General features: G+C 41.4%; 5 protein-coding genes, 1 long non-coding RNA gene and 1 pseudogene across 7 annotated transcripts; 3 read left to right on the top strand and 4 right to left on the bottom strand.

Moving 5' to 3' along the window:
* Positions 1-52,409: 52,409 nt before the first annotated feature.
* On the bottom strand, positions 52,410-109,777 carry DUSP3 (dual specificity phosphatase 3). The gene is made up of 3 exons (XM_075846231.1): positions 109,441-109,777; positions 78,319-78,545; positions 52,410-55,927 (listed from the first exon to the last, which is right to left on the bottom strand). The coding sequence occupies exons 1-3, from the start codon at positions 109,560-109,562 to the stop codon at positions 55,722-55,724; spliced, it is 555 nt and encodes a 184-aa protein (XP_075702346.1). The 5' UTR covers positions 109,563-109,777; the 3' UTR covers positions 52,410-55,721.
* Positions 109,778-122,899: 13,122 nt separating this feature from the next.
* CFAP97D1 (CFAP97 domain containing 1) lies at positions 122,900-168,211 on the top strand. Its single transcript, XM_075846232.1, has 6 exons — positions 122,900-123,053; positions 145,863-145,933; positions 147,433-147,551; positions 162,506-162,629; positions 164,454-164,504; positions 167,804-168,211. Exons 1-6 carry the CDS (start codon positions 122,933-122,935, stop codon positions 167,810-167,812), a joined length of 495 nt encoding a protein of 164 aa, XP_075702347.1. The 5' UTR covers positions 122,900-122,932; the 3' UTR covers positions 167,813-168,211.
* Positions 168,212-201,643: 33,432 nt separating this feature from the next.
* On the top strand, positions 201,644-231,379 carry LOC142666439 (G protein-activated inward rectifier potassium channel 1-like). The gene is made up of 3 exons (XM_075846480.1): positions 201,644-202,590; positions 227,471-227,687; positions 230,535-231,379. The coding sequence occupies exons 1-3, from the start codon at positions 201,925-201,927 to the stop codon at positions 231,125-231,127; spliced, it is 1,476 nt and encodes a 491-aa protein (XP_075702595.1). The 5' UTR covers positions 201,644-201,924; the 3' UTR covers positions 231,128-231,379.
* Positions 227,387-250,237, bottom strand: LOC142666440 (uncharacterized). Its single transcript, XR_012851685.1, has 3 exons — positions 250,159-250,237; positions 239,735-239,835; positions 227,387-227,681 (listed from the first exon to the last, which is right to left on the bottom strand). It is a non-coding gene; the product is annotated as an uncharacterized LOC142666440 (long non-coding RNA).
* A 210-nt stretch (positions 250,238-250,447) lies between these two features.
* On the top strand, positions 250,448-264,822 carry LOC142666699 (uncharacterized). Of its 2 annotated transcripts, none has more exons than XM_075846848.1 (4): positions 250,448-250,760; positions 253,854-253,964; positions 255,659-255,737; positions 264,134-264,822. In XM_075846848.1, the coding sequence occupies exons 1-4, from the start codon at positions 250,746-250,748 to the stop codon at positions 264,805-264,807; spliced, it is 879 nt and encodes a 292-aa protein (XP_075702963.1). In that variant the 5' UTR covers positions 250,448-250,745; the 3' UTR covers positions 264,808-264,822. The 2 variants fall into 2 exon arrangements, with proteins under 2 accessions (XP_075702963.1, XP_075702964.1); XM_075846849.1 differs by lacking the exon at positions 250,448-250,760 and adding an exon at positions 253,430-253,763 and having other exon boundaries at positions 253,841-253,964.
* A 3,999-nt stretch (positions 264,823-268,821) lies between these two features.
* LOC142666136 (olfactory receptor 11L1-like) lies at positions 268,822-269,739 on the bottom strand. The gene has a single exon (XM_075846081.1). It carries the CDS (start codon positions 269,737-269,739, stop codon positions 268,822-268,824), a length of 918 nt encoding a protein of 305 aa, XP_075702196.1.
* A 3,915-nt stretch (positions 269,740-273,654) lies between these two features.
* On the bottom strand, positions 273,655-274,618 carry LOC142665516 (olfactory receptor 11A1-like; annotated as a pseudogene).
* Positions 274,619-287,988: the final 13,370 nt, after the last annotated feature.

Raw genomic sequence — 287,988 nt, forward strand, 5'->3', positions numbered from 1 at the left:
TGTGAAGATGAGGAAGGTTTCCAGCTACAAGCACTCAGAATTGATGGGGTAACATATGCAAGTGGTAGAGCAAGCACTATGGCAGAGTACAGGTGGCAATGGAATAGGCAGTAATGGTAGTGATGGTGTTGACCGGTTAAGACTAAGTAGTGGGCAAAGGGTGGTAACCTCTAATTGATATGAGTTAGAAGTAGGTGGCAACATAAGAGAAGGCAGATTCGAGGTGAAGGGAAGCAGCAACAATGATGATGCAGGTGCTTTTAGCCCAGGTGTTGGTTACCATAGAGTTGTCCGATAGAAGTAAAGCAAAGGAACCGTTCTACTCTTCCACCTCCTCAAACTGCCCCCTGGATGCCACTAACAATTACTGCAGGAATATTCGGCCCATATACAGTACAACTGCAACTCAATATGCATCTCCCTAGATCTCATATATTTTTTTTTACCAAATGTATTTTCCATTATAGTCACTGAATTCTCATCTTCCTGATTATTTTTCCCCTAATGTGCTATGGTAAAAAGTTTATGAAATGACTGAAGTGAACAAAATGCATGCATTATTTACCATAAATTTTATGTCAGCCAATTAATTCTGTACATCCAAATTGATTTTATGAGCATTACAATGTGGAATACTTAAATAGTGGCGATATGTAGGCTATAAATAAAAAATGATTTCATTAAAGGTCTGAATTAAATACTGTAAAATATTAAAGACCTGCATTATCCCAAGAGAGGTCAGGAATACTCATAGTGCAAACCTCCAAGTAAGTTTTATAATATGCTTGTTGTATAGGTTTACAGGCGTACCATAAATGTCTGATCGGACATACGAAAGGTGCACTAATTGGAAAATTTGCTTACCGGAAATTTTCATTTCCTGGATTCTGAAAGTAGCACATACACAGGGGGTTAAAGTCTATTGACTGCCGGATAGAAGAGACAGGGTTAATAATAAGCAGTACATGCAAAAAAAAAAACAACAATTAAACAATCAAGCAATCAGCATTCCCCTATAAGGCACCCAGAGACCAGAATGAAGATACATAGTTGCAAGCAGTAGACATTTATTGGGTGGGATAGTGTGCTGCCTTCGGACTCCAGGAAATGAACATTTCAGGCAAGTAAATTTTCCAATTCCTGTTTATCCTACGGCAGCACATACACAAGGGGCTTATAAAGTAGTGTATCAAGGGAGAGAAGACTTGGTAGCAGCTTTAAGCACTCGTTCACCATAGGCCGAACCCTTTGCAGAATGGTCATCCAGCCGGAGGTGCTTCATGAAGTTGGATGGTGATGCCCATGTTGCTGTCTTACAGATTTGATCCAGAGAGAGATTTGACTTTTCTGCTCATGAGGCTGTGATGGATCTGATTAAATGTGCCCTGATATGAAGGGGGAAATCTTGACGTCCTAGACTTAAAACAATTTTTTATAAGATCTCTAATCCATCTGGCAAGAGATGACTGGCTAGCTCTAATTCTTTTATTGGGCCAGTGAAATTGAAGGAGTAATGCCTTGGAACTCCTGAAGGGTTGAGAGTGCTGAAGATATGCCAGGATTGCTCTTTTCACATGAAGTAGGTTCGAGGATAGCTCCTGACTCAGAAGGACTATTTCCTGATTTATGTATGGGTCAGATGGAACCTTTGGAAGGAACTCTGGCACGGTTCTCAGGATGACAGAGTGAGGAAGAAATCTCAGGTATGGGACCTTAGAGGACAAGGCTTGTATTTCACCAATTCTTCTGGCCAATGTTATGGTCACTAGAAACAGAGTTTTAAATGAAGAGCTCATGCAGGTGCAAGAACACCTGTGACCGCAAATATACAGCAGACAAAAAATGGCGACAGCACACTGCGAACACCAATGTCACCTAAACCACTAAACATAAATAAATAAGCATTACTGCCTAGAATCCCCAGATATATATGTAGGCTTAGTCCCAGTTCTGGGTGTATGAACAGAGTAGGTGCCTACCTTACAGAGGTCGCCTTGTCGTGGCAGGTGGGCAAACACTTTTTGATCAAAATGTGCACTAAGAACCTCCCTATTGTAAGTAGATTTAGCAGGCAGATTTATTTATATTTAGTGGCTTAGGTGGCATTAGTGTTCGCAGTGTGCTCTCGACATTTTTTGTCTGCTGTATATTTGCAGTCACAGGCGTTCTTGCACCTGCATACACATTTTATATCATTTTGTTAGATAGATAGATATACAAGATGCTAAGAAGACATTCTTATGCTATATCAATAGAACATGATAACTGCCGGATAAATATCCCTATTATCTCCCTGAAAGGGGAAGGAATGCGGCCATATTCTGCCTGGTGATGGGGTACTAGAAACATATAAATCATTGACAGATGAGTATAATCTAAAAAGTTACCTTTTTGTCCTTGCTGCATGAACTGCCTCTTAATAATCTGGAGGCAATGTGTACACGCTGTGTACATTATATTTAACCTGCAGGCTATATATTTTGCTAAATGAGCATGGATACCAAGCTGACAAGCTAAACAAGGAAATATACACGTTGTGCACTTTATATATAACCTACTATTATTACTGTACATGGCGGACATCTCCTTCACAAGCTGTCTATGGACTAGGGTTTTGAATAATACATTCAATTTTTTGCTTGGTCTACTACAGATATAAGTAATTGGTGATATTCCCATTCTTGTACATGTATACATGTATATGCTGCATAACCCTTTTTGTATTGTATTACCTGGCCAGGTGGTGTTTTAGATTGTTATATTATCTTATTAGGCAATAGCCTGGGAAATGGTATTTATATTTCTCACTGAATAAATTTATATACAATTTTTTTTCACCCAGGTGTTTGCTGGATATGTCCTATGATGTAGTTTGTTTTTTCAGATTTTTCTTTATTACTTATATTGTACTATAAAGTAACATACCCCAGAGCTGCATTCACAATTCTGCTGGCTGTTATTGAAAACATTCAATAAGCTGTTGTCACACACACACTCCAAACAGCATAATTGAGTTGCTACAATACAGTAGGACAGTTAGTTTGAGTTTTACAGATTACTGTACGGTCCCAAGTCAATTTATTTGCATTTTTTCTCAGCTTTATATTTTGATAATTTCTTTAGAAACTGTAAGATGGTGTCAAACATGGACATACACTTGAAGTGTGATATGGCATCTATAAAAAAAATTTTACCACCAATAACATTTCACTTGTCTATGGGCTGTTTCTGTATCGCCTCTAGAGGTATATAGAGTGTCTTTCTCTCATTTGATATCTTTGAATTCCTGCGTTATGCTCCACAATCTTGGGCCTTGCACTAGGCATAACACTATGTACTATTTTTCCCAGTGTGTTTCTTTAAACTGCAGGTCTTAAAGGGCTTTTCCCACGAAGGGCAATTATGATCTATCCACAGGATAGGTGATAAATGTCTGATAGCGAGGGACCCCACCACCAGGAATCCGATTGATAACTAGAACGGGGATCCCGAGCCCCCCCCCCCATACTCACAACCGTAGTGATGAGGAGTTTGAATGGTGCCGATGGAAAGAACCGAGTATAGTGCTCCCATGAAAACAAAGAACTGGATTTCAACATGACCCATACGTCTTTCCCCTGACATCTGCTATCGGGAAGAGTCGGGACACCTGAGCACAAATTAGCGTGGCTAAGCCAACCATTTAATGTGTATATGCTTCTTTACAGAACGTATATCTTTGTTAGGGTTGTCCGGGATAAGCAAAAGTGTGCCAATGTGGGGAAATGCCATAAAATAATAAAAGAAGCATAACTTATCTCTGAAATCTCCCGCTGCTCCAGGGTACCCCGCTGTAGCCACCGCTGAGGCCAGTGATTGGCTGCAGCAGTCACGTGTGTCCAAGTGACGTCATCACAGCAGCTCAGTAAACAAAAACCAGCGTAGAGCACCGCAGCAGTGGCGCTGTAGCGGAGGGGGATTCAACAGGTAACAGGTCTTCTTTTATTATTTTATGGCATCTCCCACCCCCCTTGGCCTATTTTTTGGTGATCCTGGACAACCATCTTTAAGATTATTATTATCAGTTGTTATTGTATCAGCTGATAATACTACTTTTCGTAGCTATGTGGTTCCAGATTCTTCACTACATACATATGTCTTTATTTCCTTCTGCCCAGCACTGGGAACTAAAGTCAAATGAGATATAAATAAGTTTTGTCACCCACCACTTTGCGCCACTTTTAGTGAAGCCTGCTCATTTCTGAATAACAAGCGTGACAGCCTTTTCTGTGATCTATAACGACTATTCAGAACTTTTAGCAGCTGCAGAGGCTACTTGAGTATCTGTATTGGTCAGGCTTTGCAAGAGTTTATTCTCCATTTGTTAAATCAGTTCATTAGTGTGTGCCCGGTGCGTAATGTTCTGGTCTAGAATGTAATAAAAGCAGAGACACAGAACGTAGTGCTGGTAATGTAAAGGTAATGAGGAATGACAGCTGTGGATAAAACATGAGGCTTTTAATGCACAATGGCCTAAATATGACATGTTAGATAGGACAGCAGAAATAGGCGAAATAAACAGGAATATATATGATGGATTACAGCTCTGGGTGTATTTATTCAGCTTGTGCTACCAGTGCTAGAATATGGTTTGCATTCAGTAGATTCATATGAAGGGTTTAACTAAAGTATTTTTTATAGTCTATGAAAAATTTTACAGTAATCCTCTGGGCAAAAAAAAATAAAAATGCAGTTTTTAGTGGGACAGGGCCAACAACCACCTAATCAACCCCCCCCCCCCCACACCCTTTCTATGTATTAGGGATCTGAATGCAGTAATCATTGGGCTTCATCATTCCTCCCTTGAGTGAACAGCTCCATCCTCTGTATAAAGACATGCAACCTGTAGGAGATGGAGTATTTCTTTATGTAGGACAGCCAAAGATGTGCTAAATTTCTTTATGTAGAGTCAATTCATGATTATTTATGACACAAATCTGTGCAGGTCATGTAAGGGATCATGATGAACCTGCTTGTAGCCTTCTATGTTAAAGTTTAGTGAGTCGCTGGCTCAGATATCTTCATAACCCCCCATAGACTTCATTAGAGTGTTACACATGCATGTGTGGCTACCTCTCTTATATGTCGCTGTGATAGGAGCTGAAGTGGGGTCTAGGTCACAGTGGTGGCTTGGGGGCCATCACTCTGGTGCCAGTCACAATGTCCCCAAAACAGTATGAGGTACAATACTCTCAAACACTGCCATTCACAATCTCCCATCGAAAGATCCCGCCACAGTGCTCCCATTAAATTGCCAGCGACAATGTGCCCTTAAATAGTGCCAGCATAACTCCTACACCTTTGCTGCCCTCTTCTTGAATTGTGTGCTGCCGGTCAGTGGCTTCTGACACGTAACTTCCCCTTCCTCTACCAGAGCTCAGCACAGGAGGAGAAGTGACATGAAGCAGATTGCCTCTCCAAGGAGAGATACTGGGGATATATCAACAGGTTTATGCCAGTTATTTGGCATAAATAAAATAGCAAATTTTGGATTAAGATTTGTGGTTTTTTACTTTTTAAGGGGGGCGGAGTTTAGCCGAAGGGGAAGAGGCCACCACTAGAACGACAGATTTATCCCAATTTATGCCACAAACTGGCGAAAAAGTTATGGCGCAAATCTACACCTGCTCATAGCAGGTGAAGATTTGCATTTCTGTCGCACGGACAGCCAAAGATGCGCCAAATATATCAAAAGATGTGCACCTTTTAATATATTTGGCAGATTTTCTGTCAACGTTAATTTGTTTAAGACTGGTGTTTGACTGGTGTGTGCACCTCTTAATATATTGACCCCAGTGTGCCTTTGCAGCGCCGCTCATCTCAATATAATCAGCGGGTCCACATGTCGAAACGTACAAGCTATACATTTATTATTTACATGCTTGTCAATTGCGACAATCCATTGACGCATAACACATACGTACACGTTATTATTATTATTATTATTTTTGCCAATTTGAAAACAAAAAGGAAACCCTTAGGCTGTAATTTTGAGGCAGATTTTGCTCTGCCTGCATGCCGAGCGAAATACGCTTTCTCTATCTCCCATTGATGTCAATGGGAGGTCAGAGACGTAAACACCCGAAGATAGGGCATGTCGCTTCTTTTTCCCGCGAGATGTTTTTTCTGCTCGCGGTAAAACGCCTCCGCCTCCCATTAAAATCAATGGGAGGGATTTTCGGACGTTTTTTGGCACGGTTTCCGACGCGGTTTCCACGTCAAAAACGTGTCAAAAAACTCTTTGTGAACTGATCCTTATATTCCCATGTTCACTGTCAATATAGCAGCCAACAACCTCCTACAACATAAATATATCATTAGCGCAGTGGATAAAAAGTCTAACCCTGCAAATCCACAGACATAATAATGCTCTTGTAGTATTGAACTTCATCAGGATTCCATTTAAAGGGCCCCAAGCTGTCTATTCTCTATTATACAGTCCTAAAATTCATCATTATGGAAAATACATCCAAAAAAACAGCTGCCACGTGATAGTAAGAGAAGAAAACTGAACAACTACTGAGAATATTGCAGAGAAATGTAACAGAAAAATTACTGATTGTCAGGTACAAATTGTTTCAGCCATTTTGCCAGAGGCTCTTGGCAAAGCTTAGGGCCCGAGATGACTCATCATTTCAGAATCCTCCGCAATGTCAAGTAGCCCGAGGCGTCCGTATGAGATGCCGCGGAGTCAAACATGGCAGTGTGTCGGACAGATGGATGGCGTGCTTCTGTTGCTAAATCTACACAGTGTAATAGGAATAGATAGGTAATGTACCGTCAATTCATTAATGTGTGTATGTGTATATATATATATATATATATTTTTTTTTTCATTAAACATTTTTCTTTTCAATCGGTTCTTCTTTTTCCTTTTCAATTCTTTGTTTTCAGACTTCTGTCCAAGATTATCAGACTTTCTAGATTATCAGATGCCATTCATTTAGGCTCTGTTTATGTTACCTTGAAGGCTCCATGCAACGCTATTCTTGCCGTCAAAATGGGGTCCGTCAGGGGCCGTTGGGATGTCATATGATGGATTCTGCACAGTTTGTGGCTTACTTTATGAACAGAAGCCAAGACGTAGATGTGAACAGAGTCTTATATCTATATAATGTATTTTTTCATTACCATTAATATTGTTTTGAGTTTTATTATATTTTCTATGGTAGTCTAGTAAGCGTAATTGACCTCTTGCATCACATTACTGGGTTGACATCTGTAGCTACGAAGTAAATATTAATCTATGGAGTCGCTAGAAATATTTCTCATTAAAACTCTTATGACATAAGAATAGCGTCTGGAGCTTTCAAGTTGAATTTAAATTCAAGAACTGTCTCGGCCTAATCCCTTGGAGGAGGATGACATTTTTTTCATCTTTAAATGTGTCTCACATGTAGCTCCAGGTATCCATTAGGTTTGAATAATTTAGAGGAGTGTGTACTGACTGGAATATGAACCTTTTATAAAGGCAAACTAGTTTACATGTTTGTGGAATAGTTATTTAAACAGATCAAACACCAAACCCATCCATCATAGACGTACAAGGGGGGAAATTGACATAAACCCCCTTACAACCATATGACAGGTATAGGGGCTTGTTCTCACAGCTGCATGTCCTGAGAGCCATCTTGATCATACAATTGTGAAGGATGATTTATTTGCTTATATTCTCTGTGTGAAATTACATTGTGAATTATCAAGCAGGATGCCGAATTACTAAGATATGTATTATGTGAAAGTGATGATAATGTTTAAATGATTTCGTTTCGTGCAGCAGCCATCTTGTCTGGAGTTCCCATCTTGGTTTTATTGTAGTGAATAGAAAAGTCATTGTTCCTTTAATACAAGTAATGTTGAGTTTGTATGCTTTATCTTTGACCTTGGCATGCGAAGTTGGTAGAGAATGGACAGGGAGGGAGATCGGAGGGTGGCAAGTATGCGTGAGGGAAGGTCTCCCCCATCTCCACGAGAATATTCTGTCCAAAAGAGATAAGACACCTGCAAAACCTAATGTGTGAAGAATTATAATGATGTATGTGGGATGTATTTTATTGTATGCTTTTTACTGAATAACAAATATTGTTACATTGTCTGTGATTGGTTAACCTCAAGCCTACACCCCTTCTGAATTTCAGTTTAACAGTTTGAGTTTGGTAATAAATCCTTCAGAGGAGCATTTTGAGCATATCAGCAGAGTCTGTGTGTTTTCTTCTCCTCTCTCGATATATATCGGTGAAATATCCTAATTAGGATTCTGACTAATGGGGTCTGGCCTTGAGAGTCTGTTTGGACTCGTATAAATTTCAGTCTAATATATTTTGAGCGATGGATTTCCACGACACAATGTACAAAAATATTTAGTATATGATATGTAGTCATATGATGAAAACAAGTGTCCTGTTGGTGAAAATGGGTTTAATGCCATCATTATCCAAGCTTAGTACATAGCTATTATTTACTGTCTGAATTACGCTCCACAGTGGTAGAGACCCCAAGTGCCAGTTTTGAAATATGGTATAGTTGGGCAATGAACCCCCATTCTTCTTCCTGGCTCTGTAGTAGTAGCATGGCTTGCCTTGGTACTTTGTGCCTCAACAAAGTCCTTGCCAACCATCAATGGTGTCACATAGTCATACATTTGGCGATATCATGCTCAATGGGATTTACGCACACTATAAGTGAGGTGATAACTTGCTTCTATATTGGGACAGTTCTGTCTACTATGATTTTTATGATACATTGTATGTGACTATATTCTACTTTATGCTTTCCTCTTATACTGCACCTTAAATAATAATTATATGTAATTTAGGTCGATATTGACATGGTCACTTATATCAGCAGGTGAATATCTTTTTTTTACCAGCAAGAACTGCGGCCACTTTGCTCTAATGGTGATTGGACGTCCACAGATTACTCATGAATGTATAAGTGTTTAGACTCCCCAGAATTTATTAAGAGGAATAGCTGAAAATGGTGCAAATTTTGCAAATCTACACCTTTTCATTGCAGACGTAGATTTCATTTTCTGCCTCTCAGATAGTTCAAAATGTGGCACAACTAAGATGCATGTACCTTTTAATAAATATGGAGCAGATAATACTATCTACTTTTCTAAGACTGGCGGCGTAAGATACGCCGGTAAATGTGGACCATTGAGTATGAATTAATTAATTAAGAGGTGGATAAATCAATACCATGTAAATGTAGGCCATGTATTTAACATTTCCCTGGGATTGTAGGTTGTTAGATTTCTTGATGAATCAGGTCTACTTATACAATCAGATTATGTGGTAGACGACACACTTATTGGTTTATTGGAAAACAATTAAGGTACATGAAGGGGTCACCCATGCCCACAAGTTCGTCACACAGGCCTGCAACAGATCGAAAGAAATCAACCTTGTCAGGTCTCACAGTAGAATTTAAATATATTGGAAACAAGAGCGAGATCGAGCTGTAAATCCCTAAGGGACAGAACCGAGAGGGGAGCGTGGTATTTAGTATGCATTGACTGTGGCCTTGCATGTTCAAGAAGTGAAATAGCTGTAGTAGTATTGCTGCAAGGCAGTCCAGTTCCCATCAGAATTTGCAGCATAGACTGGTGTCAAAATGTCACTAAATGTAAGGAATTTACATCTAACAATAAAGTAAAGCTGATATATGTACACAAAAAATCAATAAAGTAAAAAGTTGATGCTATATTAAAGGAACTGGCCATTTAAATAATCTTTTTTTATTATAAGTGTGCCCTGACAATGAGCTGATCACAGTCTGTCCCGCTACGAAGACCTCCAGCGATCAGCTATACACTGTGGGGGAACATGGCAGCAAGTGTTCGATTTCCCTGCAGTGCCACCACAGGAGAAGTAAAGCATTGCACAGTTTCTACTGAAATTAATGGGCTGTCTAGATCCGCCAAAGTGAGAGACAATTGTAGCCTATTGTGAACCCCCTTCTATGAAAAAAAAAATTGCTTAGAAAGTATTTCGAAAAGGGTTTTCTAAACCAGACAACCCCTTAAAGAGCCTGTCCATTTGAAACTAAAATTCATACTGGACCACAAGTTAGTTGAAAACATGTAGTATGAATATTACTTGTGCTGCAGTATTTTAACCCCTGCCGGGCTGAACCACGTGTGTTAATGGACTAATAACACGGTCACTGTTAGAACCTTAATTGCTATCTGGACCTCTTGATAACCCCATAATTCCCCCTCTGAAAACTGAATTAGTAAATATTAATAAGTCAAAGAGATTTATATATTTTATCTTGAAAGTGGAAACCACCTGTTAGTGACAGCAGCTTTTAAAAATTGAAGGACCTTTTAGAAACGTGGTTCATTTCCGAATAGGAAGACGCTTCTTTTAGATGGTTTGGTGTTATTTACAATTGCTAAGCAACAATTGGCGTGCGTATCTGGGTTCTCGTGATGTCTGCAGATAACAGGTGATAGTCGGCAATACTAGAATATTCTGCGTGACTAATACGGCTCTAAAACCCTCTCTGTTTGTTGATATAAGAGTAGATATTTCACTATGATGGAAAATTACACACCGGGACATTACATCTGGATATTTGCACAGCTGCCATGTTATTTTCTGTAAGAGATAACTATTGTATCTCACAGGCTAATGTGTATTCAGAAACACTTGTTAATTATAGGTTGCTGTAGCTGAAATCTGGGCTGTTCTGCAGCATGTGCTCTGTGAAAAATTACCTCAGGCCTAGCAGTAAGACTCGATAGCAAGCGGAGATATATGAGAAGTTATCATATATTAGACACAACTACCTGCAAGGGGCTGGGACCCCCATTTGCACCCGGAAAGGGCTCAATGCATTTTTACATGGATTTCTTCAAGATATTTGAATTGTTCAGGAGGGCTATATTCCCATTTATAACATATATGATATATCCACAAGATGTGCTATGAATACCTGATCCATACAGGTCCCACCTCTAAAACTCTCACTTTTCGGAATAACAGGTGTCCAAGCAGCTCTCGGCTCTTTCCGTAACTCCCGCAGACTTCAATGGAAAGTGTGTACGGAAGTGCAGCTGGCTCTCCATTGACTTCTATGGGGCAAACAGCTGGCATGAATAAGCCAACAATTTACACGGGATCCTAGTTCTCCCGATAGGTGAAGGTCCTAGAGGAGGACCCGCAAATATCAGGCATTTTCAGTGGTATAATCAGAAGTGACAGGGATGTAACTTGATGTATATGGACCCGAATGCAAAAGTAGGATTATGTATCTTTACTTTTTATTCATTTACCTAACACTACTTTTCTGTCTCTTGCTTACCCCAAATGTATATATCATGTTAACGAATCTTATAGCTTTACAGATTTTCTAGAAAAAAAAGGTTTCCAGGGCACCGGATTTGGATTTTTCCGAGATCTATCTTTTCTTTTCCACAGATTCTAACTTGCAAAAAGAAGTCACTTTTTAATGCACGTGATCGCTGTGGCACTAGTTTTTACCGCATCTGCTGACGTGCCGTACATCAGTCACATGGCTCTGCTTCAAGAATACACTCCTACAATGTATGGCATATCATCAGTGACGTGCCGTTTAGGGGGCTATGGCCACTTCTCTCTGACATTGGGCTTCTGCGGTTTAGACAGCAGTGTGCTGTCCTACACATGCTAAGAGAGAGCAGGGAAAGAACAGCAAGAAGGTGGAGCTTAGCGCACCGAGGGTGGAGCTTAGCGCTCAGAGGGTGGAGCCTTCATTGCATGCTAAGATATGTAGTTTTCAGCGTAAAGCTGGATGACAGGAAAACAAACAAATAGCACGCAACCTCATCACAATTTACGGTAATTAACGTTAATTATGCATTGTCTTGTTGCTTACAGTGTCCTACATACGTTTCATCGTTTTTGTCTGTTTTTTTCTTTTAAGAGTTGAAAACCTCTTTAAGGGTATGTGCACACACACTAATTACGTCCGTAATTGACGGACGTATTTCGGCCGCAAGTCCCGGACCGAACACAGTGCAGGGAGCCGGGCTCCTAGCATCATACTTATGTACGACGCTAGGAGTCCCTGCCTCGCTGCAGGACAACTGTCCCGTACTGTAAACATGATTATACTACGGGACAGTTGTCCTGCAGCAAGGCAGGGACTCCTAGCGTCGTACATAAGTATGATGCTAGGAGCCCGGCTCCTTGCACTGTGTTCGGTCCGGGACTTGCGGCCGAAATACGTCCGTCAATTACGGACGTAATTAGTGTGTGTGCACATACCCTAAGGCATAATAATTTCAAACTAAATTTCATACTAAACTAACACTATAAAATTGACAAGAAAAGGGCCTTACTGGTACCCGGAAAGCCTTTTTGTCTATGTGATCACCTGGTAATAAGAGGTGGCATGTCGTACCAAGGGAAGCACAGATCAAAATAAAGGAAGTCGTGTGGTGCAGATTAATTACATTAAAAGGGTTCCCATGGCATTTTATTTTGCTGGCCTATTAATAGCAGATTGGGGGGGTCCGACTCCCAGCATCTCCACCAATTAACTGACTGAAGGGACCGCGGCGTATTAACATCGCGGCCCCTATATAACTTACCAGGCAAAGCACCATATACATCCGTAGCGGCTGTGCCTGAGATTGCAGTTCTGGTCCCATTTAAGTGCATTCCCAGGTACAGTCGCTACGGGTTTGATCTGGTAAACATTGAAGAGGCATGGCAGATGTCGTTGTAGCGCCTTCAGTCAGCTGATTGGCGCGGGTGCCAGGAGTCGGAACCCCACCGATATGATATTGATAGGCCATCAGTATAAAATCCCTGGACAACTCCTTTAAAGGGGTTTTCCAGTCTCTAGAAATTGATGGCTTATCCGCAGGATATCCCACCAATAGCTGATCGCTACCAGGACCCCCGCCGATCAGCTGTATTAAAGGGGCCGCAGCGCTCTCGATTCACAGTACTGCTTTTACTGTGAATCGCCAACACAGCAGTAGCAGTGGTTCACAGTATTTCAGCCTTCTGCCATTCAATCAAATACTTCAAATCAAATACTTAAATACTTAAATCAGCTGATTGACGGGGGTCCCAGCAGGAGGACCCCGAGCGATCAACTATTGATGGCCTATCCCGAAGATAGGCCATCAATTGTTAGGGACCTGAAAACCCCTTTAATGCACTGCAACTTAAAAGGGAAAACCACTAGTTTATTCTCAGGATAATATTGGTTTATGCAGCTGGAAATCTATGACACTGCACATCTTTGGAAGCATGGAAGTATTGCTCTAGCAAAGATCCAGAGCAAAAATAAATCTCTATCCAGAATACTGCCCTGCGGGTTTCACCAACGTGATCTACTTCCATGTCTCTCTGATATTTCACATAACTAAAGACATTTCATGGTTCAGTAATCTACTTGTATATTTTGTACAACACTCAAAAAGACTTGAACTATTCTAACAGAAAGATTACCAGTAATAGCAGGAATATTCCTAATGACATTAACTATTGATTTGTATTTCTCAAAATAGTCACGTACAATTTGTGAGACAGCCGTGAATGGTGCATGGAAGAAATTATTGACGTCTCTCATGCTGAGAGATCAAAAACATATTGATTCTTACTGCTTAAAGGGGTTATGCGGGGACCGAAAATTATTAGCAGTGTATTCACTGCAGTATGTGAGTACACAGATAATATACATTCCGGGCCCCCGTCGCGCTGATTATATTTTAATAGATTTTTACAGCGCTGTTGGGGGGCACATTCTAACTTCATGATTACACGACTCGTCGTCATGTGAAAGGCCCCGCTGTATTCTATGTACAAGAAGTAGCAGTAGTACAGCGATTACATAGCGTACAGCGGGGACGATCACATGACGAAGAGTCGCATCGTAATGAAAGAAGGCTGTGCAGCTACACCTCCGGTCCCCTAGCAGCGCTATAAAAATCTATTAAAATCTCATAATCACAGCGACGGGGGCCCAGGATGTATATTAGGTGTGTACTCACATACTGCAATGAGTACACTGCTAATACCTGTCGGTCCCCACATAACCTCTTTAATATCTGTCACAGAGGTTCATATTAACAATGTGTATTCTTGGAAAACAACTACAATATTTCGATTTTAAGTTCTAGACAGAAACTGGTTTAGGCCCCATGCACACGACCATAAAAAACGCCCGTAATTACGGCCCCATAGACTTCTATTGGCCGCGGGTACCTTCCCGTCTGCGTACGAGAAGTTGCCTGGGCCGTTGAAAAGTATAGAACATGTCCTATTTCAGGCCGCAATTACGTCACGAGCAGGCCCATAGAAGTCTATGGGGCTCCCGTAATTACGGGTGGCTACGTGTGTGCACCCGTAATTACGGGACCGTTGCTAGGCGTCGTCAGGGGATTTCAATTTTGAATAAAGAGAAGCAGAGAAAATGGCGTCTGAGCGATCATGTGACATCATTTCCAGCCCCCTTTTTTTACGTGTCCGTAAATACGGGTTAAAATCGCGTGACAACGGACCCGTATTTACGTCCAGTATTTACGGGAGGGAAAAAATACGGTCATGTGCATGGAGCCTTACATATGGCCAGGTCTAGTAAAAGAGGCAGGGTGATTAAAGGGTATTACTGGACCAGGGGTGGGTATACTATATGTGCAACCCCTGCAGCTGCACAGGGGCATAGTAGGTAAAGGTCGCCTTAAAAGTAGCCTCCTAGTGTTTATGTAATATGATATACAATGAAGCATGCCATAATGTTTTATTTTATGTATCCTGTGAGTATAGGTCCACAGGAGGCTTTATTCACCATATTACTTATCTGTACAGCAAGGATACATAAATCAGCAGTGTGCATGAGGCCTTAGAATGATGTTATAGCTGAACTTATAGCTAGCATAGATAAAGCTCATATCAATAAATCTATGAAAATATATATTAAGAAAGTGCATAAATAGCAACTTCCCAATATATTGTTATTGCTTCCTTAGGCAAAAGAAGCATTACTAGAATACAGATACAGGGTGAATCTCATCTAAATCTGTCAGCTGACTACAGGCTGCCATTTACAGCAGCCTATAATATGTCAATGGAAGACTGTCTACAGGCTGCCATAAAACAGCCTGTAGTCTTCATATGGGCTGATAGGGAAGTGTGAAGAAATTAAATGACTATCTTTTTGCTTCTGTATTTTTTTATATTTTATGCAGCTAAGGCCTCACGCACGGTCCGTGATTACGGGCACGGCCAGCTGCTGGCGGCCGCAGACAGCCATCCACATTTTCGACCCATGCTCCTATATAAAGTATGGATGCACGGTCCGTAAAAAGCAAAAGATAGGACATGTCCTATCTTTTGCGGAGGCTTTCTATGGCATGGACACTTTCACGTAAATATACAGGTGTCCGTGGTCAATAGAAATGAATGGGTCCGTAATTGCAGACCGTAATTACGGTCCGCAACTACGGACTAAATCTACGGCCGTGTGTATAGAGCCAAAAGCTGTTTGCAGAGCTACACCCTAAAGCAGCCAGGTAATAAAGGATTGCCATTGTTAATTATTTTTCAATATCTACGTGTTTCCCAATAGTATCTAGGTAAACATAATAAAGCTGCTCGATCCAATCCCTGACTATGTGAATTGCTATTTAACACATGGCAGATCATTTGATGCCCATATTATCTCTGGATTATTAGTCCCAATATGGAGATAATAGTACACAAAATTAAATTTAAATTCGATGTCTCCCTATGGAAGATAATGGGACTGAAAACAAGTGCAAATATGGAATTGGATCATATCATTCAATTAAACATGAGCTTTTATTGTCTAGACAATCCAAATATAATATTAGGATGTTTTTGCCTAGGGAATATCTATCCACATGCAGATATCCTGCATTGTCATCACTGTCTCCCTCCTGCTTGTGTGACAATGCTCTTATTTTCTGCAGAGCCTCAGATTATTAATGTCAAACCCATTTCAACCAGCAGGTGTCGCTAGTAATACACTTGTGATTAGCCTCATAACATCTCCTCTTCAGGCCATTGTTCTTGTGCTTCAGGTTTGGGAGAAGTAATATTGAAGGCTGCTATTTGCAATATATGGTCGCCTGTTCTTCGTTATTTTACGTGCACCTCCGGTTATTTATTCGTGGTTTCCGGTAGAGATGTGCCTCAGGGTGCACTATGAAAACAATGTCGCATGCCCTGTATTGACCAGGTGGTACCGGACATTGTTCACAGACACTTTTCAGCAAATTATATAAAAATGCAATTTATTTTACAAAAAGTGGCAGAGGGCTTGATCAATATAAAGATTGCACTATTTCAAGACATAATGGAATGCCCTAAGAAAGAGCAACTCGGGTGGCCTCAACCTCACAATGTAAAACCATGGTGAGCCTTTTATTTGAATGCATGTCATGTAATACTACATCTAGCAGCCCAGCAGGGGAAATGGGTGGCCGCACGCCTGATTCAAGAGCCAGACTCGCTTCCAGAGAGACGTCCTTTCAAAAAATAACAGTGATATTCCATATTCCGGACACGGGATCAGAATATCAATTCTGTCATCTCATTGGTAAATGCTTCACTAAATTTGTACTAAACAGGGGAGGACACAAAGGGTATAAAAGGAAATAGGAAACAAAATGGGGGGGAGCACGCTGTACAGTAGCCCTGACAACAAGTCACCCCATTGTAGCCTTTACCAACCTCTATCGAAGGAGGACTAAGTGTCGCTGGAATACAGGTAAATGTATTATTTGCAGGACAGGACAAGCTGTCTTAGTAGGTTTTTAGAATGAGCCCCTTCTGCAGCTCGGACGCGGTGTCCAGACGGTTGTAGAAAGACATTTACAGACAGAACATTGTTTTGGCTTTTGTAGTTCATAAATTGCGCTCCCCTCCTTAGTGGTGCCCTAGACGACTGCCCGCAGTGCAGTTCCTTCAGGAAGAAAAGGTGGTGGTGGGTGGTGTCTGCTCCGTGACGGAGGGACTGCAGAATCGTAGGCATTATTTGTGCAATGTAATCACCAAATTGGCATTTTAATACAGTATTTATCTAGGCAGTGTATGGCGCTCCCTGGGTGCTGTTTTTAACTATTTGGTCTTTTTATGGCTCTATGGGCATAGTTGGCCGGTGTGGTTACTGGCTCTATGTGGGCAAATATGGCTCCATATTTGCAAAGTACAGTCTTCTCTTGGTATTGTTTGGCACTATGTGGCATGTTGGTACCATAGTGTTAGTTGTGGGCAAGGTACTGTATGATTGGATTCATGTGGGCCTTGTATAACACGGTCTGGGCAAGGTATGCACTGTATCTGGAAGTTGGTGCACTATATGTACTAAATGGGTGCTTCATGGCACTGTCTCGTCACTGTATGGCTATCTCTGTGAATGAGTTCACTTTTATCCAGTCTATGGCACTATGGCAGTTTATTTTTATGCACATAACTATATATGGGTGCTATGAGGAACGAGCCATCATTTAAAAACATTAAATTCTTCTTTCCTCTCTAAAAAAGTAGGGAAGTAAGCACTCATTTAGTATAGACAGCAATGTAGCTGCAATGTGGGTGCGTTGTTGCTATTACTTTTATTTTTTATCTTTATATGACGGCACTTATAAGACCACATCTCAAATATGGGATTCAGTTTCCAAGGACTTTCCAAAGCACCAGGGGACATCAATTGCATGTGGAAGAAAAGGTGTTTCTGACATCAATATAGAAAAGGGTTCTTTACAGTAAGAGTAGTCAAACTATGGAATGCCCTTCCCCAAGAGGTAGTAATGGCGGATACAATGACGGTCTTCAAAAAAGGACTAGATGTTTATCTAATGACGAATGGCGTAAAGGGTTATAATTAATATAGCAATAAATAACGTCTAATTGATTAAAAAGGGTTGAACTTGATGGACCTGTGTCTTTTTTCAACCTATGTAACTATATGATATACAATAGTGGCAGGACGTGACCCTTAATCTAAAAAGTAACCTTTATTGGATTTGTTAAAAAGATACCAAAAAAATAAATAAAAAAATAAACACCCTGGTGTGAAAGTGTTTAACCCCTTAGTGACTAAGCCTGTTTTGGCCTTCAGGACCAGCCCCATTTTTGCCAATCTGACATGTGTCACTTTATGTGGTAATAACTCCAGAATGCTTTTACCTATCCAAGCGATTCTGGGATTGTTTTCTCGTGACATGTTGTACTTTATGATACTGAAAAAATTTTGTCATTAAATTCAATATTTATTTGTAAGAAACGCCAAGATTTAGAGAAAATTAGCAAAAATTAGCATTTTTCTAAATTTTAATGTATTTACTTGTAAAACAGATAGTAATACCACACAAAATACATACTAGTTTATATTTCCCATATGTCTACTTTATGTTTGCGTCGTTTTTTGAACATTCTTTTATTTTTCTAGGACGTTACAAGGCTTAGAACTTTAGCAGCAATTTCTCATATTTTCAAGAAAATTTCAAAAGGCTATTTTTTCAGGGACCAGTTCAGTTCTGAAATGGCTTTGAGGGCCTTATATATTAGAAAGTCACCATAAATCACCCCATTTTGAAAACTGCACCCATCAAAGTATTCAAAACAGCATTCACAAAGTATTTTAGCCCTTTAGGCGTTTCACAGGAATTAAAGCAAAGTAGAGGTGAAATTTACAAATTTCATTTTTTTTCTTCAAAAATTCATTTGTAATAAATTTTTTCTGTACCACAGAAGGTTTTACCCAAGAAATGCAACTCAAGATTTATTGCCCAGATTCTGCAGTTTTTAGAAATACCCCACATGTGGCCCTAGCGCGGTCATGGACTGAAACACAGGCCTCCGAAGCAAAGGAGCACCTAGTGGATTTTGGGCCTCTATTTTATTAGAATATATTTTAGGTACCATGTCAGGTGTGAGGAGGCCTTGTGCTGCCAAAAGTGGAAACACCCCAAAAGTGACCCCATTTTGGAAACTATACCCCTCAAGGAATTTATCTATGGGTATAGTTAGCATTTTGAACCCACAGTTTTTTTGCTAAATTTATTTGAATTAGTATGTGAAGGTGAAAATCTACTTTTTTTGTGAAAAAATTAGGAAATTTTAAATTTTTACAAGGAATAAAGTAGAAAAAACACCCCAACATATGTAAAGCAATGTCTTCCGATTATAGCAATACCCCATATGTGGTAATAAATTGCTGTTTGGACCCACAGCAGGCCTCAGAAGAGAAGGAGCACCATTTGGATTTTGGATTTCTGATTTTGCTGGAATAGTTTTCAGTGCCGTGTCGCGTTTGCAATGCACTGGAGGGAAGAAAACCGTGGAAACCCCCCAATAGTGACCCCATTTTGGAAACGATACCCCTCAAGGAATTTATCTATGGGTATAGTTAGCATTTTGAACCCACAGTTTTTTTGCTAAATTTATTTGAATTAGTATGTGAAGATGAAAATCTACTTTTTTTCTGAAAAAAGGTAGCCATTTTTAATTTTTACAAGGAATAAAGGAGAAAAAGCGCCCCAACATTTGTAAAACAATTTCTCCTGATTACGTAAATACCCCATATGTGGTAATAAACTACTGTTTGGACCCACACCGGGGCTTAGAAGGGAAGGAGCGCTATTTGGCTTTTGGAGCTCAAATTTAGCTGGAATGTTTTTGGGTGTCATGTCGAATTTGCCCCTGAGAGACTGAAACAGTGGAAGCCCCCCAAAAGTAACCCCATTTGGGAAACTACACCACTTAAGGAATCTATCTAGGGGTATAGTGAGCATTTAGGCCCCACACGTCTTTTGCAGAATTTATTAGAATTAGGCCGTGAAAATTAATATCAACATTATTTCCACTAAAATGTTGAATTTTTTCAATTTCACAAAGGATAAACGAGAAAATGCACCCCAACGTTTGTAAAGCAATTTCTCCCGAGTACGGCAATACCCCACATGTGGTCATAAATGTTTTTTCATTAGAAAGTAATTAACCCTTTACGAACTGATTCATGTTTTGCTTTTTCGTTTTTCCTCTCCGCTTTCCAATAGCCACTACTTTTTTATTTTTCTGTCAATAGAGCGGTGTGGGGGCTTATTTTTTGCGGGACGAGTTGTCGTTTTTATTGGTACCATTTTTTGGTACGATGCCATATCGGTGGACATAAACGGCTGTTTGGGCACGCTGTAGGGCTCAGAAGGGAGGGACGCCATTTGGCTTTTGGAGCGCATATTTTGCTTGGTAGTAGCTCTGGCGTTTTGCTGGTATTTCAGTTTATAATGTTGGGGCACATGTAGGCTGGGCAGAGTACATCAGGGGCATAATAAGAGGGTATAATAATGGGGTAAATAAATAATAATCCACAGATATGTGGCCGGTGTCGCACTGATAAATGGTGCCCGATCTTATCCACTTTTGGAACACTCTGCACATTTTGCATCGCCATAATCTGGGAGCCGGAACTTTTTTTATTTTTTCACCACCGGAGCCGTGTGAGGGCTTATTTGTTGCGGGAAAATCTGTAATTTTCATTGGTACCATTTTGGGGTACATGCGATTTTGTTGATCACTTTTTATTCAATTTTTCGGCAAGCAAGGTGACCAAAAACCATCAATTCTGACAATGATTTTTATTTATTTTTGACAGCGTTTACCCTGGGCTATAAATGACTATTATACTTTATTCTGCGGGTCGGTACGATTACGGCGATACCATTTGTATATACGTTTTGCAGCGTTTGCGCAATAAAATAACTTATTTAGAAAATAATGTCTTTTCTGTGTCACCATATTCTGAGAGCCATAACTTTTTTATTTTTCAGTCAAAAAAGCTGTGTAAGGGCTTGTTTTTTGCGGGACGGGTTGTAGTTTGTATCGGTACAATTTTGGCGTACATGCGACTTTTTGATCACTTTTTATTACATATTTTGTGAGGGGTGGTGACCAAAAAATAGTGATTCTGGCATTGTTTTTCGTTTATTTTTTTTGCGGCGTTCACTGTGCGGGAAAAATAATATTATAGTTTTATAGTTGGGGTCGTTACGAACGCGGTGATACCAAATATGTGTACTTTTTTTTTACGTGCTCATTTTTTTTCCTATAATGAAAGACTTATTATAGGAAAAAAAGCAGTTCTTGTTTATATCACTTCTAACTTTTATTTTTACACTTTTTTTAAAACATTTTTATTCTTTTTTTTACTTTTTTCACTTGTCCCACTAGGGGACACTTAGACTTGCAGCTCTGATCGCTGCTGGAATACATTACACTACACACGTAGTGTAATGCATTTCAACTGTCATTGTGACGTGACAGTCACACTGACAGGAAGCCTACGACGTCCACCCTCGGGGTGGTCCTCATAGGCTTCTGTACATGGCAACCCGGAAGCCATTGTCTGGCGTCCGGTTGCCATGGGTACCATCGCCAGCCCCCGTGATTTCACATGGGGGCTGCCGATCGGCACTAAAGACCTTAATTGTGGCGTTCAAAATCGAGCGCCGCAATTAAGGGGTTAACTGCCGATATCAGCGGCGACAGGCCGCTGATCGGCAACGGGGAGAGCAGGGCTGACACCCTGCACAGTTAACCGCCGCTGCGGTGTAGCGCCGCGCGGCGGTTAACTGTCAAAGCAATGACGTAACTGTACGTCAAGGTGCGCGAACTTACTGCTCACCATGACGTACAGTTACGTCATGGTGCGTTAAGGGGTTAAAATACAATTCTGACCAGAGTTGGAGTCTCAGGACTGTATCCACTAGTGTCACTTTCTGTTTGTGTGCACTAGGGCCCGACTAACATCTATACAATTCCCACACTAGCCTGGACCCTGATCACAAGTCCTCTTGTTTGTGTGGGAGTTGTAGTCCTTTCCTCTGTATATGTTGGAGGCTGCTGGTTTGCTCTGGCAAGAGCGGCCTCCAGACTCACAGAGCTTCTATACTATTCTGGCAGATAGTCCCTATATTCATTTCACTGCTCCAACATGTTTCACCAGCCTCTTTTACTGGCTCTTCAGGGAGCAAACTGGCAGCATAACAGAACAGGTGTGATAATGGCAACCAGAACACAGGATTGCTGCTGCTATATACTCGTAGCCACGCCCCCTCCCTGTTCATACCCCCCTGTATCCAATCAAGAGCAAGGCAGGCGCGGCTAGAGAGCTCAGCGCCACCCATTCTCTGATGTAAGAGGGGCGGGAGCTGGGCGTGTGAGATAGAGTAACCATGGGGACCAAACATGGCTTCCCCACAGCTTAGTAAACAAAAAGGAGCTGTCAGATCTCCTGATCAGGAAACATTGCAGCAGAGAAATCTCACAAACCATTTATCCAGTGAGCGCATGAGCGGACGCCGCATCATATAGATAGTAATAAACCAGCCTCCTAAAACTCACAAATTATCGGGACATATTAGATGGATATATGTGACACCCTGTGATACTTCACTTGTGTGGGTGACACTATCAGGTAAAATTGAATGCCGGTCTGTGGATTAACACAAAATAGAGTGGCTGCATTATGCTAATGATGGAGAGGTCTGGACTTCTATTATACCTCTACACTTCACAAATAGCAGCCAAAACGGACATTCTCATTGAGTCCTGCCGGACTAACAGATTTCATCCTGTGGATCCATCTGCATTCTACCTAGTCCATCGGACACACATCTAGCCAGGTATACAACCCCGCTGGATTTACAGTTAAAGGGAAGGTGTCATGAAATTATTATTTTTTTATCATATTGCTTTTAATATGATCTTAAACATAAATTTTATTTATTTGTGTTCTCATGTTCTACTTTTTACTTTGTTCTTACTTTTACTTCTCTATGGGGGCTGCTTTTTTTTTTCATCTCTGTATGTGTCGATTAACGAGACATACAGAGATGGAATACGGCCCATGCAGCCCCATAGAGAATGCGAACAGGAGCCGTTCCATTCTCTGAAGCGTTCGCCGTCCGTGTGGAAACGGCGCATGCGCTGCTCCCACACAGACCAAAACGCAACTCGTTCGCACAGCGAAATTTGGCGCCATTTTCCTGTGGACCGGAAACCGCTGCCGGACAGTAAGATGACGACTTCCGGCCGCGGCATCCGACCATATGTTCAAGGAAGCGAAGGCGCAAGGAATAGGAGCGGAGGCGGCGGCGGCACGAGCAGGTAATTTATGTTTGTGTATGTGATGTGTGTATTATGTTCGTGTTATACTGTCTGCTGAGCACTGTATCTAATCCTCCTACACTGTGCAGTCGCTCAGAAAATGGCGGCACACAGTGTAGGAGGTTTGAAGATTCAAACCCCTCCTTCTCCAGGCACTAGCCAGAATAACAGAGGGGGGATTGTGTGAGGACACTAGAGAGAGTGTGTCTACCCCAAATTTGCAGCATAAAGCAATGAGGTTACTTTACCACATTGACCATGCTGCAATTTTGGGAACTGCTCCCTCTAGTGGGCAGCACATGGAAATGTTATAAATTAGAATCGAATTTATAATATTTCCTGACTTGTGAAAAAATAAAAAAAATGAAAGCAATGTGTAATCACTTAAATAATAATTGTTTAACTAAAAAAAAATTAAACGTTTTTTCCTCAAACTTCTCAAATTACCATTTACCACTGGACACTTTGGATCCGGATCGGAACCCAGGCTGCAGCAATATTTTAAAACACGCTTTCAAGGATGTTGTGCTTCTAGCACAACCAACCAAGTCAGCAGAACTGATCACCTATCTGTGGCTTTTTTACTATATCATTTGATACACTATGTGCACTTTGTGCTGTTTTTTCTCCTTTACTGCAGTCATGTAAATAAATTGTACTAAGCCGTTGTTTCAACAGAACAAAATATGATTAGATTTTACATAAGCCTATGTTCACATCTTTGTCAGGGCACCGTTCAAACGTTCCACCTGAGCTTTCTGTCAGAATGGAGCCCTGACAGACACAAACGGAAACCATAGGTTTCCGTTTCCATCACCATTGATTTCAATGGTGACGAATCTGGTGTCAATGGTTTCCGTTTGTCTCAGTTGTGCAAGGGTTCCGTCGTTTTGATGGAATCAATACCGTAGTCGACTACGCTATTGATTCAATCAGAAACAACAGAACCCTGTCACATCGTTGACAAACGGAAACCATTAGCATAGTTTCCGTCAGCATTGAGATTAATGGTGATGCAAACGGAAGCTAAGGTTTCCGTTTGCCTTTTCGTTGAGGGGTTCCCGCGACGGAAACCCTCAACGGAAAGACAACGCTGATGTCAACAGGTCCTAACACTGTCGGCAGTCTGAAGGATTTTCTGCATGTTCCAGAACTGTTTTGTAGAAATATTGCAGAAAACAGTTGTCATTTTCCTATTTTTTTCCTCCAATTTTTGGGGAGGGGTTGTATTGGATTGAGATTTAGTGATTGTGTAGGCGGCCATTAGAGTAGAGAGAACTAATTGTAATATTTATGGAACTAGTTTGAGATGGCATATGCTTTGTGAAATGGCACATTATCTTACTGGATGTTGCCAACATAGATAGGTATTGTAGCCTGTGAAAGAATGCTCATGGTCCGCAACAATACACAATCCTCACTTGGTATTAAAGGGTCTAATATGTGCCTAGTAGACGCCGCTTCCACACCATTACACCACCACCAGTAGGATGGATCCATGGATTTATGTGGTTTACACCAAATTCTGACCCTACCACCCATTGCACAGCAGAAATGGTGGTGTTTTTCCAATCTTTAAAGGGGTTTTCCCACGAGGGACATTTATGACATATCCAAAGGATATCAGAAAAAAGGAGATTTTTGAAGCAGCACTAGTCCCGAGTATGGTGCGGTGCACGCTGTCAAGCCAGGCAAACCCACTCCAGCACGATGTATATCCAAAGAAGTAGTAGGACAACAGCACACGTCTTCAAATCATCAAAGTGGTTTTATTGTCAAGACATCCACAAACGACAAGCAACGTTTCGACCCATAGTGAGTGAAGGGTCTTTGTCAAGCCTAACATTATGTCTAAAAACATCGTTATAAATGGGTGAATACAAATGATCACATGGCCCATTCCAACCAGTGAACATCGTGAATCTGGTCTCCCAGGTGAAGCATACATTAGTCTTAATAACATACATCAAATAGTTATATAATCTTCAAAAACGTGCAAAACTATAATGTGTAATACATCTTTAATACATCATCATCAATAACATATCAATCATTGTTATTACAATAGAAAAGTGAAGGAGGAAAGTTCACCACACTCCAGGTTCCAGCTACGATCACAGAGCTCTACTGTGCATGCTCAGCAATCAATCATCTCTGCTGTGCAAAAAATAAAGACCAGCGTTCGATCAAAAATAGTGATCAAAGTATGTATAAATGTAAGATATCCTCAGTCATAACAGGAATCCATCATACTGCAGCTCCATATCTGTATATTTTGAGGCAAAATTAATTCAATAATTAGAAACGTCTTCACTCTGTATAAGTCACATGTGAACAGGGCAGACGGAGGGAGAAGGGATCAGGTTCATATTACTGTGGATATGTCATAAATGTCCCTCGTGGGAAAACCCCTTTAACTGTCCAGTTTTGGGGAGCTTCCTGTTCTTGGCTGACATGAGTGGAAACGAGTATGGTCTTCTGCTGCCCATCCATCTTAAGATTTATATGCAATCTTACTACTCTTATGGATTCAAGAAACTCCAAGCAAATTCTGTTTGGTTTAAAGTGCAGTAAATAGAACTGACTTGAGATGAAAGGAGATGAATGTATATCATCCTTAGTCAGGATCTTCGATATGAGCTGGTACTGGACATACAGTCTGTGTATCTCCAGATATCTGGAGTGACTGAAGCTAAATTGATCTAGAAGCACCTTGTATTGTATACATCCTTCAAAGCTTGTGAAAGTGTTATATCTACTCTATGATGTAAGTACTTAGTAGTGAATTTGTCATTCTCTTTGATACTGAAGGTTTTCTGAAGTTCAAAACGAACAGGTGCCCTCAACAAAGCACAGGGATGTCTAAGTTGGTTTATGTCAATCCTCAGAAGTTGAAGCACTATGACGTGGAATGTTTTATCACCTTTCCCAACAAAACTGCATACATATGGCTTTATTCCTGGGATGTTTGAATACATCAATAATGGAATAGCTGGTATCGAATACAGAATATCTGAGCAGATAATATTCATGTTGGAAACTGCCAGAAGCAAGCCATCCCAGAGTCTGCTTTTTTTTCCCCAGAAGAAGTGCATAGGCTATGTCTTGAATGGGGGAGGAGCTGCAATCAATACCAGACACCTTCAATGGACAAGAGTGGCACTGTTTCTTGAAAAAGGTTAACTCATATGTAACTAAAAATAGCCGCATTCATGATGATCCGGTCACCACAAGCCAATCGTGATGGCCAGATCAGTATATCTTGTTTTGTCCCTGCATGAAATAAGATGGCAGAAGCCTCTAACAACATCAATATTATTCAGCGGTCAATAGACCACTAACCTGAGGATACCATAGACGCAGTAATGCAGCTCTCAAATGACTTCTATTTCTCATTGTGCCCAATATCCAAGGTGATAAAGTTGAGGAGCAAATGTAGAGGCTCCTACTAATTGAGGTTATACATAAAACATTAGCAGAATATTTTCTCATCATGGCAACCCATCTATAAGTCCTATTAGCACATATGGACATCATAGAGGGATTTCCTGCTCGGGCCTTTGCAACCCTTGGAGCCTGATGAAGACCTAAGTCCTAGGTCAAAACGCGTAGCTTCCTGAACCATATATAGAGACATATGCTGTTCACCCACACATGTATTTTTTTTATAAAATAAAAGTATTTTTATAGTTCACTTACCGAGAGGCTTTTCCATCACTGGGGACTTTAGCGGACTTCCAAACGTGAATGCAGGAGCGCCTTCATCAAGGAGTGATAGTTTTTCAAGTGTTTTTGAACCCATTCTCCACTTTTGATTCCACTGATTCTTGAGCCACCGGTGTCCACTCCGAGGGCCAGGAGACTGCCTAAGTATGGCGCACAATGGCTCTACTAGCTAGTTGATCGAATTGTGCCGACCTTCTAGCACAACTACAAAAGGTGAGTGCAATTCCTCACTAATACACCTTGATAGTCCTATCCACCCTGAATTAACGGTATTACCCCAGAGGAGCGCTCTGTCATAAGCATCAGAGTCAATAACTACATGACATATGGTATGTTTCTCAGTAGAATAATGTGCAGTAATGTAATTATATATAATTCCACCAGTCCTACCAATAATAAGAGGTCAGGGAAATAACTGCTTCCACAATACAGTCCTGTGTGCATGGAGTCTTTACAGAGGCACATGAAGTCCCTGCGGTTCTGTATTAGGGTCCCTAAGGCAGTAAGCCACAGTATGGTGCCTCCATATGGCACCATATTACAGTGGTATCCTCTCCTAGAAGCATACCATAAAATAGAGTAGGTACAGTTTTTATATTGCCATGTAGTAAAAAATGCATTCTCTTTAATTAGTTCTTGATCTGTTAAGGGTTTTTCTTTTTGATGGTTCCAAAAAGACACGTAGATATTGTAATCATTTATTGAATGCCACGTGCCCATGTGTATAATTAACAAAAAGATCCCTGTAAACTGGCACTGCAGGAAACCCCTAGCCAGTTTTACGTTTAGCTGACAATTAAATATCATCATTCATTTATTGGCGTAGCATACTGTAAACTGGTAGAAGAATCTGGAGAGGGAGACTGGATTGGGGTGAGGATTTAATGGACAATTTGCAAAACAACATGGTACTGCCATGCTCAAGGTCTGCCCATGGATAGAGCAGCTGCTGGAGAACTGCTAGAGTAAATGCAGTTTAGAGAAATTTCCTCTGTATAAACCTTAGGGAGTCATTTTACTGAAGAGTAAATTGCGCATTGGGAGTTATCAATCTATGCCGACAAATAAATCTGTTCTCATGGGTAAAGGATTCATATCAGAATCTAATGCCTGTTACATGTCAGGAGTCACATCTACATATATAAGTGTGCATGTGTTAGATAAAGGAATATCTATGAACCTCAGAAAAGACGTCACTTTATTTTCTTGTAAATTACACCAATTACTGGATCCTCCAATTTGGGCAGCTTTTCGGCATAATGTGCAGCTTGAAAAACAATGGCATTATATAACTTACTATTTTTAATCTGCTTTTATTTGACATCAGCACTTTATAGACGCTTTTAGAGCAGGTGGTTGACAGCAGACAATTGATAGTGTAGAAGTAGAAACCATCAGAAAGTTGGGAGATAGCTCATACGATTTATATAATCATTTTTTTACAGCTCCCCAGTAGGCAGATAGCAATCCGTGAGAAGAAAAAATAGTGGCTTGTTCTAATATATAAAGTATTTTGGAGGTACCATACGGCAAGGCCCAGCTCCTGCGCAGGATCAGGCATGCTGAAATCCAACATCTGCCATTGGAAGGCCCCTTACATGAACCTAAAATCGGCAGGTTCAGCTGATTTTTATCGCAAAAGTATGGTTAGCGTAACACATCTAAAATCCATCCTAAATTCTGATGCACAATTCATCTATCTCTCCTCTCATTCCTCTAGTGCCACTACCCTCAGACCTTCTACTGGCAGCCTAGCACCAAAATAATCCAATTCAAAATCCTGATTTTTCTACTAAGCCCTAATCATTTCTGCTCCAGCTAATATTTCTTCTCGAATTCCCAGATATCACCCCACACACAACCTCCGCTCTGCCAATGACAACCGCCCTCTACCACTCTAGACATCTCCTCACACTCTTGCATACAAGACTTCTCTCGTGCCTCCCTATTCTTTTGGAACTCCCTCCCTCATTCCATCCAACACTCTCCATCTCCTCACTGATATACTGGAGCCTAAAAGGTCCTTCTGTCCCATATAAGACCAGTGTGATTAATGATATGTGATGGTTGGGGGCCATGTTACAGATTTGGCATTGGGGCCCAGGAGCTTCAAGTTAGACCCGTCAACTGTATAACCAGACTGTAAAGGATCTGCCAAGCACAAATTCTGTGTATACGCCCATAGGTAATCAGTCTGCACCTGAGTCTATGTCTCTGAGACTGACTCCATCTTCCACCACTCAGGCTGGCAGGCTTAGGAGTGGGAGAGCCTATCGCAGCCTGGCCAGACGGAGCTAGCTCCCGCCCTCTGTCTATTTATACCTGCCTTTCCTGTTCCTCCTTTGCTTGTGATTCTTCTCGTGTGGTTTCCTGGCCAAGCTACAGCTTCTAACTATTTGATCCTGCTCCATACTGACCCCGGCTTACTGACTACTCTCCTGCTCTGCGTTTGGTACCTCGTGCACTCCTGGTTTGACTCGGCTCGTTCACCACTCTTGTTGCCCACGGTGTTTCCGTGGGCAACTGCCCCATTTCCCTTGCTTTGTCTACCCTTGTCTGTCTCGTGCACTTACTGAGCGTAGGGACCGCCGCCCAGTTGTACCCCGTCGCCTAGGGCGGGTCGTTGCAAGTAGGCAGGGACAGAGTGGCGGGTAGATTAGGGCTTACTTGTCCGTTTCCCTACCCCCTTCATTACACAGACCTAGAGTCCCCAAACCGGTATTCCAACACCACCTGCCCCGACATGTCTAGTGCTGCTTACTCCATTCCCTGACCTTATTCTTATAGATTGTAAGCTTGTATGGGCAGGGCTTGAATCTAATGTAGCTTGTAAACACTGTATATTTTTCTGTAACACATTGTCTTTTTATAATTGTTACAATGCATCGCCTCCAATATTGTGCTATGTGATGCATTACGGAAGTAGATGGCGCTATATAAATAAGAATAATTACACCATACACTCTTAACATGTAATAGTAATATTAATATGAAATAAAGGGTTTACCCGATTGTGAGCCGCAAAGAAATGATTTTTGATTTAGCAAAAGTTGTTTTATACATTTTGTCCTAACAAATCACAGAAAAATCAAGACAGCATTGTTAGTCCGTAAATTTCTGCTGGGAATTTAGTCAATTCCGTTCTGCACACATTTGGTTAAGTAATTAAAAGTCGGTTATGAACTGGAGATTAAAAGGAAAGAACAGTGTCAGTCAGCATTCATTTTTCTTTGTATTTTTTGGGGGATGTTATCAGACAATTTATACAAAAGCAAAATGATCTGAGCTAATGTGTAAACCTTCCTGACATCGTTCTTATCCTATAATTGAATCTGTAGCAGCCACTGCATGAGAAAATTTGCAAAACTTGTCACTAGTTAGATAAGATGTGTCAGAAGTAGGAAAAATACACTGTGGAACTAACCTGAACATCCACAACAAAATCCACAAAGGAATCTCCATGTTGCATTCAGATTTCGCTGCAAGGTTGGTTGCAAAATTCATCCTTCACAATAAAAAGGGTTAAATTGGCTGCAAAATTGCACAAAATATAGGACTTTAAATTATGAAGGTATGTTCACATGGCCTATTTTCAGCCTTTTTTGGGGCGTAAACGGCCGAAAAATCGGAAGCAGAATGCCTCCAAACATCTGCCCATTGATTGCAATAGGAAAAACGGCGTTCTGTTCCAACCGGCCGTTTTTTCACGCGGCTGTTTTGAAAAAACGGCCACGAAAAAGTGCAGGTCACTTCTTGGGACGTTTTTGGAGCCGTTTTTCATAGACTCTATTGAAAACAGCTCCAAAAATGTCTGTAAAAAAACTGCGAAATACTCGAGTTGCTCAAAAAACGTCTGAAAATCAGAAGCTGTTTTCCCTTGAAAACAGCTCTGTATTTTCAGACATTTTTAGTCTAGCTTATGAACATACCCTTAGGGCTCTTGCAACACCCTTGGGACAATGCCGTGTGCACGTTTTTTGTACAGCAGCACATAGAGTCCCCACATGTCTCTCTGAGGCACCAAATTCTCCCCTATAAGCAATACCAACAGTGAGCTGCTTAGCAGTATAAACATTAGGGGTAACAAAAGTATAGAATAACCACATTTTTTATGCATGGTTCAAGTTCACATCTGTGTCAGGGCTCTGTTCATGGGTTCTATCTGAGCTTTCCGTTAGGGGAACCCATGAACGGAAGCCTGACTGAAACAAACTGAAAGCACAGGTTTCCGTTTGCATCACCATGGATTTCAATGGTGATGGATCCGATGCAAATGGTTTCCGTTTGTCACCGTTGTGTAAGGGTTTCGTCGTTTTGACGGAATCAATACCGTAGTCGACTGCGCTATTCATTCTGTCAAAACGATGGAACACTTACACAACGGAGACAAATGGAAACCATTTGCACCAGATCCGTCACCATTGAAATCAATGGTGATGGAGACGGAAACCTGTGATTTTCGTTTGTTTCAATCAGGGTTCCATTCATGGGTTCCCCTGACGATAATCCCGGACGGAACCCATGAACGGAGCCCTGACGCAGATGTGAACAATGCCTTACTTGAAATGCAAAGTTGTCCCTTTATTTGATTTTCCAGATTTATACACTGTGCGGCTATAGCTCGAAAATTGCCATAGTTATGCTTGTCCAGACGACCACACAGATTCTGCAGCATTATCTATTGATGGTGTTATTGTTACGTGATTGTCCATGGTTATGCTCAGTGTGGCTGGCTCGAACATGGGGTCAAAATAAATTGCCTATGTTGCGGTTGACAGCCGACGACCCCGGAGATCACCACTATGATCTTTGCTATAGGGAATTGCGAATTCTATGCATGTCCCTGACAGAATGGGGTTATTAGGGTCTGTAGGTGATATATATTATTATTAACATGAGGGGCAGCGTGGTTAGCACTGTTGTCTTGCACCACTGGGGTCTTGGGTTCGAATCCAACCTAGGGCATCACCTGCAAGGAGATTGTATGCACTCACTGTGTTTGCACAATTGGTAAAATTGGTTTCCTATTAAATTGGATCTAGTGTGTCTGAGATAGGAAAATTATATTCTGATGGACTGATATGAATGGTGACAATGTCTGTACATATGTTTATGAATAAGATTTCATCAACCCCTTGTAAATATATATCCATATTGTATTGTATCACCTTTGCTGGGAAGTTGTCAGTCCACTTCTCATTGTCTAATGTTTCCGTACATTCATCACATTTATGCAGGTTTCAGTCTACAGTGACTAGGATTTTATTTACAAGTGACTGAACATTTAATTACCAGAGCCCAAACAGACGTCCCGACGCTGACAAATCCTGAAATGGTTTATCAAACACATTTATATTCTCTAGTATAATAGTTCTTGCTTTGATTTATGTTCAGAGGTATTAGAGAATGCACCTACATATATCTTTCCACAGGCGAACAGATTATTACCGAAAACATTCAAAATCAAGCAGAAGCTTTGTTCTTACTGAAATCAATTATTTATTGACACATAATAAAAGGATGATTTATGGGTTTAAACATGAAGACTGGAAGTGAATTAATAGATGTCAAGTTCCTGTTGTATCAGCTGAAATAAATAATAATTGTATAATAATAATAATAAAAATGTATGAAGATATTATATTTTTAAATAAAATGTAATAATAATAATAATAATAATAATAATAATAATAATAATAATAATACTACACTATAATAATATTGGAAAAACATTATAATAAAAATAGTAATAACATAATTATTATCATTATGCAAATTAAAAAAATACAAAACAACCGTAAAATAAAATACAGTTTTAAATGTGGCAAGCCAACAAACCATAACCTAGCTGGATTCTACAGCCTGATCCATTTATCCAAGTGACATATCATGTGGGAAGGTGCGGATAAGGAGAGATTCTGGGGATCTGACAAACTCATTATTGAGATGACTCACTGACTATGGCCACTTTAAAAGGATTCTCCCATGAAGATAAACTTTTTTTTAAATAGAAGTCGGCCCTGTTGTTGGCTGATCACGACAGAAACCCCTGTTAATGACATGAAGCCACATCTGGCCAAACTTTTACCTGCAGTACGACTCCTATACCAATACAGAGACAAACCACAATCTAATCAATAGTTCATCTTTATTTTTAATTCATTAACTTACAATTACTTTAAAAGGAAAACTCTCATAAAATACATACAACACAGTACAGGACAAATCAGCATCTACTACGATACAAAAAAATAAAATAAAAAATAAATATATATATATATACACAGCATGAATAAACATGTGAATGTTGAGGTATATTAGGAATAAATGTGTGAATAGATTTAAACAAAACCCTAGTGGGAAATAATAATTCATAAATACATATTCCATGTCCATAAATACAAAAATCAACAATTAATATTACCTATTTAGTCAAGACTAAAATAAGAAAAATAATTATAACAGTACACAAGGGCATTGCCAAGCGTGGGTGCTGCTGAACTGGACCCCAACGCGTGTTTCGTGTCTTGCTTCCTCAAGGGGTGTGCCTTTCAATCACAGGTGCAACTTATGACTAGGGTGACTTAGGTTCCTCTTACATGGCCCGACATGGGCCGTTTAGAAGAGTGTCGATTAACGAGACAGCTCGTTGATTGGCCCTCGTTTGCTCCTTTCAAAAGGCGCAATGTCAGCGGACGAGTGAACGTTACTACGATCGCTCGTCCTCATACATTTGTATCATGTTGGCAGCGCGTCTCTCTGTTAACACATTTAGATGTGCTGCCGACAACGATAATATTTCTGGTAGCATAAACTATGCAATCAGCTGATCGTTTGCCTGAAAATTGCCCGTGTAAAAGGGCCTGTAGAGTGTAGATTTGCGAACGAAGTGATAACATACATTAGAAAGAAGAACAAGACCATTATCTCCCTTGAGAGACTTGCTGATTGTTGAGAAAAGCTTCTATAGATTGTACAGATATAATGTTCGTGTAGGGACCATCTGGATGAGGGGTGGGCTCACACAACTGGATCAAAATGTTCACTAAGTACCTCATGTCTAAGTATAGTAAATACAGCAGTAATGGCATTCTAAATTATCCAACTATTTAGTATTTGCATAATACTGCACTTTTTAAGCAACTCTTAGGCTAGGGTTCCACGGGAAAAAGGCAGCACCGCGCGTCCCAGTAACATCATGGCATTACTGCAACTTGTGCCACAACTTCGATAGTTCCCTGTAAGAAAAAGAAGATGGTTTTACCACGGTTTAACCACAACCCGTGGGTGACGACTGACGCCATGGAGTCCTAGACTAAAGGACATTACAATAGGCAGTTACCTCATATAATGTTATTATGGAAGTCCTGCTCTTCTGTATGTAGTAAAACCTGCTCCAATATATTATCACAAGTCCTATATATTCTATATGCAAACTTCAAATGTCTGTGATTGGGATGTGGATAAAACAACTCTAGATAAGAACGGGTTAATGCTCTATATTTCCATATCTTTCCCATTACGGGTAGTTTGCTGGTTACATGATTGGGTCTGTCAGCGTGGTCACATTACATTATGATTCTGAGATTCTTTGTACAGTGTAATGGTTCCATCTGAACAGGTTTCCCTTAGTGAAATTCAATATAAGAGGTTAAGTTCCACTGGCTTGTTACGTTGGTATGTTATGAATTTAACTTTGTCACTTATTGAAAAGTTATTAGCTCCCGTGATCCAATTTAAAATGTTCTACATATTGCTGTACCTGTAATTGCATTTTGATTCGGGTGATTATAAGAGCAGGATGTTACACTGGGGATGGCGCGTATTCAAAGCAGAAGGGAGATGTATCATTGACTGCCATGCGCTCAGTCTAGAGTATGCAAGACAACAGATAGAAAACATCGCCCACAAATTAAGTTATTAAAGGTGTTGTCTCATGCGGAGAACCCCTGTCCATATGCCCTATTACAAGACCCTGCCTGCCCCCTTATGAGCCAGAATGGAGAGTCACTCTGTAAAAGCGGCTCACGTTCTGGCAGGCTCGAGCCGTCCATGTATTGTAACAATGCTCTGGCTGACATTCCAAGGTTCCCGCCGTCCTCCCTCCATCCGTCCCTCCCCTCCAGCATCACACCGCTCTGGCTGTGGGTCACGTGCATGCGCACTCTCCTCTCTCCAGCTCTTGCACTGTCCATAGCAGTGACACGCGGCATTGCCAGTTTGGCAGACAAGTACAAGACTGTGTGATCTCTCGCAAGAGATCACACAGTCTTGTCCTTGTCTGCCGAGAGCTGAAGAGTGAAAGCGTGCGTGCGCACCAGCTCTCCTCTCTCCAGCTCTTGCTGTAACACATTCCGTAGCTGATTGGACAGTGTCACAGCGATGTTACATGACCCCTTGCCATTGTATGAGGCCCCATTGACAGTACAGGGGGTTATTTAAATATCGGGCGCCAAATATAACGGCACCGATATCCAAATAACGGAGGAGGGTAGAAAAAAATGTAAAGAGCCCCAGGGTTTGGCCAGCCCTGTCAATTACATGCTGCACATGTATGGGCAGGTGAAAGGTTCTCTTTAAGGACCCTTCTTCATGTCTCCTTGCCTGAGCAATAAGGTCCTTTAGGTTCCCGAAGTCTGCATAGGTGTTTGTTCCTGTTTTATCTGTTAGGGTATGTTCACACGGCGGGGGTCCGTAACGGCTGAAATTACGGGGATGTTTCAGCCTGAAAACATCCCCGTAATTTCAGCCGTACCGGCATGTGCAGGCGCTTGAACGCCGCGTCCATTACGGCCGTAATTAGCGCTGCTATTCATTGGAGTCAATGAATAACGGCTCCAATTACGGCCAAAGAAGTGACAGGTCACTTCTTTGACGCGGGCGTCTATTTACGCGCCGTCATTTGACAGCGGCGCGTAAATATACGCCTCGTGTGAACAGACAAACGTCTGCCCATTGCTTTCAATGGGCAGATGTTTGTCAGCGCTATTGAGGCGCTATTTTCAGACGTAATTCGGGGCAAAAACGCCCGAATTACGTCCGTAAATAGGCCGTGTGAACATACCCTAACTGACCTTGCGTTGTGTACTTGACCACGTCTTCCTCTCTGCTGCCCATTCTAAGTCCTGCCTGTCTACTGTTTACGACCGAACTCCACCTGCATTGACATTTGCACTGTCTAACTATCATTGCTGTCTGCTGTCTTGACATGCGTTTTGATGTCTACTCTACACCTACGCGCCAGCCGTTGCTTACGGAAACTACTCCAGTGGTAGCTACTTATAGGTACGCTGTGGGAAAGTCCATACCTCCATTTACGGGTTAAGGGTGAAGAACGCACAATCCCTTACACTCTGTTCCCTGGTTTATCCCTGAGCCAAACCTGTTAGTGAACCACTGCTTCAGTTGGCCTCGTTACATATATTACATGGGCGTCTATTCATTTGAATGGCCACCATGTAATACTACAGCGGTCACTGCAGGGGAAATGTCTGACTGGCTGCTGTTTCCCCTTGCAAAATTAGTTTTTTGTCGGGGATGCTAGGAGCCAGACCCACAGCGATCAGCTAATAGCCGCAGCGGCTCCTCTCTGAAAGGGGTTGTCTCTGATAAGAACACCCTTTTAAGAACAGAGATTTAAAGGTACAAAGCCAAAATGGATACATTGTGTTATATATGTACAGGGTGGGGGGGGGGTGTACATGACACAGGGATTCTTTCTTTGGTGTTCTTTGAATCTCTGTGTCATGCACCGCTCCCTCAGGCCATGCACTACAGTTTTGCCTGGAGTGTTCCTTTAAAAAAAAAAAAAAGAACATGCAACAGTAAACTCAGCAAGTTGCATGTAATGATGGCGGCACTACATTCTGCAATGTCATATTACTAAGGACCCTCTTCATGAAGTCCTGGCCTGAAGGCTTTTTTCCTATGATTTACCACTGTTACTTAGCACTGGCTGTTTGGCAGGTAAACACATGAGTTATTCTAAAATAGAACATGTGTTCTGTGAATATTTAATGAGTGCGTGGAGCTCATAAAGCTGTTGTTCTTGAGCTCGGTTACCTGTTAAGAGTTGGGATTTAAAGACAAAATAGATTTACCTTTTTGATAAACTAAACCGTAATAAGTGCAGAAGGAAAAGTTCTGCATTCTTCTGATATATATGGTGTTTCAATTCCTCGTTGTTTTCAAGATCTCTACTTGCTGTCAGTGAGTGGAAACATTCTTCTTTACACCCAGGCTGGAAACCCCTACATACCTAATTCTTGTCAGTTTCCAGTTTGTAACAGATTGGGGAAGATTTATTTTATCTCTGCCCTGTGCAGCTTCCGGGAGTTCACCAACAGAGAACACCAAATTGATGAATGTGGCTCGGTTTTCCATCACACAGAAAGGTGAGGATTCTTACATATACAGCCTATAGATATAAAGCAGAATGTTCCCATTGCTTGAAAGCAAACTGAGATGTTTAAAATGGTGAAGAACTGAAACATGAAACAAAGTGCAGATCCCCCTTTTATCATTAAGTCATTTTTAGTTCCAAAATTCTGTGCTGATTAATTTCTTAATATCTTTTTAGTGGTCAGAGCTCCCTTTTTCTGGCATAGAAACAGGTTTAAAAGAGAACATTCTGGCTACTTGTAGCCATCACTGGGAGGAGTTTTGGAACTTACTGCAAGCTGCGTTATGATTGAATTCAACATATAATCAGTATGCACTTTGTTCATAGGCTCCCTCTAGTGGTGACGGCAGGCAGACAGCAGGTTATGCCTTCAATATATGTCTATGATTTTAAAAAAGGAGCTCCAACCCGTATAAAGATATATTAACAAATTAATCTGCACAGAATTTAAATAAGTACTTTATTCCTACCGTTAACAAAAATACTGCAGGCAAAAAGTTGCCAAACGAAAATGGGATCCCTCTTTCAGTGCAGGTATTAAACTGGCTGCACCAATACTACACCACCTGTCGCTACACCGTCCTCTCCTCCCCAATGCATGTACAACTGAAGCCAACAGCCCAGATATACTGCCTACAATACTACAAAATTGCTATTCACATGCTTTTGTTAGTGATTCTTTTCCTTGTAATTTGCCTTCTGATCCACGGAGAAAGATCTGGTAGTGCAGACGGACTTGTTCTCCAAATAATGAGACTTGGCAATAAAGTCTTCTGTGCGACTGTAAATTCTTAGTTGAATAGTCTTATAATGAAGCGTGACACAAACAGAAGAGAAGGATAAATTATAGCTATCATGGGGAGATGGCAGGTGTGAGTGGGATTAAATGTACATTAAATGACACTCTAAAACGCTGCGGCCCGGCTGCCGCTCTGTCAGAAGCAGATGTCAATACAATATTCTAAATCAAGGCTGTCCTGTAGAGTGCTAGCAGTCCAACCAGCCACAATCCCCATGCAATATGCAGCTGAATGCATGGCTAGGTGATACAGCATATAGATATGACTAAGTATTAAATACGAAGATATAGAAATGCAGGCAAGTCAGGGCTTAACAAACTCAAATTTTACAAGCAGGTTTAATTTCTTTATTATACCTAAAGGGGTTGTCTGGTTTAGAAGACCCATTGTCAAATATCGTATTAGAGAGTTAAGAGAGGGTGGTCCGCCATTCAGCATCCCCATCTATCAGCCATAGAAGAAAGCAGATGCAAAGAGTTGCTAGTGTTCTGGAGGACCCTGCATGTCCATGCTGGCTATAATACAAAGGTGCCAGAACACACAATACATTGCCACTACCGAAAGCGCCTACAATGGGCATGTGAGCATCAGAACTGGACCATGAAGCAGTGGTAGAAGGTGGCCTTGTCTGATGAATCACATTTTATTTTACATCATGTGAGCAGCTTGGAGAGCGTGGCACCAGGATGCACTTTGGGACACCAGGATGCACTATGGGAAGAGGGAAAACCGGTGGATGTCGTGCTCTGGTCAATGTTCTGCTGGGAAACTTTAGGTCATGCCATTCATGTGGAGGTTTGACACGTACCACCTACCGATACATTATTGCAGACCAAGTAAACTCTTCATGTCAACATTATTTTCTAATGGCAGTGGCCTGTTTCAGGATAATGCCCCCTGCCACACTGCAAAAATTTTCAGGAATAGCTCGAGGAACATGACAAAGAGTTCAAGATGTTGATTTATACCCCAGATCTCAAACTGATCAAGCACCTGTAGAATGTGCTGGAAAAACAAGTCCGTTCCATGCAGAGCCGTTTTAACACATTTATGGGCCCAGTGCAAAGATGTCATGAATGGCCTCCCATTTCCAGCAAGAGGTAAAATAATGCCCCCATAGTGCTCCTCACACACAGCACAATGCCCCAATAGTGTCCCCAACACACAGTATAATGCCCCCAGTGCCCCCACACACAATATAAATGCTCCAATATGGCCCCACCACACAGTATCATGCCCCCATAGTATCCCCACACACAACATAATGCCCCCATAGTGCCCCACCACAGTATCATGCACCTTTAGTATCCCCACACAGTATAATGCTCCTATATACCCCAGAAACAGAATACTGCCCCCTCATAAAGTATCATGCCCCCATACAGTAAAATGCCCCCATAGCGTAATGCCGAGAGTGCCCCCCCCACAGTATCATGCCCCTATAGTTCCCTCACACAGTTTAATGCCCCCATAGTGCCTTCTCAAAATAATAAAATAAATACTCACCTAGCCCCATTCCCATGATGAACCTGCAAGTCTCCTCTGGTTTGTTCTGTGTGTTGCTTGGCGCAGGTGCAATGACATCACTGCATCGCGCCTGTCTGGGCCAAACCGTTCACAGCTGGTATGACAGCATCCCTGCTCCACCATTGTATTCCCAGCGCCGCAACCCGAATGTTCGATTCTCCTGCCGACGGCCACATCTGGTTGCTAGGCAACCAGCTGCCTGCTTCATCAGGTCTACTGTATCCACATGCTGAGAACACGGATACACTTGAAAATGGTGCCGGTGCCAGACAGTGTATCAATGGAGGTCACAACTCGCAATTTACAGGATCTGCTACGATCATCTTGATGCTGCAAACCACCTTCAAAGGTCTTGTGGAGTCCATACCTCGATGGGTCAGAGCGGTTTTGGTGGCACAAGGGGAACCTACAGCTATAGTTCAGTCATAACTAAATATTCACTTATGGCTGAACTGTGCATTAACAAATTCATCTGAAGATCTGAACCATTCCTTGGAATGCGCCACTCCCACACGGACTAAAACGAAGTTCGTTCGCAGAGCGAAATCCGGCGCCATTTTCTTGTGGACCGGAAACAGCTGCCGGACAGTAATGTGACGACTTCCGGCTGCGGCTTCTGGCCATATGTTCAAGGAAGCGAAGGAGCAAGGAATAGGCGCGGAGGCGGCAGCAGGAGCAGCTAATTTATGTTTGTGTATGTGACGTGTGTATTATGTTCGTGTTATACTGTCTGCTGGAGCCCTGTCTCTAATCCTCCTACACTGTGCAGTCGCTCAGAAAATGGCTGCACACAGTGTGGGAGGTTTGAAGATTCAAACCCCTCCTTCTCCTGGCACTAGCCAGAATAAGGGAGGGGGGATTGTGTGAGGACACTAGAGAGAGTGTCTACCCCAAATTTGCAGCATAAAGCAATGAGGTTGCTTTACCACATTGACCATGCTGCAATTTTGGGAACTGCTCCCTCTAGTGGCCAGCACATGGAAATGTTGTAAATTAGAATCTAATTTATAATATTTCCTGACTTGTGAAAAAATTAAAAAAATTAAAACAATGTGTAATGTGTAAAAACATTCCCTTTAAAGTCTTCCTCTGCCTCTGATAAGTGTTGGAGGGGTGTGGGTTCAGAGGTACATATTTACATTCTTGGTGTGAGTGCCCAGTAGTTCACACCCTTTAGTTGGATGCCTTTTAGTTGGCTTATCAAGTTTTGAATTTACACGGGCTTGGCCTTACGCTTTCTGGATTTGGAAAAAATCCTATATCATGGGCAGACTGTGTTCTCATATATCATTTTGGCTGTGGGGCTTATTTTTGCCTGCAAATGGAAATAAAAAAAATCTTTTCCAATGGTGGAATTATTTATTCAAGTAACTTTCTCCTATCAAATGGAAATATCGAGGGCCATTATATCTCATATTATAGATAAGTTCCATAGTAATTGGAGTTCCTGTAATGTTTACTCAAGGAGGAAGTGCACTCCCGGTTTTACCTTTACAAGAATAAAAGAAAGAAAAGAGGATAGAGAAAAAAGAGAAAAAGATTAAAAAAAGGGGGGAATGGGAAGAAGGGAGGGGGGTTGACCTGTTACACGGTGTCAAAATAGAGAGACATAATTACATTATGTGAATCCTACTAATGGAGCCATCTTTTTACTTCTGGGCTAGTGCGAAAATCAATCCAGACCGATCATGTTCCCCAGGACTTCTCATAAATGTCATCATCTTCTGCCGCCATTTGTTCTACTAACATTAAATGGTTCATCCACTCTCCAATCGAAGGGGCGGTCTTTGATTTCCAATGGCTAGGTATCACCAATCGGGCTGCAGTGAAAAAGTGGCGCAGGAGGCCTTTCTTAATAACGGACAGTGGCCCAAAGATGGCGGAGAGAAGGGCTATCGGTGGCAAATCAGTCACTGTACTCTTGATGAAATGGCTATAGATTTTGAAGACTGCATCCCAAAAGGGATGTAAACCTGCACAACTCCATTAAATGTGGAGAGAAGAACCAGTTACAGCATCACATCGCCAACAGTGGTCAGATACAGAAGGAAACATTAGATAGATAGATAGATAGATAGATAGATAGATAGATCTTTATTAATCTCACAAGGGAAATTATCTTGTTCTTTACAACTCCTCTACTAACAACACACACAAACTTCTGGAAACTTTGTGCCATCTCGACAATATTTTATAATTTTTCTCTTGAGCATGACAAGGCATTGGCATTTTGTGAGTGAGTAGAAATATCTTCTGCCATTCTACTGTAGAAAGCCAAACTCATATTCCCAGGAACTAGTATAGTATGGAAGGTCATGGGAAAGGAGGCTCTGTAAAATTCCATACACTTGCAATAGGACCTTCACACCGGGAGACACGAGCAGGAGTTCCTCAAAAGAAGTCTTTGAGCGATGTAAGACCGCTAGATCAGACAGTCCTTTCACAAAAGCTTGGAACTGCACATATGATAGCCACAAGATTTGCCTTCCCAGGCCAGACTCACAGATTACACCCAAAGAATCAATTGTCCCTGTAATGGAAACAATTGGACAAACACAAGGTTTGTTTGATATACTCCACCTAAAAAAATTAGATGCTCCCACCATTGGTCAAAAAGTGGAGTCATGGGGCCTATAGAAGTTAATCCACCCTAATTTTTCCCATACCAGAAAAAGTTGCGCTAGAATTGGCAACCCAGTTATCCTGGATGGAAGGTTCATCCAGGTCCACGGTAGTATTTAATGAGAGAAGGGATGACTCCAGCCCATTGCTTTGTAGAGAAAGAATGGTGTCGATCCATCAACGGGACCAAAACAGCTGCATTGTGGATAATTCAGTTGTTTGAATGATTTTTCAAGGATGGATGTAAAGGCCCCCTTAAGCTCCCAGGTGATTGAGGCGCCAGGGCAAATTCCCCATTTGCCCTTCTGATAATACAGTCTTAATAGGAATTAATAAGGACTTGCACTCTGTCTTATTCTTACGTGGCAATGTGTTCATCTGTCTGCAGACACTATCAGGTGCTATGCTATGGGTTGTCCATTACAATGCCAGGACTGTCCATGGGCTGTCAGGTATTGCAGCAGAGCCCATTCCAGTTAATGTAGATGAGATGCAATACCAGACACAGCCCATCACCATGGTGCTATTTATGGGAAAAGCAGACCCTTTTTTTATAATACTAGGCAACCCCTTTAACATACAAAAACTGCACTGTATTCTTTGTGTCAAGAAAGAAATATGAGGATGCTTTTGCATACTTCGTCCTATCACCAACTCAATATTTTTGTCAAGACAGCAATATGAGGGTGCATGTTTCGTTCCTTTCATATAATCTGGGCGCACATGAAGAAGGGTGAGATGCTGATGTGCCAGGAAAAGAACATAGGCTTATTCTCACTCACACTGCACCTCCTGCGTAGTGAAAGTTTAGACATGTTGGATGGTCCTCTACACTTAACGCCTTCCCGTCTACCCATAGGCATTGTTTTATTGTGTTTGCTTTATTGGAATTTTCAACTTGCCAACTTTATACATGTTTGCCCCCAATCTGTCTGTATACAAAAAAGTAATCATGGAGCGATGCATTGTACTGGGAATCGCTGTCATTGAGCTCTGCATTTTATTAGACAAAAAACCGTCTCTGTGCAATCAGTAGAAGTGTGAGCTAGAAATTATTAATGGTCTGGATACAGAAAAATGGAGGACTTGATATGCATGGAGATTTGGTGACAGACGTTGCATGCATTATTCATGAGCTCAGCATTGTAAGTTCAGGGCACAATAATAATTCAGAGCCGTTATTCCACATTTAGATGAATAGGTACGTCTCTCCTCCAAGCTTAATTGAGTGATCAGATTATGAGGGCTATTGTGTGACTTTCTCATTCAGAGATGGCGGAGCATCCAGGGTAATATGCCAGCAGCGGATCTTCTTCTGATTACATTTACATCTCTATTAGTTTTACTGTTGGGCCATCCATAATGAAAATGCTATTAGGTTATCTCACAATAGAAGAAAGCCAGAATGTAAAACCTGTTGAAAGTATAAATGGCTGATGGAACAGTAAGGAATCGTACTTTCTATAAAATTGGACCAAAAATGGGCTCTTACAGGTAAGTATAGCAGATCAGAAATCTTGATGCCATTTCTGCCTTACAGTATAAAATATTTGGGGTTAAAAATAAAATGTAGATCTGTATCGTAGCCTCCATGGGAAATACAGCTGCAAGAAAGATCACACCTGTTAAAGTACTTTTACACAGCCCGACCTCTGCCGCATAAACGAGCGCCGATCAACAAGACAGCTCGTTGATCGGCGCTCGTTTGCTCTTGTCACAAGGAGCTATGGATGGGGACGAGCAGTCGGTACTCTGATCGCTCGTCCCCATACATTTCTATCATGTCGGCAGCGCGTCTCCCTGTTTACACAGGAGATGCCGACAACGATAATATTTTCAGTATTTAAAATGATACGATCAGATGACGAACGAGCGTTTGCTCATTCATCGGCTGATTGTTGGGCAATTATCAAGAAAGAGCACCCGATAATTGGCCAGTGTAAAAGGGCCTTTAATTTCATCTCTCCTCCTGTATATCCTCCAGTTACCCCAGGGGGTGATGAAGAAACTTTTCTGCATGTTATCACCTCCCTTAACAATCAGAGAGATGTGTGACTTATTTAGGCCTCCTTCACAAACACTTAGGGCAGATTCACATGACCGAGTGCAAACACGTATATAAAAAACAGCCGTTTTTCACGTCCGAGTTGCACCTGTGTGGGACCCATATTCACAGATCCCTCATAGACTTCCGTGGGGATCCGTGAAAAAGAAAGAAAATAGGACGTCCTATTTTTTCACAGACCCTTCACACAGTCCATTAAAACAGTCCATTAAAACAATGGCTGAGTGAACGGCCCCAATGAAATACATGCGAACAAAATAGCCGTCACAGAGATGTACACTACGGTCATCTGAATAAGCCCTTATTGTGTGGCATTTTTTGGGCCAAAAAAAAGCATCTAAAAAAAGCATCTAAAAAAACCTCAACCGTTTTTTAGTAAAATGGTACATGCACTTTTTATTGCACTTTTTGCTGATAGTCTGTTTTACTACCAGTGTTTTATTTAGATGCCATTTTTCACATTGCAAATCATATGATTCAAAGATCTTTGCAACACGTACTTTTTTATAAAAAAAACACTACCAAAAACGCCATAAAAAAACAAAACACCCTTTTTAAAGAAGAAAAAAAAAAAAAACATGGAGGCCTATGGGACAAAAAAGCAAATAAGTGATGCAGAAAATGCCAAAGCCAGTATTGCTGCCATTTTGGAAAAAAAAATTAAAATTAAAAAAAAATCCTCCTAGAAAAACGCCATATTTGTAGGCCATTTTACATTGACTTCAAGCTCAAATGAAACATGGCAGTTTTCTTAAAAAAAGCTGTGTGTGAATCCAACTATAGTTGTTTTTTTTTTCTACTTTAGGGTGAAAAAATGAGCAGTTCCACATGTAATCACCCCCTGCACCAAATCAGGCTTCTTGCCGACTCGGTGACTCTGACTTTTTACCGGCATTATGACGATTTTTGGCCCGTTCAGTTCTGGCGATTATGTGAAGCTATGTGCTTAGACATAGACTTGTTTTACATTTCTTTACATTGACATTGTAAATACAAGGATTAAAGAGAGGGGAAAAAAAGCCTATATCTCATCAATGGGAAATCCGACAAACGGATAGTAAGTCATCCAAAAATTCCAATAATTATATTTATTCTTTTCAGTTGACTCTAAGCTGTAATACCAAATACTCGATGTCATTCCCCCCTTTACCTCTCCCTCTGGACCTATAAGCTCTAAGTTCATAAAATACATTTTTAGAGAGGTCTCTCCTCCAGTGAGGGCTAGAGAGAGGGGCGACATCCAGAGTCTTGAAATTTGTCGTTGACTAGACAAAGCCTCAAGAGGTATGAATGAACTCAATTTTTACACAATTTTTATTTTACATTTTAGCCACAAACATTACATTTTATGCATTTTTTATACAGCATTACACATTGATGAAAAATTGCATGAAGGCTCAGACGAGTGTAAAGTGCTACCTGGCATATCTGCAATGTGTAAGGTGTCTACTTTCGAAAAATATATATAGTTATAAGGGTAAGGCTCTTTTTATTTTAGAATTTAGGTTCTATTTGTGTATGTCAATTGTGTGAAAATTGTTTTGGCAGTAAAAGTGTTAAAGCAGTTGGCAATAAGTGCATTCTAAACAACCATCAGAGGAAATTTAGATCTTTTTTTTTCCCTCTACGTTATAGAATAACTAAACTTTAAAAAAAATATTTGACATGTCAGAGTGACACGTCAGACGTTTTGATTGGTAGGGGTCCGAGCACGGAGACCCTCACTGATCGCTTAATCAAAGTGTCAGAATTGCTCGGGTGAGCGCTATGCCGCTTCGTTTTTGATCGACTTTGCTCTGTTTTCCTTTTTTGGTAACATGTGTAAAGGGACAATCTGAAGCACTTTAGCCACAATGCAAAATCTGTAGGAATGCCAACTATCATGTTATTTATTAGTACTGCTGTCCTATAAGCGCTAATGGGTCACCAAAGCCTGGGTGTGACTGCAGCTGCTGCACCCCAACAGTTACGTTTCTCTATGGGGGGAGTGGAAGATTGTGCTTAATTCTAGTCAAACTACAATTTTTAGGTTGTTCTTTAAAATAATGCCTACCCCATGGTGTCAAGGTGGATCCTTAACTATGGAGAACCAGGCAAGAGCTAGACTTCCATCATATTGCAAAAAAAATTGTGTGATCTGGTGCAGCAAATTAACCACATACAATGCTATAATTGTGTTCTGGATAACAGAACTAAAGATCACTCCACCAGTGCCATCCTAAATTGACTGATATGATATATATAAATTGAAAGACAAAACTTTATTTGCTAATTCTATATAAAAAAAATAATGTTGTAAAATAAGTTAAGGTCCTTTTACACTCGCCAATTACTGGCGCTCGTTACGATAATTGCTCTGTGTAAACAGTGCAGCGATCAGCAGATGAACGAGCAAACGCTCGTTCATCTGCTGCTCGTATTGTTTTAAAAAAGGAAAATATTATCGTTGTTGGCAGCGCTTTTTCGACATGATAATAATGTATGGGGACGAGCGATCGGAGTAACGAGCGCTCGTCCCCATACATAGCTCCTTTTGACCGGAGCAAATTGACCATCGTTGCATCGGCCAAAATTGGCCAGTGTAAGAGGACCTTTAGTGTCCAGTATCTAGTAGATGACTAGTACAACATATTCTAATGACGGTGGCTTTCTTACAGACAGATGAGTCAATGTGAATTTAGTAGCTGATATATGGATTCCATCTGTAATTAGAACATGCACCCACAGGGGGATATCAAATGTGCCCACTGTATGAGTTACTGCCTAGCAGCATGTGTTTGTGTTCTATTCTCAAGACATTACGAGGGCATGTACACCGTTGTTACATCTATGACTATGTCCTATCCTGACACGTTTGCCTTTTTGCGATCTATGCTCAACTGAGCATTCATCCCAGGGGCGGACACTGACAGCAGACAGGCCCTGTGTGTGTGGGCCCCTATTACTCACATGCTGGACACAGTACTCCGATGTGCTGACTTATGCACCAACTGATATATACCATATGAAAGACTCATTATATTTTCCCTCTTTACCCATGACATCACGCTTGTAGAGACTGGCCAGCAACAGGAGCGGTAACCCAGTTATAAAAATGGGCAGACCCCTCCATTCTCCTCTGCTCCGGTTCATGGGGATCGGTGGTATCCTTCTGGTGCACATATCTGCGTTGGGGATCAACCAAAAGTATTCTGCAACTTGCATAGGCCCCGCCAGACATATACGAGATTAGTGGGGTGGGATTAATTTTCTCTCAAATGTATGGCCAACTTTGTTATTTGGTAGAGAAGTTTTGCAGGCAATAATCCCTCCCTAAAGTTTACTGGTTAACTCTCTAAGGGCTTGTCCAAACGTAACGGATTTGCTGCGGAAAATTTCCGCAGCATTTCCGCATAAACTAGGAGATAATCCGTTGCGGAAAATTCGCACCATTTCATGCGTATTTTACTGTGGAAAATAGTGCAGATTTTTTCCAACGTTTTTTTAAGGGCTGCGTGATGGTGATATTTCTTCTTCCTGTGATGTCACTTCCACCCCCTGTAAGAAATTCTGCAGCTGTACATTGTAGTTTGTTGCCTAATTGTTGTTCCTTGTTGTTTTCTATGGGGGTAAAAACGCAGGAAATCAGTCCACTTTCCGCAGAAATAGTTGACATGCTGCAGAAATAAAATTACGCACCGCAGGTGAATTACTGGACGGAATTTTTCTGCAGCGTGTGGATGACATTTGTTAAATCACAGCAAATACCCAGGTTTCTTGACCAGCAGATTCCCAAGTAGCCACAATGGCTTCCAGGAAACAAGATTACCTGAAAGAGTAACCTATTTTTTTTCCAATAAATCTATAGTACCTGGATCTCTATTGTGTCTCCAACATTCATATGAGCATTTCCTTACTCTTCTCTGCCAGTATTGTGATCATTTGTACCCGGCACTGTGCCATATCTATAGGGTTTCTCATTATTTTCAGGGTCACTTTGGCACCTTCCACGATCAGTTATAGAAGAAATTGCACGTACAATTTGTCTGCAGTTATTTAATCACATAAAACACTTAGGTGGACATACACAAGAAGGTGTGAGACATTTCAATTTGCATATAAACCATTGTGTTCACCTTTACCTATATATGCTGAAAATCTATAGGCACCTGTTTGTAAATTAAGAACAATCACACGTTACAGCCATCAAGATAGACAATTATAAAATTATTACGTTTATTTAAAAAGGTAAATGAGTCTATGTATCAAAACAATACCAGGCCATGTGGTTGATAGACTTGCATTGTGCAAACACTGTATTGAGGTAATATATTGTGCAAAAGTACATGTACACTAGGGTGGTCCTTATCTGTCAACTTTCTAAAAGTTTAGCTCCCACCCCCCATCTTGTTCGAATCAACCAAAAAAATGATCTGTGCAAAATTTTAGCTCAATTGGACAACTTTGAAGCGACCCTCGCCAACCATGAAGTTTTGACATTTTTGCCCGGAAAGTCATTTTTTCAGATAAAAATTATTTTTTTTTAGTTATTTTATCTGTAATCACTTGTAAGCACTAGTAATGGAAATTAATGCGAGTTTTCATTAATTTAATTAGCATGCGATTTTTTTTCCCGATAGCATGTAATTTGTTATTGCTAAGTTAATATGAAAAAAATCAGCAAATGTTTGCTGTGTGAATTATGTTATGCGATTTTTCATTAATATTATTAGATAAACTTATACTATTATTATTATTATTATTAGATAAACTTATACTATTATTATTATTTGATAAACTTATTTTATAACCTCTCTGTTTTTATAATGTTATGTGCTTCATTTACTTATTTTGTAACCAAATATGATGTTGTCTTTGATGAATGATTTTTCAATTATTGTTTCAGAACGGTTTGTGCTGCTGGTGTAAAGTGACTTTTGTGACGTGTTCTTCCTGGACTTGTAAAATGGCATCAACTTCTTCAGGTAGTTCGTCACGGAAGTTAAAAAAAAGATTTTTATGTCTCTCTTGTTGGCTACATTTCCAATCAAATCGTCGGAGCCAAACTGCCTTTGAACCGGCAAGTTTTAAGCGTTTTTTTATACAAATCTAAGAGTTGTAAATCTTACAATGAAGGAAAGTGCAGCATTGATGATTCAAGAATTTTAAATTTTTAGGCAAAAATCACGAATTCCTACTAAACGAACTGACCACTGCGTTGAAAAGTTACTCAAACTCAATGATGAATGGAAAGTTTTACAGAAAAATTTGACTAGAACTGCAGGCAAGGAAAATGAAAAAAAGAGATCTTTTTGTGGAAATGATGGACGATCTCTTTGACATAGATCATTCAGATGCTTTGGGGCAAATAAAAAATGAAGTGGATAAGAATTTCTTGATGCTTCAGCGCCAAAAAGCACGACCGGGCTCCATGGTTGGTGAAGATCAAAAACTAAAACACAAGGAAGAAAGAGCACTGAAGCGCACTGCAATGGAAACTGCCAGGAAATAAAGGACTTATGAAGAAATGGAACAACATTTTGCTACTCATCATTTGCTACATCAAAAACTGATGATTCAACATCAAGCAGCCAAAGCAGTGATGGTGGTGACTAGAGATGAGCGAACCGGGACATCCGAACCCGGTTTCGGTCCGAACATCGCGAAAAGTTCGGTTCGCAGCGAATCCGAACTTCACCGGGTTCGGCCGAACACGTTTTGACCGAACCCGGGCGGGGCAGAAAAAACATTACAAAAATATTATACTAATCGGCAGCCACTTGTCTCTATCAATCACTGATAGAGAAAAGAGGCTGCTGATTAAAAATAAAATAAAAAGCATTTCATACGTACCCGGTCGTTGTCTTGGTGACGAGTCCCTCTTCTTCCTCCAGTCCGACCTTCTTTCCTGACGCGGCAGCCTGTGATTGGCTGCAGAGGCGGTCACGTGGGATGAAGCGTCATCCCTGGAGGCCGGCCTTCTGACATCCTGACGTGCGTGACCGCCACTACAGCCTGTGATTGGCTGCAGAGGCCGCTGCAGCCTGTGATTGGCTGCAGAGGCGGTCACGTGGGATGAAGCGTCATCCCTGGAGGCCGGCCTTCTGACGTCATCCGGACGTGCGTGACCGCCACTACAGCCTGTGATTGGCTGCAGCGGCGACATGGATGAAACGTCATCGCTGGAGGCCGGACAGGAGGAATGTAAGTATGAACGTATTTTTTATTTTTTTTTATTACATTAAAATTGTATTTTCCGCGCGCCGAGCATGGTACTGTCAAGGTTGCTGAAAGAGTTAGTGCAGCCCATTAACTCTTTCAGCACCCTGGACAGTACGATGCTCGGCGCACGGAAATTACAGGTTCGGTCAGAACTAGTTCGGTCCGAATCGAACTTTTTTGTGAAATTCGGTGAACTAGCCGAACCAAACTTTTCATAAGTTCTCTCATCTCTAGTGGTGTTGACAGTGAAAATTCCTCTGTCATCGTTCAGCAAATATCAGCAACAACCGCAGCAGCCAGGGGCGTAACTAGGAAAGACTGGGCCCCATAGCAAACTTTTGACTGGGCACCCCCCTCCCTCCCCTAGGTGTCACACAACCCCCCTTGTAGATAACGCCATACAGCCCCCCTGTAGATAACATCATACAGCCCCCCTGTAGATAACGCCATACAGCCCCCCTGTAGGTAACGCTATACAACCCCGCTGTAGGTAACGCCATACAGCCCCCCTGTAGGTAACGCTATACAGCCCCCCCTGTAGGTAACGCTATGCAGCCCCCCCGTAGGTAACGCTATACAGCCCCCCTGTAGGTAACGCTAAACAGCCCCCCCTGTAGGTAACGCCCTACAGCCCCCTGTAGGTAACTCTATAAAGCCCCCACTGTAGGTAACGCCATGCAGCACCTTCCCCCCCAAAAAATCCAAACTATAGTGTGTCCTACAAAAGACATGTATCCCCTATCCACAGGATAGGGGATAAATGTGTGATCGCTGGCACTGATAGGGAGAACAGGGGACCGAAAGTCCCCCGAAGTTCTCCATGACGAACCTCTGACTTCCGGAGTCTGCGCAGCTCAATAAAAATGAAAGGAGCGCTGGTCACGCATGTGCACAAGCGCGATCGGCGCTCCATTCATTTCTACGGAGCTGCCGACACAGCCCCCGGAAGTCCGAGGTTTGTGATGGAGAATATTGGGGGACTTTCGGTCCCCCGTTCTCCCTATCGCTGCCAGCGATCACACATGTATCCCCTATCGATTGTGATATTCTTTTTGGTCAAATTCTTGTTTCTATTGTGCCGCAGAGACGACTGATTGCGGAGCATGCGTAGTAGCGTTCTAGGATCGTAACTGGAACCTGGAGTGTGGTGAACTTCCCTCCTTTGTTTTTCCAACATAAGAATAGCGATTGATATATTGAGATTGATGATGTATTGAAGATGTATTGTATGTTGCATTTTTACACTTTTTGAGTATTATATAACAAGTTGAAGATTGTCATTAAGACTAATGTATGTTTCACCTGGGAGACCGGCTTCACGATTTTCACTGGTTGAAACGGACCATGTGATTACTTGTATTCACCTATTTAAAATGATGTTTTTAGACATGATGTTAGGCTTGACAAAGACCCCCTCACTCACTATGGGTCGAAACATTGCCTATCGTTTGTGGATGTCTTGACAATAAAAACCACTTAGAAGATTTGAAGACGTGTGCTGTTGTCCTACTACTTCTTTTGAAATATCCACAGGATATGTCATAAATGTCAGATGCAGGTCCCACCTCAGGGATCCGCACCTATCTCTAGAACGGGGCCCCGTAAACCCTGTTCTATCTTTTTGTGCTCACGCTGCCTCCCGGCACTTACCGATTACATGATCGGGAGTTACGGAAACAGCGTAACTCGCTGAGCTACACTGTTTGCGTAACTGCCATAGAATGGAATAGTGGTTACGTAAACAGCATAGCTCGCATGCTACATTGCTTCCCTAACTGATATTAACTACTATGGGAGTTACGTGTACAGCATAGCTCAGCGACTTACGCTGTTTCCGTAACCCCCGACCATGTAATCAGGAAGTGGCCGGGTGGCAGCGTGAGTACAAAAAGATAGAACAGGGTTTTAGTAGACCCTGTTCTAGAGATAGGTGCGGCCCCAGAGGTGGGATCTGCATCTATCTGACATTTATGACATATCCTCTACCAATTTTTGTTTTTTTGTTTTTCACTCCCCGCCTTCCAAGAGCCATAAACTTTTTATTTTTCCGTCAATGGAGTAGTGTGAAGGCTTATTTTTTACGGGAGGAGTTGTAGTTTCTATTTAAAGTACCATAAGATTTACTGGGAAACTACAAAAAAAAATTCTTTGTGAGGTGGAATTGGAAAACACTGTGATTCCTCCATTGTTTTTTTGGGTTTCGTTTTACGGCTTGTATGTGCGGTAAAAAAGGCAAATTAACTTTATTCTGCAGCTCAATATGATTAAGGTGATACCAAATAGATATAGTTTTTTTGAGGAGTTACTAGTTTTAAAAAGATAAAACTATTTGTTAACATTTTTTTATTTTGTGTCACCCCATTCTGAGAGCCATAACTTTTTATTTTTCAGACGTTTGAGCGATGTAAGGGCATATTTTTTGTGGGACGAGCTGTAGTTTTTATTGGTTTCCTTTTTTTGGTACATACAATTTTTTTATCACTTTTTATGACATTTTTTGGGATCCATAACTATATCGAGAATGGGTGTCACCCGACCCCCCTTTCACCTGGTGAGGCGGACACTGGTTGCCGACTACAGGAGGGGATTATGTGGAGAGGTGGCCACGCATGCGAACGTCTCTCTCCATTACGTTTTATGGGAGTTACGGAAACAGCTGAGAAGTGCCAGCTGGGATGATGGGATAATGTTGAGATGACAAAGATGCTTATTTTAGTGTGACAACCTCTTTTGATCCTATTGGACTAGAGGTTAAAAGCAGAAAAATGGCAATACCCAAGGGGACACCATTAACAAGTGCTTAGCATATTCCCTGTGGCTGCCCTAGGGGCCTGTCAAGGTTTACAGTGGTCTATAGTGTGCCAATGAAGCTCAGGCTTATAAATATATATGGTCATAAGATTTTCATTTTTGACTTGTTTGCACCAAAATCAGCGTGAAAACTGGCCACAAACACCATCCTATTGATTTAAATGGGAAACCGCCGCATTGCTCATATAGCATGGAATTGGCGCAATATCTGCACGTATTCCCGCTAAAAACGTGTTGTGTAGCCCCACGAGGATTAGCCCCATTAAATGGGGCTCATCTGCTCGCGGATATGAAACTGATGAATCCATGGCAGAAATCAGAGCCAGCCTCCAATTTCTGCCACAGATTTTCTTCCAAACCCATGTTGGATGTTTCCACGTAACAAATACTGTTGGGGCATGTTTACATGACAGATTTTTCATCTGGAGCTACCCTTTAAAAATAAACATAAACCATTTTTTCCATATTAAACGTGATGTCAATAGCATACACCATATTATAATAATAAAGTAATATAAAAAGACAATAAATGTACAAATCTCACAGGTAAACTAACTACTATAAATCCTTAAATCTCTGGCTGCAACACTGGACACACAAAATGGATTTCGAGGTACAAGGCAAGATGTGGGTGAAGTGATCATTTTACAGGTTCCATATAAAAGCCCTGTTAGTATTATTATTAATATTATTTTTTAAACTAACAGTTTTTAAACAAATGTTACCTGTGCAAAAAAAGAAAAACCTTTTGTGTCTGCGTCTCCATGATAACACTTCCGGTGATCCCAAATTTTGTGTTGTCATATGAACATTTTGTAAATCCAAATTTTTGTCAACGAAATATGCACATTCTAAGGCCTCACTCACACGAGCGTGGCCTTTTTGCGCACGCAAAAACGCGGTGTTTTGCGTGCGCAAAAACCACTAAACAGCTCCGTGTGGCAGCAGCATATGATGCGCGGCTGCGTGCTTTTCGCGCAGCCGCCATCATTATGACACTCCATTTGGATGTTTGTAAACAGAAAAGCACGTGGTGCTTTTCTGTTTAAATTCATCCTTTTGACAGCTGTTGCGCGAATCACGCAGTTCGCACGGAAGTGCTTGCATGTGGCATGCGTGGTTTTCACGCACCCATTGACTTCAATGGGTGCGTGATTCGTGCAAAACGCTGAAAGAACTGACATGTCGTGACTTTTTTTCAGCGGAATCACGCTGAGTAAAAATAACGCACATGTCCGCACGGCCCCATAGACTAATATAGGTCCGTGCAACGCGCGTGCAAATCACGCACGTTGTACGGATGTTTTTCCCGTTCGTCTGAATAAAGCCTAAGGGTCCTTTTACACTGCCGGACCAGGGCCAAGTAAACGAGCGGCGATCAACGAGACAGCTCATTGATCGGCGCTCCTTTACTCCTGTCACAAGGAGCTATGTATGAGGACTAGCGCTCTTTACTACGATCACTTGTCCCCATACATTTCTATAATGTCGGCAGCATAAACAATAAAATCAGCCGATGAACGAATTTCATCGGCTGATCGTTGCCATGTTTACATCGTTTGCCTGATAATTGGCCTATGTAAAAGAGCCCTAACTCACTCCATTAGGATATATGACACACAAGGATAACAGCGATATGAATCTACACTGTATCCTTATGGCAACACTGAACTGGCACAACACAAAGCAGAAGGTTTTGCCATAGGGGCACAAATCGCCTGTAACTTCAATCACTAGTAACTTTTTTTAAAAACATGTCAAAGGGGCTTTAATAGACAACTTGTGGGAGATCTCCCTTGAACAGAACATTAGAAACTGTTTTGATACATAGACTTAAAAACATCATAGTAAACTTTACAAGAAAAGCATAAAAGGCTTAAATGACAGTGAGCAAAATCAATGTTAAAGGCAATGAGTCATGCAGATCACGATGAAACAGATGGAAGTTGGGTCGCCCCTCAGGCATAGGGGTTGTCTTGTACATATTTTCAGTTCTAGCAAATATCACAATTCAAAAAATAAACCAAATTAAGATGGTTCATTTAAACTCTAAAAAAAGTCAAGCCAAAAATATTTGGCAACTTAACTACATCAGGACAACACTGAACCACTGGGAGATCCCTTCCTGCTTATGTTTGTTGCTTTTTGAACAGAACCGTCGTCCTATACACAGCGAAGACGTCTATTTTATAAGCCGATAAGTGTCCGGACTATCAATGCACTAGGAACTGGTAACACCAGTGAGCCATGAGGTATACATAGCGCTTCATGCCTCTCAAAGGGTTAAACAAAATGGCTGCCTACACGGTGTTTAGGAGACGGTTCCACTTTAAAATCCCTGCTGCGGGAACACATTGTACTTGTAGTGTAAATGCTGCAGCTCTCAGCTATAATCAACATTTGAGTTTGCCCTCTGACACCAGTTTTTCATTGAGCTGGCAAAGTTGCTTCAGAAAACCATCATTGGGGCCAATCTCTCTTTTATGCCTCACTGTAGCAACAGCGGTTTTTACATCCATCTTGTGGCGCAGCATGAGGTAAGCTATGACCAACGTGGGTGACCGGCTGTAACCCTCACGGCAGTGGACAAACACACGACCTGAAAGGAGAACACAGGATTCGGTGAGCAGTACACATTTTTTTAAAGTAATCTAATTCCACTTTTCAGGCTAAGTTTACACTTATAGGCCTCATGCACATGGCCAGATTACGCTTCCGTTTTATATACAGCCATAATTTGGCTGTCAGAGAGTTCCAAGGGGGCCTCTACTGTACCTCCAAATGCCTCCCAGTTTTTTTCTCTGTCAGAACAAGGTACTATATATATATATATTTTACAGGATCCATTTTTAATCATTCGTAATGGATATTTTTTCGATCCGTTGAGATCAGTTGCAGAGCAAAAAAAAACAAACAGTGAGAGATTAAAGGTAGTCTGTCACCAGAACGTTTGTATTAAACTAGTACCAGGGTATTGTAGGGGAGACTAACCTGCTTCTAGCTATTATTTTTAATATCTGCTTACTGCCTCCTTTGTAGAGAAATACGTTTTATCAAGTTTATGCTAATGTGCATTTAGGTCCAACGAGGGCATTACCGTTGCACTTAAATGCTCTTACGTCACTCCCTAGTTCAACCCCCCCACCCTTCTTACATTGAGTGACAGGGGCCAGGCAGCGTAATTGGCGCGTTCATGCCTGGCGCAGTACTGTCTGTAAGGCGCGCGTGTCCCTGCTCAACGTTCTAATCAGCACTAATGCGCATGTGCAGCGTCCCTGCTCTTTATTCGGCGCATGCGCAGTAGTGCCGATTAGAACATCAAGCGTAAAGATCGTACTGAGTAAAGAGCAGGGACACGCGCACGCGTTACAGACAGTACTGGGCCAATGCCGATTACGCTGCCTGGCCCCTGTCAATCAATGTAAGAAGTGAGAGAGGGGGGTTGAACCGGGGAGCGACGTAAGAGCATTTAGGTGCAATGCGGACGCCCTCGTCGTACCTAAATGCTCATTACCATAAACTTAATAAAACGTATTTCTCTACAAAGGAGGCAGTAAGCAGAAAATTAAACTAAACGTTAGAAACAGGTTATTCTCCTCTACGATAGAATCATAAGTATTCCAGCCAACAGACGTGTCTTTAAGACATGTAAGTAGACAACGTAAGGCGGAATATTGATCACATGTATAGAGTTGGGATGACGGTCTTTAAAGCGGTCCAGACATGTCTGCAAATAAAAAGTAATACATGACCTAGCATTATACAATATGTAGCCATTCTAATGTAGTTAAGAACTTTAAGAGATTTAAGAACTCATTATAGGCTGGTTTGTGGGGTTTTAACCAAGCATTCAGAATAGTCTTTTTCGCTGTCAATATTAATAGCATAATAATTCTCTTTATTTCTGGTTCGTTTGACTAAGTCAGCATTGAAGACGAGAGTCCACGGATTCATAAGGACTGGTCTACTATAATATTAATAAATGAGACTACTTGGTTCCAAAAGATCTGAATCTGTGGACACTTCCACAAAGAATGACTTATAGTCCAGCTTTGAGAAGTGAGCATTTTGGATATGCATCAGTTGGACTGAGATTTTGACAACACATTTCTTGGGTTTGAACCCCACATTAAAAGCAGTATAAATTCTAAAACTTATCTTCCATTGAAGTTCTCTTAATATCTCAGATTTTACCACTATGTTGGCGTTCTTCCAACACTTATGTTTTTTCCTGGATCTTAACTGGTGATATTTTAATATATGGGAGGGTTTATTTTGACCATTTTTCAAAACAATTAGAATTTAACTCTTTATAACTGATCCTAGAAATATGTAATATATGATAGGTACGAGATATTGAGGTTTTACCTCCTGCATTTGGTATTATTTTATAAAAATCTGATGGATTCCAGAGATTAGGATAGTCTCTGCAAAACTGACTGGCACATTATTTGAAGCTTTGGTTGTGTGCTGTGATAACACTGAGCAGCCACTTACCTCAAGACTAGTGGGAGTGGATATTACTATTTAATGCACCTGAGCCCTCTCCCTCTGTAGCATTTTTTACTTGTCTGCATCCTGTTGGGAACTGGTGTCTACCAACCCATTTAAAACTAACTCCACTGGTAATAATTTGGTCTTTATTTGAGATTGAAAATTCATCTAGCATTTCACGGAAAGTGTAAATCATTCCATTTTCTGGATGGATCACTTGAGTTATAGATTTCAACCCACATTGTTGCCATTTTAAAATGACTCTTTTAGGTATAGTAGTCACTAATGCGGGATGCTCTCCTATTATAAAAAACCTAGTAATGTGGGGAGAAATGCCAAATATAGAGGTACACTTTCCCCAAACCTTCCATGTATCACTGAATAACATCGTATTCCCCTGGGCTACTGGTATGTCAGCATTACATGCCAGAACAATTGAGCTCAAAGGAAACGGTGAGAAAAAAGCCTCCTCATGCTCGCTAGCAACCGAATTTGAGCTCTTTCAAATCCACTCATTAGGATATCCCATGATACATGCCCAATTGTATTTTTCAGGTTTGGAAAGGATATACCCCCTCCCTGCTTGGAAACTTGAAGTCTGTCTAGAGACATTTTATGTATTTTTCCTCTCCAAATAAAAATCGAAGAAAATCCGTTTCTAATTATTTTCGTTCTTTGTTTTTTATTATGAAAGGTATCATTTGGAATGTATATAAGATTTTCAGACGTAGTACGATTTTCACCAGAGACATTCTTCCAAGCAGAGAGAGTGGCATGTCCCTCCATATTCGTAAAGATTTTTCGACATTGGGTAATAGGGTCTGTATATAGTTCTTGTAGATAAATTCTTTAGTTACTCCTAAATATTTTATTTCTTGTTTGGCAATTTTTAATCCCCGTTTCTGAAGTTCCGGATGTTCCCTAATATTTTGTGCTTCATCAAGAAACAATACCTCAGTTTTTTGATTGTTCATTTTAAAGCCTGATAGGGGGCTATATTTATTAAGAATATTAATATTTCTACGAAGGTCTTTATATACATTATGTAAAAAAATAAAAGGTCATCAGCAAACATTGCCACTTTAACTTCGAGGTTGTTCATTTTAATTCCCTGTATATTATCCTTTTGTATGATAGATCTAGCGATAGGCTCTATACGTAAATTAAACAATAAAGGAGATAGTGGACATCCCTGTCTGGTTGAAACTCGTTGTAATCAGTCCTGGAACAGATATATGAGCTGTAGAAGAATAATATATTGCTTGTGTCATATTAAAAAATTGACAGTAATACAGTTTTTTATAAGCACTACGTTGAGCCAGGGCCAGGCCGCTCTATCAAAGGCTTTTTCTGCATCGAATGTAATTATTCCAGCCTTTGGATTTGATTGTGGCCTGACCCTGACCCAATCATGGACTGCCAATATTTTCCTTATATTTCTCACCCCATTCCTTCCTTTTATAAAGCCATTTTGATGTGGACCTATCAAACTCATTATCACTTTTGCTAACCTAGTTGCCATTAATTTAGTATAGATTTTGATATCGGCATTGATGAGGGAAATCGGGCGATAAGATTTTGGATCTGAAGGGTCTTTATATTTTTTTGGTATCAATTTTATATATGCCACATTCCCCGATTGCAGACCTTTACCATGCTGATACATATAGTTAAAAAGATTTAATAAAGCATCTTTTATATGTGGAATGAAAGATTTAAAGAATTCATTTGTAAATCCATCTGGTCCTGGACTTTTTTCCATTGGCTAATCCAGCAATTGTTTCCCTAAGTTCTTGAAGAGTTATTGGTTTGTTTATAAATTATGGTTTTTCATCATTGAGTTTCTGCAATTTAACCCCTTCAGGACCAAGCTCATTTTGGCCGTCAGAACCAGCCCCATTTTTTCAAATCTGACATGTGTCACTTTATAGTAAAAAAGGAGTGGAAAAAAGGACCAAAGGCACTGCTAATAATGGCAAAAGCTAGATGATTCAAAGCATTAAAAGTATTTATTGACAATGGACAGGCTACGCGTTTCAACGCCGGACCGGCGTCTTCATCAGGCCAATACACACAGTGCGATTAGCAAGGGTTTAAATACAAATGACAAAATTACCAATTAGCTGTCAGTCAGAACAAAGAACTGCCAAAAACAGCGGGTCAAAAGACAAATGTCAAGTCGGTCAATGCATTGCAGCGTAAAGAACAAAATCCACATATAAGAACATGAATAAAAAACAAATAACATGAGTAAAAAAAACAAAAACAAATAACACACAGAAAACGATAATTCAATAAATCAATAGGGATAAAACATTACATCAATAGGGATAACGATATTAGGGTTATTAATGTTCAGGGAATAGTTCCGTAATACAGTAAATGTACTCACCCATTACGGAGTTGCTCAAAAAACGTCTGAAAATCAGGGGCTGTTTTCCCTTGAAAACAGCTCCGTATTTTCAGAAGTTTTTGGTCACTACGTGTGCACATACCCTTATCGTTAGCATTTTGACCCCACAGTTTTTTTTGCTAAATTTATTTGAATTAGTCTGTGAGGTTGAAAATCTACTTTATTTTATGAAAAAACATAAAATTTTCTAATTTTTACAAGGAATAAAGGAGAAAAAGCACCCCAACATTTGTAAAGCAATTTCTCCCGATTACGGCAATACCCCTTATGTGGTAATAAACTGCTGTTTAGACCCACGACAGGGCTCAGAAAGGAATGAGCGTCATTTGGATTTTGAAGCGCAGATTTTGCTGGAATGGTTTTCGGTGCCATGTTGCGTTTGCAACGCCCTCGAGGCACAAAAACAGTGGAAACCCCCCAAAAGTGACCCCATTTTGGAAACTACACCCCTCAAGGAATTTTTCTAAGATGATAGTTAGCTAAATTTATTGGAATTAGTCTGAGGATAAAAATCTACTTTTTTTCTGAAAAAACATAGAATTTTAAATTTTTTACAAGGAATAAAGGAGAAAAAGCACCCCAACTTTTGTAAATACCCCATATGTGGTCATAAACTTCTGTTTGGACATATGGCAGGGCTTAGGATGGCAGGAGCACTACTTGGCATGCAGACTTTGCTTGATTGGTTTTTAGGCGTCATGTCGCATTTGCAGAGCCCCTGAGGTACGAGTACAGTAGAAGACACTGAGAAGTGTCCGCATTTTGGAAACGACACCCCTCAAGGCATTTAGCATTTGCATGAACATACGATAGGGCTTAGGAGTGAAAGAGCACAATGCGCATTTGAGGTCTATTTTGGTGATTTTCACAATTGCAGGGCCCTGAGGTCAAATAGTAAAACAAACCCGCAAGTAGTGACCTCTATTTTCTAAACTGCACCCCTCAAGGCAAAGGGGTGTAGTGGGCATTTTGATCCCACAGGTTTTTGGTTTTTTTATTTATTAGAAATGAACGCTCAGCGGATGGTGCAAAGTGAAAATTACAATTTTCCACTGATATGCCATTTTAGTGCCCAATATGTGGTGACCAGTTTGTGTATAATGTAGGGGCATATGTAATCTGTGCGGAGTACATCAGGGTATAATAAGGGGGTATAATAATGCGGTAACTAAATAATAATCCGCAGATATGTGGCCAGTGTGACACTGATAAATGGTGCCCAATCTTATCCGCTTTTGGAACGCTCTGCACATTTTGCATCGCCATATTCTGAGAGACAGAACTTCTTTCTTTTTTCTCCACCGGAGCTGTGTAAGGGCTTATTTGTTGCGGTACAATCTGTAGTTTTCATTGGTATCATTTTGGGGTACATGCTATTTTATTTATCCCTTTTTATTAAATTTTTTGGCAAGAAAGGTGACCAAAACCAAGCAACCCTGACCGTGTTTATTTATTTACGACGTTCACCCTGCACTATAAATGACATATTTTTGATTCTGTGGGTCGATACGATTACGGCGGTCCCATATGTACATAGGTATTTTAAATATATTTTACAGGGTTTGCACAATAAAATCACTTTTTTTTTTTAATCATTTCTTTTCTGTGTCACCTTATTCTGAGAGCCACAACTTTTTTATTTTTCCGGCAAAAAAGCTGACTAATGGCTTGTTTTTTGCGAGACGGGCTGTACTTTGTATTGGTGTAATTTTGGGGTACATGCAACATTTTGATCACTTTTTATTCTGTTTTGAGAGGGGTGGTGACCGAAAAACAGCGATTCTGGAATGTATTTATTTTTTACGGTGTTCACCGAGCAGGGAAAATGACGTGATATCTTTATCGTTTGGGTCGTTCTGGATGCAGCAATACCAAATATGTGTACTTTTTAAAAAAAATTCCTATAATAAAAGTCTTATGGGAAAAAAGGCGGTTATTGTTTTTTTTAGCTTTAAACTTCTTTACATTTTTTTTACTTTCTTTTAACTTTTTTTTTCTTCCCACTATGGGACTTGAAGGTATAAAGCCCTGATCGCTATTCTAATACACTGTACTACCTACATAGTGCAGTGTATTAGGAGCCCCGAGGGGAAACACCAGTGTCGACTTGTCAAAGTAGCTGTAGAAATATTTAATATAAGACTAATTGGAGTTTGGTCAGATATTATTATTTTGTGAATCTTTGTCGTTTCTGTTCCAAGTAGCAGATTCTTAGTAATTAGGATATTATCAACTCTAGAAAGCGAATTGAATTGTGATGAGAAATAGGTATAATCCTTTTCCACTGGGTTCAACACTCTCCATAGATCAATTAGTAATGTACAGTATTATTAATAATATAATTAAATACTACTTCTGTAGTATGCAGGAAACCTCCTACTAATCTATCCATATCGCGATCACCCACTGCATTGAAATCGAATGCTATAATTTTTGTATTTGTTTCATCGTGCAATATCCATTCAGTTAGATCCTTATAAAAAAATGTCCTTCTCATTATTGACAAATATTATAGATCACTTCACTTTCTCTTCTCCCATCTTTAGAAGAACTCTCATCCTTCTATCTGAATCATCATACTCGGTGCTAATTAATTCATATCTCACATTTTTATTCATTAAAATAATAACACCTTTTTTTTATTTAGATGTTCCTTTACCTATAGCTTCTCCCACCCATTTGCTTTCAAGTTTCTTAATTTCACTTGGACCTAGATATGTCTCTTGGAGTAGCGCTATATTGGTTTTCAAATCCTGTAGAGGTTTATGTATTTTAGTTCTCTAGGAGTTTCTAAGATTACGTTGAGCCCCAATTTGTTCCTTTTGATTTATTCATGGATACTGTGGCCAATAAACACAAGAAATATATACTGAAATTGCAGTAAAAATGATGCATCTGACATGCAACACCTGCATTTCCATAAACTAAACTGGCTCTGCAAGTTAGACCTTGTCTCGATATCAGCATGCACACTCCAGAGTCAGATCACAAACCGAAGACATAGCTGTTCTGTGCCGCCACTTTCACCAGCAGCGGTAAGCAGATTGTAAATTGACCTGTCAAGATTGGAATGTAATTATTGCTGATGTTCACACTTTGCAGAGGAGAAAATACAAGTACAGAAAGACATACTGGGGACGTCAATGAAGATGACTGCGTGTGGCCGTCTCTGCAGCAGAATTGTGTGTTTGATATAACGATATCATTTTGTTAATGTTTATTTAATGTGACGATTAAGTTTCCATTTCAAAGGCTTATAACAACTCTACAGTGACATTTGACAAATCCATAAACCGTGATTGAACTAGTCGTTGTCAAGGAGAAAATACACATAGAAGATGGAATTCATTATACTACTGGTAACTCTCTTGCTGGGATATTTAAGTTGATATTGTGAAAGTAATTTACTGGTAAATAGCAGGCAAGAGGGCGAGTCACACAGCCCAAAGTTTATCTTGCAGCCACCCCAATGTTCCAACGCACCTCAGGACCCCATGTGATTCATACATAGCAGAGGCAGCCCTTTTGTGTGCCAATCATAAAATTAGTTATGAAAATGTAACCTATCAATTCTCATTGGCAGCCAACCCAAAAACGAGAATGGTGCTCATCACCATTGCTCAAGAGCCTAATTCTCAACCCACAGATATTCGTACAAAAAGGATAAGAGTGTCTTTTTGGACTCTTCTTCCTTTATAGTAAGGCAGGTGGTTTTAAAGTGACTAGTCTCTTGATGGACTGTGCAACACCAATAGGGTATGTTCACATGCTTAGCAAAAAACGTCTGAAAATACGGAGCTGTTTTCAAGGGAAAACCGCTCCTGATTTTCAGGCATTTTTTTAAGCAAACTCGCGTTTTTCATTGCGTTTATTACGGATGCTTTTGGAGCTGTTTTTCTATAGAGCCAATTAAAAATGGCTCCAAAAACGTCTCAAGAAGTGACATGCACTTCTTTTTATGGGGTGTCTTTTTACATTCAGTTTTTTCAAAATGGCCATGTAAAAAATCTCCCCGTCGGAATAGAACACCGTTTTTCCCATTGAAATCAATGGGCAGATGTTTGAAGGCGTTCTGCTTCCGATTTGTCGTCCATTTATCGGCCCGAAAAACAGTCGAAAATAAGCCATGTGAACATACCCTTAGAGCCAATATTGCACACCAAGCAATTTTGATCTGACTTTATCTAAGTGGAATTTTGTAGATAAGCCCTTGCATGTTGAGCTAATGTAGAGGACTTCCAAACTGCCTCTCTGCTCATTTCAAAGTTAGACTCTACTTACGGGGAGAAAAACATTAGAAAAATATTACACTAATCGGCAGCCACTTGTCTCTATCAATAACGGAGAAAAGAGGCTGCTGATTAAAAATAAAATAAAAAGCATTTCATACGTACCCGGTCGTTGTCTTGGTGACGAGTCCCTCTTCTTCCTCCAGTCCGATATTCTTTTGTGACGCGGCAGCCTGTGATTGGCTGCAGAGGCCGCTGCAGCCTGTAATTGGCTGCAGAGGCGGTCACGTGGGATGAAGCGTCATCCCTGGAGGCCAGCCTTCTGACGTCATCCTGGCGTGCGTGACCGCCACTACAGCCTGTGATTGGCTGCAGCGGCGACATAGATTGAACGTCATCGCTGGAGGCCGGACAGGAGGAATGTAAGTATGAACTTTTTTTTTTATTACATTAAAATTGTATTTTCCGCGCGCCGAGCATGGTACTGTCAAGGTTGCTGAAAGAGTTACCGCCGATCAGTGCAGCCCATTAACTCTTTCAGCACCCTGGACAGTACCATGCTCGGCGCAAGGAAACGGAAACACGGAGTGCACACGGAAATCACACGGCCGTTAATACGGGTTCACGGACCCGTCAAAAGTGGCCGTGAAAACGGTGATGTAAGTGTGCACGAGGCCTAACTTTATAAAAACATTCCTTTATCTTGAACCGGTTTGGCACTATCTGTCCTTCTCATTGTCATTCACACCATGCGTAAATTTCCCTTTATATCTCCTCCAAATGATAACAATTTGAATAGTTTATGATTCATATTGTCCTTTTAATTGATTTTCAAGTAAGACTTCTCTTGTGCTGCACCGCACTTATGGAAAGCAAAGTCTTTTCTACCAGGGAGGAATTGTCATTTACAAATGAATGATCACATCACTTCCATGTTCCCAGATTTCCCTCTCAACTATACATTTATTATATGTTCAACTTTCTAGCTGTATGGATGATCCATCTTCTATATCGGTAAGTACAATTTAAGATCAGATACTTTGGATTCTTAGTGTAAAAACTGTACTGAACTATGTCTGCACCAAAATGACTCTTAGTGGTGAAACTTACTATACATACCCATAGTTATATCCTCCTGGACATACAAATGTGGTTACATGGGCACACCGTGTTAACTGCTCATTTTGACCATCCCATCAGTCATCTATTTAGTGTCGTGCTCTCATACACACTACAGGCTTGTCTTACTAATGCCGCTTTCTATTCTATACTTCTATTCGCTTGCACTGGCACTGCTAACATTACCTTGTGTATCATATTTTTCCTTTTGAGATTGGAACCACTTATAAAGATAAGTTGGCAGTTACGGTCTTCCAGTTGACTCATTTTTTCTGTTACTTTGAAGCAAAACCTACTGTTCATTATATTTCTAGAGATCTTATTTCATAGTAGATTATTCTCAAGTCAAAGTATTACAACAAAACTTTATAGTGAGTACATCATAGAACACTTCGGTATCATTTATACGCAGCCAATGTTATGCCGCACTGATAAAACCCGAAAATGACACCATTTTAAGGAAGCTGCTTGCAATGAAATGAAGCCTGGCTGCATTGGATATCAGCTTCAAACTGAAAACTCAACTCTATAATGGGATTCTAACAAGAGTCAAAGGCAGCGAGAGGAAGAGAGTGTGTAAAATGCAAATACTCAATTGTTTAAATGCTACTAAAGTAGGCCTGTTCTGCAAGTGATCCAGGACCCGGCTGCAATCTCCACTTTGCCAATACAAGATAACGAGGCAGCTTCTTTTTATGGGTGACACATTTCTTTTCATGCATATTTACTCTCAGAAGTTATATTTTGGAAAGGTTCGAATCATGTCAGCTCGGTTTTATCTTATTATGCTGTGACAGACAAAAAAACTTTAAAAATGGAGAAATTGAAAGCACAACGCCACCTACAGGTGAACGCCACCTACCTGAATAGCACCCAAGTCTGTACAGCAAGAACAATGATATTGTCTGCATCAATTGACAACAAAAAAAAATGGAAATTCTATTTTATGGATATACGAGATTGAAAAATAGTGATAACTATTACTTTTTATCTGAACCGGATTTGTGCTACGAGTGGCGGTCACTTCTCTTCCCCGTCACACTCCAAATAAGTGTTTTGTACAATGACATGTAAAGTAGGACATCAGTTGTCCCATAATATTGCAAAAATATCAGACATCTGCCATTTTCATTATTACCCCGCAAAATATATTATAAAAAATTCTCTTAGAATGCTCTTGGTCTCTCGGCGGTGCTATATTCTGATATAGGATTTCATTTGAAATATTTTTTATTATCATTAAGGAAAACCGCTTTTGCCAACCTTACACTGCAGACTGCGTTGCTATGCATTGGGCTGAATATGTCTGGGCCACTGCTTAAAGGGGTGGATTGCTTAGGACAAATCCATTTGGTTAGAAGGGTCTCCTAAAATAAGCTGACCACAGGTTGTCCTGTTGCTTGGATGCCCTAGTGATAAACTGTAATCTGATTGTAATCTGTAATTGTAAATTTCTCCAGTGTCACCTCAGGAGAAATGACTTGTAAAATGTTGCCCAATTAAGTCAGAGCTTGCCTGTGTAACTCACGGATTCACTCGGTCCTCTCGAGAGACATTGAGGCGGTCAGGATTTCAACCGAAAAACTCATGTGGATCTTCTAATTGAGCTACCAGGCTTCTAGACAGCTCAAATGCTAAATCTATTGTCTAGGTTCTGTTTGCCTTGATTATCTAATTAGTCTCACCAGTTTAGCTCCTATATAAGTCTAGCCCTTGAACTTCCTCCATGACAGACTATTGAGCTTCCTGCCTCCTGTCTAGTTCCTTGCTGCTTTACTCTACAAACTCTTGCTGCTTATTTGTGTACCGAACTTGGAATAATTCCTAACTACATCTATGCCTTACTCTACAAATGGTTGCAGATTATTTGTATACAGAACTTGGATTGTTTCCTCACCACATCTCTGCCTTACACTACCAACTGTTACCGCTTATCTGTGTCCTGAACCTAGACTGTTAATGGACTACTCTTGCTATTGTCACCAACCTTACAGATGGATTCGGCCTCTGGACTTCAAACCTGCTACCAGACTACAGGCACTTTTTGTATTCTGTGAATTTATGTTCTCCGCTATGTTGGACGGACTTCTGAAGCATTTAATTCAAACATCTTTGATTTTATTTGAAGTGGGTACAGCTGAGCATTAAGAACAAGCTATATTGGGGGACAATGCTCTACAAAACAGGAGGGTTAGAATCCCTTAAATACTGCCTTAACATCAATTTGAGACTCCTAAATATTCCCCCTAATTATAGTTCTATGAATTATACACATCCAGTCTGCTAAGTACTAAACACATGGAGCTGATGGAACTCTCTGCAAACTATGCCGTTCCTCACTCCCATCTTACTGAGGCATGGCACTTAGCTGTCCTTTCATTATGGCAATGTGATATATTGTGCTGGCACAACGTATTCATTTTTATCACAATAGCACATTATAAACATGTACAGATGGCCAGAGACAGATGGAGGTGATATAAGCCTTCATCCAGTGAAATACTAGCCAAAGGAAGTGATAAATCAAAGCTCACAGTTGACAAGGACAGGAAAGAGGTTAGAAATTCTGATAATCTGTTTGTCAAGCTGGGCCATTGAGGGAAATTTTAATATTAAAGATACACTTTACTTGGACATTATAATATTAGGAAGGTCTGTTATGTTGAAGGACTGAATACATTGAATATTAAACACTCTCATTCCATATCATGTAGATTCAGTAAAAGGTTTGTACAGGATTTTACATTAATAGACCCTCAATAGGTAATGGGTGGGATGCCAAACAAGGGACCCCCATTGGAATAAAAATCTGTTTTTCTGCCTCATCACAGGCAGCTGTACAGTATAAGGACCCCACCGAAGACAACGCCTTATATATCGGATTCCTGGAGCCCTGTGAGTGCGACATGTGGAAATGGGATATTCAAGAAATCTATAGGTCCATACTATACCTCTGTATGCCTCAGATTTTAAACATGTGGCATGTTCCATTGTATGCTGTATTATGCATGCATTCTCCGTTAGAAGCATTGCTTCTAGGGGGAAATACGGTGCTGCATGAAGACACCATACGGCAGTACACATAGTTCTCTAATACAAAACTGTAGGGACTCCATGTGCCATGGTACAGGCTCCATACACACAGCTTTAAAATGGGTTTTTCCGGATAGAAGAAATTGATCAATATCTGATCGGTGGGAGTCCAACTCTCGGCACCCCTGACAATCAGCTGCTTCCCCCTTCATTTCTTACCTGGTCTGTACTGTGCAACGCCGACACACTTGTAGCAGCGGCTCACAGTATTACAGCCTTCTGTAATACTGTGAACTGCCGCTACAAGTGTGTCATGGTTTCACAGTACGGAGAAGTGACAGGAATGAAGGCCAAGAACAGCTGATTGGCAGGGGTGGCAAGATGAATGTAGGCCAAGAACAGCTGATTGGCAGGGGTGGCAAGAGTTGGACTCCCACCAATCAGATATTGATGGCCCATCCTGAGGATAGGCCATCAATTTTTTCCTTAGTAGAAAACCCCTTTAACTGCAGCCACAACTGAACGTTCAGATTTTAACAGGTTCCCGACCGCTGGCCGTAAATATACGGCCAGCGGTCAGGGTCTCTAAAGTCCGGCGTATAGTATATATACGGCCGCACTTCAGAGACTGTGCACGCGCAATCGCGTGCACACAGCTCTATGCCCTGGCTGTTGCTAACAGCCATGGGCACTGGGCAGAATGTCAGGGGTCAATCTTTTGGCCCCTGAACATGTGATCGCTGTGACAACCAATCACAGCGATCACATGCATTTCTGCATAGAAAACAGTGTGCACGCGATCGCGTGCACACAGCCCTGTGCCCTCGCTGTTACCAACAGCTCTGGGCACTGGGCAGAGTATCAGGGACCAATCTGATGGTCCCTGATCATGTGGTCGCTGTGAAAACCTATCACAGCGACCACATTTGTTTTATTTTGACTTTTCTGGCAGTAAATCTCCTGCCTCTTTTCTTCTCCTCAAACATTGTTTCAGTTTGAGGAGAAGAAGAGACTCGGGAGAATTGCTGCCAGAAGAATACAGTGAAAAAAAATACAGTTACACTAAAACATTCTCTGTATAGATAGATTTCTATCTATCTATACAATCTATCTATCCATCTATCTTTTTTTCTATCTATCTATCTACCTTTCTTTCTTTTATTCTATTAGAATAGGCAGGTAGGGAGTATATAATTATATATATATCCACATATATATAATATATATAGCAATAGCGGTTTATTTTTTTGTTAGCGGTAGTGTAGATATATATAGCAGTTAGTTTGTGTGTTTTATAAAAAAAATAAAAAAATTTGTTTAGTTAGTGTTAGTGTTAGTGTTAGTTACGTTATGGCGAGGAAGTTGTTTAGCGCCGAGGAGGCATACGCCATGCTGTGGTCTGAGTCGGAGACCGCATCAGAGATGGCGTCCGAGATGGAACCTGTTTTAGGTAGTGACGATGACAGCGTCACTTCAGGTTCATCCTCAGGGGACGTTGTCCCTGATGCAGTCGAAACTGCAGAACATGAAAGCGCAGGGCCAAGTAGCGCTGTAGCACGGGACAGCCTGGTCCCTCCAGTCCAGGCTCTTGTATGGGCACCTGCCCCATCTTTTGGGCCTAGAATCCACGGATTTACGGCCACTTCTGGCATAACCGTGGACAATACAAATTTTGTCCAAATGGATTACTTCCATTTATTTATAACGGACGACATCCTAAATCAGATTGTCCACGAAACAAATTTATATGCCACGCAATATATAAGGCAGAAACCTTCATCCACCCATGCCAGAGATTGGACGCCCACCAATTTGCAGGAATTAAAAAAATTTTTGGGGCTCACCCTAAATATGGGTATTGTCAAAAAGCCCTCCATTAGGTCTTACTGGTCAACAAGACCCGCCCAAGCCACCCCAGTATATTCTGCAGTAATGCCCAGGTCTCGTTATGAGACAATAATGAGGTTCCTCCACTTCAATGACAACGCACAGGCCCCCCCAAGTACCGATGCAAACCGGGATCGGTTGTTCAAAATAAGACCGCTAATAAATTCCCTGAATAATTTATTTCTGCAACTCTACACCCCTGAGCAGAATGTAAGTGTGGACGAATCCCTCCTCAACTTTCATGGCAGACTTAGCTTTCGCCAATATCTACCTTCCAAAAGGGCAAGATATGGCGTTAAGCTCTACAAATTGTGTGAAAGCGGGTCAGGATATACCACCGCCTTCAGGATTTATGAAGGGCGGGACCGCACAATAAATGTTCCTGGATGCCCCCCTGATCTTTCCACCAGCAGTAAGATCGTGTGGGAGATAATGCAGCCTCTGCTTCACAAGGGGTACCACCTGTACTGTGATAATTTTTATTCGAGTGTGCCCCTGTTTAGGCATTTGCATGCTGCAAGGACTGGGGCATGTGGTACCATGCGCAAAAACCGAATTGGTTTTCCACAGCAATTAGTGGGGAAGCGCATGGTAAAGGCGGACTCCTGTGCTTATGCATCTGAAGAATTGCTGGCGGTCAAGTTCAGGGATCGCAAAGATGTGTATGTGCTAAGCACGATTCATACCGCAGGAACAGTGGCAGTGAGGGAAAGAGGGGCAACATCGGACAAGCACAAACCAGTGAGCGTGTCCGAATATAACAAGTACATGGGGGGGGTGGATTTAAGCGACCAGGTTTTACAGCCCTATTTAGTAAAACGCAAAACTAAAACCTGGTACAAAAAGGTGGCCATTTATTTGTTACAGGTGGCCATCCACAACTCATTTGTGCTCTACAAAAAAAACAGAGGCAGAGACACATACCTGGATTTCCAGGGAAAAATTATTGAAGGCCTCATTTTTGATGTTCAGGACACCCGAGAATGCCCCCAGTCTGAGGATGTCACGCGACTGACTGAAAGACACTTCATCAGTCGGATTCCCCCAACAGCAACCAGAAGCAACCCCCAGAAAAAGTGCCGCGTCTGCAGAAAAGACGGGCACCGCAAAGATTCCCGATATTTCTGTCCCTCATGTCCCTCGCAACCAGGCCTGTGCATTGAGCCATGTTTTAAAAAATACCACACTGTTCTGAATTATTAGATTTTAGTTAATTTGTTGAAAATATATTTGCCCTACATTACGTTTTTATTTTTCCCCTGATTTTACTCCAAGGGTGAGGGAGGGAATGGGTGGGGGGTGGATGTCATGTTTGATGTTTTCTAAAGTTCATCTGCTGGAGAGTCCATTTGCATTAACCTGAAATTTCTTATTTTAGAAAACCCCAAAAAATAAATTCCCATTATACCCCTAGATGAATATTTTGGGATTTCTGCTTCAAGAGCAGATATTTTGGAAGTGTTATAGAAACTCTGTTGAGTTTTGTAAAACCAGCTTTGAAAAAAAGCGATTTGTGAAATAATCTTCTATCCTCCGCCCTCCTACATCTCTATGTGATAAATAAGGCCACATATTTGGTATCCCCGTGCACGGGAGAAGTGGCAGAATGTGAACGGAGATTAATTTTGACCGTGGTCTAAGCCGTGTGTGAAAAATGCTGGTATAAACTGACGCATTTGCTAAAAAATTGCTAATTTTATTTTGATCCATCTTATTCAAGAAACTTTCAGAAGAAAACTGGACTGTCTAAAAATATGATAAACCCCTTGAAGGAAACCTTGTGGGGTCTACTTGTGTGAATGAAGTCATTGATGGGGTGTTTCTAATGTTTCAGCAGCATTACGCCCCCCAGAAAACAGTATGCGGCTATAAAGTCAAGTGCAGAATTCCTGGACCGAAAAGGCCAAAAAGCCTCCTTTTATGCCAAGCCCTGGCACATGCCCGTGAATAAAGCACACATATTTGGTATCCCCATGCACGGGAGAAGTGGAAGAATGTGAAATGCGATGAATTTTGTCCGTGGTCCATTTTGTGTGTGAAAAAGCTAGCATAAACTGACGCATTTGTTAAAAAAAAAAGGTAATTTTATTTTGTTCCATCTTATTCAAGAAACTTTCAGAAGAAAACTGGACTGTCTAAAAATATGATAAACCCCTTGAAGGAAACCTTGTGGGGTCTACTTGTGTGAATGAAGTCATTTATGGGGTGTTTCTAATGTTTCAGCAGCATTAGGCCCCCCAGAAAACAGTATGCGGCTCTAAAATCAAATGCAAAATTCCTGGACCGAAAAGGCCAAAAAGCCTCCTTTTATGCCAAGCCCTGGCACATGCCCGCACAGTGAATAAGGCACACATATTTGGTATCCCCATGCATGGGAGAAGTGGAAGAACGTGAAAGGAGATGAATTTTGTCCGTGGTCTATACCGTGTGTGAAAAATACTAGCCTAAACTGACGCATTTGCTAAAAAAGTGCTGATTTTATTTTGTTCCATCTTATTCAAGAAACTTTCAGAAGAAAACTGGACTTGCTAAAAATATGATAAACCCCTTGAAGGAAACCTTGTGGGGTCTACTTGTGTGAATGAAGTCATTTATGGGGTGTTTCTAATGTTTCAGCAGCATTAGGCCCCCCAGAAAACAGTATACGGCTCTAAAATCAAATGCAAAATTCCTGGACCGAAAAGGCCAAAAAGCCTCCTTTTATGCCAAGCCCTGGCACATGCCCGCACAGTGAATAAGGCTCACATATTTGGTATCCCCATGCACGGGAGAAGTGGAAGAATGTGAAAGGAGATTAATTTTGGCCGTGGTTCATACCGTGTGTGAAAAATGCTAGCATAAACCGACGCAATTGTTAAATTCTTGCATTTTTTTCCAATTTTGCCCACTTTAGAGAAAAAAAAAAAAATGATATATACTGACAAATGCCACTAAAACAAAGCCCTATCTGTCCTTTAAAAAAAGAGTGTAAAATTCAAAGATGAACTTTATTCACCTGCTGAGTTATAGTCATCTAAAGAAGCGCATAGCAAAATTGTGAAATTTGCTCTGGTCATTTAGCTGTAAAACAGCCTAGTCCTTAACCGGTTAAGGAGATTTTATGGAGTTTAAGTGGTTTTACACTGGACCAATCCCTTTTCATCAGAAGGGTCCCACGACGATAAACTTATCCCACTGTTTGGACCCACGTAATCTTTGAGGGAACCTGGCAGCAAGTGTTACATTTTTCTACTGTGTCACCAAGCGGAAATGAAGCACCACAAAAATTCCCATTGAAAACAATGGGTTGTCCATGTAATGCATGAAAATCTGGGGTCCTCAAGATTGAAAGATGCTCTTTGCAGCCACTCTCCACTCCATCTTATAGTTGAGAGTCCAGAGTGTAGGACCCCACTCTCTTGACACACAATTACATAATAGGGTATACGAAAATAGTTTTATTACTATTATTAGAAAAATGTTTGTAGGAGGAATCCTCCAGCTCACCTTTAGCAGATTCACACGGCTGGCTGCGCCCGGATCCCCGTGTCAGCACACCGTGTAGGAACAGAAAAGGATGCAAGAGATAGATCCAGCGCCAAGATAGATCCAGCGGTTCGGACGACTACGGCGTCCTTATTCATGGCTTGAAAACAAGCCATGAATAAGGACGCCGTTGTCATCCGAAACGTGTAGGCACCGCCTATACCTATAACCACCTTTGTACCTGGAATATATTCTTCCCTTTTTAAATGCATTTTTTGAATAAAATTAGAATGGAGCTTCCTTTTTAAACACTTTCCTTGTCTTGGCGCTGGATCTGTCTCTTGCATCCTTTTCTATTATTATTAGCTTTATTATTATTTTTTTTAAATAAAACACATTTGTTTTTTACACTAAATATATGCTACACAACTTAACCTGCTCAGCATTCTCCTAGATCTGCAGTTCTGTACTCATATAACCTGTTAATTAAATGTGAGCAGATGGCGACACAGTAAAAAGTGACTGCTGTTTATTCACCCAAATGTTTTCTATATATATATTTGTGCATTATGTATTGAAGATGTTTTGACTAGGATCTGATCACATTACTGTGCTTTGTCTACTGATCATCTGAGGCCATTCCAACTAAATGTTTTCTGTACAGTATCAATAAGCAACAAGAGTGTGGATCCTATGGAAGTCAATTACAGTACGTGACAGTGTTATACAAAAAACTTTGTGGAGGATATCGGTGCCAAACCTGGCCCTGCCTTCACACTGGAGGTGGTAGTTATACTCACATCACTCACACAAATAATAACAACATTACCAGATACCCTCAAAACTAATGGGTGCAATTGCATCAACTCAACTACCCTTGAAATGCCCTACATGCTAATAAAGCACCCAAGTGAGTTTTAGGCCAGTCAGCAGCCAAGAGATATGAGCCCGCTCTGTGCTTTAGACTCACCAAAAAGGAGAGGTTGCTTCAATGCAGTCTCTAGACTGGAACTTCAGGGAGATGTTCAGTAGGTACAAAGGCACTAACTTGTTAAGCTATAGATTTTTATTTAAAAGAGTTTGTCCTCTTTTGTGACTTGGTTTTCGCATCTCAGGAGCCATGTCATCGCCTAGAGACTAGCAAATTTATGGTCAGTATCACAGCCTTTCTATGTACTGGCAATCTGACTGCCTATATGAGATGTGGCATATGAACGCATGGCAGGTGTTGGCATAACGAGTGGCAGAAAATAGCCTTCTCCTTAGACGTTCACAGAACCATTTCTCCGCCATCTGTGAATCTGTCCATAAAGTTCTGTCTGACATGCTAACATTTTCTCAGATAAAGCTAAGCCTACACTGAGTTTATGGTGTTTTTACGAACATGCAACTTAATGAGGGTGTCTCATCAAAACAATCCCTTTTCATATGCCGAATTAGGGAATATAGACATCCTATAGGGTGGACCTCCATACACACATGCACAAAAAGTAAACTGACTAAAATTAGCAGTGTTTCATAAGCTTTGCGCTCTGCTAACCACTAGTGATCAGTTGCTAACCACGGGGGGAAGCGGTGTCAGGCCACATTTTTCTGCTCCATGGGAAATTTGACATTACATGCCAGCCATTAAAATGAATGACCGACCATGTAATGCATGGGTGTGGGAGGTCCGCCAGAGAAAGAGCTGCTCTTACCCCTCAATGTCGCCTAAAAGGGCATATGGACAGGGGTTGTCCTGGTGAGACAACCGCTTTAAAAGAAATACACAGTAAAGTATTCAAACTTGTCCATCATAGTGTACATAAGGAATTTAACCAGGGTTTCAGGCCATAAAAGAAGATGGATCATTCACTATGTACTGGGTAGTAATAAAATATATTACAATCTATAATAATGATCAATGCCATTGCAGCGAGGTTATCTCGTCTTGCCGCACTAAAAATCCCATCTTACCCAGTTAGCATTACGTCTACAAAAAATTTATAGGAGCACAGACTCAAATTCAATTCTCCGGCACAACTACATTTCATGGTTGACTGGCAAAAGAGATGGAATAATGCTAATTTTGCAAATATCTCCCTTTTCTGACATATCGCCATCCAGACTTGGTGTGAACGCTCAGACTCAGAAAATGAAAAGTGGAAAAAAAATTATAATCAATTCTCACAATTTATAGGCGATGCACAAATATGTTTTATAGAAAGAACTGCTCTTGGCAGAGACATATAGGAAGCATAGGGTAAATGAAGCATTGGGTAAATGAAGCATTGGGTAACTGAGTTATGTTTCGCCTTATTCCTGATATGATTCGTTTTTTACTAAATATTTCAACCAAGCAACATTATTTGATCCTTTCACCACCAAAATAATATTTGTGTTTGGTTACGAGGAACTACAAGGAAAATTATTCAGACTGTACAATATATAGTAATTTTTTTTAGACTATAAGACAAGAAAAAAATCTCTGTGTCTTATTAAGCAGAGTCAGGGGAGGGGGAGGCACCAGATTTCCGTGACTGCATAAAGCGCTCTATCCAATAGAGAGAACTATGCGGCTGCTCTCTGCTGGGACGTGATATTTTTTGATCAGCGCAGGGCAATATGGGCACATCGCAATTAGCTTCCTGTCAGACAGGACACATAACATACCCTAGACCACCAGGGAACAAATATTAACTCCTATTCTACCCTAGACCACCAAAAAAAGGGGGCATTACCTTAGACCACCAGGAAAAAATATTAAACCTATTCTACCGTAGACCATAAGGCATAAACCCCCTTCTTCTACTCTAGGCCAACAAAAAAAAGGAAGCATTGCCCTAAATCACCAGGGAATAAAATATTAACCCCATTCTACCCTAAAACACTAGATATTAACCCCCTCTTCTACCCTAGGCTACCAAGGAAGGGGCATTACCCAGACCAGTGCTTTAAAACTGTGCGGCAGGTCTTACTGGCAGGCACCTCCCAGTTGTCGGTGAGGGGCAGCTGGGGAGGCAGTTTTGATAGAAGTAATTATATCCAGCAAAAGCCTCTCTATGGCTGCACCAATCCCTGGTTTAGTAACATAACTGACTTCTTTTGTATTATTTTAATGTTTTACTGGTCTCGGAAAACAAATTTTACTCTATAGGCCATTTCTAAACATTTTGGCCCGGACTACGACCATTCTGGCTGGTGAGGCCCCAAAAGAAAAAGCTCTATTGTCAACAAAGTCTATAGAAAATGGTCCTTTGACAACACAGCAAAAGAAGATGAATTGGGCAAACTGGGCAGCCACTTGGCATCTGTTTACCAATTATTCTTAATACTATAAATCAGAAATCCAATTTCTCTTCTTATTAAACTGGAATACTTTATCCTCAATTTATCTGCAAAGTCAATTTTTTTCTATGCTGACAAGCAACGGATATTATAAAAAGTATTTTTAACCAAAATATGCATCTCTGTCTTCTCACAGGTGAACTTCCCTAGCACGAATGTGCTCATAGAAAAATAATCCAGAAACCTGGACCATTACAAATCGTGATACAGGCCCTTCCTATTGTTCATAATTCTACAAGAGAACTGACTAACTATTGTGCTTATTCTCCAAAACTAGGTTATATAGAGGAGGGTGAAGTGGCACAAGGACAACCTGTAACACAGGAATGTTGCCAGCATGGGGCATTTTAACAATAGGTCTATGGATGGAAACGCTTGTGTGTTACATAATCTACCTGAGAACATATAAAGTTCATACTGTACATTGAATTTAAAGCGCTTTTCTCCCTGAATTAAAGAATCACCAGTAAATCGAAGACTTCTGCTCTTTTGCCATGTTAGAAATGTAATTTAACTGCTCCTTAGTAAAAGTGGTTGTCTCATGAAGACAACCCTTTCCCATGTGAGCTATTAGGGCATAACTACATCATAGAGGGGTCTATCCTATAATATAGTACATGGCCGTCCATTGCATGGCTCGCTGCTGCTCCCCTTGTCAACAACCAATTCCCAGGGTTATCTGGAACCAGATCAGCAGCGATCAGCTGACCGCTGGGAACACTTCAACTTAAAAAGGGGTTGTCTATGATTAAGGACCCCACTGGTCTAAAACGCGTAAGCGTGGTCCCATGATTTTTTTTCTTTTAACCTCGTTGTTTTAAACATGACCTAATAAACCTTATAACTTTTATCTTGAGTGCTGGATATACCTACACTATACACCACTATTCCCTTGATAACCAATACAGCTGACTCTGAAACGGCAAATATAGTCATGCAACGATCCCAGGGAAGAACATGTATGACTGCGTTACTAGGCATCCATGTGGGGATTAAGCTTAAATTACCTTTTCATCTACTCACCATCTTTTTGTGACAATGCTTTATCGATAAAGTCAGAGGCTTCCTCAAAGTAAGAGCTCAGGTCAAAATTTGGTCTATCATTGGCTTTAATACCATGGTAGGTAATGCCTGTGCCATTGTAGAAGGCAGTATTTGTGTTCACGTGCATGAAGGAATTCCCCTCGGCAGCATTGAGGATGTGAGTTATCCCAAGGCGCTGCAGTCTCATGATGTTCTGTGCGATGAAACTAAAAAACATAAAAGAAGGATTATAGATGTATAGGGAGCAGCTTATCATTTATAGTATAGCCACGGTATACACACAGGCAGGATAGATATTTCACTGACACTTCATGACATAAGGAATTAGTAACCTCAATTTTGCAAATAGCTACATTTATTTCAATTTAAAGGGGTATTCTCATTTTAGGAAATCACGGCATTGCTACATGATTGGTGGAAAACCCCCACCAATCTCAAGAAAGAAGGGGCATAAGTAGGGCTGGGTTATTAGTACCGAACGCAAAATCACGATTGAGTTACTATGAAGGATTATTTAGACCACACCCTTTTTGCATACCACGTCCACTATTTGCATGCTAGGTCATTGAATTACTATTTATCCCCTGAGCCAGCTGTATACTGCTGTATATAATATACCCAAACACTTCCCCCACACAGTATAATGCCCTTATAATTGCCCTCCGCAGCATAATGCCCCTATAGCTGCTCTCTACACAGTATAATATACCTCCTGACACTGCCCACACAGTATTTTGCCCCATAGTACTCCCCACTCAGTATAATGCCCCATAGCTGCCGCCACACATTATAATGCCCCAATAGTTGCCCCCACACAGTATAATGCCCCTATAGCTGCCCTCCACACAGTATAATGCTCCCCATTTATTTTAAGTAACATATTGTTAGTTACCAGCTCAAAGCAGAAACAAATCCGTCCCCATTAAAATATAATGCAGAGTTCCAGAAAACGATGCATAGCGGTTTTCTGATAAAAGACAATGAGATAAGGATATTCTATTTGTGATTGGCGAGTTTCTAACTTGTGTGAACCCTGCTGATCACTAAAACAACGTGGCAGCTGTATTAGGAAAGCTCTTTGCCCCTTTGGCTCTGCCCAGCTTTTTTTAAGAGGCCACGTTGTCACTGTTTGGCCCATCAAAGTCAGGGGCCAACCATGCGGTCTCCGAAAAAAGCTAATCAGATTTAACAAGAACTCTTTGAGAAGTCATGCCCCTCCGTTCTAGTGATCAGTGAGGGTCATAGCAGTCAGTGCTACATCAATTGAACAATTTCTTAAAGAGGCTCTGTCACCAGATTTTGCAACCCCTATCTGCTATTGCAGCAGATCGGCGCTGCAATGGAGATTACAGTAACGTTTTTATTTTTTTAAAACGAGCATTTTTGGCCAAATTATGACCATTTTCGTATTTATGCAAATGAGGCTTGCAAAAGTCCAAGTTGGTGTGTTTAAAAGTAAAAGTCCAAGTGGGCGTGTATTATGTGCGTACATCGGGGCGTGTTTACTACTTTTACTAGCTGGGCGTTCTGACGAGAAGTATCATCCACTTCTCTTCAGAACGCCCAGCTTCTGGCAGATCACGCTGTGACGTCACTTCCCCAGGTCCTGCATCGTGTCAGACGAGCGAGGACACATCGGCACCAGAGGCTACATTTGATTCTGCAGCAGCATCAGCGTTTGCAGGTAAGTAGCTACATCGACTTACCTGCAAACGCCGATGCTGCTGCAGAATCAACTGTAGCCTCTGGTGCCGATGTGTCCTCGCTCGTCTGACACGATGCAGGACCTGTGAGTGACGTCACAGCGTGATCTGGCAGAAGCTGGGCGTTCTGAAGAGAAGTGGATGATACTTCTCATCAGAGCGCCCAGCTAGTAAAAGTAGTAAAAACGCCCCCATGTACGCACATAATACACGCCCACTTGGACTTTTAAACACACCCACTTGGACTTTTGCAAGCCTCATTTGCATAACTACAAAAATGGTCATAACTTGGCCAAAAATGCTTGTTTTTTAAAAATAAAAACGTTACTGTAATCTACATTGCAGCGCCTATCTGCTGCAATAGGAGATAGGGGTTGCAAAATCTGGTGACAGAGCCTCTTTAAGTGACAAAACCGCTTTAACTGAAAGATTTAGCAGACAAATTACTTTTAGTTGTCAAATTAAAAAAGGTATGAAAAAGGTTCCAATGCTAGGCAAGCAAAATTTCGCGGCTCAACATACGACATGCATTCACACACAAATACATACATATGCATATACAGTAGATAAACTCAGATGCACATATACAGATGGAGATAGATACACACAAATACCACATACATTTACATAAGTGTACACACACACACACACACACACACACACAAACAGACATATTTAACTCTTCCGTACAGTTATCTACGATTGACAATTGGTTTTAAAGTCTACATTGTCTTTGCTATAAAAGATCATCTGGTATTTGCACAATAGCAGATTAGGAGGATATCCCAAACCAATAGATATTTTAAGCATTTAATTAAAGGGCAGGTAAATATTATGGGGTCACAAACTGACATTTGCCATTTGGATTCTGAAAACGATCAGGTAATACGGGATTAAAACAGATTTTTGGAGAATGCTGGACCAGAGGGAATTAAGCACCATCAAGTGCTGCATCGGTCATTTACGGCTCTATGTGATAAAATGCAAAATCTCTAGAAGACGTTTTAAAGGAGCGTAGACATTTTGGAAACCTTCAATCAAGCCACATGTATCCAGCACTAAAGAAACCTAGTGGACGAGTGAATACTATGCAGACAAGGTTAGATTTAGAAGATGCACAATGGATTAATACCGCCACATAGTTGTCTTGTTGAACTGACAATAATTTCTACAAATAAATAAGTGATTGCTTTGATATGAAAGGGTTAAAACAAAGATATCTGAAACGCATGCATGGTATGGCAGCTGGAAAGAAAGCATCAGGAAGATATTTGCCCAATAGTGAAGCAGATGGATCAGGAAAACATGATTACCTACAGAGCATAAAGTTATACCCGAGGAGAGAACATATGAAAGCAATGCTAGGAGAACACACAGACCCGGATAATCATGTAGTACAGGATTTCAGATTGTGCTATTATTATGCAGCATGTACGAATTCCTTAGTGTAATGTAGAAATGTTTCATTTATTAGAATATTCAAAAAATTAGGCTGCAGGGAACTTCTGGCTTTCTGCTGCCTCCCTGCAAACCAGTCAGCAGACACAGCCTATAGTCTGGAGCACAAGAACACACAACAGGCTGCCCTAATCGGCAGCCTGCAGTCTGCTCATAGTTTTGCAGAAGAGCCACAGGGGAGAGAAAATTCTGTGTTGGCCATGTATGTTATGGTGTAAAGGATCTGCCAGGCACAACTTCTGTGTATACGCCCATGGGTAATCAGTCTGCACCTGTTTCTCTGTCTCTGAGACTGACTCCATCTTCCACCACTCAGGATGGCAGGCTTAGGAGTGGGAGAGCCTATCGCAGCCTGGCCAGACGGAGCTAGCTCCCGCCCTCTGTCTATTTATACCTGCCTTTCCTGTTCCTCCTTTGCTTGTGAATCTTCTCGTGTGGTTTCCTGGCCTTGCTGCAGCTCCTAGCTATTTGACCTTGCTTCATACTGACCCCGGCTTACTGACTACTCTCCTGCTCTGCGATTGGTACCTCGTACACTCCTGGTTTGACTCGGCTCGTTCACCTCTCGTTGCTTACGGTGTTGCCGTGGGCAACTGTCCCATTTCCCTTTCCTTGTGTCCCCTTGTCTGTTTGTCTGTCGTGCACCTACTGAGCGTAGGGACCGTCGCCCAGTTGTACCCCGTCGCCTAGGGCGGGTCGTTGCAAGTAGGCAGGGACTGAGTGGTGGGTAGATTAGGGCTCACTGTCTGTTTCCCTACCCCCCTGTCGTTACATATGGCCTGTTTATTGGCCTAGTCGACTGCGCTATTGATTGCATCAAAAAAACGGAAATCTGCCGGAATAGTGACAAACGGAAACCATTAGCAATGTTTCCGTCACCATTGATATCAATGGTGATGCAAACGGAAGCTAAGGTTTCCGTTTGCCTTTCCATTGAGAGGTTTACCCGACGGAAACCTCAGACGGAACCCCTCAACGGAAAGCCAACGCTGATGTGAACAGGCCCTTATTAGTGAAGTGAACAACGGTTTCTGATAATGTAATTTTTTTTCGGAGAAGAAATGACCATTCTTACTTTGTCTGACACAAGCTACTGGAACAACCGGTTTCCAAATGGATAAAAGGCCATGTTCACACATTACGTGTGTGCTGCACAATCAAAAACCGCACAAGTTTTACAGCGAATTGCAGCAGTTTTGCTATATGGTTATTGGGTGTATAGATTTTACAGGTAAAACAATAAAAATGTGTTTCACCTTTCAAAACTGAGCTGCCCATAACCGCATCCCAAATCCGTGGCATAGACAAAGGCCTTTAGGATAGGCTATCAATGTTTGATCGGTGCAGGCCCGACCTCTGAGACCCCTGTCAATAGGCACAATAAAGGAGCCACGTCGCACCTATCAGTACGAGCGGCTATGCCTAGCACTGACGATCATCCTATTCAAGTAGGCTGCGGGACCCCACCAATCAAACATCGATGGCCAGGGTTTCAGTCACCATCAAGTATAATTACAGAACGGTTTCAAACGGCTCACTAAACCTATGTCCCCAAGGTATGCAAATGGGTGCCTATACAGTTGCATATGTCTGTCTGCCATTGACAAAAACGTACACTACAAAAGTATACGTTTTCTTTGTATTGGTTTACACACAGTTGTATTAAAAAGGGTTATCAACTTCGCTTTCCAATACAGTTGAGCCAAGGGTATACCAACGTATACCAGTCAAAAGTATGCATAGGATTGGGTAATAAAAGTCTATGTGCACATTAGATATATACACTTCAAGATTTTCCAGACATGTGAAACAAACGATCAGCCCAAACATGGTGTGAACCTAGCATGACAGGCTCCTCAATATTCTCTCACGGTCCTACAGTCTTTTCGGGATTGTACCACGTTCAAGCAAGTCTCCTTGACTTCTCTTCGGGAGAACGTAATTTAGCTCCCCCCCCACTTTTTGAGCAACTAACAAAGAAGAATGTTATCTCAGGGGGATGCTGCTGGCATGTTCACATTTAACAATACACAATGCCAACTGAAGTCAATGGGCAACCTTGTAATACACAGCCTTGCCGAGTCCTCCAGGAAGGCGCTAATTGAATCAGCTCTCCACTTTGGCTAATGGTGTGGGGTCCGGGGCAGGAGACCCCTCTCTATGATATTCCTTTAATTCTTACCACCAGTAGTCTGAACTCAAAGTCATGTTCTGCTGAGAAGGTCCTAGCTTTTATCATCAATATGCTTCTGTCTCATAGTGGACAATTATGCTGGTCACAACAGAACAATGACGTCCAATGTGGGTACCTTAGATAAGGATTAGCAAATGCAGCATGCAAAAACTATATATTCTTAGGGACTTTCCAGGGATCACTGATGAATAATTACAATGTGTAAATTATTTTATTCCTAGAGTTTCCCTTTAACAGCTCTTGTATTCAAGGTTACTTGTGCTTTAGGATTAATGGTCCCAATATTACAGCTACCGGTCCATTCTCCTATTTTTCGAAACGGCACAAAACATATATAAATGTTGTGCCATTTGGTGTATAGGAGCGCTGAAATAATACAACGTGCTCATAGTTATAGCTATTTAACTATGAGTTATGAGTGCTCCCCTCAAATACAGCGGACTCATAATTATGAGTCCGCTGTATATGAATCCATTGTATTACATATTTTAGCGCTCCAATTATCCAAACGACACAAATTTTTTTTGGTCCTGTTTTGGATAATGTAACTACGGACCGATAGCTGTAACATGATGTCCTTACATGGGGCCGTCTACTCAGTTGACAGATCCACTTAAAGGGAATGTGTTGCCAGCAAAACATGTTTTGTTTTTTTTAGTTAAACAATTAGTGTGTAGGTGATTAAACATTGTTCTAATTTTTTTTATTTTTTTCACGAGTCAGGAAATATTATAAATTGGATTCAATTTATAATATTTCCCAGCACTGGTCACTAGATGGAGCACTTCCCAAAATTGCAGCATTGCATGTGGTAAAGCAACCACATTGCTTTATGCTGCAAAATTGGGAAAAAATCCCTCGCTCTAGTGAGCTCTCAGAATCCCCCCCTCCTTTATCCTGGCTAGTGCAGGGAGAAACGAGGGGTTTGAACGGTCTAACCTCCTACACTGTGTGTCGCCATTTTTTGAGCTAACACACAGTGTAGAAGGTTTACATACACTAGTAAAACACACTGAAACACGAACATACATAGAAATCGCTTATCTGCTCCAGTCGCCGCCGCTCCCTCCGGTCCGTCCGCTCCGTCTGCTGCTCCATGTGTACATGTCCGTAAGCCGCGACCGGAAGTAGTAATCTTACTGCCCGGCCACGACTTCCGGTCCACAGGAAAATGGCGCCGGACGGCGCGCATTTCAAATTGAACTGTGTGGGAGCGGCGCATGCGCCGTTCCCACACAGCGGCGTACATGATAGTGGACGGAACTGGCCCCGTTCGCAGTCCCTATGGGACTGGAGCTGCCGTATTCCATGTCTGTATGTGTCGTTAATCGACACATACAGAAATGGAAAAAAAAAAATGGCAGCCCCCTAGGGAAGAAAAAGTGTAAAAATAGAAAAAAGTAACACACAAACACACAAATAAATATAAACGTTTTTAATAAAACCCTAACATAAAACTGATATAAAAAAAAAAATGTTGGCGACACTGTTCCTTTAAAGAAAATAATCAAGATGCTGTTAAAAGATATGTGTGCAAAGTAATCCCGCATCAGACAGCAAACAAGAAAATAGACATTTCACCTGACATCAAGATAATGAGGATCATACATTTCCCATCCATTCCTACTTTTACTGTATTTCAATTTTCCTCTATGAGAATTCCATTTAACTTCTCTGGGGAGGTTGAATCATTAAAACTCCACCATCTGTAAAGAAAAGCTTCATTACACTTTTAATGCAGGGAAATTCTACTAAATTAGTTCCTCTAGTAATTCCCATAGAATTTTCTTATGGGTCACCTACCAGGCAAATAAGGTGAAATCAACACAGAAATAAAAGGTTGTCCTATAAAAAATATTCCGTTACGTGCGATCAGTCTATCTGTTTGCCTTTTGTTCAAGTCCAAGTATGGGCTGGGCGACACAGGTGCTAGTGGCAGCCAAATACATGCAAGTCATTCTGCCCCGCCAATCAGCGGCATTGGACGACGCTCGTTCAGCTCCAGCAGACATGCTCAGAAGAGAGCATGTTTGCATCGCCAGTGAACAGCGTGGGAACGGGATCATGGGAGTATGTCAAGTTTATATATTTTTTTCTCATAAAAATGTGAGTGGCTTTATCTATAGTGGGGGGGTCTATCTACAGGGGGGGTCGTCTATGTGGGCCATTATATACAGGGGGGTGTAGCTACAGGGGAGGTCTGTTTGTGGGGATGTGGGCCATTATATACAGGGGGGTCTATATGTGTGCCACTAAATAACGGGGGGCTCTATATGTGGGGCACAATCTACAGGGGGGGTCTATATGTGGGGATGTGGGCCACTATATACAGGGCAACGATAGGCCATCTTTGTTTGCCTGTGAGAATGTTTCAGATCTTGATTCACCATGGTAACACGCAAATAGTACTGTTCCATCAATTCTGGGTGACAACATGCATGACCGTCTGTTACAGCCCATGATCACTGAAAAATAATATTTCTTGTTTAAAAACTGAGCAACAGAAACATATTATGGGTGGAGATGTCATAGAGATAGAATAGAGAAAGACTAGCTCACTACAAGATGAATTTTGAACCTGATTCTTGTCTGAACTGGACAACACTTGTCCATATGAGATATGGATGTCAAATAGGGGGGGGTGTACCGCTCCAGCACTGGTGCACTTTGTGCAATCGTGCCGCTTCTCCGGCAATAACAGCTGATCTCCCGGGATTTGGGCAGCCCAACCAGCGGCGATTAGCTTGGGACAGCTATTTTAATCCTCATATCTCAAACATTCTGGCTGGGAGGCACTTCAGTAGCCAAGGACGTATCTCATACATACTTGCTACAAATGGACCTAGCTCAGGCTAAATCGTGACTACAGACGCAATCTTGGTCTTGTTTTAAAGCCAACAATCAGCGATCTAGCCCAAGCTAGAGTAAGCTGAAGTGGGACGTGCAGCTCCACCTCTGCCTGTGTGAAGAAGCAGAGAGGTGGGCTAAGAGGGACATGCTGTCAGGGTGCAGGAAGGAGGAGGATTTGTGATATGCCCCCCTTCTCCTGATAATTGGACTCCACGACTCGTACATGTGCCAGTGTCTAAATAGCGGAAACCAAGTAAGTCACACCAAGCACTTCACACATAAACATCAATAACATTTTACAAATGGTACACTGTCCTTATACTGTCTGTAAATAATCTTTAGCGGAAAATCCTCTGACTGCTGCTCTATCGATACCAGTTACATGTTACAGTGAGAACAATAATGAGGTCTTGTGTATCATAGTTAGATTTTTAGCCACAAACATGAATTTTTATAAAAATAAATTTGAAAAATTACACTTGACACAAAGCTGCATGAAGGCGCCTGTGTGTGTAAAGTGCTGAGCGGCATGTTGACAATGTGCTAGGTGTCTACTTTCAAAAAAAATATATGGATATGGGTTTCAGTACGAATTTCTCATTTTAGGATTCACTTTTTGTGTGTACATGTCAAGAGTAAAAATTGTCCTGGCTACCAGAGGAGCAAAGTATCCAGAAACCCGTTAGTGAAAGGGTTAAATGCTACTGTTCATCAAAACATGATTGATATCTACTCTTACATGGCCCTATGCTCAGACCAATTATAACATCATGCGAAAAAATTGTTTATTATCAGCCTGTATCAGAGTAAACTCAATAGGTTGTTAGTACTATCAGGTACAATGATGAATACCTATAAGTGCATTAGTCAAGATTCTGAGGCACGAGGCTTTTCATACCAAATTCAAGTTTCACCGTCAGTATTGTCAAAAGACCACTTCAAACAAAACATAAATTAAAACTTCAGAATCAATCTTATTTTCCTAATCAAATTGCTTTGCCTGATCGTGGTGTTCGGTAAGGACAGAGAAGTAGAAATGAGTTTGACGTGGCTTAATTTGATCAGAGACTCTTGATGCTGAAATTGTATTTCTATTCTTCACTCTGCTTTGAAATTTTCATATTCAGATCTTCCAGATGGCACAAGATAATAGAGGTCTGTGATTAGCATGGTTCCCCTGTCTGCGAGCGGTTCAGGGGCCGTTTGGGGCATCTCAAGTACATTTTGCATTGTGACAGCACACAGCTTGGCAAATATTAAAAAGTAATTTTCTAACTTTTAGCTTAATAAAATAAAGACAAATATGATCAATGAAAATGTTTTGTGCGTCTTAAAAAGTAGGTTTTTTGTAGAAAGAATAGTGGTACTTAAAGGACACGGCCAATTTTGGCCTTGAGGACAGAACAATTTTTTATATTTCCCTCTTTGCATCCCGACGCTCATAACTTTTATTTTTTGTACGACATCGTTGTATGAGACTTTGTTTTTTGCAGAACCAGTTGTACTTTATGTTGGTACTATTTTTTGGTGCAAATACATTATCGTTTAATTTATATAAATTTTTCATTTTGGCGAAAATGCAGAAAAAAAGACGTTTCGCTGCAGTTTTAATATTTATTTTTTTTACACCATACACCGATCATCATTAATAATGTTATACATTTGCTGTTCAGGTTGTTACGGTCGTGGCGATACCAAATATATCTTTATTTTTTTATGTTTTGGGACTTAGAAATACAATTTTGTTTACAATAAATAAACTTTTTAAAATGTGTATTTTGTAACTTTTTTTTTATTTAACATTAAAACATTTTTACATTAATTTAACTTAATGAGCGGGGCTGCGGCTGTGTTTTACAGATGTTGCCCTGCTCCCGATCGTGCGCGGACACGGCTGTCATATAGGACGAGAATGCTCGTCCTAATGCGCGAAGTACCTGCCGCTCGGCAACTAGTTAAAGAGGATCTGTCCCTAGTTTAGTAATGCCCTATCTCCTAGCTAATCTAATAGGCGCTGTGACACTGATAATGCTAGTGAAAATTGTGTCCCGAAACGTTTATTATTTTAAAACTTATGAACTTTTTTCTAAATATGCAACGGAGGCCACACTAGACAAGTGGGTGTCTACACCAGCGATTCTCCTGAGGTGTAGCCTCCTCACAGCCTCTGACGCTGTCCTATCAGCATGAAGCTGCTTCACACAGTGTGAGAGACTGAGGCTGGAGGGAAGGGGGGATCACTTCAAATAGCCATATCTCCGGCTGTGGACCACCTAGAACAGTGATTCTGGTGGCATATGAAAGATGAGAATGGCAGTTCTAGCTCTAAATTACTCAGATAAGCAATATAAATGGTAATATAACCGTTTTTAATGGTCTACCTAACTACTTCAAAAAGTGTCAATGTAAAGTGCGAAAGCACTAGTACAAAATAATGACTGGACACACCTGTATCATAATCCAACTATGCTAATATGCTAAATGAATCGAATATTTATGGTTCCGTTGTAACAAAAATATATCCCTAATAAGGATTATGTATCATGATGAGATGCATAAACCTAAAGAAGTTATCCAGGATTAGAAAAATATGGCTGCTGTCTTCCAAAAACAGGAACCACGTGTACACAGGTTGTGTGTGGTATTGTAGCTCAGCTTCATTCACTTTAACGGAACTGATCCACAATACCAGACACAACCTGTGGCAAGGTGTGGCGCTGTTTTTGGAAGAAAGCAGCATTTTTTTCTAATCCTGAACGAGAACTTGAAGCCTCTTCAGAATTTGCAGACAAGGGTGCTTCACTTTTAAAGAAACTAGATGCGCCAATAAGAATAGATTTTATAGCATTCCACTTCTGTATAGAAAAGGGGGCTGTGGGCCACTCTGTACAAGGGGGTGCTGTGGGTCCACTCTGTGGGGCACGGTTACTGAGGAGGCCTTATGGTGGTCTTCAAAGGGCTGATTATAATTGTAAGACTGTATAAATGTAACTACTCCTTAACAGTTAAGCATGCTTAAGAGTGACACACAGCCCCCCCAGTAGAGAGTGCCACACAGCCCCGTGTAGAGAGCGCCACACAGTCCCCCCTTCTAGAGTGCCGCACAGTCCGCCCCTTGTAGAGTGCCGCACAGTCCGACCCTTGTAGAGTGCCGCACAGTCCGACCCTTGTAGAGTGCCGCACAGTCCGACCCTTGTAGAGTGCCGCACAGTCCGACCCTTGTAGAGTGCCGCACAGTCCGACCCTTGTAGAGTGCCGCACAGTCCGCCCCTTGTAGAGTGCCGCACAGTCCGCCCCTTGTAGAGTGCCGCACAGTCCGCCCCTTGTAGAGTGCCGCACAGTCCGCCCCTTGTAGAGTGCCGTACAGTCCGCCCCTTGTAGATAGTCCCACACATAGAGCCCAGAGCGCCCCAGGCCACATAGGCCCCAAAGCAGAGAGTAGAGGGGACTCAGGTGAGGTAACTGGAGTGGTCCACTTCCGGCACCGACCTCACTCAGACTCACTTGGCCACGACAAATACTCCTACTGCTGTAGCGCTGCATGTAACGTCGCGAGCCACATAAAAAGAGGTGGGGGCCGGATTTAGCCCGCGGGTCTTATGTTTGACATGTGTGCCCTACAGTGTGCGCAAACAGCAGTGTATGTCCACATGTAAGGCATTGCCATACCCGGGAGAACCTGCTTAACAATTTACGTGGTAAGATTCTGTGGTGAAACTGCTTATCAGTAGAAAATTTGCAATTTTCACTTTGCATCGTCCATTGCGTTTTAATTTCTGAAAAAACCTGTGTGTTCTAAATGCTCACTACACCCCTTGATAAATGCCTTTAGGGGTGTAGTTTCTAAAATGGGATTCCTTTTTTTTTTTGGTACATCAGGGGTTTTGAAAATGCGACATGGCGTCCGCAAACCATTCCAGCAAAATCTAAGCTCCGAAAGTCAAATACCATTCCGTTTCTTCTGAACCCTCCCATATGTCCAGCAGTTCATAACCAAATATGGGGTGTTACCATACTCGGGAGACATTGCTTTACAAATGTTGAAGGGCTTTTTCTTCTTTATTCCTCGTGAAAATGAAAAACGTTGATCTAAAGCTACATATTATTGGAAAAAATATATTTTTAATTTTCACGGCTTACTTCTAATTAATTCAGCAAAAAACCTTTGGGGTCAAAATTCTCACTATACTTCTAGATGATTCCTCAAGGGGTGTAGTTTCCCAAATGGAGTCACTTTTGGGGTGTTTCCACTGTACTAGCACTACAGGGGCTCAGCAAAGGCGACAAAAAACCATTCCAAAAGCCAAACAGCAGTTCAAGACGGCATATGGGGTATTGCCGTACTCGGGAGAAATCGCTTTACAAATGTTAGGGTGCTTTTTCTCCTTTAGTTCAAAATGCTAACTATACCCGTGACAATTTCCTTGAGGGGTGTAGTTTCCCAAATGGGGTCACTTGTGGGAAAGTTCGACTGTTTTGGCCCCCCAGGGGCTTTGCAAATGCCACATGGCCTCCAGAAACCATTTCAGCCAAATGGCGCTCCTTCGCCCTGCCGTGTGTCCAAAAAGCTATTTGTGACCACATATGGGATATTGTATATCTGTACACGAGAGAAATTGTTTTATAAATGTTGGGGTGCTTTTTCTCTTTTAGCCCTTGTGGAAATTAAAAAATTCTATGTTTTATTGGAGAAAAAAAAATAATTTTGATTTTAAAAGCCCAATTCCCAAAAAATCTATGAAACACCTGTGGGGTCAAAATGCTCACTTCACACCTAGATAAATTCCTTGTAGGGTGTAGTTTCTAAAATTGGATATTTTCCTTGTGGGGTGTTTCCTTTGTTTTGGTACCACAAGACCTCTTCAAACCTGACTAGCTGCCTAAAATATATTCTAATAAAAAGAAGGCCCCAAAATCCTCAAGGTGTTCCTTTGCTTCAGTCCATTAGCACACACTTGCCACATGTTGGATATGTTAGGAAACTTTCTAAATGTGGTTTTAAATAGTTTGAGGGGTGCAGTTTTTAAAATGGATTGATTTATAGGGGTTTGTAATGTATGGGCCCCTCAAAACCACTTCAGAACTGAACTGGCCCCTGTAAAAATTGCCTTTTGACATTTTCTTGAAAATGTGAGTAATTTCTGCTAAAACTCTAATCCTTGTAACGTCCTAGAAAACTAAAAGGATGTTAAAAAAAACTATGCCAATCTAAAGTAGACAAATGTTAATTAGCAGCTATTTTCTATGGTATTTCTATCTGTCTTACAGATGCATTTCAATTTATAAAAATGCTAATTTTTGCAGCATTTTGGTGTTGTTCACAATTAAATACTGAATGTATCGACCAAATTTTACCACAAACATAAAGTCCAATGTGTCACGAGAAAACAATCTCAGACTCGATTGGATAGGTAAAAGCATTCTAAAGTTATTACCAGATAAAATGACATGTCAGATTTGAAAAATAAGATTGTCACTATGGTCAAAACTGGCCACAGCGGGAAGGGGTCTAAGAATACAAAAGTGAATGAGGCTCAGCTGCAATACCAGGTATAACCCATGGACAAGAGTGGCACGGTTGGTAGAAAAAAAATCAGACCCTTTTCTTTTTACCCCAATGAACCCCTTTAGTTCAAGAAACACAAAGTGGTCTTTATTTTTTATTTTATTAGGGGAATCTTAACATTTGCATGAACAACATTTTTTATATATTCAGTATCTTTTATGAGGAAGGCATCGAAGACGAAGGACCAAAAGAAGACATATTCCCAGATGGTCAGTAGTAATAGGACTTTTTTAGGGACAAAGAAAACTTCTAAAAAACAACCTTCAACACAAACAATACCTCATTATACAGTCAAATCCTGCAGTATACACAACGGATTTGCCAGACATTCCCCTTAGCAAGCTCTTCCCAACACCGCAAGGTGATACATCACATCACCAGCCCTATATTTAATCCCAAGTCTTCTATATGAAAATCCCTGTGTGATCTCATCTAGAAAAGATCTCCTATGTGGCTGGTAAATTACAAAGCAAAATAATCTAAGTCAAAACTATAAACTCCAGAGGATTTGTAAAAGGAATAATCTCAACTCCCAACAGATTAATTAAAAACACATTATCAGAGCAACTAAAGGGGAAAAATAAATCACTTAACCTCCCTGTCTGCCATATTAACATCCGTGGCTGCCAGAACTTAAAATCAATGTTACAATGTTGGGGGTAGTCAGTCATTGTCATTAGGAATGTGACAGTCAATAGGGGGTCAATTATCAATTTTCAAGCATAATAACAAAAGCCGCTATGTCATTCCTCATTGTGATAACAAGTGCTCTGCGTGAAAGAAAAAAAATGGAACCGGTCAGCCAGTTTGCTCCTTATATCCATTACCCGCTAGTCAAGAAATACAAGAATGGTGAGAGCTATAAATCAGTTACAATATTCTTGTTTATTTACCAAGGATGATTTTACTTTTTACAAGATTTATTAGACTATATGGTGCTCCAATGTAAAGTAATTACAACTATTTCACACTAAACACAGCACGCCAAACTAACAGCCCGACCATTGGGTTTCGACCAATTCCGGCTTCTTCCGGGGCATACTCCAGCTGTTGTATCTACTCCCAATGAGGAAACAAGCTTGGAGACTTTTTTTTGTGGTATAGTGATGAATACCAGCAAGACGGAGGCCAAAAGGACACTCAGTTAGCCTCTGTCAGATAACGGAGCCCTATAGAGACGTCTAGCGCGTACATTGGGTGCTTTTACTAAACTAGACAAAAACGTCATGCGAACAGGGCCCAACAGAGGGGGGTTTTAAGAAAGAGACCCCCCCCCCCTGTATAATGTCCACATACTTACAAATCTCTGGAGACATGTAGCAAATATGCCTAGATATTCGATGCAGGCACCTAACTTTTTGGTTAGTCACCTACTGATATTTTTTGGAAATTCTTATCGCTAGGCCACTAACCTGACTCCTGAAGCAGTCTACATGTAGTCTAAGTTTACAGTATTTTGTTGAACCTTCACATAAGGCCCTTTGAGTGCCACCATTATGGAAAAATACGCAATTCTTTTTGGTTCAGAACATATCATGAACCAACTTCATGTGCTCCAATAAACCATCCCAGGTCACAATACATGACCTCTACATGTGGGTGGATGTGGGCAGGATGATGGTGGATCAATTGGACATTCTCGATATTTGAGGTTTTTTTTTTTTTATGAACTATGTACACGGACTACAAAATATAAAGAGTTCTATACTGATATTCTAAATCCACCATACTTTATACAGGGTGCAGAAAAATGGCAGGATAGGATGACAGGTAATTATAATGCCTGTCATGTACAAATCTGCATATAGGGCGGCATTGTTTTTGTAGTTAATGGGTGAAAAAATATCTTTACTCTGTTTTAGACACTTAAGAAAAACAGCGGGCATCTGGATTTAGCATATTTCCATATGTACGCCTCATATTACATCTTCATGCCTCATTAGGCTATTTTTAGAGTCTTTATGAGTAAGTCAAAAAGTATCCTGCAAGTTATGCAACTACTGGAAAATCTATTTTTACTAAGACAACATCTTATTTGAACCTACAGAAGTCACATAATTTAGAAAATAATATTTGCTGCTCATCTTACAGATTAAGCGATTTTCTTCTCCATATGAAATAGTTTGAAGATAATTCAGTTCTATGTCTCATTGTTGGGCTTCGGGCAATCTTCTACCCTTGTTAGTGCAATTACGTCTTCGAATGTTTGATATTTTCTTATTAAGGAAACCCTTACATGGTTAGTTAGCCGTCACTGCCTACAATACAATAGAGTTGTGCCAAAATCAGGCCGTAATTATATTAACACATTACAGGAATACTAACTATATTTTCTGTGTTTTTTGTTATATTCAGGTATTTTAAATAAAGTTTACTATGTTATGTATATCGGCACATTTCATAAAAGGAGTTGTCAACTTTGGACAATCCCTTTCCGTTAGAAGAGTCCCTTGATTGTAAACAGGGTGTCCTGCTTCTAGGAACCTCACAGATCAGCTTTAGTCTGTGAGAGAACTCGGCAGCAAGTGTTCAATTCCCCTGCAGTGCCACCACAGGATAAATTAAGTATTACATGATGCTCTTTGGATTCAATGAGCGGTCCATGTAATGCAGACATATTGGGACTGCCAGAGCAAAACATAGTCTTTGTATCCCTTCTTGATAATAGGTGACAGTTCTGAAATGAGGAATACTCTATTAACTCAGAATTCCTGTGTAAGGTTTTTGAAAATGGGGTTTCTAAACCAGGCAACCGCTATAAAGCAAACAGTTTGGGTACAATATGCGTATATTACGGTCGTGATGTTTCCGTGTGACATCTGCATTTCGCGGTCCACAAAAAAAATGGGAGGAAATTGCCACTATCCTGTCCCACCCCTGTCCTGGAAACACCCATAGGAAAGTCAAGTGATATTTCCCAGGCGTTTCCTAGAAACGTATCCGCAAAAAACGGAGAGAGATATCACATGTTCTATAACAACAGATCCACAAAAAAAAACTGATTTCCGCGGGGTCAGTGTGTTATCCAGAAAAAATGCGGATAGCACACTGAAGACAAACACAATTGGGGCATGAGGTCTAAGGCATACACTGCCTTATTAGTATGTCAAGTTGTTTAACATTTCTAAAAAAGTGCCATTACCATGTATCTACAGGCAAAAACAATGTGTGACCTTATCACCCTAAGGCCGGATTCACACGAGGGCGTTTGGTCCGTCATATACGGACCGCATGTCGGCAGTATTTCCCGGACCGAACACAATTCAGGGAGCCGGGCTCCCAGCATCATAGTTATCTATGATGCTAGGCGTCCCTGCCTCGCTGCAGGAAAACTGTCCCGTATGAAAACATTATTACAGTACGGGACAATTTTTCCCGCAGCGAGGCAGGGACTCCTAGCGTCATACATAACTGTGATGCTAGGAGCCCGGCTCCCTGCAGTGTGTTCGGTCTGGGAAATACTGCTGACATACGGTCCGTATATCACGGACCGAACACGCTTGTGTGAATCTGGCCTATAGCCTCATGCACACGACCATAGCTGTGTGCACAGTCCGTGATTACGGCAAGGTCGGCCAGAGAAATGTCATCCGCGGGCCATCTGCAATCACGGACCTTGCACACACACGAGTTCATTCAGTTTAACACGCCCGCAACGCAAATGCGGCCCTCAAAATGACATGTCCACATTTTTTTTTGCTCCGGGCAATGAATGGACCGTGAAAAACACGGGCATGTGCATTGGCCCATAGGATATACTGTGCCCTATACTATGCACAATTGCAGATAGTATGCAAATGCACGGTCGTGGCATGAGGCCTAAATCTTATTAACCTGGGATCCTTCTATGTTATCTCCTTGGTGTTTTTCATAATTACTCATAACAACCATCATCATCTACACAAAAAAGTATTGTGAATTTTCTGGTCATCTGTATTAAATAATACCCTCTCTATGGTAGATATTACAGCATCCAGCAGATTCATTTTCAGGTGATATAATTCAATGGAAGCAGACGAGGTGAACACCTGAGATCTCAGCACTGTAAATGCCAGTAAGGTTTTGTGGGTGGTACTACCCTAATTTCTTCTAAGTTTTCAATTTCTGCATAGTGACACTCTTTACGAACTATCAATCTGAATGACCACATTTTTCTAGTAATGTTAAATGGTGTTTCACTTTTGGAAATCCCATTTTTTTTTTTAGAAGGCTTCCCTTAAAATAAGTTGATCATAGTTTGTCCTGCTGCTGACACCCCCCCCCCCACCTCCGCCCCCGATTAGCTGTAATCTGCAAGTGTTCAATTCACCTGCAGCGCCACTACAGGGGGAATGAAGCATTACATGGTGCCCATTGTAATCGATGGGCTGTCCCAGTAATGCACAGATATGCCAGGTCCTTTGGATGGAGAAAACTTCTTTGTAGCCACCTCTGCTCCGGTTAATTGTTGGAGGTCCAGGTTAAGGAAATTCTCTCTACTAATTGCAAATGCCCGAATTGTTTTCAAAATCTGGCAACCCCTTTGACCCAGTACTCCTCAAGGTTTGGGCAGGCATTTACTTGTATCTCTAAAATGTTAAACATTCTCTTAGATTCTCATTTATATAATATATTCTAATTTCAAATTAATTTATCCAAGAATGATGCTCTTGATCTCACAAAGTAGTCATCTAAATGAAGCAGGCTATTAGAGCTACGCGAGCAGTCCATCACAGGCTGGGAATATCGCTCATAAAGATTAGAGAGATCATGTACCCCATTAAACTGTATGTGAAAACAACAGTTATTTCCTAGAAACACTTGTGTGTCTACATCGTTATAAACGACAAAAAACCCTGACTTTATAGTAGGACTGTACTGCGGTAAAAATGGAATATAGTGCAAACAAGACTTCTAAAAGATAACTTAAAATAATATATCATCTGACCAAGCATCACCTCTTGGCTCTGCAGCTTCTACATATATATTTTACAATGAATGTACCCAACATCTAAGATGATAGTATGTGCCCTGGGGCCCGTAGACGTAGTCACTGTCGTGGGGCCCTACGTAAATGGTGTGGACCTACTGTGTTGCCAATGGTGTGGGGCTGATCTAGGGAGCGGAGTCTAAGGGATATCTAAAAGTTCCCTCTTTAATCTCCGTGTGGACTTGGCTGCTAGTAACCCCAAGTTGCTTTCCCCTGAGTAGTTTGCAAGATGCAGAGTCTGGTATTAACGTAGGTCGGGGCAGGCAGCAGATGCTCAATCACGGTTAGCAAAGCCAGAGGTTAGGGCAGGTGGCAGATGATCGTTACAGCAAACAGGCCAGGGTAGGCGGCAGACAGGCAAGGTCAGGCAGGATCAGTAATAGATAATCCAAATACAAGTCTCAGGCGAATACAACTAGTAAGCTAGCGTATGGAACCTAATTGGTTAAACATGGAGCAAAGTGGGAGGCACTTTTTTATACCTAGGAAAGCTGGATGGAATTTCACACTTGCTGGCCCTTTAAAGGGAACCTGTCACCAGAATTTCACCTATTGAATTTTACATATCCCTCACAGGCTTTCATTAGTTCATTGCCGTTATCCCCTCTCCTAAACTCCTCCTCCGACTGTAAATAACGGTCTGCAAACACTTTGCGCCTTTTATCGTAATAATCCGGTGTCCCTTTGTGCGCACACACCAGAAGAGGACATCAATGCACAAGCGCAGGATTTTGTGTGCTGGGGGAAGGCGAGGAGCTGTCAATCAAAAGTAAAGAGGCGGGGTAAACTCGGAAAGACTTGAGGAATGAAGAGATGACTCTTTTCAAATGAAGATATGACTCTTATGCTCATTAGCATACGGTGTGGAAACAGTAAAAAGCTGAACACTAAAGCTACAGAGCCGACTAAGAAGACAATTATAGGTTATATAGAAATGATTTTTCACCCACTACTACCAGGTATTGCAGGTTTAATAGGTGAAATGCTGGTGACAGGTTCCCTTTAAGATAAGGGTTGGTGCGCACAGGCACTAGAGGCAGCAGCAGGAGTGTGAGAAGAACGGGGAGAGGGGCGGGGCAGGGAAAGCCCGCTAACAGCGTGAAATGTAGGAGATATAGCGCCGGCAGGGAGCCAGAAGACGCCTTAGAGAGGTAAGTACACAGCAGTGGCCATTCCAATATGTCAACAGTGCCCTCTATTAGAAAACATTTATGGCATATCCACAAGCTTGCTCAGCTGTTTTTCGTAACTCCCATAGGCTTGAATGGAGAGCTTGGCATACATACATGGCCACCTGTAATGTCCGTGGCTGCGGGCTGTGAGCTCCAACCTCCCCCTGACAGCCGCAGCCATGAGTCGACAAGCGCTGGCCCCAGCCTCCTCCTCAGAGAGACGCCAGCACTCGCGTCCACTCACCTCAGACGGATCCCGCACGCTCGTGCCCGCTCTTAAAGGGGAAGCGCGCGCACCAGACCTCGTTGATTAACTTTAACCCATGGGTACCCTGGACTATAAGCGGGGTCCAGCCCCCTAGATCTATGCCTGAGCGTTGTTGTGTTCCCTATAGTTTGTCTATGTGATGGCCTCCTAGTGTGCTTCCTGTTCCAGTCCCTGTCCCTATACCTGTTTCCAGTTCCTGTTCATAGCAATCCATACATTTTTGGTCTAGCACTGAGCTGTGCCAAAGTCGTGCCGTGCTGTATCCACGTCTGACCTGCTTCACCTCGCCTGATGTCCGCCTGCTACCTAGTCCCAGCCGAGGCTGCCCTGCTGCTCTCTGAGCTGCCACAGGTACCTATAGACAATCACCTGCTCCCTGTTGGCCAGCTGCCTTACCTCCAAGGCGGTACGGCCCAGTGGGTCCACAGACCCTTCGTGACACCACCTCTCGACTCATTCTCTTCCTCGTCTAGCAGAACGAGGGTTAGGGTACCACCTCTAAGTACCTGTGAATATGCCATAAATATCCAAGATCGGAAAACCCCCTTACGCTGGTGATACACAGTGAGATGTCCTACCTAGCAAAGATGTCGGTGAGATATCTCCAATTAATCTCCAATGGAAAATCTTCACGTGCGATTGTCAGGTGCCTGAAAGGTGTCCATACACAGAGCAATAATCTTCCTTATATTCACATCGGGCAATATTATCACACCCTTTATAATTGTCTTTACGGTCACAGAGCCTGAGATGAGTGTTTTAGTACTAAACTCTTATATCAAGACATTAGGGCACATCTAGTGCTATATCTATATATCTGCCGACAGCCCTTGTATAAGTGATGCCGGATATCTGACAGCCAAGCTCTGGAAATACTGTATTTTCCAAAACAGTGAAGTACAAGTTCAGAATCACAGAAAATACCATGTTCTTAAAACCAAGTATCTTCCCCTTACCTATTGTATATCACTGACAGTTCAAAACCAGAGACTGCTACTGGTGGAGAGCCAAGGGAGCGTGAATTCATTAGCTGAGATTAATGTCAGTCTAAATCAATATGTTGGGAGTAATATATAGGCAAATCGATAGCTAGAGAAACACATGAGGCGGCTGAGAAAATGTATCACTGGGTAATTGCACTAAAGAGGAGCACTCGAGTCGATCTGCACCTTTAGCTACCGACCAACATCTTCCACTTCAACAGCAAATGGTAATTACATTTAAATGACCTCTCCGCATTTAATGTCTTCTGCGACGGCGTGTTTCACTGTAAATACATACAAATGGCAGTTGCATGGGTGTACGAAAATATAACAGCAAGAGGGGCAGGAGCGTCACGGCAGAGTAAACCTACATATTTGGAAATAAATGCTAAACCCCTTGTTGCATTTTCAGGGGAGCTCTCCAGAACCAAGAACTAGAATTTTGCTGCTGGCACCCAACATTTTGGGTCATTTTCTACCGATTTCTATAGAAATTGTCATCTGGCTACAAAGAAATCAAACTGGTTTCTGGAGTGGCCTACAGTAGTTTCTCTCTGGACCGGCGCGTGGACACACTGTGTCGATATTAGATCTGACTAGGGTTAAACAGGAATTCCTCTAGGAATATTGAGACAGATTTTGACCTGCCTGCAATTTCTTGCTGTGATTTTTGTGGCTGTTTTTGCAGCGTTTTCCGCTCACGGCCATTGAGCGGCACGGGCAAAATATGCAGTGAGAAATGCTTTCTCTGCATCTTATTGATTTCAATGAGAGGTCTGAGGCATAAACGCGGCAAGAGAGAGCATGCCGCGCGAGCGGCTAAAAGCTGCCGCAGAAAAAAACGCCTCCACATTTCAAACGTTTTTTGGCGACGATTCCGACGCAGTTTCCGTGTCAAAAAACTTTGTGTGAACTGGGCCTGAGGGATTTTGTAATCTTCACCTTTGAACAAGCCCCACGGTGCAGAAAAACCCTCGGCCGAGTTGTCTCCAATAAAAACCGCTGACAGTCTGCAGATGGTATTTGCACAGTGAGGTACCAGAATCAATAAACAGAAGTGTGGCCGTACAAATCTAAAATCATGGCAGGCAAATTTTCATCAATCAGAGGTGATCGGCCAAAGGCTGAGCACCAACCAACTGACATAAGCCTGTCCATAAGAGATGTAGTAGTGCTCGTGCTGCTACAGAGAGGCCAGAGGTGAGGACACAAGGCATATTAGCTACACAAGTATACACAGCGGCCGGCTACCCGTCATAGTTAAAGAGGCTGTCACCACATTATAAAAGTGCCATATATTGTACATGATGTGATCGGCGCTGTAATGTAGATTACAGCAGTGTTTTTATTTAGATCATTTTTGACGGAGTTATGACCTATATTAGATTTATGCTAATGAGTTTCTTAATGAACAACTGGGCGTGTTTTACTATATGACCAAGTGGGCGTTGTGGAGAGAAGGGTATGACGCTGACCAATCAGCGTCATACACTTCTCTCCATTCAATTACTCTGCAGATAGCGATATAGCTATATCGCTATGTGCAGTCACATAAACACACTATAACATTACTGCAGTGTCCTGACAATGAATATACATTACCTCCAGCCAGGACGTGATGTGTATTCAGAATCCTGACCACTTCTGTAGCGTCTCTGAGTTACAGCATAGCAGGCGTAGTCTCGCGAGATTAAGCTGTAAGCAGTCATTCACAGCAAGATCTCGCTGTGCTGTGCATCCCAGAGAAGTGGTCAGGATTCTGAATACACACCACGTCCTGGCTGGAGGTAATGTATAATCATTGTCAGGACACTCCAGTAACGTTATAGTGTGTGTATGTGGCTGCACATAGCGATATAGCTATATCGCTATGTGCTGTATAAATGAATGGAGAGAAGTGTATGACGCCGATTGGTCACTGATTGGTCAGCGTCATACACTCCTCTGTACAACGCCCACTTGGTCAAAAAGTATTCAAAATGAAACTCATTAGCATAAAGCTAATATAGGTCATAACTCCGTCAAAAATGATAATTTTTCTAAAAAAATAAACACTGCTGTAATCTACATTATAGCGCCGATCACATCATGTACAATATAGGCGACTTATAATGTGGTGACAGAGCCTCTTTAACCTCTTCTCAAACTTCCCTGTTCTGTCGGTAATTTTGTGACTTATCTATCTTAGCCTGAGTCTCTGGAGAAACAAGGGGTGTAGAAAATTGACCATAAGGGTATGTTCACACGCTTAGCAAAATACGTCTGAAAATACAGAGCTGTTTTCAGGCGACAACAGCTCCTGATTTTCAGACGTTTTTGTAACTACTCGCGTTTTTCGCTGTGTATTTTACGGATGTTATTGGACCTGTTTTTCAATGGAGTCAATGAAAAACGGCTCCAAAAACGTCCCAAAAAGTAACATGCACTTCTTTTTCGCGGGCGTCTTTTTACGTGCCGTCTTTTGAGAGCGACGTGTAAAATAACACCTCGTGGGAACAGAACATCGTAAAACCCATTGACAGCAATGGGCAGATGTTTGTAGGCGTAATGGAGCCGTTTTTTCAGGCGTAATTCGAGGCCTAAAACGCCCGAATTACGTCTGAAAACAGTGCGTGTGAACATACCCTCACAATGGCTCTTCTACAATGCAGAATTCTCATACCACAGACACTATACAATTAACAGGGATGGAAAAAACACTATAGGACAGTGGCGACCAACTTAACATATTGCTAGGGCCTCAAATGCGGCCCTTGACACCTTTAATGGGCTGCACATCATATTCAGCCAAGGGGTAGGCACTCACATGTATGACAGAGTAGTTGTTCTGTACTTTGTGGTTATGTAGAGCACTCTACATACAGTATCGCACATGCCTGATCATTATCCTGGAGAAGTCAGAGGCACCATATAAATTTACCGTCCCCTGAGGGCTGAACATCAGGCATATGCAGGCATCACTGCTCTAGATGTACTTTCATAAACATGAATAGAAAGCACGCCAGAAAAAGTTAAATGGCAGTAGCAGAAGTCTAGGCACAATGAAAACCTGGCTCTTGCCATTTACTTCATAAAACTAAATGCTGCCAAACTAATACAAGATAAGAGCTTGGACGGAGTTCACACCTGCGATATCAATTCTGGTGCCATAGGAGCAGAAAAAACTAAATTGACGGAGTGCAGGATCCGTCGCACCACGTACACCAACGGTGGCTGATGAACCCCATTGCATGCTGCGCTATTCTTCCCATCAAACATAATGAAAACTGCAATTGCGGCTCCTAACAGATGTGCAAATCGCCTAAATAAGTGTGTGGTTTATAATCTTTTCTCCGCAGCATACAAACTTCTACATGACAATGTAATGACCACCGATCAGCCATCACATACCACTGGTGACAGGTGAAGTGAAGAACATTGATTATCTTGTTACAATGGCGTCTGTCAAGGGGTGGGATATATTATACAGCAACTGAACAGTCCGTTCTTGAATTTGAGCTGATGAAAACAGGAAAAATGGGAAAGGGTAAGGATCTAAGCGACTGAGACAAGGGGCAAATTGTGAGAACTGGGTCAGAGCATCTACAAAACAACAGGTCTTGTGGGGTGTATGCAGTGGTTAGTACCCACCAAAAGTGGTCCAAGGAAAGACAACAGGTAAACTCGTGAGAGGGTCATGGGCACACGAAGCGCGAAATGCTGAAAAAGTTAATGCTCGCAATGATAGAAAGGTGTCAGAAAACACATTGCACCTTCCACTGCCAAAAGTACCAACAATGGGCACGTGAGCATCAGAACTGGACCCTGGAGCAATGGAAGGAGGTGGCCTGGTCTGAATTACATTTTCATTGACATCAGGTGGACGGTCGGCTCATGTGCGTCGCTTACCTTGGGAAGAGATGGCTCCAGGGTGCACTATTGGAGAAAGTCAAGCCGGCGGTGGCAGTGTGATGCTCTGGGAAATGTTCTGCTGGGAAACCTTTGAGTCCTGGCATTCATGTGGATGCTACTTTGACACCTTCCATCAACCTAAACATTGCTGCAGACCAAAGACACATCTTCATGGCAATGGTATTCCCTAATGGCAGTGGCCTTTTTCAGCAGAATAGTGCCCCCTGCCACACAGCAAACATTTTTAGGAAAGGTTTGGGGAACATAACGAAGAGTTCAAGGTGTTGAAGGCCTCCAAATTCCTCAGATCTCATTCCAATCGAGCATCTGTGAGATGTGCCAGAAAAACAAGTCCAATCCATGGAGGCCGTACCTCGCAATTTACAGGACTTAAAGGATCTGTTGGTAACGTCTTGGTGTCAGATACCACAAGACACCATCAGAGGTCTTGTGGAGTCCATGCCTCAACAGGTCAGAGCTGTTTTGATGACACGAGTGCGACCTACACAAAATTAGTCAGATGGTTTTAATGTTATAACTAATTGGTGTATTTCAGACAGCTGTAATAAACACTATCTGGCCAAATGTATGTCGAAACCTGACCATCACATGTATACTGTATGAGCGTATTGGACATGCCATTCCAAAACCATGGGCATTAATATGAAGTTGGGCTGTTGGGCCCCCTTTTGTAGCTATTACAGGTTTCAGTCTTCTGGGAAGGCTTTTCACAAGATTTTGGAGTGTGTTTGTGGGAATTTGTGCCTATTCAGCCAAAAGAGAATTTGTGAAGTCAGACACTGATATTGGGGGGGGGGGGGTCTGACTCTCAAGCGGCGTTTCAATTTATCCCAAAGGTGTTCGATGGGGTTGAGGTCAGGGCTCTGTGAAGCTACTAGGGTTCCTCCACACCAAATTCGACACACAACGTCTTTATGGACATTGCTTTGTGCACAGGGGTACAGCCATGGGTTCCGAACCCCAAACTGTTGTCATTTAACAGACACAGCCTTGGAGAAGGCTTCTATAATAACATTGCATTTTTTCAGAATAACAAAATATCAGTTTCACAGATGGCAACAAATACAGCTTTCATTTTACCAGTGCAGGTTAGATAATGATTAAGCGGTGACTTCTTGCCTTTTTTGTTAGCACTGAATTATATGCATACTTCTACAAATCAGTGGACAAACACTTTTATGCCATTCCATTTATACCACTGGTTCCCAACCAGGTTCTCCCCAGCTCCCAGCATACCTTGATTGCCTGCAGTTACCAAAGCATCCTGGAAATTGTAGTTTTGCAACAGCTAGAGAGTTATAGTTTTAAGACATCTGAATTAGACTATATTTACACTTAAAGGGTAAGTTCACACAAGGCGGATACGCTGCATAAAAGGTACACAGTGTATCCGCCCGGTGGCCGCAGGAAATTCCGGGCGAAAAACCACACCAAATTGTGGTGCAGTTTTTCGCCCAGAATGTCCACTGCGGAAAACTGCAGCATTAGCCGGCTGGCAGGCCGGCGTGCCGGGATGATGTTTCATCCCAGGAGACCGCTGCAGCGGCAATCACATGGGATGAAACGTCATCCCAGGAGGCCGCCCCTCTGACATCATCCAGGCCGGCCTCCTGGGATGATGTTTCAGCCTGTGATTGACTGCAGCGGTCACATGGGATGAAATGTCATCCCAGGAGGCCTTCAGAACGTCAGAGGTAAGCATAAGGTGGGTTGTTTTTTTTTCTAAGTTGTGATTTTGGCGCCGTAATCTGCGATTCCGCCTCAAAAGTCGCAACACTTGACTGTCTGTTGTGGGTTTTAGATCCCCATTGAATTCAATGGGGAAAACCTGCAACAAAATACAGGCGATTCTGCAACCGCAATTGACATGCTGCGGCTTGAAAAACGCACTGAAGGTCAATTTGTAAGCGGATTCTCCGCATATCACGTACGCGGCGTGTGGATGATATTTCTTGAAATCTCATCCACTCATCTGCTACTGTATTATGCTGCGGATTTTCCGTAACTAAATATTTTGCGGAAAATTCCACGTGTGAACGAGCCCAAAAAGTAACTGTACTATCAAAAAATATTTGATATGTAATAGAGACATATCAGAATTTTTGTTATTGGTAGGGGTCCGAGTCCTGAAACCCCCACGTCGCTAAAACATAGGTGCAGAAGTGCTCAGGATCTTTGGCTGTGATCAGCGCTCTTTGTTAGTCTGAAGAGGACTCATATAGAACGTCCTTGAGAGCCATCTCCATTTTAACGAGGAGTGCCCATCACAGTCAAAGATCCTGAGCGCTTCTACACCTACATTTCAGCGACGGTGGCGGTCTCAGCACCAGGACACCCACCAATCAAAACTTCTCATATATCACTATGACATATCAAAAGTTATTTTAAACTATAGTTACTTTTAAAGTTGGCCATACACATTAGATAAAAGTCAGCCGAACCCGCTGATTTTAGCCGGCAATTTATTGTGAATAGTGGCGTCCCGAACGTCCTTCAATGGCAAATGTCAGTGTAGAAATGGATCGGGAATGTTGGATTTCAACATGTCCAATCCTTCGTTCCCACGAGAGATAGACCACAGCCAGAGGCTTATTCTCCACTGAAACAAACATGCACGCTTGGCCAAGGTGAGTCAGGTGAAATAGCTGTCGGCCAATAGCCATTGCATGTGTATGGGCAGCTTTATACCGTATAACATTAAGATTAGTGATGGTGGAACTAATTCATAAAATGCCAGTGCATGATTTCAGCATAAAAATAGTAATAATAATAATATACCATGTGTATTATCAGAATAATGCCATGACCATTATCCATGATATATTTTGGTAGGTTTACCAAAGCACAGCACAGTATATACTTCAATATCAATGCTTCATAATATAGTCTCCACTTCTCCACAACATATTTACATTACTCTTAAGTCCCAATTGACATAAATTGCTGAACATCTTTGCAAATGCTTTGCTTTTATTCTGTCCTGATCTTTAAGTGTATGATGTTTTATTCTGTTTACACAGAGCAGTGCATTGTGGGAACTCAGATAATTGTTATACATTTAGGGCTTGTCCACACGTAGCGGAATTGCTGCAGAATTCCGCAGAAACTAAGATAAATTCTGCTGCGGAAAAACCGCACCATTTCCTGCAGAAAATGGTGCGTATTTGCGGCGTTCTTTTTTCAATTTTGGGAGATGGTGACATCTCCTCTGAAAAACGCAGCAATTCAGTCCACTTTCCGCAGCAGGAATTGACATGCTGCGGTACGAAAAATACGCAACGCACGTCAATTTCTGCTCAGAAAATACGCAACAATTCTGTTACGTGTAGACGAGCCCATAGAACTCAACTGTCAGGGCACATATCGCATACAGGTCCTAAGAAGGAATCGGCAGAATATTTTTTACTTTGACTTTGGGCGTAAATACCGAAGAAAACAACACACAGTTCACAATCACTATAAGGCCCTGTTCACTTCAGCGTTGCCCCTCCGTTGAGGAGTTCCGTCTGAGGTTTCCATCGCGGGAACCCCTCAACGGAAAGGCAAACGGAAACCTTAGCTTCCGTTTGCATCACCATTGATCTCAATGGTGACAGAAACTTTGCAAATGGTTTCCGTTTGTCATCGTTGTGAACAGGTTCCGTTGTTTTGATGAAATCAATAGTAAAGGAAAGTATTTACACAGTTATGTAGATTTTAACTGTAAAATGTTCAAAATGGGGGTTTCCTTTTAATTCTAAAGGGGTTATCCGGTTCTCCTAAGGACACTCTAGGATAGGCCATCAACGTTTGTTCAGTGCGGGTCCAACCGGACGATCAGCACACAATGAAGGGGTCATGACGCTCGCCCCCATGGGCTGAGCTGTAGTACTAGACTAGGGATGCACGATGCATCGAAACTTCGATACTATTTCGATACTCTGCATCCCCAAACGGTTCGATACCGTTATTTCATGTATTTCGATACTTAGCTGTGCGTCCGCACAGCTCAGTATAGTAACACATGAATGTATGAGAGCGGGGCTGCGGCTGTGTAATACAGTCATTGCCCCGCTCCTGAGTCCTGACAAGTGCGCGAGGTCAGGATGATGCGATGCAGCCGGCGCTGCACTATTGAGCGGCGGCACTGAAGACAGAACATGGCGGGCGCACTGCAAAACACCCCCATGTTCTGTCTTCAGTGCCTGCACTGCCGCTTATTAGTGCAGCGCTGGCCGCATCTCCTCATGCTAACCGTGCGCGCACTTCCTGTCAGGAGCGGGGCAATGACTATATTACACAGCCGCAGCCCGCTGGCGGAGATGAGAGAAACCTCTAATCTCCGCCGTTATTCTCGTGAATGCTGCGATCACAGCTGACTGCAGCATTCAGGGGAAAATGAGAAGGGGGGGATGCCCCTTAGATAGCGTCACAAGGAATTCCTGTGACGCGATTGAGGGACATACCATATATGAGCAGACAGCCCAGGGTCCATTGAAGGACCCCAGGGCTGTCCTACCATATTTCCTGTTGTTATGGCATACTTAGGTATGTCCTAACAACTGCCTGTGTACTATCAGTATATAGATATATGCCAGGACATTAAAAAGTTTAAAAAATTAAGTAAAAACAAGGTAATGTTAAATTTAAAAAAAATACACATACGCCTTTTTTACAATGAACATTAAAATACGTCTCAATACATAAAACATACACATATTCGGTATTGGCGCGGCCGTAATAACCTTCACAACAAATTTTTTTGCATCATTTATGATGTGCGCTGTAAAAAAATAAAATAAAAACGGCTTTCTTTCACTTATTGTGGAGCACAAGGTATGATGATGAATTTAACCTCCATGTTCCTCACATTAATAGTAATTAACCCCATCATGTACCTTACATATTAACCCATTATGACTGAAAAACATGATGGGGTTAATTACTGTGAGGAACATAGAGGTTAAATTCATCATCACACCTCGCGCCTCATCACATTATTATTACTGTTGGCAAAGTATCGAATTGGTATCGAAATCGCAATACTAAACAAAGTATTGGTTTCAAATTCCAAATTCTGGTATCGTGACATCCCTATACTAGACACAACTGCCCATACAGACAAGCCGCTGTGCCACAAGGAAGGGGGTGCGGCACTCGCAGGAGAGCTAGGCCCCTGAATTGTGCTATTAATGGCGGTCCCAGACCCCCTCAATCAAACATTGGTATGCTATCCTAAGGATAAACCATTAATGTTTCATTACCAGAGAACCCTTTTAAAAGGTCACTATCTTTCATGTTCTCTGCATTTCCCGCCCGAATTTTGAGAGGTGACTGGTACGTTAGGCGATACAGTTGCTGAGGTAACTGTTCGACTCTCAATTTTTCCAGCATATTTTCTATTCTAATTGCAGAAAGCGGCTTTGCCTCGCCAACTAAAGTGCCCAATGTGCCGACCACGTCTCCTGCTCTCACTTGGGTGGGAGACGCAGACAACATGTAATGGTAGGAACTCTTTAAATATACTTTTGAGATCAGAATATACAAGATGGAACTATATAAATAATGAAAGACATAAGTAAATATCCCCTCCATATATCTGAACCTATAGAAACCCACAATGCCCCTAATAGGGGGCATCATTAAAAACAAACTAGTGCAAATGGAGCACGTTGCCGCTAGCAACCAATCAGCTTTGGCTTTCATCTTTCCAGTATGGGTTACAAAATAGAAGCCGTGATTTGATTGGGTGCCAGGGTAGCTCCTCCCCTTTATTATCTGCACTAGTTCTTATATGCGTGTAGATGGAATGTAAAAGTATAAACCCCCTTTAAGTCGCTTATAGATCTAAAATATACCGTGTAAAACCAGGCACTGACAGGAATAGCAACGCAGTCACCTAAATATCAATGTCATATCCATGCTCCACAATGTATATAGACACACATATATATGTGCAGCAGGTGCTTCCAGTAAATAGCAGGCAGGTGGCATATACAGTACACAGAGCCCCATATACCCCCTCTCCGGGCAGCAGTATAACTCACGCGTTGCCCACATAGATCCGGGGGAAGACCTCGTTGAAATGCTGGGAGGGGAGGCTGTAGAAGCCGCCATCGTTGGCCAGGACCTCATTGAGAGCCTGCACCGAGATCTCATAGTCCGACATACCCGCGGCCTGTGACCCGCCCTAAGCACGACACCCGAGCCGGGCGGCCTGCTGCCTGTGACCCGCCCTCCTCGTCCTCGCCGGGGGTAGGCGGACACCACGAGTGCCGAGCTCCCGGGATGGCAGCACAGACCAGCTCAGTCAGTGCCTGGAGGAGAGCGGTGTGCGCCCGCTGGCATCTGTCTGTACATTGTCATTGACTGTGCTGTGTCTTATATATCAGCATATTGTGTCTCCCCCTGACCTGTCTGTATAATGCATCGCTATTCCTGGCTGTCCTCTACACTTCAATAAAGGTGACCATCTATCTGCCAATTTTCTGCCCATAATCAGTCATCTCATTTATAATCAGTGAGGTAACATGAATTACATTGAGGAGGTCGGGCAGCACCCATGGCAGCTGGGGATGGTGCCAACCTAAAGCTGCCACGCCTTGGTGGACCCCTGCTCACTTATTAGGCCTTGTTCACACTGCGCTTTTCAACACTGAACCAGTGTCCAAAACCGCCCCATATCTGCATCCCGTTGATTTTAATGGGAATCAGGCATATTTTTTTACATCTTGCTCTATCTTGGGGCAGATATTGCTTTAAAATGCTCATTGAAATCAAATGAAGGTGGAAAAAATGGTTGACGCGGTTTTTCCCGCTTCTTATTAAAAAAAAAAAATCTAGAGGATTTTACAAATGAATAAGGTTTCCAACCCAAAAGTGGCCTTAAAAAACCTTTCCGAAACTGCCTCAAAAACGATGTGGAAACGTATGTTCACACAGCGTCTTTTGTCATGCAGAAAAAAACTGATTCCAAGTTTTCTGTACGATTTTGCAGGCGGTTTTAAACGTGGTTTTTCTGCTTTTTTTTTCAGACTTTTTGGTTGGAAACCTTATTCATTTGAATAATCATCTAGCGTATTTTTGTGACAAAAAAGCGACAAAAACTGCATTGAGCCATTTTTCCCCCTCCAGTTGACTTCAATGAGAGTTTCTGGAGCGGAATCCACCCCAAGATAGAGCAGGATGTTTTTTTCTTCTGCGAGCGCCTCTGATTCCTATTGAAATCAAAGGGAGGCAGATTTGGGGCGTTTTTGGAGGCTGATTCCGATGCAAAAAAACATGTCAAAATCAGCATCAACGACCGGCGTGTGAACAAGGCCAAAAACCACCTGCATATTAGAAACTACCCCCAAAACCTGGCATTCTTCTTGCCAAAATACGCTGCGTGAACATTCCCTTCTGCTCCTTTCACGCCACGTCTGTGGTGCACTCTCGATGTATATGCCGCGAAAATCTACACTGAAGTTCCCACAGACTTTAATGGCCAAATGTATCCTATCAAGTGTATGCAAAAAAAAACATTTATTTTTTAACGGCAGACGTATACAGCTGTACAGCAATACGGTCGCATATGTTTTGTGGGACCATTTCATGTAATATACAATGTGGCACAAGCGCTTAACATAAAACTGGACTGGAAACACAATCTAGCTCCGGAAATCATTACGGATTTCCCACAACGTTTTTTCATTTCGATTCAGTATTAAAGGCTATTTACACCTTTAAAATTATTATATTTTTTTTAATAAAAATGTCTATCAGTGTGTTTTGTGCAACTTTCTAAATACTTTTTATTAAAAATGATTTTTAATTTTTGAGATACAGCTGCTTTGTATCCTGTATACAGAGCAGTTATATCTAGCGCTGAAACCTGTATGACCTGCTGACCTGACGGGCTCAGTGACAGCAGGTCACAGATCACATCTAAGTTCATTGGATCCTGCGTGTCTCCCCGCTGTCACTGAACCCGTCAGTGCCGCTGATCTGACGGATTCAGGTCTCAGCGCAACATACAGCTGCTCTATATACAGGAAACAAAGCAGCTGTATCTCAAAAAGTAAAAATAATTTTTAATAAAAAGTATTTCGAAAGTTGCACCAAACACACTGACTGGCATTTTTACTATTTAAAAAAGAAAAAAAAAAACTATTTCAAAAGGTGTACATAGCTTTTAAGCATCGATTGTAGCAAAATGTAAGTAGACCCGCGGATTTCCAGCATGTGTTTACAGTGTTTTTGCTGCGTAGACGCTGTACAAACTGCAACAAAACCCAACTTGCTTATTTTAGTGCAGAATTTATGTTCCCCATTTAAGTCTTTGGCCCAAACACGCAGCATCACTGCTCAGAATAACAGCACAAATTGACATGCGGGGGATTGGAGAGCGGCACCGCAGAACACTTTCCACCTGACTGCGGGGTTTTTTCTGCAGCGTGTGGCTGAGATTTGCAGAAATTTTACCTACTTTGCTGCTACTGTAAATACTGCAGAATTTCTGCACAGAATTCCAGTTGCGGAAATTCCACAGGTCGGATACGTTATGGGAAATCCTTTATAAGCCGTCAATGAGCATGTCAATTTCTGAGTGGAGATGCTGGGTTTTTTTCCAATAGATTTGCATGTGGAGCACTAGATCCCTTGTCAAAATCGCAAGCTGTATTGTGTTGCAGTTTTTACAGCAATTCTGCTAAAATTGCGCACTTAAAGGGAAGGTGTCACGAAAAAAATTTTTTTATATGTTTTTTGTATGTCATTAAAATAAATTTTATTTATTTGTGTTTTTGTGTTGTACTTTTTTCTTTTTTCTTTCTTTTACTTCTCTATGGGCGCTGCCATTTTTTTTTCATCTCTGTATGTGTCGATTAACGACACATACAGAGATGGAATACGGCACATACAACCCCATAGAGAATGCGAACGGGAGCCGTTCCATTCACTATAGTGTACGCCGTCTGGGTCGCTCCCACACAGACCAAAAGGAAGGTCTTCGGCAGAGCGACATCCGGCGCCATTTTCATGTGGACCGGAAGCCGCGGCCGGACAGTAAGACGACGACTTCCGGCCGCGGCTTCCGGCCATATGTTCAGACGCAAGGACTAGGAGCGGAGGCAGCGGCAGGAGCAGGTAAGTTATGTTTGTGTATGTTCGTGTTAGGGCTCGTTTACACGAGCGTGTGCATTTTGCGCACGCAAAAAACCCGGCGTTTTGCGTGCGCAAAAGGCACTTAACAGCTCGTTTGGATGTTTGTAAACAGAAAAGCACATGGTGCTTTTCTGTTTACATTCATAGTTTGACAGCTGTTACGCGAATCACGCGCTTCACACTGAAGTGCTTCCGTGTGGCATGCGTGATTTTCACGCACCCATTGACTTCAATGGGTGCGTGATGCGCGAACAACACACAAATATAGGACATGTTGTGAGTTTTTCGCAGCGGACTCACGCTGTGCAAAAATCACGGACTGTCTGCACTGCCCCATAGACTAACATAGGTCCGTACGACACGCGTGAAAATCACGCGCGTTGCACGGACGTATATCACGCTCGTGTAAACGAGCCCTTATACTGTGTGATTACCACTGTATGTAATCTTCCTACAATGTGCATTCGCTCAAAAAATGGCGGCACACAGTGTAGGAGGTTTGAACATTCAACCCCCTCCTTTCTCCTGGCACTAGCCAGGATAAAGGAGGGGGGATTGTTTGAGTGTGTCTACTCCAATTTTGCAGCATAAAGCAATGAGGTTACTTTACCACATGCCAATGCTGCAATTTTAGGAATTGCTCCCTCTAGTGACCAGCACATGGAAATATTATAAATTAGAATCTATTTTATAATATTTCCTGACTTGTGAAAAAAATTAAAAAAATTAGAACAATGTGTAATCATTTATATACTAACTGTTTAACTAAAACAAAAAAAAACAAAACATTTTCTAGCGACACATTCCCTTTAAAACTAAAGTAAATCCACAGCTTCATATAAAGTTTTCCACAATCCAATGCTTCACACTAAGGCTATGTTCACATGCTAAAGTAAAAACGGCCGTAAAATACGGAGCCTCTGAGATCCTGCCGTTTTTAAAGCATCAAACTTTTTTTTATGCTTTTCTTGGAGCCGTTTTTGGAGCTGTTTTTCTATTGACACAATGAAAAACGGCTCAAGAAGTGACATGCACTTCTTTTTATAGGGTGTTTATTTGAAAAAACGGCGCGCAAATAAGCTTTACCTCTGAGCGAAACACAGATTTTTCTATTGAAATCAATGGGCAGATGTTTTAAGGCTTTCAGCTTACGTTTTTCCAGGCGTTCTTCGAAGCCTTTTCCCCCCCGAAAAACGTCTGAAAACACAGCGTGTGAACATACCCTAAACCTGCAGGTAACACCGCTGTGATGATTTCCACAGCTACATTGCGTTTCCACAGCCAAAATAGACTATAGACTTTGCTATACATTTCTGTGACTGATTTACCTGCGGATTAATGAGATTCCGCTGCAGATATTTATTTGCGGAAAATCTTGAGGGTATCAAGTCTGTGGTAACATAACCTTAGTAAAATAAATGCACATAATACTGTGTTCAGGCCTTAATGTACACGGCTATATTACAGATCTGTGAGGTACGATCCCTAGTATGACGCCCATACCGTACCTCAGTGTGACTACCATTTTATACAAAGTTTTTTCCATGAGAATCTAGGAAAAAATTGTGGAATGTTCTTTTGCTGTATTTAGGCTATTCCATGGGTAATGGAGGACTGTACAGCAGCAGACAGTGCCTACAGGTCTGTAATATGGACCTGTTGGGGCATTGTGTTGCTGTACACGGTCCATGCATGTGCCCTTATTGAAATCTCCGCAAAGCCAAAAATAGCTGATGGAGCCCCAGTATTTACCAAGGGTCAAGCACAGTAATTCAAGGCATTGTTGGAAGGGCTTATCTCACATACTCTACAAATGTTACCAGTAAGGGGTGTTCTGACCATCCCAGCAGTAGTGCCCAAGGGTAAAAGCCAGGAAACATGAGATGCCCTTACAGGTTAACACCAGGCCTCACATTTATCATGCCAGATTTAGGTGTAATGTGCGACTGTCAAATATGCAACTTTTCTCGTCACTTGACAAATTTGGAGAGTGAGAAGAGACGTGTCTGTGGTCTCCAAGGAGTCGTAGTTTTAGTCAGATTTATTAAATAGACAGCCTGAAAATGGTGCAAAGTTACACAGAATCCAACATGAAATGATTCGTCTCGTCATCACATCTCCATAATAAGATAGACTTTAGTATGTGGTGTTCAGAAATTTTGGAAGCGCCACAATTTATAACATGTTACAGCTAAATTTAGAATTTTGGAGGTTTCTTGTTACCAGAGAGCAGTGAAATGTAGGAGCAAAAGCGACTTTCCAGTCATCTGACAGGACAGTCATTCTGGGCCTCCATAGCTGTAACCCTTTAACCCCTTAGTGACCACCAATACGCCTTTTCACGTGAGCCACTAATGGGCTTTAGGCTAGGCTGACGCCTTTTCACGTCAGCCTAGTCTAAGTCCTGCACGGGTCTCCCGTGCAGGCAGGAGCTGGGGCTCAGCTGTCTGATGACAGCTGAGCTCCTGCTCCAACGCCCGCGATCGAAGTTTACTTCGATCGCGGCCGTTTAACCCGTTAAATGCCGCCGTCAATAGCGACCGCGGCATTTAACTTTGTTTACAAAGGGAGTGAGCTCCCTCTGTCACCCATCGGCGGCCCGTGAATGAAATCGCGGGTCTCCGATGGGGTGTCATGGCAGCCGGGGGCTTGATAAAAGCCCCCAGGTCTGCCCTGGACATATGCCTGTTAGGACGCGCCGGAGGCACGTCCTAACAGATTGCCTGTCAGATTTACACTGGCAGGCAATAATGCTCTGGTATACGAAGTATACCAGAGCATTATAGCAGCGATCGGAACATCGCACAGTAAAGTCCCCTAATGGGACTAGTGAAATAAGTCATCAAAGTGAAATAAAGATTATTAATAAAAAGTACAGTAAAAAAAAAACAAAAAACATTTTTTTCCATAAAAAGTGGGTTTTATTTAGTAAAAGTGTAAAAAAAAAAAAAAGTACACATATGTGGTATCGCCGCGACCGTAATGACTCCATTAATAAAGTTAATATGTAATTTAAACCGCAAGGTGAACACCGTAAAAAAAAAACGCAAAAAACCATGGCGAAATTGCAATTTTTTTCCATTGCCCCCCAAAAAAGTCATAATAAAAATGAATCAATAAGTTCCATGCACCTCAAAACAGTACCATTCAAAACTACGTCTTGTCCCGCAAAAAACAAGCCCAAAAAATCACTACATTGATGGAAAAATAAAAAAATTACGGCTCTTGGAAAGCAACGATGCAAAAACAAATAATTTTAGTTCAAAAGTGTTTTTATTGTGCAAAAGTCGTAAAACATAAAAAACCTCCACATATGTGGTATCGCCGTAATCGTACCGACCCATAGAATAAAGGTAACATGTTAATTACGTCGCACAGTGAACGGCGTCAATTTAAAAACGCATAGAACAATGGCGGAATTTCAGGTTTTTGTTATAATCCCCCCAAAAAGGTTAATAAAAGTTAATATAAAAATTATATGTACCCAAAAATGGTGCTATTAAAAAGCACAACTAATCACGCAAAAAACAAGTCCTCATACAGCTATGTAGACGGAAAAATAAAAAAGTTATAGCTCTTTGAATGCGACTATAGAAAAACGAATAAAATAGCTTGGTCATTAAGGCCTAAAATGGGCTGGTCACTAAGGGGTTAAGAGCACGGCCTATTATGGCCTTTGGGATGCAGCAATATTTTTACGTTTTTCCATCGTCACATTCTAAGGGTTATGACTTTTTATTTTTACATAGTCGTTTGAGGGATTGTTTTTTGTGGGAGGAGTTCTATTTTTTAATGGCCCCATTTTGGGGTACAAATAATGTATAACTTTTATACATTTTTTGGGGGCTTGGAAAAAACAGCCATTCCACCATTGTTGAGTTCACTGTGCGGTATTAATGACATATTATGTTTATTCTGCTGGTTCGTATGATTACGGCGATACCAAATTTATATATTGTGTTTATGCTTTACTACTATTGCACAATAAACACTTTTTTTTCGTCATACCGTGAGAGCCATATTTTTGTATTTTTCTGTTGAAGGAGCTGTGTGAGGGCTGTTTTTTTGCTGGATGAGCTGACGTTTTCAGTGGTACCATTTTGAGGTACTTTTTTATTGATTTTTCTTGTGTTTTTTTGTGAGGCAGGATGAACAAAAAAAACAGCAATTTTGGCATCGTTTTTTATTTTCACTGTATGGTATAAATAACGTAATACATTTATAGTTTGGGTCGTTACGTACATGGCGATACCAGTTATTTGCACTTTTTTTATATGTATCTTTTTTACATAATAATAATAATAATAATAAGGGTTTTTTGTGTTTTTTTTCCCTCTTAATTCTGTTTATTAATATTTTTAACCACTTGGCGAAATCCAACATACATTTAAGTTGGATTGACACCATCTCAATAAGAGCAGAGCCCGCACCATAAGCGGCGGGTGCCGGCTGTTTGAGAACACCAATCCTGTCCATTTAACCGCTAGATGCCTCGTTCAATAGCAACATCTGATTGGTTAGACAGAGATGGTGGCTTCCCCTGTACCCCGATCGCACCCCTCCCCACATAAAATAGTGGGGGTGCCGGTCAGTTGCCGTGGCAGCCGTAGTCCTATAGAAGGCCCCCAGGTCTGCCTCCTGTGATCTATTATTATGAGAAGAGCACAAATCAAGACAATAAACTGCAATACATACGTTTTGCAGTGTATAGCATGATCGATCTTAAGATCGCACGGTGAAGTCCCATAGGGGACTAAATAAAAAGTAAAAATATGTTTAATAAAAGTTTTAAAAATATAAGTTCCAAAAAAAAAAACCTCTTATTATTTTTCACAAAATTTATGTAAGCAATTTAAAAAAATAAACATAATAATTGGTATCGCCGCGTCTGTGAAAGTTCAAACTATTAAAATATCACATTATTAAACCCGTTGGGTGAACGCCATATAGTTTTTTTTTAACAAATCGTTTTTTCTTTGTCAAAGTAGTAAAAAATGACTAGACAATTTATCTAGATCTTTTTATTTCTCAGATAATATCTGCAGTACTTCTGTATTGATCGGAACGCTGACAGGCATCCTATTAGATCCTGCCTCTGGTGTCCATACACTGCAGACCTAGGGGCCATTATTAGGCCCCTGGGGTGTCATAACAATCCAGTGTAGAATGTTAGTTTGCGTTTGTATCCGTGTTTCAGTAAGTATAAAATGTCATTGTCTGTGTCCGTTTCATTAATCGTAGAATGTCAGTAAGTGATTGTGTCAGGAAAGATGGATTACTCAGTCAGTTCTCCTTACTTCTGGGACTGGAGGTGTTGCTTAGAGACTCCCTCATATTGTGTGTGTTCCTATAGAACGTAAGGACCCCCAAACACGCAGGAAAAGGGTGCTCTGCTCACAGGGGCACAATCAGCCATCAGGAAATTAGCAGGAGCGGATAAAAAAGAGACTATATGCCCGCTGCTAATCATAATGAGGAGGAGACTAATAGGCAGGTTCTGATAGGCATACACACAGACATGGCAAACCTGGGGGACGATGGGGTGACTGAGGGAGTGCCCTCTTTCTGTCTTACCACTTACATACCACAGTCACTATTGTCTATGGAGTTAAATGGCTGAGATCAATAATCCTGGCAGTTGCAGTGTCAGCTGAACTACACAACTCACAAACACTGTGGATGGCGCGGGCACAACTCCAGTGCCTGCACCATCCCTGAGCCATTCATCAAGGCCAGAATCACACACAGTGTTTTGATGCTGTTTTTGGCTCCGATTTTTGAGCCAAACCCAGAAGGGGATACAAAGGGAAGGTATAACAAAAAAGGACGGGTGCATCTCCTTCTTTTGTGTCCACTCCTTGTGTTTGGCTAAAAAAAAAACGTAGCCAAAAACTGCCTCAAAACTGTGTGTGTGTTCCTGCCGCTTTATGCGGAATAAATAGTGCTAGTACCGTAAATGCAGGGCACATGACACAAAGGGGTGAATCTCTGAATCCTCATGCCATGAGGAAAGCTGGCACATCTCTGCTTATAATACACGGCTTTCTATTCAGCTGCACATTGTGTGCCCTGTGAAAGCTGTTCAGGAGTAAAGTTATTATAGATAATAAAATAAGGAGGACAAATTGAAGGTAACAACATATGGTAGAGGATCTCGCTGGAATATTTATCCGCGGCCCGCTTTCGGGAACATGCGACTGTTACTACACTTTGTTTGTACAAACCAGATTTTTTTGCTTTTACAGCGCTATGATGTCTCAACAATAGCAGCTAAAAATAAGTGTACAACTCACAGTCACCTTAGGAATTTTAATTAAAACATTTTGCAAATTCTCCATAGTTGCCACAAACATCAGAATAATTTGCTGCAGCCGTCGATTTTCTATGGTAAAAAATGTAATTCGCTTGAGCTGGATAAAATTTATTATTTTTTTGTGAAGGTTCAAAGTTGTATAAATGTATTTTACTAAGAAAACAAACACAACAATATATTATATTCTAATAAGGCCTTATTAACACGAACGTGTCCGTTTTCCGCGCGTAAAAAACACAGCGTTTTGCGCGCGTTTCAGTTCCGTGTGACATTCGTGTAGGGGGCGTGTCTGCGTTTTTTACACGCGTATGTTATCAGTATGCCACGCGTTTTTCACATCAGCAAAATAAACTGAAGATGTTTTTATTTTTCTCATCATTTCTTTAGCAACTGTTGCGTGAATCACGGTCAACGCACGTCACACGGACCAATGCAATTCAATGGGGCCATTCAGACATTCAGTGTTTTTCACGCATTGTGCCCGCTGCATGAAACTCACTGCATGTCCCATACTTGTGCGTTTTTTGTGCATCGCATACCCATTGAAGTCAATCAGTGCGTGAAAATCACGGACAGCACACGGACGTACATCCATGTGCTGTCCGTGATTCACGCAACAGTTGCTAAAGAAATGATGAGAAAAAGAAAACCACCTCCTTCAGTTTATTTTGCTGACGTAAAAAACGAATGACATAAGCACGTAAAAAACGCAGACACGCACCGTACACGGAGGTCACACCGAACTTCAACGCAGGAAAAACGCTGCGTTTTTTACGCGCACAAAACTGACACGTTCGTTTGAATAATGCCTATAGGAAATGCAGTGAGTTTCGCACAGCGGACACACGCTGCGTAAAAAACACTGAATGTCTGAATGGACCCATTGAATTGCATAGGTCTATGTGACGTCCGTCGTTTTAACGCGTGTAATACGGACGTGAAATACGCTCGTGTGAATAAGGCCTAAATTAGTACTCAATGCCACAAAAAGGGGTTGTACCTTCTTGGCCACTTTTAGGCCCCATGCACACGAACATGCTTTTGCGGCCGCAATTCCCCCAAAAATCCACGGGAGAATTGCGGCCCCATTCATTCCTATGGGGCCATGCACATGACCGTGATTTTCACGGTCCGTGCATGGCCCAGGAGCCCGCACCGCAGAAAGAACGGGCATGCCTTATTACGGCCGTCTTCTGCGGTCCAGGCTCATTGAAAATAATGTACGCAGCAATGTGCATGACCCGCGATTTGCAGGCGACTCGCAGCTGTCACTCCGTGGCCGGCCGACCCGGAAATCACGGCCGTGCACATGGCTACGGTCGTGTGCATGAGGCCTTACTGTCATGGCAGAAGTAACCACACAGTAAGGCCTCATTAAGTACTAAAGAAACCCTGTACTTTTGCAGAAATGCATATAAAAGAAAAGAAAAGATAAGCAACTTTTCACATAGTCTTGGTTAAAATAAATCCTACCATTTGGAGTATACAGCTTCTTTGCAGACCTATGTGTCTCCATAGTTACAAACTACAAACAAACTGTGTGTCGTTTGATCCCACCATCATGTGTTACTTACTTGCACAGAGACTGTAAATTAGCATAAAAGCAGCAGATGGAAGGGAGTAAATCTGGCCATATATTTGTGATTTCAGACGGACGTTTGGCTTGTGAAGGTTGTCGTTTTAGACAACAACGCTATTAGTTAAAATAACAAATCGTCGATCTGTAGCCTGGTCTGGGCTTCTGTTGTTGGGATGCAGATTTGTTATTTAACATGGACGACTTTCCAAGAACTGTACCTGAAACAACTCAAAAAAATCGAATACGGCAAAATAACATTTCCACATATATCTTTTTTCAGCCGGCATCTGTCCCGCTCATTTGTATTACAAAATGACGCCGACAGACTCGATCTAAATTCTCTAGTGTATGACCAACTTTACACAAGAATGTAGGATCAGACCACATACAGAGTAGCCAGGCTCCAGGTTTATGTGGGCCCTTGGGCAAAACACAGACTTAGCGGGCCCCTTTGCCAGGGAACTCATGGCGGCAGTAAAACTGTAATTTGTGCCTCCGTATAAAAGTTAGGCCCTGTTTATGCTCCCATGTAAAAGTTAGGTCCTCAGATTGTGCCCCCATATAAAAGTTAGTCCCCCATATAAAACTTAGGCCGCAAGTTTGTGCCCCCATATATGCAGTGCTCTCTGTAGATAATGCCACAGTGCTCTCTGTAGATAATGCCACAGTGCCCTCTGTAGATAGTGCCACAGTGCCTCCTGTAGATAGTGCCACAGTGCCTCCTGTAGATAGCGCCATACTGCCCCCTGTATTTAGAGACACAGTGCCCCTTGTACATATTGCCACACACACACCCTTGTACATAGCGCTACACAGCCCTCCCTGTAGATAGCGCCATTGGAGTTCCCCATAGGAGTAGTATATTTTTAATCAAGACTATTTGCAAAGTTGCAATTTTTTTTATTTCAGATGCACTGGTCCAAAAAAGAAATTAGTTGCAAAGGTTCACATAGCCTTCTACTATAAATAGTAGTTGTCGATAATATATGGACAGTGATGTCAGGGGCTCCCTCTAGGAGCAGAATCCTAGGGCAGAGTGTTGACAACGCTCTGGGGGGATTCTGCTCCTAGACAAGGGATCCCAAAGCTCTAGCCGGGGATTCCACTTCAGGAGGAGCTCCTGATGTCACTGTACATATATGGATAGTGAATTTAGGGGCTTCTCCAGGAGTGCAATCCCCGGCTAGAGTGTCGACAACGCTCTGGGGGAGATTCCGCTCCTAGATTGGGGCTCCCTCTAGGAGCGGAATCCCCGGCAAGAGCATCGGTAACACTCTGGCCAGGGATTCCTCTCCTGGAGGAGCCATGACGCCGGCTATGGGGATGTGGACCCACTAGGCTGCTCTACCATAGCGGAGTAGCAGCTGGCCAAACGATAGTCAATAACAGTCTCTAGGACTAGAGTACCCGGATAGATGATTAGGCAGACACTCGACGTAGCAGACACGTGGCGTAGCAGACATGAGGCGTAGCAGACACTTGGCACAGATGACACATGGCACAGATGACACCTGGCAGAGATGACCCTTGGCACAGATGAAGCTTGGCTTTGCATGGAACAAACACAATTACTGTACACGGGATACAGCGTACGAGAACACAGGATACCAGATACAACTAAGGGACCATTTGCAGTAATGAACATGGGCAGACACAACAATGCTTAAGCAAGGAGAGGAAGGGTAGAGCCCTTTTTAAAGTCCAGGGTGTATAGGGAGTGGTTGGGAAACTTTGCACTGGTGATTGAACTGGCCCTTTAATGCTAAGAACGAGCGCGCGCACCTTACAGGACTCAGAGGGGAGCTGCAGCCGTCTGTGCCAGCGTCTCTGGCGAGGGAGACGCCGGCATGAAGGGAATGTCCTGCGGTTGCAGCTGCCGGTAAGTAGGTTGTGCCGGCACTCTGCGACCGCAGGCACAACAACGACCCTGAGAGTAGGTCTGTCTTTGTAAGGAAAGAAACACATTCAACTGCATAGGAGCTGTATACACAAAACTGTGGTATATTTTTAAACAAGACTATTTGCAAAGCTGCAATTTTTTTAAATTTCAGATGCACTGGTCCAAAAAAGAAATTAGTTGCAAATGTTCACATAGCCTTCTACTAAAAATAGCAGTTCTGGCGTAACATTAAATTAGGATATTGTTATTTATGTAAGTATAAGTTCACTTGTAAAAGTTCACATTATATATATTTCAGGTGTCGTAGGTTATGTGGCACTGAATTTCTACATTTCTGATACAATATGGAATAGTAAATGATATTCCCTCTGCTTACTGCACGTCATTGCTTTCTCTACTCTATAATTGATGTAATCTTGCATTTAGGCACAGACCCTGGTACCCCATTACTTGTACTGTACTGTACTATGCAATTTGACTTGCCTGCGATGGTCCTCATCATTGATGTCACTATACACGTTGCCATAGTAACCCCTCCAAGAATAGTTATGTGATGCTACCCAATGAATGAGCTGCTCACTTCTTACCTGTGATTGAAAAAGGATGAACACTGTAGATTATTTGGCTTTTCCTCTAATAGTTGCCAATCACAGACAAAATAGCATCCTGAAGAAAAAATGGGACAGCTACCACTATCAATGCCACATGTCACGAGTGAGAACTGGTAGGTTTACATTTACAAACAATTTATTTGGTTTTTAGCTATGTATAACAGTGCATGCTATGTGAATAACCCATAGTCATTATTAATAAATAGATATTTAATACAGACAGGCAGACAAAATAAACAGACAGACCAAAAAGGAAAGGAAAGGAAAGGATAGATAGATAGATAGATAGATAGATAGATAGATAGATAGATAGATAGATAGATAGATGGATAGAGAGATAGATAGGTTTCCTCCTTTGTGATGCTTTGCCCCGGCCTTTACTGCAGCGTCTTCAGTTGTTGCTTGTTTGTGGGTTTTTCTGCCTTAGGTTTTGTCTTAAGCAAGTGAAATGCAGCTCGATCGGGTTGAGATCTGGTGATTGACTTGGCCATTGCAGAATATTCCACTTCTTTGCCTTAAAAAACTCCTGGGTTGCTTTTGCAGTATGTTTTGGGTCATTGTCCATCTGAAGCGACGTCCAATCAACCTTGCTGCATTTGGTTGAATCTGAGCAGAAAGTAAATCCCTGAACACTTCAGAATTCATCTGTCTGCTTCTGTTTTCAGTCACATCATCAATAAACACTAGTGACCCAGTGCCAGGCAGCCATGCATGCCCATGCCATCACACTGCCTCCACCATGCCATCACACTGCCTCCACCAAGTTTTACAGGGGATGTGGTGTGCTTTGGATCAGGAACCGTTCCAAGCCTTCTCCATACTTTCTTCCTCCCATCATTCTGGTACAGGTTGATCTTAGTTTCATGCTGTTCCAGAACTGGGCAGCTTCTTTACATGTTGTTCGGCAAATTCTAATCTGGCCTTTCTATTTTTGAGGCTGATTAATGGTTTGCACCCTGTGAATCCTCTGTATTTGCTCTCATGAAGTCTTCTCTTTATGGTAGACTTCGATACTGATACACCTACTTCCAGGAGAGTGTTCTTCACTTGGGTAGATGTTGTGAAGGGGTTTTTCTTCCCCATGGAATGGATTCTGCGATCATCCACCACTGTTGTCTTCCGTGGACGTCCAAGCCTTTTGGAGTTCACAAGATCATCTGTGCGCTCTTTTTTTTTCAAGAATGTACCAAACTGTTGATTTGGCCACTCCTAACATTTGTGCTATCTCGCTGATGGATTTCTTCATTTTTTTCAGCCTAACGATGGTCTGTTTCACTTGCATTGAGAGCTCCTTTGAGCTCATGTTGTGGGTTCACAGCAACAGCTTCCAAATGCAAATGCCACACCTGGAATCAACTCCAGAAATTTTACCTGCTTAATTGATGATGGATTAATGAGGGAATAGCCCATGCAGCCCATTAATAGCTCTCGAGATAATTGTCCAATTACCTTTGGTTCCTTGAAAAAGAGACAGCTATATATTAAAGAACTGTAATTCCTAAACCCTTCCCCAAATTAGCATGTGAATAACCACAAATTAAAGCTGAGAGTCTGCACTTTAAGCCAATATTTATTATATAACTCTATATTCAATACATTTTGGAAAACTGCTAAAATGCCAAAACTTGTGTCACTGTCCAAATAATTCTGGACTTAAATGTAGATACATATTATACATAGATAGATACATATGATACAAGTTACGACTATGTGGTATGCGGACCCACTCGGCCACTCTGACCAGCTGCTACTCCGCTACGGCGAACAGAAAGTCTGTGAAAGACAGTAGGGTGAGAGTACCTGAGTAGTTGGCTTGTGCTGGACTATCGGAAGCAGGTTTGTACTGGATAACCGGACTTGAACACTGAAGTCGTCTCGGACACTTGACTTGACTTGACACGGAGCATGGACTTGAACACTGAAGTTGTTTAAGACACTTGACTTGGCTCGGACACCGGACACAGAGACTGGATACTGGTACGGGAATACAGGATACAGCTAGGGAACCTTTGCAGACAAACACTGGGTAAGACACAACATTGCTCAGGCAATGAGTACCTTTTAAAGTCCAGGGTGTACTGGGATAGGTTGGGGGTCAATATTCCTGGTGCGTGCGCTGGCCCTTTAAGAACGGGGCGAGCGGGCGCACCCTACGGGCACAGGTTGATGTAGAGGGCAGCGTGCGCCGGCGTCCCAGAGCAGGGAGACGCTGGCACAGAGAACAATAAGGCTGGCGGCTCCTGGGGTGCGTGAGACCAGCAGCCGTCGGTGCTACAGTACCCACCCCTTTACGCCCCCTCTTAGGTCCAGAGCGTAAGAGGAATTTTTTTGATGACAGCTGGAGCATCCACATTCTCTTCTGGCTCTCAAGACCTCTCCTCAGGACGAAAACACTTCCAATCTACCAGGTAGAAGGTCTTCCCGCCTACCTTCTTGTAGTCCAAGATCTCCTTGACCTTGAGGACATCAGAAGAACCACTGGGAGGAATTGCAGAGCCAGGAGATTTACTGAACCGGTTCAGGACCACAGGCTTCAGGAGGGATACATGGAAGGAGTTGTGAATCATGAAAGTAGGGGTAGCCGTAGCTTGTGAGACACCGAATTGATTTGATGCAGAACTTTAAAGGGGGGGTCGAGAAATCTGGGAGCAAATTTGTAGGAGGGAATTTTCAGACAAATGTTTGTGAATTGTACACCCCGATCAGGCACGATATAGAGGGGCAGTCCGTGTAGATGAAATATATGTTCAACAAACAAATTTGCCAGGCGAGCAGCTGAGGGAAGGCCAGACAGAGGAACAAAATGTGCCATCTTAGAAAAACTATCTACCACGACCCAGACAGTGGTACAACCAGCAGAAAGAGGAAGATCAGTAATAAAATCCATGGCAATATGTTGACAAGGACCAACAAGAACAGGTAGAGGTTGGAGTAGACCCGCAGGTTTGGAATGGGTAGCCTTGTTTTGGGCACAATTGGTACATGAAGAGACATAGTCCACAAAATCTTTGGGCAGTGTGGTCCACCAGTAATGACGAGAAATAAAGTCCTTAATCTTACGGATACCAGAGTGCCCTGCCACCTTGGAATTATGACCCCAGAGGAGAATTTTCTTCCTGTCAGCAGGACAAACAAACATTTTTCCGGGAGGGTTAACAGAAATAATCTTAGAAGGCTCAATGATATGTTGAGGATCCTCTTCTGAGTCATCTGTCTCAAACGACCAGGACAGTGCATCAGCCTTTATATATTTATCTGCAGGACAGGAATGGAGTAGGAACTGGATTCTGGCAAAGAACAGCGACCATATGGCATGACGAGGGTTCAGTCGTTGTGCAGACTGTAAATAAGTGAGGTTCTTGTAATCAGTGTAGATGATAATAGGATGTAATAGGATGAGCAGCCCCCTCAAGCAAATGCCTCCACTTTTCTAAAGCTAATTTGATGGCCTACAGTAACTCATGGTCCCAAATGGAGTAGTTTTGTTCTGCAGGAGAGCAGAGCTTTGAGGAGAAGCCACAGGATACCGCCTTACCCTTGGAGTTTCTTTGAAAGAGAAGTGCTCCAGTGCAAATGGAAGAAGTGTCACCCTCCAATGAGAATTGCTGAGACACATCAGGATGGTGAAGAACGCAAGCTGAAGCGGAAGGCTCTCTGGAATGCTGACTCTGCCTCAGGGGTCCAGACCTTACAATTCACTCCCTTCTTGGTAAGAGCAGAGATAGGAGCGGTAAGTAAAGAGAAGTTTGGGATGAAATGGCGGTAGAAATTTGCGAAACCAAGAAATCTCTGAATAGCATGGAGACCTTGAGGACGTGGCCATTCTAAGAGGGAATTCACTTTCTCCAGATCCATCTGGAGTCCACGATCTGAAATTATATAGCCCAGAAAGGGCAAGGATTTATTTTCGAATACGCACTTTTCAAGTTTAGCGTAGAGACTATTCCCCCTTAACCGCAACAGGACTTGGCGAACATGCTTCCAGTGAGTCGTCAGATCTGGTGAATAAATCAAGATGTAGTCCAGATATACCACCACACAGACATACAGTAGATCCCGGAAGATGTAGTTTATGAACCCCTGGAACACAGCTGGAGCGTTACACAATCCAAAGGGCATAGAGATATTTGTAGTGACGGTTTCAGGTATTGAATGCGGTTTTCCATTAGTCATCTTCTGCGGACACGGATCAAGTTATAAGCCCCGCATAGATCCAGCTTTGTGAAAATCTTGGTCCCACGAATTCCGTTAAAGAGCTCAGAGATTAGCGGCAAGGGGTATTTGTTCTTGACAGTGACTTGGTTTAAACCACGGTAGTCGATATATGGCCAGAGAGATCCATCTTTCTTTTCTACGAAGAAGAATCCAGCTCTGGCTGGAGAGGTAGACTTCCTGATAAACCCCCTCTTGAGGTTCTCCTTGACGTATGCCGACATAGCCTGGTCTCACACAGGGATAAACCCATCCACGAGGAAGTGAAGCTTCAGGGAGCAATTCAATTGGACAATCGTACAGACGATGGGGAGGAAAGACCTTCTTCTTACTGAAGGCATCTGCAAAACAGGCATAGTGTGGAGCAGACCGGCGAGTGACTGTGGTATTGGGAACTGAACAGGACAAACCTGAGGCAGGCAGCTGTGAAGACATCGGGATCCCCACTGGAGTACTTCCCCAGAATTCCAGTCGAGGACAGGAGCGTGTTGACGAAGCCTTGGTAGACCCAGCAGGATAGGGTTAATAGCTTTTGGCAGAACATAAAAAGCTATTAGTTCCGAGTTAAGAACTCCTACTTTCAACTTCAGAGGTTTAGTAATGGAAAGAATTGGGTCTGGCAGAGGTTGACCATTCACCAAAGCGACTGTAAGAGGTGTCTCCAGAAGAGTCGTGGGCAAGCGAAGACAGTCTACTAAGGTCTACTAAGGCCTGTTGGATAAAATTTGTAGCCGCTCCAGGATCCAGATAACCGGAAACGGAGTGCGATTCTTCACCAGAGGAGATTGTCACAGGAGTCAATAATTTGGGAGAGAATTTTGCAGCAGGCGTCAATCTAGGGTAGTCTCTCCTACCTTGTAATGAGGTGGAAGTGGCAACGAAATTCCGGACCCAGAACTGAGTGGAGTGCTGGCAGGCACTGGAGTAGGTGGGGCAGCAACTGAAGCAAGATCCAAGCAAGTGGCAATAGCATTGACCGCTAGCAGAAGCTGATCCTGGCGTGCTCGGAGATCTCGCATATCTGTTGTAGGATGAAATTGGCTCCAATCAAGCACTGTCCACAGGGTATGGCATGGCGTTGCAAAATGGAGTGATAGCCTTCCTTATTCAAAATCCCTTTTACCTTGTACAAATCTCCCACTTTAACAGCACCAAAGCAACCCCAGACCATCACATTACCTCCACCATGCTTGACAGATGGCGTCAGGCACTCTTCCAGCATCTTTTCAGTTGTTCTGCATCTCACAAATGTTCTTCTGTGTGATCCAAACACCTCAAACTTCGATTCGTCTGTCCATAACACTTTTTTCCAATCTTCCTCTGTCCAATGTCTGTGTGCTTTTGCCCATATTAATCTTTTCCTTTTATTAGCCAGTCTCAGATATGGCTTTTTCTTTGCCACTCTGCCCCGAAGGCCAGCATCCCGGAGTCGCCTCTTCACTGTAGACATTGACACTGGCGTTTTGCGGGTACTATTTAATGAAGCTGCCAGTTGAGGACCTGTGAGGCGTCTATTTCTCAAACTAGAGACTCTAATGTACTTGTCTTGTTGCTCAGTTGTGCAGCGGGGCCTCCCACTTCTCTTTCTACTCTGGTTAGAGCCTGTGTGTGCTGTCCTCTGAAGGGAGTAGTACACACCGTTGTAGGAAATCTTCAGTTTCTTGGCAATTTCTCGCATGGAATAGCCTTCATTTCTAAGAACAAGAATAGACTGTTGAGTTTCACATGAAAGCTCTCTTTTTCTAGCCATTTTGAGAGTTTAATCGAACCCACAAATGTAATGCTCCAGATTCTCAACTAGCTCAAAGGAAGGTCAGTTTTATAGCTCCTCTAAACAGCAAAACTGTTTACAGCGGTGCTAACATAATTGCACAAGGGTTTTCAAGTGTTTTCTAATCATCCATTAGCCTTCTAACACAGTTAGCAAACACAATGTACCATTAGAACACTGGAGTGATGGTTGCTGGAAATGGGCCTCTATACACCTATGTAGATATTGCATTAAAAACCAGACGTTTGCAGCTAGAATAGTAATTTAGCACATTAACAATGTATAGAGTGTATTTCTGATTAATTTAATGTTATCTTCATTGAAAAAAACTGTGCTTTTCTTGCAAAAATAAGGAAATTTCTAAGTGACCCCAAACTTTTGAACGGTAGTGTATATATCCATTGTTGATGTTCTAAATGTTACTCACCTCGCCCTGTTCCAGTGGCGTATCCCAGCTGGCAATTATAGCTCCTGCCAACGGCCGCTTCAGGTTGCTAGACAGCGATACCCTCTGATGGCAACCGCAGACCAGCTCCTGCAGTCTGCGCCCCTCTTTCTTGCAATTGTCCGAGTTTGGTTGCCATGGCAACGATGCTTCTGAATGAACTCAGCTCAGGTGGCTTGTCTAAAATAGCCTGCGCCTGTAAGTCAACGTACATACTTGTTTGAGTCATTGTTCCTGATCCTAACCCCAACTTGACCTTAACACTGATCTTGACCTTGTTTCTATTTTGGATTTCACTGCTGTCTTGCTCCTTGGGTTTGTTGCCTCTTACCTGTTGTCCTGGTTCTTCCCCTGGGCACGTTCTCTAACTACAACTCCCATATCCTATTCTGGCTTGTTGCATCCTGATTGATTCTCTAGGGACGACTTTTAGCTCCGTTCCTGACAATACTACAGTTGCTTCAACGCACTTGCCGCCAATCAGTGACTACTCAGTGGACCACGACCTTGCGGGCGGCACACCAGTCTAGGCGCACCAAACCGTTTGCACCAAAGAGGCTCCACATCTCCGGTGAGAACAGTAACACTGACAAGTAGTTGAGTAATTATCAGAGAGGATAATAATTACAGAAAAGCAACGGATAAGAACAGCTGGTCTTATTCTGTACATAACTGTAGGGTTTAGGGATTTTATCACATTTCAATACACAACTGATGTTAAAGGGAAACTCCAGCACTGTATTACAGGATAAAATGCACATAATCTACATGAGGCCTTGGTTCGGTGTGTACGTTCAGCATATATGCTGGGAAATGCTACTGGCACAAAAGAAAGGCAGGTATATGTCGGTTTAACTTTTTTTCACTATATAAGAAAGTGTAGCCTGCTGTACTTTCCTATAAAGTTGGCCACTGCAAAAACACATATACCGCGCAGTATCTATTTTTGACATATGCTCTGAATATGAAGCCAAAGCGAGATATGAAGAGAGCTTTAGGCAATCGTAATTTGAAGGTAACTCACAAACAGGTTAACTAAGGCAACTTTTAGAAGTGGCCGAATTGCACTGAAAACCTGCAACATAGTACAGTACAATGCAAATGAATGTGGTGGAAAAATTTGTGCACATGTTTTTTTTCCCCCACAGAAATTCCCTACCATGTCTGATCATGGCCTTAGAAGTCACTGATCTCCTTATCTACCACTTCTTATTTCATTGCTGCCTGGGTCTATGCATAGTACATATTTGTTTCCTGCAATGGAAGTGGAAATTCACTGTATAAATTGATATAAATATAATTGTGCTCCCACAATATGAGAAAATTCAAGGGTTCACTGAAGTGACAACTGAGTAAAATATACCTTTTATTAGTAACTCATTTTAAAACCAGGGGTAACACACCACTGTGAAATAGGCCCCACCGTGTAAATTAAAAAATGAATTAAACAAGAAACACTGAGTCATTGTGATAAATATATCTCAGTGTTTATAACAATATTTTACTGGAACCAGCATTTGTCCTGGGCACAGCAATAGTACAATCCCCAAAAAGCACCAGTGTCCATGAGCAAACATTCCATGTACAATGAAAGACCCTACGCGTTTCAGATACTCATCCTCAGGGGTCCGTATCTTGGTCACTCTGGCCTCGTCGCCAGCGATAATAATATTCAACAGCAGATATTCTGCTGTGCGTCACGGGAAGATGCTCGTATCGATGTCAACGGCATACTTCATTACAGGCGCTGGGTTACTATAAGCACCAAGACTCCACCCCTCGTATTTGGCGGCGCTACATGAACTGACCAATCACAACGCCCTCACGATTCGTGACACCTGCCCATGTGACCCCCCGCCGTCAGCTGACAGCCAGGGGTCATCATCGACCGCATCAAACCGACCGCGCAGGCGCAGTAGAAGCCAAGGACATATCGCCCGGACTGCCAAGTTAGAGGAAGGTAAGAGCAAAACGATAATTGATTTGAAAGTATGTCTTGCGGGACAGTTACCCACCGCAAGTGGACTACCTCAAAAAACAACTCTATAGTTTATAAACACATGTTGAGTGGACAAAAATGCGGGGTCCCTCCCACTTAGAAATTCTGACAAAAAATCTCTTTATTTGTTGCCTGGCCAAGATGGCCATATCAAAAACAAAATGCACTATGCAAAATACAAAAATACACCACCCACCCAAAAAGGCAGCCCAGGGTGAAAACCGGCCGCCTCAAGAGGAATGGAATTGCATATTAAATAAAGCACGTATAATTGGTCTGCTCGTTTAAACCCGCTGGTTGTATGCATGCCAATCTATGGATCCATTGGGCTTCTTTGCGTAGAATTAAATTGTCCCAGTCGCCTCCTCTTTTAGGGGGTCTAATGAGTTCAATTGCTTGAAACTTTAAACATGCTGCACGGCCTTGGTGTTTAGCATGTACATGCTTTGATATTGAGGTGTCCCTAGCATGGATAATATCTCCAACATGCTCCCTTATCCGGCGCCGAAATTGTCGTGCCGTTTTGCCCACATAGTTTAGGGGGCATGGGCATGTAATAAGGTAGACTACCCCCGCTGTTTTGCAATTGACAAAATCCCGAATGTTGTACTTTTCCTGTGTTGCAACACTGATAAAGCTATTCCCTTTGAGAATAAAGTCACAAGCTTTACAGCTACCACATCTAAACGTGCCTGGTGTTTGTCTGTCCAACCACGTACCCCTAGGTATAATGGGGTCAAAACAACTGTGCATGACTCTGTCCCTAATGTTTTTCCCTCTCCGGTACGTGACAGAGGGCCATTGTGTGATCTGATCTACCAAATCTGTATCAGAGCTGAGAATACGCCAATACCTTTTCAGGATTTGCATAATATCATTTTGTTTAGAATCATAGGTGCCTATGAGTCTCGTAACTTGTTCTTCTTTACGTTTTTTAGGAACCAGAAGACATTGCCTGTCTGCGTCCCTTGCTCCCTCATAGGCCTTTCTGATTACACCCTTGGGGAAACCTCTGTCCTTCAATCTTGTTTTGAGTTCCTGAGCCTGACTCTCAAAATCACCCATGGAGCTACAATTCCTACGTACTCTCATAAATTGGCCTTTTGGAATGCCACGTTTGAGGGGATAAGGATGACAACTGTTCCATTGCAAGAAACTATTGGCTGCTGTTTCTTTACGGTGTACCTTGGTGCGAATTGTGCCTTCTCTTGTTTTTATAATTTTCAAATCCAGAAAAGACAATTCTTTTTCACTGATCTCACATGTGAACCTTAGCCCTATATCATTTGTATTGAGGGCTGCTACAAAACTATGGAACTCCTCAGCTGTTGAGTTCCAAAGAAGCAGCACGTCATCAATATATCTAATCCATAATCCAACGGACGAAGTCCATTTGGCAAATTGGTCCCCAAAGACAATAGTCTCCTCCCACCAGCCAAGAAATAAATTTGCATAGGTGGGAGCAGCAGGACTCCCCATTGCAGTGCCACATTGCTGATGAAAGATCTTGTCTTCAAAGATAAATATATTTTTTTCAAGAACAAATTGTAGTAACTGCAAAACAAATTGGTTATGGGCTACAAACTGAGTGCCCCTTGATCCAAGGAAGTACTCGACCGCCTTGCACCCCAATTTGTGAGGTATGGACGAATACAACGCCTCAACATCCAGGCTAGCCAACAGTGTGTCTTTTTCCAAAGTAATACCGTCAATTTGTTTCAGAACATCCATAGTGTCACGTACATATGATGTGAGACTTAAGACAAAAGGGCGCAACACCTGATCTACATATGTACTCACATTTTTAGTTAAATTGTTAATGCCTGAAACAATAGGTCTGCCACGTAAGGGGGGATACCCTTTGTGGATTTTGGGCAGGCTATAAAAACACGCCATGATGGGAAATTGTGGGAACAGGAACCCAAACTCACTCGCACTGATCAAAGATCTGCTCTTTGCATCACTCAAGATGCCCAGCAGCTCCTTTTTGAACAGTGCTGTGGGGTTGTCCTTTAAAATGGTGTAACAGTCAGGATTGAGTAAAATGTCCTCACACATTTTTTTATAGTCATCTCTACTCATGACCACGATGTTCCCACCTTTATCAGATGTCTTTAGAACAATATTTTGTTTTTTCTCTAAAGTGGTCAGAGCTACTCGTTCGGACCAGGACAAGTTGTTGTCTATGCCCCTAAAGTCCTGACTAAGATTTTTGATCTCATCCCCTACCATCTCCACAAATAAATCCACATTGGTAAAATCTCCTATAGGTGGCAACTTCCTACTCTTCATTTTGAGATTGGTGAAAGGACCTAGACCTGGGGTTCTACCAGATTCCTCTAGTAACCCCTCTAAGGCCACAAGGCCTTCCATATCAGATTCTTCTAAACCCAATTCCATACATTTTTTCCTATTATGGTGTTTGAAAAATTTGATCCATTTGAGCTTACGAGCAAACAAATTAAGATCTTTTATCCAAGAAAATGAATCGAACTTCACTGTGGGGACAAAGGAAAGTCCCTTTTCTAATAGCGTACTCTCTGATGTACTCAAATTGTATTCAGATAGGTTTATGATTCGTAGCCTATCCGTACTACTTCCCTTCACTAATCTTTTTGTCCCCTCAGCATGTAGCGGGAAATGGGGGGATTGTTGGCTGAAAAATTATTGCCACTATTAGAAGAAGCTCTAGCACGGCCTCTATTTCTGCCTCTAGCTCCTCCCCTGTATTTATGTTTCCCACCGCTACCACCAAAGAAAGGGCCCACTCTTTCAGAGTCTGTTGTTTCACTCTCTGATGTGGAAGGGTCAGATTCCCTCGGCCCTCTATTAGTCTGTTGATATTGCTGTTGTTGGGTATTAACAAAGTCGTAAGCTTTTTTCTCCCTAAATTCCTGTAGGTCTCTCTGGAACTGGAAGTGTTTACGTTCCTTTAAATGATTAGTGAACCTTTCTAGAGTTTGTTGTAGGATTTTATCTTTTTTTATCAAAACCAGGGGTATCTACCAAAGACTTAGCTGCCTCGATCTCTTTTTTGAGCTCAGCACTAATAATCCCCCCATTTCCCGCTACATGCTGAGGGGACAAAAGGATTAGTGAAGGGAAGTAGTACGGATAGGCTACGAATCATAAACCTATCTGAATACAATTTGAGTACATCAGAGAGTACGCTATTAGAAAAGGGACTTTCCTTTGTCCCCACAGTGAAGTTCGATTCATTTTCTTGGATAAAAGATCTTAATTTGTTTGCTCGTAAGCTCAAATGGATCAAATTTTTCAAACACCATAATAGGAAAAAATGTATGGAATTGGGTTTAGAAGAATCTGATATGGAAGGCCTTGTGGCCTTAGAGGGGTTACTAGAGGAATCTGGTAGAACCCCAGGTCTAGGTCCTTTCACCAATCTCAAAATGAAGAGTAGGAAGTTGCCACCTATAGGAGATTTTACCAATGTGGATTTATTTGTGGAGATGGTAGGGGATGAGATCAAAAATCTTAGTCAGGACTTTAGGGGCATAGACAACAACTTGTCCTGGTCCGAACGAGTAGCTCTGACCACTTTAGAGAAAAAACAAAATATTGTTCTAAAGACATCTGATAAAGGTGGGAACATCGTGGTCATGAGTAGAGATGACTATAAAAAAATGTGTGAGGACATTTTACTCAATCCTGACTGTTACACCATTTTAAAGGACAACCCCACAGCACTGTTCAAAAAGGAGCTGCTGGGCATCTTGAGTGATGCAAAGAGCAGATCTTTGATCAGTGCGAGTGAGTTTGGGTTCCTGTTCCCACAATTTCCCATCATGGCGTGTTTTTATAGCCTGCCCAAAATCCACAAAGGGTATCCCCCCTTACGTGGCAGACCTATTGTTTCAGGCATTAACAATTTAACTAAAAATGTGAGTACATATGTAGATCAGGTGTTGCGCCCTTTTGTCTTAAGTCTCACATCATATGTACGTGACACTATGGATGTTCTGAAACAAATTGACGGTATTACTTTGGAAAAAGACACACTGTTGGCTAGCCTGGATGTTGAGGCGTTGTATTCGTCCATACCTCACAAATTGGGGTGCAAGGCGGTCGAGTACTTCCTTGGATCAAGGGGCACTCAGTTTGTAGCCCATAACCAATTTGTTTTGCAGTTACTACAATTTGTTCTTGAAAAAAATATATTTATCTTTGAAGACAAGATCTTTCATCAGCAATGTGGCACTGCAATGGGGAGTCCTGCTGCTCCCACCTATGCAAATTTATTTCTTGGCTGGTGGGAGGAGACTATTGTCTTTGGGGACCAATTTGCCAAATGGACTTCGTCCGTTGGATTATGGATTAGATATATTGATGACGTGCTGCTTCTTTGGAACTCAACAGCTGAGGAGTTCCATAGTTTTGTAGCAGCCCTCAATACAAATGATATAGGGCTAAGGTTCACATGTGAGATCAGTGAAAAAGAATTGTCTTTTCTGGATTTGAAAATTATAAAAACAAGAGAAGGCACAATTCGCACCAAGGTACACCGTAAAGAAACAGCAGCCAATAGTTTCTTGCAATGGAACAGTTGTCATCCTTATCCCCTCAAACGTGGCATTCCAAAAGGCCAATTTATGAGAGTACGTAGGAATTGTAGCTCCATGGGTGATTTTGAGAGTCAGGCTCAGGAACTCAAAACAAGATTGAAGGACAGAGGTTTCCCCAAGGGTGTAATCAGAAAGGCCTATGAGGGAGCAAGGGACGCAGACAGGCAATGTCTTCTGGTTCCTAAAAAACGTAAAGAAGAACAAGTTACGAGACTCATAGGCACCTATGATTCTAAACAAAATGATATTATGCAAATCCTGAAAAGGTATTGGCGTATTCTCAGCTCTGATACAGATTTGGTAGATCAGATCACACAATGGCCCTCTGTCACGTACCGGAGAGGGAAAAACATTAGGGACAGAGTCATGCACAGTTGTTTTGACCCCATTATACCTAGGGGTACGTGGTTGGACAGACAAACACCAGGCACGTTTAGATGTGGTAGCTGTAAAGCTTGTGACTTTATTCTCAAAGGGAATAGCTTTATCAGTGTTGCAACACAGGAAAAGTACAACATTCGGGATTTTGTCAATTGCAAAACAGCGGGGGTAGTCTACCTTATTACATGCCCATGCCCCCTAAACTATGTGGGCAAAACGGCACGACAATTTCGGCGCCGGATAAGGGAGCATGTTGGAGATATTATCCATGCTAGGGACACCTCAATATCAAAGCATGTACATGCTAAACACCAAGGCCGTGCAGCATGTTTAAAGTTTCAAGCAATTGAACTCATTAGACCCCCTAAAAGAGGAGGCGACTGGGACAATTTAATTCTACGCAAAGAAGCCCAATGGATCCATAGATTGGCATGCATACAACCAGCGGGTTTAAACGAGCAGACCAATTATACGTGCTTTATTTAATATGCAATTCCATTCCTCTTGAGGCGGCCGGTTTTCACCCTGGGCTGCCTTTTTGGGTGGGTGGTGTATTTTTGTATTTTGCATAGTGCATTTTGTTTTTGATATGGCCATCTTGGCCAGGCAACAAATAAAGAGATTTTTTGTCAGAATTTCTAAGTGGGAGGGACCCCGCATTTTTGTCCACTCAACATGTGTTTATAAACTATAGAGTTGTTTTTTGAGGTAGTCCACTTGCGGTGGGTAACTGTCCCGCAAGACATACTTTCAAATCAATTATCGTTTTGCTCTTACCTTCCTCTAACTTGGCAGTCCGGGCGATATGTCCTTGGCTTCTACTGCGCCTGCGCGGTCGGTTTGATGCGGTCGATGATGACCCCTGGCTGTCAGCTGACGGCGGGGGGTCACATGGGCAGGTGTCACGAATCGTGAGGGCGTTGTGATTGGTCAGTTCATGTAGCGCCGCCAAATACGAGGGGTGGAGTCTTGATGCTTATAGTAACCCAGCGCCTGTAATGAAGTATGCCGTTGACATCGATACGAGCATCTTCCCGTGACGCACAGCAGAATATCTGCTGTTGAATATTATTATCGCTGGCGACGAGGCCAGAGTGACCAAGATACGGACCCCTGAGGATGAGTATCTGAAACGCGTAGGGTCTTTCATTGTACATGGAATGTTTGCATAGGGGACAGTAGCATTGTGTTACACCCAGCGCTAGGAGATCCGGTGTTTGCTCATGGACACTGGTGCTTTTTGGGGATTGTACTATTGCTGTGCCCAGGACAAATGCTGGTTCCAGTAAAATATTGTTATAAACACTGAGATATATTTATCACAATGACTCAGTGTTTCTTGTTTAATTCATTTTTTAATTTACACGGTGGGGCCTATTTCACAGTGGTGTGTTACCCCTGGTTTTAAAACGAGTTACTAATAAAAGGTATATTTTACTCAGTTGTCACTTCAGTGAACCCCTGCAATGGAAGTGGAGTACATTTCAGAAGGAATGAATCTAATACCTGAGCACTTAGCATTCATATCCTCCATCATTATTCTATGATAGTCCATCACCCTTGTTTAGGCCCCACCTTCAGTGACATCTTCGGCTCCTAGGGGGCAGACCTAACCAGCTGCTGCTACTACTGCTATCCTGGTAGTTCCACCCCTATAAGAAATAATAGCCAGGTGAGTGTATAATGTGAGATACTATATAGACGAATAAATTCTATCTAATCAGTAAATACTACTATATTTTTTGTATAGCCCCCCCTGTCATTATATTCATGAATTTTATCATCCTAGTCCTTGGGCAAATAGGTATACTACACAGCTACATTAGAACTGATATTTCTGCTAAGGACTAATTAAGATAATTATCCTGCCATATTGTTTACTGTCCATTTACAGCTAGTTGCTTTTACAGTTAACTGAACCACGGACTTCCTGGCAGAAAATGAGTTAATTAGATTAAGGAACCAGGAAAGCGAATGTTTGTGCATTATGACAGCTGCCAACAATATAATGTAATATGTGCAATGTAAGCAGTAATGGAAAACTGCAACAGCTGCAAGGCACTTATGTGACAGATTGATTTGGTCAGGTTGTACATCATCTGTCAATTTTGCAGGAGGGGGGGGGAACCTGGAATTTATTTCAATCTTATATTTTTCATTGGCCAGACTTTATTATAGTAGGCACATTTAACAAACCCAACAATGTGGATTCGTGCCTGAAGCTGCAGTATATACAAAGCCCATAATCCTTCTACTTCAAAATTACAAAACAATCAACCACAATGCAAATCTACATTTCAATAGTCTTCTTCTGTACTGAAATGGGGATTTTATTAAAACATTGGTTGTCTCAGGGTGTAACTGAGATACTTGTGTGTAGATCACTGCGGCTCAACGTCATAAATAAAACTGACACATATGGTATGATGGCAGTCACATCAATAAATACACGTTTGAACAATTAAATATGATAGGATTAGAAAAAATGACCTGCTTTTTGTCCAGAAACAGTGCCACTCAAAGTGCCACTCTTATCCATGGGCTATATCTTAAATCACTGGGAGTTCAACTGCCAGGCTCTTGTTGATCCACTTATCGCCTATGGATCCTCATTTTGAGTGGGGGTTGCTCAGATGGGGCAACCCTCTTAACAGTCAATTCTTTTGGATCATACACTATAAAAGCGGTCTCGGTGAAGTCATAACTTTTTAGCGATTAGCCTTGTATAGTGCTTTGCTCTTTTGACTTAACTTTGCCTAAACTCGACCACAATGTTGCTTACCAATTGGGATTATCGTGATAAAGCATACCTGACCTTTCTTGGCACCGACTTTTGTCCAACCAGAATTTATCCTCTATCAGCAGGAATCTGTGTAGTGTCCACTGTTTCTCTGGAGTGCAAACTGTCCAGAGATTTGGCATGGGAAAACAAGGGTCTCTAATTTCCCTCCAAAGGTGGACACCACTGGAGGCCATAATACCTCCCAAAAAGACCACATCTTCTGTGATGGATTTTCAACTCCCTTATATCCTATGTATATTGTCTTCCTTCTTTAAGAGGATTATCCATCCTGATGACTATTTTTCAATGCTACTTCCTCAAAAAGGGAAATAAAGTAAGTTTTAGCTCAAGTACAAAAGTAGGAAAATAAAACTAATAACTAAGAGTATGTATCTACCTGTACTCAATTCTGTGCATATGATTCACCTGCAGGGTGTTTGCTGCCGTCTAACCACCAAGGATGCCCTATTATATACACCACTGTTTGTGCCGTGCATCTATATAATTGCACATTTTTCTCTCTGATCACTCACATTCTGATGACCTCTGCCCCTTTTATTTACAAATGTAATACACAAAATGCCATTTATCCTGATTCATGCAATGTTTTCCTAGACCTTATTATTCAAGATAGTGATAAATAATACATTAGCTTGTTCTCATATTTATACGCTGAAGCATTGCTAGAATATCTGCAGCAAATTACATGTATTTGTATTCGCCCTGTTACACATTAGGCCAAATTACTTCTTCACCAAAAAGTTAATTTGTTAGTAAGATGTATCACGATCTGTGGGTATTTGGACCCACTGGGCCATACCGCCGTAGCGAGATAGCAGCTGGCCAACAGGATACCAAGTCAATGTCTATATTTCGAATAAGGGTACATGTGGTAATTCAGACAGTAGCGATGGTAGGCTCGGATGGGACCTTGGGAGCAGGCAGACACCAAGAGCGGTGTAACAGGTAGCAGTTACGTGAACACTGGGAACTGGAAAACACTAAGGGACCATGTGAAAAGACTAATACAGGTAAACACAACAACGCTCAGGCAATGAGGGAAGGGGCAGGGCTCTTCTTATAGTCCACAGTGAGTATGGGCTAATTACATATTTACTTCATGTGCTTTAAGGCCAGGCACGAGCGTGCGCGCGCACCCTACGGGACACAGCAGAATGAAGCAGACGTGAGCGCTGGCGTCTCCTGAGGAGGAAATGCGAGCCAGCGCTCACAGATTCTTGGCTCAACAACTAGTGAGGCATGTTCTTCGTGAATCAGATTGTCTTTAAATGTGCAATTGAACCATATAAACCATCAACAGATTTCCAGGGCTGGCCTTATGTTGGATTGTGCCCTGTGTGTTACCCTCTGTTGGCGCCCCCGAATATGGTGTATGGTCATACGGTGTACAGTAGCCATATAGTGCCATACAGTATGGTGCCCAAAGAACAGTGCCATAAAATGACCAAATAACACTTCCATACAATTGTCTTAATACAATGTTTTATAGGTCCTCCACAAACATGTACTGCAAAAATAATATAGTGTGCAATGCCTAAGTAGCAGTGCCATATAGTGCCTAAGTAAATACCATCATACAGTGACCAATTAACAGCTTCATAATACAAATGTCTTATTAATACTACTATACAATTAATATTAAGATATGGGGTGGTTACAAGCCTCAGGTACCAGGCCAACTGTGACTCCTCCCTCAAAGATCACACTCTTCTAATGCCAACCCTGATCAAAACTTTTTTTATCATACCTGAGCTCTTTTCTTCCACAATCTCCTTAATTCTAAACCCAATTCCGTACTTCACCCTCAATAGCCATGATTATGAAGATGTTCCAATACCAGAATTCCAAACCATACACATAGAGATATCTATTATATAGAAACCATATTTGTTATAGATCTTGCTCCACAACCATAGAGTCCTCATAAGCTGTCAGCACCAAATACATCTTTGGTTGCACTGTACACCGTGCGGTACCTGCTGTAGGCATATGGTGTACTGTCATACAGGGTACAAATCACTATACCATTCAATGCTACATAATCAGTGTCATACAGAATGATGCCTAAACAACATATTACACAATAATTTGGCCAAAAAATAAACAAAAAAGCACAGTGTCTAAGTAAAAATACCACATAATAACTAAGTAAGTACCACCATACAGTGTTTAAATAATACCAACAAACTGTGACCTTACTAGCTCCATGCATAAAGTAATCTAATAACAACGCTATACAATTTCTTAATAATACTGCAATACAATTAATATTAAGGTTTGTGGTGGTCACAAGACTCGGGTGCCTGGCCATCTCTGGTGCCCCAATCACCAAGGATAATTAATGTAGTCTGTACAACCCCAAAGGTTGAAAAAAACCATAAAGCTGACCCTGATTGATACTCCTCACTTTTAGAGGATGCTTTTATATGAGGCAATCATTTCCAGTTTACCATCTGGCCCTTGAAAAGTGCTCCATAAGATAATATCCTGAACTTATATTTAACGACTTGACTAGGCTTTAGGCCGGAATTATGATCCAGAGATTTGTGTTTTATTGTTGCTGTATAGAAACGTCTAGTCTGCTTTTATCCTGCCTGTACTGACTGTAAATTGTATATAGACTAGGACCAGACTGGGAGTAAGCAGTCATGGCAGCTGCGGACTACATTCACACATTTGCCAAAAGTTACCATTTTTTTTCAGTCTCATCATTGTTACACGCATAGTGAATTCATATCTTTAGTATAATGTTTCATGGCAAGTTACAAAGAATGACCACGCCTAAGCAGATGTTTAAAAAAATTTAAGTTGTGGAGGGAAAGACTAGTTAACTAATAATTATCGGCATGCCAGCTCTTCTGGGAAATATTTGAACTGTCTGGTTGCCAATGATGGTCTAGTCTATACAAGTAACACATCCAATACACTCTTGCTATGGTAACCAGGTTTCTATCTATTATCAGATGGTGGGGCTACAAATCATGGGCACATTTAAGGCCCAGCAATTGTATTCCTATTCATAAAGATATATATATATAAAAAAAAAAAAGAGGCATTGGTTGGAATCTGCCAGACCAATTGTGCCGGACAGTTTCATTAGAGAGGTGATAGAGCGTAGAGATAGCCTGCACAAGCCTTGCCACAAAGTTCTAGCCCTGGTCCACTTCAGGAACTAAATAGGCTGCTGCCCTCAGTTATTAATGGAAAAATTGTTGCCTATTGTAGTTTATAACTTGACCGTACCTGCTTCATCTGTCTTGATTGTCAGGGGTCAGTAGGACTGAAAGATAATATGAATAAGATAATCTTCGGCACTGTAGAGAGCAGTGGTGCTAAATATCCATTTTAAGTGAGGTCTTAAATGTTGAGTGTCAAAGGGGTGCACATTATTGTGCCACATAATAGAACGTGTCTTGCGCCATTGCATGACATCACGTCCCAGTGAAATAGAACAGTTGATCCTTAGTGAAGCCTTATGAAAAAGTACAAAAAGTTGCACTTCTCATATTATACACATACTATATCATGTAATGTGACTAAAGTATTCCATGATCTACTAACTCTCCAAAAAAAAGGACTATTTGTACTGTTATATTTCTAATGGGAATTGGTTACTTTGCAGTGAAAACCTATACTTATCGCAGAACTATATCTTTATGTTTCAGCCTGTACCATTCTTTGAATCCTATTTTAAGCTTTTGTCTCTGAAAGTAATTATTCTCAGTGACATTAGTGAAGGTCTTTATTTAGTAAGTGCGGGTATATCAGAGAAAATAGTTTTAACAATAATTATAGACTCTTGTTTTAAGATGAATTGCCCACTTATAACAGAGATAGTCTTAAAATATATCTCCTATTTTCCAGTTGCGTTTGTTTCTTCTGGCCCTTCTTTTTCGCAATTTAAGATATAATCGGAGTGACAGCTCTATAGTCTGAAATGCCTAAGGGTATGTTCACACGAGGGCGTCCGTAACGGCTGAAATTACGGGGATGTTTCAGCCTGAAAACATCCCCGTAATTTCAGCCGTAACGGCATGTGCAGGCGCTTGAACGCCGCGTCAATTACGGCCGTAATTAGCGCTGCTATTCATTGGAGTCAATGAATAACGGCTCCAATTACGGCCAAAGAAGTGACAGGTCACTTCTTTGACGCGGGCGTCTATTTACGCGCCGTCATTTGACAGCGGCGCGTAAATTACGCCTCGTGTGAACAGACAAACGTCTGCCCATTGCTTTCAATGGGCAGATGTTTGTCAACGCTATTGAGGCGCTATTTTCGGATGTAATTCGGGGCAAAAACGCCCGAATTACGTCCGTAATTAGTGTGTGTGAACATACCCTAAGAAGAAAACATTTTCTTAGGAGAGTAAATCTTCAGACCATTATTAATGTCTCAGGACAATAACTTTCTTTAAATGGAAAGTGAACCAAGTGTTCTATCTTCTGCCACCAATACTGGTACTGGTATAGGGATATGTGTATATATGTAAAAATTAATTATAAGATATTGCCGTTTTCACAGATGCTTTCATCTAAGCAACAAAACTCATATACTACTTCGGACTCATGGGACGTTAGGATAGGATTCTGAAGGTCCATCCTCCATTTATACAGAGCATGTATACGTCCACTTTAAATTGCATTGTAAACTTTTTGTTACCATTGTACATTCAGGGCATATCATCAATAAAGTCTGGTTATTTGTGAATCAACTCATGTCAAGAAATAGGCCCTAGTGGCAAGTGGTTGGTTCCAAAGTCACCTCCAAGTGGCGTTGTCAAGCAGAGAAAGGTCCAGATTGGGACAGAAACGTAGCAATCTTACATATGGGTGAATAAACGTTTTTCACTTTTTTGACTACTTTGCTGTGGAGTGCTGCCTATATTTTGAATTCCTAAATTTGGACTATTGGTCGTGGTCTGGAGGCTTGCACACACGAAACCCCTGATAGAGGTGATTATTTCAAGATTTGTGGTGCGGTTCTTCTTTGTATTTCCTATAGATAGATAGATAGATAGATAGATAGATAGATAGATAGATAGATAGATAGATAGATAGATAGATAGATAGATAGATAGATAGATAGATAGATAGATAGATTAGATATTATATATACAGTATATAGATATATATCCAGCACTACAGACTTGTTTTAGTGAAAGAATTGGACTGTTATTAACCCATAAGCGCAACAATTCAGCCCCCTAAACTGGGCTCTTTCTCAAGCAAAGCATAGGTGCACACATTGAGTATACATAGTTTTTTAATATATCGAATTTGTTAAGTTTATTGGCACACAATCAGTCAAATAAATCTAAAAATTGTTAAAGTGATGACTACAAATCATGTACGGTTGAAAAAGGCTTGTTTTAAAGGGATTGTCCACTACCGGACAACTGATGACCTATCCACAGGATAGGTCATCAGTATATCATCGGTGCGGGTCTGACACCCGGACCCCGCACCGATCAGCTGCTCCGGCACCAGATGTCATTGCACAGTATGTAATGTACGGAGCCGGAAGCAGATGGCTCCGTACATTGCGCATCGGCTGTGCTGCAGAACTGCAGCTCTGCTCCTAGTTACTTGAGTAGGAGCAGAGCTGTAGTACTCCAGCTCGGCTGCTATTCCGTGACCGGAGCCATCTGCTTCCGGCACGGACGTCCAGTGCCCAGTGGCAGCCGGAGCAGATGATTGGTGCGGGGTCCAGGTGTCGGACCCAGCCCCACCGATCTTATACTGATGACCTATCCAGTGAATAGGTGATCAATTGTCCGGTAGTGGACAACCCCTTTAGGCTGTAACGTTGCACAATGTTGAAGTAAAGAAAAACTTCTAACCTCTTAGTCAAGTTGTTTCGTGTTCTGATGCCGATCTTGTTTAAGGAATTTGGATAGTGTGGGCCAGTCGGACCTAACCCACCAGGTGACAAGCACTGATTATTTTGAATACAGGGTGCTGCTGAAACAAAGATTTGTACAAATGATGCATATAAATCGTCATGGGTACATACTAAAATCCTAATCAGTACAAAAACATGATACAGTGTAAAAAAAAATTTATGCAATGATAATCTCCTGATCAATCAATGAAGTATGTGAAACATATGTGTAAACGGGATTGCTTAAAAAGCAATAGTACTCTATATGCTGATAGCATCAATGCCAGATTATAGGGAAGGCAAAATAGGCAATTGCATAGGGGCCTCCACCACTTAGGGGGCCTTCGCATCTCAGTTTCCTAAAGACCTTCCAACAGACACCTAGCAGCAAGATATAAGTGTTTGAAAATATTTAAAGGGTGATAAGCTGACCGCCACAAGTCCAGAAGCTGAAATCTCCAGCAAGTAACTGTTATCACTGAAGCAACCTGTAGACGGCCGAACATTTCTCCGCCAGTGCCACTGCAGGAGAAATGTAATATAACATGGCACCCATTCAAGTGAATGAGAGACCTGTAAAACATGGTCCTCAAGAGTGACAGCCACTCTTTGCAGTGACTCGCCACTCTAAGTGTGGTCCTGAGCAGGGCATTGGCGGGTAATTTGTAACTTGCATGTGAATTACCAGAATACTCCTACTACCTAATGGAGTAAACATAATGTTACGGTAATGTATAGGGGTGGAAGTTAACCAGGTAAATGTGTGCAGTTCATGTATATCTGCCAACCTTGAATGTATGTCTTTTATTTTTTACATGTACTCTTTTAACTATTATGTGTTTTACAGCCAAACCTGAAGTTGACAATAAGCCACCAAGGATATTTTTACACCATCACGTCCAAATGAAAAGAATCCAGGTATAAACTGTTCATATTTTAAAATAATGGCTGACTTCAAGATTAGAAACACGTGGCTGATCGCAGATCAGTTCCAATAAAGTAAATGGAGCTAATCTGCAAAAAATACACAACGTGAATAGGTGTGCCACTGTTTTGAGCAAAGCAGTAATGTTTTTTTTAACATTACAGCACAATTTTTTTTACTATTTTTTATTAAAGGGATTTTCTGGTTTACAAAACCGTTTTGAAATGCCCTATTATAGCATTCTTAATTGAAAAGAGTCCTTTATTCTGGACATCTATTTATAATACAGAGGGGAGAGCGGCTACAAAGAGTGTCTCTTTCTCTGGAGGACCTGGCATGTCCATGAATCATGTGAACAGCCTTATTATTTCAATGGGCAGCATGTAATACTTGATTACACCTGTGGTGGCACTGCAGGGGAGTTAAAGGGGTTGCCCAGTCTCTAAAAATGGATGGCGTTTCCTCAGGATAGGCCACCAATAGCTGATGGATTGAGGTCTGACTCCCGAGACCCCTGCCGATCAGCATTTTTGAAGGGGTGCTTCCCCTTCATTTCTATTTGGTCACTGTGAACACGGATGTAGCGCCAATTGACAGGTATTGCAGCCTTTTTCTCGCACTGAAGTGAATGGAAGAGCTAGACTGCAATACCTGTGAATCGCCGCTCGCTGCATCCGTGTCGACGATTCACAGTGAGCAAATAGAAATGAAGGGGAAACAGCTGATCGGCGGTAGTCTGACCCCCTTCAAAAACAGCTGATCGGCGGGAGTCGGACCCCCTTCAAAACAGCTGATCGGCGCGAGTTGAACCCTGACCCATCAGGTATTGATGGCTTATCCTGGGGATAGGCCAAACATTTTTAGGGAATGGGCAACCCCTTTAAACACTTCAGCATTCCCCACAGATTACAACTGATCACTGTGGGTCCACACCCAGCGATCAATTTATTTCAAGACTATTCTTTTAACAAAAAGGGATTTTCCAAAGTGGACAACCCTTTTAATTAAAACTGGAATAGCTAATTGGTTTTATAATTTACATATCTGGTGAAATGGAGATTACCTGTCAAAAAGGGATTGTAATATAACTACACCTGTGTCAGAAAGGCCTAAATGTTATTGATCAGTCTAAAAATAGCCTTGTTAAATCCACTGTGATTCGATGTATTAACACAGCACAATATGAAGAAGTTTGAGAGCGGGGGGGGGGGGGGGGGTTAATATAGGTGGTATATATTTGTATACTGAGTATGCGTTTGGGAGCTTATCGGTTTATTAAATACATTTATTTTTCCTTGTAGTATTTGAAAAGCCGGCGGACATCTATTCCATTATTAGTTCCTATAATGTTATGGCCTTGATATTGTAGCATCTGTGGTTTTAGTCACACCACATATCACATTAGTTGGAACTTGATTGCAACATTATTACAGTCACTCGGCTGGGGATTTGTCTAATAGGCCCATTTTCTGCATCGCCCTTGTTCATACAGATGGAACAAGAACGACTGACTGTGATAGAAAAGAATAACCGACTGCTTATGGAGAAAATTGCTCATATTATGTGCACTAGAGGAGCTCTGGACAACTGGAACAATTGTCATTTAGGGAGGTAATGCATCATTTTTTATATAATATCTGCTTGTTTGCATTCAGAAGCTAAAAAATAGTCCGGTCTTAGTCCTGCTCATACAGCTGATGGCCTAGTTAATGTGTCCGTCTGTAACTAGACTGATGGCTCTTACCAACAATGATACATTGTGACAAACTGCAGCTGTGAAAGTTAATAGGTCTACATAGGCTTTCAGCCTAAAGTCAGTTTTAGGCAGTTGCAATACTTAGACTTCCCATAGTTTTACTAAACTGAAATTAGATCGTCATGGACCCCAATGTTTACTTTAGTAGTACCGCCAGGAGGTACAGGCTTTGCGACCGTATTAGGGCAATCTGAAATTGGTCAAAGGCCTCAATCAGCTCGCAGAAGCCTCATTTTGGCTCCCTATTATGACTACAAGTCCCAGCCTGACCCAGTATCTAATGACCTGGACCAACGGCATCATCAAGATCTAAAATGCTTTTAGTACGGGTCATTAGACTGACTGTCGGGATAGGACTTGTGGCCTCAATAGAGACATCAAAATGCAGCCGCATTTGAGCTATCTGAATGAGGCCTTATCAAAATCGAATAGTGACCCAGTGGATCCACATCCTGTTTTGTTACAGCAAGTCTGTAAACAGCTTAAAGGGGTTGTCCAGGATTAGAAAAACAAGGCTGCTGTCTTCCAAAAAGAGCATTAGGCCTGATCAGAGGCGTAGCTAGGTTCTCCAGCACCCGGGGCAAAGATTCAGTTTGGCGCCCCCCCCAACCTCTTTCCCGACAGCTCCTTCCCCCTCGCCGTGTTTGTTTTCTCTACCAATCGACATGTCATTTATTTTTATGTAACGCGAGCATAAAAACATTTGTACATTTTACAAGCAATATGGTTCTATACACAACACCAGAACCAAGCTCAGTACATATATACAGCCCCAGAAGCAAGCTCACTACATATATACAACACCAGCACAAATACAGCTCAATTTAGTGCAACCCCTGCCGTATAGGTGTGTACGGCGTAAAACTACAGCTCCCAGCATGGCCCAAACAATGATAAGGAGATGCTGTTTCACAAAAAATAAATCCTATCATAATCATATCACCCATCATCTCGCTGCAGATCATACAGTGACTACAGTGCTGATTAGAGGCAGAATGAACATTTACATTAAGTGACTCACCGGTGACGTCTCAGATTCTAGTTCTTTTTCTCCATCCGGTCCAGATCTCTATGATGACTTCTCCCGGTCACAGACCATTTCTGCAGTTTGCGCTCACATGTCTTCAGCTTCTCACTTTTCCAACATTTCTGCACCTATAAATAAATATAAAGTTCTCATTATACCACACACTACGCCCCTAAATATAATAGCGCCATACACTGCACCTCTAATTAGAATAGCACCATACACCGTGTCACACACACTGTGCCCCCTGTAGATAGTGCCTGCCATAGAGCCCCTGTAGATAGTGCCCCCATATAGACCACCCCTGTATATAGTGTCCCACAAATAACTCCCCCTATAGTGCTCTACAGATAGCCCACCCCTGTATATAGCCCCCTGTAGATATAGCCCACCCCTGTATATAGTACTCTACAGATAGCCCAACCATGTATGTAGCCCCCCTGTAGATATAGCCCACCCCTGTATATAGTGCTCCACATATAGTCCACCCCTGCATATAGCCCCCCTTGTACATATAGTCCACCCCTGTATATAGTGCTCCACTAGATAGTCCACCCCTGTATATAGTGCTCCACAGATAGCCCACCCTTGTATATAGTATATACAGGGGTGGGCTATCTGTGGAGCACTATATACAGGGGTGGACTATATGTACAAGGGGGCTATATACAGGGGTGGGCTTTCTGTGGAGCACTATAGGGGGAGCTATTTGTGGGATACTATATACAGGGGTAGGCTATATCTACAGGGGGACTATATACAGGGGTGGGCTATATCTACAGGGGGACTATATACAGGGGTGGGCTATCTACAGGGGGACCATATCTACAGGGGGACCATATCTACAGGGGTGGGCTATATCTACAGGGGTGGGCTATATACTATATAGCCCCCCCTGTAGCTATAGCCCACCCTGTAGATATAGTCCACCTGTATATAGCCCACCCCCTGTAGATATGGTCCCCCTGTAGATAGCCCACCCCAGTATATAGCCCCCTGTAGATATAGTCCCCCCGTATATAGCCCACCCCCTGTAGATATAGTCCACCTGTATATAGCCCACCCCTGTAGATATAGTCCCCCTGTATATAGCCCACCCCCTGTAGATATAGCCCCCTGTAGATATAGTCCCCCTGTATATAGCCCACCCCCTGTAGATATAGTCCACCTGTATATAGCCCACCCCCTGTAGATATGGTACCCCTGTAGATAGCCCACCCCAGTATATAGCCCCCTGTAGATATAGTCCCCCTGTATATAGCCCATCCCCTGTAGATATAGTCCACCTGTATATAGCCCAGCCCTGTAGATATAGTCCCCCTGTATATAGCCCACCCCCTGTAGATATAGTCCACCTGTATATAGCCCACCCCCTGTAGATATAGTCCCCCTGTATATAGCCCACCCCCTGTAGATATAGCCCCCCTGTAGATATAGTCCCCCTGTAGATATAGTCCCCCTGTATATAGCCCACCCCTGTAGATATAGCCCCCTGTATATAGCCCCCCTGTAGATATAGTCCCCCCACAGATACAGACACACACTTCTATTACAATTAAAAAAAGTAAAAAATATTCAAACTCACCTTATTCCCACTCCCACGCCGTTCGGCAGCCATGGAGAGCTGCTCTCTTCTGCGCAGGTCTCCAGGGGGTTGAACACAGCGTCTATGAAAGGCGCTGATTTGCTGGGCAGGATGACTTTCCCTGCCAGTCAGTCAGCGCCTTTCATCGACGGAAGCGTCACTGGTACAAAAGGTACCAGTCGCTTCATTCGTGGAGAGGCGCTGAATGGCCGGGCACGTAACGTGCCCGGTCATTCATTGCTTCTAATTGTACCTGTGTCCTTGCGACACAGGTACAATTATAGTGAAGGAGGTGGCGCTGGCGCCCCTCTAAGAGCTGCGCCCGGGGCACGTGCCCCGCCTGCCGCCCCCTAGCTACGCCCCTGGTCCTGATTCACACGAACGCTGCGTATCTCGGACGTGAAAAACTGCCGTTTTTCACGTCCGAGGTGCATACGTGCTCAGGGCTGCGGGACGCGATGTCACGCATCCACCATAGATGAGAGTCTATGGAGTGATGCGTGAAAAGATAGGACATGTCTTATTTTCCCACGGACCCTTCACCCTGTGTGAACAGCCACATTGAATTACATAGGTCCGTGGGACGGCCGCTGTTTCAATGTTCGTCCCACGGACGTTTAACACGTTCGTGTGAATCAGGCCTTAGGGTATGTTTATACGCAGAGTTTTCAGGCGTATATCGGGGTGTAAATGCCTCAAAATATGCTTGAAAAAACGCTACCTAAACGCCTACAAACATCTGCCCATTGAATTCAATGGGAAAAACTGCATTTCGTTCAGACGGGACGTTTTTACGCTGCCGTTTTAAAAAACGGCACGTGAAAAAACGCTGCGTAAAAAGGAGCATGTCACTTCTTGACACGTTTTTGGAGCTCCAAAAACATCTAGAAGAAACGCCCCAAAAAATGTTTTCAGCTTCCAAAACGGCTGAAAATCAGAGGCTGTTTTCTCTGAAAACAGCTCAGTAATTTTCGCCCGTTTTTTACTCTGCGTGTGAACATAGCCTTACACCTGTCCATAGGTTGTGTCTGGTATTGTAGCTCAGCTTCATTGCAGTGAATGGAGTTGAGCTGCAATACCACACACAACCTGTGGACAGGGGCAGCACTGTTTTTTTAATCCTGGACAACCCCTTTAAGGTCCTTCGTACATGGAGACAAGTGAGCACATTGGAGCAAATCGCTGATCATTTTATAGCTCTTGGGAATTAAGCCTAAATTTTCTATTTTTTTTTTTATTATGAAAATAAGCAGTAAAAATGTAGAAGTAAATAAAAGATAAACTTGAAATATTCTGTAAGCTCTGACTGATACCCTGACGAATGGCAGCAAGTAAAGCGCTATCTGCATTGTCCCGCTCTTCATACGGCTTCCTTTGTAGATCCCATTAAATTATATCGTCTTCGTACCATACATTATGTTGCATAATAGAGCGAGTTAAGCTTCTATCATAGAAGAGTGAAAATTTAATGGCTCGAGAAACAGCCGCATAATCAAGCTTTTTATTTTCAAATACAGATAACATTTTGATTATTTTTATCACACATCTCACTCCATGTGGTAAATCCTTTTCCCACCAAAGCTTTTATGTTTCATCGCTGAGAGCGATAAAAGCAGAACCGCAGAAAGAAAAAGGTTTTCTAGATAAAAGGAGATGTATTAAAAGTCTTCTTGTGCAGTACATGTTGAACTTGTCCCATTTCGAATTGACCTTTGACCTCTTTAGATTATGGAACTTGAAGGGTTTGTATATGAAACAAAAAAGGGCCTGATTTAAACAGCGCCTCTCGTCTGTGGGTTATTTCTGGCATTGCAGCTCAGCCCCATTCACTTGCTTTCCTTTGCTTAAATGACGGAAATGTATTGATGTTGCTGTGGACGGGTTTGGTGCAGTATCTGAAGCATAGTTGCGGAATTTCGGTGCAGATTCCGCAATGAAAATGAGGTAAGAAATACGTGGTGTGTAAACCCAGCCTAACTAAACAAGAAGCGTTAGACTAGTGTAAAAACTGTATTTAAAGGGTAGGTACACTTTTGAAGGGATTTTTTATTTTTTTTTCCAAATCAATTAATGTTTTATTTTGATGAACTTAGATGTGATCGATATTAGGTGGATTCTGTTTGTCAGGGACACACAGAACAGCCGAGCCATCAGTCCAGCTGACAGAACTGACGGAATCGGCTGAGAGAGAACGATACAGATTCTATGTATACAGGATACATAGAAACGGAATTTTTTTAAAAATAAAAGTACATTTAAAAAGTGCTTAAAAAACAAAAAAACATTGGTTCAATACAAAAAAATACATTCAAAGGTATACCTAGCCTTTAGGTTTTGTTTTTCTTACTTTTTTGTTAATATTTAATTCAGGCTGGATACTGGCAACTCTTCTGTAATAAGTTGTATGATTCTGTACTTTTATGGATCCATACAAAACACAACCATGTGGATGAGCCAACAAAACCAATTTCTGGAACTGCTTCACAGATCAGAGCAGTAGCTCAGGCAAGATGGCTGCCCCCATAATTAATCATGGAAAGAAAATAGAATAGAAAAAAATACAATCAGAAACTAAAAACAGATTAGAATTTTTTTTTTTTTTCGGTATATAGTTTGAAGTAGTAAAAAAAAAATATATACAAGCAGTGATTATTTTTAGAAATCACATAAACCTCTATTATCACACATGTACTGTATATTCGGGATGTGTTTATGATTTTTATTAATTTATTTGGATCTAAGTAAATTTCACCTAAATGTTAAAATATAATTCTGCACGTGACACTTAGACCGTCTGGCAATAATAGAATAGCTTGTCCTCCAACATAAATCTCTCGTCATCACAATAACTACACAAAGGAAATTGAAACTGGAGACCATCATTATATTAAGTGGATAAAAATGTCAAATTAAAAAATCTAAATCCACGATTTGTATTGATCAGAGTAACGTGAATGTCACAGGATTGTCTAGGAGCTAAACCGTTTCTGGCATGCAAATGAATTCTGATAATATCTCGACTTTCATTTATTGCTGTCAAGGCCTCCATTCTAACATTTTATTTCAAACTTTTTTGTTTAAATATAAATTTTTGGAAGACGTGTGTATCTTGCTACAATTTATATATAAAGTTCACCCAAAACCCTGCGCCTCCCTATATATAACAAGACCGGTTAGCTCTCATGACATGTCTGTTTTAATATATACTTTAATTCTCCATAAAATAAACATTTTGGAGCAGCTCTTTTTAGAACTCTGCATTGGGCCATTACTCTGTTATTGTTCCTGGAAATGTATGCATGAATTGACAACTGGGTATTACCATTTTCAGAAAGGCATGTCTCTAGACCCTCTGACATGGCGGCACTGATTAGACAGTGTTAAAGTATGTAGGGATATGCCCCATTGACAAGGGGAATGGTAGCACCTAGTTTTTCATCCATTTCCAGGAGGCGTAACAGAGGTACGGCACAATGCAGAGTTCTAAGAAAAACATTATTGGTGGAATTGATCAACCTTTCTAGGCCAGTATTCTAGCGTAGAAAAGTCACAAAAGGGCACCACAAATTTATTATAATTTAAGCCAGATAACAGCAGAGCAGAAAGCGAAGACTAGCGTATAAAACATCAGTCTTGGTAAATCTACCCCCTAAATATCCAAAAATATATGGCCACCCTTTCTAATTAGTGAGTTTGCCCAATTCAGCTACATTTGTACCCAGCTAGAGCTGCCCCAGTTAAGGGTAAGTTCTATAAGAGGGGCACGTAAGCATCTAGGAGCGACCAAAGTTAAGCCATGAACCAGTAGACCATATAATCTCACAGGATGACCAGTTCCGACCTGATCATTTGAATGGGCTAAGCTACAGTATCAGGCACAGCCATAAATGTAAGAACGTCGTGGTGCCAAGTACTGCAGTGAAGCAGCCGTGGTGCTCCAGCAAGCACCGCTGTCCTTCATTCTGATGAACATTGGGGGCTCTAGGGCTTGGATCCCCACTATTCATATATTGTACATTAATTAATCAATTGAAAATCCTGGTATGGCCCTTTAAAGGGATCCTTTCATCAACATCTTACCTGTTAAACTAGCCTTACCCCTCAATGGCCGCAGCTGTCCAGAGTTCGTTCCTGTTCTCTTCTTTCCTGAAGTCCTCCTCTGTCTGTAAATATAGTCGTTTAAACTTTTCCCGCCTTTTATGGTAATTATTTTTCCCTCTGGGATGGAGCTTCTTAACCACGCCCACTGCTATCACCTGTCCGGCCTTGACTGGCTAAGGAGTTGTCAATCAAAAAGAAGGAGGTGGAGTCCACTCTGAGATGCTGGAGGAATGAAAACCTGACTCTTTTCAGATGAAGATTTGACTCTTTTCTGCTGATTTGCATACGGCGTGGGACCACTGAAAAACGGAATACTAAAGCTACAGAGCTTACTTAGAACATATTTATAGCTTAGATGACAATGATTTTTCACCCACTTTCACCAGGTATTGCTGGCTTTATAGCTAAAATGCTGGTGACAGGTTCCCTTTAAGTCAGGAGATAGTAGTAGAAAACACATAAAAGTAGAACATTAGATAAAGAATCACACAGCATTGTATAAAATATATTCCAGACCATATGCTAAGAAGCAGTTTTCACACATGATTTGGCACAAGCCAAATCATGGAAGTCTGCTCCAGATGAGATTCTGTTCCGTTAAAAGCGTTTTCCAGCCGATAAAAATTGATGGCCTATCCTTACGATAGGCCATCAATAGCGGATAGGTCGGGGGTTCGACTCCCAGGGCCCCCACCGATCAGCTTTTTGAAAGGGCCGCAGTTCTCGTACAAGCGCTGCTTCCCCTTCATTTCTTCTTGCTCACTATGAAACATCGACACTCATTTAGCGGAGATTCACAGGTATTGCAGCCTTTTCTCCAATTCACTTCAATGGTAGAAAAGGCTGCAATACCTGTGAATCGGCACTAAATGCGCGCCAACGATTCATAGTGAGCAAGAAGAAATAAAGGGGAAGCAGCGCTTGTACAAGCGCTGCAGCCCCTTCAAAACAGGGAGTCGGACCCCGACCCATCTGCTATTGATGGCCTATCCTGAGAGCATAGTACATGTAGTATGCTCTACATGTACTGTACTATGCACTACATGTACTATGCTCTACATGTAATGTACTTTTCTCTACATGTACTATGCTCTACATGTACTGTACTATGCTCTACATGTACTGTACTATGCTCTACATGTACTGTACTATACTCTACATGTACTGTACTATGCTCTACATGTTCTATGCGCTACATGTACTGTACTATGCTCTACATGTACTATGCTCTACATGTACTGTACTATGCTCTACATCAGGGGTCTCAAGCACGCGACCTGCGGGCCGCATGCGGCCCCTGGGGCTGTCATCTGCGGCCCGCGGGACACAGAGCCGCTAGTATCGGCTCTGCTCCGAGACTCTGGAATTCCCTGACATCGCTGTCCACATATGAACAGCGATGTCTGGGGCTTCCCCAGAGCCGGAGTCCCGGGCAGAGCGCTAGTACAGGCTCTGCTCCGGGACTCTGTGGAATTCCCTGACATCGCTGCCCATATATGGACAGTGTTTCAGGGTCTTCCCCAGAGCGGAGTCCCGGGCAGAGCGCTAGTATAGGCTCTGCTCTGGGGAGGCCTCTGACATCGCTGTCCATACATCGACAATGATGTCAAGGGCTTCCCCAGAGCAGGTGTCCCAGTGATGTCAGGAGCACAGCTGGAGTCCCAGGAAGAGCCTACTAGCGCTCTGCCCGGGACTCCAGCTCTGGGGTTGCCCCAGACATCTCTGTCCATATATGGACAGTGATGTCAGGAGCAGAGCTGGAATCCCAGGCTGCACGCACAACTCTACTATTATATCATGTACTTTACTCCAGTCACATCCAGAGCTGCACTCACAACCAGTGGCGGATTAAGTAGACCATGGGCCCTGGGCTGTTACCCAAACTTGGGCCCCCCTTCCTCACCGTAACTATTTTTAACACTACCTTTTTGGGCAAGCATTAACAGTGTTACGATTCCCCTTGTCACAGCGCGGTGTCCCTACATACTGACAGGATCACACTGTGCAGGGACACAACCTTCTGACAAGGGGAATTGTCTATCAGTCCTGGACCGCAGAAAGACTTTTTGTGAAATACAAGGATTTCCTATAATAAACATGTCAGGAGAGGTGACAGATTCTCTATAAATCTAGTGACTCACAGGTGACGACGTCTCAGATTCTAGTAGTTTTTTTCCTCTTTTCTTCTCCATCCGGTCCAGCGCTCATGACGACTTCTCCCGGCCATGACTCATTTCTGCAGAATTTGCCACTTAGACGTCTCCTCACTTTTCCAACATTTCCACACCTATAAACGAAAATAAAGTTATCATGGTGCCACATAGTGTACCCCTAAATATAATAGCACCAAACACTGCGCGCCTGAATATAATACCACACACTGTAAAACACCATACACACAGCCCCCTGTACATAGTGCCACACACAGCCCCTGTAGATATTACACACCCCCATAGATATCGCCATACACAGCCCCCTCTATATATCACACATCCCCCTCGTAGAGAGCGTTACACACAGCCCCCTATAGATAGTGCCATACAGCCCCCCTGTAGAGAGCGCCACACAGCCCTCCCCCTCTTGTAAATAGCACCAAAAAGCCCCCCCTATAAAGAGCGCCACACACATACCACGGTGGATAGCACTACACAGCCCCCCCTTGCCTCACAGCGCTCCCCCTTGTATATAGTGCCTCACAGCGCTCCCCCTTGTATATAGTGCCTCACAGCGCTCCCCCTTGTATATAGTGCCTCACAGCGCTCCCCCTTGTATATAGTGCCTCACAGCGCTCCCCCTTGTATATAGTGTCACACAGCGCTCCCCCTTGTATATAGTGCCACACAGAGCTCCCCCTTGTATATAGTGCCACACAGCGCTCCCCCTTGTATATAGTGCCACAAGGTTATGTACACATTTAAAAACTTTATATTATAATTATATATATATATATAGTATGTCTGTGTATCAGTGTGATTGATTGATTTTATTAAAAAATATTTTTACTTTTTGAGATACGGCTGCTTTGTATCCTGTATCCGTCAGGTCAGCAGGACTGACGGGATCAGTGACACGCAGGATCCACCTCAAATCTATCACATCTAAGATTATAATTTAGCGCAGGGCCCGTTTCACTGATCCCGTCAGTCCTGCTGACCTGACGGATACAGGATACAAAGCAGCTGTATCTCAAAAAGTGAAAATATTTTTTAATAAAACGTAATTACAAAGTTGCACCAAACACACATTTTTATTAAAAAAAAATAAAACCGACGTTATTTTTGCGACGTTTTTTCCCTAGACAATGCAGGTTTCGTTTTTTTATCGTTTTTATGCACACATTTTTTGCCATTTTAGAATTTTTATTCATAAAGTTTGAAAATAATAGTAAAAAAAGAAGCTTTTTTACGTTTCAGCTATTTTTTTTGGTAATAACATTGTTTTACCCTAAAATAGACCTTTTATCTGTGATCGTCATTGTCTACCGTAAATTTTAATATATTACATGTCTATATTAGGGTAATTGGGTCAGCGCTAGCGTTACAACAATGATTGGCGGGGGGGGAACGTTTTTTTTGGGGTGGGTATTTTATGTGTATTTATTATTATTTTTTTTTTTTGCACTTTACTATTTTTTATTACTATGTTCTGATCCTCAAAGGTCAAAAAAGACCTTTGGGGAACCTTATATCTACTTTCTCTTTGTTTTACACCATGTTTTTCCACTGTAACTGGAGCTGCACAGCAGCCCCAGTTACAGGGGAAATCAGCCCTCTCACAGTGACGATTGTCACTAATAGGGCTGTGCTGGGTCTAGTAAGACCCAGCAACAGTCTGCCACTAACGGCACCCGGCGATCATGTGACCTGTCACATGATCACCGGGAGGAATAGAGACAGCGCCGCTGCTGCTGTCTCTATTCCTGTACACAGCGTTCATTGAACGCTGTGTAAGAAGACATCGGAGAAGACAGAAGCAGCGAAAGCTGCTTCTGTCTTCTCCTCAGGGTCCCCGGCAGTCACTGACAGCCGGAGACCCGACATTCAGCTGCCCGATCGCGCGGGCAGCAAGTTAAAACCCGAGCCGTAGAAAGTCTATGGCTCGGGTTTTAAGCACCCGTCCCTGACCGCTGGCCGTAAAAATACAGCCAGCGGTCGGGAACCAGTTGGGCAGGAGGATAATCCTGTACTGACCTCAGCGCCGGTGACCGCCCGCCGGCTCTTCTCTTGCTGCTTTGGAGTAACAGAACAGCCGTCCGTCGCTGTTCTGTTACTCAATGGCGGCGGCCCGCACTGTCAGGGAGGCGTGTCCTACCCCTGGATCCCGGCGAATTCCCTGCTCCTCCCCATCTTCGGCCGTTAGCAGCGCTAGCGCGCTGAATAGATTTACGAGATAATGTGCGTTTCGGGCTGCCATGGGCCCCCTGGAAGCCTCGGGCCCCGGGCGGCCGCCCGAAACGCCCATATGATAATCCGCCACTGCTCACAACTCTACTGTAACATAATGTACTATACTCCAGAGACATCCACAGCTACACTCACAACTCTACTGCAAGATCAGTAGATGCAGATGCAAACATCTTGTCTTATACTCCAAACAAATCTAGAGCTCCAGTCACAACTCTACTATTATATAATGTGCTATACTCCAGTCACATCCAGAGCTGCAGTCACAACTCTACCCCAGAAGTTACAGAATATGACAGAACTACTAATGATGTAGGACAAGACCCTGACATCACTGTGGTAGTATCTGCGGAGGGCACTGTGGCCTTATCTAGGGGTGTATTGCATTATCCACAGAGGGCACTGCGGAAGCATCCACCGAGGGCACTGCGGCAGCATCCGAGGGCACTGCGGCAGCATCCACCGAGGGCATTGCGGCACTATCTAAAAAGGGGCTGTCCAATCTTGACATGTGTGTCTGCCAAACGCTGCTAACTGAGCCACCGGACTACATTTAGCGACACTTAAACTGGAAAGCTGGATTGTTGAAATAAGCACGTGGAGAAATATGTTCTATATGCGGCCCACTTACCCGTCCGAGTTTGAGACCCCTGCTCTACATGTACTATGCTCTACATGTACTGTACTATGCTCTACATGTACTGTACTATGCTCTACATGTACTATGCTCTACATGTAATGTACTTTTCTCTACATGTACTATGCTCTACATGTACTGTATTATGCTCTACAAGTACTACGCTCTACATGTACTGTACTACGCTCTACATGTACTGTACTACGCTCTACATGTACTGTACTACGCGCTACATGTACTGTACTATGCGCTACATGTACTGTACTATGCGCTACATGTACTGTACTATGCTCTACATGTACTGTACTATGCTCTACATGTACTGTACTATGCTCTACATGTACTGTATTATGCTCTACATGTACTATGCTCTACATGTACTGTATTATGCTCTACATGTACTGTACTATGCTCTACATGTACTGTACTATGCTCTACATGTACTGTACTATGCTCTACATATACTATGCTCTACATGTACTGTACTATGCTCTACATGTACTATGCTCTACATGTACTGTATTATGCTCTACATGTACTGTACTATGCTCTACATGTACTGCACGATGCGCTACATGTACTGTACTATGCGCTACATGTACTGTACTATGCGCTACATGTACTGTACTATGCTCTACATGTACTGTACTATGCTCTACATGTACTGTACTATGCTCTACATGTACTATGCTCTACATGTAATGTACTTTTCTCTACATGTACTATGCTCTACATGTACTGTATTATGCTCTACAAGTACTACGCTCTACATGTACTGTACTACGCTCTACATGTACTGTACTACGCTCTACATGTACTGTACTACGCGCTACATGTACTGTACTATGCGCTACATGTACTGTACTATGCGCTACATGTACTGTACTATGCTCTACATGTACTGTACTATGCTCTACATGTACTGTACTATGCTCTACATGTACTGTATTATGCTCTACATGTACTGTATTATGCTCTACATGTACTGTACTATGCTCTACATGTACTGTACTATGCTCTACATGTACTGTACTATGCTCTACATATACTATGCTCTACATGTACTGTACTATGCTCTACATGTACTATGCTCTACATGTACTGTATTATGCTCTACATGTACTGTACTATGCTCTACATGTACTGCACGATGCGCTACATGTACTGTACTATGCGCTACATGTACTGTACTATGCTCTACATGTACTGTACTATGCTCTACATGTACTGTACTATGCTCTACATGTACTGTACTATGCTCTACATGTACTGTACTATGCTCTACATGTACTGTACTATGCTCTACATGTACTGTACTATGCTCTACATGTACTGTACTATGCTCTACATGTACTGTACTATGCTCTACATATACTATGCTCTACATGTACTGTACTATGCTCTACATATACTATGCTCTACATGTACTATGCTCTACATGTACTATACTATGCTCTACATGTACTATTCTCTATATGCAGTACAGTGCAGGGACATCAACTCTAGGCTGTGCTTGTAATAAAAAAAGTCTTATGTATCAGCATTTCTTATGTATTTTGTCAGTGCACTTTCTCCCAATAGTGCACTGCAATTGTACTTTCCTGGGGGCAAGCAAATGGTTATTGTGGTTTATTGTATTCTTCATCATAGATAGGCTCTGTTCTACTATGAGTAGTTATCAGCAATGATTGGGGAATTACTTTGACACTTGAAAAACCTTTGATTCAGATTAAAAGGAAGACTGAACACAGACTATGTGAAGTTTTTGAGCTGTGAAATATGACTCATCTTTTTTTTAGTAAATATATGTATATGCAAAAAACAGTGTTTTATAAATTCTAACCATCTTTTTGTGACATTGCAGTCATATTTGAGATAATTTTTGGTACATCATGTTTTGTCTGTTTAAAGTGAATCTGTCACAGACTGCCATAGACTACAGAAATTAAAAATAAAATAGATGGATAAAATGGAAAGCGCTACTGGTAGAGAAAATAATAGCAGTATAGGGAATATCCTAATTGATTTTAATGCATGGCTATACGTTTCAACACAGAACCTGTGTCTTCATCAGGCCAACACAGGTTCTGTGTTGAAACGCGTAGCCATGCATTAAAATCTATTAAGATATTAATATTATTTCCTCTACCAGTAGCGCTTTCCATTTTATCCATCTATTTTATTTTTAATTGCTGTTTTGTTGCGGTACCGTGGTCATGGTACCGGTTTTTCGATTGGCGAGCTGCAGCTGATTTTATTACTACATGCTTACATCAGTGTTGTACCTGAACTGTACAACTTCCATAGGTGAGCGCAACTGCTTCTCCTTGCATTTTATTCGTCTTATCAACCAGGTTTATCTTGCACCATGTGGCGCTGTGTATCTTTTCTCTCTCTTTAGGTATCGCTGCCATAGAATACAGCAGAGGTGATCCAACTTTTCTAGTTCATGAGCCGCTTTCAAACGGTTCTAGTGCCTCTAGTTTACTTCTTGTTACTTATATGGTTCCAACAAATTCCTCCATGCTGTACAGATTGTCATCACTCATATCCATACATAAACATATTCCTTGTCCTCAATATAACTCATAATCTAATTCCACTATCCCATTCACACTAGGGCATGCAACCAAGAAGTTTTTGGAGTTGTAGAGGAAACCAAAGAACCCAGGGGAAACCCACACAAACACGGGGACAACATACAAAAACCATGTAGATGTTGCCCTTATTCAGATTCTTATCTGGGACCCCAATACTGCAAGGCCACAGAGCTCACCACTGAGCTACCCTGCTGCCCACTAGTTGATAACAGTATCCGCAGCTGCCAAGACCTGGTGAGCGAGAAGCATGGCGCCAGAAAGCTACTGAAGAACACTGGATGCCCTTACTTATTAGATGTAGTGAGAGATAATGTTACCCAATACAGAACACATGGTGATTTGGTTTGACGCAATTGATAAATGTTATAGTATAGTATAGGTTGATATAGCGTAATGTCCAGTCTTTGGGTCTTAAGGATGATTACTAAATTATTTTAACTTAATTCTGTTCCATAGTCTCAATAGCAGCAAACGCAACAGAGACATTGTAAGGATCACTGCAGAGAACCAAGCAATACACAAGAGGATTCAGGAAAGCAAGCCGAACTATGATCACAAGAAATGGGAAAATGAATGGAAGGTGATGGTATTTTTGTGTTGAAATAGTGAAGTAAATTGTAGTAATATTAGTTATGAGAAATGCCCCCAATGACCTCCGACATTACAGAACTACTCATGTCAAGTTGCATCTTGTAACTACATCATTAGTAGTTCTGTCATATTCTGTAACTTCTGGGCTAGGATGATGATGACCTGCAGTATTTTCATACAACACAACAAAAGCCCTACTCCCATCTGTTAGCTTTATAATAAGAGAATGATGTCTCTAATGAGAACACAAGGGAGTCTTGTATGGTGTTGGATGAAATGTTGGCTCATGTGCCCTCCCCAGATTAAGACCTAACTCATGAAGTTTGCATTAAACCAATAAAAAAAATTAGTTTTGGATGAGTATAAGAAATATCAACTTTCATCTGATCTGACAGATAGCTACTCACGGTAGCAACAGTTAGAGGAACATTTTGGGTGAAGTTATCAAAGCTCAAAGGCAAAAATTTGTAACATCATTTTTGATAGGGAGCAATTCAGACTGGGTCTACTGTTTGCTAGGCAGAGGCCTAAATATGCTCTGGCTACAGCTTAGCAGCAGACACAACCACCCGAGGTCCATGCTTCTGTGGAGACCAAGCAATGTTGATCACGGTTTATTACTATGGCTGGTTGCATGTATTGATGCGCACCAACAACATTTCTGGTCCCAGCTACTAAAAAGAGGAAGATAGCAGTTTATTTTTGGCACTGGAGCCTGTTCTGCTATTTGTCAGGACAGCTGATATTCCGGTGTAGACCCTTAACCTAAAGAATTATCTTGTAGGGGTTTTTCCTACTATTGCTTTCATATCATTTTGACCATTGGGACCCCCACCCACTGCTACAGTACTTTAAAAAAAATAAGTGCTTTACACGGTCTATGAAAAATACTACGCTAATGATTTCTATACATGGCTCAAAATTACTAGTGGACAGGCAGACCGGCGAGGAATGTGATGAGGAAGGTATTTCTCATCGAATAAGCACTTGGAAAGATTGTGGTCTATATACTGCACAGTGGCCCCTTGTTGTTTGTGCCCACCCCTGTGTGGCACTCGTTGGATTGCCAAGGCATCTTCTGATTTTTACCAGACACAGAGATTCCCCGCCCTGGCATGGTGTCTGGTATTGAAGCACAGGCTTGTCCACTTAAATGAGGTTGTGCTGCAGTTCTCTTCACAGGCCTGGCAGGTCGGAAGTGGCGCTGTGTAATAGTGGTAATAGTAAATGGTCCTCGCCCTTTCATTTTTGTGATTGGTGGGGGTCCCAGAGCTCAGGCCTGAATTTATCAGCTAATGATGACGCACACATACAGACATATACGCAATGTAATTATATTTATCAATTTAAAGAATGGATGTTCTTTTGTGGAAGCCCAATATGAGCTCATTCATTCCAGTTTATATTTAAGTAAGTTCTGAAATTCATATACAGCTTTGTTAGAAAGTTATTATATAGCATAGGTTAACTGCTTCACACACACACATTGTAATATTCTTTTGAGAGCAGCTACAAACATCTGCATAAAATCATGTGTAATGACATAAATCAGTATTTCCACCCTAGAATGATTAGAGAGAAAAGCCACTTGGAAAGGCGATTTGTCATCCGGTGTTAAGAAATATAATAATAAGTCCGGCTTCTTCTTGGATCGATTTGTTTAAGGCCAATTAGAGTTTCTTGGCCAGCTCACTAAGACATTCGCACTAATATGTCAGGTTCAATACACTGGGAAGAAAAGCAAAACCTTGTGCATTCAAGTCTGTCTGATAGTGGATTAGTATGTATTCTGTGTTTTCTCACCTCAATCTAGGCTACAAGAAAATACCTGCAGCACACGTCTTTTTACCAAGCTCTAGCCAAGGTATGACATATGCTTGTTTCACAAATTATTGCCATTTACCAATCAAAGCGTCACTTGTCAGGACTGAATATGTAAGACGCATCCTCAGCCCTAACTGACCCGGTACTGGGCCCTCATATGCAGGTAAGGGCGCAGCTATAGGGAGGGGTGCAGAGGTAGCAGTCGCACCTGGGCTCTGGTGCCCGAGGGGGCCAAAATGCCTCTATGCCGCATAAGAAGACACTAGGGCCGATTTTAGACAAAGTGTGGCCCTGGGCAAAGTTAAAAGTGGGGCCCCAAATGCTGAATTATTGTATCAAGTGTGCATTGTGCAGAGAACTGTATCGCTGATTTCTAGTGTGTCCAGCCCCAAAGCATATGTCCCCCTCCCACACAAAAAAATTATCTATCTATCTATCTATCTATCTATCTATCTATATATATATATATATATATATATATATATATATATCATATTGTGAAATCATACCATTGTACCAGATTAAATATTACCTGCATAATTTTACTGAACGCAACTCACTCATAGAAGTCCAATATTACCAATAATAACACAATATAAGTTCCATATATCCAGTGACTCACAGGTCGATCACTTTTCTCTTTTTTTCCTCCATCCGGCCCAAACCACTGTGACAACTTATTCCAGCCACAACTCGTCTCTGCAGAATTTGACACACAGTCATTTTTGGTTTCTCGCTTTTCCAGGACCCTCCCCCCCCATCCTCTAAACAAACTCATAATCCACAGTGCCCTAGATGGTAATGATGATCCCTTAGTGCTCGACACAATAAAAGTGCCCCATCAGTGACTGCGCTCCCACACAGTAATAATGCTCCCTTTATGCCCCCTGTAGTGCCGCAGCATCACCTGTAGATAGCGCCACACACCGTCCCCTGTAGATAGCACGATACACACCCCCCCCCCTGGAAGGAGCTGCTCCACAGCGTAGGCCAGCATCATCCAGTTAAGTCATCACACCGGTATGCGCAGGGATTCTGTCCTAGCATCTTATAGACTGCAGACCTAATGGGCCTGTAGCCTAGTGAATAGTGGAGCAGGGAGCTGCTCTGCCATAATATTCAATTGTATCTGAGTGCTGAGGACGCAGATACAATTCAATGTTGCAGTCGCTAGCACCAGGCACCCATCTGCTGTGCTAGCGACGCCACTATGCATTAGGGGGACTGTGCCGCCCGGCCCATTAATATAATCTGCCGGGCGACACAGGCCCCCTCGTGCCAAGGGCCCCATAGCAGCTGCTATGGCTGCTATAGTGGGCAGAGGACCCTGAGAAAATGGGGTCCCTAGGCAATTGCCCAGTTTTCCCCCTCTAACGCCGGCCCTGGAAGACACCAGTATTATATACTATTACTATATCTACACTACAATGTTTTAACGGTGGGGGAGTAAGCTTACAGGCCACATATAGTGCCCTACTTGGCACATACGGCAGATTTATTTACATATAGGATTTGAATGCTGCTGAGAAAATGTTATTTCCTATAGAACATCTAGCAGAGAAGTATGTCCTAGTGACAGATTTCTTTAAAAAAAAGTTAAACAATAATGTTTTGATTCAGCGAAAACAAACAGAGATACGAAAAATGATGAGTAATTAAAATACAAAGTATTAAGTTACTTTCTATAAGGATTAAAGTAGTTTAAACATGTATGGCAAATCCAAAAAATATGTCTAATGTGTTTTTTTTGGTGCAGCTTCGACTGCTGGGGCTCCCAATCACAAGATTGGATGTTCAGTGCCCCTAGCTGTTCCTGTATTACCCACACATGTATAACTAACTCTCCTGTCTTCTAATCTTTCATCCGCTGTACAACAAGGGACACAGGACCCCCAGCGGACTGCCCTCCACCAAAATTATATGAAAATGCCATAAATGTTAATGGCTGGAATTTGCCTTGAAAGGTGTTCTCTGGGATGTTTTTCCTTAGCCCTTCTATTCAAAAAGAATAAGAGGGCATTTCAATTACTTGTTTAAAAACAAAAACTCCCTCCAGCGCTCACGGATCTAAGCGCTGCTGCATATAAACATTCCCCTCTTTCTCACTCTCTGTGCAATGTACTTACAAAAGCTTAATTGCAAAATTAAGGAAAACCTTGACCCCCGAGTGATGATCTCAGGGGCCATGGTGTGGGTGGGTAGAAGGGGAGTTGGGTCAGTGTTTGTTTATGTATGTCCATCAATACACAATCCTATATACACTAAATGGTCACTTTTTTAGAGGCAACCATCTAGTAGTGCGTTAAACCTCCTTTGGCCTTCAGAACTGCAGCAAGTCGTCGTGGCATACATTCCACTAGGTGCTGAAATCTTTCTGCAGGAATATTCGCCATGTGGATAGCATAGCTTCTCGCAGTTGCCTCTAAAGTTTCCTTCCGCCATAGGGTGAACAGCTGCAATGAGGGGATGAACTTGGTCAGCCACAATGCTTAGGTAAGTTCTACCATTCAAACATCCATCCATAGGTATTAGAGGACCCAGGGTGTGCCAAGAAAACAGTCCCCGCACCATTCCTCCACCAGCCTGAACTGATCGATTCATCGATTGATGCTGCTCACGCCAAATTCTCATCTTTCCATCAGCCTGATGCCACAGAACTATGGATTCCTCTAGCCAGGCGATGTTTTTCCACTGCTCGGTGATTCGATTTTCGTGCTTTTTTTGTCCAGTGGAGTCTTGTCTTTCTGTTTTCCTTAGACAACAATGGCACTCAAACTGGTCGTCTGCTGTTATATCCCATCCATGCTCAGGAACGACGAGTGGTACATGTAAGTTGGAGCACCAGCGTTATATTCAGCTGCAATTTGCTTGACTGTGCACCGCCTATTCTTGACATCCCATTCTGAACCCTTTAGTTGTGTGTTGTTAATGTTCAAAGGATCCCCTTTCACTGGATGTTTTTTCATCTATCACACGATTTTCGATATACCCTTGACAGCGTTGCACGAGAAAACCTCACAAGGTTGGCAGTTTTTAAGGTACTGGGTAGTCTAGCACCGATGATCATGCCACGTTCAAAGTTGCTCATATCGTTCGATTCCCCTGTTCTAATGTGGATTCACACTGAAGAGGATTCACAGAAAGCTCACTTGATTTTATGCTACACTCCTTGGTCACCGGTCTCATTTCTATGCTCCAATCGTGAAAAATCAGGTGCCTCTACTAATGTGGCCATTCAGTGTAGATACATATATATAGGTATTACTTGCATTGATGGGTTTCATTTTAATGTATACTTTTTTTTTCCAAAGTTTATACGGTTTTACTTTTTACACACAGGGCAGATGAGTGGTCTGAAATCCAAAACTCTTAGATCCCAGATACTTCTCAGAGCCACAACTCTCCAGGAGTCAAATAAAAGGAACAGCACGGAAAGAATATTATGGAGAATATGTCATTCTTAGTCTAGTTTTTTTTTTTTTTTACTTTTGCATATGTTTACACCTTAATGTGACATACAACACAGTCTGCAAGTAAATGTGTCATCATAAATTAATATAGTTCAATAATAGTAAAATACATATAACATTCAAGATTTATGTAATAATTATGGTAATGGTCAAATAAAAATGTCTGTAAAATGTACATAACAAGATGGCCTCCAAGTGTTCTTGAGATACTGATTTACTTATACTTTTGTCTGTATGATTCCTGTGGTTGACATTAAAGCGTTATTCCCATCTCAAAGTGATGGCATAGTGCTAAGATATTTCATCATGGGTTTTTCCCTGCACAGCGGCGCTCCTGGCCCCGGTAATGCAGCACGGCGTCATTCAAGTGACATGCTATCACATCCCGAACACCATTGGTGCACAATAGTTTACACAGCTGCCAACAGTTAGGGTAATGCACACAAACAAATTCCGGGACCTATAGAAATCTATGGAGTCGTATGTCTCCAACTACATACGATTGTAAAATATTCTATGGCATGTTGTATTCTCCCCTAGAATCATTGCTTCTATGGGAGGATATTTCCAGAATACAGTGCCGTGTGTGAGAAACGTACAGCAGCACACCGAGTCACAACAGCTTTGTAGTACAAAGCCAAAGGGACTGTCTGCTTACATACAGGCACAGGCAAAAGAAAAGAAAAAAAAAAAAAGATTCCCTAGACCAGATCTTCTAAAGCTTTTTCTTCCACAAGCCAAACCATGATGACACTAGGGACATGTAAAATACTGAGCACCATGAGTGTAAACCAAACTGTACTCAGTATCAGCCACTGTGCCCCCAAACCAGCCACAGGGTCTCCAGTACCAGCCACAGAGTCTCCAGTACCAGCCACAGAGTCTCCAGTACCAGTCACAGAGCCTCCAGTACCAGTCACAGAGTCTCCAGTACCAGCCACAGAGTCTCCAGTACCAGTCACAGAGCCCCCAGTAACAGTCACTTTGCCCCATTTATAGCCAGCTTGCCCCCAGACACCATCTTTAGACTCCCGGCATAAGAAAGTTAACTTTTAACTTTCTGTTCATGTGCCAATCTGCAAAAGACAATGGGCAGATTTATTAATAATAACTTAAAGATGGCCTAAAGCTAAAGGTGCCAAGCTGAAGATGCACCACATTTTTTATTGACGTGCATGCTTTTTGATAGATTTGGTGCATTAAAATTTGGCCAACTGTATACGCTCTGAAAAAATAGGTACATGAGTCGTCGGAACCGAGCCGCAAAGACAATAATACATCTGCTCCAATGTCTTGTTGTGTGAAGCAGTCGGTGATGAATCAGTTCTAAAGGGACAGTAGCATTGCACCCTGGGAAAGTTTGTGTGTCTTGCTATCTGCCAAGCATTATATGGTACAGCTTAACCATGACATTTTCTCTTGCTCCATTAATTTCCTATTTTTATATTCAAAATTTGTAAGTCTTTGGCCCTTGAAATATTTCCTTCCAAACCATTCACAACACATTTCTTTTCTTTTATTATCAAACTCATCTCACTTCTCATATGTTTAGCAATGTTCTACCCAGACTGATTCATTCAATGGAAATGATAATGTGAATTATCAGCCCCATCATTCCTGCCATCGCTGGATGTTCAGAGCCTATGAATCTTATCTTTTGAAATGTGAAAAACTCTTATGTTAAAGTATTCATGATCATTAGAAAGGAGGTGTTTTTTTCTCTCTTCTGCACCTCAATCATTTCTCATATGTCTAGATGAAGGTTGAATCCTTTCTGTGGACCTTAAGTCAGACAGATTTTGAGATCAAACCTCCATCTATCCTTCTCATGCTCCGACTTCTCAAGACATGCGAGATACACTTCTGTTTTCTCTATCAGCGTCCAAACTACACATGAAAAATTCAACTTAAAACGTCATCACCGATGAACAACATAGAGATTCCTCTACTTTTTATTCCAACCTGCTGCTTATGACTCAGTTGATAATTCACAATTCCCTGGGAATAAATGTTTTCTTGGGTAGACGTAATCCGCAATCTTCAAAGGTTTGTTCAACTGGGAAATAGATTCCAGCCCACATTGTCTCCTACTGCTGAGAATGCTCCAGACCGGCCGGTATAAACCATAGCTGGGATAATAACTCCAAGATCACTGGACTCTATGGGGGGAATTTCTACACCAGTAATATGGGGGGAATAAATAGAACATTAGGTGGCCAGCCATAATGAGAAAGAAAGGAATAAGAAGTATACACACATTCACACAGAAGTCTTGCCAGTCCAGGGAAACTCGTGCACCATAACCGAGGTTACAAACATATCATCAGTTGCAAACATAAAAATGTCACTTCTCCACAAGACCCATGCCGGGCCTCGTACCTTGACCCCTGGTTAGACTACCATTGGACAATGAAAAAAAATAAAAGTATACTCATCTCACGGCTCCTCTTTGCTTCTCCCCTTCTGGTCCCCTCAGGCTCCCTCAGCATTTTGCGGCTCATACAACGTAATGGCGTAGGAAAAAAGTTAGAGGTCCAGCACACGATATGATATGAAAAAATACAAAACTGTTTATTTAAGTTATTGACTTAAATAAACATTTTGTATTTTTTCATATCATATAGTGTGCTGGACCTCTAACTTTTTCTTGGATTTCTACCTACTCCCGACATAGCTCTCTTGCCCGTGCACCGAATAATCATGGAACGTGACATCCTTACTTCGAATGAGTGGTGAGCGGACCAATTTTTCTTGTACATTTTGTAATGGCGTAGGGCAGCATCAGGACATTGTATGTGACGCAGCACTAAGGACGTTGAGTGCTGTGCTGCATATAAGTCTCGGACGCTGCTCTGCATTTGGGCCGTGTATGAGCTGCAGGACACTGAGCCTGAGGGCCCAGAAGAGGGGTAGCAAAGAGAAGTGGTGAGGTGAGTAGAATTCTTTAGTATTGTATGTTCAATGGGGGGGCGAGTGGATTGGATGGCGCAAGGCTGCAAAAAAATGGGAAAGATGGGACAAATTTATTAAGAGGCCTGCAACTCTTAATATCTGTGGCATCTTACTCCAGAGGAGCAGAAAGCTAAGACTGGCGTATGAATCGGCAGTCTTAGTAAATCTGCCCCTATATCTAGAATGACGTGATTGTTTTGTGGTTTCAGAACTACAAATCTCAACATTTCATGACAAGTATATTTAATATGGTTGCAGAGGCATAACTATAATGGGTGTAGAGGTTGAGGTCATACCTGTGCCCTGGAGATTTTCGAAAGGAACTGTGCAATTCTACATTGCCCTTGCACCATAACATTTTGCTGAACAACCCCTGTAAATAAACAATCACAGCCCTGACTGCATAAAGTTAGGAGACCTTTAGCGTAGTTATATAAAAACAAAATAAAACCCCCTATAAACAAAAGACTACTGATTGTTATTAATATGACCAGAAATCACTATTTATTTTTGCGCTCTCATCACATCAACACCATTAAACTTGCTACTTACTGCAGAGTTGAGGTTGCTGCCTGGTCCGCTCGGAATGGATTAACGCAAATGGAACAGTGACAAATCCCTTTACTGATGCTGTGCTGGCACTCAGCCGCAGATGTCCAGCACGGGGCACATTCAGCACTTCCATCTTCACTATACCCTGCACACATCTTCTGATTGGGAGGCCTGCAGTGTTCCTTTTAATAGCTGCAAAGCAAGATTAACAAATCAGCACTATGCCATGCAGAGCTAAACAATATACTAAATAAGGAAAGCGTGAGAGTCAACACTATGTACAATGTAAAACGAATCCAGCATATTGAGCAAAGTGTTGGTAGAAGTCAATTCTAAATTCCCAATAGTACAAAACTTATTTAAAGAGCATTTCCCCCTTGATAGTACAATTTACTGATTCTCCTTGCAGAGATCCAGCCGATTTGGAGAGTCTATAGGACAATGCTCCCTGGGGAAAAGTATGCAGAAGCAAGACGTCAGTCTCTCTAGTGTTACCTATAAAAGTCAATTAACCTTTTAGAGACCTTTGAAATATTACTTGGGTTATCAGCCAAACTATAGACATCCATCTGTAGACCTCACTGCTTCGGGGTTGTTGCTCCTTGTCAGTACGGAGTAGGGTTCTAGTATGCTGTAGGATATGCTGGTGTAGTAAATTTTGTAAGGTTGTGGTTTTCCTTGCAGAGATCTAGCTGGTAAAAAGCCAAGACTGGTTCACTATCCACTAATATAAATTAAAATCCATCTATAGAGCTGAGGGTGCAGTCTAGCCATTATGTAATTGAATGCCACTAAAAGGCATTTGTTCTTTCCATCCCATCCCACTACACCATAACTTTACTAGTTACCTTGTATGGTTGCTCTGCAGACACTTCTCTTCAAAACCATTATTTACATACATTTCACTGATGAGAACCAACAAGCCTGAAACAGCTTTATAAGAATAAATGGCTCTATCAGGGGCGGACACCAACAAGAGATGGCACCTGTGGAAGAACTGTATATGTGCCCCTTGATATCCAACTGTTAATTTGATGAAACATATGGTATGTCTGCCCTTGTGCTTACCTGACTGCTTGTGATGTCACAGTAGCTTACCTGACCAAAAACAAACTTGTGATGTCACAGTTGATTTCTTGCTGGAAACACAATTGTGAGGTCACAGCAGCTTTCCTGACTGAAACACTCTTATGATATCTTACTTGACAAAAACTCATTGTGATGTCACAGCAGCTTACCTGAGTTATACACATTTGTGATGTCACATCATGTTACCTATCTAAAACACTCGTGATGTCACAACAGCTTCCCTGACTAATACCCAATTCTTATGTCACAATTGCTTACTTGACTGAAACAGTCATTTCACAGCAGTTACCAGGCTGAAACACAGTTGTGATGTCACAGTAGCGGACTTGCCTGATACCCACTTTTTATTTTACAGTAGCTTAGCTGAATGATGTCACATCAGCGTATTACCTAGACACTAGACTGAAACTTGTGATATTACACTAGCAGCCACCAACAGAGGACCCCCTGTACATGAACAGCATATTGGCTCCTTTTTATCTAACCAATTTGATGACTGCAGTGTGCTAGCCATACACTAACTTATTTATGACTCTCCAAAAAATCACTCACCGCTGTACCAATCCACCAGTACTTGTAAGATTGATGTACTCTAATAGAGAGAAAAAACCACTATTTTTTAAGTTAGTAGTGAGCCCCCTTGGCTGCAGGGCCCCTGTGAGGCTGCACAGATTTCACATATGATATATCCGCCTGGGCTCTATAATGTTAGCCTGTGTTTGGGATTTACACCAAGGGGTACATAGTTAGCCACTGTTTTGCATGGCTCTCATCCTAACAAGAGGACTAAATTAATTGCTTCTGGGATTTGTGATGGAAGTGACATGCAAATACTTTCTGCTTTATGAAGACAAAGGATCGGGTATGTTAAAATTCAACGCACGTCGGCGGAGCATCTAATATATATGAGAGAACACAGAATCCGTTACAAAAGATTGGTAGATTTATGATACAACATAATAGACAAATCTATAATAATATGTCTAGACCAGTATGAATTATTACCCTATTGTACTTTTCTATATACTCATAGAGAACAGTGCGCTGGATTACTTTATCTTAAAATTCTGGCCCTAATCTATGATGCGTTGTCCAGCCTGGCTCTTTCATCCTCACTATCTTTCCAAATACCACCCCATATGTGACCTCCACTCTACCCATGACCTTCTATCACTGTAATCACCAACTTTCTCTCTGGTACCCAGAGGTACCCAGGACTTAACCTATCCTCTGGAATTCCCATTCAAATGCCACCCACTGCCCGCCAAACAGGGTCAGACTAGCCCTCCAGGGTATCACAGGATGTTCTATAGTGCCCTGACTGACACAATAATGGTCCCAAAAGGCCTAGCAGAAGACAATCCCATTTGGAGCCAGTAGGGTCTATTTCTCATGGGCTGATTCACAGATAACCTATTAGACCTTACCAATGATATTTCCTGTGTGTAACAACAAAGTTTGTAGGGCAATTCAACGTGGACGTGCATGTGTTCTCCTGGACCCAAGCTGGGTTGGACTGGCCCACTGGACAGGTAAAAAATCCTCTGGTGGTCCCAGCCTCTAATATGGTAATGAACACCTAATGCAGGAGTGCTACAAAGGTCCAGCATAAGACAACCCTACTTGGACCTGCCTTGGGAGTCACATGTCCACTGTTTAATTGACCCACCAGACTACAAGGGGGTCCTCCAGTGCGCCCAGTCTCTGATAAAACAATGGGCTCCAAGTTCAACAGAAGATCACCCATTGGAACCAATCACTTGTCACTAAGGTCTAGTTCTTTTGAATTGATTCACAAATAACCTATTAGACCTCATTAATGATATGCCTTGTGTGTAGCTGTGCACATATTCTGTATAGCTTGGGGTTGGGCCCCTCCGAACCATATTCTCTGCTGGGCCCGAGGAACCGCAGTATGTTTGATTTTCCAGTCTGCAAACATTTTGGCTATTTTGTCATTAAATATATCTTGTGCATTGTTTATTTTTGTTCCTAAATTGGGATTCACTTGACACTCGGTTAAAATAGTTTTTCCCTCTACATTGCCTCTCGGCTTTAAAGAGGCTCTGTCACCAGATTTTGCAACCCCTATCTGCTATTGCAGCAGATAGGCGCTGCAATGGAGATTACAGTAACGTTTTTATTTTAAAAAAACGAGCATTTTTGGCCAAGTTATGACCATTTTTGTAGTTATGCAAATGAGGCTTGCAAAAGTCCAAGTGGGTGTGTTTAAAAGTAAAAGTCCAAGTGGGCGTGTATTAGGTGCGTACATCGGGGCGTTTTTAATACTTTCACTAGCTGGGCGCTCTGAAGAGAAGTAACATCCTCTTCTCTTCAGAACGCCCAGCTTCTCACAGTGCAGACCTGTGACGTCACTCACAGGTCCTGCATCGTGACGGCCACATCGGCACCAGAGGCTACAGTTGATTCTGCAGCAGCATCAGCGTTTGCAGGTAAGATCGACTTACCTGCAAACGCTGATGCTGCTGCAGAATCAACTGTAGCCTCTGGTGCCGATGTGGCCGTCACGATGCAGGACCTGTGAGTGACGTCACAGGTCTGCACTGTCAGAAGTGGGCGTTCTGAAGAGAAGAGGATGTTACTTCTCTTCAGAGCGCCCAGCTAGTGAAAGTATTAAAAACGCCCCGATGTACGCACCTAATACACGCCCACTTGGACTTTTACTTTTAAACACACCCACTTGGACTTTTGCAAGCCTCATTTGCATAATTACAAAAATGGTCATAACTTGGCCAAAAATGCTCGTTTTAAAAAAATAAAAACGTTACTGTAATCTACATTGCAGCGCCTATCTGCTGCAATAGCAGATAGGGGTTGCAAAATCTGGTGACAGAGCCTCTTTAACTACATTTTAAAATACACATGAAATAAAATAGATAGGAATAAGTGACAAATTGTGTCACGGAAATTAATCTCAAAGTAATTTTTATTAGTTTATTTTGGTGTGTTTGCATTTTTAATGCGCCGTTCTCTAGAATGTCTGAACTTTCCAGTGTGTCTCATCTATCACTTAGCATATACAGGTCCTTCTCAATGAATTAGAATATCATCAAAAAGTTAATTTATTTCAGTAATTCAATTCAAAAAGTGAAACTCATATATTATATAGATTCATTACACACAGAGTGATCTAATTCCAGCATTTTTTTTCTTTTAATGTTGAAGATTATGGCTAACAGTTCATGAAAACCCAAAATTTAGTCTCTCAGAAAATTAGAATATTGGGTAAAAGTTGAAGATTGTAGACTCATGGTGTGACACTCTAATCAGGTAATCAACACCAAACACCTGCAAAGGTTTCCTAAGCCTTTAAATGGTCCAACAGTTTGGTTCAGTAGGCTACACAATCATGGGGAAGATGCTGACTTGACAGTTGTCCAGAAGACAGTCTTTGACACCCTTCAAAAGGTGGGTAAGCCACAAAAGGACATTGCTAAAGAAGCTGCTGTTCACAGAGTGCTGTATCCAAGCATATTAATGGAAAGTTGAGAGGAAGGAAATGTCTGGTAGAAAAACGTGCACAAGCAACAGGGATAACCGCAGTCTTGAAAGGATTGTCAAGAAAAGGCCATTCAAGAATCTGGGGGAGATTCACAAGGAGTGGACTACGGCTGGAGTCAGTGCTTCAAGAGCCACCACACACAGACGTATCCATGACATGGGCTACAACTGTTGCATTCCTTGAGACAACGTCGGAAGCGTCTTACCTCGGCGGCTAAGGAAAAAAAGACTGGTCTGTTGCTCAGTGGTCCAAAGTCCTGTTTTCAGATGAAAGTAAATTTTGCATTTCATTTGGAAATCTCGGTCCCAGAGTCTGGAGGAAGAGTGGAGAGGCGTCAATCCAAGTTGCTTGCGATCCAGTGTGAAGTTTCCACAGTCAGTGATGGTTTGGGGGCCGTGCCATCTGCTGGTGTCGGTCCACTGTGTTATATCAAGTCCAGAGTCAGCGTAGCGTCTACTCTACCAGGACATTTTCGAGCACTTCATGCTTCCCTCTGCTGACAAGCTTTATGGAGATGCTGATTTCATTTTCCAGCAGGACTTGGCACCTGCCCAGACTGCCAAAAGTACCAATACCTGGTGTAATAACCACAGTATCACTGCGCTTGATTGGCCAGCAAACTCGCCTGATCTAAACCCCATAGAGAATCTATGGGGTATTGTCAAGAGGAAGATGAGACACCAGACCTAACAATGCAGACGAGCTGAAGGCCGCTATCAAAGCAACCTGGGCCTCCATAACACCTCAGCAGTGCCACAGGCTGATCGCCTCCATGCCACGCTGCATTGATGCAGTAATTCATGCAATAGGAGCCCCGACCAAGTATTGAGGGCATATACTGTACATACTTTTCAGTAGGACAACATTTTGGTATTAAAAATCATTTTTGAAATTGGGCTCATATAATATTAAAATTTTCTGAGATACTAAATTTTGGGTTTTCATTAACTGTTCGGCCCTGTTCACACAGAGTTTTTTGCAGGCAGTAAAATCTGCCTCAAAATTCCGTCTGGAATGTTGAGGCAGATATTGATCTGCCTGTTTGCTGCGTTTTCCACGGCACTTTTCGCCCGCGGTCATTGAGTACCTAAAAAACGCTACGAAAAACGCTTTCTCTGCCATCCATTGATGTCAATAGGAGGTCAGGCGCGTAAATGCCCGAAAATAGGGCATGTCGCTTCTTTTTCCCGCAAGGAATTTTTTCTGCCTCCCAGTTAAATCAATGGGAGGCGTTTTGAGCCATTTTTTGTCAGGTTTTCTGACGCGATTTCCGTGTCAAAAATCTCCGTGTGAACAGGGCCTTAGCCATAATCACACCCATTAGAAGAAAAAAATGCTGGAAATAGATCACTCTGTGTGTAATGAATCTATAGAATATATGAGTTTCACTTTTTGAATTAATTTACTGAAATAAATTAACTTTTTGATGATAATTCTAATTCATTGAGTAGGACCTGTACACTGGCTGCTTCTTCTGTTTATTTTGGTTTGCTACATGTCTGATTAGATTGTATACTTTATTTTCCTATATCAGTTTGTATTGTTCTAATACATCTGTTCAAGGGAGTTCAACAGTGACACCTACCGTATGCTGTGTAAATCATGATAATAATCTGCAGTACAATACCTCCAAAGAACAGCTGCAGAAAGAAAATGCATGCCCATGCACTGCAGGAGTATACTAGAGACAACCAGAACCAAGGGTTAAATCAGAACAGAAATAATCTAAATATTAACAGCATTGTATATTGGAATTGCTTAAACCATAGATGCAGTGATTTTTCGCACTATATGGCATGAATGTCATTTCCTAATAGAGATGAAGCAGAGCTGAGTTTCTTATTGTCACAATTTATCATGATGTCGCAAAGTGTTATGGTGGTTTTTCCTTCGGATTGCAGGTAAACCTACTGCAATATGCTTGGAGTCTTAGCAGAATACAGGCTGCTGTACACAGGGGGTGGGGGGTAATGTAGTTTGGATTTGGGTCGGGACAGTGGTAAAGTTGACTAACACGCCAGTCAAAAGCAAGCATCCAGTTTTTGGCTAGAGATTAGTTTTACAATGCTGGTATGATGAGGCTGTAATGTTAAACTCTAGATTCAAGGGGCCAGTAATTAGATTGTGAGCCCCATTGGGACAGGGATTGATGTGAATGGTGACAATCTCTGTACATGACTGCGGAATATGTTGGCGCTATATAAGCAACAGGAAATAATAATGTGTGCTGGGTAATCCTGTATACCATGATGTTGACATACAAGCTTTTCCATCCCTAATAAAATAGCAGTTCTGCAACATGACACACAAAAAAGGTTGGTCAGCACATCCTAACAAAATAAAAAATGTGCAGGTGCAAGTGCGTTGTGACTGCAAACAATACATATAAAGAAAAAAATATTGCAACAGCACCCTGCGAACGCTAAGACTACCTAACACTATATAGAAATACATTTGCTGTTAAAATGTTTTTTCTTTACATGCAATGTTTGCAGTCACAGCGTACGTGCACCGGTACATTTTTCATTTTGTTAGGATGTACTGACCAACATTTTTTGTGTTGCATGTTGTAAATGGGGGAGGTGAATGCCTCAATTTTTTGGTCGTGCACTCCTCCCACTTTGTTCTTCGCTTTTAATTAAAGCTGGTTCCTACCTTCCCTGAGTATAATAGTATGTATTTTTAGGTTCAGGACCCACTTAAAAGAGGTCGCCTTGTCGTGGCAGGTGGGTTCACATAATTTGATCAATATGTGAACTAAGAACCTCACTTGTAAGTAAACGTTGCAGTAATGCAAATGTATTTATATATAGTGTGGGGTTGCACGATGCATCGAAATATCGATACTATTTCTATGCTGTTCACCCTCAAACGGGGATACTCTTTCAATACCGTTATTTCATGTATTTTGATACTAAGCCGCACAGCTTAGTAGAGTAACGCATGAATTTAGTCAGAGCGGGGCTGCGGCTATGTAATACAGCCATTGCCCCACTCCAGATAAGTGTGCCCGCGCGGTCAGCATGAGGTAATTCGTCCGGCTCTGAACTAATGAGCACTGAAGACAGAGAACATGGCGGGCGCACTGCTAAACAGCCCCATGTTCTGTCTTCAGTGCCGGCGCCACCGCCCATTAGTGCAGCGGCGGCCGCATCACATTATGCTGACCACGCACACACACGTTGTCGGGAGTGGGGCAATGGCTGTAATACCCCACCACAGCCTCACTCTAATGGCCACTATTCCCCGGAATGCTGCGATCTAAGCTGACCACAGCATTAAAAGGGGAAAATGCGAAGGGGGATGCCCCTTGAATCACGTCACAGGGAATTTCTGTGACGTGATCGAGAGATATGCCATATATGGGCAGACAGCTCAGAGTCCCAAGAAGGACACCAGGGCTGTCTGACCATACTTCCTGTTGTTAGGGCATACTTAGGTATGTCCTAACAACTGCCTGTGTACTATCAGTAAAAGATATATGCCAGTACATTCAAGTTTAAAAATAAAAAAGTTAAAAAAATTAAATGTAATGTTAAATAAAAAATGTTTTAAAAAAAATATATATATATATATATTTTTAAAATAAACATTAAAATAAAAGTCTCAATAAATAAAATATACACATATTTGGTATCGTCGCGACTGTAATAAACTGCACAACAAATTTATAGCGTAATTTATGATGTGCATGCTGTAAAAAATAAAATAAAAACTGCTTTCTTTCACTTATTAGGCTGGGTTCACACTGAGTTTTTTGGCGTGGAAACCGCTCCGCAAAACTCCCCAAAAAACGCCCGAAAAATGCCTCCCATTGATTTCAATGGAAGGCGGGGGCATGCCCTATCTTAGAGCGATTACGCCTCTAACCTCCCATTGACATCAATGGGAGGCAGAGAAAGCATATTTCGCTGCATTTTATGCCAGCGGGTGAAAAACGCTGCGAAAATTGGTGTGCAGGCAGAGGAAAATCTGCCTCAAACTTCCAAACTGAATTTTGAGGCAGATTTTCCGTCTGCAAAAAACTCTGTGTGAACCCAGCCTTAATGTGAAGCTAGAGATGTTATGAATTTAATACCTCCATGTGCCTCACATTAATTGTAATTAACCCTATCATGTACCTCACACATAAACCCAATGTTGTCCATTAAGACTGTGGGAAAAATGATGGAGTTAATCACTATTAGGCCTTATGCAGACGAACGTTGAATACGTCCGTGTGACGGCCATTGTTTCAACAGACAATGTGAAAGGTCCGTTGAAAAATAGAACTTGTCCTGATTTCTTCTGTTTTCACGGATCCCTCCATAGACTCGCAATACTACACAAAGTATCGGTATTGAAGTCCAAATTCTTGTATCGTGAGAACCCTAATATAGTGTATTAGGTTTTCTTAGCGTTCGCAGAGTGCTATTGCAATATTTATTTCTTTACATGATCTATACACAGGTGCACGGTTTGTTACAAGACAGAGCTCTGATAACTATACTGTAACGAGCCATACTCCTGTGTGATCACCACATGACCAGGACAGAATTTCAGCCTGTAAAAGTAAACTATGAAGGTTCATATTCACTGACAGCAAGCAGAGATCTTCAGAACCATGAGGAAATGATATACAAAGTATATGAGAGAGTTCCAAAAATTTCATTTTACATAGAAGAGGCTTAAAATCCTGAAACTGCAAAACTTTTTAATATGGCAGAGATGCTATTTTGTTGCAGGCAAAAAGAAAATCACTGCTGATCACTGCTGATCATGGGTTCTCAAGAACAAAGACATGGCCTTGAAGGGGAACACTACCTAACCTGATCTTAGGGGCTGATACAGTAACTCCCATATGGTTTGTTTGGGATTCCAAAACGGATCTCCTGACGTACGGATCCTCTTCACCTTTTTATATGTGGATTTTGGGGGGATAGAATATCATTGGTGTTCTTTTGGGCCAGAATCTACTTTTACCTTTTCGATTATGAAATTCCAACCTGGTAACAGAAAATATTCAGCTTAAAAGGACCCCACTAAAGAGAATTGGTGAATGAATTGTTTGTAATATGTGGAAAGACATGACTTTCTTTATTTTTTTTTGACAAATTCTTATTACTGGCCACAGAAAGGCCCACACCGAATCCAGTGTAAGGGTATGTTCACGCGACCTATTTTTGGCCGTTTTTCGGGCCGTAAATGCCCGAAAAACGTCCGAAAAATCGGAAGCGTTAAAAAGAACACTTCTTGGGATGTTTTTGGAGCAGTTTTCCATAGCTCCAAAAACGGCCATAAAAAACGCTGCGAAAAACACCGTGAAAATCGTGAGTGGCACAAAAAACGACTGAAAATCAGGAGTTGTTTTCAAGAGAAATTTTTGAGACATTTTTGACTCTGCGTGTGAACATACCCTGACATAATTAGAGGTGGAATACAAGTATATATCCAAAAAGATATGTATGTAACCAGTGATCTCCAATATACAGGTATCTAGATAATAGAAGAGCCAAACCTCGGAACCACCGCAATGGCTTGTATGTTATACAGAACATATACAACAGATAGAGAAAGTAGGACCCAACGAAGATGAGTCATTACGAGACAAGGGCTCTTTAACATTGACAGGTGCCCCTATCATATATTTTACACTTTGTTCCTATACAGCTACCTACTCAGCTTTCCTTCCACTTGAAAATAAACATCTGTAGATTTGTCCACTTCACGACTAATCTCTAATCATTTCCTGCTCCATTACTTTTTTGACGCATTTGTTACGTAGAAATAAGACTTTCAATTTCCGGAAATGTGTCCTCTTCAATAAATCACATTGGCACAAGAGGCATTGCCTGCTCCTGACTAGACCGCTGTGAATACAATGTGCTAAAGGAAAATCTCTTTTTTGAATGTAGTAGTTAACCCCTTAAGGACGTTGCCTAGTTTGGACTTTAAGCACAACAATTTTTTCTCTTCATCTCTAAAAAAAATGTAAAAATTCATAACTTTTTTATTTTTCCTGTCAACGTAGAAGATTTTGGCAGTGCTAAGCCACATCTTGTTTGTACATTGATACATAGTTGCATTGCTTCACATGTCCCTGAGTCTTAAAGGGGTTCTCCGGACATTATGTATTGATGTCCTATCCTTAGGATAGGCCATCGATATCAGATAGGTGGTAGTCCGACTCCGGAACCCCCTGAGATCAGCTGACTGAAGGGCCGCAGCGTTCGTCACCGTGGCCTCTTCAGTGTTTACCAGAGACAGCGCCGTACACATCCGTAGCAGCTGTGCCTAAATGTGACCAGAACTTTAATCCCAGACACAGCCGTACCTGTAAACTGGGAAAAGGCTGCGATGATGAATTCTGCAGCCCCATCAGTCAGCTGATCGGCGGGGGTGCCGGGATCTGATATTGATGGCCTATCCTAAGGATAGGCCATCAATATAAAATGCCTGGAGGACCCCTTTTTGAATATCCCTGTTATTGCACAGTAGCCGTAAGCTGTTTGCCTGTGTTCTTTATTAGTCTACGTTATTAAGATTAAAAGACCGTTGTGCGCCAGGAAATTGCTTTTTTAATTGCTTGTGTTTTGTGCTGTTGTAGCAGATTTTTTTATTCAGATTAGTAAACTAGTACAATAGATATGTTTTCTGACTTCTTTTTTTTATTTGTTATTTTTGCTTTGAAGCTGGAGGTTTGGAGAAAAAAAAAAGGTCTAATTATTTATTATATTGTAACTAATAATTAACAGTAATGCCAAGAACAGCATGGTCAACCAAGGGTTAACACTGCAAAATACCTTACACAGTGGCCCCCAAACTTTTCTAACTTGCAAGCCACATTTTAATATGACAACTGGGGTTGAGTGTAGATGGCTCTTATCCAGGTATTTGTTTGAAGTCATATGGTTTTGACCCTAGTACCAAGTTCAGGTTATGCTGTGACATCCATGGTGCCACTAATGCATCTGCAGCTCTTAAGAACCAGGGAGCCACATGTCAGGGGCCCAAGAGCCACTGGTAGGGAACACTGCATTACACAATAAAGCACTTTTATATTAGCTTTCAAATTAGATTTATACTACTTTTATCAAACAATATACCGCCTACAGTATTCATGTACTGCATATATATATATATATATATATATATATATATACATATATATATATCAGCACTCCTATAATATCTACAAAGCGATGATGTACATTGCTAGGAGATAACCTCCAACAGTAAGCGAATAAATGAAGCGAGGAGGACAATGGAGCGGCAGTCAAGCTTGCAGGCAACCGCTCCATCCAAAGTCGGAGAATAAAGGAAACAGCTGAGTACAGCACTCGGCTGTTTCGGTCATTCTCATAGACAGTGAATGGAGTGGCGGTTCTCATGACCGATGGGGGTCCCAGTGTTTGGGCCCTCAGCTATCCTGTGAATAGGTGATAATTTATGATTCTGGAAAAACCCCTTTAATAACTATGTGTGCAACATTGTATGGATTGTGACATAATTAATTTACACTACTATGGAATCCAATCTTCTCTACTTATTGAATGCTGAGAGTGAATTATTCAACACGAAAACTTTGGTACTATTCAAGGACATTCTAGAAGCGAGTTGTTGTGATATATCAGTGTGGAAATGGCTACAATAGAAATTCCAAGGCTCGGGACAATGGCATACATAGAAGCAAAGAAGCACCATTGCAAAGATGAGTATGGGCCCCCCATTATGATGCCAGATTTTGCCACCCAGGACAGAAGGCTCTGTTGTTTGATACCCAATTCACACCCTTTCCGTGACCCCTGGGCCAATTCCCCAAATTGCTGTCAGTTTCATTGCAGTTACTGTGGAGAGAAGAGTCCTGTACATATTATTGTCAACAGCAAAGGAGCTAACCAGGGCTGGGTACTCTTTTTCCAAGTGCCCTATGGCAGCTGCAAGGTCCACCTTGATAGTATGTGCATCCCTTGGCTCTGGGAGTCCATTGTACAACAGTTAAAAGCATAATATAAAAGCTACTATTAGTTTACTTATCCGTTGTCTAATATTATATCACACATTTTTCACAACACAGCACTTCTGACCACTTCTCTCTTGGGAGTGCCTGCAGCGGTACCCAGGGGTGGTATTCAAATTTATAACAGGCTCTCTGTTTTGTCGACAAAGACATACGCGGGGGGTGGGGGGGTTCACGGTGTATCGCGCCATGGAAAATGATTCTAATAATATAAGTTACAATATTCCAAATACACCCTATATTAAAGTGGACTCTGAATAAAGAAATTCCCTGTCCAGAATGTTTAGCTGGACCTCCGCACTATGTATATACCCACACATTATATTAAACTCACCCATTACTTATAGACCTATATGCACACATTCAATATCCTAAGCATGCGCAACCCATTTAGTTAGACTGTGAACTGCGAGAAGGGTGGAGGACAGTGCGGCGTGCGCATTAATACGCAACAAATCTCCCGGCTCATTCACATATATGGTGCCAGAATCAAGCTCAGAACATAAATACTGTGCCAGAACAAAACTCATTACATATATACAGCACCAGAACCAAGCTCAGTACATCTATACAACACCAGAACAAAGCTCAGTACATATATACAGTGCCAGAACAAAACGCAGTACATATATACAGCACCAGAACAAAACTCAGTTCATATAAACAGCACATTGCACAAGCTCAGTACATATATACAGCACCAGAACAAAGCTCAGTACATATATACAGCGCCAGAACAAAACTCAGTACATAAGTGCCAGCACTAAATTCAGTACATATATACAGCACCAGAACAAAGTTCAGTACATATATACAGCACCAGAACAAAGTTCAGTACATATATACAGCACCAGAAAAAAGTTCAGTACATAAATACAACACCAGAACAAAGCTCAGTACATAAATACAGCACCAGAACAAAGCGAAGTACATAAATACAACAACAGAACCAAGTTTAGTAAATATAAACAAAACCAGAACCAAGGTCTCTACATAATTACAGCACCAGAACAAATCTCAGTACATATATACACAACACCGGAAACCAAGCTTAGTACATAAATACAGCACCAGAACTAAGCTCAGTACATATATACAACACTGGAACTAAGCTTAGTACATAAATACAGCGCCAGAACTAAGCTCAGTACATAAATTACAGCACCAGAACAAAGCGCAGTACATAAATACAGCACCAGAACAAGCTCAATACATATATACAGCACCAGAACAAAGCTCTCTACATAAACACCGCACCAGAATCAAGCTCAGTACATAAATACATTACCAGAACAAAGCTCAGTACATATATATACACAGCACCAGAACCAGGCTCAGTACATATATACATCACCAGAACAAAGCTCAGTACATACTGTATATACAGCACCAAAACAAAGCTCAGTACATATATATAGCACAAGAACAAATACAGCTCAGTACAGAGATCATTTGCAAATTCAGTTTAACCCCTGCCATATAAGTTTGTACGGCATGTACAGCTCCCAGTATAGCCTGAACAATGGTAAGGATGTGCTGGGAGTTGCTGTTTCACAAAAAAAATAATGCACCCATCATCTCGCTGCAGATCATACAGTGACTACAGTACTGATCAGTCACAGGGACAATAAACTATTACATGTATTGACTCACAGTTGATGTCTTCCCGATTTGGAGTCGTTCTTTTTCTGTTTTCTTTTCCATCTGGTCCAGACCTCTATGATGATGCCTCCTGGCCACGACCCTTTTCTGCAGTTTGCCACTCAGATGTCTTCGGAAGCTCACTTTTCCATCATTTACGCACCTATAAATGAAGATAAAATTCTCATGGTGCCACACTCTATGCCCCTGAATATAATAGTATTATACACTGTGCCCCTGAATATAATAGTAACATACACTGTGCCCCTGAATATAATAGTGCTACACACTGTGCCCCTGAATATAAAAGTACCATACACTATGCCCATGAACATAATAGTAACATACACTGTGCCCATGAATTGCGTCAAACCTTGTTAAGTAATGCACCACACACACAGTGCCCTGTAGATAGTGCCACTCACAATGTTCCCTGTAGATCATGTCCCTCAGAGCCCCCTGTAGATCATGCCCCACATAGAGCCCCCTGTAGATAGTGGCCCCTATAAGTCCCCCCATAGTGCCCCCTGTAGTCTACAGGCTGTAAATAGTGTCTCCTGTAGATAGTGCCCCTTGTAAATAGTGCCCCTGTAGGGTAGATAGTGCCCCCTGTACATAGGGCCTTCTATAGATGGGGCTCCCTGTAGTAGCCCCTGTAGATAGGGCCCTCCATAGTTCCCTGTAGATAGGCCCCCTGTAGAGTCTGCTGTAGATGGGGTCCCTGTAGATAGGGCCCCTATAGTCCCTTGTAGATAGGTCCCCATGTAGCTATCTACAGGGGACACTATCTACATGGGACTCTATAGGGGGCCCCAATAGTGCCCCCTGTAGCGTCCCCTGTAGATAGGGCTCCCAATACAGTCCCCTGTAGATAGTGCCCCCTGTAGATAGGGCCCCCTATAAAGTCCCCATAGATAGTGCCCCCTGTAGCGAACCCCGTAGATAGGGCCCCCCTGTAGATAGTGCCCCCTATAGAGTCCCCTGTAGATAATGCCCCCTGTAGCGTTCCCTGTAGATAAGGTCCCCTATAGACTCCCCTGTAGATAGGCCCTCCTGTACAGTCCCCTGTAGATGGGGCCCCTTGTAGCGTCCCCGTAGATAGGGCCCCCTATTTAGTCCCCTGTAGATAGAGCTCCCTATATAGTCCCTTGTAGCTAGTGCCCCCTGTATATAGGGCCCCCTATATAGTCCCCTGTAGATAGGGCCCCCTATATAGTCCCTTGCAGATAGGGCCCCCTATATAGTCCCTTGCAGATAGGGCCCCCCGTGGATAGTGCCCCCTATATAGTCCCCTGTAGATAGGACCCCCTATATAATCTCCTGTAGATGGGGCACTCAACATTGCCCACTGTAAAAGAAAAAAAACAAAACATATGCTTACCTTTGCCCGTTCCTGCACCGCCCTCCAGTGACGCCAGGCCTCATACAGCGAAACGGCGTATCGGCATCATCGCTGAAGCGCCAAATGGTGAGGCGTCTTGTGCCTCGCCAGAACAGTGCTAGTCAGATCAAGTGTATACGCATCCCAAGGACTCGGATACAATTGAGGCCAGGGGACCAGTTCCGGATTCCTACTTCACCCCGGTTCTCCAAACCGGCTGTAATTTTAACAACTGGTTCGGGAGAACAGGGGCGAACTGGCCGGATCCCACCTCTGCTTGTACCTTCACAAGGAATATAGCAGTGATGCAGAAGTGTTTCTATAAAATTTCTATACCTAAGAAGGCTGCTATACTTTATGCTGCACCCGGAACATATACAGAATATATTGTTCTGCAGATGATGATTAATGCATTGATTAATGACTGTAATTATGGAGGATTTGTGATCTACGATTTCTAGGAAAATGAAGTTATTAATTAGAAAACGCAGATGGAGTTTGGTATGTCAAATATTAATCATACTCAGTTACTGGCTTTCTGAAGTTTGCATGTCAATGTCAACATGATGAGAATTTATAGGAAAAAAGTCTGGGTTATACAAACCTGGCATGTCAACAATTTTGTTAATATTAGCTGATCGATGTTATTGAGAGGAACATAACATTTTTAGGCAAGGTCTCCGTATACCAGTTCACAGTTTCAAGTTCCATGATCGGGGTCATTGTTTTGTCACCATTCATGGATATAAATCAAGGGTATTATGGGTGCAGACCTTGTTTTCCAATTATTAGGTTCACTGCACATGGGTCAGATTTACTGCAGAAAACTCAGCCGCAAATCTGACCCAAATTCCGCAGAGAGTTCCAGACGAAAGTCTGCACCAAATCATATTTGATTTGGTACAGATTTTCTGGCCGGATTTGCCACTGCTTAGAAGAAGAGGGTATACAAAATAAAAACACAGAGACCAGCTAATAGAAGCAGGGACATGTCACTACAGGAGAGGTGGGTATTGTATTTTCTTTTATTCTAAAGTTAAAAAGTTGTTTCTTTCTAGTTGCGATTTTTTTTTATGTGGAAATTCAGCTATTCCGCAAAAAAGAAAAAACGTGAAAAAACGTATGTGCTGAACTGATTGGGTTAAATCTGCAACAAATGCGTAATTATTCCGCAGCATAAATTGACATGCTGCGAATTTAAACATCTGCACTACAGGTCAATGTCAGGTCAAGCCAGATGGAAAATCCAGAGAAATGACACTACATGTGGGCCTAATGCCTTGATCACACAGTGCAGATTTGATGGAGATGTTGCATGTATTTTTTAAGCCCAAGTCAGAAATGGAACCTATACAGAAGAAATATATAAAGGAAGGTCTTAAAGGGGTTATCCCACAACAACAGCTTATCACCTATTCACAGGATAGTTGATAAGTGTTTGATCACTGGGAGTCCCACCGCTGGGACCACCTCCGATCAAGAGAGTGGGGGTCCCGAGTACCCTGAATGAATGGAGCGGCAGTCACGCATGCGTGCTGCTGCTCTATTCATTCTCTATGGGACTGCCGGAGATAGCTGAGCACTGTACTCAACTATTTATGGCAGTCCCATAGAGAATAAATGGATTGGCAGCGCACATGCACGACAGCCGCTCCGTTCATTCAGGGGACTTGGATCTGTTCTCTTGATGTGGTACGGATTCTAAATACAGTTGTGTGTATGAACCCTTATTCATAAAAAAGACAAGTACTGTTGTGACTCCAGAGCTGCTGCTGCTGCTATATGGAAAGGTCTCAGACTAGATTTACACCTTCAAACCTTTATTCCGTGGTCTTGTAAGATGTCATTATTTGCTTACACTTGCACACCATTCTGTGTGCCACGTATGCCGAGATCCACAGTTGATGTAATATACTTTTACAAGGAGTATAGGGTTCTATTTTTCTGATACAGAGCTCCAAATCCCCTACATAGCTATAGAGTTAAATTATAAAATTATGGCAGCCTGCAGCCACCACTAGGGGGAGCATAGGACCTTACGGCCTACAAATTTATAACAGATCAAAGGGAGCTGCCTGCCATCAGTTCCAAAGCTTCACCCAGAATTTTATCATTTAAATCTATATGTGTGAAAGGAAGCAGGGGATTTGGAGCTCTGTAACAGTAAAACAGTGCTTAGATCCCCATAAAGCTATGTTATGAAGTTAATTAGCAGAAGATTTTGGAATTTTTATTTCACATTCTATATACAAATTCTCAATTGATCATTCAGTTTTAGGATATAGCTTGTAAGCAAGTAGTTTTGCTTATGTGTAGAGATTGCTATAAAAAAAAATATTGCCCACAGTTTGTAGTCGCCTTTGTAGCCCTTGCTACACACCAAATATGACAATACAATTAAGATAAACCAGATTATCACATCGTCTCCCCTGCATGTATTCGATTGTGTTTAGTATTACAAATGATATATGGATGTCCTAATATTTCTCTTACATTTCCTGCTTATTGTGTATTCTTTGCGAAAGAAAAAGCTGGCAACGTTTTAGTTGGCGTTTCACAATGGTAATATTTCAATGCAAAAAATTTGGAAGGCAGAGAGAAAAAAACAGAAATACAGTGAAAAATCAGCTGTAGAAAAACAGTTCTATGTACGTTCCGAGTATGTATAATGGATTCAATGGAAAGTTGTGAGCTAATGTAATACCGGCAGCAACGATGTGTATGTATTGTGATCCGTTTTATCATTTCTATATGATGTAATAGAAGACTGTCATCAATATTGACACTAAAATGTTATTAAGTAAGGTAGGAGGCTTCAATACTGAATCCTGCTACCTTACTTAATAACATTTTAGTGCCAATATTGATATGATTGAATGTATAATGCTGTTAGACATAGAGCAAAGTAGAATTGGACCCTGAAAGCTGGGCACAACATAGGTGAGGACCCTGTTTATTAAGCATTGCTTCTGACATAAGACCCACCCCTGAGTACTATGGTCACTCCTTCTTTGTGGCCACACCCAATACTCATTGTAGTGTTCATAGAGCCAGCTACTACAGAATCTACAGTCTCATCAGAAACTTATTATGTGATAGCATAACACAGTATTTATTACATGCAAAAAAAATTTTAAAAACACCCTAAGGGGGGAAAATAACAAATCACATGCGATTATTAAAAAAAAAAAAAAATCGAATACTTCTTAATAGACTACTAGGACCAATCTCGATAAGCAGAAAGTGTGGGTCTCAAGAAAGGCACCTTCTACCCATGATAATATTCTATATATAGCACATATGAATGAAAGGACATGGAAAATGCAGTTGCATTCCCTGCTACATTGTATATCCAACCTCAGTGCCTTATTTAAAACAGTCAAAGGTCTCTTTAGTGTCCAATGAGAATATTCCCAATAAATTAATCTTGCTGTGGTCTGCTTGTGTAGGCACGAATATGAGTGAATTTTCCCATAGACAACGCGAATCTATGATGCACTGAGCCTTTCTGAAGCTACCTTTGGGGGGAGGGTGATAAGAAAGCTTCTCTATAGAAGAATATGCAGTATGAGATGTGCTATATTATACAAGGGATGTGCATTAGTCTATTAGGGTCTATAGTAAATTATTAACCTGGAGTAACGGTAATGACATACAGACACATACAATTACATAATCTCACGGATCTCCTCTCCTATCCTTGTTCTTGAAATTAACCTCAATATTGACTTGCCTGATCTTTTCTCATGATACTACTATTAATACTGAAGACCAGTATGTAGCAGTTAAATGTCAGCACTGTTCCATTTAATAACCATAATAAAATAATGTTATACCATGCGGACAATAAAAAGGATATTCATTATCTCAATTTGGAGACAAGAGGAGATGCCCATTTAGTGCATCAAGTCCCCTGTATAATTGATGCTAATGTATGTGAGTAAAGTGACGGTAACATTTCATCCGAATGTTTCATACAAAGTACTAAATGTGTTGTACAGAACATAACGTTTCCTTTCTTTACAATTTAGAGAAGACTAAAAAATATCTGTATTCAGAGAAGAGACAACCAAGAGGTCTTAGAAGATGGGGATATGGGCATGGAAAAAATGGTATCTGTTCAAGTGTACATTTAAAAGCAAATGAGCCCCAAGAGTGGTGGTTATCAGGGGTCTAGTTGGGCGATGATGTATCTAGTCGGCTAGTCTTCATTTATATTATTATGCTGGTACTAATCCGTAGAGATTTCAAACCCTTTCCAATGGGGCTTACCAAATCCTGGTGGTTTTCTTAGTGGCCCCTTGCATGACTACCAGTTCAACAGGATTGGTATTTTGAGGTGCCACACAACTCTTGTCTAGTAATGGGTTACCAACAGCCTAGAGTAAGTGCTGTCACAAGACCGCCAAAAAACATACATCACTTCAAAAACATTTTGCTGTATGGAGGGAATAAGGGAACATGTAGAGACAAACAAAAACTTGAGGAGAGGTAGATAAGTCCACAATCAGACTGTTCTAGGTCATGAATGTTCTTTGGACCATTCTTCTTCCCTTCCTGAGTAAATACTGCAAATAGCCCTAAAATAATACTTGTATGGTCTAAATCTTAAATTTTGTTTCTTTACAAAAAGTCTAAAAGATGGGTGGAGTCCGTTAGTGTCTTCTACAAGAGGACTGAACTTCACTGCAGGTCATGGCCTCCAGGTTTGCCCCATTAGCAAGGACAGATATGGCCCAAAGTACAACAAGGAATATAGAATCTGTAAATCAGCTTTGTGTGTATTGTAGGAAACTTCTCTGCACAGTAAGCATGTCCAGACACTTCTGCTATTAGGCTGAGTTCACACGTGGCGGATAAGCTGCATAAAATCACACAGTGTATCCACCCTGTGCTTCGCATGGAATATCGGGCGAAAACTGCACAGATCCCAGGAGACCGCTGCAGCCTGTGATTGGCTGCAGCGGGGGTCACAAGGGATGAAGCGTTATCCCAGGAGACCGGCCCTCTGACAATATCTAGGCCGCCCTCCTGGGATGATGTTTCATCCCATGTGACCGCCACTACAGCCTGTGATTAGCTGCAACAGTCACATGGGAGAAAACGTTATCCCAAAAGGCTGGCCTGGAGGAAGAAACACAGACTCCTGGGTAAGTATAATATTTTGTTTTTCTGAGTTGCATTTTTTGCGGTGGAATCGCTGCGAACCCACCACAAAAAACGCAACAACTGCTATTTGTTGCGGGTTCTACTTCCCCATTGAATTCAACGGGGAAAACCCACAATAAATAAGCAGCGTTTACGCAAATACAATTAACATGATGAGGAATAAAATTCCGCATTGCAGGTCAATTTCGGAGCGGTTTTTACGCTCAGTATTTACGCAGCGTGTAGTTGAGATTTGTTTTAGCTCATCCACTTTGCTGCTACTGTATTTGCTGTGGATTTTCCGCAACTAATTCCGTTGCAGAAAATCTGCAGTATTTACGCAACATGTGAACTGACCCCTATAACAACCTACACAGTGCAGGCCACCAAAAACTGCATTATTTATTCCAACCGGGTGAAATGCTGAACACCAGTGACATCTATATTCTGCTCTAAACACACAAGCAGATGGAGGAGCTCCGATCTTTGGCACATTAAATACAGATACCAGCGATTCTAAATAGCTTTTATCATATTTTTCAGGACAATTTTTTTGATTATTATAAAGAAAAGTGTCTATAAATACTTTAATTCTGTATAAAATGGTTGAGGTATGTGTAGATAAGACTATATCCAAGACTAAAAATACTGTCTGCAGTTTTACCTATTTTGTCATAGGCTAGAAAGATGTTGGTTCCATAGATGCATCTCCTGTTATGCAGGATTTCAGGCACGTTATTGTTTCCACTCAGGGTATGTTCACGCGCAGAGTCAAAAACGACTCAAAATATGGAGCTGTTTTCAAGAGAAAACAGCTCCCGATTTTCAGACATTTTTTGTGAGACTTGGGATTTTCGGTGATTTTTTTACGGCAGTTTTTGGAGCTTTTTTCAATATTGTCTATGGAAAACTGCTCCAAAAACGTCCCAAGAAGTGTCCTGCACTTCTTTTTCCCAGACGTTTTTTACGCATAAAAAAATGCTGCAAAAAACACTCAGTCGGAAAAGAATGACGTTTTCCCATTGAAATCAATGGGCAGATGTTTGGAGGCGTTCTGCTTCCGATTTTTCAGACGTTTACTGCCCGAAAAACGGCCGAAAATAGGCCGTGTGAACATACCCTAAGTGTTCTTTTTATTGTATATTTTATTTAATGCTGAACCTTGCGGACGTCCCTTCCTATAATTAAATCAACGGCCGTCAATTTACCAGCAGGTCTGATTAATGTGTTATCTATATTTTAGTGTTTTTGTTTATTGGTCAATTGTTTAGTGCCGTCACCTTGTACGTGCTTCTTTATGTTGTATACAAAGGTTCTATTATCTGTTTCTAAGGGCAGTTTCTTAGGATTTATACTGTGTGCTTTGTTTATGTCAGTGAGCCTATAGTAATGTGGTATTGTTATAGTAATGTAGTATTATTATAGTCATGTAGTATTGTTATAGCAATGTAGTATTATAGTAATGTAGTATTATAGTCATGTAGTATTGTTATAGTAATGTAGTGTTATAGTAATGTAGTATTATTATAGTAATGTAGTATTATGGTAATGTAGTATTGTTATAGCAATGTTGTATTGTTATAGTAATGTAGTATTATGGTAATGTAGTATTATAGTAATGTAGTATTGTTATAGCAATGTTGTATTGTTATAGTAATGTAGTATTATGGTAATGTAGTATTATTATAGTAATGTATTATTGTTATAGTAATGTAGTATTGTTATAGCAATGTTGTATTGTTATAGTAATGTTCTATTGTTATAGTAACGTAGTATCATTATTATAGTTATGTAGTATTGTTATAGTAATACAGTATTATTATAGTAAAGTAGTATTATAGTAATGTAGTATTATTATAGTAATGTAGTATTATTATGGTAATGTAGTATTGTTATAGTAATGTAGTATTATAGTAATGTAGTATTATAGTACTGTAGTATTATTATAGTAATGTAGTAGTATTATAGTAATGTAGTATTATTATGGTAATGTAGTATTGTTATAGTAATGTAGTATTATTATAGTAATGTAGTATTATTATGGTAATGTAGTATTGTTATAGTAATGTAGTATTATTATAGTAATGTAGTATTATTATGGTAATGTAGTATTGTTATAGTAATGTAGTAGTATTATAGAAGTTCAAATAACGAATTGATTAACAATAATTTTGTCTTGTATCAAATTTAAAAGTAATGTGGTCCGTCAACTTCACATTTTTTCAATGTGCGGCCCATTTACCCGGCCGAGTTTGAGGCCCCTGGTTTAGACAATGATGTGCAAACCTGATTCCCAACGTGGTGCCCTTCATTTCACTTAAAGGGGTTTTCCACTTTGTAATATACTTAACTTTTGAAAGATCTTGATTTCTTCGAATTGCTCCTTCGATCACGTGACGCTGCCACCATCGGAATACAGGACTTCTGATGACGTCCCGTTCGTTTTTCGCTTCCAGATAGTCTTCGTCCGGCTTATACACCGAACGGTGTCATCAGTGACGTTCCCTCAGTGTCCCAGTCGACGAGGCATCTAACTTGTGCGAGCGCGGTTCAAAGAATCTCTATTTGAACCATGCATGCTCTGCGCAAGCAGAAGGCAGAGACGCACTAAGGAAGAATACTGCTTGTTATGAACATCTGCAAGTTCCCCAAGGCACAGGAAGGAAGAAGAGGAGGGCAGCACACAGGCCGATCACATAAAGACAATAAAAATATATCCACTCTGATTCATAAAAAATAGCAGAGGCGTAAGACACCAGCATAACTGATGGTCATATAGGATTTCTTGGGACAGACCATAATCTTATGTATTTCACTCTGTTCTCAGTCTTGACAGGTGAATCCCATAATAATTTTCTAACTACCGGTATGTCCCTGTGTAGCCCTTCCATTGGGTTTTAAAGCTAATGAAAGTTACTGCGCATGCCCAAGATGTCATTGAAGAAACGGATCGATGTAAACAAAAAGCAGGGGGACAACAGACGAGCCTTAACCATCAGAAATACAAAGAAAAAAAAGGTATTAAGGGGGGATTATTTTTCCCCTATCGCAAAAAAAAAGCAGTAGGGGGGAAAAAAAATGAGATCTCGGAAAACCCCTTTAAAGGTTTGTGCGGTTTTAGCAAAATAATCGTATTTGTTTTTATAACTAAAAGTTATACAACTGCTTAATATACTTTTTGTATTAATTCCTCACGGTTTTCAAGATTTCAACTTGTTGTCATTCAGTAGGAACATTTATTATTTGCTTCAAGTCATTCGAATTCTCCCCATTGTCATGTGATAGACACACAGGTGCATGGCGCGTTACAGTATGTGTATCGGAGCTGTGTCTTGTAACGATCCCAGCACCTGTGTGTCTATCACATGACCATGGGGAGAATTTTATCCACTGGAAGTAAACGATGAATGTTCCTACTGAATGACAACAAGCAGAGGTCTTTAAAACCGCAATTAATTAATAAAGAAAGTATAGTGGAAAATTGTCTAACTTTTATTTCCACAAAAAAACGAACATTAATTTGCTGAAACCGGACAACACCTTCAAGCATAAATGCATAATGGAAATAATATTGAGCCTAGAGGCCCTGAATATTTGATATATGGGCCCCAGATATTACAGTGGCCCTGTATTCTGCTGTATGGAAGCAATTGATACTGTATCTACGAATACATTTGTACATTGATTGCTGTTCTCATTTTTTAAATTCAGTACCATGGATAGGTCGATTTTTGTAGACCACATCAAGGCTTCTCTTGTGATACCAAGCACTAGAGAATAGTTTGTATATGTGTGTGTATTCTAGCTGGAAGACCCTGCAGTAATTGTCATGGTCTACACATTATGTAGAAATATTAAGCCACTCAAAGGGATCTGTAAACAAATCCGACATGATCCTTACTGTTACGAAAGCAGGTAGTTGACCCGCTATACATCAACCTGAGATGTAGAGTCTAAGGAAATAATTCACTTCCCCATTAAGCCCCCTATGGAGGTATGGTCTTTGTGGCAGGATACTCCACAGATTGCGGTCTTCAGCATAGCCCCCAATCGGTGATCACTACAGTACTGAAATTAGCAGATGAGGGCAAGTTTGATGAATGGCCTGAGGTTAGATCTGAAGGTTGGATGGTAGCGGTACTCGGCAGTAGATGGGTGCTGAAGCCACAAACCTAGCCAAAGAATCATGAGTCAGCAGTAAAAACCACGCTACCAGAGATAAGCATGTAAACAGGAACGAAGAACTAAGCCGAGTCAGAGCCAGGAACATCCTAGAACACAATATATGAGGGCTAGAGGCAGGCACAGGCCACAAAGACACTCAGGCAGTGTCTGGAAATACACATTTAAATTCCATGACCGAGTGACATCATCAATCCATCCACGACAGTTGATGCAGGAAAAGTTGAAAGTCCACCGGACACAGAAAGTGGGAGCAGAGCAACACAAGGCGACACTGAAAAATAAAATCTGAACCCAGTCTTAAAGGGAACCTGTCACCAGCATTTTAGCTATAAAGCCAGCAATACCTGGTGAAAGTGGGTGAAAAATCATTGTCATCTAAGCTATAAATATCTTCTAAGTAAGCTCTGTAGCTTTAGTATTCCGTTTTTCAGTGGTCCCACGCCGTATGCAAATGAGCAGAAAAAAGTGAAATCTTCATCTGAAAAGAGTCAGATTTTCATTCCTCCAGCATCTCAGAGTGGACTCCACCTCCTTCTTTTTGATTGACAGCTCCTTAGCCAGTCAGGGCCAGACAGGTGGTGGCAGTGGGCGTGGTTAAGAAGCTGCATCCCAGAGGGAAAAATAATTACCATAAAAGGCGGGAAGAGTTTAAACGACGATATTTACAGACAGAGGAGGACTTCAGGAAAGAAGAGAACAGGAACGAACTCTGGACAGCTGCGGCCATTGAGGGGTCAGGCTAGTTTAACAGGTAAGATGTTGATGACAGGATCCCTTTAAGACTATCTACCAGATTTAAAGCCCACGACAGCCCATTTATAAAAGGTTATTAGAGCACAAGACAACTCATTCTGGTGATATGCTCAGTATACAGCACGTATAGCCATATTTATAATAAAAAAGTATATTCTGCAACCGTAAGACAGTTTAATTAACTGAACTCATTGCATACGACCTAATGATTTAAACATCTGCCACTGAGATTTATGCTGTTGGCACTAATGCTACACAATATTTTACTCAAGAGCAGTTTTACAAGATCCTTCACAAACAAGATTTATTGCTGCAATTAATATGAGTTGTCTTAAGTTGTGCCAAAGCCTTGCACTCCCACAGACACTGATCTCCGTCTTCTGTACAGTCCGAGCGTCCGTCTCACTTGTAATATTTCAGAAAAACGTAACATTCATCTGTTTACCCAAGCATTTGATTAATGCACATCCATCTGTCAAGCATTTAGTACTTGTCTTCCACTGTTCTCTCGCTCTTTTTAATTTATATTTTTATCCCCTGCCTCAGTTGCCTCAGTTGCCTTTATGAATCTGTGGGAGAATCTGACAGCAAGTGTTCTCCTGCAGCACCATCACAGGGCAAGTGGGCTATCATTGTAATATACGGACGTCCTGGACCCTCCAACGAGAGAGAAACTCTTTGTAGCCGCTCTGGCTAGTAGATGAGGGTCCTGAAAGGGGGACCTCCCTCTAATAACCTCTATAGTTCACCTATGGTTGGTTCACTTAAAGAGAAACCTGTCACTTCTCCTGACATGTCTGTTTTACTAAATAACTGTATTCCCTATGAAATAACAATTCTAGAGCATATTTTCCTAAAATTCTGCATTGTGCCGTTCATCTGTTATTCCTCTTAGAAACGTATGAATAAATAGATAATTGGGTGTTACCAGTTGGGGTGTGTCCCTATACAGACTGACCATGTCCAAACTGCACATTCAGCAATTCTTTAATATAGCTCTAATATCGGAATAGCTCCCCGATATGTGCATGAACAATTTGGTAAAACAGCAGGGGAACCTAGGAGCCGGGACTATCTTTCTTACTTCGGTACAGTTACAGTCCCAGCAAATTCGGAACTGTTGGCAACTATGCCCGTGCCGCCCGGCCCAGTGCCCCCCTTCTAGTTGCGCCCAAAGCACATGCCCCGCCCTAGCTACCCCCCTGCTGACAGCAGATATGAACCCTGAATATGCGCACTCAGCCTTTATCATTTTATTTCAATATATTTTCATTGTTTTCTATGGCAGTGGAGACTGTAGTTGTCACACAGTATATATCTTCACTACTCTGGATCCCACATTACCTATCTACAGGGAAAGTATGAAGGAACTATATTGTCAGCTGCCAGAGGAGGAAGGAGACTGATTCTGCTCAGACCCTGCCCCCAGCACGAAGACCATATGGGAAAAGAGGGGGGGAGGAATCCTCCAGCTCACCGTTTGTAGACTTTATGCAGATAGCACTCGAATCTCTGTACGGTCAGCGGTCAATAATGGAAAAGAAAGAGACTGTGATCCGGCGCTTGTGTGTAAATAAAAGGAATCAGAGTTCCAATTTTATTGTATATCAAATTTAAAACTATGAATCAAAGTGCTGAAGGGTGTATCGCAATTATATTTCACCTGCCCCCAGCACCACAGATTAGCACCAGAACCAAGGGGACTCAGGAAAGCAAATATATTTTTATAAGCTAAAATACGGCAGATTACTTTAAAACAGCTATTAACAGCATTTCTGGACTTCTGGTATAAAAATGATTCACGGGATATCCTTTTAACCTGATTGCAGTGTGGATCAAATATCGTCTATCTAATATTGTGCCTCTGTGTGTGGGATTTGGATGAATATAATCCTGGTCATATACATACACTACCGTTCAAAAGTTTGGGGTCACCCAGACAATTTTGTGTTTTCCATGAAAACTCACACTTATATTTATCAAATGAGTTGCAAAATGACTAGAAAATATAGTCAAGACATTGACAAGGTTAGAAATAATGTTTTTTATTTCAAATAATAATTTTCTCCTTCAAACTTTGCTTTCGTCTTGGAATGCTCCATTTGCAGCAATTACAGCATTGCAGACCTTTGGCATTCTAGCTGTTAATTTGCTGAGGTAGTCGGGAGAAATTTCACCCCATGCTTCCAGAAGCCCCTCCCACAAGTTGGATTGGCTTGATGGGCACTTCTTGCGTACCATACGGTCAAGCTGCTCCCACAACAGCTCTATGGGGTTGAGATCTGGTGACTGCGCTGGCCCCTCCATTACAGATAGAATACCAGCTGCCTGCTTCTTCCCTAAATAGTTCTTGCATACCAGCACCAAAGCAACCCCAGACCATCACATTACCTCCACCATGCTTGACAGAAGGCGTCAGGTACTCTTCCAGCATCTTTTCAGTTGTTCTGCATCTCACAAATGTTCTTCTGTGTGATCCAAACACCTCAAACTTCAATTCGTCTGTCCATAACACTTTTTTCCAATCTTCCTCTGTCCAATGTCTGTGTGCTTTTGCCCATATTAATCATTTCCTTTTATTAGCCAGTCTCAGATATGGCTTTTTCTTTGCCACTCTGCCCTGAAGGCCAGCATCCCGGAGTCGCCTCTTCACTGTAGACGTTGACACTGGCGTTTTGCGGCTTCTATTTAATGAAGCTGCCAGTTGAGGACCTGTGAGGCGTCTATTTCTCAAACTAGAGACTCTAATGTACTTGTCTTGTTGCTCAGTTGTGCAGCGGGGCCTCCCACTTCTCTTTCTACTCTGGTTAGAGCCTGTTTGTGCTGTCCTCTGAAGGGAGTAGTACACACCGTTGTAGGAAATCTACCGTTTCTTGGCAATTTCTCGCATGGAATAGCCTTCATTTCTAAGAACAAGAATAGACTGTAGAGTTTCAAATGAAAGCTCTCTTTTTCTAGTCATTTTGAAAGTTTAATCGAACCCACAAATGTAATGCTCCAAATTCTCAACTAGCTCAAAGGAAGGTCAGTTTTATAGCTCCTCTAAACAGCAAAACTGTTTACAGCGGTGCTAACATAATTGCACATGGGTTTTCAAGTGTTTTCTAATCATCCATTAGTCTTCTAACACAGTTAGCAAACACAATGTACCATTAGAACACTGGAGTGATGGTTGCTGGAAATGGGCCTCTATACACCTATGTAGATATTGCATTAAAAACCAGACGTTTGCAGCTAGAATAGTCATTTAGCACATTAACAATGTATAGAGTGTATTTCTGATTAATTTAATGTTATCTTCGTTGAAAAAAACTGTGCTTTTCTTGCAAAAATAAGGAAATTTCTAAGTGACCCTAAACTTTTGAACGGTAGTGTAAGTCAGCTGTTAGACAGCTCCGCCATAAACAGGCATGCTTGAATCACCTGAGCGTGCATGCTTATTCCAATAGGAAGCGAGGAATTACCGGTTATCCCTTATCTCCTGGTGGAGTAAAGAATTAAGGTACATTGAAATCCAACATTCCCGATGTCTGTTTCCCTTGACAGCAGATGTCGGGGGACAGTTGGGCTGCCCTCATACAGTGATTATCAGCTAATCCTGCAGAAAGTGACGGGTTCAGACAACAAATAAATAAATATATATATATATATATATATTTATATTGTGACGACTTGGGGACCACTTAGCTCACAGGATCGCCATCTCCCGGGTGAGATGGTTGGCACACATAGAAAGTTCACTCCAACTCATGGAGTAAAAGTTTAAACCAGCCACAGCTAGCTTTATTGTCTTCACCACAGCAAGCAGTGTTACAACAAAAACATACAAAATAAACCCTAGGCCGTCCAGCCTCTAACTAACACATTCAGTGTCCCTCACTACGAGACACTGAGCCTTGTGCTCAGTACCTTAAAACCTTCACAGCTTTACCTTAACTCTCACAGGATAGCATGCCTTTCTTCCCCAGACTGAGAGCCCTGTGTGAACTCCACACACCTGAATTAAAGAGCCGTCTCAGGTGAAGCCTACCTAGGCTCATCAGACAGCCCAAGACATGGACTGTCTGTATTGAGTGGAAGCCGCCCTTCTCCTTCACACTCCAGCAAACCAGGCCGTATTCCGGGTTTTACACCCAAGCAACAGCAGAGAAAACCCTCTCTGCTGTACATGTTCCCTGGTTGCTTGAAACTGGACAGTTTCTGCACTGTCCAGTAGCTGCACTACTACAATATAGAGACAATTGCTTTTTATAATAGGTAAAAAAAAAAAGGACTTGTTTCTATTAGAAGAATTCAAAGTTGTAGAAAACAGCGATGAATCCTTTTATTGTATCAATTGTTGTGTGAGATGTTTTAAGACTTTAGCCTCTGCATTTTTTATGAGAACATTCTCTGGAAGATCGCTTTATCCAGAGCACCACCTAGTGGCCAGTTGCTTATGATTACTTTTGTAATAGGATTCCGATGATTGGCTTCAGGCGAGCACACAGAACACGTCCACATTGCGCTCTCTTGAACAGGCTGTGAACAGTATCTTCCTATTCCATGCACACAGACAGAGTATCCAGCTAAAGGGATAAGCAACCAGCCAGACTAAACGGAGCGATTCATATACAGATTGTGCTCTCAAGTCTATGCCCAGTAACTCAATACTGCACCACCAGCTATAGAGATGCAGACAAGAAAGAATTGTTTCAAGGGTTGACGGAAGGAATAAGAAAACTTTTTAGTGGACACTACTATCGACTTGACCTGTGGACAAATAAGATGTCGGCATTGAGAAGGAAATTTGGTGAAGAATATCACGTCGTAACGACCACAGTGGGAGGGGGATTCTTTCCTTCTGTTAAAAGAAAAAGACAGAGATTTGTGGACAAGAACGGACGCTGCAATGTTCAGCATGGCAATCTTGGTGGTGAGACAAGTCGATACCTGTCCGACCTGTTCACCACCTTGGTGGACCTGAAATGGAGATGGAACCTGCTAATATTCATTTTAACATACACGGTGGCTTGGTTGGTAATGGCTTCAATGTGGTGGATTATAGCTTATATCCGAGGTGACATTAATAGACCTCATGATGACAACTACACTCCCTGTGTAGCCAATGTCTACAACTTCCCCTCTGCGTTCCTCTTCTTTATAGAGACAGAAGCTACCATTGGGTACGGTTTTAGGTACATCACTGAGAAATGCCCTGAAGGGATCATACTCTTTTTGTTTCAGTCTTTGCTGGGATCTATCGTGGATGCGTTCCTTATAGGCTGTATGTTTATAAAGATGTCACAGCCAAAGAAGAGAGCAGAGACTCTGATGTTCAGCCACAATGCTGTCATTTCCCAGCGGGATGGAAAATTGTGTTTGATGTTCCGAGTAGGCAACTTAAGAAATAGCCATATGGTCTCTGCTCAGATAAGATGCAAGCTTATAAAGGTAAGAACTGATTTATTGTACCATACCGTCATGATGTTTTATATTTTATGGGTTATGAAGGTCTCTCCTTACACTAAAGATTGTAGATAAGCTATCAACTACTTATTGAATTGTAATATCACATCAATATATCCTATCATTCTTTTCAGTTGGTAACTGGTTAATTTAACAACGTTATTTTACATGAAGAAGTGATAACATGTCACTATTTATATTCAAAATTACAATGATTTATACTTAGTTACCTCAGTTTTCACTAACTTTGGCTACAAGTTTCGGGAGTTGCATTATAAGCAATTTTCTAGTTTATTGCAGAACTGAAAGATTCATTTAGCCATAGAGCACAGTAGCAGAGTACAGACTGTTCCGCAATGCATCAGGTGTAAACTATAGAGCAGTGTTCCCCAACCAGTGACTCTGGGGCCCCCTGTATGTGGCTCCCCAGCTGTTGGAAGCAGCAGATACTTTTGTGCATTTCCGGTACCAGGGATGGTTTAGCATTACTAGACTCTACCAGAGTCAAAACCCTATCACTGGCTTCTACCACTAGGGTAGGGGTCATAGCACTCGGTCAAGTCTTCAATAGGATTTTTACATTTTTATATTCAATATGGCTCAACACCACCTGTGCTATTGGAAAGTGGCTTGCAAACCTACAAAAGGTTGGGAATGTCTGCTATGGAGAATATGCAGCTTGCTGCCAGGACCTAAGGGCAATTGCAGGATATTCAGCTCCATGTGGCTGCCCTGCTCTATGGTCAGATCACTCATTGGCTTATATAATATAATAGGGTATTGCTAGTGATGCAATTCCCTATTGTTTTACTTACTGATAGGTTTGCATTTTAATCTGGAAATGACTGTAATCGTGACTAACCCCAATTTCTGTTTTGGGGACGTTGACAGTTTTCCTTCCTGATGCCGGGTGACTTGGTAATGCAGAGAGCCCAGCGCAGAGCAATATTTCCCCTATCTATCTTATCTGAATCCTTACTCCATCGCCACATCGGAAAGTCAATACAATTAATTTACCCTATTTGGGTATTGAGATCTGCCTCCGCCATCGTAGAGAACTGGTAACCATTAATGTAGACTAGAAATATAGGGTCTCATAGCAATAAGCCCTATAGTTAGGAAAGGGGGAAATATTAGTCCATGGAGTATATCTTCTTTAAGCTATGAGTTATACTGTATATTGATGTAATACAACACAATACACATAGATAATTTGCCTTCATATAGCTATGTATACATTATATTCGGTACGACTGGACAATATCAGGTTATGATATACAATAATATAAAGATCAATCAATAAGCTACATATATAGAGACACAAACTACATATATAGCTGCAATATACATAACTTTATACGGTATCACTGCGAAGAGCTGACCATTCACACATTGAATTATACATATGGGCATGTGATTCTACCATAGGCAGTGCCTACTTAGTCGGCATATAAACCTTTATGATATGTTGCTAAAAAGAAGTAATCTCCCACACACTAGACTATTACTATTAGGGTATGTTCACACGGCCTATTTACGGACGTAAATCGGGCGTTTTTGCCCCGAATTACGGCCGAAAATAGCGCCTCAATAGCGCTGACAAACATCTGCCCATTGAAAGCAATGGGCAGACGTTTGTCTGTTCACACGAGGCGTATATTTACGCGCCGCTGTCAAATGACGGCGCGCAAATAGACGCCCGCGTCAAAGAAGTGACCTGTCACTTCTTTGGCCGTAATTGGAGCCGCTATTCATTGACTCCAATGAATAGCAGCGCTAAATACGGCCGTAATTGACGCGGCGTTCAAGCGCCTGCACATGCCTGTACGGCTGAAATTACGGGGATGTTTTCAGGCTGAAACATCCCCGTAATTTCAGCCGTTACGGACCCCCGCCGTGTGAACATACCCTTATAAATAACAGATTAGGGCATAACATTTCAGTCTAGTTTCACCAATGTATTACTCAAAGTTATGTTTTATCCTCTAAGTTTTTGCGGAGCTGTATCATTATACTATTATAAAGAACACAGTCATTTCTCCATTTGGTCCCACAATCTGTCTAGACTATCAGGTCATCTTCATTTTTCAGTATTATAGTGGTAACCACTTCTACATATTCAGTCTTATTGACCAAGATGTTCCACATTAAAATAAAAAGATGAGGAAAAAGTCATGTCAGTAGTTTGTGCATTTGTGGGGGGACGCAGTCAACAGACTTTCAAAGGTGGTAAGAGTAACCATAGAACCAAATTTACTCATAAACTAACTCATAACTCATGCTTAGCTGACTTGGACAATCTTAAATCATGGTAGTAGGATTTATGTTCCTATCATTTCTACCGGAGCATTGATTTGAGATAAGTCCTATACTAGTTCCGAACAAGCACCACTTCCTGGAATTCAATAGTTTATGAGGCAACCTTTCTCTCGTTGAAGGTCCTAAGATGAAAGAATATGAATAACTACTTCATTCTTCTGAACTCATTTTGGGTTAGTAAGCCCCCTTCCTAGGATAATGGAAATAGAAATCCTTGACTTAAAGTCATACAATTTTTAGTTTAATTCCGAGAATCCATCTTGACATTACCCTGGTATTATGACTCAACTTTAGTCAATGGGATCAACCACTGGAGATGAAGGATAGACACTAGCTCTGAAGTTCACAAAATATGGCCATCTTCATCCCCTTTGCAGAAGTGAGACAGATGTCTTCAGCAATATTACTGGTACCTCCTTTCAAATTCATCCAGCTCAGAAGTGCCCCTTCACCCATTTCCTCATTACCTAAGCAGCTGGTATTGTATGGGCAACTGCTGTGCAATTTCATGTTTTCCATGAAAAGTTGCAGCAGGAAAAATGAAGCTCTTGCTAATAATTCCCATGAAGAGGCCTCCCTCTCTCAGCCCAACATGCCCAAATCGGTCGTCCAAACCATACAACCCCTTTACGATGCATGTTTACATGGGAAATTCTTACATTTAAATGGATTGTTCAGCTAAAAGTTAAACTTTTCTATTGTGAACTGCTAATGCTTTCTATGCCGGCAGTGCCCCTGCAGTAAAAACAAAGTATAATAGTTTGCCAAAAGTAAATTTAATACAACTTTGTATAGACACACTAAACAAGTCAACAAATAGCAGTGGAGGTCTGGAGCAAAAATCCCTAAAAAGGACATTTCATTGTGGGTTTACCAAAAAAGTAGACAATGCCCTCGGCCAATGACCAGCTGTTCAGTCTGCACTTAACAATTTGATTATTTAGATTAATAAACAATTAAGTCACATTTATTTGTACATTTTTCATGAATGTATTTGAAAATTACAACATGTCTTCATGCATCACTTTTAGCATTCTAACTATACTGTGACATCACTATATGCATTATTCCTGTACTGTGACATCATTGTGTGCATACTGGCACTGTGACATTATTATGTGTTTTTTTCTTTTGCTACGATGTTACCATATGGATAGAGACATATTTGCATGCCTTATTTCTGTGCTCATATCATCATAAGCATCACTATATGCATTATTCCTGTACTGTGACATCATTGTGTGCATTATACTTATAATCCGTACCTCCCACTCCCGTCTCCAAGATTTCTCTCGTGCTGCACCCGTCCTCTGGAATGCGCTACCCCAGACAATCCGATTAATTCCCAATATCCTCAGTTTTAAACGTGCCCTGAAAACACATCTATTTAGACAGGCCTATAACATTCCCTAATCTGACTCCTTTCCATGGCCCTCCTTTTAGATTAGTCATCAGAATAAGATTCCCTCACACGCCTTCTCTTCATGTCCGTCATACACGGATACTGGCTGGTGACCGGCTCATGCAGCTTTATGTGTACCGCCCCATGTGTATAAAAATGGCCGGACCATTGTACAGAACAGACACTGTTACACTTTGTGTCTCCCTTATGTCCTCATAGATTGTAAGCTCTTGCGAGCAGGGTCCTCACTGCCCAGGTTTGAATTGTAAATGAACTTTGTCACTATGTAATGTCTGATATTGTTTGTTTCATGTTCCCTCTAAATTGTAAAGTGCTGCGTAATATGTTGGCGCTATATAAATAAAGATTATTATTATTATTATACTTGCACTGTGACATTATTATGTGTTGTTTTCTTTTGCTACGATGTTACCATACGGATAGAAACATATTTGTATGCCTTATTTCTGTGCTCATATCATCATAAGCACTGTATTGCGACATCACTGTGTGCCTTGTTCTTGTGGTGTGACATCACTGTGTACGTTATCCCTGTACAATTACATCACTGCTTGTTTAATTATTGTGCTGTAACTTAACTGAGTATATTATCCTTGTACTATGACATTACTGTGTCAATTGTCTCTAGTCGTGACATTACTATGTGTATTATCCCTGTACTGTGATATCACTATACACATAATCCCACTACAGTAACATCACTGTGTGTATGATTACTGTGCTGAAACTTCACTGAGTTAATTATCCATTGACTGTGACATTACTATGTATTATATCTGTGCTGTGACATAACTGTGTGCATTATCCCTGTACTGGGACATCGCCATGTGCATTATCTCTGCATTTTGCCTTTGTCTTTCCCTAATGCACAGAGTGGATACCAAAATCATCATAGGCTCTTCATGTTCTGAACTCTGAAGATGAACATAATGTAGTGAGGCCCTAATTCACATTTTGCCATTGTTGCATGTTGTGCCCCTGACACAGACTTGTCCCTGCTCTGTCGTCCCTGCCCCCCCCTCTATATTTCTGTCAGTCATGTCCTCATGCCTCCTTGCCTTTTGTACATTTATTTATAGGGCCATGTTGTGCCAGGAGAAATATAAAATGCAACCTGTACTACATTAAAATAAAGTAACTATATTAATAATACATTTCACATAGAATCATACAACTGTCCACAATTTACAGCACATATAAATAATCCACTCTCTCTGGAAAACGTATATGTATTATATCTGTTAGTATAGGGCGACCCAAAAAACAGCCCAAATTCAGGGATCAAAAACAACAACATGATTGACACAACCGGCACAGCAATAATTTACATTTGACTTTTACATAACCTAAAAAAAAATATGGAGCAGGGCAGAAGTGATACAGCAAATGTAATGTGTTACAACTAACACATTGAGAATGTGTCACAGACTTTAATGCAACACCAGATTAAATATGTAATATATTCTTAGCCACATTTGCTTTTAACAAGAATAGTGCCTTGCATTAGTTTCCCAGATTGTGTGCAATCTGGAATAAAAAGAGAGCACGGCATTATGTAAGAATATGTGTGGAACGGAGAAAAATCCGGCAAGATATTTGTTTCTACATAATAAAGCACAAATTGTGTTTTTGTTAATCCAGCACTGCAGACCTGGGAGCAGAATTATTCCAATCGCTCCCCATCAGATCAGCTAGAGTTAGGAATGTGTATATCTGTCAGTCTTTTCTTGTGTTCACTCAGCTATTCATTTCCTGTCCCCGATTCATTCCTCCCGTGCAGAGACTGCATGTTCTCAGCTTGAGATGCTCCAAGACAACATCTCAATGTGTAGAATGATTATAAATTCACGGAATAGAATAACGGAAAGAGGGACACGGATGTGAATGCCCTACCAAAGTCTAAGTGAGGGAGTCAAAGAAAGTGAGACTTGGCCCCTCTTTGCTCCACTGAATGATTATAAAGTGGAGACAGTAATGCGAATTGTTATCAAAAAATTAATAAATTTGGCCCCTGCGGTCCCCTTTCACAAAATATCACAGATGCATGTAAGCAATTATACTGCAAGTGGCGTATCGCACAATGGGACGTCAAGTCCGGCAGCCCCAGGGGTTACATCACCACATCGTCCAATGGATCTACCCTTGTATACTGCAGTCTTATGTGATTGTAGGAACATGGATTAAATGAGTAAATGCTCGGCAACTGGTGATTACTACTGGGACACCAAGGATAGAAATAAAAACCACCGGGGACAATGCAATAGTCAAGTCACGTGCCAAGGTCAATTCTGTCACTGTATGGGAATATGGAGTAAATATTCTACTAAATCACCAGTGGGTGGAGACAAGTACTGGTACACTAAGGACAGAAATAGTACCACTAGGTGAACAGAAACCCCACACTTGCCCGCTAGGCTCCAAGATTATGGATACTAGACCCCCTGAAAGAAGATGCTTAAAAATTAGACCACTAGTGAGGAAAAACATGGCCACCTGGATGTGGAAACTGGCCCACAGGACTAGTGATGTGGAGCTTATAGGAGGCAGGATTTATTTGTTGCAGGACCTAAAAAGGTTCGAGGAACCTGGGAGCAAATTTGCTTGAGTGCACCTTCAAATGAACATTCTTCGAGGACAGCCAGACTTTGGTTCCAGGAAGAAACTGAGGCGGCTCTCTTCGCTTCATGCGATCGATTGCCAGTAGAAAAGAGGACCTGGTCTGTTGATAACTGTATAGAAAGTCCCCAAACGCAGAGTCAGCAGCGGGTACCTGAGATGTAGCAGGAAGAGGAACTCATGGATGTTCACCGTAGACTATGTAGAATGGCGTGGAAGTAGTGGACTCACTTTTGTAGTTGTTATGGGAGAATTCGGCCCATGGAAGAAGCTGTACCCAGTCGTCATGCTGCATGGAGATGAAGTGACGAAGATAATTCTCCAAAATTTGGTTAATCCTCTCGCCTTGACCATTTTAGTACACTGCCTGAGGAAGAGACCTGTTCAGTCTCGAAACTATTTATTGTGTATTCTTGTACGAAATAAAAAATTTGTTTTACTCACCTAGTCTTCTGACTGGGTTGAATGAAAGTTATGAATACCGGCTGCGCCAGAGAAAAACTCTGCTTTTTCCTATGTTTTCCTTCCATTAGACTGAGGATGGCAGGCTGATGAAAAGTCCAATCTCACATCGAGGAGTTTACAGAGGGCTCCTTCGCCAGACGAGGAGCAGAAGGTAGCACGGCTAGCGGGATAAAATGTGTCTTACGAACACCAGCATGCCTAGCCAGTTTGGAGCTGTGTTCCCAGCAAAGAATTCTCTTCCTGTCTGCCAGATGAACAAAAGTCTTCCCATGAGGGATGTCTCTAACTCTGTGATACATTGAGGGGTCTCAGTGACCTCCATTTCAAAAGACCTAGACAGGGCATCGGCCCTAACATTCTTGTCAGCGGGACGGAAATGTAGCACAAACTGGAAACGGGTGAAAAACAGCGGCCTCCTGGCTTAACGGAGGTTTAGCTGTTGAGCTGACTGGAGATAGGTGAGATTCTTGTGGTCGGTGTATATCATGATGGGATGAACTGCACCCTCTAGCAGATTTCTCCACTCCTCCAGTGCCAGCTTGATGGCCAGTAACTCCCAATCCCCAATAGAGTAATTGCGGTCTGCGGAAGAAAAAAATACTTGAGTAATAGCCACACACTACTGCCTTTCCCTTGAAGCTTCGGTGAAACAGAAGTGCACCTGCACCAACAGAGGAAGCGTTCACCTCCAAAGAGAACTGTCGAGATACATCTGGATGATGGAGGATCGATGCTGAAGTGAAGGCACACTTGAGGCTGTTAAATTCTGATTCTGCCATCCAGAGTCCAGACCTTTCTTGGTAAGGGTAGAGATGGGAGCCGTCAGGGACGAGAAATTTGGGATAAATTGTTGGTAGAAGTTAGCGAATCCCAGAAAACGCTGTATGGACCGCAGGCCCTGAGGACGTGGCCACTATAAGACTGACTTCACTTTCTCAGGATCCATCTTGAGGCCTTGATCAGAGATAATGTAGCCCAGGAAGGGCAGAGAACTTCTCAAAAATGCATTTCTCCAGCTTGGCATACAAGCAATTCTTCCTTAATCGGAACAGGACTTGACGGACATGCTTCTGAAGTGTGGTCGAGTCTGGGGAGAAGATCAATATATCATCTAGATAAACCACCACACAGACATAGAGGAGATCCCAGAAGATATCATTCACGAAATTCTGGAAGACCGCAAGAGCGTTACACCAGCCGAAGGGCATCACCAGATATTCGTAATGTCCATCTCGAGTGTTGAAAGTCGCCATTCACTCGTCACCCCGATGGATTCGGATGAAGTTGTAAGCCCCACGCAAGTCCAGCTTACAGAAAAACTTGGCTCCTCGCATGCGGTAAAATAACTCGGAGATTAGCGGAAATGGATATTTATTCTTGACCGTGATCTGGTTGAGACCATGGTAGTCAATGCAGGTCCGAAGAGATCTGTCCTTTTTTTTTTACAAAGAAGTGCCCTGCCCTGGCCGGGGATGAGACAAGTTTGTCTTTGACATAGGCCAACATGGCCTGGGCCTCTGTCAAGGAGAGAAGATATACCCATCCACAGGGAGGTGAGGCATCTGGGACTAGTTCAATCGGACAGTCGTAAACCCGGTGAGGGGGAAGCATCTCAGCCTCCTTCTTGCTGAAGACATCATCTGCAAACTGTGCATAGTGAGTGGGTAGTCCCGCTAATGACTGGGACACAGAAGGCTGGACAGGATGGATCTGTGACAGGAAGCGGTAGAGGCATTTGGAGCCTCATTGGAGAACTTCTCCAGAATTCCAGTTAAGGACTGGGGCATGCAGCCGGAGCCAAGGCAGGCCCAGCAGAACAGGATTGATGGTTTTAGGCAGGACAAGAAATGCAATCTGTTTAGTGTAAAGAGCTCCAACTTGTAACCTCAGTGGCTTAGTCTCAGACACGATAGGATGGGGCAGAGGAAGTCTATTCACCGAGGCCACAGCCAGGGGCATTTCCAGAGGAACCGTGGGCAACTGGAGACGATCCACTAGGTACTGTTGGATAAAGTTTGCCACGGACCCGGAGCCCAAGTAGGAAGAGAGAAGGTGTGTTCTCTTGCCAGACACTATGCTCACGGGAATGGACAGTTTGTGAGGGGATGTATTATTTAGCGCCGTTCCACCTAGGGCTGGCATCCGAGGCTGCAATACAGACAGAGTCCTGAAGTGCGTCTGCGTAGTTCTTTCAGGACTGACAACTTGAGTCGGTCCACCTGCATAGGTTCTTCTGGCGGAACAACTGATGAGGGCAGCAGGGGTCACTGGAATGTAGGAGCCAGCCGATGGTATCTTCTGTCCCGGTGAGCCTCTTGGGCCCGTTTCTGGATTCTCATGTCAATCCAGGTGGCCAGAAGAATGAGAGCATCAAGGGTAGGTGGTAGATCTCTAGTTGCAAGCTCATCTTTAATGCAAGAGGACAGCCCCTGCCAGAAGGTAGCCACCAAGGCATAGTTGTTCCAGGCCAGTTCTGCAGTTAGGGTCCGGAAACAGGATTGCATACTCGCCCACGGAGATGCCTCCTTGGTGAAGGGTCAGCAGAAATGTAGCTGCAGAAGATGTTCTCCCAGGTTCCTCAAATACCGTATGGAAAGTCTGTAGGAAAATCTGTAGGTTAAAAGAAACCTGGACACTCACGTTTTCAAACGGGGTTCTCCCATGCCAGGGTCTTGCCAGTAAGGAGATTATGAAGGCGATCCTCGTGTCGTCAGAAGGAAATGATCTCGCGTGCAGCCTGAAATGGATCTGGCATTGATTTAAAAATCCCCTGCAGGTCCTCGGGTCCCCATCGTAGCGAGGAGGTAGTGGCAGGGAGAGTCTGGGATCGGTACTGACAGGAGGTGTAGCAGGAGGAACAGCAGGAGCAGGTGCTATGAAAACTGCAGCTTGAGCATACAGACGATGTGCAACGGTGTTCACCGCCTGTAGGATTTGGTCCTGCTGTGACCGGAGGTCTCGCATGTCTGCCTGCATTACTTGCAAAGCCGTCATGGTCTTGGTTTGACCAGCGAGGTCCATGGCCTGAGCGTACTGTCACGATCTGGGGGTATGTGGACCCACTAGGCTGCTCCGCCGTAGCTGAGTGGCAGCTGGCCAAATAACAGTCTATAAAGTCTATGCAAAGCCCTTAGCACAGGAGTACCAGACAGTAGCAGAGGTTTTGGCCCGAATCTAACTAGACATGGCAGATGATGCCAGACATGGTGCATGATTCCAGATGTGGTATATGACTGCAGGCGTGGCAGATGACAGCAGATGTGGCAGATGACACCAGGCGTGGCAGAGGACAGCAGACGTAACTCCAACACTAGATAAGGCACAGGAACAAACACAGCACGGGATACAGGAAGCAGGACACGGGAACAGGATACAACTACGGGACCATTTGCTAAGACTAACATGGGAATACAACAACAACGCTCAGGCAATGAGTGAAAGGCCAGAGACCTTTTTATAGTCCATGGTCATCTAAGGACAATGGGATAACTAAATGCATGTGCTCGCACTGACCCTTTAAGGCCAGGGACGAGCGCACGCACCCTAGAGGAAATCACAGAGGTGTGCGGCCACGTGTGCTGGCGTCTCCTGGTAGGGAGATGCCGGCAAGAAGGTAGAGGTCTGCGGTTGCAGCCGTCGGGAGGTAAGGAGAGGCGACGGTCCACAACCACTGCAGTTACAGGGAGGTTCTGACCAAAGATGCACAGTAAATGTAGAGGTCGTGGGGGCGTGGCCTAGAGGTGAATGTGAGAGGACGTGTGTGACCGGAGCTCCTGCTGTAATCATCCTTTAAGGTCCATATATCCCGTAAAAATCGGGGAAAATAGCTTCCCCAGGGGCTTACCAGAGTCTGGAGGTGGAGGAGCACGAATACCCGGCCATAATGACGCGCTCTAAGAAGCAGAAGTCGCCGCCAGCGAGTCCCGGGTCCCGCGCTCAAGATGGCGCCGAGGAGAAGGAAGGCCGCAATAGAGGCCTCCGGCAGGAAGTTGTGGAGAAGCTGGAGAGGTTCGCCCGCACGCCGAGAGCAGGGGGGGCGGCTGCACAGCAGCGAAAGTCGGCTGGAGATCAGGCAGCTGGAAGCTCATCATATGGATCCAGGTATTCTCCTCTGGCGGGGGACATGAGAAGTGAGGAGGAGGAGGAGGAGGAGGAGATGAATGGCGCCATGCAGGATCAGCCAGGTGCTGGAGGGAGAAGTGGAGTAAGGAAGGAGGAACCCTCCCTAAAGGACATTTTGGCAGCGGTGAAGCAGAATTCTATGGTCCTTAATACCTTAGCAAGCCAGATGGGTGGACTGAAGGAGGACATTTTGCTGCTCAGGAATGATTTGCAGAAAGTTGCGGAACGCACCACTGCCGTGGAAGGGAGAGTCTCAGACATGGAGGATGCGATTCCTCACATAAAGCAGGATGTACAGGCACATTCGCAGGCAGTGGCGACATTGATGGCTAAGACAGACGATATGGAAAATCGGCTGAGACGAAATAACGTGCGCCTTGTGGGGGTTCCGGAAAGAGTGGAGGGAACGAATCCGGATGACTTCTTTGAAAAGTGGCTGATAGACACATTTGGTAGAGAGGAATTGACCCCTTTATTTGCGGTGGAGAGAGCGCACAGGGTGCCGACCAGACCTGGCCCTCCGGGAAGGCCGCCGAGACCGGTGCTGATAAAGATTCTACATTATAAAGATAGAGACAAGATCCTGAGGAAAGCTAGAGAACGTCAAGACATCTCCTTTAATGGGGTGAAAGTGTCCTTCTTCCCGGACTTCTCTTTGGAAGTACAACGGAAAAGATCACAGTTTATGGATATAAAAAGACGACTAAGGGCATTACAAGTGCAATATTCGATGATGTATCCTGCCCGTTTGAGAGTGGTGGCGCTGGGAACAACTTCTTTTTTTGAGACACCGAGAGAAGCGGTTAGATGGTTGGATAGCCATGAAAGTCAGCTGAGACCGGCAGAGGGACGGCGTTGATCCGGAACAGACCGGCTGACAAAAGGAGGCTGGGGATGCAGGACTGAACCAGGTGTCGTAGGAAAAATTGTAAGATTTGGCATTTGATTGGACTTGGAGTTGGAGGGCATGGTTGCGGGGACCGCGGAAGACCGGAAGAGGAGGAATGTGTTTATGGACATTGAGGGGTATTGATATGCTGAAGGGATGGTAGTTTATTTGTAAGAAAATGGCAGCGGGAGGGATGGTCAGTTAAGCGGGAAAAGCACATAACGAGTTATGGTATTGTTGAATGTATGGTGGGCGGAGTTGACCTGCCGATGTTTGTTATGGGTAATGGCAGATACGTTCTGTTGCCCCAACCCTTGGAAAGGGGTAGGTTTACGGGGGAGGTTGCAGGGGGGGGAGGGGAGGTTGCAGGGGGGGGAGGGGAGGGAGGGAAAGACGACCCAGCCGGTCGGATATGTAAAATTAAGAGAACAGGATAGGAGGAGCTGTGATATGTTGAGGGATGATGGGATCACTTAATTGTTTGTCCTGGAATGTACGGGGCCTGCGGGAAGCCAGAAAACGACAGGCGGTATTTGATTTTATTAGAAAACAGGAGTCGAGGGTGATAGGACTACAGGAGACACATATGACTAGGGATTCAGTTTCCATGATGCATAGGGCCTGGGTAGGCCATAGTTTTCATTCTTACCATACTACATATTCAAGGGGGGTGAGTCTTCTCATACATAGGGCAGTGCCATTTGTATGTCACGACTCCTTCCAGGATGGGGAGGGGCGGTATGTGGGGGTACACTGTACATTGTATCATTGGAATTGTGTGTTGGTGGTGTTGTATGTCCCCCCTCCGTTTTCTAGTGGATGTATCAAGAAAGTGGTGGAGGAACTGGCTAGGTACCCGGAGGTGCCGCTACTAGTGATGGGGGATTTTAACGCAGTATTGAATACCAATATGGATAAATTCGGCATGACAGGGGGAGGTGTAACAGCTTTTGGCCATCTGGTTGCTGAAATGGGTTGGCGGGACATATGGAGGGATAAACATCCAAATAGCTTTCAGTATTCTTGTGCGTCTTCCACATATCAGTCTTTATCCAGGATAGACTTAATCTTGTGCTCACCGGCAGCGGTACCATTTGTAGCTCAGATAGAATACTTGCAAAGAGCGTTATCGGATCATTCTCCTTTGTTAATGAAGGTAGAGACGGAGGGGAGGACAGGGCGGGGGCAAGGGTGTTGGAAACTTAATGCCTTTTGGCTAAAGCTGATAGACAATAAACAAATTTTAGACCTCATAAAGGAGTACTTTCAGTTCAACTCAGGAACGGTACCGCAAGAGATACTGTGGGACGCGATGAAGGCGTGGCTGAGAGGGGTGTTCATCCAGCACATTTCAGCAGTAAAAACACGGTCTAGACAATTAGGAGAAGCACTGTTGGAAAGGGTAGAGGAGACAGAAAGGCTGCATATAATAGATAACACAACAGACACATTGAAGCATTGGGTGGAGGCGCAGCGGTTGTTAAAGCAACATCAGTTGGAGAGGGCAGATAACAAAAGGATGTTTTTAAAACGCCAATATTATGAGGAGGGGGAAACCACAGGACGGTTACTGGCAAGGATGGCGCAGGCTCAGAGGGAGAATAATTACATACACACCATTAAAGGGGAGGGGGGAAGTTGGAGACTGATACAGGACAGATTTTGAAAGTGTTTCAGCAGTTCTACTCGGATTTGTATGCCTCTAGGGCAGAGCACACGCCTCAGCAGCTGGAAGAGTATATAGGGGAGATAGAATTTCCTAGGTTGGGGGGGGAGGAGAGAGGGACATTGGAGGAGCCAATATCTCTGGAGGAAATACAGGCGGCTATAGGGATACTAGCCAGTGAAAAGGCGCCGGGGCCGGATGGTCTTCCGGTGGAAGTTTTTAAGGAATATGGGGAGGAGCTTGCGCCGCAGTTACTGGCCACTCTTTTAGATAGCTTCAATAGGGGGCGGCTTCCAGAAACAATGTATGAAGCGACTATAGTAGTTCTGCCTAAAGAGGGGAAGGATCCTCAACTCCCGGGCTCTTATAGACCAGTTTCACTGCTGACGGCGGATATTAAAATCATGGCGAAAGTATTGGCGCTTCGACTAGCTAAAGTAGTAGCTGGGGTGGTACACGGAGATCAGGCCGGTTTTATGCCATCCAAATCGACGGCGGTGAATCTGAGACGGCTGTTCTTGAATCTACAAGTTATGCCGGATAATCGTGGGGGGAGAGCCATAATGTCCTTAGATGCGGCCAAAGCATTCGATTGTGTGGAGTGGAATTATTTGTGGTCAGTTCTGGAAAAAATGGGATTTGGCCCTAATTATATAAAATGGGTAAAATTGTTGTATGTAGCCCCGACAGCAAAGATAAGGGTGAATGGGGTGTTATCGGATCGGTTTGCGCTGGAGCGGGGAACGCGTCAGGGATGTCCATTGTCCCCATTGTTGTTTGCGTTGGCGGTGGAACCCTTGGCGTGTGCAGTGAGACAACATGAACATATTCAGGGGTTGAGATATGGGGGGGTGGAGGAAAGAATTGCATTATACGCAGATGATATGCTGCTATTCATGGCGGATACCGAACGCACATTACCGTTAGTGATGGCCCTAATTAAGCGGTTTGGGAAATATTCAGGACTACTCATTAATTGGTCAAAATCGGCCCTAATGCTCATGGACCCGGGGGATATCCAGAATGGGGAAGAGGAGGTGGAGGTACCTGTGGTTAAGGAGTTTAAGTATTTGGGGGTGAGGGTGACGGCGAAGGTACAGGATTATATGTCCCTTAATGTAATGCCACTGTTAACAAAGATAAAAGCCAAAGTAGAGGCGTGGAATAAGTTGCCCCTATCGGCTCTGGGTAGGACAAATTTGATTAAAATGATACTTATGCCCCAGGTGTTGTATGTCCTACATAACTCACCGGTATGGATCCCCAAATATTGGTTCAGGAGATTGCATAACCTTTTTAGGGACCTAGTATGGAAGAAGGGGGTACCTAGGATTAAACTGGAGAAATTACAGCTGCCAAAGGAGGAGGGGGGCCTGGCTGTTCCCAATGCTTGGGTGTATTATTTAGCTGCCCAATGTCAGCATTTCTGGGGGTGGGAGCAGGAAGAGACATGGGGGTCCAGTGCGCGCATCCTATCATATCTGGGGGGGGGGGAGAACCCGTTGGCAGGACTGGAAGCGCACAGATATAAACAGATGGCGAGTACCAGACCCACTCTGCTTCTCATACATAAGGTGTGGTGGCAGTGCAAGCAATTGCTGGGGATAGGGGAGTGAACTAAATATACACCGCTCTGGAGAAATGCTTATTTGGGGGAATTGGGTAAATTGGAAGGGATGCAGGGGTGGGAGCAGCAAGGCATAATACGGTTGAATCAGTTGTACGAGGGAGACATACTCAAATCTTTTCAGCAAGTAAGGGAGGAGTTTCAACTGGACTCCCGCATGTTCTATCAGTACCTGCAGATTCGGCACGCTGTGCAGACACAAGCGGCCAGTGTGGACCTGACAATGCATGCCGCCGGGGTGTTGGAGCATATTGCAAAGGCAGTAACATCAAAAGGATTAATCTCATTGGTTTATCGCAGGTTGTTGGTGGAACATCTGGGAGATCCTATGGCATCAGTGAAAGCAATATGGGAGAGGGATGTGGGTCCTATTACAACAGACCACTGGGAGGCGGTATTGGCAGCAACATGTACTTTGTCCATTAATGTAGCACAACGAAGATCGCAGTTGTTTCTGATACATAGGGTGTACAGGACCCCGTGGGTGCTGAAACAAATGGGATTAAGAGCGGATGCAAAGTGCCCTAGGTGCCCGGAAGAAAAAGCAGACATCCTTCATATGTTCTGGACATGCGGGAGGCTGGGGAGTCTGTGGACGGAAATATTGGAACTAGTGGGGAGAGTGTTTGAGGTACAGATCCCATGGGATCCTGTAGTAATGCTGCTAGGGTATGTTGGAGATTTGGGGGGAGATAGGATGTCAGGGTTGGCAATTGCTAAAATACTGTATCAAGTTCGGAAAGGAATTGCAAAGCACTGGCTGGATGCGGAGCCACCATCAAAACAAGAAATCATAGGGGCACTTAACTCACAGGTTCTGATGGAATATAGGATATACTCCAAGAGGGGGTCCAGGGTCAAGTTCGACAAACAATGGGCTAGGTGGATTGATCAATCTGGGTATGCTTCTGTGGAGCTAATGACACTAAGGTAACAAGTGCAGGTATAGGGCCACTGAGGGGAGAGGATTGGAAAAGTGGTACTGAGGAGATCGGCTGGGGGGGATATAGGGGGGAGTTGGGGGGAAGGGAATGTTTGGTTAAATGTAAAGAATTGGGTCTGTTGAAAATTGCTTGTACATTGTATGAGAACGTACAATGACCTGTAATAATGTGGAGTTTTGTTGAATAAAATTGAACTGATTAAAAAAAAAATGTAGAGGTCGTCTTTAAATTGTGCCACAAGCTTATTCTCAATGAACAGCTCACTCTGTGATATAGTGTATAATGTAATATGCCTTCCCCAGGCCAAATCCGACCTAATAGAGGAGAGAGGAATTATTGTAAAACATTCATATACGCTTTGTAAGCAAAACTATATATCTTAATTGTAGCTGTACTTCCTGGCAGGGATTTGTGAAACCCTAGTTGCTACATCTTTTTGACCTTGGATAAGTCACTGTGTCATTTTGTTATCCAGGCATAGAAAATTGAATTGTACGGTTGATTCAACGCCAGCAATTCTGAGTGCAGGTTGTACACAATTACTATCACCATGTGACAATAAATACAATATATTTGTTGGGTTGGATCTACTCTCCTTTGCTTGTTTTCCGTTTTGTTGAAATTCATTCCCATTTTGATGAAAAAAGTAGTTGCGGGAAAATCGATTTCCTGAATACAGTGTGAATGCAGCCTTAAACTATGTACTGACATTTTCCTACCTAACCAGTAATACACACTTGGGATGGGCCTTAATGTATGTTTACACGCAGAGTTTTCAGGTGTATTTCGGGGTGTAAACGCCTGAAAAAACGGTAGCTGAAGGAATACAAACATCTGCCCATTGAAATCAATGGAAAAACGCTGTTATGTTCAGACGGAGGTTTTTTTTACACCGTTGTTTTAAAAAAATTGTGCATAAAAAAACGCCCAGTAAAAAGGAAGGAGCATGTGACTTCCTGAGCAGTTTTTTGAGTTGTTTTTCATTGTGTCAATGGAAAAACAGCTCCAAAAACGTCTAGAAAAAAACGGCTCAAAAAAAAGTTTTCAGCTTCAAAAACGGCTGAAAATTAGAAGCTGTTTTCTCTGAAAACAACTTGGTAATTTACTGCCGTTTTTACTTGTGCATGTGAACATACCCTTATATGACGATGCTTCATGATGTTAGACATGGGTTCTACTAGAACGGAAAGGGGATTAAGGTACAAATATGAAGGATGGTAAATATGGTCAAGGACAATGGAGCTGTATTCTGGTTACTGAAGTTTACTTAACCCCTTCCTGCTGCATTTTAAATTTTTTCGTTTTTGCCTCTCCGCCTTCCAAAAGCCATAACTTTTTTATTTTTCTATCGACATAGCCGTGGGCTTTTTTGCAGGACAAGTTGTAGTTTTTGATGGCACCATTAATGTACCATATCATGTACTGGGAAACTTTTAAAAATTATTTTGTGAGGTGGAATGGAACATAACAGCAGTTCCTTCATTGTTTTTGGGGTTATATATATTTTTTTATCTTTTACTACTTGTACAAAATCAAAACAAAATCGCTATAAAAAATTTTTTTGTTGATGGACCGGTTTGAGGACTTGTTTTTCGGGGAGGTAAAGTGACCGACCAAAAAAAACAATATTCAGGTATTTATTTTTTTTTACGCCATTCACCTTGCGGGTAAATAACATTACATTACAGTAGTTTGGCCTTTTACGGACATGGCAATACCAATTATGCTTATTTTTAAACTTCTTACATTACTTTAGGGGAAAAATAAATATTTTTTACTTTTGATATTTTTTTTCCTACATTCCTAAAAACGTAATTTAACAACACACTGCAATACTTATTTATTAGGGCTTTATAGGAGGACCAAGATGGCAGACCTAGTGCCCTCCATTAGGCCCCAGGCTGCCATAAAAACCATCTGTACCCCGCAATCGCAAGGCTGGTCTTTGTTTTTGTAAGTGTGCGCCCCTCTACCTGGTTTGTATCTATTGTCTTATTCTTATGATGTTTTAGATATGTGCCTTTTTGCATTGTATGTCACATTTATTCATTATCTTATCCTATTTTAGGAATTACCACATGTTTTGAAGTGGGATCCTTATTAGGGCCATTCATGTGTCTGGCAGGTCAGATCTAGTTTGGGGTTCTTACGCACTTTACGGTGTATCTTATTATGGATCACTGTTTGAATTTTTGTAGACAATGTTTTTAACTTGTTTGTCTTCTCCGTTTTGGTGTCAATAAAAATGTTGTTACTGTTTTGATACAATGTTGGAGGTGCATGTCAAAAAATGTGTTTGCCCTACTTTTTCTGTTTGTTATAGGCCCCATGCACACGAACGTGCTTTTGCGGCCGCAATTCCCCCAAAAATCCACGGGAGAATTGTGGCCCCATTCATTTCAATGGGCCCAGGCACACGACCGTGGTTTCCACGGTCCATGCATGGCCCAGGAGCCTGGACCGCAAAAAGAATGGACTTGTCTTATTACGGCTGTGTTTTGCGGTCCAGGCTCATAGAAAATAATGCATGCGGCCATGTGCACGGCCCGTGATTTGCGGGCGGCTCACGGGTCTCTCCGCGGTTGGCCAACCCGAAAATCACGGCCGTGCACGTGGCTACAGTTGTGTGCATGAGGCCTTAGTTGGTTGTTCTAGGGAATAGACTTTGGACTCCATAGATAGGCGGTGTGCGGTGTGCTTGCCCATTCTTGGTTTTTCATAAAATACACGTTATACACACAGTTAAGTTACATTATTATGACCAGCAGCTAATATCCGGAGTAACCACCGTGTGCATCATGGACAGCAGCTAGACGGACTGGGAGTGACTAAAGTGCTGGTAGAATGTCTCAGGTATCTGGTGCCATGCTGACTGCAGTGCACCCCACATTTACTGGAGGATGCGTGGGGGAGGATCCATAGAGCGAACAAGACGATCAAGGTGGTCCCACAGATGCTCAATTGGGTTCAAGTCTGGTGAATTAGGGGGCCAGGGAAGGACTTGGAAGTCTTGGTCGTGCTCTTCCAACCACTATCGGACATCTCTAGCCGTGTGACATGTCGCATGGTCTTGCTGGAAGATTCCATCTGCCCCAGGGAAGACAAACAGCATGTATGGGGGGGGGGGGACATGATCTGCAACGATGGATTCATACCCAAATTGGTTCAGAGTGCCTTCCACATAAAAGAATGGGCCCAGAGAATGCCATAAAAAAAATTCACAGAAAATAACGCTGCCGCCATCAGTTTGCGTTCTTTCAGCAATGGTTGCAGGGTGTTTGTTCTCTGAAGTTACTTGCCTGAAACGCCAACATCCATCCGTTTGATGGAGCAGAAAACGTGACTCATCGGAGAAGGCAACACTTTGCCAATCATTGGTGGTCCAAATCCGATACTGCCGTGCAAATTGAAGCCTTTTTTTCCAATGAATCTTTGTTAGCATAGGAGCAATGACAATGCGTCTGCTTTGGAGCCCCATACGAAGTAAAGTTCGCTGAACTGTTGTTTTAGACACACATCTGATAGCCCCCTGGTTGATTTTCACGGTGAGCTGCTCCACTGTAGCGTGTCGTTCGGCCCTCGCGCACCTTTGTAGCAGACGTTTACCTCTCACATCAATGGCACGTATGCTCCGCAGTTTCCAGTTATTTCCAATGGTGCCATTTGTCCACTCATGATACACTTTTACCACAGCAGCATGCGAACAGTTCACAACTGCGCTGTTTGAGAAATACTGCCACCCTTGGCCCGAAAGCCAATAATCATCCCTTTTTGCAACTCTAAAGAAAAATAAAAAATAAAAATATATAGCTTCTTTTACCCATGGCAGCAACGAGTGATGTGTTCAGACAGCCTATCACAAAGCTTATATACCCACCAAGCCAGTCCACGACGCATCACTTACTTCATGGGCTACGTGCTACCGATGTCGAAAGTGGGAGGTGGACATAATAATGTGACTCGACTGTGTATATATTAATCGGCAGCGAGCACTAAACACTCTTGTTTCAACAATATTTCTGCGTTCACAGAGAAGCCCTTTGACCTACATATTAAAAATGTATACCGGATCTCTGATATATGTGGTTGACTGTGAAGATTGTCCAGTGGATTTGCAGATACATATAAGACAATGGTATTGTGTGCTTCTGAGAAGAATGCGTTATTGATGGGATATAGTAAAGTGCGATCTGTATTCTCTTCCTGGGTTGTCAGTACTGATTGGTTTTTATGAAAAATAATGTCCTACTTTACATTCATTGTACATCGTTTCTCAGTGGCAGCAACAGGATCACTGCTTCTCCTGACAGCCCAAATTTCGTACAATACAATGATAAGGGCAGTGACAGCTCTGTAAAGGTTTCATCCCGTTCGCAGCCGCTTATTGGACTATTTATTTACATCCTCAGCTTTCTTTCCATGCTTTGTTGGGGACACATTTCATATTCATCTCCTGCCTTCATAGAGATAACAGCTGGTGTGTATTACACATTAAGGTCTATAGGGTACTACTATTAAATTCATAAAACAAGCCTAAATGTGAGATGGAGTCCATTCACAAATGTATTTTTCATGGTCACAAAATTTGGTTTCATGGTGTGTTGCATAGAGAAGAACATTCATACTTCTCTGGCATGTAGGATAAGGGATCAGTGATCTCTGAGCTGTGGCACTCCGGCAGCCCACCAGCCCTTACCAATGGTGACTTGATGTTTTATCTTCTTTAGGCCAAATTTATGCTTGAATTCCTCAAATTTCTTACTGAAGTTTTACTTAAGTATATAGTACTGTAGCTACTTGACATTTACACCGGATCCGTCACCACTGAAATCAATGGTGATGGAAACGGAAACCTCTGGTTTCCGTTTGTGTCAGTCAGGGCTCCTTTCCGACGGAAAGTTCAGACGGAACGGAGCCCTGACGCAGATGTGAACGCAGCCTTACTGGGAATACATGTTCAAAGTGAGAAAAAGCTTGGCACTTCTTTGGCTCTTGGAGCACTACAAGTCTCGATAATCAGACGACCACATAAGTCTAAACGGGTTCAATTGAATCCACAACAGGTAATGTTCAGTGGTGTGATTAGACAAGCAGAGGTATAATAGTAAAAAGTAGAAAAAAATATACAGCACTCACCATTTTCATTTAATCTTGCGGCAGACAAAGAAAGGCAGCATGGATGTGGAGCACAAGCACACGGCCGTTTCGCGTGTACTCACGCTTTAAGATAAGAATATTTGCCTGCTTACTAAAGGCCCTTTTACACGCGCCAATGATTGCTCGTTCCCAATCATTGCCCTGTGTGAACAGAGAAGCGATCAGCCGACAAACGAGCAAATGCTGCTTCATGTTTTACGCGGCCAAAAAAATGGTTGCTAGTCGGCAGCACCTCTCTGTGTGAACAGGAAATGTGCTGCCAATAAGATGCAAATGTATAGGGATGAGCGATCGTATTAACAATCGTTCGCCTCCATACATTCCAATTACTGGTCCTTGTACATGGAACTAACTTGTGCCGATTGACGTGGCGCGCGGTCACCGGCCAGTAAATCTGGCAGTGTAAAAGCATCTTAAACCTCACAAATCTAGCATATCTGTTGAGGACTAGAAGAGCTCTGTGCAACCTCTAATAGCAGCAGCCATAGCACTTTGGGGACAATACTGTACTGTGGAGTCATACGAAACTTTCTTCTGTCAAATTCCAAATGAGTACGACACAAAAAAAAACATAGCATGGTCCAGAAGCCACCGTATTACAGAGATATTCTCCTCTAGAAGTAATGCTTACAGGAGAGAATATTTCTGCAATACAGTGCCGTATAGTGGCACTATACACTGGCACACGGACTGCCAGCAGCTCTGTACTACAGCATGTGAATGAGGACAAAACCTGCACTTTCAGCCACAGAAAAATGCATGAGATTGAAGCAATAAGACTGGTCTGTTATTTTTGGCCACGCTTACTCGTCTATACTCATATGAAAATGTGCAGCGTAAAGTTTCCTTCCAACTATTAACTTTACAATAATTTCTGTAATCTTAATATCCACGTCTAATAATAATAATAATAATAATAATAACTATCTACAATAGGGGGAATAAAAGGATTCATCAATACCGCTGAAACAAAACTCAGAGGTAGGGCCAGACGGCCAGACGGCCTTACTGCAGCCATTTTAATAACGTGCTTTGGTTTCTTATATTATTTCTGCACTTGAAATAGTTTTTCAATAGGTTAATAGTAAAGTAATATCAAGATCATCTCTCGCTACACGGACAGCTCATCAATTTCAAAGGGCACCATGTAATGCTTCATTTCACCCTGTGGAGGCACTGCAGGAGAATTGAACACTTTCTGCCAGGTTCTCCAGCAGAATCACTAGGGGGGGACGACGTACTGCAGAACAACCTCTCATCAATTTATTTTCGGGGGAATCTTTCTAACTGAAAAGAATTGCCTACAGTGGATAGCCTTTAATGTTGTCAGACTATTAATGGATCACTCCCACTTGTTATGGGACTAAATGTTAGGAAATTTCTGTTGATGTCATTCCCTATTATATTAATTTGGTAGAAGTGAACACCTCCTACCCGGTACCACATTACAATCAGCAGAGAATAACACTTTGAAGCCAAGTCTTTAAATATTCTGACTGTTGTTTGATAGTTGGCAGTTTCGCCATCTCAGAATGGCCTAGATCAGATATAAGATGTGGAAAATGGTTAATAGGTTTTTTTTCCATACACGTTTTGGTGGATATGTGAAACCCACGATTTTGAAGTACAATAACCACCACAATTCTATTCAAGCTATCTGCTATGATCCAATCATTTCAGAATGGTGACCTATTTCAACACAGCTGGCCATGCATGCTATGATTGGGCTGCCACCCAACTTGTGCCCAGCAGGGTGGTCGCCCCATTTACTGTAGATTTAGCATCAGCACAGTTGAGGAAATAAATCATTTTAATTGTAATGACGGGGAAGGGAGACAGACAGGTGAGCCCTAATCTACCCGCCACTCAGTCCCTGCCTACTTGCAACGGCCCGTCCTAGGCGACGGCGTACAACTGGGCGACGGTCCCTACGCTCAATAAGTGCACGACAGACAAACAGACAAGGGTACACAGAAGCTAAGGGAAATGGGGCAGTTGCCCACGGCAACACCGTGAGCAACAAGAGTAGTGAACGAGCCGAGTCAAAGCAGGAGTGTACGAGGTACCAAACGCAGAGCAGGAGAGTAGTCAGTAAGCCAGGGTCAATATGAAGCAGGGACAAATAGTTCAAGCAGCAGCAGAGCCAGGAAACAGGAGAATCACAGGCAAAGGAGGAGCAGGAAGTGAAGGTATAAATAGACAGAGGGCGGGAGCTAGCTCCGTCTGGCCAGGCTGTGATAGGCTCTCCCACTCCTCAGCCTCCCAGCCTGATTGGTAGAAGGAGGGGTCACTCGATTAGACTTAGGAGCAGGTGCAGACTGACTAGCCACGGGCGTCGACACAGAAGCTGTGTCTGGCAGATCCTTTACAGGAGTGAACTCGTTAAATGCTGCGGTCAATAGATAGAAATAGCGTTAGAAAGAGGGGGATGACCCCCTCTAACAGCTGATCACGCCCCCCGCAATGCAATCGCAGGGTGGCGATGCTTGCTATGGCTGCCTGGGGGCCTATGAAGCCCTGCGGCACGGCTTAATAGATGCCTGTCAGAATCACGATATACTGCAATACATTAGTATTGCAGTAGATAGTGCAAGCGATCTAATGATCGCTGGTTGAAGTCCCCTAGGGGGACTAATAGAAAAAATAAAAATTTGTAAAATAACGTTTTTTTTATGTAAAAAAAAACCTTTTCCCATTTTCCCCCCTAGAGCATAGTAAAAAAATAAATAAATAAACATAATTGGTATCGCCACATCCATGAAAGTCTGAACTATTACAATATATCATTATTTAACCCGCACGGTGAACGCCGTAAAAAATCTATTTTTTTGTCACCTCATCTCCGACATAAAATTAAATAAAAAGTGATCAAAACGTTGCATGTACCCCAAAATGGTATCATTAAAACGACAGCGTATCTCGCAAAAAATAAGTCCTCATACCACTTCATCGATGAAAAAAAAAAAGTTATGGCTCTCGGAATTTGGCGACACAAAATAAATGTAATTTTTACACTTAAAAATATAGAAAAACTATATATATATATTTGGTATGGCTGTAATCGTATTGACCCGCAGAATAAATTTAACATTTTGTTTAATTGCACAGTGAATTCCGTAAAAACGAAGCGCAAAAAACAATGGAGGAATCGCTGTTTTTTTTCATTTTCTACCCCACAAATATTTTTTTTCCCATTTCCTAGTAAATTATTTGGCACAATAAATTATGCTACGAAAAACTACAACTCGTCCCGCAAAAATCGAGCCCTCATAGGACTATATCGATGGAAAAATAAAAAAGTTATGGCTTTTGGAAGGTGGGGAGGAAAAAACGAAAATGAAAATCTGAAAATTGGCTGCGGCGGGAAGGGATTAATGTATCGATCCTCTCTTCCTCTGACGGAGGAGAGATAAACGTATACTGACGATAGTGTGAATGAAGCATTCGAATAAGTTTGTTGAAACGACAGTGACCATTTAAGAGATAAGGAAGCACATGAGCTGCACCACCTAGAACTTATTGTAATGAAATGTAAATGACATTCTGCAAAACATACAAAAAACATTTACTTTATTTATGACTTTCATCTACTTTCTATGCAGAATTTCTAATACTTATTATTTGCGTTGTTTCTCAGTCCAGACAGACCCCAGAAGGTGAATTCCTGCCGTTAGACCAACGTGAGCTGGATGTTGGATTTGGCACCGGAGCTGATCAGCTGTTCCTAGTTTCTCCACTAACCATCTGCCATGAGATTAACCAGCGGAGCCCATTCTTTGATCTCTCACAGAAATCACTAAGGAGCGAGCAGTTTGAGATCGTCGTCATTCTGGAAGGTATTGTGGAAACTACAGGTGAGAAATAGAGAATTACTATATTCCCATGACAGTGCTCCTTCAGGAACAGAGAATAGAGCACAACATAGTTTAAGAACCAGATCAATAATGTAATGATAGATATAAATAATAGACATAAAGAGGAGAAGAGAGAGGGAGAAGAAGAGGGAATGAGACAAGGTAAGAAAAAGACAGAGCGCAGAAGCACTTGGATTGATGCCTCTCCACTCTTCCTCCAGACTCTGGGACCAAGATTTCCAAATGAAATGCAAAATTTACTTTCATCTGAAAACAGGACTTTCCACACTGAGCAGCAGTGCTGGTACACTGTGTTATATCAAGTCCCGAGTCAATGCAGCGTCTACCAGGACATTTTCCAGCACTTCATGCTTCCCTCTGCTGACAAGCTTTATGGAGATGCTGATTTCATTTTCCAGCAGGACTTGGCACCTGCCCACACTGCCAAAAGTACCAATACCGGGTTTAATAACCACAGTATCACTGTGCGTGATTGGCCAGCAAACTCGCCTGACCTAAACCCCATATAGAATCTATAGGGTAATGTCAAGAGGAAGATGAGATACCGGACCCAACAATGCAGACGAACTGAAGGCAACTATCAAAGCAACCTGGGCTTCCATAACACCTCAGCAGTGCCACAGGCTGATCGCCTCCATGCCACGCCGCATTGATAAAACCTCAGCAGTGCCGCAGGCTGATCGCCTCCTTGCCAGGCCGCATTGATAACACCTCAGCAGTGCCACAGGCTGATCGCCTCCTTGCCAGGCCGCATTGATAACACCTCAGCAGTGCCACAGGCTGATCGCCTCCATGCCACGCCGCATTGATAACACCTCAGCAGTGCCACAGGCTGATCGTCTCCATGCCACGCTGCATTGATAACACCTCAGCAGTGCCACAGGCTGATCGCCTCCATGCCACGCCGCATTGATGCAGTAATTCGTGCAAAAGGAGCCCCGACCAAGTATTGAGGGCATATACTGTACATACTTTTCAGTAGGACAACATTTCCGTATTAAAAATCATTTTTGAAATTGGGCTTATTTAATATTCTAATTTTCTGAGACACTGAGAATTTTGGGTTTTCATTAACTTTTAGCCTTAATCATCAATATTAAAAGAAAAAAATGCTGGAAATAGATCACTCTGTGTGTAATAAATCTATATAATATGAGTTTCACTTTTTGAATTGAATTACTGAAATAAATTAACTTTTTGATGATATTCTAATTCATTGAGAAGGACTAGTATATATATGGTCAATACAAAGTCTTGCCACATGATTTATTCATCACAAGGACTGCACACAGGACAAGGTAACATAATTTGTGTGTGGAGGGAAGGCGATTCAAACATCAATATAGGAAAGGGTTCTTTACAGTCAGAGGAGAGAAAGACACAGACATGCTGCTCATAGAAGTCTATGGAGAGGGGAAAGGGGAGCAGAAACAGAGTGAGAAAGACACACACAGAGGTGCTGCAGCTTCCTGGTAAGTGTTATTTCTCACCCCAGTGCTGAATTAACAGCTACACCGCTCATTACTGCTGTATAATCACATCTATGCTGTTGCAGCTTCTATATATGTGATAGAGATATGAGAGCAGGATTCTCCTCTTCTATGTGTAGTGTATAGAAGACATGATAGCAGTTAGGCTCTGCCTGCTATCTTAGGGAAAATTGAGAATTAGAGAGAGAACCTGCAGAGGGGAAAACTGTTAAAAAAGATAGCAAACTACAAGTTATATAATAGCCATAAATAGTGATGTTCCACATGTACACACATATGACTTATGTCCCCTGCAATGTTCGGTACACTTTCATATAGCGATGAATGATGTTAAATTGATCTAGTGAAATTATGTAACTGCTGTGTGGGTTTGGCAGGATTTTTTTTTCAAAACAATTCCCCACTAAATTGTCCGCAGTTGGCCAGATTGCAGAATCTAAACCATTGAACACTTCACAAATGTAATTTAAAAAGCCTTCATACATTACAATAATATTAAAAGTGTTGTTTGGGATTAAAAAAAGAATCTGGCTTTTTCTATAAACAGCGCCACTCTTGTCAATAGGCTAAGACTGATATTGCACCTCATCTGCATTTAAGTGAATGAAGCTAAGCTGCAATATCAGACACTGTTTAGAGTGGCAAACTCTTTTTTTTTAGTCCCAGACATTCCGCTTAAGGGCCATTCTACAGTATATGTATTTGGAGCCATGTTCATTTTTTTTCAGTAGGTTACCCTAGTAAGTGAAATGTAAAGCCTAACTTTTTTTGCTTACATAAAGACTCCTCCATGTCGCAGGCATAATAACTAAACATTTATATCCCAAATTGCAGGCTATTTGAAGACCAACGCCTATTTTGCCTGGGAATGCTCCAACCTGGTCAGGAATACACCTTTTAGTCCATATTTTCTTTAACTCCACCTTATTTTAAGTCCAGTTTGGGGACATTTTTGCAAAAAAACCAGGACTGTTGGTATATATACAGCAATAACAAATACCTTTGCTCTTGCACATTTCCCTTATCTTGGTCCTGGTTCTACATGATTTATTGTGTAGTCCTTTCATGCTTTCTGTTCCTCTAGGTGTAAGGACCTAAAACAAGTCTGTGCAGCATAGAGAGGCAGTATATTGTACAGTAGACAATATTGTACCTTTCACATTTTTCTCTGTTTGGATCAGTTTGCTTCCCCATGACATGGACACATTAGGGCAGTTTAACCTGCCATCATTTGCTTTTCTGTACATGCCATATGTAAGTGAACCCTCTATAACTAATAGGTTATATTTTTGTTGGGAAATTCAATGAAGCTAATGAAGCAATGATTATCTTACAGGAATGACTTGCCAAGCGAGAACGTCTTACACAGAAGATGAAGTGCTTTGGGGACATAGATTTCTTCCGGTCATGTCACTAGAAGAGGGCTTCTTTCGAGTGGACTACTCCCAGTTTCATGCTACATTTGAAGTCCCAACCCCATACTATAGTGTAAAGGAACTAGAGGAAAAACAGTCCCCCAGTTCTCCTCTAAACTATCTCTGCAGTGATAAATACAACCGGGAGAGGGTTTGCTCTTTAGACTACCTCAACGTGTTTGAAGTCGGCAGCAGTTTACTTCCTACTAAGCTTCAAAAACTCAGTCGGGGCAATGCCCAAGGAAAACTCCTAAGAATGTGCAGCAATAGTGTAGAGAGAGCGTGCAGCACTGGGGATCTCCCATTAAAAATCCAACGGATCACCGTTTCCACGTGTGAAGACACTGAGAATACGCCATTGAAATATTTCAAGGTGAAACCCGAATGCATGACACAGTCTACTGGAAACCTTCAGCTGCCGAAGAAGACCCAGGGCATGCTGACCTTGGGGACAATGTTAGATAGTAACCTACCTGCAAAGCTGAGAAAAATGAATTCTGGCTGCATCAGCTAAATGTATAGGAACAGAAGAGGAACTTGCTGGTTCCTACGCGGTATCGTAAAATATGGCCTTAAACTTTGTGACAAGAAGAGACATTCACTGTTCTAAATTTTTGTCATAAAACATTGTTTTTAACATTAAAACATGCTTTGAAAAAGTCTCGTCTTTTCATTAATGCATGAGAAATGACATGGAATATACAAAATGTTTCTGGAGCCGGAAAAAAAAAATTGCTAAAAATAATAAAAAATATTTTTTTCATCACCGTGAATTCATATTTACTGAATGTAAGTGAACACGAGCTGCACTTTTTGTTTGTTTGCCTTTTTTAAGATTTATATTCATTTCATTTATATGTTTGTATTTTTCATCGTTTTGCTGGTATTTAAAAGCTTTTACGGTAAATGAATCTTATTGATAGAGATGACTTTTCCTCTGTCTTCTTATACACGTAGAAGCTAAATTAAAACAAGGGGTTGTCTAGGTTAGGAAAAAAAATTGGAAACACTATATTAGAGCATTCTGGGTTAATAGAGAGGTGTCCCTCATTCATTTCCCAAGTGGCGGCGCTGCAGGAAAATTGAGCACTTGCTGACAGGTTGCTCCACAGAATACCCCATTGAAGTGAATAGGGCTGGGCTGCAATACCACACACAACCTGCGGACAGGTGTGGCACTGTTTTTGGAAGAAAGACTCCATGTTTTTTTTAATCCTGGACAACCCCTTTAAATCCACCTCTTTATATGTGATTGGCAGAGTAAAGAAAGCGTTACAAAAAGTACCACATGAATTGATACAGTACAAGGGTATGATATCAGATTTACATAAATTTCCACCAAACAGAAGACCTAACCCTTAAAATTCCTCTATGGCCTTGAAATAAAATATACTTTAGTAAAATGGAGCACCGAGCAGATATGGTCAGCAGTTGTTTTTAAACCAGTTATTTTCCGATTTAAGTCTAGCACCCTACATTGTGTCATTTACAATGGATATTTATTTTGCAGGACTCTGGGCGTAATGAATAATTAATCTCTCATGTTGAACATAGCAGCCAATCACATTTGATTTCTCCAGAACAGTTTATTTTATTTTCTAATTATGATTTAGTGTAATTTTGTGTTTCCTTTAGAAAAATAGATATTTCTGCTAGCTTATATGTGAGTTTTTGCATTGTCATCCACCTTGTGTTTCTGTATTGCTTTTATGTTGACTGGCCTGTGTATGTGTGTATATATATATATATATATATATATATATATATATAGTACCCATTACTGTAGTCACCGCAGGGGTCTTTATATTTGGTGTGATGGTCATGAATGAACCAGACACTTCGGGTCCATGACTTGTATAATGGATGACCCCTATGAGCACAAGTAGAGAGAGGAGAGTGTGATGACCACTTGGTCGGGGAGCTGCGTTCAGATCATCTCCCTGGATATATAGATTTTTTCTTTCTCGGAAACATATATGATACTTGAGGAGGTAGTAGGCATTGCCTTATAGTTGTGTCCTCGCTAGACGCTATAAGGATGAGCCCAACAGCTGCAAGCACAGACACGGCTATACATAGAAATCAATATAAGGTGCTTCGTCTTGTAGGCAATCTCATCGACAACCTTTTTGACAGATCCAACAGAAATGTTCATACACGGAGTAACCCTGTTTTACATTATTGTGGAACCTCTTTGGAAAAAAAACAGATGGAGAAGGATAATGCCACATTGTAACAACTACCAGCAGTGGGCACCATCTGCAGTGTCCAGATCAGAGATCCCACGGGAACAGGCTCACTGCTTGCATGTGCTAAGCAGGGCTGGCCTCATGTTATATGGTATTCTGTGTGGTACCTTCTATTAGCACCCTCTCCCCCATATGGTGGAATGTGTACAAAAAAAAACATACCAAACAGTGCCCAAGTATACACGCATGTAAACAGCATGGTGGCCAAAGAGTACCAAATGTTGACTAAACAACAATCCTATACATGATGCCACCACCATATACTACAAAAATAATATACTGTACATTGGCTAAGTAGCAGAGTCTCACAAGGAAATACCGCCGTACACTATCCAAATAATACCAACATATAGTGATCAAGTAAAAGCTCCATACATAAGGTCATTTATGTACAATGCTATACAATTAAAGTTAAGATTCGTGGTGGTCACGGCCATGGGTGCCGGGCCATATGAGGGGTCCCATCTAAAAACACCCTGCAAGCCAGCCCTGGTTTTAAAGAGTGACTGCACTTTCATCAAACTTTTGATGTGTCATATAGATATATCTAAATTTTGGATCGGTGGTGGGCCGGGTGTTGAGACCCCCACTATCGCAGTAAGGAGTCGCAGTAAGGAGACCCCACTCAGCTGAGCACTTTGTGCCTCTGGCAGCGATCGACGCTCCCTGTCAGGCCAGAGGCGGCATTCATAGAACATCTATGAGAGCCATCTTCAGGCTGACGAGGAGCGCTGATCACAGCCGAAGGCGCAAAGTGCTCAGCTGAGTGGGGTCTCCTTACTGCGACTCCTTACTGCGATAGTGGGGGTCTCAGAACCCGGAACACCACCGATCCAAAATTTTGATATGTATCTATGACACATCAATAGTTGTGGAAAGCGCAGTCACTCTATAAAACGACTTACACTTCAGAAACAACATTTCATCTGCGAAATCTAGCTCTAACTAAAATACGGCTTATGACATCTAGTGAAGGAAAGTAGAAAATACCTACTTTACCTCCAAAACGTTGAATTTCTCCTCACAATAGATTTAGGTCATCTTCTCAACATCGATATTATGAGGAATAGGTAGGTGGAGTAGGTGGCCACCCAGCGACTATTTACAGTAGTTCTAAGTGTTTTATCAGTAAAATGATATAGGAGCCTACAGAAAAGAATGCATTAAGGCTGTCTAGTTTTGCATGCACTTCTTTTAACAACCCAAAAACTACCATACAAATCAAACCTCCAAGACGTCACAAGTGAATGTTCCTGAAATGACAGCTGATCTTATAGAACACTGTATATGTCTTTTTTCAACCGTACTAACTACGGTATGTAACTATGTAACTGTAAGCTGCAAAAGGGAAACCATAATATACTTTCCAAAAATCTTACAATCCTGATCAGAATTGTGGACTAGTAGAACGCCCCCATAAGAAACCCATGAGTGGAGGGACTAGACCCACTTCCAATATCTACTTGATGCACAATGAACAGTTCTAGTTAACGCTCGGCCAAAGATTGGCTATAGACTACATTTTAGAAATGTTTTATTTGGGAAGATTGGTAGACACGCAGATCACTATTGCACGAAACCGCCAAATGATTTGGGATTTGTGAGCCCATTCAAGCATATGAGCAAATCATTGACTAAAGAGATTATTTTGTGTAACAGTAGAAGAGTTTCAGGGGGAAGATGTATAAAATTGTATAGTACCCGTCAGCTGCACCAGATCTCCCAGCAGTGCTAATATTTCCAGTCGTGGACATCCCAAACAACGTTATAGACCCCCACAGCCTTCTCACTGCTCTGCAACTACAAGGGAAGAATCCCCATCTATTGTGAGGCGCATCTGTAGGAAATATTAGGCTAAAAAATAGGCATTTGGATACATTTGTGTGGTGAGTTGCATGTACATCCTAGAGAACTATTTTACACTATGTGCACACCATATAACAGGCTACTTGTATAGCAACAACATATTTTGCAGCACTGTACAGTCGTCCTCACTCACGGTCCCCAGTGGGGCTCACAATCTAAATTCTCTATCTGTATATTTTTTAAGTGTGGGAGAAAACCAGAGTACCCGGAGGAAACCCACGCAAGAACGTAACTTTTGCCCTAGTGCGATGCATTCCATTTTGCACTAAGCCCATCAACGTGTTAAAATGGTCCGGCTTCCAAGCATGCTCCATCATGAATAGTTTACTGAAGAAAGAATGACAATACAACCTACGAGCTAATATTAAAGGGGTTGTCCAGGTTGGAGGCTGTTTTTCATACTGATGTCCCATCTACGGGATAGGTCATCAGTATATGATCGGTGGGGTATTCAAGTGAATAGGAGCAGAGCTGCAGTAACCCAGCATGGCCGCTATGGTTGGTGCCTTCAGCTTCTGGCACAGACCCCTGCATAGCTTCCAGCTGATCGGTGCGGGTTACGGGTGTCAGACCCCCACCGATCATATACGGATGACCGCTCCTGTGGATAGGTCATCAGTATGAAAAACCGCCCCCAAACTGGACAACTCCATTAACAAACTGTAGATCGGACAAATATAGGCAATGCCCTCAATCAATACAAATCCTGCCTAGATGTCCTGATCGCTCCAAAATCTGTCCATTCATGCCAAAACTTTAAATTCTCAATATTGGGAATGCCGACATTTCCAGTACTGAATTCAGAGGTCACAAATTTCCTGTTAAAACAAATTTTTCCTTTTAAAATTCCCCAATGATTGCTGATCGTGAACAAATTTTTATAGATCACTGCAGAAATTGTGGCATTGACTCATACCAAATGCAGAAACTAGTGTTTTACAGGGTGGATAAGAGTCTGTAGCAGGGCACAGGCGGCATACACAACAAGGCTCACTGCACAGTCATTGCCAGTAAATATCTGCGGACACAAGTCAGTGGAAAGTCATTTCAGGTTCCCATCCAACCTCGCTGCAATAAATGAGTTCTCAGTGCCCGGGCGGAGAAGAATCTGCCTTGTAAATGCAAGATGTTCGCAGGTGCACACACAGATTCTGGGGGATATATTTGGCAGACTGTAGGCTAAATCGCTCCCTTATCTAGCTGAGATTTTAATGGAATCATATACATGTATTTATATTTAATGGAGATGTAATAGCCGGGTATCGCATAATATTACTGAACACAATGCCGTTTTTGCAGTAGAATTGTGCAGCAGCAATTTCTCTATATTTGTATAGAAAGCACATTTTCTGGAAAGCTGGTGGAGAATGACGGCAAATACACGTAATGATAGATTGTCTGGTAATTTTAACAGATGGTAATGTACATTTTAAGGGAATAACCTATAAATTATTATTAGCCTGCGATATTATAGCATACAATGGTATATATGCTAAATAATTGCCAGAGCCAAATCATTCATCATGAGATTGTATTTGTCCGCACACAGCAAGGGTTTATATAACATTGTACAGTAATTGTGATGGAGCGAACAAAGGCAATGCTAATGGATTTCTGTTAGAGCAGCTTTACCCAATCTTATTGAATGTAACCCATATGGGGTGTAATGATGAAGGGATCGGGATGGTTCTTGCGTTCTGTGAACCCCTCAGCGTCTACATGGGGTAGTGTCAATGTCACCCCTATAAAGAAATGCTCCTTTTGTACATATTAACGGATTAAATAGAGAGTGTAGTTCTTTATGCAGGTGAAGACTGGGCAGATCATGGCATAACTCTGAGCAGGACCTGGGTAAAGCTGGCAGGCAGAACCCCCAAGAACTTTGAAACAAGGGAGACCAAGCCAACTCAAGTTTTAAAGGGTGGGAAAAGAGGGGATTCCGGCATCCAGATCTTCATCAATCTGGGAGCCGATGGGGGAGTTACAATAAGAAAAGGGTTGTCCTGAAAGAGGCTCTGTCACCACATTATAAGTGCCTTGTCTCCTACATAAGGAGATCGGCGCTGTAATGTAGGTGACTAATGCTTTTTATTTAAAAAACCGATCTTTTTTTACCACTTTATTAGCGATTTTAGATTTATGCTAATGAGTTCCTTAATGCCCAAGTGGGCGTGTGTTCACTTTAGACCAAGTGGGCGTTGTACAGAGGAGTGTATGACACTGACCAATCAGTGACCAATCAGCGTCATGCACTCCTCTCCATTCATTTAGTCAGAGCATAGGGATCCTTTTAGATCAGTATGTGCTGTCTTATACTAACACATTAACAATACTGAAGTGTTTAGACAGTGAATAGACATTCCACGGAATGTCTATTCACAAGCTCTGCACTTCGTTACTCTGTCTGTGGTAGTTACAGCAGAGGAAGCGTAATCTCGCGAGATTACGCGGTAAATGACAGGTTACAGCGAGATTACGCTTGCTCTGCTGTAACTACCACAGAAACAGTAACGAAGTGCAGGGATTGTGAATAGACATCCCGTGGAATGTCTATTCACTGTCTAAACACTTCAGTATTGTTAATGTGTTAGTATAAGACAGCACATACTGATCTAACAGGATCCCTATGCAGGACGCGGATTGGTCACTGATTGGTCAGCGTCATACACTCCTCTGTACAACGCACACTTGGTCTAAAGTAAAAATACGCCAACTTGGGCATTAAGCAACTCATTAGCATAAATCTAAAATCGCTAATAAAGTGGTAAAAATAGATTTTTTATTTAAATAAAAAGCACTGCTGTCACCTATATTATAGTGCCGATCTCCGTATGTAGGAGACAGGGCACTTATAATGTAAAGTAAAACCTTATGAGGAATAATTTTTTATTAAAACTTCATATTAAAGAAGTGCTACTTAAAGTGCGTCTGTCATTTATCATACACCAGGTGTCCAAAAGTATAAGGACATCTGTCAATCACATGTAAACGAGCTTGTTGGATATTTTATTCCAAAACCACGGGTGCCAATATAGAGTTGGGCCCCATTTTGCCGTTATAACAGCTTCCACTCCTCTGGGAAAGTTTCCCACAAGATTTTGGAGTGTCTGTGGGAATTTTTGCCCAGTCAAAAAGAGCATTTGTGAGGTCAGACACTGATGTTGGATTAGAAGGTCTGGATCACAGTGATCTTAGGCTTGTATGCAGGCGCTTGACCATGGAAACTCTTTCCATGACGTTCGCGATGCGCAGTTCTTGTGCAGTTCAGGTAGTTTGGAACTTTGTAGTGATGCAAGAGGAGAGGTGATTTTTACACGCCCCTGCTGTAGAAGTTTGAGTGGTCTACCAGATGAGCTGTTACCCCTAGATGCTTTTACGTCACAATAATTGCACTTACCATTGACCGGCGCAGATCTAGAAGATCAGAGATTTCACAAAATGACTTGCGGGAAACCCATTGCATTTAATGTCACTCAGCTCTTTAGAATGACCTATCCTACTTCCAATTTTTGTGTATGTAGATCGCATGGCTGTGTGCTTTATTTTATGCACCGGTTTGCAATGTGTGTGGCTGAGACATCCAAACTCAATAATTAGGAGAGGTGTCCACATACTTTTGGTCTTATAGAGTAGCACTTTATTTTAGGGAATCTATAAGATGTCCTGGTCAATGGAACAATGTGTACTCATGAGTCTAAGCAGGTGGAAGAAGCCATCGTGTGAGCCCTCTCGGTCAGTAAGAAGCGCTGGTCTAAGATGCCCACATATCCATACCATGTGAGGAATGTAGTACCCACTATGTCCTCTTGAGCAGAGCACCTAAAATATGCCCTAAAATAAAAATCCCATGTGTAAAAATGTCATCATATTTCTCAAAATAACCTCAAAAAGTCGAGTCACACTTTAAAAAAGTGTCCAATGATCAAACAAATCTCCACTCAGGTCCTGTCCCTGGCAAACAAATCGGCTCCTTTTCAATTAGCGCAAAATGCCAGCCTCCGATATCAGCAGTCAGTGGGTGCAGTTTATCTGGAGGGAAAGTTCCAATGTCACCAGTGACTGATTATTTCTAATAATGTTCCCATCTTTGCAGAATGCAGTCACAGACGCAGGATTATTGGTCGGCAATGACAGTAAAACTCTTCTGGGCATGGCATTCGGCTGAAGAACATAAACATCTCTAGGTTCATAATCAATACCTGATTCCCTGTAACAATCACATGAATGCTCACTAGAACGTGGCAGGGAGACAGCAGAATTGTGTGCTGCATTCTAGATGCCATTTTTACTACACCATGTGGGAAATATTTAAAAACGAAGACATTGCTGTTGTATATCTAATGTATTATGAGTAGTTGTTTGCATTGACAACGAGCTGGTATTCAGGTACAGCAATGGTTAACAACCTGTGGCTCTCCAGCTGTTGAGAAACTACAACTCCCAGCATGCTCTGTCAGACTGATGCATAAAAACAATGGACTACCAGCTAAACCACGAATACCCTATTAGGGAATTCTTAATGTCCCGTTCAGGATCCTCACCTATAAGCCGGTGCAGAGAGCAACTACAAAATGTATCTTATCTGGAGGACCCAGCACGCCCGTGTATTACACGGACAACGCTTTGCTTTTAATGAGAACTGTGTAATGCTTAATGTCCCCTGCGGGGGCATTGCAGGAAAATTGAACACTTGCTGCCGGGTTTGCTCATCTTTTACCACTGATTGCTGGAGGTCCCAACAGTGGGACACCTTGTGATCAGCTTATATTGTCGGGGGGCCTTTCTAACAAAAAGGCATTGCCCAAAGCAGACCATTTGGCCTAAAGCGGCCATTTTGACTACAGTGTCGATAGCCAAACAGTCACTGTATTACTAGTATGCTGCTTATTGAAAAAAACAATTTTTTCTAATCTTATTAATCCCTTTATTACATTGTAATCCCTCGTGGTAAACCGTATATTTATTTTTTCGATAAATTGATATCCGGTTTAATGCTTATATTGGACCTTGAATTTGTGGAGGCGGTCACCCCAGTCGCTTCACAGAAGGAGGCAGATGTAAGGCTTCGGTCAGTGGCCTGAACAGACAAACAAAGATGGCTGCAGTGCTATGGGATACAGAAGAGATAGGAAAAGGTAAGAGTTTATACATTGGTTTATTTTCATTTCAATACATATTTTATTTTGAAAACAAACAGTTTTAAAACATATGTACAAAAAAAGAACATATCTCTATGTATTCAATCCAGTTAGTTCCATATAAATTCTATACCATAAATACATATCCGACACAATCACACACATAGAAAAAAAAACCAATACTATAACAAGTCCTGACAACTGTACATACACGAGCTTTTCTGGCGTATACGTTATGTAAATGGGGTCGTGGTACACGAAAAAAAAGCAATGCGGTTCAATATACCTATAGCAGAAAAATACAGCCATTGGGTTGATATGTGCCGAATTCTTAACAATCACTGACAGCTGTAGAATCTTCGTTCTATTTTAATAAGGGACATGTCTGGTAACCAAATATTGTAACAGTAATTATCATCCAAGTTCTATTCAAGAAGTAGTGAAGACCTGCAGGTAAACCTGCTCTATAGGCTTCCCTACAATAGTGCAGAAATGCTGCTAGAATTATTTCATTAATGACACAATTGTGCCACCTTGTGGCAATACGGAGTATTACAATTCAAAGGAAAACGAACATTTGGAAAACAAATGTTCATTTTCAATTCTACAGGTAACAATTATCAACAATTTTACAATGATGAAATATATTAATGTTGTCTGCAGATTTAAAAACAATTGACTGATGGAAATCTGATCCATCTGTCAGACTCTATGCTCCTTTCTCTAGGAGCGTACTGATCAATAAATATGTAATAATTGTTATTCTGAGTTCTATCTTCACTTCTATCAGATTGTGATGGAAATCAACTTAACTGAAAGCATAAGGGTCCGATCACACGGCGGATTTTATGTGGTGGGTCCCGCCGCAAAATCTGCCTCGCAACTATTAGGGTCCCGGACCGAACACAGTGCAAGGAGCCGGGCTCCTAGCATCATACTTATGTACGACGCTAGGAGTCCCTGCCTTGCTGCAGGACAACTTTCCCGTAGTATAATCATGTTTACAGTACGGGACAGCGAGGCATGGACTTCTAGCATCGTACATAAGTATGATGCTAGCTCCTTGCACTGTGTTCGGTCCGGGACTTGCGGCCGAAATACGTCCGTCAATTACGGACGTAATTAGTGTGTGTGCACATACCCTTACTGCTGTCAGCAGGTAGATTCCTCCTCCCATTGACTTCAATGGGAGGTTCGGGCAGAATCCACCAGAAGATCAAGCAGGACGCTTCTTTTTACCACTAGCTGAAAAAATGAGCAAGCGGGAAACAGAAGCGTCTGACTCTCATTGAAATAAATGGGAGGCGGAATTTTGCAGCAGAATTCTGCCGTGTGAACATGGCCTAAATATTAGGCTGGGTTCACACTGAGTTTTTTGCAGGCAGAAATTCTGCCTCAAAATTCCGTTTGGAAGTTTGAGGCAAATTTTCCTCTCCCTGCACGCCGATTTTCGCCATTAAGACTCAGCGAAATACGCTGTCTCTGACTCCCATTGATGTCAATGGGAGGTCAGAGGCGTAAACACCGGAAGATAGGGCATGTCCCTTCTTTCTCCTGCGAGACCGTTTTACTGCTCGCGGGAAAAAGACGCCTCCGCCTCCCATTGACATCAATGAGAGGCATTTTCGGGCCATTTTTGACGAGTTTTGCGGCGCAGTTTCCGCGTCCAATAACCCGTCACAAAAACTCAGTGTGAACCTAGCCTTTGAGGCAGGAATTCCAGCACTGGATTAGGCTCTATGCACACAACCGTAAAAATGCCCGTAATTACGGGCCCATAGACTTCGTTTGCGTAAGGGAATGTGCCCGGGCCGTTGAAAAATGTAGAACATGTCCTATTTCAGGCCGTAATCACGGCACGGGCAGCCCATAGAAGTCTATGCAGCTCCCGTAATTATGGGTGGCTACGTGTGTGTGCATCCGTAATTACAGGAGCGTTGCTAGGCGACTTCAGGGGATTTAAATTTTTGAATAAAGGGAAGCTGAGAAAATGGCGTCTGAGCGATCATGTGACCCTTATAAGGGGTTTGGACATGATTGTGACATCATTTCCAGTCCCCTTTTTTACGGGTCCGTAAATATGGGTGGAATACGGATGACAACGGACCAGTATTTACGGGCACGGGTCCGTAAATACGGGTTAAAAACGTGTGACAAAGGACCCGTATTTACGGCCAGTATTTACGGGAGGGAAAAAATACGGTCGTGTGAAGGGGGCCTAAATATTATTTATTTTGAGAAATAAGTAAAATATAAGTTTGATTATTTTTCAACATTTTTTGGAGCTTGGAGAAGTGAGTAACACACTGGACACTAAGAGCGTGTTTAGGCGTGGCAGACAATTTCCGTTGCAGATTTTGGCTCAGCGGAAATCCGCACTCGATCTGCTGCAAAATCTGCATATGAAACATGCAGATTTTGTTCCAAATTTAGCAGCGGATTTACTGCAGTTTTCAGCCCGTGCGTTGCATTACTTCTCCGCAACAGACTAATGCAACGGTATAGAAAGTTTGCAGAATGCTCGGCTTTCACTGCAGTTTTTTTTCCTGCTACATGTGGACAGGGTCTTGAAAACCATATTCACTTGTATTGCGCTGTAAATTACTGCGGATGATTCAAATTGCAGAATCCGGACCGCAAATCCGCCACGTCTGAACATTTCCTAAGTAGGAAATAATGAACTCTTTTAACACCCGAGGTTATAACCATTAAGGTACATGTAGCAGATTTGTTGCAAATTTCACCTCTTCTACATTGAAAAGTGAATATCCAGAACAGAATAATTATTTGGACAGTGACACAAGTTTTGGCATTTTAGATGTTTACCAAAATATATTGCATATACAGTTATATAATCAATATAGGCTTAAAGTGCAGACTCTCAGCTTTAATTTGAGGGTATTCATATCATAATTTGAAGAAGGGTTTAGGAATTACAGCTCTTTAAATGGAATGTGTCACAAAATATTTGTTTGTTTTTTATATAATATTGCTTTTAGTAGGTCATTAAAATACATTTTATTTATTTGTGTTTTTGTGTTGTACTTTTTACTTATTTTTACTTCTCTATGGGGGCTGCCATTTTTTTTTTCCATCTCTGTATGTGTCGATTAATGACACATACAGAGATGGAATACGGCACATACAACCCCATAGAGAATGCGAACGGGAGCCGTTCCATTCACTATAGCGTACGCCGTCTTTTTGGGAACGGCGCATGTGCCGCTCCCACACAGACCAAAAGGAAGGTCTTTGGTAGAGAAACACCCGGCGCCATTTTCATGTGGACCGGAAGCCGCGGCCGGACAGTAAGATGACGACTTCCGGTCGCGGCTTTCGGCCATATGTTCAAGGCAGCGCAGACACAAGGACTAGGAGCGGAGGCAGCGGTAGGAGCAACTAAGTTATGTTTGTGTATGTGATGTATGTGTATGTTAGTGTTATACGGTCTGATTACCACTGTATCTAATCCTCCTACACTGTGCATTCGCTCAGAAAATGGCGGCACACAGTGTAGGAGGTTTGAACATTCAACCCCCTCCTTCTCCTGGCACTAGCCAGAATAAGGGAGGGGGGATTGTGTGGGGACACTAGAACGAGTGTGTCTACTCCAAATTTGCAGCATAAAGCAATGAGGTTGCTTTACCACATTGCCAATGCTGCAATTTTGGGAATTGCTCCCTCTAGTGACCAGCACAGGGAAATGTTATAAATTAGAATCTAATTTATAATATTTCCTGACTTGTGAAAAAATTCAAACAATGTATAATCATTTATATACTAACGGTTTAACTGAAAAAAAAAAAATTCTAGCGACACATTCCCTTTAATATGTTGCTGCCACTTTTTCAAGAGACCAAAGGTAATTGGACAATTATCTCAATAGCGATTTATTGGCCTGCATGGGCTATTCCCTCGTTAATCCATCATCTATTAAGCAGGTAAAAGGTCTGGAGTTGATTCCAGGTGTGGTATTTGCATTTGGAATCTGTTGCTGTGAACCCACAACATGAGATGAAAGGAGCCCTCAATGATAGTGAGAGATAGCACAAATGTTAGGAGTAGCCAAATCAACAGTTTGGTACATTATTGAAAACAAAGAGCGCACTGGTGATCTTGTGATCTCCCAAAACGGCCCGGACGTCAACAGAAGACAACAGTGCTGGATGATCACAGAATCCTTTCCATGGTGAAGAAAAACCCCTTCACAACATCTACCCAAGTGAAGAACACACTCCTAGAAGTAGGTGTATCAGTATCTAAGTCTACCATAAAGAGAAGACTTCATGAGAGCAAATACAGAGGGTTCACCACAAGGTGCAAACTATTAATCAGCCTCAAATATAGAAAGGCCAGATTAGACTTTGCCAAACAACATGTAAAGAAGCCGCCCAGTTCTGGAACAGCATGAAACCTCGATCAACCTGTACCAGAATGAAGGGAGGAAGAAAGTATGGAGAAGGCTTAGAACAGCTCATGATCCAAAGCACATCACATCCTCTGTAAAACATGGTGGAGGCAGTGTGATGGCATGGTGGAGACAGTGTGATGGCATGGTGGAGACAGTGTGATGGCATGGTGGAGACAGTGTGATGGCATGGGCATGCATGGCTGCCAAAGGCACCGGGTCACTACTGTTTATTGATGTGACTGAAGACAGAAGCAGCCGGATGAATTCTGAAGTGTTCAGGGATTTACTTTCTGCTCAGATTCAACCAAATGCAGCAAGGTTGATTGGATGTCGCTTCACAGGACAGATGGACAATGACCCAAAACATACTGCGAAAGCAACCCTGGAGTTCATAAGGCAAAGAAGTGGAATATTCTGCAATGGCCAAGTCAATCACCAGATCTCAACCCGATCGAGCTGCATTTCACTTGCTTAAAGGGAATGTGTCGCTAGAATTTTTTTTTTTGTAGTTAAACAATTATTATTTAAAGAGGCTCTGTCACCAGATTTTGCAACCCCAATCTGCTATTGCAGCAGATCGGCGCTGCAATGTAGATAAGAGTAACGTTTTTATTTTGAAAAAACGAGCATTTTTGGCCAAGTTATGGCCATTTTTGTATTTATGCAAATGAGGCTTGCAAAAGTCCAACTGGGCGTGTTGAAAAGTAAAAGTACAACTGGGCGTGTATTAGGTGCGTACATCGGGGCGTGTTTACTACTTTTACTAGCTGGGCGTTCTGACGAGAAGTATCATCCACTTCTCTTCAGAACGCCCAGCTTCTGGCAGTGCAGATCTGTGACGTCACTCACAGGTCCTGCATCGTGTCAGACGAGCGAGGACACATCGGCACCAGAGGCTACAGATGATTCTGCAGCAGCATCAGCGTTTGCAGGTAAATCGATGTAGCTACTTACCTGCAAACGCCGATGCTGCTACAGAATCAACTGTAGCCTCTGGTGCCCATGTGTCCTCGCTCGTCTGACACGATGCAGGACCTGTGAGTGACGTCACAGCGTGATCTGCCAGAAGCTGGGCGTTCTGAAGAGAAGTGGATGATTCTTCTCGTCAGAACGCCCAGCTAGTAAAAGAAGTAACCACGCCCCGATGTACGCACATAATACACGCCCATTTGGACTTTTACTTTTAAACACGCCCAGTTGTACTTTTACTGTAAACACGCCCAGTTGTACTTTTGCAAGCCTCATTTGCATAAATACAAAAATGGTCATAACTTGGCCAAAAATGCTCGTTTTTTAAAAATAAAAACGTTACTGTAATCTACATTGCAGCGCCTATCTGCTGCAATAGCAGATAGGGGTTGCAAAATCTGATGACAGAGCCTCTTTAAGTGATTACACATTGTTTTAATTTTTTTCACAAGTCAGGAAATATGATAAATTAGATTCTATAAATTATATTTTATAATTTATAATTATATTATAAATTAGATTTCCATTTCCAGAAGGAGGGGTTTGAATCTTCCCAGAGGCGGGGCCTGAAAGGCTTCCGTAGTCGCCGGCAAGATGACGCCGCCTCAGAAGATGAGCCGGCGTCATCAGCAGTGGATATCAGCTGCATGTTACAGCTGACATCCACCTGTAACGGCAGGAACCCGACCTAGCTCCGATTCCTGCCATTAACCCCTCAGATGCAGCGATCGGATGCGCTCACTGGATCTTTGTGGTTGCTAGCAGATCGCCAGCTGTGCCCTGCAATCGCACGACTGCCGACTGCTATTATGACACCAGGAGACCTAACAATGGCCTCCTGTGTGCCATTACGGAAGCCGATTAGGTAGTGCAATGTACTAGAAAAAAAATCTGACAGTTGGACCTTCAAGTCCCCTAGTGGGACTAAAGTAAAGTGTAAAAAAAGTGAAAAAAAAACCCACAATCTCCCTTTTTCCCTTATAAAGTCCTTTATTATTGAAAAATCAAAATAAACCATACATATTTGGTATCGCCACGACCGTAACGGCCTAAACTATAAAAAATATTATCTTATTTATTCCACGCGGTGAACGGCGTAAAAACGACGTAAAAAATAATGCCCGAATTTCTGATTTTTGGTCACTTTGCCCTACAAAAATTCAAATAAAAAGTAATCAAAAAGTCGCACGTATCCAAAAATGGTGCTTATAAAAACTATAGCTCGTCTCACAAAAAACAAGCCCTCATACAGTTCCGTCGACGAAAAAATTAAAAAGTTATAGTTCTCACAACTTGGCGACAGAAAAAATACATTCTTTTTACAAAAGTAATTTTATTGTGCAAAAAGTTGTAAAACATAAAAAAAAGTGCTATAAATTAAGTATCGCCGGAATCGTACTGACCCACAGAATAAAGTTAACATGTAATTTATAACGCATGGTGAACGCTGTATAAAAAAAACTAAAAAAAACTATGCCAGAATTGCTGTTTTTTTGTGACCTTGTCCCAAAAAAATAGGATAAAAAGTGATCAAAAAGTCGCATGTCCGAAAACGGTACCAATAAAAACTACTGCTCGTCCCACAAAAAAAGCCCTTATACCGCTACTTCTATGAAAAAATAAAATTAGTTAAGGCTTCCATAAGTCAGGAAATAAAAAATATGAAGTTGTGCAGATCAGAGGGGAACATTTCGTCTGTTTCAAGAGGCGATTTATCGGGGCCCTAAAATTAGGGAACCAGGAAGGGGGGCCAAACATATCTTCTAGAAGCGAGGGTGCCCGTATTATACCAGGACAACACTTCCTAGCAAAATTCCCCAAACTGCAATGGTGCGGAGTGTGGACCAAAAGGGGGATAAGAAAGGACACAGTTTATCAGTGCGACACCGGCCTGTGCAGAAAGGATTGCTTCACATCGTAACACACATCTATGGATCTATTTTATTATTTCTTACCTTATTATTATACCCCCTGACTATGCCCCCTGATGTACTCTGCCCAGCTTACATGTACCCCCACATTATAAATGGAAACACCAGCAATACTCAAACAAAACTACTACCAAGCAAAATCTACGCTTCAAAAGCCAAATGGCGTTCCCACCCATCTGTGCCCTACAGTGTGCCCAAACAGCAGTTTACTTCCACATATATGGCACCGCCATACCCAGGAGAACCCTTTTAACAATTTTTCGTGTGCGTGTCTACAGTGGCATAAGCTGGGAACGACATACTTGCCAATGAATTGGCAATTCTGGGGAAAAATTTTAATTTTTACTTTGCACCATACGCAGCGCATTTATTTATGGAAAAGACCTGTGGGGTGAAAATGCTCACTACACCCCTTAATAAATGCTTTGAGGGGTGTAGTTTCTAAAATGGGGTCACTTCTTTTATTATTTCCCATCTGAGCCTCTGCAATTGTGAACCAATTGTGTGTAAATCGCCAAATTAGGCCTCAATTTTACATTGTACTCTCTCAATCCTGAGCCCTGTCAAATGTCCAGGCAAAAGATTAGGGCCACATGTAGGGTGATTCTAAAACCGGGAAACCCAGCATAATAATTAGAGAGCTGTCTTGTTATGTTGGCACAAGCTGGGCACCACATATTGGCAGATCTATGGAAAAATCCTATTTTCACTCTGCAATATCGAGTGCATACTAATTTATGCAAAACACCTGCAGGATTAACATGCTCACTACACCCCTAGGTGAATACCTTGAGGGGTGTAGTTTCCAAAATGGGGGGTCACTTTTGGGGGGGTTTCTACCGTTTTGGTCCCACAGGGGTTTTGCAAATGCTACATGGCGCCCAGAAACCAATCCAGCAAAATCTGTACTCCGAAAGCCAAATGGCGCTCCTTCCCTTCTGAGCCCTGCCCTGTGCCCAAAAATGAATTCATAACCACATATGGGGTATTACCATACTCGGAAGAAATTGCTTAACAAATGTCAGGGTTCTTTTTCTGCTTTATTTTTTAAGAAAATGAAAAATTTTGCCCTAAAGCTACGTCTTATTGGAAAAAAAATTTAATTTTTATTTTCACTGCCCAATTCAAATAAAATCTATGAAACAGCTGTGGGGTCAAAATGCTCACTACACCCCTATATGAATTCCTCAAGGGGTGTAGTATCACAAATGGAGTCCCTTTTGGGTAGTTTCCACTGTAATGGTACTTTAGGGGTTTTGCAAAGCGACATGGTGTCAAGAAACCAATCCAGCAAAATCTGTGCTCCAAAAGCCAAATGGCGCTCCTTCTCTTCTGATCCTTGCCATGTGCCCAAACTGTAGTTTATGACCACATATGGGGTATTGCCGTTCTCCAGAGAAGTTGCTTTACAAATGTTGGGGTTCTTTTTTCCTTTGTTTGTTGAGAAAATGAAAAATTTTGAGCTAAAGTTACGTCTTATTGAAGAAAAAGGATTGTTTTTATTTTCACTGCCAAATTCTAATAAATTCTATGAAACACCTGTGGGGTCAAAATGCTCACCACACCCCTAGATGAATTCGTCAAGGGGTGTAGTTTCCTAAATAGAGTCACTTTTTGGGCGTTTTTATTGTTTTGTCCCCTCAGGGGCTTTGCAAATGCGACATTGACTCCCCAAACCATTCCTGCTAAATGTGATCTCCAAAAGCCAAATAGCGCTCTTTCCCTTCTAAGCCCCGTCGTGCGTCCAAACAGCCGTTTATTACCACATGTGGGGTACTGATTTACTCAGGAGAAATTGCTTGAAAAATTTTGTAGTGCTTTTTCTCCTTTAGTCCTTGTGGAAATGAGAAAAAAAATTAGCTAAACCTAAGTTTTCTTTGAAAGAATGTAGATTTCCATTTTCACTGCCTACTTCCAATAATTTCTGCAATAAACATGTGGGGTCAAAATGCTCACTATACCCCTACATAATTTCCTTAAGGTGTGCAGATTCCCAAATGGGGTAACTTTTGGGGGATTTCCACTGTTTTGGCACCACAAGTGCTCTTCAGACCTGACATGGTGCCTAAAATATATTGTAATAAAAAGGAGGCCCAAAATCCTCTAGGTGCTCCTTTACTTCTGAGGCCGGTGCTTCGGTTCATAAGCGCACTACGGCCACATGTGGGATATTTCCTAAAACTGCACAACCTGGGCGATAAATATTGAGTTGCATTTCTCTGGTAAAATTTTGTGTTACCAAAAAAATGAATTTCTGCAACAACAAAAAAATTTATTTGTAAATTTCACCTCTACTTTGGTTTAATTCGTGTGAAACATCTAAAGTGTTAAGAAACTTTCTAAATGCGGTTTTGAATACTTTGAGGGGTGAAGTTTTTAAAATGGGGTGACTTTATGGGGGTTTCTAATATATAAGGCCCTCAAGCCACTTCACAACTGAACTGGTCCCTGTAAAAATAGCCTTTTGAAATCTTGAAAATGTGAGAAATTGCTGCTAAAGTTCTAAGCCTTGTAAAGTCCTAGAAAAATAAAAGGATGTTCAAAAAACGATGCCAACATAAAGTAGACATATGGGTGATGTTAATTAGCAAAAATTTTGTGTGCTATAACTGCCTGTCTTACAAGCAGATACATTTAAATTTAGAAAAATGCTAATTTTTGCACATTTTCGCTAAATTTTGGTGTTTTTCACATTTAAATACTGAATGTATCGAGCAAATTTTGCCAATAACATAAAGTCCAATGTGTCACGAGAAAACTATCTCAGAATCGCTTGGATAGGTAAAAGTATTCCGACGTTATTACCACATAAAGTGAAACATGTCAGAGTTGAAAAATGAGGCTCTGTCAGGAAGGTCAAAAGTGGCTAAAGAGGGAAGGGGTTAAAAATGAGTAATACTGCCAATAACATTACTGCAGCATTGTATGCGTACAGATTCAATCCTCTAAGAGCCTCCATATGTTAACATAACATTTCTTACCGTCCCTGCCTGTTACACGATAACACGACCAACATGGATAACTACAACAAGGGCTCATATGCCAAAATAATCCAGTCACTGCCAGGGGTTTATTGGATTTGTAGTTTTATGGCGGCGTCAAGAACTACACTGTATGAGCGCGACGACTACATCTCCCAGAGAGCATTGCTTACCGAGTTGACGATCACATGCTTTGTAGCTGGCCAATCAAGCGGCCTTGCCTTTTGTCTGCTTCCTAAGATTTCAGACGGGAAGATACAGGTAGGCTTGTACTTGTCTTACGAGGGAGTGTTAGTAAATAGCGGCTACTCGGCGCTCACACTCACAGCAGTAATGACAGGGCCACCCGCCCGACCAGCCCGCCTCCAGTATACACAGCGCTGCGCTTCTCAAGGCTGTACATAGTTCTCCATGTGTCTATGATCCAGTTTACCGCTATTATCAGTCTATGAAATCTGGGGATGGTCTAATTATTATATCATATAGTAATATGTCATGGTTTACGCTCCATAGAGAGATGTGGGCAGGGATTTTAGTGACTGGTACATATTTAAAGGGGGTCTTGATTTAACTCCACTTCTACCTCTATGGATAAAGATAAGGTACGTGGTTGCCCTGGGATACATCCTATTAACCCCTTAATAACCGCCAATTCGCCTTATGACCCTGTGCCGCCTTTTTACGTAACTGTGTCATAAGCCGAACACGGGTATCCTATGCCAGGTAGAGCGGCTGTCATGCTGTCTAATGACATCCAGGACTCCGATCCCGGCCGTTAGAGCAGAAGTTTCCTCCAATCTCAGTTGCTTAACCCCTATGATGCTGCGGTCAATAGCGCTTGCGGTATCTAAGTGGTTTCAGAGGGAGGAGGGGGCTCCCTCTGTCACCCCATCAGCACCCCCACAGTATGATCGCGGGGTGCCTAACATAGCACCCTTGTCTGCCATTCGTGGCAGGGCCTAATAGGATGCCTGTCAGTTTTACACTGACAGGCGTAATATGCAGCGATACAGTATTGCAGTGTATTATAAGGCTATGTTCACACTGAGTTTTTTTGCATGCGGAAAATCTGCATCAAAATTCCATTTGGAAGTTTGAGGCAGATTTTCCTCTGCCTGCACGCCGATTTTCACAGCGTTTTTTGCCCGCAGCCATTGAGCGCCGCAGGCATAAAACGCCACGAAATACGCTTTCTCTGCCTCCCATTGATGTCAATGGGAGGTCAGGGGCGTAATCGCGCGAAGACAGGGCATGTCCCTTTCTCCCGCGAGCCGGTTCTACGGCTCGTGCGAGAAAACCGCCTCTACCTCCCATTGAAATCAATGGGAGGCATTTTCGGCCGGGTTTTTGGCGAGTTTTGCGGCACGGTTTCCGCGTAAAAAAACTCTGTGTGATCATACCCTGAAAGCGATCAAAAAAATGTTACAAATATATCAATAACGTTTGTAACAAAAAAAAATAATCACCCAAGTAAAAAAAAATTGAAAATAATGAAAAAGCTACACATAATTGGAACTGCACACGTTATTTCACTCGCAAGGTGAACGCCTAAAAAGCAATGACAGAATTTACCGTTCATCCCGCCTTCCAAAAAACGCAATAAAAAGCAATCAAAAAGTTGTAAATACCCCAAATAAAAACTACAAGTCAAAAATAAGCCCTTCTACAGCTACGTCAGCAGAAAAATAAAAATGTTATGACTCTTAGGCCCTGTTCACACAGAGCTTTTTTGCAGGCAGAAAAATTTGAACTGGAAGATTTTGACCTGCCTGCAAATTCTTACCGCAATTTTCGCAGCATTTTTCACTGGTGGCCATTGAGCGCCACGGGCAAAAAAACGCTTTCTCTGCTTCCCATTGATTTCAAAGGAAGGTCAGAGGCGGAACAACGGCAAGGAAGAGCTTGCCGTTTTTTTTTACCACGAGTGGTTAAAACACTCCGCAGGAGAAAAAAAAACGCCTCCACCTCCCTTAGAAATCAATGGGAGGCAGTTTCGTCCGTTTTTTGCCGCTGATTCTGACATGGTTTCCGCATCAATATCAGCGGAAAAAAAACTCTGTGTGAACCGGGCCTTAGGCTATGGTAACACAGCAAGTTATATATTTATTTATATTATAGATAAAAGTGGTTTTATGGTTCAAAAGTTGTAAAACATAAAAATAAACTATAGACTTGCTATCGCCGTCTTACGGACCCAGAAAATAAAGTTATGTTATTTATATCACACGGTAGACGGCGTAAATTTAAAACGCGAAAAAGTATGGAGGAATTTTTTTTCTTTTCCATTTCCGTTCCAAAAAAAGTTAACAAAAGTTAATCAATTGAAGTTATATGTACCCCGAAGTGATGCTATTAAAAAATACAGCTCGTCCCACAAAAAATAAACCCCCACATGGCTATGTTGAAAGAAAAAAAAAGTGTTAGCTCTTGGAATGCGACGACGAAAAAAACTGAAAAGATCGCTTGGTCATTAAAGCCCAAAATAGGCTGGTGACTCAAGGCTAATGATCATCTGTAACTGCTTAGAAAGATGTTGAGATGCTGAAGTAAAGCCCCTCCGCTTCACTACATTCCCCCAGTCAGCGTGGATGTACCAGTCTAGGACCCCTGGCAACCATATCGTTTACATTCTGTGATGGAGCTGCAGCTCATGTGACCTCTCCAGCCTGTGATTGGCTGCAGCAGTCACATAGGATGGATTGTATCGCTGAGCGCCTATAGTTCCATATAAATAAGCAGTAGGCACTTTGTGTGCGTCGGTACGATACCTCCGTAATATGCTTCCTTAGGACGCAGATACTATTGAACATTATGACAGAGCAGGAAGGTATCTCCTTGCTCTGCCATTTACTAGGCTACAGGCTGTTCGGGAAAAAATTGTAAGCACCTAGGCCCCGTTCCTGTGACGAATAGAGCCGCTCCACAACACCGACAGGATCCCTGCTCAGGCCAGCGTGATGACATCACTGGTTCACACCGGCCTTCCCAAGGATCCGGACGGTGTTGTGGAGCAGTGTATTATTCCCTGTCAGTGTAAAACTGACCGGCACCTGCTAGGTCACCCCAGGCATGGCTTAGCAGGCATCCACTACAGGCAGACCTGGGGGCCTTTGTTAGGCCCCCGGCTGCCGTAGAAGCCATTGGCACCCTGCGATTGCAATCACAGGGTGCTGATGGGGTGAGAGAGGGCACACCCTCACTCCAAAACCACTTGGATTCGGCGTTCGCTATTGTGCGCCGCATCTAAGGGATTAAACTGGTGAGATCGATGTTGAAGTCGATCCCACCAGTTAGTGCATGTGTCCGCCTGTTTTGAGACCGTCCGACTCCCGCTTTAGCCGGCACAGGACACCCCCGTGCCGGGCTTATCTCAGAGCGCCGCAAAAAGGCGGCACTCTGGCATAAGTACCCTTAACGGCCGCCGCGTAAAGGCGTATTGGCGGTCGTTAAGGAGTTAGATTTTGGCCAGTTCATCCTTTTGTTTAATGTTAAGCGTCATCGTAGGTGTTGGGCAGCCACTTCTCTTCACCATTAATATGAACCTTTTGGGTAAAGTGTAAATGTTTTCGTGCTGGGTGGAGTCCATTTATTAAAGCCTCGGGCAGGTGCTTCTCTCTGATCTTTTATTATTATTACTACATTATATTATCACTATAGCAGCGGCTCACACATATAAATATAGATTTTCTATTTAGGTGCTCAGTATGTCAGAACAAGGAAATGAACATGAAGCTTCACAGTTTTCAGCATTGGGTCCATCAAATGAAAGCCGTGCATTGCGAGAAAGCGACGATACCGGACTCTGTGTAAGTTACAATGGATGGATTTACCGTGTGATAAGGAATCGAAAATGCTGTTTTACCTCGTCATGTGGTTACTTTTCCCACATTGAAGGACTACCAGAATAGAAAGTTGTAGAAATGTAAAAAAAATGTAATTTCTAAATATATTTTTCGGAAGATTTTCTGTGCCAGTGTACCCGCGACACCACTCACTTTGGTAAATTATCCGCAACCAGCTTTCATTCTTTTGCACATTTGAGAAAATTAATGAAAGAAGGGATATGATTAGTTTCCTTGAGGTTTAGAAATTCTGTGATAAAAATAAAAAAAAAACAGTAGAGGAACAGGAAGTGTTGTCACGGGGAGGCCCAGAAGCACTTGTCACAGGCTTCAGCTGGCCTTTAAACAGGCCATAAGAACCAAAATCCTCGTGATTCTACCAAACCGAACTTAGACCATAGGACCCTATGTAGAACCCTAGGTCACCTATGTTCAGTCCAGGAGAACCGTGGAGGGTCCTGCACTTGCCGCGTAATATATTTTAATTCAGGCGATTAAAACCAACCTTAGATATGTACACATAGTTTTACACTAAGGGGCTTCTGTAACCTCTTTTGTCGTCCCCCCACAGCACTAACACCACTAGATCTAGGTAGGGAGACAAGTTTAAGCGGACCTTTGTTGGCGTTCCTGCTGAAAGCAACACTAAGGAAAATAAGTTTTCATCCTCACGCGCCGAATGTGAAGTGTCTGACTTCTCCGCTGTATCCCCTTTCCAACCCCGGCCTCTGGTCTTAAAGGGGTTGATCCAGGATTGGTGATCACTGCCTGATCGCTGGGACCTCCACTATCACAAGAACGGGTGTCCAGAGAATGGAACATGAGGATTTAAACGTAATTTCTATAGTGTTGCCGAGCCGATCAGAAGCTCAGCGCTCACCTGAGCACTTCATTTAGCAATCGGTGGGGGTCTCAGTGCTCGGACCCCACTGATCAAAACTTCTGACATGTCACTATGACATGGCAAAAGTTTTATGAAAGTACAGGTACACTTTAAAATGTTATATGTAATTTGGAGGTAGAACCGTCTATTAGAATGGAAAAAACAAAATCACATTGTGAGGTCGCGTAACATGGCAGCTGCGTAATCTTGCATGAAATTACGATATAATCCGATGGAAGGAAAAATTGCAGCACCTCGCGATAGTTGCACAGTGTCCAACACTGTCATGCACAGATAGAAATACAACAGACCCCTAGAAACACTTTGCATGTCCTCTGATGTTATCCGAGCTCCGTAGCATGGTAAACGCATACTTTGTATCTCCCTGGAGCCCTGGCTTTACAGTGTTGGCAATTATATAATATCTGTATATAATCTACAATTCAATGATAAACTTTTACTACAAGAACCACTCGTACAAGAAGCAGGAGAGATCTGAGGCCAGAGAAGAATCCGTGGGGAAAACAAATGCCTGCGGTTGACCTTGTAGGCTGACATTATAGTTTGTCTATGAAGAGCAGAACAGACATATAACAGTCTGTAACCTGGGTACGGACCACAGGGAAGCCACGGGGACCCTCACGGCCCCGTCATTTGAAATGCCTGATCCAACTGTACATATGGACGTGTGTAGATTAGGTATCCATTATAAATGTATCCATCTTTATACTATAATATATGGCTCGATTATCATTTTTACTTCTATCTAAACCAGGTATCCATGTCTGATGCCAATAACGAGGCAACGAGCAAACCTTGTAGTGTTAATAAATCAGAAGAACCTGCAAATTTAGGTGAGAATTTGTGTTCTTTACTATACAATGTTTCTATATAATATGCGGATATTTTCCCTTAGGGCCCATTCACATGAACGTGAATCTCGTCAGGGTTTCGTCAGGGTGTCGGTAAGTTTCCCTTGAGAAAATATCGCAGAATGGTGCGATATTGTCTCCGGTTATCTCGGCCGGATCTGCGACGGAGGACCCTAACGGAGCCTCCGGCACAGATGTGAACTAAGCCTAAGTACTGAATTCACTTAGTCTGGACTAATAGAATATCTCATTACCATGTTTCTCAGTAAGTCATTATGATTCTGTGTGGATACTGTGTTACGCACTGTATGGAAAGCACTGAAAACTGTTCTCCTATGGGTGACACGCTGCATCAAATGGCCTCTGATGGAGCATGCTGGGTGTTGAAAAACCTATAGAATAACATTTATTCACACTGACGACTATGGAGTCAACACACGCAGGTGTAAGTGAGGCTTAAGATGGATGGGAGTTTGGAGGCCGGTCTATGCACCAGCATGAGGATGCTCAGGCTTCGCTAATCTGGAGCTACAAATTTGCTATATGCAGTCCTAGAGGCAACAACGTATATTAAGTACTTATTAAGTAACATTTTTGGGTGTAACCCTGATGCTACTGTCTGAGAAGATGTAGCAAGTTGTGTCACCATCTGCAATGAATTATGTCATTGTAGTCCCAGTATAAATAGAGGCAAACCACGCAGCCGGACAGTGGGCTCCGTCATGACAGAAAAAACGGCTGAAAATAGAAAAACGTAGGCAGGGAAAAGGAACTGCCGCGTTTTTTCCTGGCCGATATTTCCAATGGAAAATACTTAGCAGAATACAGCAGCAGCTTACTGGGTGACATTTAACAAATCTCATCCACACGCTGCAGAAAATTTCCAACAAGAAATTGACCTGCGGTGCGTATTTTTCGGACTGCAGCATGTCCATTCCTGCTACAGAAAGTGGCCAGAATTGCTGCGTTTTTCAGAGAAGAGGTCTCCATCTCCCAACATTGAGAAAAACGCAGCAAAATACGCACCATTTTCTGCCGTAAAAACCACAGGAAATGGTGCGGTTTTGCCTCCTCAGAATATCTGCTTTTTTCAATGGAATTGCTGCAGAAATTTTCTGCAGCAATTCCGCTGTGTGTGGACAAGCCCTTAGAGACCCAAAGAGGCATCATTCATACGATGTGACTGATTGAAGTCTTTATTTTTGGGACCATTGAATTAAAGGCGCCATTTTGTGGTACATATATTCTGCCTTTAAAAAAAATATATTTTACTTTATAAATACTTATTTCCATAAGGCCCTTTTACACGGGCTAACGATCGGGCAAACAAGCTTTCATATGAATGTACATTCCCGAACATTGCCCTGTGTAAACAGGCCAACGATCAGCCGATGAACGAGCAAATCTTTCATGTGGCCAATAAAGTGGAGATGTGCTGCTGAAATTCTGCAAATGCATAGAGGTGGACGATCGTAGTAACGATCATTCGTCGCCATGCATTACCGGTCATTGCTTCCTGTAACTATAGCAAAGGAGCGCTGATCGACACTCATTTTCACAGCCAATATGGGGCCGTCTATAAGGACCTTTGGTCTAGTACAGGGGTCTTAAACTCGGCCGGGTACATGAGCCGCACATAGAAAAAAAATGAATTTGACGGGCAGCATTACTTTAGATTTGATACAATACAAAATTATTGTTAATCAATTTGTTATTTGAAATACTATAACACTATATTACTAGAATAACAATACTACATTACTATAACAATACTACATTACTATAACAATACTACATTACTATAATAATACTACATTACTATAATAATACTACATTACTATAACAATACTCCATTACTATAACAATACTACATTACTATAATAATACTCCATTACTATAACAATACTACATTACTATAATAATTCTACATTACTATAACAATACTACATTACTATAACAATAATACTACATTACTATAATAATACTACATTACTATAACAATACTACATTACTATAATAATACTACATTGCTATAACACTACTACATGACTATAATACTACATTACTATAACAATACTCCATTACTATAACAATACTACATTACTATAATAATACTCCATTACTATAACAATACTACATTACTATAATAATTCTACATTACTATAACAATACTACATTACTATAACAATAATACTACATTACTATAACAATACTCCAATACTATAACAATACTACATTACTATAATAATACTACATTACTATAACAATACTACATTACTAATATTACATTACTATAATAATACTACATTACCATAATACTACATTACTATAACAATAATACTACATTACTATAATAATACTACATTACTATAACAATACTACATTACTATAACAATAATACTACATTACTATAATACTACATTACTATAACAATACTACATTACTATAACAATAATACTACATTACTATAATACTACATTACTATAATACTACATTACTATAACAATACTCCCAATACTATAACAATACTACATTACTATAACAATACTACATTACTAATATTACATTACTATAATAATACTACATTACTATAACAATACTATATGACTAATAATACTACATGACTATAACACTACATTACTATAACAATACTACATGACTATAATAATACTACATTACTATAATAATACTACATTACTATAACAATACTACATTACTATAATAATACTACATTACTATAACAATAATACTACATTACTATAACAATAATACTACATTACTATAATAATACTACATTACTATAACAATACTACATTACTATAACAATAATACTACATTACTATAACAATACTACATTACTATAATACTACATTACTATAACAATACTACATTACTATAACAATACTCCAATACTATAACAATACTACATTACTATAATAATACTACATTACTATAATAATACTACATTACTATAATACTACACTACTATAACAATACTACATTACTATAACAATATTACATTACTATAACAATATTACATTACATTACTATAACAATACTACATTACTATAACAATAATACTACATTACTATAATAATACTACATTACTATAATAATACTACATTACTATAACAATACTCCATTACTATAACAATACTACATTACTATAATAATACTCCATTACTATAACAATACTACATTACTATAACAATACTACATTACTATAACAATAATACTACATTACTATAATACTACATTACTATAATACTACATTACTATAACAATACTACATTACTATAACAATACTCCAATACTATAACAATACTACATTACTATAATAATACTACATTACTATAATAATACTACATTACTAATATTACATTACTATAATAATACTACATTACCATAATACTACATTACTATAACAATAATACTACATTACTATAATAATACTACATTACCATAACAATACTACATTACTATAACAATAATACTACATTACTATAACAATACTACATTACTATAATACTACATTACTATAACAATACTACATTACTATAACAATACTACATTACTATAACAATACTCCAATACTATAACAATACTACATTACTATAATACTACATTACTATAATAATACTACATTACTATAACAATACTACATTACTATAACAATACTACATTACTAATATTACATTACTATAATAATACTACATTACTATAACAATACTATATGACTAATACTACATGACTATAACACTACATTACTATAACAATACTACATGACTATAATAATACTACATTACTATAATAATACTACATTACTATAACAATACTACATTGCTATAATAATACTACATTACTATAACAATACTACATTACTATAACAATAATACTACATTACTATAACAATACTACATTACTAATATTACATAACTATAATAATACTACATTACTATAACAATACTATATGACTAATAATACTACATGACTATAACACTACATTACTATAACAATACTACATGACTATAATAATACTACATTACTATAATAATACTACATTACTATAACAATACTACATTACTATAACAATACTACATTACTATAATAATATTACATTACTATAATAATACTACATTACTATAACAATAATACTACATTACTATAACAATACTATATGACTAATACTACATGACTATAATACATTACTACATTACTATAACAATACTACATTACTATAATACTACTACATTACTATAATACTACTACATTACTATAATAATACTACATTACTATAACAATACTACTACATTACTATAATACTACATTACTATAACAATACTATATGACTAATAATACTACATGACTATAACACTACATTACTATAACAATACTACATGACTATAATAATACTACATTACTATAACAATACTACATTACTATAACAATACTACATTACTATAATAATATTACATTACTATAATAATACTACATTACTATAACAATAATACTACATTACTATAACAATACTATATGACTAATAATACTACATGACTATAATACATTACTATAACAATACTACATTACTATAATACTACTACATTACTATAATACTACTACATTACTATAATAATACTACATTACTATAACAATACTACATTACTATAACAATACTACATTACTATAACAATAATACTACATTACTATAACAATAATACTACATTACTATAACAATACTACATTACTATAACAATACTACATTACTATAACAATACTACTACATTACTATAACAATACTACTACATTACTATAACAATACTACATTACTATAACACTACATTACTATAATACTACATTACTATAACAATACTCCAATACTATAACAATACTACATGACTATAATAATACTACATTACTATAATAATACTACATTACTATAACAATACTACATTACTATAACAATACTACATTACTATAATAATACTACATTACTATAACAATACTATATGACTAATAATACTACATGACTATAATACTACATGACTATAATAATACTACATTACTATAACAATACTACATTACTATAACAATACTACATTACTATAATACTACTACATTACTATAATACTACATTACTTTAATAACAATACTACATTACTATAATAATATTACATTACTATAATACTACATTATTATAACTACTACATTACTATAACAATACTATATGACTAATAATACTACATGACTATAATAATACTACATTACTATAACAATACTACATTACTATAACAATACTACATTACTATAATAATATTACATTACTATAATAATACTACATTACTATAACAATAATACTACATTACTATAATAATACTACATTACTATAACAATACTATATGACTAATAATACTACATGACTAATACATTACTACAATAATACTACATTACTATAACAATACTACATTACTATAATACTACTACATTACTATAATACTACACTACTATAACAATACTACATTACTATAACAATATTACATTACTATAACAATATTACATTACTATAATACTACATTACTATAACAATACTACATTACTATAATACTACATTGCTATAATACTACTACATTGCTATAATACTACTACATTACTATAATAATACATTACTATAATAATACTACATTACTATAACAATACTACATGACTAATACTACATGACTATAACAATACTACATTACTATAATAATACTACATTACTATAATACTACTACATTACTATAATAATACTACATTACTATAACAATACTACATTACTATAATAATACTACACTACTATAACAATACTACATTACTAATATTACATTACTATAATAATACTACATTACTATAACAATACTATATGACTAATAATACTACATGACTAATACTACATTACTATAACAATACTACATTACTATAACAATATTACATTACTATAATAATACTACACTACTATAACAATACTACATTACTATAATAATACTACATTACTATAATAATACTACATTACTATAACTATGCTACATTACTATAATACTACATTACTATAACTATGCTACATTACTATAATAATATTACATTACTATAATAATACTACATTACTATAACAATACTATATGACTAATAATACTACATGACTATAATACATTACTACAATAATACTACATTACTATAACAATACTACATTACTATAACAATACTACATTACTATAATACTACACTACTATAATAATACTACATTACTATAACAATACTACATTACTATAATAATATTACATTACTATAATAACAATACTACACTACTATAATAATACTACATGACTAATAATACTACATGACTATAACAATACTACATTACTATAATAATACTACACTACTATAACAATACAACATGACTATAATATAAATTACTATAAAAATACTACATTACATTACTATAACAATACTACATTACTATAATAATACTACATTACTATAACAATACTACATTACTTTAACAATACTACATTACTATAATAATACTACATTACTATAATAATACTACATTACTTTAACAATACTACATTACATTACTATAACTACTACATTACTATAATAATACTACATTACTAGAACAATATAACATTACTATAATAACATGACATTACTATAACAATACTACACTACTATAACAATACTATAATACTACATTACATTACTATAATAACAATACTACATTACTATAATAACAGTACTACATTACTATAACATTTCTACATTACTATAATAATCTATAATAACAATACTACATTACTATAATACCACATTACTATAACAATACTACATTATAATAATACTACTACATTACTATAATAATACTACATTACTATAACAATGCTACATTACTATAATATTACCGCTAGGTTTAAACTTACCTGAAATTTGCGCGTTTATGCCACGTGCTTTGAACAATCCAGTTTAAGTGTTGTGAAATGCAGTCTGGCTGCTCATTTGGTAGCATTTGTCAGACACAAGAATGTCAAGATTGGGCAGCCCCGTTTTAGATAGTGCCACAGTGCCCTCTGTAGATAATGCCACCCCCCCCCCATAGATAATGCCACAGTGCCCTCTGTAAATATTGCCATAGTGCACTCTGTAGATATTCTCTATAGATGGCGCTGCTGGGCCCTCTGAAGATGGTGCCGCAGTGCCCTGTTAGTGCCACACAGTCCCCCTCACTGGTAATTCTACACAGCCCCCCTACCTGTGGGTAGCGCCTTTGGAGCTCCCTCTAGGAGTGGAATCCCCAGCCAGAGCATTGCCGACGCTCTGGCCGGGGATTTCTCTCCAGGAGGAGCCCCTGACGTCACTGTACATATATGGGTAGTGACATCAGGGGCTTCTCCATGAGCTGTACATATATGGATAGTCACGTCAGGGGCTCCCTCTAGGAGTGGAATCCCCGGCCAGAGCTTGTGCAACGCTCTTTTCGGGGATTCCGCTTCAGGGGGAGCCCCTGACGTCACTACTAATATATAGACAGTGACTTCATGGGTTTCTCCAGGAGCGGAATCCCGGGCTAGAGCGTCAGCAATGCTCTGGCTGCGGATTTCCCTCCTAGAGGGAGCCCCGAAGGTGCTACCTACAGTGAGGGGGCCTGGGTGGCACTAACGGGGGGGGGGGGGGGGGCTGTGTCGCTGCTGTCCCGAGGATGTCTTGGGAGCTTCGGTGCACCGTTGGCCGTAGATGACAGCCTCAGGGGACGCATGCGGTCTCCAGGACGCGTGTTTTAGACCCCTGGTAGCAGGTTGTTACGGTGGTTGAAGATACCACATATGTGTATATTGTGTGGTTATGTAATGTATATTTAATAAACTTTATTTTTTGGAAAAAGAATTGTGTTTATTGTATTTTTAACATTCTTTTTTTACAGTTCTATTATATTTGAATATTTTTTATTCATATTTTTTTTTATCTATGTGCAAATACATAATTCCTAAGTATATCTATAGACATCTGTTTGGGCATAACACATTCTTGAAGCGTACCTGGGGTAGCAATAGGTCAGGCTGGTTTTACACCTATTATAATTACAACCCTGACATGCTTCTTCTAATCAGCCGGCAAAATGGGTAAAAAAAAAGGCCGCTCTTTTTTGTCTATTAGATCATTGGTAGATTAAGATGTAGACGCAAGGATCGACCAACTTGTAAGGGGGAGGGGGGGTTGGTTAGGATATTGATGTACAGAGTAGTTCACTTTGTTGTTGCTCTTATCACAACCACATGGTTTTTGCGCCTCAATTTCTATCTCTTGTGACTATTGGAATTACATGACTTGTCTCTGTCCTTGTTCCTCAATAGAAGTGCCTGGTAATGAGCACACAGACAACTCCACCGCACCTTTACTTCCACAACAAGTATCCGGAGTAACAACATCTCAACCAGCCCATGAAGTATCAGAAAGACAACGTCTTGAGAAATCTACTCCGGACATCAGTGTGGAGAATTTCCAAAATGTTTCAAGTAAATACGCAGCTGCTACAACGGATGTAGAAGACTTGAATGATTTTCTCATTGATGGCTCAGATACATTTCATTGTGATATTGAAGAGGAAGGTAGCACTGAGCTTGAAAGCATGTCTTACCCACCAGCTTTTGACCCGCACATGAGGGGTATGGGCGATAAGCCGTATGGGTGTAAATTTTGTACTCGTAGGTTCTCCCACAGATCAAGCCTTTATCGACATCAGAAAAGCCACTCTGGAGAGAAGCTCTACAAATGTTCTGAGTGCAACAAAACCTTTACCAACTCGTCAAATCTCAGCGTGCACTCCAGAATCCACACCGGGGAGAAACCATACGAGTGCAACGGGTGCGGGAAGAAGTTTACACGAAAATTTGCACTTGACCAGCACCTGAAAATCCACAAACAGGAGAAGTTATATATATGTTCCCACTGTGGGAAGAGCTATTCAGACTATTTCTTTCTCCTCAAACATCAACAGATGTATATTCCTGACAGTATTATGAAATAAACCACGTCATATCCATCTTGTCTTGATTTTTTAACGATAATTCACTAACTGCCTCGTCTCTCTGTGCCCCTTATATATGCGTGTGTGTACAATATTATATATATATTACATCTACCGTGTATGAAAGCAGCTGGATGTATAGGACATTTAAATTTCTAATCAAAATCCATTTACTTCTTAAAGGAACACTCCGTTCAAAAATGAAAACTCAGCCAGCACGTGATGTTTTTATATGTTTTTTACTTTTACATTGTGAAGTCTTTGTTCTTCGTGTTGTTTGCTGTTACTACTAATTTCCTACATTGCAGCATCAAGTGGCTGCTATCTCCATGAATCTAGGGGCAGGGGAGTAGTAATCATTGTAAAATGATAGGATTCTGTTTGGGTATATTTCGTATACTGACTCCCGAGCGGCTCAGGACAGCACTGCTCTGTTGTTAAGGCGGCACAGGCTTCAGTTGCGGCCCAGTAGGGGACACCAGGGGATCTCTGTAACGGCACCATTCATGTAAATGAAACACTGGGGCTTGTAGACCAAAAGCTAACTTTTTCGTTTCTGACTGGAGTCCCTGCCCCGCTGCGGGACAACTGTCCCGTACTGTAATCATGTTTTCAGTACGGGACAGTAGTTCCACGGAGAGGCAGGGACTTCTAGCATCGTACATAACTATGATGCTAGGAGCCCGGCTCCCTGCACTGAGTTCGGTCCGGGACTTCCGGCCGAAATACGTCCGTCCATTACGGACGTTAATGTGGTCGTGTGAACCCAGCCTTAAGGACGACCAAGCCAAATTTGTCCTTAAGGACAAAGAGAATTTTTTCGTTTTTGCCTCCTTACATTCCATCAGCCATCATTTTTTTCTAAGGCTGCAAAGCTATTTGAGGCCTTGTCGTTTGCGAGATGGGACGGATATTTTTTAGGTATGAATTTCAGTTAAATTTATTGTGACGTTTAATTTATATGAATTTTTAGGAATGGAAGAAATGCATATTCCAACATTGCACTTTCATTTTTTTACGACGTTCACTGTTAAAATTAATGGAGGGCATAACTTTATTGTATGGGTCAAGACAAGGGTGAGGATATATAAGTATATGTTTTATATGTTTTTGTGACTTTGACGAAATAAAAATGGATTTATTTAACAAAATGTGTTTTTATTTTTGCGTTGCGGCGTGATTATTTTAATCGCTTACTTTATTGAAATTTTTTCTTTTTTTTTTTTTAGTCCCAATTTTCGAAAACGAGTCTATTTGACCGAACATTAGTGTCTGTGCATGTAAAATGCACAGACATCTGTTATGGCAGTCCTAAGGTATACGCTAACAGACACTATTACTAGACAGTGCTGATCGTGGGGGTTCTGTGGGTCGGAACCCTTAACAAAGCAAGATCAGAGGAGACCAAACTAAAATACTGTGAGAGAAGTGTAGAAAAACTAGTGCAAATGAAGCTCAAGCAGTTGCTCATGGCAACCAATCAGACCACTTCTTTCAACATCTTTAAAATGAGAGCTGTGATCTGATTGGCTAGTATGGACGACTGGAAGAGATTTTGTGTATGTCTGGTTCCCATTTTAAATGGAAATCTACGACTCTTGCAGTATGCGCTCCAGACACTAGAGGGAGCTCCTCTGATAAAATCATTGATTGACATTTCAGAGTTGCTCCTTTGTTAGTTTGAAACCGATTCTGTAGTGCGTAGATCGTCATGTGATGGCGAAGAGGCGGGCGAGGGCTGCACAGTGAATCAGAAAACTTATTTCTAACACACAATAGGGATAATGCTTTTTTTTTTGTTTGTGTGATGAGAGTTGAAAAAAACTTAGCTTAACTTTTGAACCACAATTTATTCCTTTTCACAGTAAAAATCAACATAAATCTCCGCTAAGCTGTTAGGGGCATATTTGACAGTGGAATGGACAAGAACCCCTGTTTCCAAAGGTGATAAGCAGAATTCAAAACTGTTATTTATATGAATTAAGAAGACAACAAGATACAACTTAAAATCAGTGTAAAAACAGTAAAGTATCTAAAAAATTACTCCACTAAAGATGTAAACAGTGAAATGTTTTCATAAGTGGAATTATGCTTTACGTGTGTGTGTGTGTATTTTTTTTTAATACATTAGCTGGCCTAGTCCATTTTTATGGGGGGACTGTAGTTGTCATTTGGGTAGCACATGCGGCTATCGTTCTGGTTGAACTATGGGAGTTTCCTCCTTTTAAAAACATTGCTTGTTTTTAACAGGGTGAGCATTGGGCCGCTTAGCTTCTTTTCTCGAAAAACAGAGCGAGCGGTGTACCGACTCATTGACCTTTTTATTGAGCCCGTACACCTAGGAAAGCTTATCATAATCTAAGCGGCTAAGCGCTTCTGCCGCTTCGTTTTAGCAATCGGTGGGGGTCTCAGTGGTCGGAGCCCCACTTAGCAATAAGAATTGATGAGTGTGCCTGTTTTCTGAATGCTGTACGGAAATCTTATCTGTCATGAGAATATGTTGTCCGATTTAAGGGTAGCATGTTATGACTAGCTATTATTTCAGAGTGCAGTGTTTTAATGAGCTCGATACATCCAAATCTGTTTATCATTGTTGGGGGGGAAGCTTTTTCCTTATTAATACGGTGGACTCCGCTATGATTCTGTTGTATTTTTCTTATTGAATATTATACAATTATTTTGTGCTATATGAAATAATAGCTAGTCAAACCTGTCGTGATAATTTGCTAACCGTAAAGGCTATGAATACCGTTGCATTTATTTTATTTTTTTAATTGTTCCGATGCATCTAAAATAGAAAAAATGAAGGAAATTTGTGAATCCTCTTAGTTAAAAATATTCTGTTGTTTGTGACTACAGCTCCTATTGAGGCCTATATGTTTCCATGGTAACAGACGCAAACAAACCCTGTGTAGTCTGATCCTGCAGTTATTTTACCTTCCTTCGGGCCCCTAAATCTTACTAACATACATTTTATAGGTAAGCAAGAAGTAAGTAGGAAACTGATGGAAAACTATATGACTGCAGGATCAGACTATACAGGGTTTGATTACTGTCTGTTCCCATGGAAACATGGGCCTGTATAGGAGCTGAATAGAACATTTTTAATTAAGATGATTTGCAAAGTTGCTTCTTTTTTTTTTTTTTTCTTTAAGTTGCATTGAGACAATGAAAAAAAAAGTTGGATGCCAAGATGGACATAGACGTTAATTACATAAGAAAAATAAAGAAAAACATTTCTAAAGGTGGTCTGTACGTTTTAGACGCTCGTTCGATCGACCGATATTCCTCCTGGCACCCACATATTTGTGTGTTTTCAGTAGGGAGTGGGGAATAAGCCACTGCCAGACACCTCTGGAGTCCAACATGCCTGATTCTTCTTTCCTCGATATCTGCCGTCGGTGAGAAGTCAGTACAGCCCCATACACAATAGATAGTCTGCGAGTTCGGCCAAATTTCATCTAATGTGTATGGACTCCTTAAAGGGGTTGTCCAGTGTCAGCAAATGTAATGTTTTTGTTTGAGCATGGACAGAATTTTACCCACTGGAAGTAAACAATGAATGTTCCAACTGAATGACATCAAGCAGAGATCATGAAAACTGTGAGGAATTATTACAGAAAATATATTGGAAAATTGTATAACTTTTTAATTATACAAAAAAATAAAAATTTGCTGAAACTGGACAAAACTTTTAAGAATACTGAAACTGAGTCCACATCGTAATTAGTTGTGAAAAGAGGGATGTGAACCCACGCCTCCAGGGGAGACTGCGACCTTAACACAGCGCCTTAGACCGCTCGGCCATCCTGACTTGTTGCGAGAAGTGGGATTGTAATTAGGACTCTAATCTTGGAACTAAAATTCTAGCTATCCATGTGTAAAACACGGCAATAATGAGCCAATACACACCATGAATTCATTGCTTAATCCAAATAGTAATAGTTGTTGATAATTTTATTAGAAAAAAGTACTCTACACCTACATTACATTAGAACTAAATAAAAGTTCTTGTTACTGGCCAGAAACTTTTTTAAGTGCCATCTTTATGTCCTGATTCCTGAGACTATATATTATAGGGTTAAACAGAGGAGTAAATACGGTGTGCAGTAAGGAAACAATCTTATTAATAAGCAGCGAATGTCCCTTAGATGGGATCATGTATTTAGCTATTAGTGTCCCATAAAATGTCCCCACAACAATAAGATGAGAACTGCAGGTAGAAAATGCTTTTTGTTTGCCAGTTGATGTTGGTATCTTAACTATGGTGTGGAAGATATACACGTAGGTTCCCACAATAAATCCACAAGGGCAAATAAATGTTGGCAAAGAAAACAGAAAGACTTCCAGTTCTACAAAAGAAGTGTCTGAGCAAGAAAGTTTCTGAAGAGGAAAGAGGTCACAAAAGAAATGGTCAATGATATTATCACGACAAAAATTAAAGTTTGCAATTGGTAAGACGACGGTAAAATTGAGTGAAAGACTCAGCAACCATGGCCATAACGAAAGACAGATCCGACACTTTAGATCCATGATACTAGAGTATCTTAAGGGGTTGCAGATGGCCAGGTATCGATCATAGGACATGACTGGAAGGAGAAGACATTCTGTAACAGTTGTACCACTGAAGAAGTAAAATTGGGTGATGCAGCCCAGATAAGTCATTTTTATCCCTCCTAGAAGAATGGCGCCAAGCATGTTGGGAAGAGTATTTGTAGCTATTACAAGGTCAGAAAAAGAAAGATGACTTAGGAAGTAATACATGGGGGACTGGAGCTGGACATTGACTGACACTAGAACAATGATAAGAAGATTTCCCATCAGTGTAAAAAGAAAGATGATCAAGAAAAGAATGAAGAACACAATATTGAAGCTGTGAAGGTTTCCGAAACCCAAAAGAATGAATTCCGTCACCCTTGTTTGGTTCTTCATAGACCTGTGTGAGATGGAAGCTCTAATCTGGAATGTAGACGCAAAAATAGAGCGAGTACATAGCAAACATCAGTAAATTATTAATTCTTACTGTACATAATCTAAGTCAATGGCACGGCTATTTAATAGACAGTGTGGTAGACACATCATACACCCAACATTGTGATTATAAACCAATTCTATTATACAGATACACTACACTGGAGATGATGATACTGCAGGGTAACCAAGCATTAATTGCAGTTTAAAGGGGATGTCCAGTTTCAGCAAATTCAGGTTATTTTTTGTATAATTAAAAGCTATACAATTTTCTAATATACTTTCTGTAATAATTCCTCACGGTTTTCAAGATTTACAACCTTCATTGTTTACTTCCAGTAGGTAAAATTCTGTCCATGGTCATGTGATGAACACACAGGTGCTGGGATCGTTACAAGACACATCTCCGATACACCTACTGTAATGATCCCAGCACCTGTGTGTCCATCACATGACCATGGACAGAATTGTATCCACTGGAAGTAAACAATGAATATTCCTACTGAATACCAAAAGGCAGAGATCTTGAAAACCGTGAGGCATTAATATAGAAAGTATATGGTAAAATTGTATAACTTGCTGAAACCGGACAACCCACTTTAATACAATGTGGTACTAGTCAAGCCATGTAAAACTTTTTAAATCATGTAGCCTGGTATTATTCTCTCAAAAATCCTTGTATTCTGATAGTAAGAACCTAGAGGGAGTTCACACCCCAGTAGTGTTGCTATTATTATTATTATTATTATTCTGACAAGTTTCTATGAAGTTTCAGATATTTTGAAAACCACAGGTACACTTTAGGACTTTTTTGGGAAGATAAAGCTACTACTACACACATAGCACTGCTCCAATAAGCAATTTTATCAGAAACGAAACTGAATTATAAACCATTTTTATTATTGATAGAAAAGACAAGGGCTACATGGAAATTGTGGCTGCAACACAGGTCGCACATCCAAAGATCGCTGTGTCACCCTGCCTGCACTGCAGGTAATGAAGTTGCCGCGTTGCGACCCGCAGCAGTGTACCACAGCGATCTTTGGCTTTGCGACCTGTGTCGTGGCTAAAGATGCCGTGTAGCCCCAGCCTTAAGCAGGGAAGGAAGGTTTAAAATGGGGAGAAAATTGAAACACAGTATATTCGAAAATTGAATAACTTTTCATTTACACAGTAATTAAGCATTATTAACCTAAAACCAGTAAATCTATTTAATGCTACACTTACAATGTAGGAAATGTTCTTGTAGGTTTTCTGCTGCCATGTGAAGTATATTAGTGTGATTGCTTTTTATATACTTTCTGCATTGCTAAATACAGTGTTAAACATCTAGGGATTGTGTAAAGTATTCCTATTACACACAATAGAAAATATTCATCTTTGTTTCATGTTTGTTTTGCAATTATCATATTATCAGGACACTGGAGACTAGTAATTTCACATAATAATGAAGAGAAAACATCTAATGGTCGTTTCTGCAGTAAAGAAGAAATGAGAATTATATTGGGAATGTTTATCGAACTTTCATTGAGCGAGACGGTAAGATTTCATATATCAGGCTTGGAGAAGATACCACTCAAGTACCTTTAAAGGGAACCTGTCAGCAGTTTTGAGTCCTACGGGTCCTTTTACACCGGCAAATTTTGACAGCTCGTTGATCGGCGCTCGTTTGATCCTTTCATAAGGAGCTATGAACAGTAATAAATGGGGATGAGTGGTCGTTACTATGATCGTTCGTCCCCATTCAATACCGTCATGTCGGCAACACCTCTCCCTGTTTACACAGGGCGATGTTCTGCCGACAAAAATAATATTCTGCTGCAGAAACTATACAATCAGCATTTGCTCGTTTATCGGCTGATCATTGCCTTGTTTACACAGGGCAATGATCGGGAACCAGCATTCTGTGGAAGCTCATTTGCCCAATAATTTGCCTGTGTAATAAGACTCTTAATACAGTTGACAGTTCTATATACAGTGTGGGGAGTGCAGCGTTCATGACTGAGAACTCTCCATTTTGATAAACCTGGTGCTGCGATCGCAAGTGTCACAGAGACTGCCTCTTTAAGTTTAGTGCCCGGGCTCTTTTTACTGTACGCTGCCAGCCTCTCCGCTCTGCTCTGAGTGAAGGCTCTAGCGTCCAATCAGGAGACCGCTAGAGCCATCACTGAGATGTCTCTAAACTTGCATAAGTATGGTATCGTTACACTCGCGACACTGTATGTAGCACTGTCAGCAGTATTAGTACTCAAAACTGCTGACAGCTTTAAAAAAAATACAGGTATTCTCTGCCATCATAGTTATTGATTGTGCATCTAAGACGGACCCAATATATGTATTGCTGGCCTTAACCATTCATGGACCTTTTTCACTTTTTGACCTTATGTGAATGAAATACCTGATACCAACATCCCTACATTCCCACAGCCCTATATCCCACCATTCTCTACTTTTGTGGAGAAGCCATAGATTTTGCTATGAGCTTTCTTCTCTATACTCACCCTTCGTGCCAATTCTTACTCTACCTGATTTTATCCCTGGGTTCGATAGAAAGGCCTTTGCTTGGTGGTCCCAGAAAGGCTTCACACGCCTCACACATTTTAGCAGCTCATCTAAGGTACTCACTGTTCAACAAATCCTAAATAAATATTTACCTCCACATACTAAAAAGGTTATGTTTGCCACAAATCTCATTTTCTCTGGTCTGTGGTTGGTACTTCGGAACTCCCAACTCTTACCTGTTCTGAATATATCTGCCTGTCTGATCCCCTTCGAAGGGAAACCATTTCTATGTTATATTCTATATTTACGCAACCTCTGCCTGACCATAAAGAAAGCTGAAACAGCCCTAAAAGTCCTACACACAACTAATCTGCTTCCTCAGAGCATACAAAAAATATATCCCTCCAGTTCCCCAATGTGCTTTCATGTGTGATCTGGTATTCGTTTAGATTTACAAATGTGGTAATGGTACCGGGCATCGGTAGCTATGACTTTTTGGTAGCAAATTGCTGACCTACTGACTACCGCATTTGGGTCATCATTTGCTCTATCTGCCTCTGTATTTCTGCTTGGGGACAATCCTCCAGGCACCGGTAATCAAATCCATAAATTGTACCAGTACAATTTAAGGGCTGCCCCGATTCATTTAGCTTCACATTGCAAGTCTTGTTCCCTCTCTCTGCAGGCAGTGGTTGCCAGGGTCTCTTTTATGATGCTGTGTTGTAAATATACATGCCACAAGAACTGATACTATCGAGGCATATTCTAACACGTGTCTACCTTGGATGACTTATATGGATTGCACGGATATAATATACTTACTTAATGGCATGTAGACTTGGCTGTCTTATTATTTTTGATGTGTATAATTTATAGAATGTCTTATTCTCCTTTCCTTCCCTAGTGTGTTCGATGATGTGCATTTGTATTTTACTTCCTATTTCTAATCCACGTTCTGTTCTAATGTATGACTATGTCATCTACAATTGTCATTGTTATATGCCCCTGCTTGGGGGAAGTATGCAGATGTTGGACAGTTTATCTTGTTTCAATAAAGGACTTTTGGAACTAAAAAATACAGGTACTACTCCAAGCTGGAATTGAGAACATATGGTCATCATATTCAGAAAAAGAAGCTGGCCCGGAGATCAGTTAATTGCAGCTGGTCCGGATTCTGCAACCCCTGGCGAACAGCTGATATCACAGTGCGGCCGTTGCAGGAGAAATATAGTATTACATGCCAGCCATTACAGCCGATTCTTGGTTGTTCCAGCAAAAGGACACCCTGTGGTCAGGTTATTGCTGGGGGATCCTTCTAACCCCCAAAAATATCTTATAAGAGACTAAACATTTAATTTGTATAAAACATTTTTGCTATTGAGCAAAAAATTTTTGTAATGCCATCTTTATGTCTTCGTTTCTGAGGCTATATATTATAGGGTTAAATAAGGGGATAAGTAAAGTATGTAATAGGGAAACAATCTTATTGATAATCAAGGAATGTCCTACAGATGGGATCATGTATTTAGATATTAGTGTCCCATAAAATGTTCCCACAACAATAAGATGAGAACTGCAGGTAGAAAATGCTTTTTGTTTGCCCGTTGTAGTTGGTATCTTAACTATGGCACGGAAGATATACACGTAGGTTACAATGATAAAACCAAAAGGAAGGATAAATATTGGCATAGAAAACAAAAAGACTTCCAGTTCTACAAGAGAAGTGTCTGAGCAAGAAAGCTTCTGAGGAGGAAAGAGGTCACAGTAGACATGGTCAATGATATTATCATGACAAAAATTATAGTTTGATACAGGCATGACTCCTGTAAGATTAAGTGTAAGTCCCAGCATCCATGGCCATACTGAAAGATTGATCCGAAATTTAAAGTCCATGATACTAGAGTACCGTAAGGGGTTACAGATGGCCAGAAATCGATCATAGGACATTACTGAAAGAAGAAAACATTCCGTAATGGTTGTACAACTGAAGAAGTAAAATTAGGTGATGCAGCCAATGTAAGTCATGTTTTTCCCTCCGAACAGAATGGCACCAAGCATGTTGGGAACGATGTTTATGGTAATTATGAGGTCCGAAAACGAAAGATGACAAAGGAAGTAATACATGGGGGACTGGAGCTGGACATTGGTGGAAACTAGGATGATGATAAGAAGATTTCCTATAACTAAAAAGAAAGATGATCAAGAATAGAATGAAGAACACAATATTGAAGCTGTGAAGGTTTCCGAAACCCAAAAGAATGAATTCCGTCACTCTTGTTTGGTTCTTTGTAGTGATGATGTTGGGTTCAAGCGCTAATGCAGACCATTGATATGCCATGTATTCTAGGCGGAGAGAAGACATTTTAATTTATGAAATCTGGAGAAAACAAAATCTATTTTACATTAAATTAGATTACTAAAATAGTAATAAACACTTTCTATCTTTATGAGACTTTAATAAAAGTATCTGCTTAGTACCTCTTCCTTAACAGAGGCAGACAGAAGGCATACCTGGGGGCCTTCATTAGACCCCCGGGCTGCCATGACAACCATCGGCGCCCTTCGATCGCGTTGTAGGGGTGGGGGCGCTGGGCTGTCTGAGTGGGCCGCCCCCTCTTTCGAACGGTTTAAATGTTGCGGCATTTAACTAGTTACACGGCCAGGAACAGCACGATCGCTGTTCATGGCCGTTAGGGCAGCGTGTCAGCTGTGATACACAGCTGACACCTGCAGTGCATGTAGTGTGCTCAGCGCGTGAGCCCACGTCAAACATCACCCCTACGCTCTATGACGTTCATTTTCGTCATGGGTCGGGAAAGGGTTAAAGACTTATCAATTAGTCATTGGTTTTCTATTTTAATACATAGTTCTTCGATCTCGGCCATAATAAGGGGGTGTAAAGAATTCAATAACTCTATATACAGGTTATTTCGTTTATGGAAATACCAAATGCATGTTATGTACCCCCCTGCAAATGCGTCACCAGGGTTCGTAGTGAGGTAACAATGGGAGCTCCATTACTTTGTTTACAATCCTTAGATGGCGCAATTGTGGCATCTATTGGGTAAATGTTCGGGATTCGATTTTTCTAAGATGCCGGCCACTGCTTAGGGAGTGTAGCTGGTAACCACAGTCGACCACCTACAGACTCTGTTGTTACTATTCAATAAAAATGTATATATGTCTCAGTGCAGGAATGGTTATCTGACTGTGATATACATTGAATGGCCACTTTATGAGGTACACCCATCTGGTAGCATGTTGGACCTTCTTTAGCCTTCTGAACTGCTGTAATTAGTCATGGCATAGATTCCACAAGGTGTTAAAATTGTGCTGCAGGACTATTGGCCCATGCCGAAAGTATAGCTTCTCACAGTTGCCGCTAAAGTGTTCTTCTTGCATAGCCAATTTGGTCGGCCAAAATTCTTAGGTAAGCCCTACTGTTCAAACGTCTATCCACAGGTATTATAGGACCCAGTGTGCGTCAAGAAAACATTCCCTACACCATTTCTCCACTTCCACCAGCATGAACTGTTGAAACCTGACGGGAAGGGCTCATCGATTCATGCTGCTTGCACCAAATTCTGTCCCTCCAATCAGCATGGTGCTACAGAAATCTGAATTCATCTCACCAGCCAATGTTTTTTCACTGCTCATTGATCCAATTTTTGCACTCTTTTGCTCACTGGAATCTTGCCTGTTTTCCTTTGACAACATTGGCCTTCAAACTGGTCATCCACGCTAAGGAACGATGAGTTGTGTGTTCGGACAAGTTAGTTGGAGCGCCAACGTTGTATTCAGCTGCAATTTGCTTAACTGTGCCACACCTGTTCATCAGAACGATACTTAACATCCCCGTCTGACCCCTTTCGTCGATGAGTTATTAACATCCACAGGATCCCCTTTCGCTGGAGGTTTTTCCTCAATCACGTCATTCTCAGTATACTCTCGACACCCCTGCACGAGAAAGCCCCACAAGTTGGCAGTTTTTAAAATACTGGCCCCGGCTAGTCTAGCATCGATGACCATGCTTCGTTTGAAGTCGCTCAGATCGCTCGATTCTCTAATGTGGATTCATACTGAAACTGATCCACAAAAAACGTGCTTACTTTTATTCTGTACTCTCGGGTCTAATTTCCATACTGGGAAGCTCCGATTGTGAAAGGGCAGGTGTCTCTAATATAGCGGCAATTCAGTGAAGATATATACAGACTGTTCAACTATAACATTAAAACCACCTACCCAATAATGTGTATGTCACCCTCATATCACCACAACAGCTCTAACATGTCAAATCATATTGAATTGGCTTGAAATCTGCAGAATTTGGAACTTAAGAAAGAGTTCAAAGTTCCTTAAACCATTCCTGAATAAGGTTTGCAGTGTGGCAAGGCACATTATTCTGATGAATGAGGCCGCTACCATTAGGGAATACCATTGCCATAATGAGATGTAGTTGGTCTGCAATAGAATTTAAGTAGGTGTTACGTGTCAAAGTAACATCCATATCAATGCCAGGACCCAAGGCGTCCCAGCAGAACATGGTAGGACCTAATCAGTGCATACCAGGAACACCCTACAAGACCTGCCGTTTTTGAGATTCTGTGACCCAGTCGTCTAGCCATCACAATTTAGCCTTGTCAAAAACGCTCAGATTCTTACACTTTCCCAATTTTCCTGCTTCCAACACAACTTCAAGAACTGACTATTCATTTGCTGCCTAATATATCCCACCTCTTGTCAGACGCCATTGTAACGACATAATCAATATTATTCATGTCACCTGTCAGTTGTTTTAATGTTATGGCCGAACGTTGTATACCTTGGGAGTTTAAGAATTGGGCTACACCTAGACTTTTTGTAGTAAGACTTTTTTCAATAGAATAATTTAAAGAGGCTCTGTCACCAGATTATAAGTGCCCAATCTCCTACATAATCTGATCGGCGCTGTAATGTAGAGAACAGCAGTGGTTTTTATTTTGAAAAACGATCATTTTTGAGCAAGTTATGAGCAATTTTAGATTTAGTTTCTTAAAGACCAACTGGGCATATTTTTACTTTTAACCAAGTGGGTGTTGTAAAGAAGTGTATGACGCTGACCAATCAGTGACCAATCAGCCTCATACACTTCTCATTGTTCCAGCCCAGCTTCTTTCACTGCACAATCACACTGTGCTGTGGATCATGCTGGCCTGGAACAACGAGAAGTGTAGGACACTGATTAGTCACTGATTGGTCAGCCTCATACACTCCTCTGTACAACGCCCAGTTGGTCAAGAGTAAAAACACGCCCAGTTGGTCTTTAAGAAACTAAATCTAAAATTGCTCATAACTTGCTCAAAAATGATCGTTTTTCAAAATAAAAACCACTGCTGTTCTCTACATTACAGCGCCGATCAGACTATGTAGGAGATAGGGCATTTATAATCTGGTGACAGAGACTCTTTAAACCTTAACAAGTGATTTGCAAGAGATTACCACTTGATTTTCAAGCAGGAATTCTGGAGCAATTTTAAAGAGATTTTCAAGCTACTCAATTTCTGTGGACAGCGATTTCATAGCGATATTTTGTAGTGAGCAATAAAAAAATCTAGGTGTAGCGTTAGCCTTAGGGCTCATTCAGACTAGCGTAATACTCGTCCGTGTGCTGTCGGTTGAAATAACTGACAGCAAACTGACCCATTTATTTCAATGGGGCTATTCAGACATGCGTGAGTTTTCACGCAGCGAGTGTTTGTTGCATGAAACTCACTGTATGTCCTATATTGGTGCATTTTTGCGCACCTTGTCGCCCATTAAAGTCTATCGGTGCGTGAAAACCACAGATGACACCCGTGTTCTGTCCGTGTTTCACACATCAGTTACAAATAAATGCAGAGAAATATGTGCTTGCACGGATGTGAAAAACGCATGCCACACACAAAGCCATACGCAACACACACTGATGGCACTTGGACATGAACTGTTGGAAATAGGCTGCGTTTTTTACACGTGCAAATCCGACACGCTCGTGTAAATCTAGCCTAAAGGATTAATGTAATAAAATATTACCAGACAGATTAAGTATAAAAATGTGGATAACTGGACTCTCTTGGATCCAATTTCCTTTTATTCATATTTCAATGTTGGTTTGAGCAATTGCCTACAAAGCAACATGTATGAACCTGTCAATGACGTTCATCCCTATGGAGTCTTAAATTTGTAGTTTCTGGTGTTTTTTTCTGCGAAGTGAGGAACACACCTAAAGTTCTTATTAACACCTTACTGACATTGGACGTAAATGTATGTCATAGTTGGGAGGGCTTCATGCGTCACAGGTGTCAGCTTTATATTACAGCTGACACCTCTCACTCTCCACCGAGATCGGTGATAACACCGATCCCGTTTAACTGTCTAAATGCCACAGTCAATAGCAACTGTGGCATCTAAACCGTTAGACAGAGGGGGGCCCCTCTGTCAAACCAATGATAATCATTTAGATTGTGGTCCGATTTCCAGTCGGGGTCAAAAATGAATATTTTTCAGCTTTGTTGCAAATTGGGCTATGTCATTTAAAGGGAATGTGTTGCCAGAAAAACATGTTGTTTTTTTTTTTAATTAAACATTTAGTGTGTAGGTGATTAAACATTGTTCAAATTTTTTTTATTTTTTTCACGAGTCAGGAAATATTATAAATTAATTCTAATTTATAATATTTCCCATTGCTGGTCACTAGATGGAGCTATTCCCAAAATTGCAGCATTGCATGTGGTAAAGCAACCACATTGCTTTATGCTGCAAAATTGGGTAAAAAGCCCTCGCTCTAGTGAGCTCTCAGCATCCCCCCCTCCTTTATCCTGGCTAGTGCCGGGATAAACGAGGGGTTTGAACGGTCTAACCTCCTACACTGTGTGTCGCCATTTTTTGAGCTAACACACAGTGTAGTAGGTTTACATACAGTAGTAAACGTACACAAACACGAACATACATAGAAATCTCTTACCTGCTCCTGCCGCCGCGGCTCCCTCCGGCCCGTCCGCTCCGTCTGCTGCCGCTGGTCCAAGTGCACAAGTCCGGAAGCCGCGACCGGAAGTAGTAATCTTACTGTCCGGCCGCGACTTCCGGTCCACAGGAAAATGGCGCCGGACGGCGCGCATTTCAAATTGGACTGTGTGGGAGCGGCGCATGCGCAGTTCCCACACAGACGGCGTACATGTTAGTGGATGGAACGGGCCCCGTTCGCAGTCCCTATGGGACTGTGGCTGCCGTATTCCATGTCTGTATGTGTCGTTAATCGACACATACAGAAATGGAAAAAAAAATGGCAGCCCCCATAGGGAAGAAAAAGTGTAAAAATAAGAAAAAGTAAAACACAAACACACAAATAAATATAAACGTTTTTAATAAAGCACTAACATCTTTAACATATTTAAAAAAAAATTGTGATGACACTGTTCCTTTAAGGGTAGTGTTTGCCTTCCTTCTCTAAAAAACTTGGGTTTTTACTTTGCAAATCGGGGATAATGAGGCATGTTTTTGATTCTGGGAATAGCCCTTTAATGAAAGGCTCTCAAAGAATAGACAGAAGTTGTTACCAATGAAGATCCACGACCCAAGGCAACTACCAGACCACTATCAATACCACTTTTTGATATCTTAATGACGAATCTGATGATTTTTAAACTTGCACATAGACTAAAAGACAATACATCACTCTTAAAAGCTTCTACATAGTACTTATCAACAATTATCACCTACCTGAGCCAGACTATTAAAGGGATTGTCTACTTCAGGCTTCCCCTTTCGTCGTCTCCTGTTAGGGCATGCTGAGTTGATAGGAGGAGATCTCTAAATTTAGATTCAAAAAAAGGCTGCCTGCCGGCAGAAATGAGCCCTGTTTTCCAACTATTATTTAAAGAGTAAAAATAAAAAAGTCTTTTTTCGATTTGCAACAAGGACAGACTACATGAAATTGAAAAGTTAATGTCCATTTCTGACAGCAATTAGCGCAGTGCCAGACGTGAGAGCTCTGTCTAGAAAGGGTTAAGTACCACAGCTACAGAGCGCTACATACAGTTGGTTATTAGTTAGATTCAAAGATGTCAATAGGACAATTATTAAATTGTAGCGTCTTCAGGCCCCGATAACCCTGAAGACGCTACATCGTAGCGAAACATGTCAGGGGGGGGGGGGGGGCTTCTACCTTTATTTTAATAATTGTCCTATTGACATCTTTGAATCTAACTAATAACCAACTGTATGTAGCGCTCTGTAGCTGTGGTACTTAACCCTTTCTAGACAGAGCTCTCACGTCTGGCACTGCGCTAATTGCTGTCAGAAATGGACATTAACTTTTCAATTTCATGTAGTCTGTCCTTGTTGCAAATCGAAAAAAGACTTTTTACTCTTTAAATAATAGTTGGAAAACAGGGCTCATTTCTGCCGGCAGGCAGCCTTTTTTTGAATTTAACTATTTCACGCCCACCAACTATTTAGGTCCGCTCCATTGTATTTATCTCTAAATTTAGGACTCCAATTGATTTGCTAGAGCCAAGAATCTTGGCCAGCATGGGTATCTGCTCTGAAGGTCCAATTTTATTGCTATGAAAAATGGGGATATAACATGTGCTTTCCACAGCAATAATAACATATTACATGAATTTCAGCAGCAGAACCCCCTCCTTCCCACAAGATTGACCATGGTGGACTCAAAAAATATAAATTCATAAAGATAGAAATTCATATACACAAAAATAAAACCAACTTCTGAATCAATATAATTATTTAACATGAACTATGACAGAAAAATATATTGCTGTACTTACAGTATGGTAATAGTTATAGTAGGTTTTCAGTCAGCAGTGTATAAACATTAATGTGAGTATATAAGGACTGCAGTATCTACATGTAATTGAGTATCATTTTTGCATTAATAAATATCGTATTGAATATCTAGGGATCGTTCATTATATTCCCCTGCTGAACAAAAGAAAGATTTTAAATCTCACATTTGTTATACAATCATTATCCAATTAACAATACACTATAGGCTCATTACCAATTTAGTATAATGTAAGCCACAAGAAAACATAAAAATGGCTGCCATTATATCTCCTATAGTGTTATTCACCTAGCTTCCCCAGACTTCTGATTTCATAGTCTATAAACCAGAATGAAGACCACCACACTGCATTACATAGTCGGCCATTGATTGGAATGTAATGCTACAGGGGGAAATGCCTCTACTTTGGAAGTGTATGGGCAGCTAGAACTTGCCCTGTCATTAAAAGGGGCACTTTTTTTTAAAGAAAGGGTTATCTTCATAGGACAACCCCTTTGAAAAGAACCTGTAACCACTTCGGACATGTCGATTTTAGTAAATAATTTTATTCCCATGGAATAAAAATTGTGGCGCATCTTTTCTTAGAACTCTAATTGTGCTGTTCCTCCCCTGTTATTCCTTCTAGTAATTTATGAATAAATTGACAACTGGGTGTTACCAGTTATGGCTGACAGTCTGAAATTGTCCAATCAGAACATGCCCCTTTGACAAGGCAAATGGTAATTCCTAGTTTAATTTATTTATACATTTCTAGGAGGAATAACAGGAATGACACATCGCAGAGTTTTAAGAAAATATGTTTCAGAATTGTTATTTCATGGGCAATACAAGTATTTACTACAACAGTCATGTCAGGGGAAGCCTTGTTCACCTACTGTCATTTTGTGCATGCAATTTTGAGCTTCATTTCATTTCAATATATACATTTTATACTCGCTTATTGCATTTCAATGTACTGAATCCTTGATTGCAGATAAAATATATATATATATATATATATATATATATATATATATATATATATATATATAGAATAAAAAAAACTTTGAGGGGGGAATGTTAAAAACAAAAGATGGCTAGAAAATATAGAACTAAATTAATCTGTAAGATCCAGATGGGCAAAAATTCTGCTACAACCAAAATTTACTGATTTCTTCAAAAGAAACGAACAGGAGCATAGGGACTTATCTGTATCGCTCTTCACTTGAATCCCTTAATACCACCACAACCCCTTAACCACCTAGGAAAGGAGGACTGGAAACTTTTTTTCCCCCCATTTCCAGGATCATTGAGTTATGTTTGCTCATGTTGTAGGGCCTATGAAGAACGGGATCCTTGCACACGTTGATACCGCCCATTACAATAAAGGATGCAGCCAACCTCGGCTGACCCCACTCTTTGTATTACAGTGAATTTGGAATTACTATTTCTAATTCTATTACTCAAATTTGCAACCAGTTAACTGCTTGAGGTCATGGCAGCTTGAAACAAAAGTATTTCTGAGATTTTGCTTCACTAATGTAATGACGGGGTAGGGAGACAGACAGGTGAGCCCTAATCTACCCGCCACTAAGTCCCTGCCTACTTGCAACGGCCCGTCCTAGGTGAAGACGTAAAAACTGGGCGACGGTCCCTACGCTCAATAAGTGCACGACAGACAAACAGACAAGGGTACACAGAAGTTAGGGAAACGGGGCAGTTGCCCACGGAGCACCGTGAGCAACGAGAGTAGTGAACGAGCCGAGTCAAACCAGGAGTGTACGAGGTACCAAACGCAGAGCAGGAGAATTGTCAGTAAAGCCAGGGTCAAAATGAAGCAGAGATCAAAATGTTCAAGCAGCAGCAGCAGAGCCAGGACACAGACAGAATCACAGGCAAAGGAGGAGCAGGAAATGCAGGTATAAATAGACAGAGGGCGGGAGCTAGCTCCGTCTGGCCAGGCTGTGATAGGCTCTCCCACTCCTCAGCCTCCCAGCCTGACTGGTAGAAGATCGTGTCACTCTCTCAGACTTAGGAGCAGGTGCAGACAGATTACCCACGGGCGTCGACACAGAAGCGGTGTCTGGCAGATCCTTTACAACTAACATAAGTTTTGGACAAAGTTTAATTCTTCAGAATATACCTACATTAACTAAGAGTTCCAAAAGATAATTTTTTTTTTGCTTACTGTTAATTGAATAGTCGAGGAAAAAATGGAGAGGATTTCATGTAAACTTTATTTTAGCTGTTAACCCCTTCCTGCTTTAGCCAATTTTGGCATTCCTGACAGCCTCATTTTTCAAATCTGACATGTTTCACTTTATGTGGTAATAACTTCGGAATGCTTTTACCTATTCAAGCAATTCTGAATGTTTTCTCGTGACACATTGGACTTTATGTTACTGGCAAAATTTGCTCGATACATTCAGTATTTAATTGTGAAAAACACCAAAATTTTGTGACATTTTTTTAAAATTAGCATTTTCCTAATTTTAAATGTATCAGCTTGTAAGACAGGCAGTTATACCACATAAAATTGGTGCTAATTAACATCCCCCATATATGTCTACTTTAGATTGGCATTGATTTTTGAACATCCTTTTCTTTTTCTAGGACGTTACAAGGCTTAGAACTTTAGTAGCAATTTCTCCCATTTTCAAAAAAATGTCAAAAGGCTATTTTTTTAGGGACCAGTTCAGTTGTGAAGTGGCTTTTAGGGCCATATATATTAGAAACCCCCAATAAGTCACCCCATTTTAAAAACGTCATCCCTCAAAGTATTCAAAACAGCATTTATAACGTTTCTTAACCCTTTAGACGTTTCACAGGAATTAAAGCAAAATAGAGGTATAATTTACAAATTAATTTTTTTTTTGCAGAATTTAATTTTTAATCTATTTTTTTTGTAACACAGAAAGTTTTACCAGAGACACACAACTCAATATTTATTCCACATGTGGTTCTAGTGTGCTTATGGACTGAAGCACAGGCCTCAGAAGCAATGGAGTACCCAGTGGATTTTGGGCCTCCTTTTTATTAGAATATATTTTAGGCACCATATTAGGTTTGAAGGGCTATTGCGGTGACAAAACAGTGGAAATCCCCCAAAAGTGACCCTATTTGGGAAACTACAACCCTCAAGGAAATTATCTAGGTGTATAGTGAGCCTTTTGACCCCACAGGTTTTTTGCAGAAATTATTGGAAGTAGGCAGTGAAAATGAAAATCTACATTCGTCAAAGAAAATGTAGATTTAGCAATTTTTTTTATCATTTCCACAAGGACTAAAAGGAGAAAAAGCACCACAACATTTGTAAAGCAATTTCTCCCGGGTAAAACAATACCCCACGTGTGGTCATAAACGGCTGTTTGAACACACAGCAGGGCTTAGAAGGGATAGAGCGCCATTTGGCTTTTGGAGCTCAAATTTAGCAGGAATGGTTTGCGGAGGCCATGTTGCATTTGCAAAGCCCCTGAGGGACCAAAACAAAGAAAACGCCCAAAAAGTTACTCCATTTAGGAAACTACACCCCTTGAGGAAATTATCTAGGGGTATAGTGAGCCTTTTGACCCCACAGATTTTTTGCAGAAATTATTGGAAGCAGGCCGTGAAAATGAAAATCTACATCCTTTCAAAGAAAATGTAGGTTTAGCTAATTTTTTCTAATTTCCACAAGGACTAAAGGAGAAAAAGCACCACAACATTTGTAAAGCGATTTCTTCCGAGTAAAACAATACCCCAAGCTGGGCCGAGTATATCAGGGGCATAGTCGGGTGGTATAATAATGGGGGGAAAAAAAAGAATAAAATAAATACAAAGATGTTTGTTACGCTGTGAAGAATCCTTTCTGCACAGGCCAGTGTCGCACTGATAAATGGTCCGTACTTATTTCCATTTTGGTGCACACCTTTGCAGTTTGGGGAATTTTACTGGGAAAGTGTTGTCCTGGTATAATATGGGCACACTCGCTTCCAGTAGATATGTTTGGTTCCTCCCCTTCCTGGTTCCCTAATTTTAGGGCCTTGATAAATCGCCTCTGGAAACAGAAGAAATGTTCCCCTCGGGCCGGCACAACTGCATATTTTTTATTTCCTGACTTATTGGAACCTTAACTACTTTTATTTTTTCATAGACCTAGTGGCATGAGGTCTGGTTTTTTTGCGGGACGAGCTGTAGTTATTATTGGTACCATTTTGCGGTACATGCGACTTTTTGATCACTTTTTATCCTATTTTTTGAGAGGCAAGGTGACCAAAAAACAGCAATTCTGGCATAGGTATTTCGTTTTTTTTTATACAGCGTTCACCATGCGTTATAAGTGAAATGTTAATTTTACTCTGCGGGTCAGTACGATTCCGGTGATACCAAATTTATAGCACTTTATGTTTTACAACTTTTTGCACAATAAAATGACTTTTGTAAAAATAATTAATTTTTTCTTTCGCCATGTTGTGAGAGCCATAACTTTTAAATAATTTAGTCGAAGGGGCTGTATGAGGGCATTTTTTTTCGAGACAAGCTATAGTTTTTATAGGTACCATTTTTGGATACATGCGACTTTTTGATTACTTTTTATTACAATTTTTGTAGGGCAAAGTGACCAAAAACCAGAAATTCTGGCATTGTTGTTTATGGTTTTTTTTTTACGCCGTTCACCGTGTGTAATTAATAACATAATATTTTTATAGTTCAGGCCCTTACGGTCACGGCGATATCAAATAGCTATGGTTTATTTCGTTTTTTTTCAATAATGAAGGACTTGATAAGGGAAAAAGGGCGATAGTGTTTTATTTTATTACTTGAAACTTTTATTATATATTGTAGCAGTGCAGCTACTGGACAGTGCAGAAACTGTCAGGTTTTAAGCTACCAGGGAACATGTACAGCAGAGAGGGTTTTCTCTGCTGTTGCTTGGGTGTAAAGCCCGGGATAGGGCCTGGTTTGCTGGAGTGTGAAGGAGAAGGGCGGCTTCCACTCAATACAGACAGTCCATGTCTTGGGCTGTCTGATGAGCCTAGGTAGGCTTCACATGAGGTGGCTCTTTGATGGAGGTGTGTGCTGTTCACACAGGGCTCTCAGTCTGGGGAAGACAGGCGTGCTAGCCTGTGAGAGTCACCAACGTGTAAGGTAAAGCTGCCTATGTTTTGAGGTGCTGGGCACAAGGCTCAGTGTCTCGTAGTGAGGGATACTGAATGTGTTAGAGGCTGGACGGCCTAGGGTTTATTTTGTATGTTTATTTTTGTAACACTGCATGCTGTGGTGAAGACAAAAAAGCTAGCGGCGGCTGGGTTAAACTTTTATTCCATGAGTTGGAGTGAACTTTCTATATGTGTCAACCATCTCACCCGGGAGATGGCGATCCTGTGAGTTAAATTTACCCCAAAGTTGTCACAATATTTGACAGCTTTTTTTTTACACTTTTCTTTAGTCCCACTAGGGGACTTGAAAGTCCAACTGTCAGATTTTTTTTCTAATACATTGCACTACCTTTGTAGTACAATGTATTAGATCTGTCAGTCATTCACTAGCGGCAAGCCGATCAGGCTTCGCCTCCGGGCAGGGCCTAATTGGCTTCCGTAATGGCAGAGCTGGAGGCCATTGTTAGACCCCCTGTTGCCATAGCAGCAGTTGGCAGCCCTGTGATGGCAGGGCAGAGCTGCCGATCTGCTGCCAACCACTAAGATGCAGCGATCGCTTTTGATTTGCTGCATCTAAGGGGTTAATGGAAGGCATCGAAGCTAGCTCCGGTTCCTGCCGTTACAGGTGGATGTCAGCTGATGACGCCGGCTCATCTCCTGAGTTAGCGCCACTAATTTTATTGCTGGGGTGCCGATGAGCTGCAAATAATTGAAATGCGGGGATCGAAGCAAACTTCGGTCACTGCCATTACAGCAGGATGTCAGCTGTAAGATGCAGCTGACATCCGGTGATGGTGGCACCGACTTCTGAGCCGGTTCCATCCATTTGTCATAAGTATACAACAATTTGCGGGAAGCACAGGCTTTTCATGACGTATACTTACGACAAATGTCGGGAAGGGGTTAAAAAGTATTTACAATGTGTAGGTCTACAACAAGAAAGTACAATTCCAACAACCTGTATATAATCACAAGAAACGTAAAATAATTTTATTATAATAAAGTTCTTTACACGGACCAATGAGGGTTCGTACAAATGCTTGTTCCTGATCATTGCGCCGTGTAAACAGGGCAGCTATCGGCCGACAAACAAGCATATGCTTGTTTGTCAGCTGATCGGATCTTTTATGCTTGTGGGCAGCACATCTCCCAGTGTAAACATGGAATGTGCTTCTGGCAAGATTCAAAATGTATGGGTTCAAATGATTGTATGAACGATTGTTTATCCCCATATATTGAGATTATTGCTCCGTTTGAATGAAGCAAATGAGCGCCAATAAACATGCTGTATTGTCTCTCGCCGCTCATTTATTGGGCAGAATGTCTGCCCAGGTAATTGGGCCCTACGGGTTAATTCACACGCGCAAATTTGTTACAGAAATTTATGCCACTGTCCCATTTATCTGATCCACAATTTTCTGTGTTGTTTTTGAAAAATTTCAAATTTGGCACAGATACATACAGTATTAGATACTGGTCTTATAACACCAAATTTTCCCACCAATCCTGAACAATACTTTTACATTATACTTTTAGTTTCTTAAATTTTCTCAATCTCCTTCACCGTTTTTGAAGGATCTTTCCTTTTTGTTGTACTTTATTCCTTTTTGAATGTCATTGCTTTCCCACATCTCTTCGATTTTTTTTTGTCATCAGCTAATGTATGTCTCAAAACCAATTAAACCTACATGTCCCCTCCTTTGTCCAAATCTCCTGCTAATCTATGGTCATTTCTCTAAATCAGGACCTATTGGCGATTAGCCGGTCACC

This window comes from Rhinoderma darwinii, chromosome 13 (assembly GCF_050947455.1).
Source record: "Rhinoderma darwinii isolate aRhiDar2 chromosome 13, aRhiDar2.hap1, whole genome shotgun sequence".
Lineage (NCBI taxonomy): Eukaryota > Metazoa > Chordata > Amphibia > Anura > Rhinodermatidae > Rhinoderma > Rhinoderma darwinii.

What these genes read in the sequence shown, in the direction of transcription:
- DUSP3 (XM_075846231.1), bottom strand. Translation starts at nt 109,562, where the DNA reads ATGTCGGACTATGAGATCTCGGTGCAGGCTCTCAATGAGGTCCTGGCC. An exon ending in CGGATCTATGTGGGCAACGC is followed by an intron (nt 78,546 to 109,440) that starts GTGAGTTATACT and finishes TATGTTTTTTAG; the next exon opens with TTTCATCGCACAGAACATCA. An exon ending in AGCATTGTCACAAAAAGATG is followed by an intron (nt 55,928 to 78,318) that starts GTGAGTAGATGA and finishes TTCTCCTTTCAG; the next exon opens with GTCGTGTGTTTGTCCACTGC.
- LOC142666136 (XM_075846081.1), bottom strand. Translation starts at nt 269,739, where the DNA reads ATGAAGAACCAAACAAGGGTGACGGAATTCATTCTTTTGGGTTTCGGA.
- CFAP97D1 (XM_075846232.1), top strand. Translation starts at nt 122,933, where the DNA reads ATGAACACTGTAGATTATTTGGCTTTTCCTCTAATAGTTGCCAATCAC. An exon ending in CATGTCACGAGTGAGAACTG is followed by an intron (nt 123,054 to 145,862) that starts GTAGGTTTACAT and finishes TGTGTTTTACAG; the next exon opens with CCAAACCTGAAGTTGACAAT. An exon ending in TCCAAATGAAAAGAATCCAG is followed by an intron (nt 145,934 to 147,432) that starts GTATAAACTGTT and finishes TTGTTCATACAG; the next exon opens with ATGGAACAAGAACGACTGAC.
- LOC142666699 (XM_075846848.1), top strand. An exon ending in GCGACGATACCGGACTCTGT is followed by an intron (nt 253,965 to 255,658) that starts GTAAGTTACAAT and finishes TATCTAAACCAG; the next exon opens with GTATCCATGTCTGATGCCAA. An exon ending in AGAAGAACCTGCAAATTTAG is followed by an intron (nt 255,738 to 264,133) that starts GTGAGAATTTGT and finishes GTTCCTCAATAG; the next exon opens with AAGTGCCTGGTAATGAGCAC.
- LOC142666439 (XM_075846480.1), top strand. Translation starts at nt 201,925, where the DNA reads ATGTCGGCATTGAGAAGGAAATTTGGTGAAGAATATCACGTCGTAACG. An exon ending in TAAGATGCAAGCTTATAAAG is followed by an intron (nt 202,591 to 227,470) that starts GTAAGAACTGAT and finishes GTTGTTTCTCAG; the next exon opens with TCCAGACAGACCCCAGAAGG. An exon ending in AGGTATTGTGGAAACTACAG is followed by an intron (nt 227,688 to 230,534) that starts GTGAGAAATAGA and finishes ATTATCTTACAG; the next exon opens with GAATGACTTGCCAAGCGAGA.